Source organism: Pseudorasbora parva, chromosome 4, assembly GCF_024679245.1.
Source record: "Pseudorasbora parva isolate DD20220531a chromosome 4, ASM2467924v1, whole genome shotgun sequence".
Classification (NCBI taxonomy): Eukaryota; Metazoa; Chordata; class Actinopteri; order Cypriniformes; family Gobionidae; genus Pseudorasbora; species Pseudorasbora parva.
Genome location: NC_090175.1, coordinates 48,615,025 through 48,903,382, shown reverse-complemented (window position 1 = coordinate 48,903,382; position 288,358 = coordinate 48,615,025). Strand labels below are relative to the sequence as shown.

The window sequence follows — 288,358 nt, the reverse complement described above, 5'->3', positions numbered from 1 at the left end:
CATTTAATTGATCAAATATACAGTAAAACTGTAATATTTTGAAATATTGTTGTTAATTATGTTAATTATATCTGCTTATAATATAATATAAACATCCTGTGATGGCAAAACTGGATTTTAAAAATGCCAGTCAATTTAATGTCAACCCACTTTTTAAGACCAATGACATTTGACCCACTCACTTTTACCGAACCTTTTCGAGGACACATTGATGTCTTTATTTATATATATATATATATATATATATATATATATATATATATATATATATATATATATATATATATATATATATATATATATATATATATATTTTTTTTTTTACAACAGCCTTGAGCGCCATCACTTTTGGTAAGTGAGTTATGTAGGCTACATGTTTAAACTAGATCTTGTAGACCTCACTCACCAGAAGTAGTGATGCTGGTATAGTGCTCAAGACTGTTGGACATAGTGGTGTATATTACAGGTAAAACATTATATAAATACTAGGGGTGTAACGGTACACGTATTCGTACCAAACCGTTTAGGTACAGGTGGACATTTACTGAACGGTATGAATGCAATCTTTAACAGTATGCTTGTTTTAAGCGTGGAGCATAGGCCTACTTCCATCCGAGTTCCCACACGAACATATTAGGTATTCAGTCCATGTTATAATGAAATTCAAACAACAAATGCCGTTTAGACGCTCTTTAATGTGACGTAATCAATGTATAGGCGCTTCAGTTCAAACAGCAGCAGGGCACGCGAGTGAACGCGACCTAAAGAATAAACATGAATTCTTCTCTTAATATGTTGAGGATACATTACAACTTACTGAAATGCATCATATGTCCTGGAATCGCTCAATCTGTGTTTCAACCAGGAAAAGGCAAAGCAGCTTGAGAACAATGTCCCGTACATACATCACATTTACCTCAGGCAAGTCATTAAGTTCACACCGCAAATCCTAATGCTCAATTCTGATTTTTTGCTCAGATCTGATTTTTTGTTTGGCTGTTCACATTACCCTAAAATGTGGCCTATATCGGATTCCAGTGTAAACTGTTTCAGGTTTCAAACTATCCCGCATGTGCAAAAGAACAATATCAATGACATCAGACACAGCGCGCTGTTGCACTAAAGTTCAGGAGGTTATAGAGGAAGTAAGCATTTTCGCTTTTATTTAAACCTGTTTGTGTAATGGAAGCCATAACATTAATGAGTAGGTGCTGAAGAGGAGAAGAATGAAAAGAAAGAGAGCAAAATTGTTTTTTTTGGCCTTTTGTCTCCTTCCTTTGGCACTGAAGCCACGTTTTTCTGTGTCCCTGATCTTCTATTTCGTGTGCTTTCAAAAACGGAGCGGTTATGGTAGGATCCTTCTAGTTTAGCTTGAATTAAAGTATCTCCCCATATACTAAATAGGTCTAACACCTCACTCTCCCTCCATTGACTTGCTCCATCGCTGTTCTCCATATCTAATCAAGTTTTTAATGTTACTGTCTGTGTCTCCGGCTAACTCGCCGGTGCATAATTGTGACAAATGTCGACATAGATTGACGTAAAATCCGCATCAAATCCGCTTTGGTTGTTCACACTGCGGCCACATTGAAACAAAATCAGATCTGGGTCTGATTCAGGACCACATATGTATGTGGTCTAAATCTGATTCGAAAAAATCAGATCTGGGCTAGATTTGAGTGTTCACACTACCTCTGAAGAGGTCTGACCTGGTCACTTGACCCCAAAAAAATCAGATTTGGGCCACTTTTGCCTGCAGTGTGAACAGGGCCTAAGTGTCCACAGCTGGTTAGTTCACTAGACTAGAGAAATTAATGCTGCGTCCAAACTCGCCTAATTATACTACATCCTAAAAGTATGTACTCTTTTTGTGAAGAAAAAGGTATATACTTTTAAGTGTGTAGCAGAAAAGTATGCAAGCTTCGGGACATACTACTTCACCTTCTTTAACGGACTCTGTCGCTTAGTTACGTGCATCCCGTCACCGTTTAACTGCCCTGTCAATCATCGTCAGATTCGTCACAGTTCAAATCCTCCACATGCAGTTTAATCTCCTACCGTATCAGAGAGAAATGTTGCCGCACGTTGATCTGCCATTTGTGGGTCTTTAATGCAGAGACTGTCCTCATGTATTTGCAGTTTAAATATAGGCAGCGTAAGTCTATGAGACGTCTATTTCTATATTATTTCTATGGTTAGAGTGCCCATTGATCCATAATTCGAATTCGGACCGGAAATAGTAAACCATCCGGGTATCTTTGGAATAATTATTTCAACATACTACGATTTGGGACATACTAATTCTATTTTCGAATACTATTTAGGTTGGATAGTATGCGAATTGGGACGCAGGGGAACTCTTTCGCTAAAAATATGCACTGTATTAGCCTATAAATGTATTATAGTTTACCTATAATACATTTATAATACAAGACAACCTGTTAGTGGTGTCTTGTTTATTTTATGTTTAAATAAATCATAGTCATGATTTGACAAATGATTATATTTCAATAACAAACTAGAGAAAAAAATATAATTACATTTAGAAATTAATGCAAAAACTGCCTTATGTGAAGCTTAAGTGTTGATTATTATATCTCAAAATAAATAACTGAATTGAGGCTAATAGTTGGGATCTGTTGTTAACCTTTAATATTATAATGTGTAGCCTATAAGTAAGGGCTCCCTATACAGCATTATCTTTAAGAAACTTTTAGTTACAATTTAATTAATTTAAGGACAGACAGATTTTTTTTAGTGTATATACCACTGTTTAATAAAAATAAATAAAATGCAATTTTGTGAACTGCTGTACCGAAATTGCACCGAACCGTGACTTCAAAACCGAGGTACGTACCGAACCGTTATATTTGTGTACCATTGCATCATTAATACTGTTCGGTTTCTCGCACAAAGTGATCAGCACATGTCTTAAGACAGCAATTTGTTGTCACGAGCCTTGGGTTTAATTTGGATTTGTCTGTGGAAGGGTTTTTTTGTACTCTGATTTTACCATTCACATGCATTATACGACTGACAGACTGCAACTGTTGGAGTTAAAAATCTTAATTTGTGTTCTGATGAAAGAAAGTCACCTATATCTTTGATGCCCTAAGCAGATAAACATCAGATTTTTGTGTGAACTATCCCTTTAAATAAGATGCACCCCCTCCACCACCCCTCCCATCTCTAGATTTCAGCTGGTCAGGTGATCTCCCCATATGAAAAAGCCAAAACAAAACAAAAAAGTACTTCCATTATCAGACTACATTGAAAATACCCATTGAAATAAACTGAAATAAACTGATATGCATGCACACCACAGACTTGTGTGCAGCAGTGCAAATGCATACACGCATGTGCACATGCATACTCACAATGCTAATTACGCAGAGAGTGTGAAAGCTCATTCGCCGGCTAGACTAATTAAACAGCATCATCTCATCTATATTCGTAATTAAACACTTGAGCATAATCACACAACGCGCCAGGACTCCAAACGAATCAATTAAAAGCATCTGATTAATTAATTTATTCTGACTACATTTGTCCCACTTTCTAATAAATGGATACTTTGTAGCCATTTCGCTTTAGCCTCATTTATCTTTTTTCTAACCCCTTTGTTGTTCTTCATAATGTTGACCACAGGGCAAATCCATGTCATTTAAAAAAAAAAAAATCTTTTGCACTATTTTCTCTTTTAAGTTGTGTTAAATTGAGGCTGCTTGAGGCAAGTGCTTTAGAGAGAGAGAGAGAGAGAGAGAGAGAGAGAGAGAGAGAGAGAGAGAGAGAGAGAGAGAGAGAGAGCAAATACACACCCAGTGCTTTGATACCATTAACATGGTTAGTCATATTCCTGGATCCACATATTTAGCTCTAACCCTGTCCCTGTCCCTACCCCTAAACCTTACCCTACCCATAACTTTTATCCAAAATTCAAATGTAAAATTCAAACGTTTACCATTAAGTTACAAACAAACAGTGTTGGGGGTCAAGCATTAAAAGTAACTTGAGTTACGTAATCAGAGTACTTTTTTTAATTAAAGTTACGCATTACTTTTCAATTTACAACAAAATATTTGAGTTACTTTTTTTTATATTGAATGACCGCTCTCCTGACCCTATGTTAAGAGAAATTGTAAGTGCAGATGTGTGAACAGATGTCTGAAGTGTGTACGATGTGTGAACATGATGGTTATTGTAGTTCTAGACTAAATGTGAGCAGACATTTACTCTCGCTAGCAAAAAATGCATACATTTTTGAGATTTATTTTTACTCCAAATTAATAATCACTGTGAAATACAAACTCAGAATATTACACAAACCTTCAATAATTAAATATATTGACACAAATATACTTTATGTATTTAATCTCACTTTATTAATCAATGTCTTTGCTGCTCACCTTCGATGATCCACTTAATTCATATTAATAACCCAGACAGCAACATAGTGTCGGCCCAGATCCGGCCCACATCTGTTACGCATGAAATCCAAATGTACCAGATGTGGCCCGGATATGGACCGACACACATTTATGTTTCTTTATTTTTTTTTTTAAAAAGTAAGCCTGTTGAACTCCTGCATCCTATTCTTCTTCAGTCCAGAATGGCAGCACAGCTGAAAGGTTTTTTTTCTTCTTCCTCTACTGTAGGTGTGAATTTGCATTTCCTTCAGCCTAAGGCTTATTTATTACCTTTTACTTTTGGTGTGAAAGGGCCTTTACATTTGCAAAAAATATAACTTTTTTTTGTTATTAAAAAACAAACAAGCAAGCCCAGCCGAGAAAAAGTATTGCATAAGTAATAACATTAAAAGTAACTAAGTAACATAGTTAATTCTTTTTTAAAGGAGTAATGTAATATTGCAATGCATTACCTTTAAAAGTAACTTTCCACAACACTGCAACAAACATGTTGACAAATAAATCAATTGAAAATGAAAATTATAGAAATGTTATACTACAAATTTTTTTTTGACTATTTTGACAATTTTAGGTCATTCACTGAAAAGATCTTACTCAAAGGATTTAATGAAACAGGTATCACTATACTGAATGCACCAATGTCTGTGTCACTCACATAAAGTTATCGTATGACTTAAGCAGATATATAGTTGTATGGACTATTGAATGATGCTCTTATGATCTAATGGGATGCTTCTCATTCAAACCTTACTGCATAAATAAAAAGCGGACAGTACATTCTTAAAACATTCTCCTTTTCTCTTTAATAAAACAAAGAAAGACAGATTGGAACAACATAGAGTAAACAATAACAGGCTTTTCATTTTTAGGTGAACTATCCCTTTAAAACTCAAGCATCGCATTCATATTGCCAGACACATACAGTACCAGTAAACACATGCAAAACTAGTCTTTTAAGTTTAGCACCTTTATCGCGTCTATGTACTGTGCAGGGCAAAAATGAAAAATGTATGTTGACAGACGAGTGTGTGTGTGTGCGCTCCATCGACTGCTCCCAGCCCCAGCGGTCCCATTTACCTAGTACAGTGTTCAGGTCTGCGATATTAATTAAGATAAATTCGCCTCCGTATTCGGCTGCTGTGCTATCACCCCATTTATCAAAATTAGGTTCATTATTTCTGTGCGCCAGCAGAATTATTACCTTTTTCATGTCTGATTTTTATTAATATTCATAATTTAATAACAGCATTTGAGGCAGTCCGCAGAGGGAGCATTTATGAGATAAAGAACTGTGACATTCATAGACAGGGCGGCCAGAAACACACACACACATGGTCTGTTCACACAAAGCCTGTGTTGATAATTTATTTAGAGAATTATTCATTATATTTACATAAAGCTGTTGTTTAGATTTTTAGTGGCAAAGTATATTCATAAGTATGCATACCCTTATAAAACACTTGTGTAAGATTATGATTTGCTTAAGGCAGGACCATGGTGCGATAACAGTATCAAGTGGTAATACATTTGCTGTGGTACTGAATGATATTGTGTAACGCAATATAGTAGGGAAACATGTAAATAAAATGGTATTTATGGTAATTATTTCCATATGAAGTACCATGGTATTTATGGAAGTATGATTGTATCAATGTGTTATTATACCATCACTGTAACATGGTACTGCCACAGTATTTTTGTTGTTGTTGTTAACTGAAATTCATGGTACGTCTACATGTCAAAAATACCATAGTAGTACCATGGTAAATGTCCAAAAACCATGATAGTTTTTTTTTTTTTATGTCTAACCATAAGACATGATAATACCATGGTAATAAATATAGGCTATGCTGAAGGTGAAGGTATAACGAAAGGAAAAATTCACAACCGTGATTTCAGATAACAACACACAAACCTTTCAAATATTATTCTTATATTGTAATCATTATGAGCACAATTTTTATCTGCTGCCTAACCCATTCATTGTGTTAGCTTTACTGAATACAGGAAGTCAACTAACCACTACTATATTATTGCTGTATAAATTTGCCATATGCACATTACTTCGATAAAGTGTAACACTAAGCATTTTCTGTGAAGCTGCTTTAAAATAAGAAATGTATAAATAAACCTGAATTTAATTTAAAATTTAACAAAAGGATCCATCTTTGACATTTCTTCATTATCTGTCCCTGTATTTAAAACGGTGTTACTACGCCAACATTTCCTTTCCTTTCCACACGCTCACCTCCCCTCCATCCATCTCACGTTCACCCTGCAGGTGAGCTGAGCTGAATTGACATTTTCCTCCCCTGTTTTTTCTCACCCTCCGCCTCTCCGGTGCTGTAATTTGGCATAATTAATGCTAACATTACTGCTGATAATTTAGCTACTTAATTAAACTCAGAGGACTTCATTAAGGCCGGGATGGCACCGTGACTTGTGTGTGTGTGTGTGTATACATCATGAGTGTCAGCAAATGTGTGTCAGAGACTGGGTGTGTGTGTGTCTGTGACATAATTTGGTTGTGAATAGCGGCTGGGTGGGTAATTGTTTTTGTCATTAGATCTGTGGCGGTGATAAAGATGTGCACAGATAGTTTAATATGCATGCATCAATAGGCTACTATTATTTTTGTGTCCTCAAAAATGAATAACTTTTGACCCCATAATCTGGTTACACAAACTATGAGAGGGCATTTCGCCAAGATTAAATTTTCAGCTGGGCTAACACTCATCATTTGAACTTCAACTCACCAGTCTAAATGATGGAGAGCTTTCGAGTAGACTGGCATGAATAAGTATTCAGTAGTGCACAGTAATGACATTTTTCACTATACTATATAAATGTACAAAACAGCAATGCGTGCAATACTGTATCCCATAGTGCAATGGGCTCAACTTGTTGTCTACATGGATAGCTTCCTTGTTAGGCAGAATCCTAACAGAAACACAATTCACTCTTCGGCAGGAGTTTGATTGACAGGCAATCTTACCAATCATATCTGCGGATCTGCCATTTTGTTTGGCATACACACCTATAAAAATGTATACTTCTTATTTTTATGTATACAGTTGTCTGAGATCAACTTATGAAGTTTGCGTGTTTTTTATGAAAACATCATAATGAACAAGTAATAGGCTATTTTCTATCCTGGTATTTAGCCTCTCATGGAACGCTCAGTTTTTAATGGGCGTGACGCACTGAAGACATGGAATTAAACAGCCACTGCTCTGATTGGATAAGCTTTGCATATATAAGGGGGGGGGGGGACACTCAGTTTCAGTCAATCTCATGTCAATCTTGAGTACATATAGAGTAGTATTGCATTCTTCTTATCTCCGAAAAGTCTTTAGTTTTATTATATAAATGAAAAAAGAAATATAGGCTGTACCGAGTCTTTCCGTGTGGGCGGAGGTAAAGAATGACGAGTGAGCACAAAGTGGTTACGTCCTCAAGTGTGGAGAAGAAAATGCTACCCTAAATACACCATTGCTATATCAATCAGATTCAACTAATACAGATATCCAGAATCAGATCCGGAGTCTGAAATAAATTGAACAGGAAAAACAACAACAGCAGGACGTCCGTCTCTGTGGTATGTGCTGTATTTAGTGGCCTGTCAACATCTGTGTGTGTTTACTCACAGTTTATGAGAACATGATTCGGTTTATGGACTATTGTATGCGACTAAACCTTAGCAGTAGCAAGCAAAACGGTTTTGCACGTCAGACTAGTGTAACGTTATACATAGAACAAATGCCACATTTTATTTGGATAGAAATAGTTGTGTTGCTGCTGTCTTTATAGATTTTAAACGGGCATTTGACACAGTGAACCACCTCAAACTAATTTCCAGGCTTTCTGCATTTAATTTTACTGATCGTACAGTTGCATGGATAAGGTCTTATTTAGCAGATAGACAGCAGTGTGTCCAGGTATGTAATAGTAAGTCACCTTACTTGGATTACTCAGTAGGTGTCCCTCCAGGGTCAGTTTTGGGCCCACTGTTCTCGCTTTATGTCAATGAATTACCTAATATATGCAAAAATGTAGACACTATTATGTACGCTGATGACACAGTAATTTTTACATATGCAAAAAATCCTTGTGAAGCAGCTAAACGACTTTCAAAAGCCTTAGATGATCTACAGAATTGGTTAATTGATTCTTGTCTTTGCTTGAATGTTCAAAAAACTGTGTCCATGTTCTTTTCTAAGCCGACAACACCGTTAATTCCAGCAAGGGTCTGCCTGGGAGGACAAGAATTGAAAAATGTTGATGTATTTAAATATCTTGGGGTCTATTTAGATTCAAAATTGTCCTTTCAAAAGCATGCTAAAAACATTGTAAAAATAACTAATATCAATATAATGAATTTTAAATATATTAGAGCATCCTCTAAGTTTCCTACACTCAATGGTTCTGTCTCATATTGAGTATTGCATTACCAGCTGGTCATACGCGGGTTCTTATGTTATTAGACCTGTTGAATCATGCTACAAAAGGGCATTGAAGGTTTTGGATAAGAAGTCTTTCATACCATCACTGCAATATTCTTGATAAATACAGTTTTTTAAGTTTCTCTAATTTTAAACTATTTAAATCTGCTTGTCTGATTTATAAAGCTATTCACAATCTGGCTCCACCATCATTGAATGAGTTTATCAAACAGAAATCTCTTAGTGGCTCTGGTTTACGAGTAACGCGAGCCACCGTTAGAGGTGACTGTGATCCCCCATTTAGACGTACATCTTTTTCTCAAAATGTTCTGTCATTTCAGGGCTCTAGGATTTGGAACAATATCCCACTTTCAGTGAGGGAATGTACTACTTTTCTTACGTTTAAAATAAAATTGAAAAGGTGGCTGAGAGAGACCCAAATATGCGACCATATTTGAGGTTAAGTTTGTAAGATGGGCCTGTGCAATATCCGTAATTCATTCAACTTCTTTTTTAGACTTGGTGTAATATAGATGAATTGTAAATTATGAGTAATATTATTACTTTTTTTTTTTTTTTTCCTAATTAACTTGTCGCTGTTTTGTTGTGTATTCTGATATTGCTTGTTGTATTATTGTGTCTGTCTTTGTCTGATTCAGTTATATATAGTTTCTTCTTTCTTCTTTCTTTTATGTATAACATCAACCTGCCAGGGGGTCTGCAGATGGAAATTAACCTAAGGCTATAATCTGGCATATTTACATTTGTTTTAATGTTCATTAATATGCATTGTTCCCCCTTTCTTAAAAATAAATGAATGAATGAAAATGAATGAAAACAACAATGGAGTAACCGTTAGCGCATTTGAATGACGAAGCACGCTTTGTGAGAATGCTAGGTTTATGTTTGGGTGGTTTTACAATAAACAAACTGACACCTATAGTGGTCAGCTAAACAAATGTATTTAAACACACACCATCGATCGCATGCTCCATTGATAAATGACCTAACGTTATACACGGTCGTGTCGTTTACTGATGTTTTACGCGACGATAGCCAACAGCATAGACATCTGAAGCAGTTTTACTCACCGCCTGCTTCCAAAGCAGGACCGAACCTTTATCGTTGGGACCGCTCTGTCAAAAACACACTTCTTTGGTAACTGTTGATTTCGTGAAGTCCTGACAGCAGTGACCGTAAAGATCCACTTTTGCGACACGACTGAAGCGATGTTGTGAAGCTTCTCGTCATTTCTGCATTCAAATCGGTTCAAATGCAGCGCTGCCTTCCCGGAATGCTGTGCTGAAGCGTTGAAGTCGCTTGATGTCACCCATAGGAATAAAGTGGAGCCCAGTGTGACAGAAGTGTTCACGGACGAGTGGATCTGCACCTTGAGAGAGTGTTTATGGGCGTGCATTTGCTCTCTCGCCTCTAGTCACCCTTCCGGGAGAAGAGCCCGTACGGCCCATACAAGGACCTTCCGCTCAGTTGACGTGAAGCGGACCCATACTCAAAAAAATCTCTCCAAAACTTGTGAGAAACCGGAAGGAGCATTTTTGACACAGAAATACTCCATCAAACGTCCAACATTAGTTTTTGAAACTTTGTCTATGTTTAGTATGGGATTCCAAGTCTTTAACAGTGTAAAAAGCCCAGTATGCATGAAACAGCATCCCCCCCCCCCCCCCCCCTTTAATTAGCTCCGGCTTTTCTGTGAGTACACGAGGCATTGTTTTGAAAGCATGTGGGTAAACGACAACCGGAATGATTCGTTCCACACCTAGAGCTCGCAAAATGTCTTTATCAAACAGTCACAAGTTTTTTTTGACTGACAAGAAAGTTTTCAGATCTGAAACGTACAGGATATTCTTATATCACGATTAACTTTTATATCAGAGGCTGAATGAAAAGCTGATTTCTCAATTCATGACCCCTTTAAGCAGAAATGCATATATGAGGAAATGTGACGCTTTTCTGAAATTTGTTTTTGACCTGAGACAGGGGTTCTAGCAGACCAATCAGTCTTGAGGTCCATGTACACTCACCTAAAGGATTATTAGGAACACCTGTTCAATTTCTCATCAATGCAACTGTCTAATCAACCAATCACATGGCAGTTGCTTCAATGCATTTAGGGGTATGGTCCTGGTCAAGACAATCTCCTGAACTCCAAACTGAATGTGAGAATGGGAACGAAAGTTGATTTAAGCAATTTTGAGCGTGGCATGGTTGTTGGTGCCAGACTCTAAGTATTTCACAATCTGCTAAATTGCTGGGATTTTCCCGCACAACCATTTCTAGGGTTTACACAGAATGGTGTGAAAAGGGAAAAACATCCAGTATGCGGTAGTCCTGTGGGCGAAAATGCCTTGTTGATGCTAGAGGCCAGAGGAGAATGGGCTCACTGATTCCAGCTGATAGAAGAGCAACTTTGACTGAAATAACCACTCGTTACAACCGAGGTATGCAGCAAAGCATTTGTGAAGCCACAACACACAGAACATTGAGGAGGATGGGCAACAACAGCAGAAGACCTCACCGGGTACCACTCATCTCCACTACACATAGGATAAAGAGGCTACAACTTGCACAAGCTCACCAAAATTTGACAGTTGAAGACTGGAAAAATGTTGCCTGGTCTGATGAGTCTCGATTTCTGTTGAGAGATTCAGATGGTAGAGTTAGAATTTGACGTAAACAGAATGAGAACATGGATCCATCATGCCTTGGTACCACTGTGCAGGCTGGTGGTGGTGGTGTAATGGTGTGGGGGACATTTTCTTAACAGACTTTAGGCCCCTTAGTGCCAATTGGGCATTGTTTAAATGCCACGGACTACCTGAGTATTGTTTCTGACCATTGCCATCCCTTTATGACCACCATGTACCCATCCTCTGATGGCTACTTCCAGCAGGATAATGCACCATGTCACAAAACTCGAATCATTTCAAACTGGTTTCTTGAACATGACAATAAGTTCACTGTACTAAAATGGCCCCACAGTCACCAGATCTCAACCCAATAGAGCATCTTTGGGATGTGGTGGAACGGGAGCGTCGTTCCCTGGATGTGCATCCCACAAATCTCCATCAACTGCAAGATGCAGACCTGGCAACACTGTGTGTGGTGTGATAGTACCATGGCTTGTCGGATGTAGCAGAAGTAGGAGGACGGGTCTTCGCAAAGGGTTGATTTATTTCAAAAGTATTTTGTAGTAGCACGTTGCTAACCACGTAACACTTTAATAAATATTTACACGGTACACTCAAATATTGCATTAAAATAGTTTTAATTAGATTGAACTAGATTTTATTGATAATTTCAGAATAAATTAAATATTCTCAAAATCCGCTCCATCTTGGATAAATGTTGATCTTTTTTTCACAATACAATCTGGGACTCTCTTATCCACAAAAGAGAGAACAATGCTGCCTTAAAAAATTAGTTTAAAAATTCACTGCCAAGTTTGGGATTAGTACGACTTAAAAAAATAAAACAAATGTTATTCAGCAAGGATGCATTAAATTGATTAAAAGTGACAGTAAAGACTACAAACGATTTCTGTTTCATGACTATCCAGTTCTTTATATGCTCTTTTCAACTTTCTGAAATGTTATTTTAAATTGTAATACTTTTCATAACATTACAATTTTTTATAACTGTATTTTCGATCAAATAAATGCAGCCTTGGTAAGAATAAGAGATTCTGCTTACTACATTTAGGAGTTTAATGAAATTTCTAGCGGAGAGAGTGGATTAAAAGAGCCATTTAGAAGAGGATGCTGTTTTAGCTAAAGCAGTTTTAGTCTGCTATAATAATCACTGTCCAAACGGTGGAATGAATTATGCCTCATTCATTCATTATGCATTGCGGATCACTGTGTGTAACTTGGCCAGTGAGTTTGAAGGGTCCTATAATTCACTACTGTTTTCTTATTCTGCTCTGACCTCTCTCCATGCACTCTCCACCATCCTGCCACGTCTTATTAAAGTCATCATGGAGACAAAATTGACCCAATTTACTTTGTCAATACATAATCCTGGTCTTACCATGCATGATTCATTCATGCACCCCAAAGAAAAGAAAAAAATTGGTTATCTTGTAGATGTAATGATGTGCTCTGTCTCGGAAACAACTTTTCTTTTCGGCTGATGTCTCCTAGGCCAATAGCCAAATGTTTTTAATGCATTGTTTTAGGTAATGCAGCCTTTCTAAATAAAGTCACTATGAATTGGCATTTGAAATTTGAGGATAACTTTTTACTTTTTTAAGAAAGTTAATAATTTTACTAAGCAAGATTAAATTGTTCACAGATGTTGCCCAGCTGTTTTAATCTTGATGATAAGAAGAAATGTTTCTTGAGCATCAAATCATCATATTAGAATGATTTCTGAAGGATCATGTGACACTGAAGACTGGAGTAATGGTGCTGAAAATCCAGCTTTGCATCACAGGAATATATAAAAAATTGAAATGAATAACATTGCTGAACACTATACGGAGCGTCTATGCACTGAAAAAAACAAGTAGAATTTACTAAATCTTTATTTTGCAAGTTTTTGCACTAATAAAAAAAAAAAAGTTAATTTAACACCAAAGGAAATTAAGTAAATTTACTTAAAGCTGAGTAAAATGTACAAAAGTGAACAATTTTTTCTGTTGCTTTTGGCTTAATTTGTTCAACTTAACAAAAGCTAACGTTATATTGCTAATGTTCTACGAAGCTAACGTTAACACATCATTAAGAACACTCAAACTGTTGAATACAGAATTAGGTGAAATTACAATTACTGAATAAATTAAATCTAAAAATCGACTATATAATTCTGTTTATTGCTTACAGTACCTGTCGAGACTCGAGTGCAGTGCAGATCGGAGAAGCCTTCAGCAGTCACGGTTCTTTCCATGCATGCGCAGATTCCTTGCTTCAAGATGACGTAAATTTTACTTGATTTAAAAAAAAAAAAAAAATAGCTTCATGTACTTTATTAATTTGTGTTAATATGCCAGAGAGTCACAAGTGAAATGTACTTGTCAGTTGGATGTCTAATATTTACAAGTAAAAATTGAGTACATGTTTAGATTACTTCATATTCTAGAGTTTTCACATTTACAAGATTATTCTAAGCAAAAAATTAGATTTTACAGTGTTGGATGGGAGAAAAAAATACCTTTATCCTCCACAACATGGTTAAACAAACCTCCTCAAAGGTAGGCATCAGTCCCATTTCACTCTAAAATATATTACAAAATTAAAATGGGAAATGTCATTTTCATGTTGACTTTCAGCTAGTACCTGAGTCTGACCAGACATAAAGGTGGTGACCCTTTCACAATAAGTCCAGTGTGAATAGATTAAAAATCGTCAGACTGGAAATGTGTTTTCTAATCTGCATGTATACGTGTGTGTTTAAGGTGTGTACCTGTGTGTATTAGTGTGCTTGTAGTGGCAGGCTCCAAATCGGTCTGTTCACATGCTGAGTGGATTTTGGATTATCTGTGTACTAATTAACGCCCGGGACGAGACGAGGAGAGAGGGTCTGTCTCAACCCCAGGAAATGCACACATGCATGCACATGCAGGTACATGCAAAAACAGACCAAATTACACACATCGTTCACTGATGAGAGCATAACCAAACATATACACATGCATGTCCTCAAGGCTGACATAAACATAAAGCTTCCTGAACTCTGAATTTTTACCAATGCAAAATTCGCTGCAATGGTTCTCCAGGATATAGGTTTGCCGTTTTTTCTGAGTGTTTGATAGCATGCTGGTTTCTAGGGGGTTAACTAACCCAAGTCAAAAAGCCCCTGTTCAAAAGCTGCATTCAGACGGCAGGCAAATGTTGCCCAAATCCGAATTTTTTTCTTTGTAATGACAGTGTAAACAGAACAAACCAAATGCAATCAATTCTGATTTGGGCCACTTTCAAAAGAGATCCTAAATCCGATACAGGTCAGATGTTTTGCACTGCAACCTTAGCAAAACATGAGGCCTTGTATCATACATGTTTAAAAACTCTGCTCTCTTTTTGTGGATCCTCTTTTTTAAAATATTGCCTGCACATAAATGTGCTTGCTTCTGCGGCATATCCCATAATAAATAAATTAGTTATCACTTACTTTATTGTCCTCCACGTTTACTTTTGTATGACAGTGTGATGCATTTCTATAATATTCAATGTGACTACAGTGGTTCAACCTTAAGTAAGCGACAAGAATATTTTTTTTGTGTGTAAAACCAACAATGTCTTCTCGTCTCTATCAATCTCAGACACGAAACAGTGCAGCACTTCCGAGTTCTGCGGCAGAACGGCCGCTTACCATTGTCTAGCTCCTGCATCCGCATCTTCATCTGAGAAGAAATTGATGAATAAAGTATTTTTTTCTGTGTGTGTGTGTGTGTGTGTGTGTGTGTGTGCGCGCGCAAAAGTTTTCTTGTCGCTTCATAAAATTAAGTTTGAACCACTGGAGTCACACAGACTATTTTAACAATGTTTTGACTACCTTTCTGGACCTTGAAAGTGTTAATTAAATTTCCGTCTATGGAAGGGTCAGGGAGCTCTTTTGATTTCATCAAAAATATAACTATCTGCTAACTAACCTTTTAAGGCTTAGTGTGAACTTAGCCAAAAAGTCAAAAGATTCTGTCCTTTAATGTAAGTCTATAGCTATATATTAATGCCCATTTTGAAGTAGCACATCTGAAACAAGGGATGGAAATGGCAAATTCCAAGAAAAAAAATCCCTTAATTCGCAGGGGTTTTTTTACTTGTGAGAAAAAGAGTTAAAGGGTTAGTTCACCCAAAAATGAAATTGATGTAATTAATGACTCACCCTAATGTTGTTCAATATCAAAGTAGTCCATATGTGACATCAGTTGGTTGATTAGAATCTCTTGAAGCATCGGAAATACATTTTGGTCCAAAAATAACAAAAACTACGACTTTATTCAGCATTGTATTCTCCTCCGTGTTCCTCAAAAAAGATTCAAACAGCCATGAATCAGTGAATCTTACGGGTCTTACGGGTGTGGAATGACATTAGGGTGAGTCATTAATGACATCAATGTCATTTTTGGGTGAACTTACCCTTTAATATGAATAATAGGAGATGGAAACACATTTGCCGAATAAATTCTGGCGAATGGCTAACATTAAACTCGTGACTGATCGGCTGTTTCTGCAGATGTTGTCAATAATGTTGCAGAACATTGGCCTCTGACATTCTGAAATGTTGTAGTAAAAGGTTTCGAGTAAAATGTCTGGTCATTACAACCTCTAAAAAATCCTGTTGACATTGTCTTTCTCAAATCCATGGGGCTCGATGTCATCATAGCGCCTTTATCAGAAATTCAGCATTTCTTCTTTTGTGCATATCATTCAATTTGGTGAGTACAAGCTGCACAAATTGCCCAAACTTATCTACCAGCAGCCACATCACCCCGTAGCCCAAGACTGAGCCTGGTCAGTACCTGAAAGGGAGACCAACTGGGAAAACTAGGTAGCTGCTGGAAGAGTGTTAGTGAGGCCAGCAGGAGGTGCTCACCCTGTGGTCTGTGTGGGTCCTAACACCCCAGTATAATGATGGTTAAACATACTGTCAAAGAGCACCGTCCTTCGGATGAGACGTTGAACTGAGGTCCTGACTCTCTGTGGTCATTATAAATTCAAGAAAATTTGCCCATTGGCCCCTGTCCATCATGGCCTCCTAATCATTCCCCTCTCCTGATTGGCTCCATGACTCCTCTTCTCCCATTAGCTGGTGTGTGTCGAGCGTTCTGGTGCAATATGGCTGCCGTCGCATCATCCAGGTGGTGGTTGAGGAGATCCCTCCTTCCATGTAAAGCACTTTGAGGACCCAGAAAAAGCGCTATATAAAAGTAACAAATTAATTATTAATTGCAGTCTTGTTTTTTTTCTGTGAGTGCCTTGTTTTATTTACTGTTTGTTACTAGGATATTTTTTTTTGATATAAGTTTTTTTGCAAACTTTAAAAAGATTTGCTTTACGTTTGGATGGAAACCCAGCTTACGTGATTTTATGGCCCATTTTATGTTGAAAGTCTGACTGTTTAAAATAATAAAACACCTTTCCTCGATAAGTCACACAATATCAGGTAATGATGTCCCAAAAAGATTTTTCGGTTTGGCTGAATTTTTGTAACTGACCGAACCAGTGATTTTAAATGTGCACTATGTAGTATTTTTGCAGTAAAATATCCAAAAACCACTAGGCCGGTGTTATATATTTTGTTCAGTTGATTACCTACAATATCCTAAATGTTTCCAACTATTTGTAAATTGTGAGAAAATTGAGGACCGGGACATTTCAGCATAGCGTTTGAGCGAGTCACCTGTTGATCGCGTCATATCTGCGCTACCCTCGGTTTCGGGTTTTATTTGACAGGAGCGCTTTACTCTTAGCAGTGTGAACAAGTGAACGCACGGAGTAACGTCATAACATCATTTTCAACACACTTAAATGTATCTAATATGAAAAACAGAGCTGCATTACCTCATAATCATAACCGGAAGAGCGGGTCAGTGCGCGCGCCCGGCGACTGTGTCCTGTCCCGTCATAATAAAGGTCCCGGTGTTCGCGAGGCAGGTATTTGTTTAACATCGCTCCAGCGGCCGTGCTCAGCTCCACAACACTCGGTCCTGCTCTGCTTTACACTACAGTAACGTTAATAATCGCATCCATGAACGTGATTTCTGCCCGAGTCCTATTTTCCACCGGCTGTGAGGTGAAGACAACATGTCCCAAGATTCTGCACTCAAACTTTGCGTCATCAAACTACGCATTTGTTTTGAATAGGCGCCCTCCAGTCGACGGAAAGTTGTATAGTGCACCTTTAAAGGGGTGGTACTGTGTTTTTTTTCTAGGTTTGGTTGTGTTTATGGGGCGCAGTATAACATGCCTTAAAGGTCCCGTTCTTCGCGAATTCCATCTTTCAAACTTTAGTTAGTGTGAAATGTTGCTGTTAGAGCATAAATAATACCTGTAAAATTATAAAGCTCAAAGTTCAATGCCAAGCGAGATATTTTATTTAACAGAAGTTCCCTTTCAAAGCCAACAGCGAACGGCCGGTTTGGACTACACCCCTGCACTTCCTTCAGGAATGACGTCACTAGAACCGTTTGTTGACTAACCCTCCGCCCACAAGAACACGCAAAATAGGGGGCGTGGTCTTGTTGCTCTCCCACGTGGAGAAGACTGCACATTCAGCGCTTGCATCTCCCCGTTATGGTAAGAGGCGGGATATTTCCGGGCAAAGTGCGCTCAGCTGCTGTCCAATCACAACACGGGAAGCGCTGGCCCAATCAGAACTCGTTACGTGTTTCTGAAGGAGGGACTTCATAGAATAAGGAAATCATCAGGCCGTTTTTAGGACAGAGGAAACAGCGCTGTACAGATAAGAAAATTGTGTGTTTTTTTACACGCGAAACATGAACTCATGAATATTGCACACTGTAAACATAATCAAAGCTTCGAAAACACGCGAAGAACGGGACCTTTAATACTTTTTTTTTTTAAAAAGTTATATTTTTCTTATATTTCACCTTTATTCCACACCGCTGTCTCCACTGTCCTTTGAATGGCTTGTTTGCTTCCTGCTTCTATGAAGCCCATCCCTCCGAAACACGCAATGGTCTTAGATTGGTTAGATGGCCAAATTAAGTTTTATGTATTTTTATTTGCCAGAAGTCACATCTGCGGTGACTAGCCAGGGTTTATGATGACCAACCCGGGAAGAAGCTTGTTGTAGTCCAAACCGGCCATTTTTGTAGGCAATAAACTGCCTTTTAAAGACAATATCTGTTTGCATTGAAATTTCAGCGCTGTAACTCTGCAGATACTGTTTATGCTCAAGCAGCAACATTACACACTAACTAAAGTTAAAAAAGGGAACTCGTATGCGACCACCCCTTTAAATTAGTGATCCAATGATGTGTCTAATTTGTGCACACAATGTGGACACTTCACTGTGAAAGCATCAATAGCCTACATAAAATGTGTTCTGCTGAAATATCAAGTTTGATGGCAGTTTGTTGCTAAAGAACTTTATTGTACAACAGCAGAACAATTACCCAATTACCCAATGTTTGTTTATTGGTTTGGGCTAAATGAAAACTCGCATTTTGATCCCAAAAATTGCCTGCCATGTCCTGTAGCACACACCACACAAAACGACCGAAGCACTGATGTATCATACTCCTAAGCTAGCTTCACCAATGTACAAAGTCCTTCTCATCTTAATCAACATGACTATCTTTGTGTTGTTATAAACTTGGACATTTTATTGCCAGATCTGAAATACAAGAGATAATACATCCAAGAGATACGCAGTATCTCATGATTCAATCTCTAATCACGCTTTCATAACTAACAATATCTCATTCCTAACTTAAATTACAAGTTAACTCTTCAACAGTATATGAGAGGATACAAGCTATCCATTGCTATCTGACTCTCTCGCACCATGAGAAATAGGTTTGAAACATATCTGGAAGGCATAAAAAAAGATGCGAAATTACTTGCAAAGAAAGGGAGAGAGTGCGAGACGTATGGAGAGCATGCCTATCAAACGACTCCGGGCAAGATGATACGATAAGGGCATAATCAATCAGGAGCGTGCAGAAATCCTTAAGTGGTTGGTGTAGCCTCCCTCAAATTCAATCAGCCAGCCTTAGAGGAAGCTTACATGCCATGAAGACATGCTGGAATGGGAAGCTCAGATATCAGCTAATTCTATCATAGGGGCATGATGAAGTTCTACACGCCCGTTGGAAAGGCAAAACTAAAAGGTCGGGGGCTTTTTTAATATTGAAAACTGAGGAATATTATTTCATTCAATTTGTAATAGAGGGAGGGGAGATCTGATTAGGCCGTCTAATGTGCTTTGGCTGAGAGAGGTGTCTCTTTTTCAATGGCAAGCCAACAGAGAGGTTGTAATATACTGTGATTAACTATCTAATCCACTAAACGAAGTTGGATCTGTCTTTATCTGTGCAGACTACATGGGCTGAAATCAGGTTAGCTCAGAAACAAGACGACGGAACACAAGAGGAGAGGACTAAAAGTGTTGAAATGAGAGAGGAGATAATGGGGAAAATAGTGTAATGAAGAGGATAGATGGGGATATACGAGAAATGAATGGGCTGAAGTCGGTGTGTGTATATGTCTGCAAATCTTCTTGTGGCCTACTACTTCTTTTATCGCATAGTATAATTACCAATCAATCCGTAATTCTTAACCACAGGAGCCAGGCTATGTAAACATTCCTTAAGCCTAATTCACACTGCCCGATTTAAGCCCCGATTTTGACTCGCCAACGGGTTTTGAAAAATCGCAGACAAATGGCCGAAATCATAGGCAAATCGGTGCTCGTGCACACGAGTGACACTCACGCAGTTTGAATGATCAAAGACGCGATCAGAGAGAATCGCCGATGAGTCGCCGACGCCCGCAAGATATTTGGCATGCTAAATATCTGGACCTGTCGGCCATTCAAAATCCTGCTCTTTGAAATGAGTCCTGACTGAAAATGACAACGGCGATGACCGACAGCCAATGAGAGAGTGAGATAGGGCAGCCGGAGTTTCAGGGAGGAGTTATAGAGCAGAATATCAGTATTTTAATAGATATATTTACAATTCTTTCAAACAGAAACAAAGCCCAAACATTTGCACGTCCAGGCGAAGCAGCAGCACATTGCAAAATTATTTATTTACCTCAAACTCTCTTTGCAGAACACAATCCTGGCTCCCTCTGTCTCTTCAACAAATTCCTTCACCATAATCTTTTTTCTTTTTCTCCACAAATCAGCGCACATACAATTTGGTGCAAACTTTGTGCAGTTTATAATTTTTAATAACTATTCCAAGTGTTGCGTGAGAACTCTGGTCTGACGCACGTGTGATCTCGCGTTGTTTATTTGTCACATCGCACGTGTAGTTGGGAAACGTAGTTTGCACTAGCCTAGAAATCTAGACGCACCCTAGCGGCAGAAAATCTAATTTGCCGCGAGTCTCCTCTAGCAAATCTCAACACCCTTCTGAGCTGGAAAAACACCAAACTCTGGTCGGGCCAATCACATCGTGTATAGAGTCGGTGGGCGAAGCTTAACATAGTGACAGCAGAGTTGCACTTGCGTGCTTCTAGTAAACACTGATGCTGGTGAACGGCGGTCTTTTGAATCAGCTTTGACCGCGACTCTGGAAGACTTGGAGTTAAGCTTTTCTCTGAGAAAAGAACAAATAACGGCACTGAAGTCATTCTTAAAAAGGGAAGATGTGTTCGGAGTTTAGCCGACCGGATACGGTGAATGTTTAATCTATCAACGAGCTCTGTTTCACCTTCGTTGCTCTGGTTGGTGTAGCGCTATCCTATCGCGTGCAGAGGGAGTTTGAAAGACAACCGTTTATCCCGCCCCTCAGATTGAGCCCTGTCAATGGTGAGTTTCCAGACCAAACATCTTTATCTGGGTCTGGCTTATCAGGCTAAGTTTGCACACCTGTGAGAGAGAGTTGTTGGCGACTCTTCCTCCTGTACAATCTTGCAGTGTAAAGCCGATCCATCGTGCAGTGTGAACACAGCAGTGACTGAATGCTACCTCAGATAATCATGCAGTGTGAGCAGTGATCCAACGAGTTTGAAAATCCTGCAGTCTGAACTAGGCTTTAGATGGACGTGTTTGAAAGTTGCACCATCTTGCTGCTTTTCGGTGTTTAACGCATTTTTTCAAAATGCTGCGACTTTTAAAAACACGTATTGAGACCGTATTGAGACCGTTGTGCATCACTGCGTCTAATTTTTGGTTCCCAATGTTCGTTTTACATTCTAGGAATGTTCCCAAAACATATTTGTAACATTTGTTTTCGGTTAGCCAGGAAAGCTTTCATTATAGGAAAGAACATTTTTTCTTTTAGGTTTGCAGAACGTTCCCCTAACCTTACCATAACATTCCTTTAACGTTCTATTAACTTTTTTTTTCTTTTCATATTCTCCTAAATCCCATATTTTATAAGTGGCATGGAAGACAGATAAATGGGTGTAAACATTCATGTCTTGTTTTGAACTATTGTTTATTCAATAGAAATAATCTGAGCACATAAACTGTCATATGGAGGATTAAATCCGACTGAATTTATCCATTAATAATTAAGATTTGGTAACTTGTATCACTGTACCAAAGTAACAGATTTTACCATACATGCCAAATAACAATGACTAACACAATATGGTTTTAAAAAACTAAATATTATATTCATATACTTTTAAAAATGATTAACAATTATGACTTACTTAAAAAATAACCTGCATGGAACGTTCTCTACACTGTAAAAAATGTAGACAAAAAGTTACCTGGTTGCCTTAAAATATTGAGTTCATTGAAATTAAAATTTTGAGTTAATACAATGAACATTTTTTGAGATTCGACCATCTTTATTAAAATATTATTAAAAGATTTTGTAAGCATATTGGGAAATTGTGTGTTTTATTTGTGATGACGCAGTGAAACATGCCAAATTGTGCTATTTTCATGATTTATTAATTTTTTTATGTGGTTCAGATACAATAATATTTTGAGTTTCTATTTATTAAACAAATTTCCTTCATTGTATCAACTCAAATTTTTAATTTCAATAAACTCAAAATTTTAAGGCAACCAGGTTGCTTACTTTTTTAAGTTAAACCAACAAAAAACAAAAACAAAATTATACAGTGTATAGGTTAAAAAATAAATCCTATAAATAATCTATAGGGAATATTCTGGGAAGGTACTCTTTAGGTTCCAAAAAATAGCCTACAGAGAAAGTTCTTATTTGATTCCTAAAAATATCCAAACGGTATTGTGTTAAGAAAAGTTTTTTGTTGACATTGGTCACCAACATTCTTAGTACGGTATATTCTTTTGTGTTCCGCAAAAGAAAGAAATGTACACACATTTAAAATAAGAGAAGGAGTTTTAAGGGAGTTTTATCAAAGCCTTTAGTGTGTAGCTACCAGGCTACTTTTTCAAAAGAGTAGCTTTCTTCCATTTATTTACTCTGCAGCAAATTTGTTAAAACTCCCAACAGCAGGACAATCAGCTTCATTTTGCTAAATTAATATGCCTACTGGAAAAACTCTGTCATATTTTTATTTCTTCTCAATATTTAACAGACTTATGGGACAATACATCATAAACTGGAATAATACAGGATGGAATAACTCTTGAATAAGTTGTCACATTTTGGGCCTGGTCCTGTTGGTGTGGTGACGCCAGTGTGTGTTTTTGGGAGATGGTTAGTCATAAAGTAATAAACGTCAGCAAAGAATCATAGTCATGATGATGGACAGGGCCAAAATCAGACCCTGCTTCTCATGTTGGGTCACAGTCGCCTGCGTTTAGACAGACAGACTGCAAAGTGCTGGACGAAACCGCACGTGAGCCACAACATTCAATCGCACACAAAACAAAAATAGCTAGATAGAAACTTCACTTGCTACTGACGTCAGTTTGTGCACAAACACACACGTCTTTAACGTGGTAATTATGCTGCGCCATGTTGGACTTGGCAACCGGTCCTCCTTCACCATGATTTTGAATTATCACTTTGGAGAGTCTATATACGTGTGAGCGACAGAGAGACACAAATAACAAATTGTTCATGCACTCTGACACTCACGTCAATGGGGGTGATTCACAACCTTTAAGATCGAAAAAGCAGAACCGCTTTGAATTACACAACAGAACACACACACCTAATAAGAGTGGAAAAGTGAGTATCATAGGGCAAGAAGCCTGAAAGCAAGAGAAAAGGTGAGATAATTTAACTCGTCTCACTCTCCCTCATATCCTACAATGATGTCAGCTGCCTCAGAGGGATCAAGCGAACACTCGAACACACACACACACACACACACACACACACACATCTGGTTTGCTATCTTTGTGGAGACTCTCCATAGACGTAATGGTTTTTATACCGTACAAACCGTATTTTCTATCCCCCTACACTACCCCTGCCCCTAAACCTACCCATCACAGGAAACATTCTGCATTTTTACTTTCTAAAAAAATTCATCCTGTATGATTTATAAGCATTTTGAAAAGTGGGGACATGGCCAATGTCCTCATAGTTCACCCTCTCCTTGTAATACCTATGTCATACCCATGTCATTATACACATGTGTGTCCTCATATGTCACAAAAACATCCCCCCCTCCACACACCAAGAAAATGGCTTTAATCAACAGTCATTCCCCCCATCAACACCAAGAACAGTGACAACACACTTCATTGATTATAACGATAATTATTTTACACTGTAACATTAGTGTTGTTTAGGGGCCTGAGATCTGGTGGACTCTTTTTAGTTGGGTCAGTAAGCAACACTCAACCAACCAATCAGAACAGAATTATGCAGCCCTTCAAACAAGTAAAGCAAAATAGTTTTATTTCTGATAACATTTTTATTTCTGTCATGCATGTTTGGTCTTGGCACAATAGATCTGCTACACTGTTAAGGACAATCAGCCTGCACTATCTAGATTCATGACAGAACTTTGTAATTGGGATTTAAAAAGCGACTTAAAGGTACAAAATGTAAGATATGTAGATTAAAGTTTCCACAAACCACTGGAACAATGTTATATATTTTGGTGACTTGTGTACTTCACATTATCCCAAAACATTTCCAGCAATGTTTAAATCCTGAGAAATCAGCAGTTTTAACCAGTGTTACGGACCGCGTCCTTGCGTCGCCTGTCAATGACGTCATATTTGCGCTACCCTTGATTTCAGAAACCATGAAAACACCAAAGACGCTTTAATATATTATGTGTTTTATTAGACAGGTGAGCAACTGTTTGGATATATTACAACTTATTTTAAAATGAATTGCATTTTATGCAACAGTCATCCATTTTTATTAATATGATATTCTCATATCGATATAGATTGCTGTGCAACAGCGGACGCACAGAGTAACGTCATAACTTTTAACACACTCAGATGTATTGAGTATGAATGTTTTAACCATGGAATACAGTGCTGTGCTACCCCACATACACAATGAAGAGCGGAAGTGGCGACTATCATCATAAAATCTGCTGGTGTGTATCGCAGATGTGTCCTCATTCTGCTCTAATGGCTTCTAATCATTAGCTCATCATTAAGATTATTTCTGCCAGACTCCCATGAATGCACGCTCATTTATGGCGTCATCAAGCTGCACCTTTGTTTTAAATAAATAACCCATCGAGGCGACAATTGTGACTTTAAACAAATTCCACTTTTTTGTGTTTTACGACGCTTGTTTGAAGGACAGCACAATTCAGTAAAACATTTATTATATATCAATATGGCTATATAACAATAATAATATTATTAAATACATTTGCTAAATAATTTTTTTTACTATTGTAATATTTCACTTTAAAATGATAATTATCCCAAGATTTCCATCTGGGTGTATGACTTAATTCTGATAAACACTATCAGTTTTTATTTTAATAAATCTATCAGAGTTATATTAATAAATATCCCAATACTTCCCAGCTTTATAATGGCAGTGACAGGGTCCATGAGTTTGAAGCTCAAAAAAGTGTGTATATCCATTATAAATACTCAACACGGCTCTGTCGGGTTAATAAAGGCCTCCTGAAGCAAAGCGATGCATTTGTGCTAGAAAAATATCCATATTTAATACTAGCTTCCACCAGACAGCCTTCCATATTCAACTTCTGAAAAAAGCATAACTGACACGACGGATGACGTTGAGTGTTGCGCAAGCGCTTAGAACTGCAAGAGGCGTTACATTTTTTCGCAAGTTGAATAAGGAAGGCAGTCTGGAGGAAGCTAGATATTTCACATGTTAAATATGGGTTTGTGTAAGAAAAATACCCATCAATCCCCTTCAGAGGGCCTTTATTAACCCCCTGGAGCCATGTGGCGTATGTTTATGATGGATGGATGCACTTTTTTGAGCTTCAAACTCATGGCGGGCAGGGTTAAATCTTGGGCTAATTTTCATATAAAAGTGAATTTATTCTTTGAGAAAACTATTTTAATATTTTAACTTTACATCACAAAAAAACAACAACTAATATTTAACATATTAATTTCTTAGTCTTAATTCTCAAATGTTAGGCCATCACACTCTTATTTTTTGAAGGAAAAAAGCATGGACCCTTTTTGTTTATATACGCTCATGAGACGATGGTTGGTGCATGTAGTGGAGTGTGTGCGTGAAGCATCAGAACCTGAGATGCTGCTAACAGCAGTGGTTGATAATGAGCAGCTCTCATGTGTAAGAACACATTGGCATGATGCCACTTCAGCAATTTCTCAGCAAACTGACTTGAAACAGATTAGAATGTCCTCTCACCTGTCCAATAAAACAATAATGCAATCAGCACCACTGAATACTAAGCATATATTTGTATATGTTTTTGTCAAACCCTAACTAGTTTACCAAGTAGATTAAACCAGAGAATGAATTCAAATAGAAACACAAACATCATCATAGAGAACAATAAGCATTTCTATCAAGATAAATATTCAATAACGGCAACGAAATGTGTAATCTGATAAAATATGCAAGACAGTGTATCTGATTTGGTTTGATTCCTGTAATGAATCTTTTTTTTTCAGCATGGGGAGACTTCAGGCCGGTCGTGTGTTGGAGTCATTTTCATTTACAGATTCTTGAATCTTTTACTCAGTGGCTTAAAAAAAGACTTAAGAGGTACTTTTCCATACTTTAAAAATCTACATATCTTTATCAATGCATAATAAACACTTCTGGATTGGTATATTTTTAGTGAATTTTAATCAATAGCCGAAAAAGCAATAAGATATGCAAAATGCAATGTTTTACAGTGAAATTCCCATAGTTGGATATATTTATAATTAAAGTATGACTAACATGTATACAATTGTATTTAATATACAGTTAACTAGCCAAGTAACATCTCGTTTATGCACTAATGTGCAGTCACAGGTGTTTATTTAAACTTCAATGTTTATTCAAATTGAATGGCTTTAAATCAGAATTTAAAGTCTGAACAATTCAACAATGTTGTGCATATGCATGTCACCCATGCTCTCTAGATAATATGAATAAGCTATGGAACTAGTCTCTTATTTCAGTCTCTGCAAACTTCAAAAAAACATGATCTTTTCGCAAATTGAAAAACTGAACGTTCACATCAAATAGGAAACTTTCTCTAAAGTAGGCTCATGACCCTTGATGGGTGTTTACTGTTTTATTGAGCCATCAAATACATTTGTAATTGATAGTTTTGGGTTTAAACTTAGCTAATACACATGTGTACACTCATGAAGGCGTGTGTGTGTGTGTGTTGGCTGAGTCTGACATGGACAATCTCTCCAGGTCAGTGTAGATAGCTTTTCCATCTCTAATGTCTTTCCCAGAAATCTCCTCGCACACAATGAGGGGCTTATATTCTGCCTTACATGTGTGTTTGTGTGCTTAAATTCGTTTAACCCAGAGCAATTATGACGATAAATTACACTACTCAGCACAGTGAACCTACTGAAAGAAAACAATTATACACATTCATACAGCGTTTGGAAATTAAGCACCTGCAGAGAAATTCTCTATTATGTCTTTCACATAAATAACCTCCAAGATAAGTGTTAATAAAATCACAAGCCACAATAATATTGTTTAAATGGCTTGAAATCTCTTAACCTTCAACAAATTGTATTTTCTTAAACTCATTTCTTGCACAAATCATGATTTTCTCTTTCCAGGTACAAATGAAAGTGAATGTTGACCAGAGACCTTCAAGCACCAAAGATGCTGAAAAAAAAATTCGGTACGACTTGTAGTGGTATATTAATATATTTGTAAATTAAAATTCTTCCACACTCAAAGCTCAAACATAGAATGTTCATTGGACTTTTTGGAACTTGTGAGCATCATTCACTATATACATACTATAAACACCCAGGCTCATTAGAAAAAAAATTACCAATAACGACATTTGTGCAAAATGATAACATTGAGGATAATGCATTACAAGTAATCTAATCAGATTACTTTTTTGGGTAACTAGCAACATTACTTTTGAAGTTACAACTAAATAACTGTTACTTTTTTCAAAGTAACAAGTTACTTTGCTTCCCTATGTACTGACTGACAACTGTCCTGACCAAACATGATGGTTATTGTAGTAACGTGAGCATGCATTTATGAATTTCACTTGCACATAAATAGATTCAGTGTTTGTCAAATATACTTTATGTATTTAGTCTCACATTATAGTCCAATGTCTTTGCTGCTGACCTTCGATAATCCAATTCAACCATACCAATAAGCAAAAATATTTTAGTTAAGAAACAATGTGTTTAATTTATTTGTTTTTGTTGAAGTAAGAGTGCAGCATGCGTGAGAGCTGCGCCCTCTACTGTATAGGAGTGACTTTGCATTTCTTTCAGCCCGAGACCTATTCATTTCCATTTATTCACGTTTACGCTGCAGGAATTAGGAACTTTGGGTGAGTACTTGTGTCCAAAGTTAGTGCAAAAGTTAAACCATTTAAAGGCGCTGTGTAATATCATTGTGCCGCTGCACCAATGGTATGGTAGCAAAGTCCCTTGATTATTATGCAGGAATGAGAGTATAGTTCCTATCCTATATCGGTCTAGAAAACACAGCTTTTCATTTTCCGTCGGTCTTAGTGCACATCACAACATGTAAATAAGAAAATGTTGGCGTTATTTTGTCACTTTTTGAGCATTAGGCTAGAATGATCTGTTTACATCCAGGCTTTATCCTAAACTAGGCTAGCGGTGGATGCGTCAGACAGAGTTATGGCACGCACAGAGATGAGAATGGTATGTATGGACTTATCTAACTCTGGGTGATAAAGCTAAAGTGAATGAATAAGCTAAAAGTCCTCCCCCAAAAATTGGTGCATTCTTTTAAAAACAAATGTGAAAAACATATTTGCTAAAGCAACCAACACCAGCTGCTTCTTCAAGTCTTTTATCTTGACTCAGGTTTCACTTGAGTGGATGACTACATCAGAAAAGCCATTCATATAGAGCTGGTTATGTGATTAAAAAAAAAAGAAACAAGGATGACATATTGGTTTACAAATCATGCACTATGGAAAAAGTGTTTTGAGGTCACAACACCTATTCTAAAAGGAACCGCACAAAACAGCAACATGAACACAATCTGTTAAACGTCTCTTTTTGTGTTCCACAGAGGAACTAAAAAAAGGTTTGAAATTTTTTCGCAGAATTCTCGTTTTTAACAGGCTAAACAAGATCACAAACCTATATTCATCACTCAATTCAAGAAGCAAACAAACACTCTTAGCATAAATGCATATCAAAAGCAGTGGCTCATGTAAAGCTCAATAGGGTGTCCTCAGTTGTAGGCACTTTCAGTGGATCAGATGGAAGGAAACACAGGTAATCCACTCGCCATATCAGCGCTGACAGAGCATCAACACGTACATTAGCATATGTTAGCATTCCCATTCTTGTGGCCTCGCATGCTCTATAATCTGTGTCGCAGCAGATTTCTTCATCGAACGACAAAGCCAAACAGAGACAGAACCGGAATAAATTTGTATGCATTAGAAGCCCACAAACACATGCTGCGAGACAAATGCTAACATACATTATTGAGACGAATCTTGGTCAAGTAAGTGTGTACACAGACACATAGTGTACTGAGTCAGTTTCATAGGGATTCCCCATAATAAGACCAAGCATTCAGTTTATTATAATCTGCAGTTATGAGTTCTCCAAGAGTGTTTACACTCACCTGTTGTTTAAAGCATCTAAGTGATATTCTATGATATATCTTCAACACAGGAGGAGACAGAGGCCAACAGCTGTGAGGATCAAAACGTTATATTACCTAATGGAGCATTTTTTCCCCAGTGTCTACATGCACAACTGTGCCAAAAGTTTGGTGTCAGATGTTTTTTAAAAGAAATGTGTACTTTTATTCAGCAAGGACTCATTATTCATTGATTAAAAGTCACAGTGAAGGCCTTTACCTGGTTACAAAAAAAGTTATATTTCAAATAAATTAGGTTCTTAACCATTTATCAAAGAATAATGAAAAAAAAAGTATAAATTATTGAAACTGATAAGATGACATGCTTCTTTAGAAGCAAATCAGCATATGAGTGATTTCTGAAGGATCATGTGACACTGAAGACTGGAGAAAATCCAGCTTTGCCTTTCACACTAATACATTTTTCAAATATTAAAATAAACAAGAGTTAGAAGTAACATTTTGCTTAAAAGACTTTTTTAAAATATTTAAATACAAAAATGAATATACATTTTACAGACTCCAAACTTGAAATGGTAGTGTATATAAATTATAACTTTACAATTAAAGGCATTTTGCCATTATATACAAAGGGCATAAAGTAGCCTTTTAACTTATTTAGAATAACAGAGGCCCAGATTACGGTTTTCTGGTGAAATAACAATGGCCATTCCTAAATTTAAAGGTTTTTTTTTTTTGCATTCATCATTTAAAATGGAATTTTATTTGTTGGAAACAAATTTGTCTTGTTAATGGAAAATAATTAAATAGTGCTGCACATAAGAGAAAAGGTGTAATAATTATATCTAATAACTGCAGATGGACTAAAAAGAAAAGCATTCACATTGATTATTAAACATTTATTGTACACAGTATAAAGGTTTGAAAATAAACGTTGGGTACCGGGTAAAAACCCCTTTTGGCTTAAAATTAAACTAAAAACTGTTTTGGTATAAATACTTAAAACAGTTTGTTACACATTCTAAGATACCTCTGATCAAATACAGCGAAAAGAGAAAGGAAACAAAGTGCAGATCATATGCAGACAATTCATATTTATGGAAAAAACTATTTAAAAAAAAAAGCAGCTACCTGGACAGTGGTTAAAAGCATAAAACCTAGTTCCGTAGCAACATTACTGACTCATAAATGAACAATCCTAAATCATTTCTTAAAAAGACCCTATTAAATCAGTGCTCTCACAGAGAAATTAGACAGCTAACAGTGTCCCATTGCTGAAACCAGTCACTGTCTGCCCCCTGCTGCTGAGACAGTGTAAGTGTGTCAGGTTAATAGAGCATTCATATTATTCAAGAAAGAAATATATTCCCAACTAAAAATACATGGAAATAAAAAAGAAGAAGAAGAAGAAAAAACAAAAAAAAGAGTCAAGCATCAGAGTGAATATAATACAGTCGGACCTTAACCTGTCCATTTCAGCGTTGATCCAATATGAATCAATATGACGTAAATACTTTCCTTTCTCTTAACACAGTCCAATTCCCAAATGAAACACTGACTGAGAGAAACAATCTACATTATTCAACAGATTCAAGTGCAAAACGATTGCTAACAAATGCACAAATCACACCCACAAAGAGAGGAGATGAGGAGACAGATGAAAAATGTGCAAAAGTGTGTGAAAAAAAAACAGTGCGACAATACATGATGTGATTTCACAAAAATTGTGATTTGACCTCAAACTGCAGCAGAAACATTCGGCCTGAGACAAAACACACACACACGCACACACACCTCCATGAGGATCAGTCTTCAGCAGACGGCCGTTTACTTTTCATGCTAAACCACCGGGATATGGAAGATTTTCTTTTGACTTTTTCTTTCTTCATATCTGCAAACGGTAGAGCACAACCCATATTAACGGCAAGGTACATAAAGTTCATTTCAAGAGGTCGTTTTCTAACGGTGACCACAGTTTTATTTGGTTCCACAGAACATTGGTAACAGCTTCCAGGGCTTTCAGAGCATTTTTGTCATGAATTGCAAATGGTTATGACTTTTGCCCGCATTTATGCGTTGGTTTAATTGGGTTGGTAAATTATACATTTTCTCATAACTCATTTTAGCATTGAAAAGGCAAACCAATCATTAGCCAAGGCTAGATACCTATAGTTTCCATTAGTGATCGTTAAATCAAAACTGGTTGCATTACTCAAAACATGGAATATATAAACAGGCATTGAGTAATTACTCCCAAGATTCATAGCATTGAGTTGGTGGGTGGAGAGTTGAACAGGTGCTAGTTATTCCAAAGAGAAAACTTTAGTTTTACCATCAGCGATAGAAACTAATAAAACAGAACTGCTGGGTTAAAAGTGCAAACAATAGTGCGCAATTAATTCATGTTTTTAATTAGAAAACTTTCCTAGCTTTCCAGATTTAGCACATCAGATACCAATGCCTTTAAATTACATTAAGTGAGTACAATCTTGTGCAGTCAACTTTACTAAAAGGGTTTACGATTACTTACTAAATATTTCTGTTTATATTGTTATGTTGACTAAAATCAGACACTAAACATTACCAATAATAATCCACTGTGCCATCATTGAACAAATGGTGACAATAAACAATTGCCTCTCTGTTGCCAGCCTCTTATTATTTGCAAACAGGAAGGGATGTTCATTTCGAATCCTCTAACAGAATGGACTATAATAAATAGAGTTGGCTGCAAATTTCTGCCTCTTTAAAATCAGAGCCAGCTGGTGCATTGTAATCAGTTTCTAGCTAGGGAAATGTAATCTAATCTACTGTATGAGAAATGCTGAGGAAATTTGTGGCAATTTATGTTAAATTCCTTAAATTATTATTTATTGTTAAAGGTTTAATATTTAGTACCTTTGCTTTATGTAATCATTTTCAAAGGCTAATTGGGGGGGGGGGGGGGATGGGTGTACACAATAATGTAGCTTTCCATTTTCCATGCTACATTTTTTCATTCTCATGTTTTGACGCTACATAAATCAAACTCACCAAGATTCTGCATCATCTTATTCAGCTGCTCATCCTCCTCTTCCTCCCTGTGGATGAAAGAGTAAAAACATCAGCACGTCATATGTAAAGGTGTTATGCATTAAATAGCAGTCTGGTTAAATATAAACAACCAAGCAAATAAATGAACGTTATTCAAGTATACCCATATTTATTTATACCTTGGATACTTGGCCATATTGTGCATATTATAATAAAGCAAAATACTTTTAATTTCTTCTTCAAAATTAAGGTGTGCTGTGGTATCTGGCACCAAGATGTAAGCAGCAGATCCTTTAAGTCCTGTAAGTTGTGAGGTGGGGCCCCCATGGATCAGACGTCTGGATTGAGATCTGGGAAGTCTGGAGGACCATTCCTGAACCATTTTTGCTTTGTGGCGGGGCACATTACCGTGCTGAAAGATGCCACAGCCACCAGGGAATACTGTTTCAATGAAAGGGTGTATATGGTCTGCAGCATTGCTTAGGTAGTGGTACATGTCAAGTGCCAAAGTAACATCCACATGGATGGAGGACCCAATGTTTGCCAGCAGAACATTGCCCAAAGCATCACACTGCCTCCACCTGCTTGCCACCTTCCCATAGTGCATCCTGGTGCCATGTGTTCCACAGGTAAGTGACCACAAGCACCCGGCCATCCATGTAATGTTAAAGAAAGCGCGATTTATCAGACCAGGCCACCTTCTTCCATTGCTCTGTGGTCCAGTTCTGATGCTCACTGCTGGCAATGGACAGGGTTCAGCATGGGCACCCTGACTGGTCTGTAGCTATACACTCCTATACAAAACAAACTGTGATGCACTGTGTATTCTGACACCTTTCTATCAGAACCAGCATTAACTTTGTGAGAAATTTGAGCTACAGTAGCGACGTCTGTTTGACCGGACAACACGGGACAGCCTTTGCTTCCCACATGGATTAATGAGCCTTGGCAGCCCAATGACCCTGTCGCCGGTTCACCAGTTTCTTTCTTGGACCACTTTAGATAGATACTGACCACTGCAGACCGGGAACACCCCACAACAGCTGCAGTTTTGGAGATGCTCTGACCCAGTCGTCTAACCATGATAATTTGGCCCACTCAAATCCTTAAGCTTGTCCATTTTTCCTGCTTTGTTGAAACGTTGTTGAAATATATCAAGTTGAGTATAACAAATATGTGCTGCCTAATATATTCCACACACTAACAGGTGCTCTGATGAAGCGATAATCAGTGTTATTCACTTCACCTGTCACTGGTCATAATGTTATGCCTGATTGATGTATCATATCACATGTAATATTTGTGAGCTATATTACCTCAGTCGGTCTTCATCCAGCCCTTCTACTATGGCATTCCGGTCATTCACTATCTCCACAAGTTTGGCCATCAGCTCTTCCTCTCGTTTACGATCACGATAGGTCTTTAGATTATCTACAGGACACACAAATTATTTTATAGCTAGATTAGATTTTACTTTGAAAGAGATATGACGCACTTAAGCCTTTAAAACAAAAGTAGACATTGGTCTCCACAAATCTTCTTTAGTATCTTGAATTGCAGTGACCACAGAAAGTATCAATGCCATAGCGTTATACAAACAAAATATTAAACCAAGTCGATGATAGACTTTCTAGTGTCGTAAAAACCTGGTTTCTCTATCAGTCTCCTGAGCTCTGCCTCAACACTGGGCTGCTCTTCTTCGAGATCCTGCGTCTTGGCACTAAAATAGCACAAATAAGAAATAATAACACTGTTTAATACACAGAGCATTTACAAATACGAGATATTCACCATCAGCTTTCAACAGTTTGCACATACATGTAAACAAGCTCGGATTCACGTCTCAAGTAGACCTGCTTGTTTCTGATGAGGGTAAACCAGTCCACCATTAAATCATTCATTAATGTGTCCTCTTCTCCTTCTAAAGAGAAAAAAAGAAAAGAAAGATTAATTTACATATGGTTTCATTATTTTGCCAACAAATTCAAAATGAAAGAGCTGAGAATCTACATTTGTAATATTTGTCTCCATCTGCTGGAGCACCGGAGGACGACATCAGTCTCTGAATGGTTGTTTTAAAGGTGCACTATGTAGTATTTTTGCAGTAAAATATCCAAAAACCACCAGGCCAGTGTAATATATTTTGTTCAGTTGAGTTCTTACAATATCCCAATTGTAAATTTGTAAACTGTGAGAAAATTGCTATTTTAACCAAGGAACCGGGACGTCTGAGAATAACGGCTGAGGAAGACGCCTGTCAATTGCGTCATATCTGCGCTACCCTCGGTTTACTACCCGACGACTGTGTCCGAGCGCCATAATAAAAGTCCCGCTGCTCGCAAGGCGTGTATGCGTAACAATCGCTTCGGAGGCCTTGCTCAGCTCAACAACACTCGGTCCTGCTCTGCTTCATACTACAGTAACGTTAATAATCACATTCATGAACATGATTTCTGCCAGAAACTTATTTTCCATCGGCTGTGAGGTGAAGACCACATGTCCCAAGATTCTGCACTCAAACTTGGCGTCATAAAACTACGCCTTTGTTTTGAAAAGGCGCCATCTAGCAGACAGAAGTGTTACATAGTGCAGCTTTAATACGCATGTTTAAATAATGCTTAGACCACCGAAACAGATGTCTCCAATAAACCAAATAACTTCCCCTCACTCTTGCAGCAACATCTCTTCTGATCACGCATCTCTCCGAGAGAGAGAGATGTCAAATTTGTCATGAACATATGATTCGTTATATTAGAAACACCCTTACAGCAGCATTACTTCAGTGTTTTTTTTTTTTTGTAATTTACTGGTATGGTAATATACAATATATAGTGTTATAAATGTATATTACATCTTTTAAAGGGATAGTTCACCAAAAAATAGTAATGCTGTCATTATTTACTCACGCCCAAGTCTTTCCAAACATGTATGAGTTTCTTTCTTCTGCTGAACACAAAGGAAGATATTCTGAACAATGTTGGTAACAAGCTGACGACAGCCACTGACAATAGTAGAGTAAAAAATAATACTATTGAAGTCAATGGGTGCCATCAACTGTTTGGCATTCTTCAAAATATCTTATGTGTTCAGCAGAAGAAAGAAACTCATAGAAGTTTGGAACAACACGAGGGTGAGTAAATGATAACAGAGTTTTATTTTGCAAATATTTTTATTTTGCAAAAGAATGTGGCAAAGAAAAAATTATTTTAATGAGAAGAGGATATGACAAAAGGCATGCATCTCTATGCATCCCTTTATTTTATTTTATTTTTTATTAACTGTAAAAGGTAAGCAGTTTTTTTAGTGTGTGTGTTTTGTACAGACCCTCATCACTTTGTCGGAGTTGTTTTTCCAGCTCTACTCCTCTTTTCTCCAGCTCATTCATATTCATCTCAATTTCCCTCAGTTCTTTCTGAATGTCGTCTTTTGGAATGTAACCCGGCTAAAGAAAACAGACACACAATGTCAAATGTGAACTTCAGCACAAATTACTCTGTACAGATCCTTAGTGGTTTATTTACTCCTTTCAGGGCTTTTTTTAGTCTATCTGAGGAACTGAATAGATGGTTCAAAAGTCTGGGCTTACTATGAAGTCACTATTTTGATTCTAGCAGTCTATTCAAAGATAACTGTGCCCCAAAGGGTCCTTTTGACTCTCCAAAACAGTCTAAATAAGCCCCTTGACAAAATAATCCCTCAACACTCGCATACATCAGTGCAGACAGAAATACACAAGACCAGATAACACATGTAATTATTGTTTTGACACACACCTTGTGCAATTTGTGAGTTTCAGTCCCTGAGGGACTAACAGGAGATACACTGCTGGAGTCTGGAAGACAGATGAAAACACAGATGAACTGAGAAATGGAGAAACTAAAAAACAAATACAGTGCTCCTTTATACATGTTAATGCAATTAATATTAATGTTAATTTATAAAAGCAAATTTTGCTGTACCTGGCACCCTTAAAGAAAGGATCATGGTATAACCTTTGTTTTTGGACAATATTTAATTTAATTTGACTACATTAAGCTGATATTCTTTGAAATAATTTGAAGGACTGTGTGGATCACTATACTATGCGTGAATATAATGTTTTTGTATACACTGCAAAATGATCCGCAAAATCAGTATCTTGATCTTGTTTCACAGGAAGCAACATGCATTTACATGAGAAGCAAAATTGTACTAGTTTTCAGCAGTGTTGTTATTGTTAACTAAAACCACATTGTTTTCAGTAATTGTAATAAAACTAAAATACAGAAAAAAAAATATTACATGAAAAAAATGTATGCGTAAAAACCTTTAAAGAAAAACTGAAATGTTGCATTGGGAACTAATTGAAATAAATCATTTGAAGTACTAAAATGACTAAAACTGAAATACAAACTAAAGGAAAAATGACAATCCCGTAAGATTTCTAAAACTTCAAAATGTAAACTGAAAGCATAAAAAATGGATCATTCTAAAAAAATGATTTCTATAATAGTATATAAATAATAGGGAAACACAGAGTAAGTATTCTTTTCAGAGTAAGTATATATTCTTGGTTGTGGGTTTTGTAAGCATTCATTTATATACCTATTTTTTTATAAGCACAACCCTCACATTATATTTTTTATTATAAACCCACATATTTTCAAGCTTTAAAGCTGCTGTCCGTATCTTTTTTTGGATTCAAGATTTACAAAAGTTACATGATGAGAATATATAACATGAATCCATTTACCAAACCGTGTTTTTGTCTTACCATGAATCATTATGGTACACTTATAATAAGTGTTTATATTGGGACTATTTCAGGCCGGCCTGGTAGGAACCGCTGCGGAGGAGCACAGTCCCTGCGTGACTCGCCATAGACATAAACAGAGACAAGTAGCTCCGGCTACAATGTTCTTCCACAAGACACATGCAGTTCTGTTTATTGATATTTAAGTTACGGACTGCAGCTTTAAGAATGGCTTTGCAATGGATATATTGATTTTTTTTTTTTTATTGCTCTCAAAATTTTGCCAGATTTCTTCACATTTTCCTAAGGCCTTACCACTTGGTTTAGGCCCGTTGTTTATCGGGCTAGGGGAGGGCCCTTTGGGGGAGGTGATGCTGGTGGAGATTTTGGCGGTAGATGGAGCAGGAAGGGATGTGGTGGTCACTCCCAGACCTGATGTCTGCAGAGAAGCTGCTGCATCCGGCTTCTTGGATGGTGATGCGTTGCATTCTATATTACTGGGAGTTCTAATAAAAAGGAAACAAGAGAAAGATATTCAACTTTTCTGCTGTGTTTCTGAGCCACTTAATGTTTAGCATCTCTTCTCTCACCTCTGACAGGTGAAAGTTTAGGAGGGTGGGGCAGGAATTTAAAGGGGAATTTACAGGTCAAAGATCTTCATGGGGGAAGTGCATACACACTGAGCTCTATCGCTCTGGGGACTTTCAGATACGACCCACCGCTGGTCTTACTGGGCGCAGCAGGTTTATACGCCCATCAAGAAAACCAATCACAATAGAGTTTGAAGAAGAGGGAGGGACAGACCTTCTGGAGAATTAAGTGGTTAATCAATGAAGATGATTTAGTTAGGGAAATCATATAGAGAAGATGATAATAAATGATTTTACTGAGAAAGAACATGACATAAAATGATTTGTCTATTTATACTATGCTAAAGAACAAGACAGTATTAGTAAAAAGATCAGAAGCTGGTTTCATATGGAGAAGACAGAAAATGAACAAACTTACTTCACAGGCTTGAGCATGGACCTCCATCCAGATGGAGCGGCATCATTTTCTGAAATTACAATCAAAAATGTAATTATATCTAAATGGCTTATAAAGTTTACACACATCTTTTTACACCTTCAAAAATTGACTGAGCAGAAAGTTAGTTATTAAATTATTTTTAAATGTGATTTATCCAGGCAGGATATGGTCCTCCTTCAGCTTACTTGTTGGTTTCATAATAACATTCATATCAATAAAATAAATCAGTATTAATGAATAAGAAATTAATACTTTTATTACAGAAAGGATAATTTCAATATCTATTATGTTACAAAGATTGTAAATACATTCTGTTTCATTAATCCAGTCTTCAGTGTCACACTGCCCTTCAGAAACCATTCTAATATGATGATTTTTTGCTCGAGAATAAAATCTTAATATTAATCACTTTTGAAAACAGTTGGGCTCCTTAATATTTTTGTGGAAACTAACATACATTTTTTAAGGATTTTTTGATTTGTGGAACTTTCAAAAGGACAGTTTATTTGAATGATATTTATAACATTACAAAAGAGTTGTCAATTTTAAACAATGTAACACATCCTTGTTAAATAAAAGTATTAATTTCTGTAATAATAATAATAGTTTAAAAAAAACAGACCCCAGACATCTTTGTAACATCATACATATCTTTACTCTCAGCTGATCATTTTAATGCATCCTTTCTCTAATAAAAGTATATATTTTTTAATACTGCTATGCTGTAAGTCAAAAATCTGATTTGATTGATAAGAATGCTATTCTAATCTAAGACCAACAAGGAAGCTGGTGTATGAACATCAAACAAAGTATAATAACTGGAGATTTCCTTCTCATTTTTAAAATATCTGCTGCCCTCTGACCCTTTTTTCAAAAGAAGTTTAACAACAGTGTATTTTATACTTCATAATCCTCAAATATTATATAAAATAGCTGCTGATTCTGGTTTTGAACATATCCTACTTTAAAGTCACTGTAAAGTAAGGATTTTAAGCATCTATATTAAAATAACATGTCAAAAGGTACAGAAAAAAAATCAAATCAGTCACACAAAACCATCTCTGCAAACAACCAATAAGCCCAAGCTCTGTAAATGATCAGTGTATGAAGTGACAGTGTATTGGTGAGTTTGTCTTCCTCACCCTTGCTGTTGGACGACAGCGTGCTCACAGGCCTGGATAAGGTTTTATCTTTGATCCAGGCTGGCGCTGTAGCAGCGGGGGCAGTAGGTTTCACATCGATATCCTGGGCTTTGAGACGCACCTTACCAAAGGGGCCTTTAGCACCCGATTCCACAGGGGAAACATTACTATGGAAACCAATGTGAGAGGAGTATGTGTTAATGGATGTTCCACGTTGACAAACACTTCAACATGGAATTAAACAATACTGGACAGTACACAGAGGCTATAATTCTGTTTAATGACACTTCCACCATATAAAACCAACTGACACAAAGGCCAAATATGTAAACGCTTTATATAGGTGAATGTAGCTCACCTTCCGCTTGCTTTCAGCCCAGCTGGATTCAGAGACGAGCTGTTATTGTTATTATTTTTTTCCACCTTCACCATCTTCCCAATCACAGCCTTGGCCTTCTCCTTTTCATTCTCCTTCTCTTTTTCAGTGTCCTGTGCTTTTGCCCAGTCTCCCACCCGTAGCAGGACTCTGTTTTTACCCGTTCCGGCTCCTGCAGCGACTCTAGGCGTTGTACTCTCTGTTGTAGAAGTAACACTTACTGTACTCACAGATGTAGTTGAAGTGTGTGATGAGGTGCTCTTACTGTCAGACACAGTGCTGATGGGACTACAGCTGGACTCAAAGAATCTAACCAAGAAAAGAAAAACAATATTAAGTTTCTGGTCAGTACAAAAAGGTGGACATTGTCAAGTTATGGTGGATAAACAATAAATGGCCAACATTGATAAAAAAACAAACAACAACAACAACAACAACACTAAAATCATTAGGCTTAAAGGGATAGTTCACCCAAAATTTTTAATTTGATGGTTATCTGCTTCCCCAGGGCTTCTAAGATATAGGTGACTTTGTTTCAAAGTAAGTGAGGTCAATGTACATGATAAAGCGTAGAGATGCACAAGAAATCACTTTCAGCGCTTGCATAAACAACACCATATCACACCAATGATCAATGTACATTGATCTCACTTACCGGAAGTGATCGCATGCTGAAGGCTGTTGGACATAGTGGTGTATTAGAATTAGAGGTTAAAAATTATGAAGACTGTTTCTTGCACCAACAGATCGTTGCATTATGCATACATGCATTATACGACTGACAGAACGCAACGGTTGGAGTTAAAAAATCTTAATTTGTGTTCTACTGAAGAAACAGTCACCTATATCTTTGATGTTCTGGGGGTAAGCAGAAAACATCAAATTTCCATTTTTGTGTGAACTATCCCTTTAAGGGTACAGCTCCAACAATGTTAAAAAAAAATGTAATTACTTTTGCATTTTTGAAAAGTTTAGTGTGCAGACGACAACTTTTTCAAAATGATCCCCATTCACCCAGATATGCAAAAAATGCCTAAAAAGGCTACGTTATGCTAGCAGGCCAATAGTTGGCAGTCACTTTGTAAAGAAACACTACACGCCTATAGACTGAACACATGAACATTATGTCAACCAGTTTTTAAAAGTTTGCTTTTTCGGGCCCCAAATCGCAGTCCAAATGAATTGCCAAAACACACACGTTTTCCATTTTCAATTGAAAGCGCTGTCGTTAAAAAAAAAAAACAACCTAAATGCTTACTGGTAAGTGAGTTTAAACATCACAATGTTAGATGACAGTAAAAGGAAATCTAGAAATATATAAATTGGGGAAATTAGTATGCACGATTAAATATCCAATTCTGATCGATACCAATAAATTGAAAGTTGTAATTAGCAGACATGATACTAATATATTATGCATCTCTAAATATTCTTTGAAATACATTACAACAATCTGATATAATTTTTTCTCAAAAACCACCCATATTTTGTGTAACTTAACACAATTATAGTACTATATTTCAGATTAGCTGAAATTGTCATTTTGATATGCATTTAGTGATTTTTTTTTTTTTCATTTATTTAATATTTTTTAATTCTACAGTATATATAGTTTTCATTTATTTTTATGAGTTTAAGTTATTTTGGTGGTTCGGCTTGACTTTAAATATTTTTATTTTACATTAAAGCTGCTGTCCGCAACTGAGAATTAGAATGTACAAGATGAATCCATTTTCCAAACAGTGTTTTTGTCTTACCCTGAATCATTATGGCACACTTATAATAAGTGTTTATATTGGGATATTTCAAATCGGTCTGGTAGGTACCGCTGCGGAGGAGCACAGTCCCTGCGTGACTCGCCATAGACATACACTGAGACAAGTAGCTCCGGCTGCAATGTTCTTCCACAAGTCACATGCAGGTCTGTTTATTAACCACTAGAGAGCAAAAAGTTACGGACTGCAGCTTTAACAATATTGATCGAAAATACACAAGAAACACACTAATGTTTCTAGTCAGTCAGTTCTAGTCACAAACTATAATTTACCCAAAATATAACAACTTCACAAATAGAATATCAGAATACTGAACTGAAAGACGTTCACCTCTTTCTGGCGTCTTGAATCTGTACACTGTTGCTTACAGCTTTAAGAGGCTCTGTGGGTGTTCTGGGGTGAAAAGAGGTTTTCACAGTTGTTGTCTCTGGTATAGGTGTTGTTTTTGGTGCTGGTGTGAGTTTAACTGCTGGAGTAGGCGTTATAGCTAATCCACGGGTGGGTGTACGGTCACTTTTATTGTCCAGAAAACCAGGTTTAGATGCGATAGGTGTTAAACCAGCTTTTCCGGTACCTCCACCTGCTGCATTCTGGTCAGTCTTGGTTATGAAGGTAGACTTCGGTGGAGTCACTGTGATGTGTGTGGTCGGCGCTGTGATGCGTGTGGTCGGCGCTGTGACGCGTGTGGTCGGCGTTGTGACGTGTGTGGTCGGCGCTGTGACGCGTGTGGTCGGCGTTGTGACGCGTGTGGTCGGCGTTGTGACGCGTGTGGTCGGCGTTGTGACGCGTGTGGTCGGCGTTGTGACGCGTGTGGTCGGCGTTGTGACGCGTGTGGTCGGCGCTATGATGCGTGTGGTCGGCGCTATGATGCGTGTGGTTGGCGGGGTTAGAGACTTTTCGGTGCTTGTGTGTGTCTTGCAGATGAAAGTGCCCGGTTCTTTTCCAGCCTTGTATGTGCCAGAGAGAAGAATAGTGGAACACTCTCTGCATCTGTTAAAAAGGGAGGTTGAAATTAACAAAAACACTTTGAAACACCAATCCAGTCTTAAACACAGAGGAAACAGGGTTTGTGATTTGCAATTGCTGGTCCCAAACTCTGGAAAAGAGTTTCACATTCGAGGCCCTCATTTCACGTTAGCACTTTCTATTTAGATTTTTATCATATAACTTGCCAATTTTCATCAGCTATTATCTTTGAATCTTCTCTGCCTCTGTAAGTGCATCTTATGTTTGTTTGGTTCATATACCTTTATTGTATAGAACTTCTCGGTTGTTCTTAAATGTGCTATATAAAATACATATTGTGTTGTATTATATTGTCCAAAAAGTCTAAAGGGGTATTTGCATTGGATAGCTCTATGATCTTATCTTCACTCCCTTTCCGTCATGCATATCAAGTTATCAGATGACACAAAAAAAGGAACTTAGTTCACAACAAAAAGCAACTATTAAAGCAAAACTGACAGCTATTACAACAGCATTTTCCACATTACAATGCACACATTAAATTATTGTGATGATAATTCAAGTATGATTCACTAGTCATGTGGGGTGGATTGCATTTGCAGAGATGTGTATTTTTGCCCTTAAACTTAAAAATAAATTAATAAAAGGATCAGTGGCTCAAACAAAACATTAGTGACTTACTTAAAGCAGCTCCTGTGGTACAGTTTCCCATCTACTAGGTGGCGCTGCACAAGGTGAACATGTTGGTTACAAACACTACAGCTGCTGCTCAGAGTTCCTGATTTATTGGCACGTTCAGCCAAAACTTCTCTCTGGAAATGATAAGACAAGACAAAAAAAAGACAAAAAGATTAATTAGTCACAGCGCAAACACCTCAATATAGGTATATATACATTAATCAAGTGATCATTAATTATGTGCAAAACATTGTTTATATTCATCTCAGAATAATGTAACCTAATACAAGTGCAGGGTAAAAATGCTTGTGTCCTTGTACAGAACTGTCAAACAGTTCAAAGTTCCTATATGAGATGGCAGATAAATTACATATCATACCTTATTTTCATTTGCCGGTTTCGGCACCTTAATCTCTGTGGCTGGTTTAGGTGAGGTGAAAACTTTAGCAGTAACAGGTTGGTTCTTCTTCTCAGATGGTGCTTCATTAGACTCTTCGGCTGGTCTTTTAATCCCCGCCATACCTCCACCTGCACATCCAAAGACAGAAAGGTTTTATCAATGCTATAAAGTACTACATGATAAACATTTTTAAAGAGGACCTATTATACTTTTTTACATTTTTGCAACTTTCTTGCAATGTTGCTGTTTGAGCATGACAGAGATCTGCAAAGTTACAAAGTGGTCATTTCAAAGAGTCATTCTCTATATCAGTGCGCACGCCTTGATAGTTTTCCTGTCTTGAGTTTTCCTGTCTCATAGTCTTGAGTTTTCCTGGACGAGTTGCGTGCATTAGTAGTCTGTTGAAACTTGTGGTTATGGAAAGGGGAGTGAGATTTCGAAAAAGTTGACCAGCCACAACACTGGTTCATCCAACCAATCGGAATGAGGGGCTTCAAAAAGACAGGAACTAAACAAGGCTGCGCATCCCAAAAACAGCATCAGCCCAAGTAGATTGTAGAACCGATACCACCAATGCTGTTCGATCACCTTAACTGATGATGATTTTTAGAAACTCAGCCCAGAGCATTACTGACAGACTGGGAAGAGTGAGCGCTTCAACACTGTAAAATATGTGGAAAATAATGTGTTTTTTGAACATTCAAAAGCCCCAATACATCATCGAGACTGTAAAATGGTATAAAAGGCCCTCTTTAAGTAATGGTGTAATTTATGCTACACTAGTTACACCAAATAGAATCACAAATTGGGGAGATAACAGCTATGCAGGGACAGCACTGATATTTCTGTGTGTGTGTACGCATGCCTTACTAGGAGAACGTCCATGGAAATAATTGTAGTACTGGGACACATAGGTCAGAATGCTGAGCCGATCAGGCACTTTTAGAGCCACCATGTCTTCGGCATCCAGCAGGGCAGGTATACCTAACTCCTTCTCTGCCACCTCAAAAGCCTGGTAAAAAAAATTAAACAAAAAAACTTGTGTAACTTGTGTATCTTGGTGTAAAAATTTCACATGTGGGATTTAGCTATCAGCATTAAGGGTGTTTTAGTGTGTGCACGCATGCATAATATCTCATTACAAATAAAAACTATATTTCTGCTTTTATCAGCCATTACACAATATATTGATTGACATTAGCTAGCTACTAAAACTGAGTAAGTTATGGAAGTTTTCTTTGTTAAATGTTTGGTCAGTTTTATTCTATTTATAAATGTGTGAATCTCACTAGATCAACTTTTAACACATATCTTATGTATAGTTCACAATGTTACAATGATGAACAGTTAGGTAAAAGTTTGTAATTTGTGGTGATTTTCCATCCAGAGGGGAACCATAATTCCTCAATGCCATTATGCGCACACAAAAATGTGAACTTGGCCTGAATTTCTTTGGGCGAAAAAAAACTTTGATCAAAAATAAACAAGAGCAGACATGACCAAGGAGAGAGAAATTAAAGTGAGAAAAACAAATTGAGATAAAATCTAGATGGAGAGGAATAAGGGGAGGCATTTCTCTGTACAAATTCATTTGAGAACTCACAGAACAGGAAATGCAATTCAAAGACCACAAATCTAAACGTAAACACTGGGAATCACTACCGATCATTACTAACACTTCCATGTCAAAGTTACAGTTAGCTAATAACCGAGATTGTTAAGACTTATTTATTTTGTACACAGTGTATTATATACATACATTTGCTCCTTTTTTTTTAAATTTTAGCACAGCAATGAGATGGCACAAATCATTTAATTAATTTGGAGCCATTGTGTGTGACAAAACGTTGAGCTCTTATTTAGCGCCACGTTACTATTTACTTTATACTGAATCTCCACCCTGTAAATCATCTTATCTTATCTTAACACTTTCACTTTCTCCTCTCACTCATAGGATCTGTTTGGAAAGAGAATGTCTTCCTTACATACCCATAAAGCTATTCATTGGCTTTTCTTATGCAGATATTTCATTATTGTATTCTCTCTTTCACAACAATGCCCTTTTAAACATTTTTCTCTTTTCCGTGGAAACAGGAAAGCAAGTGTGTGCAGATGATGATTTATAATGGTCTACAACAGCACAACATGTGATTCAGCTGCCTCAGAAACAGATTGAAACCACAAGAATAGGCCTTGAGTATGCATCCAGTGTGTCACAGGCACAGCTTGGCTGTGGTCAACCACACAAGGGTCAAATAGCTCCATGAGAGGTCTAGGAAACATACTAACTGTTAAAATGACGGGGTTGTACTCTTGGAATGAAGGCATTTCCCAAAAACTTAAGTTGTTGATCTGCTCTCTTACAAATAAAGAACCAAAAAGTTTACTAGCTGAGGCTATAATAGAGCATTTTTATATTTAACAAAGAATTTTTATTTTCTAGTTCTTTAGAAAAATATGTTTATGGGAATGCTTTAAACTTCTTTAGATTTTTATGTCTTCACATTAAGAAAAAAAAGATTATTTTAAAAGGTTATACTGCTTATTGACAGTTTATTTTTTTATGAATCAGAAATCGTCCTTCTTTGGGATTACTGCAAAAAATCTTTTGGAACCTTTATTTTTAAGAGTGAATGGTACCAAATGTTAATCTGCTTTTACATATTGCGGATGAGCACTTCGAAGGGCTGTTAGTCATATCAGGAAAAGTGTATTGTATAACTAGTGTGGAGATGGTTATGATATTAGAAGATAACCTAAGTTTGAACCTAGGTAACCTACATGTAAATGTGTTATTTTACTACTATATGGATAAAATTACACATGTAAAATGTTATGGTAAAGTTGATAAAGAGATCATATAAAGTGAACAAAATCTTACCCGTTGATTGTTTTCATATACATTTTCCTTGCTCAAAGAGTCAAAGTCTCTGCAAGAGGGCAAAGTGAATGAGTGAAGAGAAAGGGATTTTCCCATACCAAATATTAACAATGTAAATCTAGCTGACACTAATACAAACACAAAATCACAAGTATGCATGCCATGTCAACACACCACACACACACACACACACACACACACACACACACACACACACACACACACACACACAGTTACAAATGTTACAAAACATTGAATAAACACAACAGTTTGAGTATTTCAAGCACAAAATCTGTTGTCCATGATGTAAAAAAGTTTTTTAAAATGTTTTAAAAGTTAATGTCATCCAAAAGTTCCAGAATTATCATTAAAACATCTAATCTGAAAAAGTTTCAATATTCATGTGCAGTGCATAATGTAAGTTCTAAAAAGTCTAATGTTCTGGTCCTTAAAAATTAAAAAAGAAGTGAACTTAACATTTAATAATGGTAGCCTGCCAATGTTCTCCTCATAAATTCTAAAAGTTCTCACCATAATTCAAAAGTAATAGTAACTTTTACTGATGTTACCCACATTCTAAATGTTCTAAAGTGTGTTATGCCCTCGTCCCAAGTTCAAAATGTCTTTTGTTTTGAAACACAATTCTAAATGTTTTAAAAGTATGATATGAGGTATAAACTGTAAACGACCTCTTCGTTTGAATGTTTAGCATTTATATGCTCGTCTAAAGTTTAGAAACAGCTTTTCTCAGCACAATGCAACGCCGAACCGCGCGTTGTTCTATGGGGGGTGTTACTTACATCAACTCCGGTCTGTATTTGTGAATTAGAGCGCAAAAAGCCAAACCGTCCCGGAAAGATGTGGTCATGTTGGTGATCGACACGTCCCGGTATCCTTCACACTGGATTTTACACCACTGTTGAAGCGCTTTTACAGCAGCCATGGTGCGAACGCGATTGTACTTGAAATTGAACACGGATTCTAAAACTGCCTCCTTGTAATGCGGTGTACAAGCGAGGCGAACGCTGAATGTGGAACGCTTTTGGTTCACCCACACTAACTGATTTCCCCGTCAGCTGAAGTTGAGAAACCCATGAAAATCCTGAGAGGAGTTATGACGTGTTCATGGGTGGAGTTAAGCGTTTTTAAAAGACTTCCCATACAGAAAAGTAGGCTAATGGACCTGGTGATGGTAGCAGATGGTAACGTCATGGTTTGATATCAATGTTATTTCCATATTAATGTTCTAAGCCCTTATAAAAAGTACCAAAACATTTGCTATATTATTTAGTTACAATTAACATCAAACCAGGTGCAAGCAAATTATCCTTTAATCTTTGTGTGTGTGCGTGTGCGTGTGTGTGTGTGTGTGTGGTAAGTTCACACAGGTGATTAGATGAGAATGCTAGCCTACACAAAGACTATAGGCATAGCCTACTGAATATATCGATTTATCCTTGAAAGAGACTTTGGTTACTTAGCCTACCTTTGACAACCAGAAAGTGTTTTTTGTTTTGTTTTCCACAACCTTATTTTGGAAATGTTCCATGCTACCATTCTTCATACTACCATTCCTTAAAGGGGTCATGAACTGAGATATCAAATTTCAGATCCTTGATCCTTTGACAATAAGAGGTCCTGATGAGATACTCCTTGAGATAATGAGAATATCCTGTAAGTTTCAGAAATGAAAACATCATTGTTAGTCTAAAAACAGCTTTTATTTTAACCAATCCCAGTGAAAAACTTCTTGTGAAATGTGCCTATCTATGATGTAATAATGCAACTAAAGACCGCCCCAGCAGATGATGATCAACCACCTCATCATCACAACTTTGGCCCCGCCCACTGGCGTGTTAGTGAGATGATGAGGAGAGGAGTGCGAAACAGGATCAGTGCACTAAAATTAACATTACCTTCCAAAGGATCCTAATGCTAAGAAAGTGGTTATTTATTTTCACAATATGAATGTCTCAGTTGAGCATTATTTTACTTGTATGCAGTACATTTCACTGTGGATTCTTTGGTAAATCAGTCAGCAATTTTGGCGCAAGCCTTACAAACAGACTTTTGCGACATGGATTCGACAGCAATACAAAAAGTAACCTTGTTACTTCTAATGCCTGATCTGTGACCAGTACTTTAAAGTAATGATTCATGTACAGTGTCAGATGTTCTTAGTCTGTGTATCAGTAAATCAAACTAGTGACTAAACGGTCAACTTCAAATTGTTTCTCTTATTATAATGAAGATAATCTGTTATTTAAACTCGTATTAAATTATATATAGAAGGCGATCAAAGAAAGCTCCCTTCAATCGCTGACGCTGTCAATCAAACAGCGCAAGTTTATCAGTGACTGAGTTCTGGACTTGCAGCAAAACTCCAATTAAAATCAACAAATCTCTTATTTACATTGTGTTTGTTATTTATAATGAACACATTCCTAAAAAAAAAAAAAAAAAAAAAAAATGAACACATTCATTAGTGTGCAGAAATCAACACTGCAGAAAGTTGCAATGACAAGATCGTTGCATTAATGCGCTCAGCGTGTCTGTGATCGGCTACAATACTCATAACTGCAGCGACGATCAAAATATTATGATAGATCTAAATATAATGCTATAATCAACACTTTTCACAATTAGTTAACCTTGAGAGCTGTAATAGTAAAAATGACTATGTACTGTAATGCTAAATGTTTGAGTGAGTTAAACATGTAATACTTATTTAATATGCAAAGATGTCAGCCAATCACAGCAGTGGGCGTTTACACTGATGTCTGACAGCAGACACGCCCCTTCAAACACACCGTTCAAATCAGAGGGCTAAAAAAAATACCTTTTATTTCTAAATTATTTACAATATTACAATATACAATATTTGATGTAAAAATCATACTAGCATTACCTATAATTGCACCCCAGAAAACATTATAAAACAATGCACAGTATGCACAAATGCCACTTTGTCTGTTTTTCTTGTTTGCTTTTTTTGTGTGCAAAGTGTGCAGTTAGTCCAAATGCTTTGTGTTGTCTTTAAAACAATGCACAGTGTAAGACTAAAATTGAATTTGGTAGTGTACATACTTTATATTTCTGTAACCACCTGTGAGTCTATATTCCTTTAGCATGGGCGTAGATTACGCGGGGGACGGGGGGGACGTGTCCCCCTCACTTTTAATAAAATGTATTTTCGTCCCCCGCACTTTTACTGGGTCTCACCGATCCTAGTCGACCCGCTCCGAGCGGGATCCGAACCGGCGTTACCCTGCGCGGGGGCGGCCAAGTTAACAGGGACGCTAAAAACAGATTTCTTTAATCTGGGTTGATTGCGCGCTTCTTGAGGTCACGGGCAAGTGTATTTACATTGAAACCAATGTGAATACATCAAGATTTAAATTCAGAGACAAAAAATTATCTATGCATGACCTGTCATTTTATTCGCGTCTAAATATGAGGGCGCTCTCACAGAATGTCAAAAGCGGATTCGTAGAGGTAATATCCAGTCACGCTGGAGCTGCAGCTGAAGGAAAACAATCGTTATGATGATGAAACGTGACGACGACAATCAGACGAGTGCGACCGACCATATATGCTTTATGTGTGTTTTTCAAGTCATCTCAAGGCTATTTATTGACAATAAAGTATAGGCTATCATATGAATAATGCAGCTTTTAAGGTTTAGTATCTTCTGCTCAAGGCTGCATTTATGTAATCAAAAATAGTTCAAACAGTAATATTTTGAAATATTATTACAAATTAAAACAGCTTTTTTCCTATGTGAATATAGTAATTTATTCCTGTGATCAAAACTGAATTTATCATCATTACTCCAGTCTTCAGTGCCACATGATCCTTCAATAATCACTCTCATATGATGATTTTATAATCAAGAAACATTTATGATTATTATCTGTGTTGAAAACAGTTGTGCTGCTTAAAAATGTTGTGGAAACCATGATAGCCTACATGTTATTTTTCAGTATTCTTTAATGAATAGAAAGTTCAATGGACAGCATTTATTTGCATTCATTAAATAAATTATTATCTTTTGTAATATTAAAAATATCACTTGTGATCAATTTACTGCATGTCTGATCAACAAAAGTATTAATTTCTCTCTTTTTTTAATTTTACCACAAATGTTTAGATGATTTCCACAAAAATTAAGCAGCACCATGAGCAGCACAACTGATAATAATCATAAATCTGTGTTGATCATCAGATCCTCATTTGAGAATGATTAGTCAAGGATCATGTGACACTGAAGACTGAAGTAATGATGATAAATTCAGCTTTGATCACAGGAATAAATCACACTTTACTATATATTCACATCGAGAACAGCTGGTTTACATCAGAATATATCTATATTTTTTTTACATTGCACAAAATCTATGGAGTCTTAATGCACAAGTGTTTGTAGTATATAAACCAATCATAAAATTGGCACAAAAAATAGGAGAATAATATTATAGATATTAATTAGTGGTTATTGTTCAGCAGTGTATTTGATATCTTGCCCAATTAAAAGCAAGAGATGCAATAAATGATATTGGTCCAAAAAAAAAAAAAAAATTCTGTCCCCCTCACTTCTGAAAAGATGGCTACGCCCCTGCCTTTAGGTGCATTATTGCAGGTCAGTGTTCATACGCAGGCGGTGTTCATTATGTTCTTATGGGTGTGTCTCTGTATGTGTAGTTGGACGTGTCTAATCTTGCTGAGTCACACTGAAGGAAATAAAATAAAAAATCCAGGCTTGCACTTTAGACATGATTGACCTTTAACTAGATTTGGTCTATATATAGTATATATTTGAGGTATAAACAGACTTTAAACCGGGACTTTCGTACGCATTTGTTCATATTTAATTATCAACATGTGTCGACGTTTATTAAGTCTTTGCTCTTGAATAAATTATTGAATGAATAAACTTTCACAATAAATCATACAGAATTTAGAATATATACAAAAATATATATTAAAGAATGTGTCAAACATTTGAAGAATTTGAATGGTTGTCATTCTTCATTTGACCAATAGACGTCAGTAAGAGACCAAATTATAATTGGGTAGTTGCCATAAATGGTAATTTGATATAGGCCTGAACTGAACTGTATACAAAAAGCTCCATGAAAGGCCTCTAAATGAAAGACGTCCACAATCATGATAATAACTTGGTATTTACATAACACATTTGTTATGTTAAGAGTACTACTGTCCTCGCACAAGGACATTCTATTTTAGTGAATTTCTCTCCATATGCCACAGTTTGGATGTCCTGTAAAGAGCAGATTCAGGGATTTTCAGAGATTTCCCCAGGACAAACACTTCCCCCTGGTCTTTAAAAATTACAGTGCGGTCCAATTTAACACTCTAATGGAAATATGATAATATTTTGTAATTATCATTTAAATCTGACATTTCAAATGGTTTGTAATAAATAAAGATCTCAGAAAATATGAAAATATAATGGGGTTTCTAATCAAAAAAATTAATTTAATTTCAAAACAGGGCATTGAATTCCTATGTCCTCACTATAGACACTGGCATGCTTATTTTGGGAGACACACCAAGTGATAGGGAAAGAAATTAAATAAGCCTATCAATGTTTGAATAATATATTATTATGAAAATATCAACAAATTACTCATTACATGTTACTCCAAGAATACATCAATATACAAATAAGAGACCATGATGCATTGCATGAATAGGAAAAAAACACTTATAGTCATTTTTCCCACATAGTAGTAGTAGTACTTTATTAATCCCAGTTGGGAAATTAAATGTATATAAGTAAAATGGTCTATCAATAAATTCTGTTATAACTTTGTTTTTGCCTATATGTCTTTTTTATTGATGTGCTACGAACGAGGACATGAATAACACATAAATACCCCCCCCCCCCCCCCCCCCCATTTGTTTCTTATGCTTTAAAAACAATGTAGCGACATAAAAAAATACTTAAATTCTTTATTTTCCTGTGTCTAAGAAGGTTAAACGCTTTTGGTTTTCACTTATCCACACCAGGTGATTTTTAAAAAAATATTTATTTATTTATTGTTTTTTTTTTTTATTACCATTTTCACCATCTGAAGATCCCGCGATGTGTTATGACGTCTTCATGGGTGGAGTTTAAGGTAAGCGTTTTTCTATTTTTTTGTATAAACCAACTTTAGAATTTGACTCTATTACATTTTTTTATTATCAAAATGTGCTTCAGTCTTTTTGAAAGAGGATGAATGAGTTATTTGTTCGTGAAGAAGGCATAGTTCACCCCCAAATTTTGTCATTATTTACAGTTGATGGCACACATATAGGAAAATACTATGGGTTCCGTCAAGTCTATTACTAGATTTAAATGTGGTTTGGTGTATTTAAACAGTCCTAAATAATTGCTGGTAGCAGCCCACACATAGGCCTACTTGTGTTTTAATTGGAATAAAGAGGAAACAAGAAATCTATTGTTGGCCAGAAATGCTGAGATTGCATGCCAAGAGATGTTGAAAACTCATTAAAAGACCAAGTGATATGAATAAACCATTTTCCAAAAACTCTTGCACTGTGTATGTATTTGTGTGATAAAATGTTTCTGCCTCCCCAAAGCCCTGTTGGCTACCTTTACCTAAACATGGTGACAGAATGAAACTGACTTATTCATGGTATAATGTCACTTTTTTGGCAGCTAGGAGTAAAGCAAGGCAATGAAAGAGTGAAAATGAAACATCTGGAAGCTGTTATCTCTGAAGCCCTCAATGTACACAGAGAATGAGGGGGAGTATGTGATACTGTTATTGTTTTCTTCTAGGCTAAAATGAATGCCATTATGTTTTTAAAGCCAAAATAAACATTTCATTCTGAGAGAAAAATCATGGGGATGATTTCCAATTAGCATATTAAACTGGAATTACACAGACAATGCATGTGAATTATATCTGCTGTGAAGTAAATTAAGCAACATTCCAGAATTAGTGTTTGTTGTGCATTCATTTTTATTATTATACATTTGATAGGTTTGTTTTCTTGCATGAGTAAACTTGCTAAATGCAGTCAGTGCTGAAATTAGGTTCTTCACACCATCAAAAACAAGCATAATTGTTGGAACTTTGTACATTTTACATATATGGTCCATGTTAGCTAATATTTGACATAAATTGTCATTGACTTTTTAACATGATTTACAGATATACTGTACCGTTCAAAAGTTTGGAGTCAGTAAGACATTTTATATTGTTTGGTCAAAAGCAACAAGTACTGCACAGTTAAGTAGCACACACACACACACACACACACACACACACACACACACACGCACGCACGCACGCACGCACGCACGCACGCACGCACACATGCAAAAGCTGAAAAAGAAATTGATATATCAGTATATTAGAAAGATTTCTGAAGGATCATGTGACACTGAAGGCTGGAGTAATGATGCTGAACATTCAGCTTTGCATCACAGGAATAAATTACATTCTAAACTGTTAAAATAGAAAATTGTTATTTGACATTGTAATATTTCACAATATTGTGTTTTTTACTGCATTTATTATTAAATAAATGCAGCCTTGGTGAGCACAAGAGACTTCTTTCAACTACAACAACAAAAAATATATCTTACAACCCCATATTCATGAACAGTAATGTAAATGCACTGCGCAGTAATAAGACTGTAAATAACCAAAAAGGAGTGTCATATTTTGTATCTGAGTGTCATTTAATACTGCGGGACATAAAGCCTCCCGCTAAAGGGTCTCTTTTATTTTACTTTAAACCGTCCTCTTGATGTTTTCTCACTGCAGAATGGGAATGGAGTGGATAATGACTAGATCGCTTTGACACGTTTCATATTCATCATTAACTTGTCAAAAACAAATTTGCACTGTAGTAATTATGACCATTATCTTGGTTTGCAGTTTTTTGTCATGTTTTAAAGGACATTATGATGGCTATTTTGTTAATAATGGAAATCTTTTGTCAAAGCCCATGTGTTCATAATTGTGTTGGACCTTTGGATAACATACTATTCTACATTCTGGATTTTTAAATGTTTAATTCTTTTAAATTAATTAACAATCAAGAAATTAAAGTTCTGTCCCATACTTAATTCCTTGTTTGTCCCCTTTTTCTTTCTTTTTGCCTTTATTTCTTTCAGCTTGCATTGGGCCATACCGCAACATGGCTTTCAACCTGCTGTCATATCACACTGGATGTGGAAGCAAAAGTCTGGCTTTGATCTTCAAACAGGTCTTGTGTCTGTGTGAGATGAAAGGTGAAGGTTTAGACGTGCAGATACGTTCCCCGAGGAAGCTAGGATTGACTATCAGCTCTGGGTTTACAACAATACTTCTTAACAACAAGAACAAAAAAAATGTTTATTAAATGGATTCAAAGAAAAATCTCAGAGTCTGTAATTGCTTTCATGCTCTGGTTTGTTAACGTTAACTAATGTGATGGTTAGTTTAAAAAGTAAAAAAAAAAAAAAAAAACCTTCAAATTTGAATTTATTTTCTGATATCATATAACTTTATAATACTAGAAAAATACACTATATTGCCTAAAGTACTGGGACACCCCTCCAAATCATTGAATTCAAGTGTTCCAATCACTTCAGTGGCCAAAGGTGTGTCAAATCAAGCAAGCAGATGCTTCTACAAACATTTGTGAAAGAATGGGTCGCTCTCAGGAGCTCAGTCATTTCAAGAGTGATCCCGTGATAGGTTGCCACCTGTGCAATTAGCCCATTCGTGAAAATTTCCTCTACCAAATATTCTACGGTTAACTGTTAGTGGTTTTACAAAGTGGAAGCAATTGGGAAACAACAGCAACTCAGCCACGCAGTGGTAGGCCATGTAAAATCACAGAGCGGGGTCAGCGCATGCTGAGGTGCACAGTGTGCAGAAGTCGCCAACTTTCTGCAGAGTCAATAGCAGACCTCCAAACTTTGTGTGGCTTTCAGATTAGTTTTGGTTTCCATGGCCCAGCAGCTTCATTTAAGCCTTACATCACCAAGTGCAATGTAAAGTGTCAGATGCACTGGTGTAAAGCATGCTGCCACTTGACTCTAGAGCAGTGGAGACATGTTCTCTGAGTGAAGAATCACGCTTCTCTGTCTGGCAATCTGATGGACGAGTCTGGGTTTGGCGGTTGTCAGGAGAATTGTAATTGCCTGACTGCATTGTGCCAAGTGCAAATTTAGGTGGAGGGGGGTTATGGTGTAGTTGGTTTTCAGATGTTGGGCTTGGCCCCTTAGTTCCAGTGAAAGGAACTTTTAATGCTTCAGCATACCAAGATATTTTTGACAAATTTCATGCTCCCAACTTTGTGGGGACAGTTTGGGAATGTCCCTTTCCTGTTCCAACAGGACTGCACACCAGTGCACAAAGCAGAGTCCATTAAGACATGGATGAGCGAGTTTGGTGTGGATGAACTTGACTGGACAGAGTCCTGACCTGAACCTGACAGAACACCTTTGAGATGAATTAGAGCGGAGACTGTGATCCAGTCCTTCTCGTCCAACATCAGTGCCTGACCTCACAAATGCACTTCTAGAAGAATGGTCAAAATTCCCATAAACACACTCCTAAACCTTGTGGAAAGCCTTCAAGGAAAACATGAAGCTGTTATAGCTGCAAAGGGTGGGCCAACTCCATATTAAACCCTTCAAATTAAAAATGGGACGCCACTGAAGTTCATATGCATGTAAAGGCAGGAACCCCAAAACTTTTGGCAATATAGTGTACCTGACTTTTCCTCAGGGCTCGGAGTCTGCACTGAGCTGAGAAAAGCCATTTCCTATAACAACGTGAAGGAAGTGCCTCCAAATTCACTTTCATGTAGCAATAACCTGGCCACACATAACTATAGCTCTGACTGCAAGACATAAAAAATAATCAGGTTTGTTAGGTTCGGTAAAGGATGCTTCTTTTTATTTCAGAGTACATGCTGTCGCTTGAAAGTTCATGCTGGACATGAAGACCAATGGAAGTAAATGATAAAATAAAGCACAAATTGCCTTTTATTCAAATATTTGTGTTTTATAATAGTTGTGTTTAACATGTTGCTAAGGTATTCTGGATGGTTTCTATGGTGTTTCTTTGCGATTTGCATATCACTGTCTCAAATCAAAAGAAAAAACACATGAGAACACTTTGAGTTTTTATTGCACACTACCCTGTATGTCCCCTGAAACTCTGTACAGCAGTTTGTTCAAGGTAATTTAAGAAAAGTAGCCCTAAAATGCTTGTTCACTCATAGATATATCTTTTAGATGCAGTTTTAGGAGCACACCTCTATACATTTGAAAAGTTCTAAAGCAGCCCAGTGTTTTCGAACAGAGGGTTTTATACATTCACAGTAAAGCCACTGCATGTTGAATCACAGCTTTGATGAAATATAAGGCACAATGTTATGCTATAAATGGTAATGTCGACAGCATGTGATAGCAGTTTACAAATACTGCACAATTATGCCTCTTTAAGATGAATACTGTACAGTGATTTACTTCATAATTTTTCATGGTTTTACATTTTAGAATTACACACTTTGGGAATTAAAACGATGTTAATTACCAGCCTGTCAGTAAATGGAAATAATGCTTGCTAACTAAAGCTTAAACATGCATTTCTGCAGCCTCAGAATGTCCTGAACTGTGCAAACATGCTTGTAAACAATATATACACATGTGCGATTCACAACAATATCAACATAATTTGAAAAAAAAAAAACAGCTAAAAGGTCAGACAGGATCACTCTTTAATTTGCTGTTGTTTTTGCTCTGTTCTGTTGGTCCACCGGATCACTACAAAAAGATTTGCTTTAAGATCTGCTCAAATTAATTTTGAACTTACCTATGTTTTGATGGCATGGCCTTTTTTTAAGATGAGCTTAAAAATTAAGATGAGCTTTATTCACAACTAAAAGGTTTTAAAACAGAAGAATAATCTTTCTGATCTAGAAACAATATCAGCAATAACAGGCAGTAGTAAATGCAACATCATAGGTAAAAATATCTAACCATTCATAAGATCAAACAAATGATTTAATCAAAATACACAGAATACTTCCCTTCGGTTTTTCTTCCTCTGAGTGCAACTGACCACTGCTGTGCTGGGTCAATAATGAAGAGTACACTTAAAAGTGCACATGAGAAATTCAGCATACAATCAATAATCTGTCATATCCTCTCTGGTTCATATTTGATGTCAGGCTGGAACCAGAACCAGCACTGTCCAAGTACTGAGCTCATAATGATTTCAGCAGCAATTTGAAATTCATGTTTACATCCAACTGATAGTGAAGTTATGACTGAGGTTCAGACCCAAGTCTGTTACTGTCAGCACCTAGACAGACACAAGACAATAAACAAACATTTCTTTAAGGCCTTTACCTGAATTTTTTGCCATTTTTCACATTCAAAATATCATTGTTGACACCCCTGCTAACTGAATCTTGATCTTTTTTTCTCCAACCTAGATATTTTGACCTAGATCAGAGGTCCTCGAATTGTGGACTGCGCTCTGGTTTGGGACCCTGGTTTGGTTCCAAACCGACTGTGAGACATAATGACAAATGGTAGCACCATTTTACCGTTTCTACAGTTTAAAGTGAGCAGCATGCCAAAACAACGGTGCAGTGCACACCACACACGCTCAGGGTCGTTTAAGATCTTTTATGGATGTTTCCGACGAGAATACTTTTAAAATGATCATTTTAATGTTTGGGTGAATTAATCCTTTAAGAGCTGCAGATGATCTGATTATTTAAACAACAATATCAGAAACACAGCGAACAGCAAAATAGATGAACAGTTCTAAAACGCTGCAGAAAACAATAATGCAGAAAATACAATTATTTTGTCATACATACCGTATGCAACTATTGTCTTTTTCGTAGTTTTTAATCAACATCTACATATAGCATCAGTTTGTGCAGAATTATTAGGCATGTTGATTTCCGGATCATATATTTTTTCCCCAGGCACATTTTAGGTATTTTAATATTTTTTAAGTTAAAACTCCTTTAGTTCATTTTATCTGTAAAAGAAAACATGCCTCATAACTCTGCACACCTGAAGGCGTTTTTCATTTCCATCCTTCATGAACAATTTTATATCACTTTATATAATAAACTAAATTAATAGTAGTTATTAATAGTAATGTGGTGTGGAATTAGTAAGATGCTCCTTTGAAAAAATATCAGAAAATCAACGTGCCTAATACATTCTGAACACACTGCATTAATCAGCATTTTAAGATGTTATAATTGGTGAAATGATTCATAGATGACAAAGAAAACTTTTGATATTTCTTGTTAACTTTGTGTTTCTGCTCTCAGTGAGGGTGTTTTATGTACAGTGTTTGTTTGTTTTTAGTAGATACTTATATTAAGCAAAATATAAAAATGGTCCAGACTTTAAAAGGAAAATCCTTAACCCCCATTCAGTATATTTTTTTTAGGTCACAGTCTTTGGCCATACATATGCATTTAAATTTAAAAAATAATAATAGCCGTATAAAACACCTGATCTTACATTTTAATATTCATATCTAATTGGGCTTGATGAATCGACACCACTGCTGTGGCTCTGAGGGCACAATAAACTCATCTTGTTTAAAGAAAAAAAGTCCAAAATAGTCAAAGTACTACTGCCTCCCAGATGGAAATTTATAACCATTCCAAAAAAAAATACTGTCCAGACCTCCGCTAGGAAGGAAATATATGAAGATGTCTTGGAACTTTGAGTGTCCCTGACCTAGATATTTTAAGTCTTTAATATTGTTTTTAGGAAGCTAATGCATTTACAAACATATTAAAAGCATATTACCTGATTGTCACGGTAAGTGAACGCTGCTTCTTGTGAATTCACCGTTACGTTTTCTGGCTCTGCCGTCACTCCATAAAAGGAAACAGTTTCCACAGTGATGTAAGTAGCCTCCACATGATTATGCAGCACCTCTGATGTCATTGAGTTCTGAAGAACATTAATAAAGATCATTATTATATACAAGTAATTGGCAGCATGATTGTTTACACATATATGAACAAGCAAGTGATGCATTAAAGGGGTGATGAATTGAGAAATCAACGTTCCCTTGAGCTTTTTAGATATAAAAGGTCATGGTAATATAAGAATATCCTGTACATTTCAGAGCTGAAACTTTTTTAGTTAACAAAAAAAGCTTTTATAGACATCAGGCCCAGAAAACGATCATGTTCGCATTTTGACGTCATCTAGTGGGGAAACATCGCCTCTACAGAATAATAAGCATGTGTAATTCAGTAGCCCCGCCCACCGACTCATCGGATCAGCAGCAATAAAAACGCAGAAGAAGATAGCAAGATATTGTGGAACAGTCGCTACATATAAGCTTCCTTTGGATCCTAATATTAGGAATGTGTGATACTACTTCATTTATCTTTAATGAAGTTCCAGCTCATGTGGGGAGACATTGTATGCGTGTTCGCTTCATTTCACTGCGGAATCGTTTGTACACAAGTCTCAGGTCGAGCTGGATTAGCAGACACAGTGTTGTGACTTCTATATTGGATCCGACAGGAATGGTGCAACAAACTTATGTGAGTAAAACGTCTTTTTTAATATGTAATAGTAGTCCCGGCGGTGTTTGTTTTTCAGACAGGCTACCAAAACGGACGCCCGTCAGCAGGCCGCTGAATCTCAAAGTGAAATAATATTCCTTTCTTGATCGGGGCATGCGCATGTGTGTGTGTGCGCATAGTTTGCGCTTATATCCACCGATCGGGCAGGCCAAGTAATACAAAAATAATATTTCAATTAATCGTGGTTGGATGAGAAATAAATCATTGTGTTTGTTTGATAAAGAGAGAATCTTTCCGGTTGTCGCTTTCAAAACAATCCCTCAGGGGAGACGGGGGACTGACAGAAATATGCAAATCTTATCCAATCTTAGCTGTGGGCGTTTACTTTCAAGTCTCCAGTGCGTCACCCCTATCAAAACCCAGCCTTCAGAAGAGACCCTCAAAACCAGTGTAAAAAATAGCCTATTACATATTCAGTTATGATGTTTTTGAATGTAAAAACCACATGGACGTCATTAGTTGACCTATATATTTTATATATATATATATAAAAACTTTTTTATATTATATATAAAAACAGAGTATTTATTGAGAACACTTGATTACATGATCACATAAAATGTGAGAAGCAGGTGAGTAGATAAGCTTTTATAACATGCCCAGTATGAGGATCTAATGAAAGCTTACTGAAAGTAATGTATTGTGGTGTGGTGCAGTAAAGGTGACCGGTTTCTGTTTTCTGTACCTTTTCTATTGTGAAATAGATGTAAGCGTACTGATCAGTCTCAAATGAGTCAAGGGTCTCTCCGTCATCCCAATACAAATCACCCTTGGCCAGACCGTCCTCACTCAGACTTGCAATTAGATGAAGAGGTTGACCACTGCTCACCCACAACGTGGTGTTCGGTCTCTGAAACACAAACATATAGAACACAATTCAAATAAACATGCACACAGATCAGTGGACGGCCCTCTACTACTAGTAGAGTATGTCGGAAATTGAGAGAGAGTCCCTTAAAATCTGGACATAATCTGGATTTTATTAATAAAAAAATAATAATGTATTTATAAATGACCTACAAATCAAACAAAGACTGCCTTAGTGGGTAATTAAATGTATATATACAGTAGGGGTCAAACGGTTGGAATAATTACGATTTTTGTATGTTTTTGATGTCTCATGCTCACCAGGTCTGCATTTTATATACAGTAAAACAGTAATATTGTGAAATATGACAATTAAAAAATATATTTAATTTTAGACTTTTAAATGTAATTTATTTCGGTGCTGACAAAGCTGAATTGTCAGCATCATTACTCCAGTCTTCAGTGACACATGATCCTTCAGAAATCATTCTAATATGATGATTTGCAGCTCAAGAAATATTTCTTATCATTATCAATGTTAAAAACAGGTGCTGGTTAATTATTTTTCACCGCAGCATTCGGGGAATTTGTGATCTTCTGCCTATCTTGATTTCTGAGAAACACTGCCACTCTGAGAGGCTTTTTTTATATCCAATCATGTTACCAAATGATCTAATAAGTTGCAAATTGGTTCTCCAGCTGTTCCTTATATAGGTACATTTAAATTTTACGGCCTCTTATTGCTACCTTTCCCAACATTTTTGGAATGTGTAGCTCTCATGAAATCAAAAATGAGCCAATATTTGGCATGACATTTCAAAATGTCTCACTTTCAAAATTTGCTGTGTTATCTATATTCTATTTTGAAAAAAATATAAGTTTAGGAGATTTGTAAATTACTGCATTGTTTTTTATTCACAAATTGTACAGTGTCCCAACTTTTTTGGAATCTAGTCTGTATATAATATGGTAATGTGCGGCAATAATAATTCATAATAACTGAGCGCTAAATCAGCATATTTGAAACATTTAAAAATATTTTCAAATAGAAAACAGTTATTTTAAAATGTTATAATATAAATCACAATATTACAGTTTTTAATGTATATGTTAGAATAAACTTTAAATAAATTGTTTTTTTTGTAGTAAATGGAGAAAACCTCCTTAACAGGAAATGTATTTATTATATATAAAACCTAGATTATATTTATAAATAATTACATATAAATGACTGGTCTCCATTAACTGAAACACAATAATGTATGAACATATATATATCTTTTTCACCTGTGTAGGTATGATGGAACCCTCTCTGAGATGCAGGTTAATTTTGTCCATTGGAGCCTGAAGTTTGATCTCTTCTCCTTTGCTTACCAGTGAGTCACCCTGTATGTGACAAACAAATATGAATGTTGTACGAGACTACAAAGTAAAAGAATTGTGAATTTCTAAAAGGTTTTCTAGAGTGGATGTGACTTACAGTGTGGAAATCGTACCAGAGACCTTTAGGGAAATATCCTACAACATAATCTCGTCCTGCCTCCAAAACCGGTGTGACCAGCAAACTCTTTCCCCATAGGAACTGTTTATCTATCCCATATGTCTTCTCATCAGTAGGGAACCTAAAACACAGCCCACATTATATGCAAAGAAGTCAATTAAAGTGGACACATAATATGTGCCTGGATCTGTATCTGGATACTTCACTAAAAATAATAATTGTGATCCGTTGCTGCTAGAGTTAACTCTAAGGTTTGGAGTAAACTATTCCTTTAAGAATTGCAATACAATCACATGCATTTATCTTACTGAAAGAGCAGTGGTGTGGCGACTGTGTGTCCACTGATGTGTGCGTGATGGAAGAGTGTGTAGAGATGTGGGAACAGGGAATAACGGAGAAGGATGGCTTCTTTCATTGCTGTACGAGCTGCAGGGCTGAATGCAGTTGGTTCCTGATCCTGTTGTGAAATGACAAAACTGTTAATCCATCAGAGTCTTGTCTTTGGGATGCAGATAAAAAGCATTATAAAAACAGAACAATTGTACTGACAAAACAACAGGCAGATAGGTAGCTAATCATATAAACAGACAAAATGCCAAGACTTCTGAAAAACAATAAGATAAAAACACTAGAGCAGATCCTCTAAAGCAGCATGTAGTGTTGTGACCAGCAGCAGCTGTAGATTTTTCTGTAGTATAAAGCTAAAGTAAACAGTTACAGAGTTTGGTTAGATAGAAGAAAGTTCACCTGTTCATCTATGGAGTTGTGGTTTCTTGTAAAGGGGTAGAAAGCTCCAAGCTGGGTCCATCGGACACACAGTTCTTCTGTAGTGCTGCCCCCAAAGCCACAGATGTCAGCCCCAATAAGAGGAATGCCCAAGATGTTAAACGTCAGCATACCTGAGAAAAAAGTAAAGAAAACGGTTAGTGAGGCTGTTGTAAATACAACAGTATTTGGGACTAACTGACCTGAGCAGAGAGTGTGCGTTTATACCTGGTATAGATGTGGCCAGATCTTTCCATTGGCTCCTGTTGTCTCCGAGCCAGTGGCCCGAATACCTGCCCTGACTGGGATACGTAGAGCGGGAAATGACGAAGGGACGCTTCCCTGTGATCTTCCTCAAAGCACTGAGAGAGACAAATGGACATGATCCTCAACCGTTTGATAAACAGAGAGACTCATTAAATTGATCAAAGTGGAATTTATAGTCACAAAGATTTCTATTTCTAACATTCTACTCAAATAATCTTTCATGGTTTCCACAAATGTATTTAGCAGCACAACTGTTTTCAACATAAATCATAAATCAGAATATTCAAATGATTTCTAAAGAAACTTATGACACTGAAGACTAGAGTAATTCCATTACAGAAATAAATTACATATAAATATATATTGAAATAGAAAACGGTTATGTAAATTGTATTAATAGTTCACAATATAACTTTTTGTCTGTCAAATAAATGCAGCCTTAATGAGCAAAATTGAAAATTCTGCATTACTATTACAGGAAGCCTAGGTGAGCCTTATATATATATATATATATATATATATATATATATATATATATATATATATATATATATATATATATATATATATATATATATATATATATATATATATATATATATATATATATATATATATATATATATATATATACACACACATACATACATACACACACACACACACATACTGTATATACACATAAAAGACTATATATATATATATATATATATATATATATATATATATATATATATATATATATATATATTTTAATTGATCTCTAACTTCTGAAAAGTATTATATGTATATATTTTAGTGTGATTTTGTGTACCTCTCAGTGGCCTTAGCTTCCATGAGTCCATACAGACTGTGTATGTTGTAGTGAGACGAGATTTTCTGACGTGCAGATGCACACACAGTCTTGGCCTTTAATGTACCACCAAGAATACCTACAGCAGACAATACGATGTCATATTGTTGGAAGAAAAACATAGCATGAATAATGTAAAGCTAACGCATGGATACCTGGTGTGTAGGGAGGATTGTCCAGTTCATTCTCTAGACAACCATTCAGTGATCCATCAAAGAAATTAGACGGCTCATTCATATCCTTGAAAAAGAAGAGTATATTGGGCATATTAAAAAGCAAGATCAATGCTTAGCTAAATACAAATAATGAACCATCAAACAAGGAATAATACAAATGCACAACATACAATCCACACGCCATCAAACGGCACTTTATCATGGAATCTCTGCAGATTCTGGTACCACCATTCATGCGTGTCTGCATTGGAGAAATCTGGAAAAGCAGTAAGTCCTGGCCAGACCTTAGAAACAAGCAAAAAAAATCTGCAGTCAAATCACATTTAATATTTTTAATTACTACACTTTAACTAAATCTACTGATTGTAGAAACTTTTACTCGAGTCATCATCACCCATGATTAATTTATTCCACATCCAATAAGGCATGAAATTACTGTAGAAAAGTCAGTAGTATTCATCTGGACATGTGATGAAGAATAAAAACAGTAGCCAACTTACTATAAAAAAGACTTACTATTCAAAGAATCCTGAAAATTATATATTTTTTTCAATTAAGCAGCACAACTAAGCACCAAAATTAGAATGATTTCTGAAGGATCATGTATCACTAAAGACTAGTAATGATCAAAATTCAGCTTTGCATCACAGGAATAAATTGCATTTTAAAATATATTCAAAATAGAAAGCTGTTATTTTAAATTGGAATAATATTTAACTATCACTTTTTCTGTATTTTTGATCAAATAAATGCAAACTAAGGGAGCATAAGTGAATTCTAAAAGACAACAACAAAAAAACATTGTACCTTCCCAATAAGGACGTCTCCATTCGAGTCATTGATGAAAACGCCCCTCTTCTTCCCCTCATCAAACGGCCAGTAGGAGCCAGACGGCTGAGAGCTACTGATGCCGGGATCCTGATGAGGAAGTGCAAAAGAGAAACACACAAACTACAGTTTAAATCAAGAACACTTTAGCTAAATCCACAGTGACGCATCCAAATGCTTTAGTGAGGGTTTCAACTGCCGTCATGTGAAACATTCAGTTGCCAAATCTGCCTCATGACTGTCAGTGTGATTCTAATCCAACACAAAAGAGACAAGAGCCGAATGAGGAAGTGTTACATGGATGTTTAATAAACCCACAGAACATAGAAGTTCGTGTCATTTAGATTTTTAGTTAATTAGCTCTCTGCAAATAAATCTATTGACAGTCCTGCCACATGGAACATGTATTAATGGCATTGCACATCAAAACAAATTATTTATTTTTTTTGGACCAAAATGTATTTTCAATGCTTCAAGAGATTTTAATTAACTAACTGATGTCACATTTGGACTACTTTGATGATGTTTTTATTCCCTTTCTGGACATGGACAGTGTATACACTTGCATACACTCTCAGACTAAATATAAAATATCTTAAACTGTGTTCTGAAGATGAACGGAGGTCTTACGGGTGTGGGACGACATTAGGATGAGTCATTAATGTCATACATTTCATTTTTGGGTGAACTAACCCTTTAAATATGATTGTCAATCTAGAAACTTTACAGTATACTTAGCAGCATGAAAAACTGAAGTTGTATTCATATTGGTAATGGATAATAAAGCAAGAGAAGAACCTCCCTTTATAATCACTAAGTACCATCATTTTTTTCTTCTTCTATTGACTGATACCGGTAATACCGGTACGTTTGACAACCCTAGTGTGAAATAAGTTCCCTTATCCCCTTCCAGATCATTTAGGTATCCTAGCAGAATAACCTAAGGTGTAGTTCATACATAGTCAATCAAAATGTGGGTGTTTGTACCAGAATCATGACGTAATGTTGATCATGTCTGTGAAGGTCTTTCACAAGGTCAGGTAGGGTGGAAAAGTTCATAGGATCATAAGTAAAGTCTAGAGCACGATCCATGTAGTCAATGTCATTCCACTGAACGTCCTGAAAGATAGGAAGAAAAAAAATGAAATTTTTGCTATTTGCTTTGTATAATTTGCAGTAAGTCATTTTGCTAAATGCAAAATGCTAAGTCATTGTTTTTCTGTGGTTTCTTATAAAATCAGAAATCACACTTCTATTTGCGTGTCAAAGGATGCAACTTTCACTAGATTTCAAAAGTGCTGTTTTAATGCCATTTAATGTAAAAAAAAAAAAAAAAAAACATTGTTTAAAAAATAAGATCAATAAATTATATGTAAAGCTTATTTGGATATCACAAAATTATCTGAAAAAGGGACATTTCTTCTGCTGAGTTTATTATTAAGAATTTTTCCTTTCATTTTTAGTACTTTTGTTGTGGTTTTTAATTTTTAATATTTTTTTAAATATTTTTTAATCTTTATTTTATTTTTATGCAAGTTTGTTTTATTTAATTTATTTGCCAAGGCAACATTTCTAAAATTCATTCAAGTTTAATTTATAAGATTTATCTCGATTTCAATGACCGTAAACAAAAAATAAATAGATTTAGTTTAGTTTAACAATAGCACTGATAGAGACAGATATATGTTTATGGCATGTGTTTTGCACAATCATTTTCTGTGCTGAAATATTTTCTATTGAGATGTCTATTGAAAGTGCAGCAGGAGATTTCAAATTCTAATACAACATTAAACATTTGACTATAAACCATAATCACCTACACCAAACCAATAATTCATGAAAATATCTAACAGCTATAGTACCTGAGGTATCCCATAATTCCGCATTTCTCTCACAACATTCCAGGTTTTGTTGCTAGACTTGTAGCCCCATCGGCAGAGATGATAGCCCAGAGCCCAGTAGATGGGCATTGCAGGCTTACCTGAAGTAAAAAAACAACAACAACAAAACAAGAGAGGATAAAATCATTAGTTAGTCACCTTTTAATTCGTCCTGTCAAACTGGCAAATCAAATATTGCTTATGATGCTTGCTGACCTATAACATCCAGGTACTGTCCAATCACAGAGATAGGATCTGGGCCCATGAAAATGTAAAAGTCAAAGATTCCACCAATCATACGCCAGGTGAGAGCAGGTGCAGGCTGCAGAACCACATCTGCATGACAGATTATTTACACACGTTAATGCAAAGTTGAGACAGTTAAGACTTAGAAAAATGTGCTAAGGTATTTACAGTAACAGTTTTCTGGATTGACAGCATTCTAATATCATACGTTTTGACATCCAATCAATTGAGAATCAATATATTTTTCTAATAAATGGCTGTTTTAACAAAGAATTCATGTGATGAACCCACCCATTGCATTGCTGTTGAGCATGAAAAACCCATGAGCCATTCCATCAGATTCCACGGAAAGATAAAAGGGATGGACGCCATAGAGGTTGGTCAGCTCCTGAAAGAACAAGTAAAGAAGTACAGAAAAGAAAGTGCAATATAAAATATGTAATTATCTATGGTGTTTGCACGTTGCAATGGATTAAGTCATTATTTTGATTTTTTTTGCACACAAAAACTATTCTCGTTACTTCGTAAAATTCTTGTACAGCCACTGTAGTGAGATGGACTTTGTAATGTCATCTTTAGTGCCTTTTATGGGTCTTGTGAGTGGGTCAGTGGAAATGTACTGAATGCCAATGGAGGCCTTTCTGAAGCCTCTCAGCCATCAGCTTTCAACAAAAATATCTTCATTTGTGTTCAGAAGATGAACGAAGGCGTTACGGGTGTCCAACGACATGAGGGTGAGTAATTAATGAAATAATTTTCATTTTTGGGGTGAACTAATCCTTTAAGGGGCCATGTAATATTGTTTTTTACAAAATACACCCTGATAGGGTGATCAGAACCCCGATGTGAAGTGGAGGTCATTATTTGGCCACTATCATGCTTATTAAATAAACTAATTTCAAATGCTGATTTGAGTTTAAAGTGTACGAGTTGAAAGCTTCAAGCTTCCATGAAGAAAAACGGTCCATTACAACAGAAATGAATGCAAGCAAAATCCAATAAGACTAGCAACAAGTTGACCACAGCAACAAAATTACAATATTAATTTATTTTGGCTAATATGCAATCCAAGCTACTTTTCCTATAGACTAGATAAAGGGCCAATGATGTTCTAAACCTTTGTTTTCAGTTTTAAAGTCCTAATTATATAGGAAAACAAAAGTCATGTTGTTACCATGGGTGGAACATCTCGAGCCCACATGGTGAGTGTGTTCCACTGGACGTCATGCAGAAAGTTGGAGCGATGTTCACCCAGTCCATATATGAAACGTGACGGTAATGACGTGGACATCTGCAGGAACTGATCCGCATAGAAGAGAGGAGCTATGGATGTGTTCAGCCTAAACGGCATGTGAACATGCATGTTAATAACTTAATAATAATACAGAGACATGTCATACATTAGATCTTTATACAAGAGTTTTCTGGTTATCATCATCACAATGGTAAAAGAAACTAAATCAATGATTTTTCAGTTTAAAGGCAGGTCTGTTTTCTCCAGCGAGTTGACAATAAACAGCACTTACAGCACAGTTCCTGTCTGCGTTCTCTTGACAATCAGCCCGAAAGGTTCTTTGATGAAGTCTACGGTGTAAGAAGGATTTGGTGCTCTTTTCTCAACCACAGGAACATCTATAGGCACCTCGTACCTCTTTTCAGACGGGTCTGTTATCTATATGAGACAATTGAATATTGTAAAACAACAGATAACATCTTTAGACCAAAACGTTATTATCAATATTTATGGCTATTATTAGCTGTTATTTATTGTCACGTTAAGACTGATAGATAAATGCTTGGTCTTAAATTCTATAACAGGGTATATACAGCAATCCTTAAGTTAAATTTACTACTTTTTAATACCTTTTTTACTACCTTCAGAATATTTTTCAAAACCATCACGACCCTGAATTGCAAGTGTTAATCAGCGACCTTTCTATTATTTACACAGATTTGGACATATATAACATACAAAAAATATTAGATTTAGAATCGACAGCAGGAGGAAATCTGTTATCAGTTATCATTCAGACACAGTAAAATACATCTCAACATTCACAAAGGTTGGTGAAGGAGAATAAATTACTGCATACACATCTGATTTCAATTAATAATTGGTAATTCAGCAATTAAATGATTTAGTTTTTTTTTCCAGCAACAAAACCTGAGCCAAATATTACATTTCTATAACTGTGATAAGTTGTTGAATTAAACAAAATACTAAAAGCTAGTCAATCGATTAAAAACTTGAACTAGATTAATCACACATTTTTTTCTGTGATTAATCGCAATAAAAAAAGTTTTTGTACGTTTTTAATAAAATTTTTAATATAATAATTTCACAGTTAATCAAATTAATGTAGAAACAACATAAAGACAGTATATTTTAAATACTTGTTTAAATGGCATCTTTTTATGAATGAAGGCCAGTATTACTGATCTTAATACAGATACTGATTTATTTTATTTTTACATTCATTATTAGGCTTCAAAAATATAACAGTTTTTAATTTAAGTAAACTTAAAACAATGCTAACATAAACCCATAATAAATGTCATGTTTACTCCCGCCCTTCCTGTCTTAACAGTTAGGAAATATACAGAAATTTAATACAGTTATCAAAGTTATATGCAGTCTGCACTGCATAAACTATAAATTAAATAGTTAATCCTTATTAAAGCTACAAAAGTTATTTAGTCAAGAGCAGCGAGTCATTTTCTCTGTTCCCTTTGTTCTTTAACTTTACTGACAGGAAGCTTTATTGGCTGCTGTCCCTTTAAGAGCAGACAGACACGCGGATCTCACTGTCTGTGGATCGCGCCTCATTCTCTCACAACTCTTTTTGTTCATTTTAGACTTTATATAAATCGTTTAAGATTGCTCTTATGAGGACAGTCGTTGAAGATATGCCTTGAAGCAAGTCTAAAATAAAACGTAAGCCAGCCCCTTCTGTTGAGCGCGCTGTGCTCTGAGAGGATGCCGAACGACCGCTGAATATGACGTCAGCATCAAACACACGCCGAGACGGAGACCAAAGATCTTTGATTATGTGCCCAGATATGCTAAAGCCCATATTTAAACAAACTAACGCGAACGCAGATATAATTTAAATCAGAATAGGACACCTGATAGTCAAAAAAAATAATACCTAATTTGGAAAAAAATAATACCTCTGAGACCACATTTAACACTTTTAATGGCCTTAAATTTGACAATTTTGATTTATCACTTTTTAATACTTTTTAAAACCCCGCGGACACCCTGTATAATATGTTGTCTAAATAAATTAAAAGTAAAACAGTAACATTTTAAATCATTGATTTTGAACGCTACAAGTGAAAATGGGTATTATACTTATAATCCAGACTATAATATACACTATGAATAATGGATATTACTTTTGAGATTTGCCAAATATTACATTTAACAGTGTAATGAATTATTAGTACTTGAAGATTAATTTAGGTGACAGTTAAATAGATTAAATAACCAATAACTGACTAGTGACTACACATAAATACATTACCGTTCAAAAGTTTATTTTGAATAAATTAATACTTTAGCAAGTATACCTCACATTGACAAGTTACAGAAAAGACATTAATATTACAAAAGATAATGTATGTGTATGACTATGAATTTAAATATACTTATATTGTTACTTATAATACTTATAATTTTATTTTCAAATGGTGTTCTTCTAAACTTTTAATTAATCAAAGATTTCTGGGGATATCACTTGTTTCACAAAAATATCAAGCTGTGATGAGAATAAGAAGAAATATTTCTCAAGCAGCAAATCATCACATTAGAATGATTTCTGAAGGATCATGTGACAATGAAGACTGGAGGAATGATGCTGAAACCAGCTTTGCCATCATAGGAACAAATTATATTGTACAATGTTTAAAAATTAAAATAGTTATTTTAAAATGCAATATTTCACAATATTTCCTTTTAACAATATTTTGGTCAAAGAAATGCTGCCTTGGTGAGCATGAGAGACTTCTTTCAAAAACATTAAAATCTTTTATTGACCCCAAATTTTAGAATGGATTAAAAATGACAATTATTAAATATAACATTTTTAAATTATTATAAATAAACAGTTATTAAATGAATTACAATTATTCATTAAAACCAAACGATCTGTTAGCACTATATTGAGCATCGCTTTTTTTTGTCAGATCTTTAACTGCATTTTGGTCTGTAAGTGATATGAATACTAACATATAATTACACCATTGAAATTCACTTTATTTTGAAGACGAATAAAGTATTTAGGACTTCAATGTCAACATTAATAACTGAATAATTTTGAGAGATCACAAGCATAAAGAGCCAGTAACATGAAGACCCAAAGTGCTCTCACCTTCACACGCAGCCTGTTGTCTTCCTCATACAGCACTTCCAGCTGTAGTGCATCTATGTCTTTTGGATAATATGTCTTATTGTTCCGGAGCAGTTTTCCCACCTTCCCCATCTCGGTGTCAACAACAGACACCAACTCGTAAGATGGATAGTCAGGTGTGTAGAAACACCACGGCACGCCATTCCGCCCCGATGTCTTAGCCTGTGACTTCTGTATGAAGCAGCAGTTTCGAGCATGGCACATCTCCTCCGTAACCACCACGCCTCTCTCTGGATAACAGTCAAACCTCCAGGCTTCTGGAATCTTCGAGCAGGACTGTGGCTGCAGCCATGACCCGTTCGGACTCTTAGCCATAGCGGGGGGAGGGAGTCTATGGGGATCTGTAGAGGGTGGATTATGAAACCAAAATATAGTCCCAAGCAGCCAGACACCAGAGAGAACCACTATAAGTCCTCCAAGGGTCAGCAGGGCAACGGTGATGGAGCAGCGAGGGTTCTGGGGCAGCAGGGGCATTTCTGGGTCAACATCCTTCCCATCGGTGTCCGTTGACTCCTCAGGATCTAATAACGCGGCTCCAGAGAAATGAACCTCCTCAGGGGTGAGTCTCTTGTACGACACCATTTCAAACGTCTGAGGATAAATAAAGGTAAAAAGAAAATAAAAGACAATTAACGCTGTATGCCAAGGTAAAAACATCCCTAACTGTAAGAACTATCCCTTTAACTACATTAGTTAACAGGAACTAACAATAAAAAACACTTCTAGACCATTTATTAATCTTAGTTACATATCCTTATATATTATTAAAATCAAAGGTTGTTTCTGTTAGATTTTTAATGAACCCGAAATAAGAACTCACAATGAACAGTTGTATTTTTAGAACTAATGTTAACATTTACAAATATTTATAAATACTACATCAAATGTACTGCTCATTGTTAATCGATGCATTACCTAACAAAGTACTTGCAGCGCACCTAAAGGGACATGGTGATGGAGGAAAAATGATGTTAGTGCTTTTGCGTTCTCGTGCAAATGTTTTGCGTTCCCCCAAGAAACTTAGCATGTGCTAATTTTTTAGTTCTTTGTGAATGAATGCAAAGCGCCTTGGGGAAAAGTGAATGCAAAAATGTTGCAAGCAAATGCAAAAGTTTAAATAGATTTTTGTTCTCTCATCTCAAATGTCACTTAAGGGGTCTGTAAAGGGTTACCAAAAACTTTATTGCATTCCACCCTTTTCGGGCAACCTCTTAAAGCATAATAGCATTATGGCCTGACTTATCCAGCAAATGCATTTTATTTTTGGTTATTGCATTGCTTAAGACTGTCCTGCGAAAAATGTATCAAAAACTTTCTTCAGTGGTTCACAAAAGAGAAATTCTGCATAGCATACTTTGTAACATATTTTCTTTTGCAATGAATGAGGACTGCAGCTTTCAAACTTTAAAAAAAGAGAAAAAGCATCATAAAACTAACATAAAACTAGTCCAAATCATGAATCATGCTCTAAATTTCAAATCTTCTGAATCCATGTGCTTTGTTGCAAAATGACTGAAATGTAAAGGCGATGATACATGGGCCAACTTTTTGAAGAAGCATGTGTAGGCAGGTTGGAACGGGGGGAGAAAAGTGTCAGGTCTTTTGTGTGATAAAAGTGTACCAGCAAGAATGAATGGCAAGCTGTACAGAACAGTAGTGAGACCAGCGATGTTATATGGTTTGGAGAGTTGCACTGAGGAAAAGACAGGAGGAAGAGCTAGAGGTAGCAGAGCTGAAGATGTTGAGGTTCTCTTTGGGAGTGACGAGGATGGATAGGACCAGGAATGAGTACATCAGAGGGACAGCACATGTGAGATGTTTTGGAGACAAAGTTAGAGAGGCCAGGTTGAGGTTGGACATGTTCAGAGGAGGGAGAGTGAATATATCGGTAAAAGGATGCTGAGGTTAGAGCTGCCAGGCAGGAGGTCAGGAGGAAGACCAAAGAGGAGGTTTATTGATGTAGTGAAGGAGGACATGAAGGTGAGAGAGAAGAGGTCTGAGAGAAGAGGATACAGAGGATAGGACTAGATGGAGGGAGATGATTCGCTGTGGCGACCCCTGAAGGGAACAGCCGAAAGAAAAAGAACAAGTTGCCAAGCGATGTTGCATGGGCAAAAAAAAAAATTACCTGTGTGTCATACCCTTAAGGGAACTAGTCAATTGCCCTAATAAGTTGCCCAGTGTCTCACCTGGCTGCCCGTTGATGGCATCATTGCCCAGCAATATTGCTCAAAAAGGTGCCCCTTCTATCACCCCCTTAAGCCTTCCCCTCAACTGAGGTTGTTTTATTGAGCTGTCTAACTAATATAAGTGCTTGGAATGGTTCTATTATTTTGTATAACTAGCAATTTGTACATCCATTTGCACATACTGCAAAATGGAGGATGGTGACAGCAGATACACTGAAAGGACAGGAAGACAGCCAATCCCATATTTAAAGTATACTCCTATATAATTACATTTAGCATTTCATTAATAATTATTCGTTTAAAATGTATGAAAGTATACACAATATACTATATATATTCTGTATGAGATTAGAACAATCAGTTATTTTACTGTAAAAAAAAGCAAAACAAAATTCCAAGCATCAGCAGTTTTGGCCTCTGTAGGGCACAGCTCTAAGGACACGCTATATCTGCCAACATTAAGTCCGAAGAGGTGAACACTTTCTTAAGGGCATACAGCTGCAGATATTAGGAAGAACTACTAAGGGAAGTGGCTATTGGGAGAGGAAATGAGACCAAATGTCATACTCTACCTCTTCTGTAAGATTCATTTTCTTTGCACAAAATGAAAAAGCAAGCATGCAAAAACCAAGTTACATGTTGAAATCATAAAACATGTTTTAAATGAAGAACATTTGAGTGAAATTTTCCCAGGTATACTATTCTCTCTCTGTCTAGTTTTTAAATGCACTGTTGTCCAGAACTGCCATGCAGGGAGTTTACAACTTTCTGTCAAGTTCCAAACAGAATGTACTTTTAAAGTAAAATACTTTAAAATATATTTTAATGCAATGAATTATAAATGTGTGTTGTAACTGGAGTGAGCATTAGCTTTAGATTGACAAGCCTACTCTATGCTTTTTTACAAGAAACAACATTTCAGATATGAGGTCAGGTCATAGGTCAGAGTCCAATATAACAGAGCGTAGCACTAGCACTAGCAACATACAAACACATGCCTTCAAATATTATACAGATCATGTGTGACATTGCGTGAGATGTAGCTGCAATAATACTAACAAAACGTACCATGACACTACGTTTTGCTTTCATAAACAAATAAACATTTTTCTAAACACCATGGATTTTGTTTGCTTTTTTCCATGCAACTCTGCCATGCAATTAATATTGTATAAACGTTTAAAACGTAACATGTTTGTAGCACATAATCTCAGTACTAAGGTTATAAGGGATAAATATATTATTTTAAGTCCAAATATCTACAGATAAAAAAACACAGGTCGTGTAAAAGTCAAACAGGCAAACAAGAAAAGCTGAACTATATAATATGAATCTTTTAGGAAAGAGATCGATAAAGCTAACGTTAACGTGTATCGATGTTATTGGTTTGCCATGCGACATTTCAAATGAATTCACTTCGTTAAAATGGCACAGAACACTATATACGTGACATTGTTGCACATTATGAACAAGCCGAAGCTCGCATGAAGCATCAAACAACACAGGCTACAAGAGAAAAATGCACATTTAAATTAACTTACTTCTTGTGCAGTCGGATTTTGCAGGGTTTAATGTCTGACACAATACATTACATCTGTGGATATCATATGGTTTATTGCGCTTAAATGTCACGGGTGTTTCATGTCTTACGAAGTTAGTGTTTCTGCGTGTCCTACAACAGACAGTATTTGGAAATCTGATTCGTTTAGCATATCGGCTCCTTTAAACGGCTCGGTACAGTGAACGAGCGCTGTAAACGATTCACTGATTCACTTGAGTCGTCACTCAAAAACTCCCTATGCCCCCCGCATTTTTTTCATTTGATCTTTTATGAGTTGCTGTTCTTTCAAATATCGTATTTTCGTTTTCCAGTTTGACACCTACTCACCAGTTTCCACTCCTCATTCTGCGAATCGGTTCGAATGAAACGTCTAAAAGAGTCGTTCAAAACAACAATTTCTTCGTTATTCAAGTGTGTAACGCTCGCACAACTTTGAGTACATCACTGCCATCTACTGGCCTGGAAACAACAGGGCTCGTTAGATAAGCACGCAAAACAATTAAAACAAAAACATTTAAAATTCAGCTGCAATTAAAAATTGAAAGGAAAAGGTTTAATTTATAAATTGCCTAGGATCAAGCAAATAATAGGGTCTTAAAATTGGGAAAACTTTAGCCTTATATGTGTTCGTGACAACAGTCCAGCAGATGGCAGCTCAGTCTAGTATGTGGAGTGAAAACGTCTCCACATAAATATTTCATTTATAATATATTTAACAGTGAAGTGTTAATAATGTAATGTGTTGATAGTCAACAAATAAAAACATCCTAACTTTATTAGAGCCTTGAAAATGAGAAGAGCATCTTCTTTTGATTCACTTCAAATCTTTGATCAATGTTGTTTAAATTCCGTTTGATACAACAAAGGGAAGGTAGTGTTTGTTCTAAACTCTTCGATTATTAAACCCTAGAAAAAACTTCAAATATAGCATAGATTTTTTTGACTGATTTTTTTGTAAAATTTTGTAGCATAGGCCGACTCGTTATTCAGATGGCCTACCGAAATAGAACGTATGTCAATATTTTATACTGAATTGCACCACACATTGTTTTTTATAAAGCTGATAAATGTTTTTTTGTTGTTTTAATTATCGATGTTAAGAGCTTTGCTCTAAGCCGCATGTTGTGACACATTAATCTTCCTCTCTCAAGTTCTCCCACGCTACAAATAATTCCACAAGAGAAATGAAAAACTCAAAGTCGGATTTACAACCCAAGCCTCCTAATTGTCGAAATATCGTCTTGTTTGCCCACGCATTACCTCAAATGCTAGATGGTAATCTCTGTGTTATGAGGCCCCATTACTGATGGTATAATAAAGGTGAAACAAATCATTCAGGTTTCAACCCTAATTTACATATTTCTTTCTAAAAACACAAAGCCACAACATTTAATTTATCCCAGCATAAAGTGCATATGAAGTATCTTGAGGTCAAGATGATAAATTGTGTTGTGATCATGAGAAAACAATTTGTGTCCAGACCACAAGAAAACAACTAAGAAGACGAAGAATCCATGCATGGTCTCTTAGGGCTTCCATACATGTTCCTTTTAAAAATCCAGCATGTCCATCAGTTGCTGGAACAGCTAGGTTCCCTCAGGCATGCACAAGGGGATCTCAAGGGCTGAGTATGATATGTGACATACACTCAGGCCTTTTGTAGCAGAGCATTTATATGCTCTGCTACAAAACTCAGTGAGCAGCATTTTAAGCTGTCATCACAGGCCTTCAGATAGTAGGCCTCCTAAGATATTTTATTTCAGTCAAATTGTGACAATGATGCAAGGGTGCTTTGGGTTGTGTTTACATGTAGTTTCTAGATGTTTTGGGATGATTAAAGTCACCATGAAATTAAAAAGGACATTTCTTATTTTGATGGAATATATACGTATCAGGATTTATTATAAATTATTTATCTGTTGTTGTTTTTTTAATCCATCTGTCCTTAGTCTTTAATCGAAATATCTTTCCCTCCTTCTTGCAGCGACATCTCGGCTGTATCCGAAAGCTTAAAAATGCTGCCTTCAGAGGATGCATCACAAGGTAGAAAGGCATCAAGGCACGTCCGAATCAAATGTTAGCTCCACTTCCTGTCTCCTGAGATATCTTCATCTGATGTATTTTTGAAGGTATCATAGATGTATCCTTTGCTGCCTTTGATATCCCACAATCATGTGCTTTACATTCTGTAACAGTTAGGCTAAAAAATAAAGAGGCAGTAGGTGGTCACTCTGTGTGTAAATATACTTTTTTGACCAACGCTTTCCACTTCTAATGTAATTTCTATATTGATAAATTATAATTTGCATATAGTTATCACCAGAGCTCTCTTTATTTTGCTGTAGATCATGAAACCGTTATGTAGGGTGACCAAACTTACTGTTTTCCTAGGACATATGTAACGGTAAACCCAGCCTGATCTGCTGGCGATCTGATGTCGCCCTGCAACTCAGTCTTGAAACACGTACATTCATTTATGCTTCTGTTACACTTTTGCGGGAACCAATCACAGACTGGCTTATCCACCTGGCACGCTATTGGCAGGTTTAGAAATGATGGGTCCTTGCCCGTTGATCACGCCTCTTGTGGTCTGATTGGTTGAAGGGCTACCCAATTGCATACAGAGTCATTTGAATAATGCTCGTTGATCACGCCTCTTGTGCAGTAAAAAATACAGAGCAGACTCCCCAGACCAATGTTCAATCTAAAATTGAGCTTGGTCTGGTGATAGACAGACAAGGGGCATACTTTAAATGTAGGCTATTGATCTTAATAAGGCATCTTTGAGTACACTTTGAGTATCATTTGAGTATCTCATTGCGGGGCCGAGTGTAATGGTTTTCGGTAATCAAAATATTGTCACCCTACCGTTATGTTTCATCAGAAGTCTTTCCAAAATGATTTTGTGAAGTCCTTTACACTGTAAACATTTTTTTGGGTGGTTTAACTTATAAAAGTAAGTAACCTGGTTGCCTTACAATTTTGAGTTTATTGAAATGAAAAAAATTGAGTTGATACAATGAAGGACATTGGTTTAATAAATAGAAACTAAAAACAGTATTGCATCTGAACCACATACAAAATGTAATAAATCATGAAAATATCACAATTTGGCATGTTTCACTGCGTAATCACAAACAAAACAAAAAACACACACAATTACCCAATATGCTTACAAAATCTTTGAATAATATTTGAATAAAGGTTTAGTGTAGTGTGCAAACATATGCCTGCAAAGTCATTGCCTATAAGGCAGTGAGGCAACAAGTCAGCTGCTGAGTTTTCGGACACAACATCTTGTTTGTTGACGTGTTTACTGGCATGAGGGCGGGGCAACCTGTCACTCACGTGACATCACAGCAATTGCAATCTATTTCTTGTTTGAGGAGCTGTAAAGATGCAAGATCCAAATTACTAGCATGTTAGAGGCATCTCTAAAATGATATTGCTTGAGTAATCCAGTGTTTGCGTCTCTTTCATATTTACATTAAATCAATGTAGAATCAATGGGCGCGAATCCTCTTCTGCAAAGGCTTGTTTTTTTATTCATTAACAAAGATTAATAAATAAACACTGTAAAAAATGAAATTCATTTACTTACCCTGTTGTTCCAAACCCATAAGATGTCCACTCATCTTCAGAACAGAAATAAAGATCTTTTTAATGAAATCTGAGGGATTTCTGTCCCTCCATTGACAGCTACCACTTTGACGCTTCAAAAAGTTCATAAAGAGATTGTAAAAAATTAATCCAAAGGAATTGAGAGGTTTAGTCTTTTCTGAAGAGACTCGATCGCTTTATATGATGAACATATCTAATTTAGCTGTCAATGGAGGGACAGAAAGCTCTCAGATTTTAGGGTGAACTATCACTTTAGGAGATTTCATTCATTATCTATGGGTGGCAGGTCTTTCTTTGTTACAGCCCCTAAGCTATGGAAACCCCCCCCCCCCCCCCCGCCTCTCAGGACAACAACCATGTTATATGAATTTAAATGTAAACTCAACACATTTGTTTAATCAGTGTTATCAGTCATGACAATGTTAACCTGACATAACACAGTCACAATGTTAACTTACTACCAATAATCAGTTTCATCTCTACTCTAACTGCCCAAATGTTGTCTGTAATTAATGTTTGTTACCTTTTTTTCATGTTGTATTACGAATGTAGTGCGATTTGCAACCGTAATCGCTCATTACTTGGACTGAGCAAATGTCCACTGTCCGTCTATGTGTAAACTGCTTGTTATTTACTGTTATTGTGTAGCATCACTGAGCTTGGGAAAGGCACTATATAAATTAAACATATTATTATTTAATTAATGTCCTTACAAAGTTTGCTCACTTCCAATATACCAAGTATGCTAAACATACGAGCCACCCAGCATCCAAGTCTCCCTCATTCTCTCTGTATGTTCTCTCTGCTCTTAATGTTGTACACCCACACTGGCTGGTCACCGATGGGACAGCTGCTTCCCTGTGGGAATAATCAGTTTGACCTTGGACAATAGTGGCTGCAATCGTGCTACAATGCTGAGACATGGGCATTCACAGCATTGGGCACTGAGCTGGAAAAATGCTATCCACCCCAAGACAAAAAAATGTGCTCATGCAGCAAGATCCAACTCTAAAAGAGATAGAAAAACTGTGTGTGTGTGTGTGTGTGTGTGTGTGTGTGTGTGTGTGTGTGTGTGTGTGTGTGTGTGTGTGTGTGTGTGTGTGTGTGTGTGTGTGTGTGTGTGTGTGTGTGTGTCGGAGGAGGAGGAGGAGGAGGAGGAGGAGGAGAAGGAGAAGGAGGAGGAGGAGGAGGAGGAGGAGGAGGAGGAGGAAGAGGAGGAAAGAAAGTAGCCCACATTAACGCCAAAAGGCAATGTAGGCATTCATTCTTTGAAACGTATAATGAAGTTTAAAATTTGGAGCGGCTTATTAAGTTCTCTTTTTCAAATTAGCTTGATGTCACTGATAATCCAGCACGCCGATACACTCTGACGCAGGTCAGATAGAAAAGAAAGCGAGTGTGTTCTCGCAAAGTAACCTCAAGTCACATTTATTCATTCTCTACCCAGGAATGAAATTAAACATTTATTCATTAAAGTCACTGTCAGTCTGCCAGAAAAATAACTTTCTGGAGCACTAAACATGCAGACGCACAACGTGGCGTTGAATGAAATTTGGAAGAGAGAAGGGGGAAATTAATTAACTCCAGTTGGGGAATATTTCATCCATGGTTCCTTTCATTGGCTCATATCATTTCAAATGTCTTCCTCTCTCTCTAATAACAATTTGAGATACATTTGTGAAACTTTAATTTATTTCGGTCTTAAGTTACCCCAAAGCCCCTAGTGTTTGAGAGCTGTGTGGACTGCAGCTTAACAGACAGTTTGACTATTGTAAACCTTTCTGATTTAAACACCATTATAAAGAACCAAGTTCAAATGACAGGAAGATAATCAAAGGACAAATAGCTCTTGTAGAAATTGTGAAATATCCTTATATATATATATATATATATATATTGCGGAAAACATGATTTATTTTTTTCAATTTAGTGTATCCTTAAATAAAAGTATTAATTTTCTTTAAAAAAAAAAAAAATCTTATACAAACTATTTTTAAAAAGCTCAAACTGTAGTATTGTATTGGTCCCCCTTTTGCTGACAGAACAGGTCAAAGGAACATCCACATGGATGGAGGACCCAAGGTTTCCCAGCAGAACATTACCCAAAGCATCACACTGCTTCCGCCGGCTTGCCTTATTCCCATAATGCATCCTGGTGCCATGTGTTCCCAGGTAAATGACGCACACGCACCTGACCATCCATGTGATACAAAAGAAAGCGTGATTCATCAGACCAGGCCACCTTCTTCCATTGCTCCGTGGTCAAGTTCTGATGGACAGGGGTCAGGCACCCTGACGGATCGCCGGCTAAGCAGCCCTATACTCAACAAACTGTAATGCAATGTGTATTCTGACACCTTTCTCTCAGAACCAGCATTAACTCATTGAGGAATTTGAGCTAAAGTAGCTCGTCTGTTTGATTGGACCAAACGGGCCAGCCTTTGCTCCCCATCGTGCATCAGTGAGCTTTGGCCGCCTATGACCCTTGTTACCAGTTTACCACTGTTCGTTCCTTGGACCACTTTTATACTTACCACTGCAGACCGGAACACTCCACAAGAGCTGCAGTTTCAAAGATGCTCTGATGCTCTGTGGCGGCAGTGGCTCAGTGGTTCATGTAGGTTGGTGGTTCAATCCCCGGTTCCACCTGACCAAGTGTCGAGGTGTCCATGAGCAAGACACCTAACCCCAGCTGCTCCCGACGAGCTGGATGGTGCAAGGCTGACATGGCTGACATCGACGTCAGTGTATGAATGGGTGGATGCGAGGCAAAATGTAAAGCCCTTTGAATGGCCATCGGGTCTGTTAAAAGCGCTATATAAATGCAGTCCATTTAGTCGTCTAGCCATCACAATTAGGCCCTTGTCAAACTCGCTCAAATCCTTAAACTTGTCAATTTTTCCTGCTTCTAACACATCAACTCTAAGGACAAAATGTTCATTTGCTGCCTAATATATCCCACCGATTAACAGGTGTCGTTATGAAGAGATAACCAATGTTATTCACTTCACCTCATAATGTTATGTCTGATCGGTGTAAATTGACTAGTTCACTGCAGACCAGAGTAGCATATTGTGAGAAGCTTCAACACGATCTCATGGTCATGCGTATAAATAGTACGAGTGTGAAATCTCGTGGAATGGATACGCCAAAATGAGTTTTGGCATGCAAATGCTACGCAGTTTTTTGCGTGCATATGATACGCACTTTATGACGTGCATATGACACGCTCTTGGGTAGGTTTAGGGTGGTGGGGTGGGGGGTTCGTATGTATAATACGCCAGTGTGTGTGTGTGTGTGTGTGTGTGTGTGTGTGTGTGTGTGTGTGTGTGTGTGTGTGTGTGTGTGTGTGTGTGTGTGTGGAGTCACTATTGGGAAAGGAAAATGGCAACCCACCAGTAAAAGAAAGCATATGAAAGAATCAAAATTAAAATGTGAATATACATGAGTGCGTATGGTTTATGGACTGGCCAGCCGGTGTCCTGCATAAATGTCCTTTGAAATGCAGTGAAAGCTTTGTACTACAGCCATATGGCTCAAGATCAGAGAAGAGACGAGACACAGGCAAAAAACAGCACACTTGCACACACAGAAACATGGTTGTTCATTCATATTTAGCTGAGACTGTGTGCATGTGTGTATATAAAAATATGATCAATCATTTAGTCTTGTTCAATAAGTGCTAAACAAATGTAATGCAAAATCAGACAAAAACTTAATCCTCTGGTAGTCTGGTGCATAAAATGTTATGTTTTTTATTTTTTTTATGGTAAATGTTTTGCCATTTGCAATGTGAACACACACACACACACACACACACACACACACACACACACACACACACACACACACACACACACACACGTTTGTTTTTGTGAAGTGTGGGGAAATTCCATAGGCGTAATGTTTTTTATACCGTACAAACCGTATTTTTTATCCCCTTATACTCCCCCTACTCCTAAACCTACCCATCACAGGAAACATTCTGCATTTTTACTTTCTCAAAAAAAACTCATCCTGTATGATTTATAAGCCTTTTGAAAAGTGGGGTCATGGGGAAATGTCCTCATAAGTCATCCCTTTTCTGTCATACCCATGTCATTATACACATTTGTGTCCTGATATGTCACAAAAACAAGCTCATTATAAATATGCAATTCTTCCAGTCGTAGCAGTGGGCATTTACTTCCAAGTCGTCGGTGCGGAATGGCCATAACAACTGAGCGTTCCATGAGAGAGGCTAAAAACCAGGATAGAAATTACTTATTACTTGTTCATTATGATGTTTTTGTAAAAACCTTGCAAACTTCATAAGGTGATCTCAGACAACAGTATAACGTTTTTTACAAGCCAGTTTATGACCCCTTTAAGATATCAACCTAATATTTGTAACACAACTTGTATAGCTTTGACTTGTTCACAGTTTTTGTTCACAAAATGTACACGTTATGGATTTTTCAATAATTTTTTTCAATAAATCTTTAACTTATTTGATTTTTTTTTTTATTTTTACGTTGAGTTTTTTTTTAGTTCAGCAATAATAATATGTCATGTGTCTTCTTAAAAAAAACAAAAAAAAAAACATTAAACGTGTTTAGTTTAGTTAGTTCTGGCAGGTCAAGTTAGTCAAGCTCGTATCACCTGACTGTCAGCTGATCATGTCTACCTAGGAAATATGCCAGCTTGGCAAAGTTATATTTGTTATATTAACATATCACTCTCAGAAAAATAAAAGATACAAAAGCTGCCTCTGGGGCAGCACCTTTTCAAAAGGTACACCTGTTTGTACCTTATTTACCCTTAAAGGGTGTATAATGGTATCTCAAATGTAACATATACCCTCTACAAATACCCCACCGTTGTTTAGCAGCATTTTCAGCATTTAGCTTGTGTGTTTGTGGGTGTATTAGAGAGATGGAGAGATCGAATGAGGACAGTAACTGTACTGCATCTTGGCTAAAATAGTGTGTTATTGTAGCCTAGAGCAAAAGAGAGCTTATTGTAAATCAATACATAATAAATGTTGCATTTAAACATTACATGGAAGACGTTCAGACAAAAGGCAATGTCTAACAACCATTTCATAATGCCATCTCAATTTCCTTGTCAGTTCAATACTTCCTAATTCATAACTTTTAAGGCCAGACACATTTAATATCCGTCAAGGGCAACGAAATGAGACCTTGGGGCTGTCAAGCTCCAAAATAAAATAAATTAATTAAAAAGCACCATAAGGTATCATAAAAGTAATCCCTATGACTCATGCGCCATATTCCAAGTCTTCTAAAGCCATGCAAAATCTTTGTGTGATAAACAAACTGAAATTAAAAGAAAAAATGAAAAGAAAAAAACAAAAGAAAAAAACATAATCTTCCACAAAATATAGAAAGTCTTATGGGTTTGGAATCTTAAAGGTGATTAATATTATAATATAGATATATATCATTGTATTAAGCAACTTTTTGACTAGGTTACTTGTTTTTCCCATCAGGCTGTCAAACCAATCCACTGCTTCCCATCCATTATTCCTTCCCTCTTTACTTGCTCTCACCCTCACATTATTTTCTTGATGTGGTTGGTTGTTTTAACCCTTAATCTACAGTCACGCAGTTCTCCTGGGAAATGCACTTTGAAGATTCTTATGGAATCAGGCCTTTCATATCCATCCCTCAGAAGTGCTGATGTCTTTGTAAAATGCCCCCCCCCCTCCCTCCCCCCTTCCATCTAGCTAGCTGTATACACACCTAAAACCTGTCATGGCCAAGAAGTTCTTCTGCTGATCAAGGAAGAGTACTAAGCAGTTACATCAAAAAACTCTCTTCCCCCTCACTCTCAGTTTCTCTTTCTCTCTGTTCCTGCTCCCTCAGAACGGTGCCAAGTGTGTAAACGAGTAAGCAGATCATTTAAACAAGTCTTCAGGTAAGACATGAGCATGTCCCAGCATGCCTGGGCTAAATGCCAAGCTCAAAAAAGACCAATGAGCAGCGCTCAAAGAGGACACAGAGAGCATGTCTCTCTAGTTCCTCTTCTTTCTCCTCTCACTTCCTGCCTGTCCATCTGCTTGTCCTACAAACCATGTTTTATGAGCCACATTAATAGTCCCAGTATCTGTTTTTGTAACCGTATACAATAATGGCATCACCCTCTGAGACTGAACCTGCCACCATAAGCTCCTGCCCACTAAGTGTTGCTGCAGTCGTCCTCAGTAGAAGGTTTAATGATTGGATGCGTTAAATGACAGACAAGGCAGGTGACGGGCCCAAAGGACCATGAACCATGACAGGGATTTTAATAATTCTTTTGAAGCTGATGGATTACTTAGTGAAGCTTAATAAAGTTAGATCATTAAGGTTAAGATTTGAACAGTATTTATGCTTAGAGATGTCAACCAGTACTTTCAAAAATATAATAGTTCACCCCAAAATGTAGTCATTCCAACTATAATAGAATCACTGAGAAACTATCATAGTTTTTATTCATATTTTGAATTAGTTTATCTTTTTATATTTACTTTTTATTTATTTATTTATTTTAGTTAAAGCTTTCGTTTAGCTGTGGTTTTTACTTCTTGTTTTTTAATCTATGTAGTTTTTTTTCCTTATATTTATTTCAATTTTCAAAAAATGTAAAGTTTTTAAAAAATATATATATTTAATTATATTTCGATTAGGTCATGTTTATTTTATTTTAAGAAATGACACTATTTTTAAAAATGGTTTTAGTTGTATATGACCACCTTCTTAATATTATGTTTGTCGCCCTTTTGTTGCCAAAACAGCCCTGATCCAACGAAGCATTAACTTCTGTACTGTGGTATCTGGCACCAAGATGTTAGCAGCAGATCTTTATAGGTCCTGTAAGTTGTGAGGCCTCTATGAAGTAGACTTTTGTTTGTTTGTTCAGAACATCCCACATATGCTCAGTTGGATTGAGATCTAGGGAATTTGGAAGCACATGTCAACACCTCAAAAGAAAAAGAAAACGTTTGATAGATAGTGACCACTGCAGACCGTGAACACCTCACAAGAGCTGCCGTTTTGGAGATGCTCTGACCCAGTCGTCTAGCCATTACAATTAGGCACTTATCCAACTTCAAAAAGATTTTTTGAAAAATCATCCCCTTTTTCCTGCTTCTAACACAGATCAACTTTGACAACAAAGTTTTCACTTGCTGCCAAATATTTCCCATCCATTAACATGTAACACGATGAAGAGATAATCAGTGTTATTCACTTCATGTCAGTAGTCATAATGTTACGCCTGATCATATTTATATTTAATGCATGAATGCATTGTCAATTTTTTATAAATGCTGAATGCATTTATTTCCTCTAGAGCACACACACACGCACGCAAGCACGCACGCATGCACGCACGCACGCACGCACGCACGCACACACACACACACACACACACACACACACACACACACACATATAAAACAAACAAGCAAACAAACAAAATCCTATAGATTTATATTGATCACTGAGGGACCCAAGTCATCCTAGAATTTATCCTAGAAACTCAGGGCTGGTTTAGCTCATTTTAGTCTTTTGACTATTATTTTCATCATCTAATAAGCTTTGGTTGGTAACTTTTAAAAATGTGTATTACCCTGGTGACAGTACATCTCTTCTGGAGATATAGTCTACAGAGAGAAACAAGTTCTAAAAGTCCCAGGGATCTTGAACATGCCTATTGTTTTCATGTAGAGGAGGTTGCACAGGGAAATTATATTTTTGGAGCACTGCAAACCTCACCTCTTGTGATTGGCCTGTGTTTTGGGGTGAGGGAATTGAGAAACATGCACAAGGCTGCTCTAGGTTTATACATTTCTCCAGCTGTTCTTCAGAAGTAGACATTTATTACTTGAATTGATAAACTATCAGCTTCGCCATTTTGAACTGAACACATTTTAAGGACTTTGTGTTCCTGACTGAATGAGATCCAAGAGGGAGTCATCACTCATTTTGATGTATGAATGTGTTAGTTTAAAAATAGGTAAGCAGTCGTGAGTTTAAGTCTATAATTCAAACGATGTTTGAACATGAGCCAACAGCCATTTTAAGAAATTCTCTTATAGCCAAAAGCCACATTTGAAACTCCTGTCACCTTTTGTGACCTTTCAAAGTAATTATTTGATAGTGAGGACTGGATGCCGTCTGCACCAAACTTGATCTACAATCGCACATAATTGTGAAAAACTGATGCCCTTGGGGACAAAGGGTATATAAAAATAGCTTAAAACATTTGCTAGATTACAACGAGAAGGCTCTGTAAAACTCCAGGATCCATCTTTTATTGGTTTGCTAAAAATTTTATGAGCCTTGGCTAGAGGTGAAGTGCCGTGCTGAAGATTGTAATGCAGCAAAAAGTTACATTTCTTAGTGATGCTCTCTGAATCACATTGATTCTGATGCTCTAAACCTGTCTGAACTGAAACATTTATCACCAGGCTCACTAATGCCACTACTCTTGTTGTTTCTGAGGTGTTAGCTGCCACTGAAAATACTTATTTCTCTGAATAAGTAGCAAATAAATATATGTGGCTCCCTTTCAAATGGGAACTCACAGTTGCACTGGATCTGAACAAGATGTTATGGGGAACTTCTCAGCGTGACATATCTAAAAAAAAAAAAAGAAAGTGTGTTAGAGAGGGCACAGTTCATCATTTACTCTAAGGTGGTGTCCTATCCGTTACTCCATAGAGCATTTCACACTATGCATAACTCTGGGTTTTGTGTTTATTTTATTTTTTATTATTTTATTTTTTAAGTTTTCTTACCCTCAGTAAAGGCTACTTGGGTTAAGAACCATTTCTCACATCATTTTCAAAGCTGTTGTGATGCCGGATATAAACTGCTGTCAGTGCAGAGAGAAACAGTGTGACGCCAAGGTTTGGTGAGTTGTTTTGCAACAGACAGCAAATCATAAAACAATAGTCTTTAAAATATTAATGCACTTTGTACAGTCACAGACTATTCCAGCATTTGAAGGAAGCAGCAAAAGTCAATGTCCGCAACCTTTTTCACTTCTTTTGTGGTGTATCCAAGTAAAACAGGCAGAATATAGACAAAATATATTTTGAATGATAGATTTGTAGGTAAAAAAAAAAAGAGAAGACTATAAACAACAACCCCTTTTTCTGAATATGTGTACCGATGAAACAACACACAACTTGCAACTTGGACACATCAGTGATTTCAAGTGAGTTAAAGTTATTTCGTGGCATCTATGGTTCCATGAAGAACCTTTATGATCCATGGAAACTTTTTTATTGCAATTTATTATGGTTTTTTTATGGTGGAAGGAAAGGGTTCATAGATCATTGAAATGTTCTTCACACACACACACACACACACACACACACACACACACACACACACACACACACACACACACACACACACACACACACACACACACACACACACACACACACACACACACACACACACACACACACGTTGGGTTCACTATCTTTGTGGGGACTCTCCATTGACGTAATGTTTTTTATACCGTACAAACCGTATTTTCTATCCCCCCTACACTGCCCCTGCCCCTAAACCTACCCATCACAGGAAACATTCTGCATTTTTACTTTCTCAAAAAAACTCATCCTGCATGATTTATACGCCTTTTGAAAAGTGGGGACCACTTGCTGGTTCCCACAATAATCTCAGGTTTTATTATCCTTATGGGGATATTTGGTCCCCACAATGTAATATAAACAAGGGCACACACACACACACACACACACACACACACACACACACACACACACACACACACACACACACACACACACACACACACACACACTGGTTCTTTAAAAATCTGTTCACTCTGAAAGGTTCTATAAAATCACAGAAAAACTTATTTGAAATCGATCGAGAGGCACAGTTGACATATCTACTTATAATATAACTAATATAATACTTTGCATATTAAACCATGAATAGTGAAAATATGGTGAACAAGATGAAAAATGATTTGGGTTAGCAAATAACGCCACAATAATCGAATTCCACCACAAATGGGAATAATAACAACCTGTCAATCACCCCCACCTCCACGCACACACAACTCCTTGCATGTATGTGTGTGTCTGACAGCATCTGACTGGTTGCTGCTCAGTCCACCGCTTGGTGGTGAGAAGTATAGACACTCTGGTTCAGAGCGGGATAAACACGGAACGAATGTGGAAAAAATACGAACTCTCCATCACGCTTTAGACTTGAATTAATCACCGTGTGCTCATTCGGACCGGGAGATTTGTAGCTGCCGCAGTGGCTTGTTCCAGCAGCGGGCATTTGCTGCTTGATGCCCGGACGCGTCCGCAGTGCTGGATTTTGCAGTTCTGAAGTGAATGAGATCTACAGACCAACACTCTCTCCTCACAAAACCTTGACAGGAGGCTTGTCGTCTTAAAAGGTAAGGCTTCAAGTTAAATACGAGGCGATTAACATTCTCTTTAGTCGAGTCAACTCTATGTGTCAATAGCGCAGTGGCATTTTGTAGGCTATTGATATTCACTCATCGATTCCACATCTGCTTCATTGGATTCGGCGCACCGGTCATAGTGAGCTCGTGAGAGTCTGTTTTCCCCAGTTATGTGGGGGAAAAAATCTGCCATCTACCTGTACCAAGGCCGCCTTATACCGAAGGGCATGAGGAAATTAGTATTCAGAGTTGGGCTACTCCTTTGCGACTGCTTCCGATCCAAGAGACCACCGAGCCTGTATCGACAGCGCTGCCTCATGCGATACAAATGAGATTTTAAGCAAGCGACAAATGTAGCTTAGGACACACAAAATAAAACGAGAAAAAAGTAAAAGCTGTTGTTCACTAAAGGGGGCCGTTCAGACCGTTCGCGTGTTTGCGTTCAAAAACAGCAAAACGGAGTGCAAGGAAATGGAACAAATCCCAGGTGTTTAGAAGTTTAACTGTTTTTTTTTTTTTACTTGACAGCGCCGTCTTAAGACGCAACGCTCATGGCGCATGGCAGTGAGACGCGACATAGCGGCCAAAGATTCGCTTGGCGCATACCTCTTTGCGAATTATGGGTTTGGGGGTTCAAGGCTTTAACCTCCCTCCTCAGGGCAGTCAATCAAACAAATTGTTAAGGGGTCTTAAAGAATATACACTAGTTTAATTGCAGACTATATATTACATTTACAGAAGACGTATTTGATATACGTCTCAAACTACTTTTCAATTACCAAAACTGTAGCATTTTCACTTAACGAAAAATGGAGTCTTGCCAAAAGAATTTGCGTTCGCCTATAAGGCTGTACCCATAGCAACAGTACGCCGTTCCTTTAGAACCAATAGGCTATTTGACGTAGCCTATAGCCTACATCGGTCAAAATTGTGTCTAAATTGTAGTTATCACTTTACCTCAAGATTAACACAACACATGTAGCCTACAGTATATCACGCAACCCGTTTAAAAGGAGAGAGAGGAAAAAATAGTTTTGGAGTCAGTCACCTCAATTTAAACCGCAATGATTCTAGTTATTTGCTAATGCCATTGTAGGCTATAATTCGCACACTAGCGCGGACGGAACGCAACAACTGTTATATGAACGTTCTTTGAGAACGCAATGACGCAAGCTCTCAGAAGAGTGAAATCAATACACAGCAAAGCATTTCAGAACGCTGGACAGAGCTCGGTGTCGAGTCTGCCACTGAATGGAACTGCCTTAGATCGCAACTACTTGTCATATCACACGTTGTAAAAGAAAAAGAAAAGGAAAATTCGTTTATAGCTGACCTGGAGTTTTGAATGAAGGTAAGTTGTCTTTACAGTCTTAAATCTGCCATGGCATTTCTAAATTCGCTTTGGGTAGCCTATGTATTTAAAAATATGTTTTGAATTGAGATCTTGCAAAGACTGATTTCCCTATGACAAGAGACCATAAAAACGATACCTTAGCCTAATTCTGAGTGTCTCAATTGGTTTTAATGAGCTATGCATGTTGGGTTTGTAAACCAGATGAATTAACAAATATAGGATAACACCCCGATCACAGCTTCGGTTCATTTGTCCAGTTCATGAAGTCATGCTGCTCAATAAAAAAAAAAAAAAGCATTCTGTGATAAATATCTGAGTTATACATGTTTGTGCATTCCTTCCTGCTAAGATATTATTTAGCCTAATTATTCTGGTAATTTGTTCACATTTATGATTTATTCACATTTATTTTCTAAAAGCAGATATCCAGCCTGTTCCAAATGTTCCATCAATCTAATCATTTCAATAGGTCATTATATTGGATGCAGTAAAATATAATGCCCATAATGCATCAATGTGGGAACCTCACAGAGATCAAAGTTCCTGTCTGTAAGTGAAGACACTCTCTCCCTCATGCACTTTATACCACTTTTCTTGCCCACTCTCATCAAATTCAGAAGGCTGCCCTACTTGCATTCATGAGAGATGATTTTTGGGAGAAGGGCTTAAACTGGTAGCCTGAGTGTCTGACAATACGAGTTCTCTTTGATGGTCAGAAGACCAGCAAAACGCAAGGCTTAGTCAGTTTAGCTCTCAGACAGTTTGAGCTTGCAGCATAATGATGCTTAGGTGTGTTTGTATGCCTGTCGCAAGTCTTGGCCACTGTGGTCTACAGAAGAGACCTATTTTGTAACCCAAAAACGAAAATCATAATTTACCCTCCCTCGAGTCATTCTGACTCATATGCATTTCTTTCTTCTGTGGAACACAAAAGAAGATCTTTTGAAGAAGGCTGGGTTTCAGTGCATTTCATTAACTTTCTGTAGATATGGTACATGCATAAATGATGGAAAGTCCCCATGAAACATGAAAACTAAATGTGTGTGTGTGTGTGGGTGGGGGGGGCATGTTTTTGTGACATATCAGGACACAAACGTGTATAATGACATGGGTATGACACAGGTATTACAAGGAGAGGGTGAAATATGAGGACATTGGCCATGTCCCCACTGTTCAAAAGGCTTATAAAAGGGGCAGTGTAAAGAAAATACGGTTTGTACAGTATAAAAACCATTACGCCTATGGAATGTCCCCATATGTCACAAAAACAAACGTGTGTGTGTGTGTGTGTGTGTGTGTGTGTGTGTGTGTGTGCTGTCTGAAATGAATCTGAATGAATCTGAAATCTGAATGAATCCAGTCTGATTTCAGATTTTGAAAATTTTGTTAATGAACCCTAAACTCACATTTTTGTTTGTGTATTGATGTATTTCTGAAGCATTCAATGGAGTGTGTTCAGAACTGGAGAAAGCCATTGCTAATGTCGTATTCATAAGGCGTCAATGTGAACAGACCTCTTTTATAAAATAGCTCTCTCGCATGTTCTTATCACATTTTTGAATGTGATTAAGAGGTCATAGTCATATTCAAGCGTCTAACACCACCCCTTTCATTCTGATCAAAGTTTAATTTATATTGTGCTCAATGGGACTGATTGACGATGCTTTTCCATCCGATTGAGCCATCTAGCCATCTGATTACTGACAGATAATTTGGGTGGATGCAAACATAGACAGTAGCACTTTACAATTAGGTCTCATTGGTTAATAACATTAACTAAAAATGACCATCATTAACCTTTGTAAGCATTAGTTAGTAAAGATCAAATTGTTCATTGTTTGTTCATGTTAGTTTATAGTGCATCAAAGACCACCTTTGGTGAAAATCAAGTTTTAAACGTTTATATGTCTATGTGGTGTTTTTAATATGCTTTCAGATAAACCAAATTCACAAATCAACCCCATTGCTGAGTATTTTCTCCTTAAAACTGCAGTGAACCAAAGAAAGTTTCAAAAGTGCGTGATGATCATGAATTATGATGTATGCTACGATGTTATGATGAACTATGCCTTCTCCACTGACGTTCTATGATGTTCAAACGTTTCTAAGGATGCTGATTGTTAGAAGGCAGATTGAGAGGGCGAATGGTAACATGGTTTGTGTAACATTAGCAACACATTATTAGCTGTTTGATAACATGTTCTAAGCAAAAGGATACACATGATTATTAACGTTAGGTTTCCGACGATGTTAAGAGCGATACCTTTGTGCAGCGTTTACTACAGTGACTTGTAAAAGTTGAGAGAGGTGGTCTCTGAGCTGGTGTGAGTGAATGGGGATGGGGCACATTTGCATATTCATGAACCCGCATTATATTTAATGAAGCAAGAGTGTAGTAACATTCAAGACGTTTTTTTTCCAGGGGGAAAATATGTTAAAATATGTTAAAAATATGTACATTTTGGTGATCAAGGATGAGTTTAGGGGGACTTTAACAATTGTTAACAAATCCACCTTTGAATTTTAAAAATGTATAGGCTATTGTTCATTGTTAGTTAGTGCTAACTAATATAGTTAACTAATGTTAAAGGTGCACTATGTAACTTTTCCGTCTGCTAGAGGGCGCCTATTCATGACAAAGGCGCAGTTTGATGTTGGCAAGTTTGAGCACAGAATCTTGGGACACAGCCAGTGGAAAAGAATCAGGATAGGACTCTGGCAGAAATCATTTTGATGGATGCGATTATTAATGTTACTGTAGTATGAAGCAGAGCAGGACCGAGTGTTGAGGAGCTGAGCAAGGCCGCTGGAGCGATTGTTAATAAGATGAACAACACACGCCTCGTGAGCAGCTGGACTTTTATTATGACGAGACACATTTGCGGGCGCTATTTCCGCCTTTCGGGTCATGAGTATGAGGTAACGCAGCTCTGTTAATCATATTAGATATATTTAAAGCTACACTGTGTGATATTTTCCCCCGTCTAGCGGTGAAAAGGTATATGACCATCCAGTGAATAATAGTTTCTGTTCCTCTCAATTTCGATTTCGTTTCAACTTCTACGGTGGCCGATTTAGTCATGGCTTCCAGTTTGACCTCTTCGGTGAGTGTTGCTTCATGTGATGAGGTAACTTTTGAAAACTATTATAATTTGCAGTTATTTAATTTGCCAGATGATCTATGATTAAATTAATCTATGTAAAATGAATAATATTTTTACGTTTTCGTTATTTTTTACCATTTCATTGCTAACATCAGCTATCAGGTTCCCAGACGAATGCAAGCTAATCTTAGGGCGTTTTCACACCTGAAAGTCCGCACTAAGGTCCGAACCAAAGTTTGTGTTTGGACATTTGGTTCGTTTTGGTTTGCTTTCACATTGCAGTTATGTCAGCGCACCAAAGAACTTTACATGACGCACTGGCGTCCTGTCGTCATCATCTATGTGGGCTGCATCTTAACATTGATTGGTTTGTTAGCGGACGTGCGTCTGACGTCAGTGTGTTGTCAATTCAGCGGCTAACTTTTGACAAGAATGAACAGCAGACCCATCGTTGCCAATACTGTTAATATTATGGCATTACTATCTGCAGCACCAACTATACTCGAGGCAAATTCACCAAATGAACGTCCTCGTTGAGCAAACATTTTATCGGCGCCGACAGGAAAGGAGGAGCTCCTAAAAGATAGGCTTTTTAGCCAAACAATGTATTTTATTTTATAGTTATGTTTAAATATTATAATGTTATTTTTAAATTTCATCTAGGCTAAATTGATTATGAAACATGCACAGATGTGCAATATATGTCAAAGACATTAAGATTTGTTTTGTAGAAAGCTTTATTTTGTATCTTAATTTTAATAAATGTTTCATCGTTTGCCTGAATTTAATAAATAAGCTTAAATAAATAATATAGCAGACATCCCGTGACGGAGTGATCATTTGCGTTGCACATGAACTGGAGCGGTCTCATAAATAAACCGAAACTCATATAGTCAAGCAGAGCACGCTGTTCACGCGAGCTGACATAAGTACAGCGGTTCTGGTTAAAATGCTGCGCGCTCCATCACTGCTGCTCACATGTGCAGTGAGTTTAATCTGTGTTTTTTCACTAATCCTACACCAGAACTTCCTGTAAATGGTCTGAAAGTCCGAACTATACAGAAAATGCTTTCACACAAGAAACGAACCGAACCTTTTTTCTGTTTGGTCCGGACCGAGACTACCTCTTTTTGTCGGACCAAATTTCGTCTGTTTGGTCCGGACCATGGTCCGGGGGAGGTTTCACACCTGTAATTTTGGTTCGTACCAAACTGAAAAGTCCGAAAATCCGGACCAAACAAGGTAGGTGTGAAAGCACCCTTAGTAAAGTAACTTTTATCAGTGCTATCGTTATTCTGTATATTCTACGACATCACTAGCATAAGGCAAACAAATTATAATGCAATTAAAATATTAATCTCATGTTATCCATCATAGAACACGGATTTATGTTATAAGGTAAACAATACTTTTTCATCATTGACGTGAGGAAAACTATCCTAGACGTCGTTCTAGTGTTATGCACAGCACACCATAATATAATTAGCCAAGCAACAATAAAACTTCCAATATACACAAATAGGCTGAATTAATGTTACCTGTCGAGAAGAAAGCAGGCAACGTCAGCGTTCTTTTTAAAATCGTTGCTCCTCGTGAGCTCTTTCCATCTTGGAAAGGCCACTCCAATATTTACTTTTGTCTTGTTGATTTGCCCGTTGCGTTGCCATCTTAATTCTCTTTTCCGCTTCCTTGGCGACTCTGATACATATCCCGCAATGTTACTAGGTCCCCGACCTGGGTCGAATTCGGTGATCCATTCCAGGACGTGGTTGCTTTAGCACAGAAGGCGACCCGGCAATGTTCCGGGAATATTGCGGGTCCGACGTGCAGTGATCTTGTGACTCTTGTGATGATAAATCGACTTACAATAGGTTGAATGACACGTCTGCCATAGCCTGATGGGGTCTGTATCGTTTTTAATCGTACTTTTAAACTTCGGGTTTCGGGTAGTAACCCGAGAACAAAAAGAACTACAAAATTCGACTGCTGTACGGCATATACGTCAATTCCACCAACACCCACACTTCCTTAAATTCGGACGTGCGAGCCCAACTTTGTTCGTCGGATAATATAGTCATGTCCGAAGCAGCACAGACAAATAAGAAAGAAAAGGTTTTGTTGGAGGAAAGCAATAAGAGGAAAAGAAAAAGTGATGGGATTAAAGGCAGGAAGAGGATCAACATGTGACCAGCGTTTGCTCGTCGGCGTGAGCTGAAGGAGGCGTGCCCGACCGATGCTGTCCTGCTTGTTACGGTGAGCTACCACTCAAACATTGAACTGAAGTATCATATAGATTCTGTAAAACGGTAACCAATAGACTACTATAATGACGCTGGCTTGTAAACGTGAGCATTGTGATTATTTGGCGTTTGAAAAAAATAAAACCCATGAAATTATATTCATATGACATGCTGAAACATATGCCACTGACTGTAACGTTACCTGGGATGAAGACATTTCACACGCGACGCCAGAAGAACTCTAACTCCTCTTGCAGTGTCCAGGGGAACTGTTAGTGCTGCACCGACCCGCGGCGTCACTTTTATGAAGTTATTTGGCCCGCACCGCACCACTGTATATATTTTTACAACCCGCCGCGCACCCTCGACCATTAAATAGACATACGGGGTCCGCGGGTTATGAGACGACCCACGCATCACTAGTTCAGGGCTATCAGGGTTGTCATGTCAACAAATGCATGCGCGGTGGCATCCCCTGATGTAGGATGACAGATCTTACGACAGTAGTTGAGGACATTATTTTTTCCAAACTGTAGGGGGACCCCGAAAGCAAAAGTAACCAAGTGCTGCTTGAACAAAATATATTACACTGGCCTAGTGGTTTTTGGATATTTTAATTCAAAAACACTACATGCACCTTTAACAAATGAAACTATTGTCAAGTGTTACCAAAATATCTTCACTGAAGGTGAGTAAATTAGGGCAGGACTTTCATTTCCAGGTTAACTGTCCTTTTAAGATTTTTTTTGGAGATTAATCATTTGCAATTTGTATGTTTGGAATTGTAAAAATGGATGAAAATGGACATGGAATTTCCAGCCTTCAAACTGGGCTATGAAATCCCACTTCTCATAACTCAAATAGGCTATATTCTAGTCTACAGTGTTACATCACACAGCATTTCTGCATTCACCGTGGACAGAAAAATTGCCTGTCACTGGAAACTTGTCGCATCACACCTATTTAGGACACGTGTCAGGTGGGTACGTGAAGTATCGTATCATCTGCCATTACAAATATTCATTCTCAACAGTGCCACCTGCAGCATCATTACACTCTCATCCTCTCTAAATGTGATTAGAGCCTATAAAAAAGGCAAGGCGGTGTGCTATCGAAAATGTAGTGTTGCTATGGTTGCCTTGACTTTGATCGACATCGTGGTGTGTGACACTGGACACGCGCTCATTACCGGCTCCGCGCATCAAACGGCACCTTGCATCTCGCTAGGCTCCGAGCTCATAAAAGAGTGTATTCCCCAGCTCGCTGCTGAGCTTGTTAGAGTCACTTTCGGATTGAGATGACAGACGCGCTATGTAATCAAGAAGTTATTGCTCAGCGTCAGCGTGGCCCTCACTTATCATACATACTGATAACAGAAATCAAACCTCTCACGTCAATCTCCAGGCAATTGGGCATTGACCCGGCCTGTCGCACTTTCAAGGATATAAACAGATGGGATGTATTCATTGTACATCCGTGACATTATGACCCTTTATGTCTCACTATGTATTGGGTCAATATCTCCTGACATTTCCTTGGATTAATGCACAACAAATCAACACACAACGGAGGTCTACCACACTCTTGCCACACAGAGGAGAATGCAATCTTGGGGAAGACGATTAATACCATGTCCACCTTTTGACCTACTTACATAGTCATGAATATTTTAGACATTTTTATGCATGCAAATTAGCTGTAAGTGAAAAAAGCTGTGTTATAATTTCTTTTATAATTTAAGAGACATGACTTGTTAAGTACCCTTTGCTTGTCAAAAAGAAATTATGTAGTTTTCAAAGAAAAAAAGATAGGATTTTATTGGATTTTCATACAGGAGCATGAAATGGGTACAAAGAAAGAAAGAAAGAAAGAAAGAAAGAAAGAAAGAAAGAAAGAAAGAAAGAAAGAAATGTTCTTTTTCACACTAATTCTAACATCTGATGTTCACATGTTCACACTTAGACCGTCGTGAGACAGGTTAGTTTTACCCTACTGATGTCCGTGTCGTTGCAATAGTAATCCTGCTCAGTACGAGAGGAACCGCACGTTTATAATTTAACATCTAACATCTGACGTTCAGTGTGAACATCAGATGTTAGAATTATAATAACTGAAAAGAAACTATTGGTATTGAAAAATATCTCAATATTTTTTACCTTTTTACGATTAGAGCAATCATTTTAGCCAAACAGTCATTGTAGCCTAGGTTCAAAATAATAGCAAAAAACTAAATGTAAAAACTAACACTAAAAGTCAAATCCAGGATCACTGAAAAAAAAAAAAAAAAAAAAGTCTGCTCTGGATATATTTCTGTTAAGTTGCTTATTTCACAACACTTTCAAAGTGAAATGTCCAGTGAGTGACAAAAAAAATAAATAAATAATAATAATAATAGTCAAAAAAAAACAACCACTTTTAACCTGTAATTAAAATGTGTGTGAACGGGCATAAAATAAACTGTACTGAACAAAGCATTCAACATTTTTTTTTTTGTGCCAAAAAATTAAGAAAGGGGCATGTTTTTCAAATGTGTCTAGGTTGTTTAAATGATATTTAATCATTTTTATTTTAAATGTTATAATAAACAGCAATATTTAACCACTTTTTTATTAAATAATTTTAACAATCATTTGGGTTTAATTTCTCAATTAGTCATTGAGTAATTTCAAATGTCTAATAGTTTTTCAACTGTAGTTTAAAGGATAGTTCACCCCCTCAAAAAAATAAATAAAAAATAAATAATAATAATAATAATAATTATAATTATATATATATATATATATATATATATATATATATATATATATATATATATATATATATACATTTATTCAATAATTATATAAATTAACTCACCCTCATGGATTCCCAACGTTTCAACATGTATGGCTTTCTCTGTGGAACATAAAAATAGGTATCAGAATAAAGAAAAGCAGTTTTCTTCCGTGCTTTCTTACAGATTCGGTAAACAACTTATTAACCTCAAAAAATGGCAAAGCAAAGAACAGGAAATCACAACTCTTTACAATTTGACTGCGGATCTACAGGATAAATACATATCAAGCAATCTGTAACTGTAACTGTAACATAAGATCAAGAAGCATGGGCGGATCAGGATTGAGAAGCATGAGCGGATCAGGATTGAGAAGCATGAGCGGATCAGGATCGAGAAGCATGAGCGGATCAGGATCGAGAAGCATGAGCGGATGAGGATCAAGAAGCATGAGCGGATCAGGATCGAGAAGCATGGGCGGATCAGGATCGAGAAGCATGGGCGGATCAGGATCGAGAAGCATTAGCGGATCAGGATCGAGAATCATGAGCGGATCAGGATTGAGAAGCATGAGCGGATCAGGATCGAGAATCATGAGCGGATCAGGATCGAGAAGCATGAGCGGATCAGGATCGAGAAGCATGAGCGGATGAGGATCAAGAAGCATGGGCGGATCAGGATTGAGAAGCATGAGCGGATCAGGATTGAGAAGCATGAGCGGATCAGGATCGAGAAGCATGAGCGGATCAGGATCGAGAAGCATGAGCGGATGAGGATCAAGAAGCATGGGCGGATCAGGATCGAGAAGCATTAGCGGATCAGGATCGAGAATCATGAGCGGATCAGGATTGAGAAGCATGAGCGGATCAGGATCGAGAATCATGAGCGGATCAGGATCGAGAAGCATGAGCGGATCAGGATCGAGAAGCATGGGCGGATCAGGATCGAGAAGCATGAGCGGATCAGGAACGAGAAGCATTGGCGGATCAGGATCGAGAAGCATGGGCGGATCAGGATCGAGACGCATGGGCGGTCAGGATCGAGAAGCATGAGCGGATCAGGATCGAGAAGCATGAGCGGATCAGGATCGAGAAGCATGGGCGGATCAGGATCGAGAAGCATGGGCGGATCAGGATCGAGAAGCATGGGCGAATCAGGATCGAGAAGCATGGGCGGTCAGGATCGAGAAGCATGAGCGGATCAGGATCATGAAGCATAGGCGGATCAGGATCGAGAAGCATGGGCGGATCAGGATCGAGAAGCATGGGCGGATCAGCATGGAGAAGCATGGGCGGATCAGGATCGAGAAGCATGGGCGGATCAGGATCGAGAAGCATGGGCGGATCAGGATCGAGAAGCATGGGCGGATCAGCATGGAGAAGCATGGGCGGATCAGGATCGAGAAGCATGGGCGGATCAGGATCAAGAAGCATGAGCGGATCAGGATCGAGAAGCATGGGCGGTCAGGATCGAGAAGCATGAGCGGATCAGGATCGAGAAGCATGGGCGGATCAGGATCGAGAAGCATGAGCGGATCAGGATCGAGAAGCATGGGCGGATCAGGATCGAGAAGCATGAGCGGATCAGGATCGAGAAGCATGGGCGGATCAGGATCGAGAAGCATGAGCGGATCAGGATCGAGAAGCATGGGCGGATCAGGATCGAGAAGCATGAGCGGATCAGGATCGTGAAGCATGGGCGGATCAGGATCGAGAAGCATGAGCGGATCAGGATCATGAAGCATGGGCGGATCAGGATCGAGAAGCATGGGCGGATCAGGATCATGAAGCATGGGCGGATCAGGATCGAGAAGCATGGGCGGATCAGGATCGAGAAGCATGAGCGGATCAGGATCGTGAAGCATGGGCGGATCAGGATCGAGAAGCATGAGCGGATCAGGATCATGAAGCATGGGCGGATCAGGATCCTGAAGCATGGGCGGATCAGGATCGAGAAGCATGGGCGGATCAGGATCGAGAAGCATGGGCGGATCAGGATCGAGAAGCATGGGCGGATCAGGATCGAGAAGCATGGGCGGATCAGGATCGAGAAGCATGGGCGGATCAGGATCCTGAAGCATGGGCGGATCAGGATCGAGAAGCATGAGCGGATCAGGATCGAGAAGCATGGGCGGATCAGGATCGAGAAGCAATGGCGGATCAGGATCGAGAAGCATGGGCGGATCAGGATCCTGAAGCATGGGCGGATCAGGATCGAGAAGCATGAGCGGATCAGGATCGAGAAGCATGGGCGGATCAGGATCGAGAAGCATGGGCGGATCAGGATCGGGAAGCATGGGCGGATCAGGATCGAGAAGCATGAGCGGATCAGGCGGTCAGGATCCTCGGCCCGGTTTTTCAAAAGGTTTAATCTGGATAAAATTGATCCGGATTTAGTAATCCTTTTTGTGCGATCCATGATCACATAATCCATCTTACTTTTGGAGCCAGTTTTTTAAAGGAACATCGGATTGGATCAATCTGATCCAGATAGGAACTTTTCAGGATCACCAAATCTGGATAACCAGTGCTCAAACATGATAGGAAATCACAATTTAGAACAATAGATATGTAAAGAGCAACACGTAGAATAGCTAGTGTCGGGTCAATATAAGTTTATTTTTATTTGAAATAAAAACACACACACATTTAAAAAAAATTACAAACAAGAAAAACCCCACCCCATCCTCTGAGACTTACAACACAAACACTGGACATTGAGGAGATTTATAACAAGTATCAAGTATAGATGTACTGTAACCATTGCATGCACCACTAATAAATATTCTAAAAACAAAAATATTTTCGATTGTGATGAATATATATATATATATATATATATATATATATATATATATATATATATATATATATATATATCAATTAGTGACAGAATAAAATGTATTGTTTTTGGTCAATTTTGACAGCTGTTTGGGGATTTTTTTATGAGGCCAAACTCTTTCTACTTTGCTGTAGGCCTTTACTGAAAGGCTGAATACGTTAAAGCCTACCTAATGACTGACGGATGAACAAATCAAATTAAAACCTTATGAATAAATAGGATATCTTGTAAGATACTGCATGATCCAAATATAGTATTATTTGATACATGAAATCCACGCTGAATCCACCCTTCTGATGGGATCAGTCTAATCCAGATTTTTTGGATCAAAGTGATCCAAATCCCAAAACCAAAATTGGATTACGTGATCTAATTCGATTATGTAATCCGTTTTTTCTTTTGAAAAACACATTTTCAAGATTTGATTCAATCCATTATCCAAAATCTTAGTGGATTACTTTTGAAAAACTGGCCCCTGGAGCGTGGCCTTCCAGACCTTCTCAGTGTAACCACTTCTCAGGGCTGGAGCCACCTCTGGGCACTGGTCTGGGGCTGTGGCTTGGCTCTGGACATGGATCGGAGATGTGGCAGACATGGCGTGAATGAATCCTGACATGACAGTCCGTGCGTGAAAAAGTTTAGGTGTGGAGGGTGCTGTGGGATAGTCGAGCTCCTCATCCACAGCAAACTGCTCTCAGGCATTAAATTAGCAAGGTGCTCATTAAGTCCAAAATTAAAAAAAAATATCCTTGAGCATCTAATCATTGAAGTCCAGAAACCAAAAAAAGTTCCAGAAATTCCTCCACATACTCCTTTATGGATTGATTGCCTTGACGAAGGCGTAGGAGGGCAACTGCTGGGTCTATTGTTGGCGGTCTGATATTCTGTAACATAATCCACTGAAAGCAAGTTGGAAGAACTGAAGTGCAGTTTCTTTATTCAAAATCCAAACATAAAACAAAGACTTGGCGTGGCACAACAATGACTTGACTTAGCATGGCTAAACATAAAACTCACCAACTCACCAACCACATTCAGTATCAGACCAAGACACAGCAAACATGAGGGCTTATTGCTGCCTTCACATGCTATCGGAGATTTGATAATTCCCACTTCTGAAGTCGTGATTACAAGCTCATCGCATTCAAATTCTGAAATGGGAAGGCGTTCATGTGCAATTTTTTACCTCGGAAATTCGTATTTACGATAATTCCTATTGCACGTGAAGGCAGCATAAATACACATGGGCTAATGACAAGACAAGGGACACATGTGAACAATGATTAACCAATAAACCAATGACAACATAAGACAGAACATAAGGCAAAGGAGCACATGGCAGGATCACATGAGGGCAAGGAGTCAAGACAAGACCAGGAAATGTGAACGTGAGTGTGAACAAAGCAAACTAAGAAACATCACCGTGAACATGGCAACTGAGAGATGTAACAGTGAACATGGCAAACTCAGAAACATGAACATGGCAAACTCAAAAACATGAACATGGCAAACTCAAAAACATGAACATGGCAAACTCAAAAACATGAACATGGCAAACTCAAAAACATGAACATGGCAAACTCAAAAACATGAACATGAAACACAACCCAAAACACCCTGTGACAGGAAAATTGCAACTGTGACACATGGTAAAACATTGTTACTCAAACTTGTGTACTTGTGTGTTGCAACCAAGCCTGCCCCACTTGTGTTGGAAACTAAAGCCTAGGTGGTTGGTTCTTAGTAGAGCTCATAACACAATATACGCCATATCCGGACGTTGGCGGCTCCACTTTTCTTCAGTGGAGTTTCTTCATTTTTTTTTTTTACAGTGGTTGCCATATGTCAAGTACGTTTATTTATATATCGCTTTTACAATGACAATTGTTTCAAAGCAACTTCACAGTGTTAAACAGGAAAATATTGCAACAAAATTTGATTTGGCTGTACAGTCGTTCTGCAGAAAACGGTGATGCTCATTACAATTGATCATATAATGAAAATGTGGGAAGATCAGTAATCCATTTTATTTGGATATTAAGTCGAAAACATAGATCAAAATGTTTGTGTGCAGTAAGTATGCAGTATGCAGTAATCTTGAACAAAACTAAAGTGTGAGTAACAATGTAATTGCTACATCATCTTTTATTTTCAGTGTCTCTGAAAAGCCAGCGGCAAATGGTGTCTTGAACTTCATTAAAAATAAAGTTCACCCATGCTTTATCCGTAAGGCAATGCAAAGACTGTGTTTTTCCCACAACATAGCACTGCAAAACATCTTGTAATCCTCAGAGTCAGCTCTGTCGTTTTGTTGCTGGAGTAATCCTGTGTTTGCGTCTCTCTCGTCTTTACTGCTGCATGAAATGGATGAATTGGTGGGCGGGGTTAAAGAGGCAATGATGTAGAAGCAGGCGTTGATCTTCTTCTGTAGAGGCGTTACGTCATAATGTGACAAAATCCAAAACAAGTCGTTTGGGCAGCTTGGTTTCATTAAAGCTGTTTTTGGACTAACGAGGAAGTTTCGAGTTTTTAAACTTACAGGATATGTTTATAGTACAATGACCGCTTATATGTCAAAAGATCAAGGAAAATTTGATTTCTCAACTCATGACCCCTTTAATGTGAGATGAACTGCTGTGCCAAGCTGAAAGTTATTTAGGAGAACTGTGTGAAGAGTTTTTCCTCAATACATAGGTGACCTAAGTATTGAGAAATACACTCTAAAAACTTCTACTATGATTTATTCAATTTTTTTGGTGAAACATTTTTACACAAAAAAAAGAGTATATTTTAAATCAGTGAAATCAATTACAGACACCCTATGAACTTAACAAATGTAAGTAAAAAAATTAAGTAGATCTGAGTAACTGCATTGTTACATTAGAAAATACAATTGAGTAGAAAAATTGGGTAAAAACATTTAAAAAACAATATTTATAACGGATATGAACTGTTTTTATTTACTTGTATAGTATATCTTTAATTTCCACTAAACCTTTGTAAAATACTGCATATATACACAGCATATAATACTGTTTTGACATGTAAAGAATATTTTACAACATTTAAACAAACATTTTAAAAGTAAAAATGTAAAAGTAATTCAAATGTAATCAACCGGTCTGTTATCCCCTTTCCACCGTATCAGCGCTGTTTCTCGAGCCTGAGATGGACTCGCGGTCAGCGGGTGGACTTTGAACTTGAGACCACCGTCCTGCGTTTCATTCGCAGCTGAAAGATGCTGCGAGGTGCCAGACTCCCTAACCTGACAATAAACAAACAGTACCCAGCAGGGACGTGCACAGGATTTTTGAGGGGCAGTTGCTCTGACCTAAAAAAGGGCACCCCCCCAACCGAAAAACCCCCCCTCATCATCTGTCCAATTACATATTATTGTTATTTCCATTATCATTATTATTTCAATGCCCCCTAGTGGTATTTATGTTCTGCTCAGGAAAATATTATAGGTGGGGCCATTTTTTTGCATGGGGGTCTGGGGGTTTCTCCCCCAAGAATTTTTTTTTTTCGTAGATGTGATTTCCTGCATTATGGTGCGTTTGAGGCCATTTCCCTTGCCTATACCAATAAAGAACTCAAACCAGTCAATATCAATAGTCTAATAAAAAAAGACAATATTAATTTAACTGCCATCAACAGTTTATGATCGTCCGTTTGTTATACCTTTCCGACAACGTTAAGTCTCACCCGACAACCGCGACAATCTCCTTCTGGTGCTGCTCATGCAGGCTCAGCCAAGGCGGATAGAAGGAATTTGGGGGCCCCAAGCAAAATGGACATGGCTAACCTTCTACAGATAAGCGGGTAATGATTAAAAAATGTTTGTAAAACTTTAAGAAACCATTTTTAAAACATCTATAAACATTACATAGATAGACAGACCAAATATTCCTAACACTTTATTAAGGGTTACTAGTTGGTTTGTAAACTGTCTAAACATTATCTGGATGGTTATTATAAAGTTGCAACAGATGACTATAATACCTTGTTAAATAGTTAATAAACAGTACCAGTAAAACATGTGGGTTGTCCTGATACTGTACTTCAAAATGCAACAGTGTAAAAATTGCCACACAGAATAAAGTAACTGTTCAAGATCCATTGGTAACTCATAAAAATAATATCATGTTTGTATAAACTGTTACTACCATATATCCCGACACTAGCACATTAAGATAAGATATGAAAAAAAAATCATGTTCCTCTGCCTCTTTCTGGTTAAATAATGTTTATAATAATAGTTAATGCTATATTAACTATTCCAGGTTATTTATGCATAGCATAAAAATAGTTAGTATAGCATGCTATGCCACTTTCATCAAAACCTATTACAAAAGCTATAGCAATTTTATCTCATTAAATACAATAAACAGTTATTCTGGAAAAGATCTGCGTCTTGCTTATCCCGTTAAAAAACATATTACAGTAAGTAACCATATTCCGTCCGTTCAAAAAAAAAGTTGCACAAAACTGTTCGTTGCAAGCAGCATTTGACGTCAGGCAGGTAACGTTAGCTAACATAAACATATTTTTGCTAGCCTACCTGCTGCTAAATTACACAATTTTTGTACAAATAGAGCTATTTTATATTGTGTAATTTATCACTTACCACTATCTTGTTTTTTCTCTTTTTTCTTTTCTGGCTTCCTAAAGCATAATTCCGCTTCATGATCGCCGAGGAGGATTTGTATTTTGCCGGCAGAGATCGCGTGGTTGGGTGGCTGCTGTCAACGACGACTGAGAGGGCCCTCTTGAGGGGGATTCCGATAACAGTGTCATTGCACTTTACTGCATTGACTATCAAAGGGGCGCTCAAGCAGTTTGTCGTTGCATTTTATTCTTAACCTGTCGTTGTCTTGGAGCCCCCCGGGCCAGCTCGGGGCCCCAAGCAATTGCTTGACTTTCACTTTCGGACGGGTACCCGAACATGAAAGTGAATGAGGCTTTGCGATTTTTTTTTTTTGCATCTAGGCCTACGTGAAATTCTGCATCCATTGTACGATTTTTTAAAAATTTTTTCCACCTCGGAAGGGCAACGTGAGTCGAGAAGGGCATATGGGCAGTTGCCCGGGCAACCTGAGCAACCCCCCTGTGCACGTCCCTGGTACCCAGTTTAAATAAGATTTTATCATCAAAATAAATTTTATTTATTATCTTTACGAATAAAGTTGTGTTTTCAGCAACACAGCAGGCGTTTCAAAGACGTCACACGTTAACGTAAGGTGGCTCACACTGCGTCCCTTTATGTTGTTTTGCATTAAATAAAATGCCTTTTAGCACAGAAATGATTTTTATAGATTCAACAAAACCTGAATTTCACAGAGGAAATGCCCCAATTCTGTGACGCTGAGAAGAAGAAACTGCTCTGGTGGCTGAAGAGAATTCAAATATCCGCCTCACTCAACCGTCTAGTTGTTGTAAGAGGGTGGGGGAGGGGTGCATTGTTTTAATCGAGTACACTTACTCAATTTCTTCAGTGGTTTCATTTGTGGTTCTTGAAACAGATCCGTAATTCTCCATTCTCAAATATTTTGAAAGAAATTTCACAAATGTATTAAGTATATTTAAAATAAATAATTGGTTATTTGAATACTAAATTATTTTAGTGAAAAAAAAAGTAAATATAACTATACATTTTAGACTAAATGAAATGTTGGATTTTTATTTTATAATTATTTTTATTTTATAATTATTTTATACTATTTTGAGTCCTGGTGATTGTAAAAAAACGGTTGTGTCAAAGCAATGATAGATTAACCACAGTTTAGCCCACAAAGTCTACTGTTGTGCTCACTGTGTGAAAAGTATTGAAAAAGTGACTTCAGTATTGAGAAATTGGTCCTAGCGATTGTTAAAAACTGTAATAGTCTGTCAAATTACTGTTGAATGCAAGCATGCGTTTTGCCAGCATAATGTAGTTCCAGGAGCCTCCAGTAGGGGTAAACTGCCTAAGTGCATGTAACGGTGTAGTTTTAAAATGGCACAGCATGAGCATACATTATAAACCATCATATACCATTCCATTATCTCTTTTGTCTTTTGGCAGGTCATAACGTTTGATCCTCTGCAGGACTATGCACAATTTATGTGCTACTAGGACCATGTGGTTCATGTCAGCTGTGAAGTCAATGATGAAGTATGATCTCATTAAGGTTGTTGCGGTATTGGATGCAGTCCATCCTATTCCTTCACCTTGAGGTTCTAATTCACACGCTAACAATGATGTGTCTCCACTGTTCTCGGTGAGGGTCTTTTGAAAGTCATAGCGGGTAACATACAGAGAAGATGGAGAGTCAGAAAGTCATCCATTAATCTGACAAACCTGTCAGTCGGACCCCCAAGGTTTCGCAGAAGCTAGTGGAAATCCACATGCGCTCAGCTCCGATGTCAAGAAGACTCTTTTACGGAGTTCTTCTTTTAATGATGAAAGTGTGTGTATGTGTCTAGGCCGGAGCTTTCAGGTTCTTTTGCCATTTCCTCTCTTTGTTCTTGCTTCCGCTCGTCTTAAGCCTGTTTTTTTGTTCCGCACCAGAGCTTTAGCCCAGGAGATCTGCCACTGAGTGTCTAATTGAGGATCTTTCGGCGCAGCCTTGGCCAATTAAAAGTAGTGCAGTTAGCGCAGAGTGCAGAAATGCAGTGGGGCAAATCTGCGTAAGATGAATGGCTCTTATTCTTAATCCTGTCATTAGTGGAGAGCTATTCTTCACCTTTGGGTTTTTATAACCTAAGGCATAGAACCTTTTTGCCCAGCCTACCAGCATCTACCACCCATCCCCTGAAGCGCATACACAATGCTACCACTCCACTTGTTTTTAACCTCCGGAAATTCTGTCATGAATTCAGTTAAAGACACTGTTATAGAATTAAAATGTTGCCAATGGCCTGCCCACTTTAGTCTTTCTGTCTTGCATATGATTAGGACTTTGCAATTGCCATGTTTCTCAGGGTTAGAGGCCTAGAATAGCATTGTTTATTTTAGCTTCTTGCTAATTGTCACCCCAAAAAAGGAAAATGCAGTCTGTCATCATTCACTCACCCTCATGTTGTTATGAACATGCATGATATTTTTTTGAAATAGTTATTTTTGAAAACATTTTTGTCCATGACTTGAAAGTACAGTGTTGTTTGGAATCTAACATTCATCAAAATATCTTCTTTTATGTTTCACAGAAGAAAGTTTTGGAATGAATGAATGAATGAATGAATGAATGAATGAATGAATGAATGAATGAATGAATGAGGCATTTATATTCACACCAAGAACGATAATGCTGCTAACTAAATTAGAGTCCAGATCAACAACTGATAACGTCATCTGTCACTTTAAATGCTCAAGCTCTTTGAAGTCAGATGAATTCTGATTGGCTGTCAATATTTTTATCGTTTATCAGTTGGAAATAAGTGTTCTGAAAGTGATTCCAACAATATTGCTTGTTGTCATTGTGGACCTTCCTAGAATTAGAACAATTAGTCTGTGAATGGCCTTTAAAGGGGTCATGAACTGGCTTTAAAATGTTGTCCGAGGTCAACTTATGAAGTTTGCGTAGTTTTACATACAAAAACATCATAATGATTTAGTAATAGGCTGTTTTGTACTCTGGTTTATCCTCTCTCATGGAACACTCAGTTTTTATGGCCATGCCACACTGAAGACTTGGAATTAAACGCCCGTGGCTAGGATGGGATAAGATTTGCATTTTTAATGAGCTTCGGCTTACCTGAGTATACACATGAGGAATTGTTTTGAAAGCGTGTGAAAATTACCCACAAGCGCAATGATGATTCGCACACAGATTTGAAAAATGTCTTTATCAAAGAAACACAATGATTTATCTCTCATCCATCCGCAATTAATATGAATGTTATTTTTTTATTACTTGGCCGGCCCAATCGGTAGATTTAACCGCAAACCGTGCACACACAATGTGGGTAATCTCAGGTTTATATTACATTGTGGGGACATTTGTAATATTATGTAATACAATGTAATATAAACAAGTACACACACACACACACACACACACACACACACACACACACACACACACACACACACACACACACACACACACACGCACATGTTGTGTTTTCATGTTTAATGGGGACTTTCTATAGGCGTAATGGATTTCATACTGTACAAACTGTACATCCTATCCCCTTACACTGCCCCTGCCCCTAAAGCTACCCATCACAGGAGACATTCTGCATTTTTACTTTCTCAAAAAAACTCCTTCTGTGTGATTTAGAAGATGTTTTCCTCATGGGGACCTAAAAATGTCCCCACAAGGACAAGGATTTCGGATATTGCCATCTTTTGAGGCAGAGTTTCTCCACACCGTGACATATTCTGAGATCAAGCATTTGCTGGGCATGGTGTCAATAAAAGCTTTTCTCTGACTTACAAGGAAGTTGTCAGATCACAATGAACTTTTATATATTAAAGGCTCAAGGGAAAGTTGATTTCTCGTTTCATGACTCCTTTATATTAGGACAATTCAAAAATGTTGGTGAACTTTAACAAGTTTTAGTTACAAGTGTATGATAAATGTAATTGGTGCTTGCTAAGTCTGTCATAATTATTGATTAACTGTCTAATCGTGATTATTTGATAGCTAATCTCAATTATTTGAGACAGTGGCATTAATTGTGCCAGTTTAAATTTCAATCACATTTTACCATCCAAACAAGGGAAATTATATTGCAGTTATATTATATCATAAACAACTATTTATATAAATATTATTACTTTTCACAGCATTAAAGTAAATCATATGGGCCTATTCTTATTAGAAATTTCATAAAGTTTATGCACTGTAAATTACATGAACAAAACAATAAAATTACTTAAGCACGATTATTTGTATGAAATTAAATTATCAGTACAAAATGTATTATTGTGACAGGCTTAAGTGTTTGGTAAGGCATATATTACTATTATTATTGCTCATGCATATATTGCTTACATTGCGTTCATAACTCATCCACCAATTATGCTACGGACATGAATGAGATCTCAAATTGTGCAGCTTGTTTTTGTTTTATTAGACATATGATTTCCACAAGCAGAAGAGAAAATTGGTAACACATTTTTTTACAGTGTCATTGCATATGTTACATTTTGTTACCTTAGTAATAACTATAAATTATGCATATTTACGTGCAACTAACCCATAATCCTAACCCTATAGTAAGTACATGTAGTTACTTAATATAACTGAGTACTTAAATGTATAATATACTATAACAAAGACACCTTAAAATGAAGTGTAACCAAAAATACTTACATAACACTACTTACATAGTATTGTAGATATGGCATAGCAACACCCTGGTAAAGACCAGAAAATTAAAGATCTAGATGTAAATGTACACATGCTAGTGAAATAAACTAAGTTTGACCAGTCAGTCGTTACACAGCAGCTTTACTGCAACTTTAAAGAGATTATAAGAGGAAAAAGAACCCAGTTGTGTGGACCAGCTTAGAAAATTGGATACACCTGAATGCTTTACGTCTCAAGAGAAGTCAAGTCTGGGCATCTTCCTTGACTTCTCTGACTTTGTACAGCTCCTCTAACTCAGGCTACTCTGAGAAGCAGCTTTCTAACATAGTGTAGCTCTTTGGCTTAAAGGCAGAAATGAAATTGATGTCATTAATGACTCACCCTAATGTCGTTCCTCACCCGTAAGACCTCTGTTCATCTTCAGAACACAGTTTAAGATATTTTATATTTAGTCCTAGAGCATAAGCAGTCTATGCACACTGTACTGTCCATGTCCAGAAAGGGAATAAAAACATCATCAAAGTAGTCCATATGTGACATCTGTTAGTTGATTAGAATCTCTTGAGGCATTGAAAATACATTTTGGTCCAAAAATAACAAAAACTACTTTTTTTTTTTCAGCATCAGTCTTCTCTTCCGCGTTTGTTTTCAAACCTCAAATAAAGATTCAAACAGCCATGAATCAGTGAATCGATCAATGATTCGGATCGCCAATGTCACGTGATTTCAGCAGTTTGGATCACGTGTCAAACTGTCAAACTGCTGAAATCACGTGACATTGGCGATCCGAATCATTGATTCGGAATCATTGAGTGTGCATAGACTGCACTCTGGGACTAAAATATAAAAAATCTTAAACTGTGTTCTGAAGATGAACGGAGGTCTTACGGGTGCAGAACGACATTAGGGTGAGTCATTAATGACAACAATTTCATTTTTGGGTGAACTAACCCTTTAACTGTTTTCGTTGTATTGCAAATTAAACAAAGTATTAAGCACAGGAGCTTCAATAAGAGTGTTTTTATGACTTAAAGTATAAGTTATGGCCAAAGATTAGCAGGTTGCAGTTTGCTGAGGTAAACAGGAAAATTAAAATAAAGGCTGCAGTGTTGCTTGTTTTGGCACAAGCTGGGATGTTCTCAGACAAGCTGTCCTGCCACCAATCTAGCTTTAGTCATTATAAAAGAAAATTATGAAACCTGGAGACAGATCAGCAGGAAGTTGCAATATCTGCCACGACCCGCACATTAACACCATGGCCTGGTAAGCACAGATAAGACAGAAGCACTCAGCAAACTTCCCCCACTAGCGCTCCGCCATCAGTGTTTTGTTTCCCTTGAACACTTCAATTTAGTAGAGTAAAGATGGGGCTGTGAGTGCTGAGATTATATCACCTAAAAAGCACACAAACTAGGACTGTGACTAATAGCAATTTTCACATTGGCATGTATGGGAGACCAGTATCTCTAATTGGACGAAAGTTTGCTGCCTCAGAGCCTTCACGGGAAGCTTTTTCTTGTTCTCATGGCAGAGATCTGGGAGCCTGAAGGCTCTTTTCAAGGCTGTTTTTGTGATTACTATTTGTGATGTCGGGGAAGTTGAGAGAAATTATTATAAAAGTTGGGCCACCCTTAGCAGCTATAATTGCTTCAACTATTCTGGGAAGGCTTTCCACAAGGTTTAGGAGTGTGTTTATGGGAATTTTGTTTTACCATTTTTCTAGAAGCACATTTGTGAGGTCAGGCACTATGTTGGACGAGAATGTTGGACGAGAAGGCCTGGCTCTGTCTCCACTCTAATTCACCCCAAAGGTGTTCTGGTTGAGGTCAGGACTCTGTGACTCAAGTTTCTCCTTACCAAACTCACTCATCAATGTCTTTATGTACCTTGCTTTGTGCACTGGTGCTTAGTCATGTGGGAACAGGAACTGGCCATCCCCAAACTGTTCCCACAAAGTTGGGAGAATGAAATTGTCCAAAATTGTCTTGGTATGCTGACGTTTTATGTGTTCCTTTCACTGGAACTAAGGGGCCAAGCCCAAACCCTGAAAAACAACCCCGTACCATAATCTCCCCTTCAGCAAACTTTACACTTGGCACAATGCAGTCAGGCAAGTACTATTCTCCTGGCAACCACCAAAGACTCGTCAATCGGATTGCCAGACAAAGAAGCGTGATTCATCACTCCAGAGAACTCCAGAACTGCTCTAGAGTCCAGTCGCGGTGTGCTTTGCACCACTGCATCCAACGCTTTGCAAGTCTTCGATGGAGCTGCTCAGTCATGGAAACCCAATCTATGAAGCTCTCTACACACTGTTCTTGAGCTGATCTGAAGGCCAAATAAAGTTTGGAGGTATGTAGCTATTTGACTCATGAATACATAAAGTTGGTGTCTTTGCGCACTGTGCACTGACCCCGCTCTGTGATTTTACATGGCCTCCCACTTTGTGGCCTCACAAATATGATCAAAATGAATTATAACTTAGAAACTGAAAACATCATGAAAAATTCAAGTCATTGTCTGTATTGGATATTTAGAATATTTAGTTTGAGAAAAAAAGTGTTGTCATTGACACATATATTACATACTTAATATTTACAACCAAACAGATGCAATAATAATAATAATAATAATAATAATAATATATATATATATATATATATATATATATATATATATATATATATATATATATAATAATAATTTTTTGTCTTCTTTTTGCCCTAAACAACTGTCATATCTTTGACATGAGATTTCTCTCAGTCTTTAAAGACTTAATAAAAAAGCCTTACACAATATGCTTTACCAGAACCTTCCAGATATTTGTAACAAATGACGTAATGAAAATCTGAATACCGTTATGATTTTAATTTACCTCATGAAAATGAACCTTCAGTGATCTCATTTATTTACTTTTTTCTTCCCTTTTTTTGTATGTTTCACAGTATGAGGTCGGGAAGGTGTGCCTTAGCCTCTGGCACTGGCTAATTAAAAAATATGTGTGGTAATGACTCATCATGCTCAGAGAGCGTAGTCTCCTGAGTCTCATTTCGCTCCAATGTCTTATTCTGGCAAATGACAGCAGGATTCATTCTGAATATTAATAACCAATAGAAAAATAAGTGATGTAATGTTTTAAGTGGAACATGTTTGGATGAGAAAACTCTGAGTCTGACATCAATAGAAAAGATAGAATTCAGACCCTTCAGAATTTTTTTTTTCAGTTTTACTGAATTAAAACTAAATTTCAATGAGTATGTGATGATTTTAAGATCTCAAAAAAAAAACTCAAATTAAAATGTATATAAACAATGTTATAACTGAAATTATTTGTTTATGATAAAACTGTGATGTTGACAGAATGTCTCATTGCATAACCTAAAATTTGACAAATTACCAAAAAATTCTCTAAACAAAATAACAAGCACATTTTTAGGAAACAACCTCCAAAATGGCTCTTTTCAGATTTTAGCAGATTGGGGCTCAGAGGAATATTTCCTAAGTACGACAGTTTAAAAAAATCTTGCTGAGAACTTTGTAAAATAAACATTAATATTGCATGTGGCACAGAATGCATTGCTCACGACATGCATACAAGATATAAAGTGCAGCTCAGGGAACCCCGGTCTGGCATGGGATATGTCCTGATCCCATATATACATTTTCTCTCTCTCTCTCTCTCTCTCTCTCTCTCTCTCATCCGTTTAAACTTTAAAAGGATAACTAGAATGTATGGCGGAATAGCACTTTTGAGAGTACTTCGACTCGGCACAGTAAAAAGTCACGCCTGAAAAATTCGCCCTCAAAACTCCCCCTTTCCCTCTCATTTCCGTCAATAGGAGGAGAGGATTTTGCAGGCGTGACTTTTTACTGCGCCGAGTTGAAGTACTCTCAAATGTGCTATCCCGCCATACATTATAGTTATACGCTTTAACCCGCTTAGAAAAGCACCACGTTTAATTTTGTGTTTATTTTATTTTGCCCTTTAAGAACAAAGGTAGATTAAACTGCTAACTATTATCAAGAGTTCTGCTGTATGCAAATGATGGCATTATTCCAGAAACAGTGGAAAGAGGAAAGGCTGTCATAAAAATATTATATTTACCCAACTTTGTCATAATTTTGTTTCTGAGACAAAGTTGTGGGGATTTCAGTTTTTTTCCTTTTCAAGTGCACATGCATGAGAGAGTAAATCATACAGCCTTTATTTGCGGTGGTTGCATGCATCATGCTTTTCATCAGGACACCCTGATGAAGAAAAGACGCAAAATACAGATAACTACTGCAAAAGAAGGGTAAAGTTCTTCTATCATCATAATCATCAAAAACACAAAGCCAAATTAGCATCAGAGTGGCACAAGAACAAAAAGTTTAAATGAATGAATGTGTTACAATGGTTTACTCAAAGCTGTGATCTCAGTCCCGCTGACAATCTGTGGCACTATTTGTGAAGCTGGTATCTCCCCCAGAAGAAAAAGAAAAATAGCAAAAGCAAACTTAACAAGCAAATGTTATTTCTTTAATATATATATATAGATAAACTATTCAAAATGGAGACTTACTCAAAAGCATTGCAAGCTGAGTTGATCAGAGAGTCCATTGGTGGCAATGGTTCTACTTAGACATGATTTTGGGAAGCACATATCCTGGGACATTGTAAAGCCACACACAATCCTCCATTATGCTACAAATGCTTCACATTTCACACTGCTTATGATTTACCCGCGGTTAACCATTATAAGCTGACGTTTCACACTGTACATTCCTGAACCCTGGTTTAACATTCATATTTGCATATTTACCGTGTCAGTGCCATTGATTGGATGAAAGCTCTAGCATTGCGCATACTTATATAGTTCAGACTTTTCAGACTAAAAGGTAAGAATGCAACGGCCTCTTCCAATTGATGCGTTTTTGGTCACCAATTGACATTTTTCCTCTAGTTTATAAAGTAAATATAAAGCAAATACTACACACATGGTTTCTGTCACTGCCCAACACACATGAATATGAAGCACGTCATTAATTTACGGTTGCTAAGCATCTAGCTGTAACATTCTAACACTGCATCACTTCACACTGCACACATTAGGCACCGCAAAAGTGGAGCTAACCTGCTCTGAAACAAAAAAGTGGTGCTAAACCCACTTCTAAATTATATGTGAGGAATGCCTCTCTATAATTAAAGGGTTTCTTCAGCCAAAAATGAAGTCATAATTTACTCACCCTTATGTTGTTTCTGGTTACTTTGTACTCAAAATTAGATCTTTTGAAGAATGCTGGTAATCAAACATGGCTGGGGATGGTTCACCCAAAAAATAAATTTCTGTCATCATTTACTCACCCTCAAGTGTTTGTAAACCTGTATGAGTTTATCTCTTCTGCTGAACAGAAAAGAAGATATTTTGAAGAATGTCAGTAACCAAACAGCTGATGGGCCCCATTGACTTCATAGTATTTTTTCTTCTCCATATTATAGAAGTCAATAGGGTCCATTACCCATATTATTCAAATCTTCTTTTGTGTTCATCAGAATAAAAAAAAATCATACAGAAACAACTTTAGTAAATTATGACAGATTGTTTTGCGTGACCTATCCCTTTAAGCACAGTGTGAAAAGTGTGGGATCAATTATTTAGTCAACAATGCTGTCTTACATACATCTATGTCATATTAATAAAATCCATTTTCAGTTTTTGCTCTCAGTATTTTGATATAAAAATATCACAGAGAATAAAATCGTAACATTCACACAGTATTAGAACTGCTAAACAGGTTTAATACTTAATAGCTCTGTATGCTGTGTTATGATCTAATTGCCTTTTCTCTAGATGATATCTATTGCTTTATTCTCTCCACTTACACAAGACATTTGCATTAAAACTTACAAGTGCTTCTTGATGAAGAATCTCACTTTCTAGAGGATGTAAAGCCATCACTAGACCACATCTGAGCATTAAAAAAAATCAATTACTATTAAAAAACCATTCATAGCGAGTTTGAGGATAAATATAGAACATCAGACGGGGTGAACACGGCATCTCTTAGACTGTTAGAGCAGGTAAATGTAATTAAGATAAATGCGGGCTTTGTGTAGCAGCAGATATTTCCCCTGTGGCCACGGAGAAAGAGAGCGAGTTCGTGACTGAGAGAGAGTTTGCTTTTCAAAGACGCAACTGGGAAAACTCTGAAATGGATTGGCAAGGACACAAAGTTTTGATGTAGTACTGTATACGCGTTTGCACAGTAAAACTCATAAACCACTGAAACTATTACTGCAGTGTTTAGTTACATATAATGATGGAGACACCATTAGCGCTTTGTATCGAGTTTGCTTTAATGTTTTCTGACAGCCATATAACTGGGCATTCCTGTAACTGACAGTATTTGCTTTCTATAGCCATAGTCATCTGTCGGCATTTCAACAAATATAATTACTGGGAAATGTATATTTCTGTCACACTGCATAGCTCTCATTCTCACAGAACTTTCAGTGGTTGTATGAAATGTTTTTGAACATCAAGGCTAAAAATACATTGAAAACAGTCAACTAATATTGTGTGATTTTTTTATTTTGTTATTTTTTTTCAATTTTGGGATGACATATCTGAATTTTCAGCTGTATTGCATCATTACTCCATTTTTGCCAATTTTGAAAACAGTTGTGCTGCTTAAAGGGATAGTTCACCCAAAAAAGAAAATTATCCCATGATTTACTCACCCTCAAGTTATCCAAGGTGTATATGAGATTCTTCTTTCAGATAAATACTATCAGAGTTAAATTAAAGAAGTCATGGCTAATCCGAGCTTTATAATGGCAAGGATTGTTGCTCTGTTTCTGAAGTCCATAAAAATGCATCTGTCCGTCAAATAACGTGCTTCATGCGGCTCTGGGAGGTTAATAAAGGACTTCTGAAGCAAATCATTGCGTTTATGTAAGAAAAATATCCATATTTAAAACTTTTTTAATGAAAGTTCTGGCGGATCGCCTTCTGTTGAAAGTGCAGCAAGTTCAAGATGCGTACGTGATGTCTGACGAGTGTACCTGGTAGCGTAAGCCTTTTAACTGCAGAGGCACTTTCAACACTTTTCCCACACTGTAAAAAATTATTTAGAAATAAAGTTACCTGGTTGCCTTAAAATTTTGAGTTCATTGAAATTAAAATTTTGAGTTAATACAATGAACATTTTTTGAGATTCGACAGCCTTTATTAAAATATTATTAAAAGATTTTGTAAGCATATTGGGTAATTATGTGTGTGTTATTTCTGATGATGCAGTGAAACATGCCAAATTGTGCTATTTTCATGATTTATTACATATTTTATGTGGTTCAGATACAAAAATATTTTGAGTTTCTATTTATTAAACTAATATATATAAAATTAGTAAATATATAATTATAATAAATACAAGTATTCTTTAAAAATGAGTTGAAATAATGCAATGATTTAACAAATGCAAAGGCTATCAATTAACAACTGCAGATAATTTGGTCTGTCTTTAACATTTTACAAGTTTTCCTAAAAAAAAAACGAGGCTTTACCTGAAGGCAAAATTACCCACATGCCAGGAAACCAATGAGAACGCAGGTGTAAAAACCCAAGTGCAGCTTTATTTAATTCCAGGACGTGAACAGAAATCCAGTAAACTACATATTGATTTGGACTTGGAGCAGGATCACATGACAAACAGGAACACATGAGAAAACCCAAAACCAAGACAGCGGGACAATGCCAATAAGCTGCTGTGGATCTGCTTACCCGAAACTCCCAGATTTTAATTACAGTCGTTTTACAGTCAAATAAATAAAAGACGAACAGTTACATAACAACATTTTATCACGTAAGCTTTATGGTACACCACATACAAAGGAATTTATAGTCATTTTTTTATGTTAATACTAATCAGCAAGTCCATGGCTTGGGTATGCAGAGCATTTGCATCTTATATGGACTGCATACTCCTGATATAAATACATTTAGACCATTTAACTTAGTGTTTGAGATCAGGATTTGAAAAGATTTTTAACTAGCATAATAAAAATAAAAAAATATCTGGAACAAATCACATACCCTGCCTCTAATTCAATAAAAAAAAATCTTACTGACCCCAAACTAAAGTATAGTGTATATTATTGAAATGTTTGTGCAAATGCCGCCCAAATGTTCCCCCCAAAAAGAAAATTTTCTTGTCACAAAATAGATCCTAAACAAGTGTGCATACTACCTCCAAAAATGCGGCTCACCAAATGATTCAGTATATGAAAGGAAAGTCTGATAGTGTATAGCAGCACAAGTCCTGGTACGTACATCAGCTCTGGACTGTCCTCGAATTGAGCAGTTCTGGTCTTCGGTCCAGGACTTTTTGACAGATCTCCTGAGGACCATATCCAAAAGTATATATTATATATATAAATATGAGAGAGAGAGAGAGAGAGAGAGAGAGAGAGAGAGAGAGAGAGAGAGAGAGAGAGAGAGAGAGAGAGAGAGAGAGAGAGAGAGAGAGAGAGAGAGAGGAGAGAGAGAGAGAGAGAGAGAGAGAGAGAGAGAGAGAGAGAGAGAGAGAGAGAGAGAGAGAGGGGATCAGGACATGTCCCATGCTAGACCGGGGTTTCCTAGGTGTTTTGGTAACACTTTATAATAAGTTTCATTAGTTAACATTATTAATTAACATGAACAAATCACACGAGGAATACATTTGTTACTGTATTTGTTCATCTTTGTTAACAAAACGTCCAGCTGTTCATGGTTTGTTCATGTTAGTTCTGTAGTAACTGTTGACCCTTATTGTAAAGTGTTACAGAGATTTGTCATATTTATTTATTTACTTTACATATATATTTATCTATTTAAATTTTACTACGTCTTATTTCTATATCTTATGATTGTGTGCAGTATAGTTAAACATTTAAAATGTCTAATAAAGATTTTTTTTAAAAAGTGGTCGTACATTTATAAACACCGAGTGGATTTTAATAAAACATATAAAAGAGTATGAATGTCTTCAAGGGATGCAGAGAAAGAAAATTGGATGATTTCTCTTTCAAATTACCTGTTATAAAAAGATTAAAAAGAACTCACAGATTCTAGAACGATCTAAAAAGGCCATGCTAACCAGCCAAACCTTGACCGCTCGGCTACGCAAAATAAAAGTCATTGTTATGGATCAGGTCAGTAGAAATAGCTCCTTAAAGACAATGGCACAATTTCTCAATGTACAGTGAGTGTGGTAACATAAATTCTATAGAAACTGAAGTTGAAAGTAGGGCAAAGAAACTGTCAAGGTTTTCTACTGCTTGGCACAATTACAAGTTACATTGAATCTACAACTGGTGTCTCATTCAGGCACATATGATAAGAGTTCTTCTTTGGCACACAATCCAAACAGATCCTGTTTGTCAAACAAATTGGGCAAGTGAGGTAACTAGCTTGTTAGTTACATAATTGTTTATTAATGAGCATACTTCACACTCACACACACACAATAACATAATTTCAGTTTTGTCTGGCCTTTCCATTGCTGTCCCTTCTGTTAGTTCTTAATAGGAGGAAAATAGCCGAGAATACAAGATTTAAATCATTCATTCTGCATCTGTCTGTATCTGTCTCTGATTATCAAAACCCTCCATTCATAATTAAAGGCATAAAAAAAAAACCCTCCAAGTAGTCGACCGCAGGGAAACAAGGGGCTCCTGTTGCCATAGAAACAAACTGCATCAGAAAACTTCAGAGGGCGTGCAAGCGTTTGGGAGAGTGTATGTGTCTGTGATGGTGAGAAAGAAAAAGAAAGGAAGAGAGAGAGAGAGAGAGAGAGAGAGAGAGAGAGAGAGAGAGAGAGAGAGAGAGAGAGAGAGAGAGAGAGAGAGAGAGAGGAGAGAGAGAGAGAGAGAGACCCCTGGGAGAGAGTGCTGATTAAGTTTTCGCCTCTAGTGTGTGTGTGTATGTGTTGGCATGTGCATGTGTGAGTCAAAGTGACACAGTTTTTGAAGTTCTATGCAATTTGGGTGAAGGTCTTGCCTTGAGAAACACTTTTTTTGGCCCTGTTTGCTAAATTTCTCTAGACCAGTTTTCAAGCTTTTGCTTTAAGACTAAATTCCATTTATGGAGTAAAAATGTTTTTAAATTGACGAAAGTCCATCATCTGACATTGCATGACTCACTCAGACACCTTTATTGCACAGCTGTCCGCTAGTCTTAACCAGCCAATAGGTGTGGAGTGCTGTATAGCGTGTGGGTGGTATTCTCCAATCAGATTGTGTGTTCGGAGAAGATAGTGTCAGCAGCATCAGGCCATTACAGAAGTGTGTGCAATACTAATGATGTCTTACTGTACAAACCTCAAAGTCATTCCTTCGCAGAGAGACAGTGCAATCTTGGTGTAAGCCCAAACTTTTTAAATTTTTAATGGCATGGATATAATTGTACTCTGTTGTCTATAGGTACTGAATACTGGCGTTTAGGAGTCTCTAATGTGCTAACATTCAAAACGATTCTCATTCACAAGAATCCGCAAAAACGACTGAAAACGCTGTATAATGCATGCCAGGCCAGTAGTTGATGTCCCTTTGTAAAGAAACACTACGCGCCTATAGACTGAACATGCAATACGTGGTCACTGTTTTCACAAAATCACTTTTAAAAAAAAGAAAGAAAAAAAGAATGGAGATGGAGAGAGAGAGAGAAAGAACAGAGAGACTGAAAGGTTACCACTTGGTTTCAAAGTGCAAGTTTTAGAAACTGAAACTGCCCACATGAAAAAAAATACTATAGTATATATTATAGTAAAATTACTCTAGTAAATACTATAGTGTTGAGCGTTTTTGAACCATACTATAGTAAATATACTACAGAAAATTTACAAAATGTAGCATAATATACTACAATATACTGTAGTATATATACTATAGTATGGTTCAAAAACACTAGTATTTCTTAAGTAATTTTACTGAAATTTTACAATTATATACTATAGTATTTTTTCATGTGGGCAGTTTCGTTTTCAAAAACTTGCACTTTGAAACCAAGCAACCTTTCAGTCTCTCTCTTCTTGAATCCAACACGGAAGTGATTTAAAGTACATTCATCGACTGGCTTTTAGAGAAGGGCTCCAGAAGGGAGTCAATCCCATAGACCCCCCAAAATGCCAAACTTTTATAACAGAAAAAAAGGTACATAAAGTGGCTTTGGTATATGTAGCTAATTTTGCCCTTCACGACAAAAGTAAGGGGGCAATTTTTTTTTTATAACATCCTTTTAAATGATACGAAACCTTAAAATTCTGCATAATTAAGGGTGTGCTTGCAGGGTGTTTTTATGAATACCTCCCACTTATGAAATGTGATTTACATATTTCCACTGGGGAGAATGTTAATGAGGGCCTGGGCTGTCAAAACGTTTTGTCAGCATTCACATTTATTCCCATCACTGGATGGATACGTGTCCAACTTTTTCAGCAGAAAAAAGTATGTTTACAGCCTGGTACAAAAAGTGGTTTTGGTCTATACAGCTGATTTTGCCCTTCACGACAAGTGTAATTTTTTTGTATAGCTCATCCGTTTAAATTTCAGTAAGCCTTAAAGGACAACTCCGGCAAATTTTTAAGTTTATCTTGATCGTTATATCTTTGTGAGTACAGTCTATAGAGAGAAAAAAAAGAACCGTTTTGGTGCTTGCAACACGAAGTTGCTACAGTTAATGCCCAGAGCCCCCCTCAGCTAAAACGGCAGCTTGGGGGCATAAACGTAAAGGGTGTCTTTGTGCCTCTTAACAGACTTAAAATGCAATTAAAATGTCTGTCCAACATGAACAGGTCCCTTACAGGACAACGAGATGAGTTTAGCCACTTAGCCATTATTTAAATTCATCTAAACAGTGTTAGAAGGCTAGCTGTATCTTGCGCTGAAGTCCCGTGGGAACTCAGCGGTAGCCGGAAAAAAATGCAGATCCAGTTGGGTAGAGCGTTGTGTGTGAAATGCACGATTATTTTATTACTGTACATCTTTCCTCAAGCCATGTGTGCTCAAATGGAAGATAAATTAAAGTTTACATACCTCCACAGTGGTTGCACTCATCTTTAACCACGGAATGGCATTATTCTTCAACCGGCCCGGCTGTGTTGTGTCTTTGTAAGTTAGTCAAGTGTTCGCTGCAAGTTTTCACAATTCGGAAAGGCACAAACGCAACAATTTCTTCTTCACTTGCGAGCCCGATCGGATCATCACTCTAGAGATGTCCGGTTCACGAACTAATCGTCTTTTTACCGGTTCTTTTAGTGAACGTGCGAACCAGTTCACCAATTGGACTGAATCGTCTAAACGGTTCGCGTCTCAAATCATCGCTGATCAGAACCGATGAACTCACGAGCCGCTGATACTGAGCATGCGCGAGTAACTGAACGAGCAGCGGTCCTCATCGGATCAGCAGGACAGAATCGAAAACTGTTTCTCTCGGACACGTTCAATACTGAGGACCGACAAGCCGATGAGCAGAGCCTCTTCATACAAACGATGCTCTTTCCAACTTTTTCCGGCTACAACGGAGTTCCCAAGGGACTTCAGCGCAAGACACAGCTAGCTGGCAAAAACAGGTGATTTAAACAATGGCTAAGTGGCTAAACGCATCTCGTTGTCATGTAAGGGACCTGTTCATGTTAAACAGACATTTTAATTGCATTTTGTGTCTGTTAAGAGGCCCAAAGACACCCTTTACGGCGTATGCCCCTAAAGCTGCCGTTTTAGCTGAGGGGGACTCTGGACATTAACTGTAATAGCTCCGTGTTGCAAGCACCAATCCGGCTCGTTTTTTTCTATAGACTGTATTCACAAAGATATAACGATCAAGATAAATTAAAAATTTGCCGGAGTTGTCCTTTAAATTTATAGGTGGATTGCTGTCACTACTAGCCATTTGTCTGCTGTCTGTCTCCACCCACGCCCCGCCTCTTTGCCCATTTTCGGTTATCGAGGAGTGACATGCTGCCAAGATGGCGGCAACCGGCTCCACCCACTTTGGGCTTCAAAATGCTCTTCAGAAACTATGAGTGGCATCACGGACACTACATTGATTATTTTATAGAGCCTACACTCTGAAAATAAGGTTCTTAAATGGTTCTTTGGCAGGGTGTATTGTTCCATGACGAACCTTTAATATCCAAAGAACCTTTCCATCGCACAAAAGGTTCTTTGTAGTGTAAAAAGTTTATTTAGAGTATAAAAGGGTTAGAAAAAAATGATTCTTTAAGGGTGCTTTCACATCTCTAGTTTGGTTCATTTGGTCCAAACCAAGTGCAAACAATTATACATTGTTGCATTTTTCAGATTTTTTGGTTCCTTTTCACACCACACTGATTGCTTTGGTCTGAACCAGTTGAAACGAACCAAAACGCAGGCCCGTGACAACATCCACATCACTCATTGGCCATGGCGTATTTCCTAAACTGCTTTTCGATTGGTCAGAATTTACGTGTGGGAAAATTCCAACACAAGAGGCAAAGCCAGCAAACTATAATAACACTATGGAGAGACGACTGCGCGGGCCAGTTTTGTCCCTGGCCATAATCTACTACACTGTGTGTATTTACCACTGTATGCAAACAATACATTTCTATAATGAAGCGCGGATGCGGCGTGAAAACAACGATCTAATGCACTGCAGACGGCGAGTGCGCATCACTCGTCTGATGGCTCAGAAAGGCCTCCATTGACACAAATGTCATTTCCTCTCTCAAGACCCAAAAAGGCACACACTATTCAGTTTGAACCGTGCCCGAGTGCGTTTGACTACCAAAGCTTGGTTCGTTTGACTAGTGTGAGTGCTCCGAACCGTGCCCGGGCGCGGCTCGATTAGCCAGCCCTGGCCCACTTGGAAGAGGTGGGCCAGAGCGCGATTCAGTTGGACTCGAGCGCGGTTCGCATGCAGTGTGAGCGCTAACCGTGCTGGAGTCCGTAATCAAAGCTGCAAAGTCCTAGCTGCACTTCAGCTGGTACCTTGCAAACCTCATAATACGAGCAGCACGATTACGTGAACATTTTCGCGCCACTAAGGCGACACATCTGTTTAACAAGGCTGTGAGAGGGCTGTGGACCACCGTGGACCAAACGACACAAAATTATCCACAAAGAAAACAGAGCGATGGACTCCATTGTGTTCAGAGAGCGCCGCTCTTTCTGTTTATCCCGAAACCGTCGCACCATAATGACGTAAGCGTGCTCCGGCACGAATGCTGAAACCTATGTGAGTGCAGGCCAGCGGGGGAGTGGGGAGGGGGGATATTCGTACTCGGGCCCAGTTCATGGCAACCGTGCCTAGTGTGAGTACACCGTAAGGACGTTGTTAAAAGTCCTTAGTGCCTCACTCTGAAGTGAGAGACTAAGTTTTGAATGCTATATCTTCTAAATGCAAATTGTGTCATTGTTAGCATATAAAACAATAAGGCTAACAATTGACTAAATCCGAAAAACATCCATTTTGATTTCATGGGGATTTTAAGGTCCATACACACCAAGGGCGATAACTGTAACAATAACGATAGTTCTAAAAAACGTTCTAAATATAAAAGAATAGCAGAGTCCACACCCCAATTATAAGGATAACAGCACACTGAGCACAGAGAAACAATCATTGGAATCACTTTCAGAACTTTTCAGCTGACGAACAGTAAAAACTGAGAGAACAGAACGGTCTCGCCTGTTGGTATGGTCACTAATATAGTTATCGTTATAGTCATCTTTACTCATTTTTCTTGGTGTGAACAGGCCTTTATACACACGCAAAGAGGAGAGTGAACGTGAATGTGCATGTTTGTTTATGAGTGTGCATCCTTTGTGCATCAATATTTTGCTTGCAGGGTGTTTTTATGAATACCTCCCCCTTATGAAATGTGATTTACATATTTCCACTGGGGAGAATGTTAATGAGGGCCCGGGCTGTCAAAACGTTTTGTCAGCGTTCACATTTATTCCCATCACTGGATGGATACGTGTCTAAACAGAGTTTTATTCTTTCTAGTCCGTGACACATGCAACTCTTCAGTTTGACAGATTTATTTTGAGAGCATCATTTCAGTTTCTGAAGGTCATCGATATTGAGTACCAATATCAACATGCATTTATATAAAAAAATGCATTTCTTAATGAAAGATTTATGATTCATTGGGCATGCAACCCTTTCTCTCTTTTCCCCATCATCTAAAAATGTGAAAAACTGGAGAGTGTCTCTGACATTTCATTTCATTGTCTTCTATTTTTTTGTTTGTAAAGCAAACGTCTGACTTTTCTGTGCAGAATATTCCTCTCCTCAACAAATACACTACTAAAGCTCTCCACAAAACCCCAAGAAACAGAAGGCAAAACATCACACATTCTGCTCAGGAACACTGTCGTTCTTAAAAGTGACATGTCATTTTTTTTTTTTTTTTTGATGTTAAAATAGTTTATATCCCAATTTAATCCTGTACAACCTGACATATAAATAATAACAGGACTTTTGTTTTAACCTTTAGACAAAATGTATATATATATATATATATATTTAAAAAATCTAAAAGTTTGCATCTGTTTAATGTTTTATCATATTTATTTTGTATCATATTTGTTCACATAGCATGATATATTGAGCATATGAAGGGCACACTAGAGAACGGAAAAACATCTCAATTTTATTCAGAGGCCCAAATTGAATGTGGTGCAGTGTTATTTTCAGTTGTTCTCATGAGAGCACATGGAGATTCGGTTTGGTGCTCACACTGCACACTGTGACCTATTAACTATAACTCTAAAAAATCAAATAATTAATTGTAGCATTATTATTTAGGTTGTTCTTGTTAAGAAAATTACAAAAAAAAAATAAAGTGTAATTTTTAAATAATAAAACAAGTATTAAATAAGTATTATAAACATTCAATGCTAATATTTATATTTTTTTAAAAAAATCATTTTTATTTAAAGGTCTTGTTCTTTGCGTGTTTTCGAAGCTTTGATTATGTTTACAGTGTGCAATATAACATGAGTTCATGTTTCGCGTGTGAACAACAAAAAATTCTGAGGTAAATCTTACTTAATTTGAACATGTAAACAGTTACACCATTCGACATAAAAAAATTAATTGCATTTTAAACAATCTTTACAAGGAAAATGGGCCGATCAAAAACAGCAGGCTTGAGGCAAGCTCGGTTACAAGTGACAATACCACCATCCACACTAAAGACCCTCTCTGATGGGGCGCTATAGTTGCAACTCCACACGACTGAAGTTGAAGAGCAGTTTTTTGGATGTAATACAGTAATGCAATTCTGATTTTATAACACGCAATTAAGACTTTATAACACGCAATTCTGACTTTATAATGTGCAATTGTGACTTTATTACACGCAATTCTGGCTTTATAACACAAATCTGACGTTATAACACAATTCTGACTTTATAACGTAATTGCGACTTTATAACAGGCAATTCTGACTTTATAACAGGCAATTCTGACTTTATAACAGGCAATTCTAACTTTATAACAGGCAATTCTGACTTTATAACAGGCAATTCTAACTTTATAACAGGCAATTCTGACTTTATAACAGGCAATTCTGACTTTATAACAGGCAATTCTAACTTTATAACAGGCAACTGTTACAATATAACATGCAATTCTGACTTTATAACAGGCAATTCTAACTTTATAACAGGCAACTGTTACAATATAACATGCAATTCTGACTTTATAACAGGCAATTCTGACTTTATAACAGGCAATTCTAACTTTATAACAGGCAATTCTGACTTTATAACAGGCAATTCTGACTTTATAACAGGCAATTCTAACTTTATAACAGGCAACTGTTACAATATAACATGCAATTCTGACTTTATAACAGGCAATTCTGACTTTATAACAGGCAATTCTAACTTTATAACACGCAACTGTTACATTATAACATGCAATTCTGACTTTATAACAGGCAATTCTGACTTTATAACAGGCAATTCTAACTTTATAACACGCAACTGTTACATTATAACATGCAATTCTGACTTTATAACAGGCAATTTTGACTTTATAACACGCAACTGTTACATTATAACATGCAATTCTGACTTTATAACAGGCAATTCTGACTTTATAATGCAACTGTTACATTATAACACGCAATTCTGACTTTATAATACGTAATTGCGACTTTATAACACACAATTGTGACTTTATTACACGTAATTCTGGCTTTATAACACAAATCTGACGTTATAACTATTTTTACTTTATTACAAAATTCTGACTTTATAACACGCAACTGTTACATTATAACATGCAATTCTGACTTTATAACGCAATTTTGACTTTATAATGCAACTGTTACATTATAACACGCAATTCTGACTTTATAACGCAATTCTGACATTATAACGCAATTCTGACATTATAACGCAATTCTGACTTTATAACGCACAATTCTGACTATAACACGCAATTACAACTATAACACGCAATTCTGACTTTATAACGCAATTTTGACTTTATAATGCAACTGTTACATTATAACATGCAATTCTGACTTTATAACGCAATTCTGACATTATAACGCAATTCTGACTTTATAACGCAATTTTGACTTTATAATGCAACTGTTACATTATAACATGCAATTCTAACTTTATAACGCAATTCTGACATTATAACGCAATTCTGACTTTATAACGCAATTCTGACATTATAACATGCAATTCTGACTTTATAACGCAATTTTGACTTTATAATGCAACTGTTACATTATAACATGCAATTCTAACTTTATAACGCAATTCTGACATTATAACGCAATTCTGACTTTATAACACACAATTCTGACTATAACACGCAATTACAACTATAACACGCAATTCTGACTTTATAACACACAATTCTGACTATAACACGCAATTACAACTATAACACGCAATTCTGACTTTATAACACACAATTCTGACTATAACACGCAATTACAACTATAACACGCAATTCTGACTTTATAACATGCAATTACGACTTTATAACAAGCAATTACGACTTTATAATACACAATTATGACTACAACACGCAATTCTGACTTTATAACATGCAATTACGACTTTATAACAAGCAATTACGACTTTATAATACACAATTATGACTACAACACGCAATTCTGACTTTATAACATGCAATTACGACTTTATAACAAGCAATTACGACTTTATAATACACAATTATGACTACAACACGCAATTCTGACTTTATTACATGTAATTCTGGCTTATAACACACAAATCTGACGTTATAACACAATTTTGACTTTATAACACAATTCTGACTTTATAATGTAATTGTGACTTTATAACACAATTCTGACTTTATAATGTAATTGCGACTTTATAACATGCAATTCTGACTTTACAACACTATTCTGACTTAAGAATATATGCAATTGTCACTTTATAAAGCAATTCTGACTTTATAACATGCAATTCTGACTTTATAACATGCGATCACAACTTTATAACATGCTATTATGACTTTATAACAAAAATCGTGACTTTATAACATGCAATTACAACATTTTATCACACAATTGTGACTTTATACCACACAATTCTACTTTGTAACATGTAATTCTGACTTTATATCACACAATTGCAGGTTTGTCTCACTATTCTGTCAAACAGAAGTCAGAATTACCAGATGTAAACTCACAATTATGAGATAAAAAGTTGCAATTATCTTTTAAAATGTTTTATTAAGCTTCCATAACATGCCCTAAAATTATTTTACAAAAATTCCTCCCTCAGCCACATCTTTTTCGCCACATTCTATGATTACAGATGAAAATGTGTTCATCCATCCATGCATAATCTTAGATAAAGCAACACATATGCACAGTATACAGTCTTTGTAAGTGGCACTCGCTCCACAGCTCTTTGAAGTAGAGAAGTTTGTGATCACGAAGGGAGATTTTTCTTTGAGGCCATGACTTTTTTCCCCTTACTGTCTTAATCTGATTCTTAAGGAAGATAATTGTGTCTTAAACGCTTTGATCTCATTTCATGGGGAGAGGGTCCTTTTCAACTAAAACTAAAAAATACATTAAAAACTGAAAATAAGATGAAAAAGTAAGGAAGAGAGAGAGTTAGAGATCTAGTATAAAAATGTATGTGCTGCTCAAACAATTGGGTTTATGTTTTCATACAATAGGGTTTCAGTCAGTTATTTCAAACATATAAAACACTATATCCGTATATCAAGTACACTTTATAGACACTTATTTCAACATACTATCGACTAAAAGAACAGTAACGTAATGTCTGGAGGAGATATTTGGTAAACTACAGCTACAGGTTTCATTTCAGTGTACAATAAAACAGAAAACCAAAAAGCATACATTGAAAAAAAATCATTTATTCATATATCACAGATTATCTGTTGTTTTTGCATGTGTTCATCATTTCTTTGTATGACAACCTCCACACAATGTTTTTTTTTTTTTTTTTTTACGTTACTATAAATAATACAGTTGACCCCAAGCAGAACTGTGGAATATGCTTAAAACATCTTTAACACATTTTTAATAATATTGATTAGAGGGTAAAGATGTCAATTTTCCCTTGTCACTTTTGGCAACTGCTGTACATACGCTATGCAATTTCGTTTTTTGTGTGCAGAGAAAGTCTTACGAGACAGTTAAATTAACATTTTAACAGTTAAGATGTGACTGATCAAAGCAAACGTCTCTTTGTCTCGCTATCTGCACTGAAAAAAATGACTTTGTGGTATTGTAAAATCTATTACATTAATTCATGTAATTTATACATTGTAAAATCAAGATTTAGTTGGAACTATATATCTTATGTAAAATTTACACAATTTATTAATGTAATAAATTAACTGAGAACAGAGAGTACATTTTACCATATATTTACAAATAGTATTTAATGTTTTATAGTCACAGCACATTCACCTAAAAATACTAAGTAAATTTTAATCTGAAAAGCAAAGTGTGTTTGAATCTGCCCGCCCATTTTTGTTGTTGCTCAAAAAGATCCCGGTTCAGTGGCAGAGACGGTCGGTTTGGGATGTCGCTTTTATATGGCTGACTTATTCTCGGTAAGTTCTGACTTTTCTATTTTAGATTTGTGATAACGATGTACTTCGTTTTGATGGTTTGATTATTGCATATACGTTACGGTTTAAAATTGACTAAAAGTGAGTTTTAATCACAATAACGGTAGCTAAAGCTAAAGCTTTATCCACTTCTATAAAGTTGAGACTGGTGTTTAGTCAAAGATAGAGGGGATTAAATGTAGTTAGCCACGTTCTTGTAGAAAAAGTCACCCTGTCTGGTTAACGTCAAAATAATTTAATGTTAGCTGGCCGTGATTAAGTGCTGGCTGCCTGTGTGTGTGTCCTCTAGCTAATGTTAGCATTTTTTTAAAGTGTCTACGTTGTTTTTATATCCACTGAAAATTTCACAGCAATTATTTTATCAAAGCATAAGTTAGTGTGCACTCTGCACTAAAGAAGGAAAGTTTGGATGGCAGGTGAACTCTGATACCAAATAAGCATTGATGTATAACGTTAGCAACAAGTGCATGAATGTCAGCAATTCTATTTTAGTGAGCTAACGACATGAAGGTCCGGTCACCTTTTTAATGAAAATAAAATGTAATGTTATAAATGTAATTCTATTTCTTAAATGGAATTGTGTTCTTTCTTTCTTACAAACTGTATGCAGGAGGACAGTCGCAGTGTTGCTGCTGAGCATATCCTTAAGATGGTCATCCATGGAGCTGATTGAGAGGATCCAGTCGATGAATGAGCATTAAGGAAAAGTGACCATTCTGTTTCAGCTGGACTATGCATGTGCTCGTCATTAAAGGGTTAAGTTAGTTCAGTTCAGTCTAAAATGAAATGTCTGTCATTAACTCCTCTCCCTAATGTCGCTCCACACCCGTAAGACCTCCGTTCATCTTAACACACAGTTTAAGATATTTTATATTTAGTCCGAGAGCGTATGCAAGTGTATGCACACTATACTGTCCATGTCCAGAAAGGGAATAAAAACATCATCACAGTAGTCCATATGAGACATCAGTGGGTTAATTAGAGTCTCTTGAAGCATCCAAAATACATTTGGGTCCAAAAATAACAAAAACTACGACTTTATTCAGCATTGGCTTCTCTTCACTGTTTCAATCTTTATTTGAGGATTGAACACAAACAAGGAAGAGAAGACAATGCTGAATAAAGTCGTAGTTTTTGTTATTTTTGGACTCAAATGTGATACATTTCATATTTGGCTGAACTAACCCTTTAATGTTAGTTATGCCACTGTTGGCTGCTGATGTTTAGTTGAACCATATATGGTTAATTCTACAGTTATTGTAAATTATAATGAATGTACCTTAACTACTTAATCAGTTGATGTGAACATTACTGATTTAATGGTTAATTGTAAATTTTGACATAATAAACTGTTCAACTTTATTGTATTTATGTGTGATTTGTGATAAATGTATTTGATGCAGAGAAAATTATTACATTTATTTGGTTTAAAATAGCAACATTTACATAATAATAGTGAGTAATATAAATTAATTCAACTAAGTAATTCAAAATGTCAAATGGACAAACATTATAAAATCTACTTAATTACTTCATAAGAGTAAATAATACAGATTTATAAAATTTACTTGATTACCTTTAATAAATACAACATGCTAAGTTAAATATAAATAAGTAACATTTACTTAATGTCTTTGCAAATGTTACATTTATAGTTAAGTACATTTTACTTGATATTGGCAAGTAAGTTGTACTTGATTTCGCAGCAGTAAATTTTACTTAGAAAAACTGAGTGCAAATTGTTACAAAGATTTTATCAAGTAAATCTTACAAGTTGTTTTTATCAGTGTGTCTTACAAACTCACTTATTCTGTTTCTACTCTTCTTTTTCTCTTATGACCATGTGAAAGCTCCCAGGAGCTCTAACAGCGCTTGCATTTGAAATGGAAGGCTGACTGCTTTAAAACGTGTGCATGAACAGCTATAAAAAGGTCATAAAGCTGATGAATGCGAACCATTCGAATGGTTGTTTTTAGGATAATGTCAAGGCACATTTCATTCTATTTATTGAAATGAAGTGTTGATCCTACGGTCTTTGGTTATTAAACCAGAACAATCAAAGCATTGGAGATAACCAGAGCGCAAAGGCCTTTATTTAATGGGAGATCTCGCAACTCCTCTCGCCGTTTCTCTGTTCCTATAATCCTCTTTTCTCTCATCCGCTCCTCTTGCACGGTTCTCACTGACACACTCAAAATCCTTTGTTTCATCTTGAGCGAGTGATACTGTAGCACAGGGTCTGGTGTACACGGCAAGTTTGTGTATGTGTGTGTGTGTGTGTGTGTGTGTGTGTGTGTGTGTGTGTGTGTGTGTGTGTGTGTGTGTGTGTGTGTGTGATGTACAATAAAGCCACAGATTAACTATGATAAACATTTTCTATGGGTTAATCTCACAAAAAAAATGTCACCATCAAATCAAAATAAATAAAATATATTATATTTTGCTTATTTTCAGGGCTGAAAGAATTCTTACTTTATCACTTCATGTCTTATTGTTCAGTTTCAATATCTCGTTCTGAGGTGCATTTCCCAAAAGTAACTATGGTCTGAGTTCCGTTGTTACCAGTTCAACAGAACTTGCCACCATGGTTGACTAATGATGCTTTTGGAAAACACAGCCCTGTTTAGTCTCATTGACCTGTTAAAACTCATTAAGTTCTAGTTTGTTCCATTTTCTTTGTGCTCTGTTCCGCATTAACATTATATGTGACTGGGTATTTTTTATGTGTGTATTAAAGTTTATTTGGATTGTTCATCTCTCATCTTCAGATTTTAACTAACTGTCACATCATTATGTCTCATGATAAGTAAACACAATTTTCCCCCAAAATACTCTAATGCAAGACTAAATGCAAAAAAAAAATCTTAAAATTTGTAATTTTAATGTAAAAAAATTGGCTTTAATATAGAAATTAAAATATTACAAATAATAATTAAGTAATAAGTAAACGCATATTTGTATTAATTATGAAATTCATTTAAATAAAAAAAGAAGATATACACACACATGATATATATACACATAAAAAAAAATGATTCAGGCCCTTTATAGATAAAGACACATTTAAATTATGTTTACTTTACCTAATTAAATTAAGTTGTGTCGAAATGTGTTCAATCAGCCTATTATAAACTGAAGTTTACTTAATTAATTTGCATTAAAACTACGTGAAATATTTGTGCTGACATAACTAACTGGCCAGTGGATCTTCCCAGCATGCTTTGCAAGGGACTGCGCTTGTAGAGAAAATGTAGGGAATAAAGTGTTATTTTATGTGTTTTTCAGTAAAGGGAAAGATGTTATTAGTTTATGTTAGTGTTTAATGTTCAGTTAAGGTGGACATTGAGGAGTTTCTGTAATTTTGTGGTTACCATTATGCAGAAGAGTGGCGCCTGTGTTTAGGCTGTGGGCACTATATATACAAATTCATTGGATGGAATTCCTACTCTCAATTAAATATTTTAAGTTTATCCAATGAGTTAATTTTGCATTTTATTTTTAAAAATATTCTTTTTGAAATTGTTTTAAGACAAATTAAATTGATAACAGTGTTCACCTTACATAACAAACGTTTATAAATTAAGTAAACGGCACAAATAAATATTATGTAACAGTGACAAATTCAAATGGTGTATTTACTCAAAGAAATTGTGCCAGTTTTAAATTAATTTTTTTGTTCATACAACGAAATTGTTATTTGTAAAACGTGCTCAATATAGTTGTGCAACCACTTACCACATATTTTTTAAGTAAATTCAACAAGTAATTTTTTGAGTCCACTCACCTAAAGGATTATAAGGAACACCTGTTCAATTTCTCATTAATGCAATTATCTAATCATCCAATCACATGGCAGTTGCTTCAATGCATTTAGGGGTGTGGTCCTGGTCAAGACAACCTCCTGAACTCCAAACTGAAGGTCAGAATGGGAAAGAAAGGTGATTTAAGCAATTTTGAGCGTGGCATGGTTGTTGGTGCCAGACGGGCCAATCTGAGTATTTAAAAATCTGTTCAGTTACTGGGATTTTTACGCACAACTATTTCTAGGGTTTGCAAAGAATGGTGTGAAAAGGGAAGAACATCCAGTATGCGGCAGTCCTGTGGTCGAAAATGTCTTGTTGATGCTAGAGGTCAGAGGAGAATGGGCCGAATGATTCAAGCTGATAGAAGAGCAACTTTGACTGAAATAACCACTCGTTACAACCGAGGTATGCAGCAAAGCATTTGTGAAGCCACAACACACAGAACATTGAGGTGGATGGGCTACAACAGCGGAAGACTCCACCGGGTACCACTCATCTCCACTACAAATAGGAAAAGGATAGAACTTATTTTTCAATAAGAAAAAAGCAATTTGCACAAGCTCACCAAAATTGGACAGTTGAAGACTGGAACAATGTTACCTGGTCTGATGAGTCTCGATTTCTGTTGAGACATTCAGATGGCAGAGTTAGAATTTGGTGTAATAATCCTTTAGGTGAGTGTACATACATATATACACACACATTCACCTAAAGGATTATTAGGAACACCATACTAATACTGTGTTTGACCCCCTTTCGCCTTCAGAACTGCATTAACTCTATGTGGCATTGATTCAACAAGGTGCTGAAAGCATTCTTTATAAATGTTGGCCCATATTGATAGTATAGCATCTTGCAGTTGATGGAGATTTGTGGGATGCACATCCAGGGTCACAAAGATGCTCTATTGGGTTGAGATCTGGTGACTGTGGGGGCCATTTTAGTACAGTGAACTCATTGTCATTTTCAAGAAACCAATTTGAAATGATTCAAACTTTGTGACATGGTGCATTATCCTGCTGGAAGTAGCCATCAGAGGATGGGTACATGGTGGACATAAAGGGATGGACAATGTCAGAAACAATGCTCAGGTAGGCCATGACATTTAAACGATGCCCAGTTGGCACTCAGGGGCCTAAAGTGTGCCAAGAAAACATCCCCCACACCATTACACCACCACCACCAGCCTGCACAGTGGTAACAAGGCATGATGGATCCATGTTCTCATTCTGTTTACGTCAAATTCTGACTCTAGCATCTGAATGTCTCAACAGAAATCGAGACTCAGAGCAGGCAGCATTTTTCCAGTCTTCAACTGTCCAATTGTAGCCTCTTTTTCCTATTTGTAGTGGAGATGAGTGGTACCCAGTGGGGTCTTTTTGCTTAAAATTGCTTAAATCACCTTTCTTTCACATTCTGAAATTCAGTTTGGAGGTCAGGAGATTGTCTTGACCAGGACCACACCCCTAAATGCATTGAATATACTGCCATGTGATTGGTTGATTAGATAATTGCATTAATGAGAAAATGAACAGGCTTTCCTAATAATCCTTTAGGTGAGTGTATATATTCCTTATTAATTAGTTATTATTGTCAATAATAAGATAAATAGTAAAGTATGTATATTTCTTTATGCACAATATTATTTATGTTGTTCTGTTGATTTTTTGGTAAAATGTGACCTAAAGGTATGAAAAAATATGACATTTCAAATTACATTTACATTTCAAATTTTCTATTTCTGTGTACTCTGTCTCTCTCTCTCACACACACACACACACACAAACACACACACATACTTGAATTTAGAGGATAATATATATCAGCTTACTCAAGCACTCATATTCATACCCTACGCAGCGTGTATTTTTGCTTCTGCAATTCGTGTGAGCATAATTCATGCCTGAGGCCTCATTAGTGCTGTATTTGCATATTCTTATGGAATTTTATCTTAAAACATTACGCTCCTGTGAGTTGCATATTTCATATCATACAAAGTGTGTGAATCTGTATGAGCATGCTGTTTTTCCGCCCGCCCTGGGCAAGAATCCTCTAGAGACGGAGAACTCTCCATGATAAACCTCATTCCTGCAAGGAGTCCTCTTTCAGAAAGGCAGAGAAGAGGAGAGGTTTGAGCCAGGAGAATGGAAGAGATACAAAGAAATAAACTGAAAAAGGCAGTCATTTCTCTCACATTACGAGATTGGGGTGCAAATCTTTTTCCTGGGATGGGCTGTATTTCAAAAAGAGATGAGCAAAAAAAGAAAAAAGAAAAGAGACACACTGAAAGAGAAAAGATTTGAAAATCTTTTATATAATGATGGTGTAGCTTTAGGCGAATTGAAAGGTGTCAGACCTGCACTTCAGACCACATTTCTTGTGACACGTACCTGAGTGTGTGCGAGTTTAAAAGGATCCCGGAGAAATATTTTCAAATAAAACAGGTTTTCGTGGTTTAAATTCATTGCAGGCAACACATGAATTTTTTAGAAGATTTCAGCCGTCTGCATTTGCAACAACATGTTCAAAGGTTCAGTGAAACTGTGAGTCAATACATCTAATTGTTTCTCACACATTCAAAATAATGTTAAATCATTTTTCTGTGCCAGCATAAACACAAAGAATCGCACAAATACTGTTATATGATTCCATTTTGTGATGCATACTGAACTTTGTTTGTATTACTTGTTCAAATTGCTTAATTAAAATGAGCTAAAGCAACACAATTGCTATACATTTTGTTCAAACTTAATTTGATTGTGTTCAATTCACTTAAATATAAGTCAAACTGAAGTCAAACTTAATTCGTTCGTGTTTTGTTACATGAATGATTTGTGTTGTATTAAATGAAACTGGGCGAGGCTTGTCAGTTGTCAGCATGTTTGCATATGGTCAAGTCAAGAGCGAGCAAATGTTATTTTATATGTAAAAGTGTTTTTTTAAATGCATTTTTGAGCAAAATGAGAAAGGGAGACTTGATTGTGTTTAGTTTAATATTCAATTATGTTAGAATAAATTTGAACAATTTTCATTTTTGTGGATTACCATTGTGGAGAAAAGTGGAGCATTTGCTTAGGCTGTGGACTAAATCAACCAATGGCATAATGGCCTTGTTGAAGGAGCTTTAATGCTTACCATTTAAGGTGCTAATTTGTGCTATTGCTAGCTAAGAGTTTGTCTACTGGCTAGTGTAGTATTATAATTCAGCTGTGTAATATTGAAGTATATGAAATTGAGTGTCTGAATCGGGAGTCATATAAAATTCACTTTGAAACTACTTAATTGAGTCACTTAAAATGTATTCATTAAATGATGTTCAAGTTACATGACCAAATGTTTGTTATGTTTGTTTAACGCAATTGATTAATGTGGGACTGATATACACAATTAAATAATGTATATCCAACACACCTTTTTTCAGTGAATTGCAAAAACCTGTGGTAGCCTACTGTCTCACTACTAGAAAAAATAAAAAAAATCCAGGAAATAATAGGAAAGAGTAGAATTTAAAATATGTATTTTTAGAATTTAATTTAGAATGGGGAATATAACTTTTAATCTTTTAGTCTCAATATATTGCATCAGTTCAGTTAAATTAAATGGGGTTTATTGTTTGCCCATTTTTACATCTTCTCTACATAATTAACACATTATTCACCCAATTATGTTACAATTACAAACTCTTATTCTCACACAATAAAATATATCTTTACCAGTTTACTGTGTCCTTAATTTTATGTTTAAATATTAGATTCTCAGTATCAGGCCAAAATAGCTTTCACACTAGCACTGGTGGTGCGCACACGGGTTTGTTTGCGTGATGTGAATTCGGATGAGCATCAGCAGAAAGAGATCACTGCATATACAGGTCCTTCTCAAAAATCTGCATATGTGATAAAAGTTCATTATTTTCCATAATGTAATGATAAAAATTAAACTTTCATATATTTTAGATTCATTGCACACCAACTGAAATATTTCAGGTCTTTTATTGTTTTAATACTGATGATTTTGGCATACAGCTCATGAAAACCCAAAATTCCAATCTCAAAAAATTAGCATATTTTAATCCGACCAATAAAAGTTTTTTTAATATAAAAAAAGTCAACCTTCAAATAATTATGTTCAGTTCTGCATTCAATACATGGTCGGGAATCCTTTTGCAGAAATGACTGCTTCAATGCGGCGTGGCATGGAGGCGATCAGCCTGTGGCACTGCTGAGGTGTTATGGAGGCCCAGGATGCTTCAATAGTGGCCTTAAGCTCATCCAGAGTGTTGGGTCTTGCGTCTCTCAACTTTCTCTTTACAATATCCCACAGATTCTCTATGGGGTTCAGGTCAGGAGAGTTGGCAGACCAATTGAGCACAGTAATACCATGGTCAGTAAACCATTTCCCAGTGGTTTTGGCACTGTGAGCAGGTGCCAGGTCGTGCTGAAAAACGAAATCTTCATCTCCATAAAGCTTTTCAGCAGATGGAAGCATGAAGTGCTCCAAAATCTCCGGATAGCTAGCTGCATTGACCCTGCCCTTGATAAAACACAGTGGACCAAAACCAGCAGCTGACATGGCACCCCAGACCATCACTGACTGTGGGTACTTGACACAGGCATTTCCTTCTCCCCAGTCGTCCTCCAAACTCTGGAACCTTGATTTCTGAATGACATGCAAAATTTGTTTTCATCTGAAAAAAGTACTTTGGACCACTGAGCAACAGTCCAGTGCTGCTTCTCTGTAGCCCAAAAGTGTCTTGACCTGGGGAATGCGGCACCTGTAGCCCATTTCCTGCACACGCCTGTGCACGGTGGCTCTGGATGTTTCTACTCCAGACTCAGTCCTCTGCTTCCGCAGGTCCCCCAAGGTCTGGAATCGGTCCTTCTCCACAATCTTCCTCAGGGTCTGGTCACCTCTTCTCGTTGTGCAGCATTTTTTGCCACACTTTTTCCTTCCCACAGACTTCCCACTGAGGCGCCTTGATACAGCAGTCTGGGAACAGCCTATTCGTTCAGAAATTTCTTTCTGTGTCTTACCCTCTCGCTTGAGGGTGTCAATGATGGCCTTCTGGACAGCAGTCAGGTCGGCAGTCTTACCCATGATTGCGGTTTTGAGTAATGAACCAGGCTGGGAGTTTTTAAAAGCCTCAGGAATCTTTTGCAGGTGTTTAGAGTTCATTAGTTGATTCAGATGATTAGGTTAATAGCTCGTTTAGAGAACCTTTTTTGCTAATTTTTTGAGATAGGAGTTTGGGGTTTTCATGAGCTGTATGCCAAAATCATCAGTATTAAAACAATAAAAGACCTGAAATATTTCAATTGGTGTGCAATGAAGCTAAAATATATGAAAGTTTAATTTTTATCATTGCATTATGGAAAATAATTAACTTTTATCACATATGCTAATTCTTTTAGAAGGACCTGTATACATACAAATCTCTTAAATCAAATTCTTTGGAACCTTTGCAATACATTTGTGGCCAATGCTGTTCTGTGAAACCAAAGGTTCAAAAAGTAGGCTATAAAAGTACTAAAATTGAGACGAGCAGCACATTCTCCTGTGTAGTCGTTACATAGCAACAGGAGTAAACAACTGCCACTTTGATGACGCATATGTACTGCAGGATCTTTCTAACACACACACACACACACACACGCACACGCACACGCACACACGCACGCACACGCGCACACGCACACACGCACACACGCACACACACACACACAAAATCTCTATTTGTATACTTGTGCTATATTCTATTACATTTTGAAGTATAAATAGTGTGTGAGTAGTGTGATCACTCTGAAGATTCCAAAAGGAAAAAGTACTTCAAATATGCACACAAATGTCACAGCTTTTGCAGACAAAAGGGAGGGACTATCAGACTTCCATACGAGATGATAAAACACATACACTGCATCTTAGTGGGGACATGTAGAGTGACTTATTATTTATTTCATCAAACAGCATAGTGTCAACATAAAGTGCCCCGATAATGCTATTTTAAAGGTTTTGGAGGTCTCCTGCAATAGGTTTACATGGTGCTTGACACATAGTGATACCGACAATGGTGTTGTTTAACAGTATCAATTACAGCACAAGTCCTCATCCTTTTGAAAAGCATGCTTAGTGGTTTCATAGCACTAAAACTGTAGATGATGTACGCAGGCAGCCAATGAAGACCATAAACAGGCCTTATGCAAGTGTGTTACATTGTTACGTAGTTATGTAACAGGAAGTCAGACTTGAATTCAGAATCGATTCTTTCTATAAGGAGACAATAACATTTTTGTCATGCACTTTGATCTTTGAAACTTTGCAAACCTTTTAAATTCACAAACAGCTGTATTACACACTAAATAAATGGTAATAATCTTAAAAGCTTAATTGGGGTACTTTAAATGCAATTAACTGTAAAACAAGAAAGTTACTTCAAAAAAAAATGTAAGACCTAGAATAGGGATTAATTTACAAAAAGTATATATATATGTAATGTATAAACCACATTTTGGAGTCATAAACAGCACTGACAGCAAGATGATTGACCTCTTGGCAGTCATCACCAGGCACACGACCCTTAAACAGTCAGTAGTGCTAGACAAACACGCTTATCTGAGGTACCTGCGGTGACAAAGCATGCAAGCACTGCTTTGATGAAACTGTGGGAGTGAGCTGTTACAACTGGCAAAATATTCAAGAATATCTCATCTCAGTTTGAGCACAGATCGAACAGTTTCCCCAGTGTGACACAGCTTACTTTGAACGTCATGTTTTTCGTCTTTTATTTACCATTTTTGCGTTTTATCGAACCAGCATGCTATCAGGGACTGCTGACACACTCCTTTTAAATCGTTTTCTCTTAGAACACGTTGAACATGAAAAGTGGGTAACACTTTTTTTTTTAGGGTTCAATTCTCACTATTAACTTGCTTATTAACATGCATATTACTATACTATTGGCTTTTTAGAACTTATAGTTATTACGCACTGTATGGCCATATTCTACATCCCTTAATCCTATTCAATACATAAAATAAGCAACTTCCTTACTAACTATTAAAGGAACACTCCACTTTTTTTTGAAAATAAGCTCATTTTCCAAGTCCCTTAGAGTTATACAGATGAGTTTTAACGTTTTTGAATCCATTCAGCCGATCTCTGTATCTGGCGGTACCACTTTTAGCATAACTTAGAATACATCATTGAATCATATCAGTCCATTAGCATCAGTGCTCAAAAAATGACCAAAGACTTTCAATAGTTTTCCTATTTAAAACTTGACACTTCTATAGTTTCATCGTGTACTAAGACCAACGAAAAATGAAATGTATCTATTTTTTTAGACCATTATGGCTAGGAACTACTTTCTCATTCCTGCGTAAACTTTGCGGCCGCCATGGGTGCAGCGGCACTGATATTACACAGCCCCTGAAAATAGGCAAACTTCTGTCAACATACCAGCGTGACAATCTGCTTGCTCAGAGAGAGCGCCTTGTAACCATGGAGACGTTTGTGAGAGACGCTTCAGAAGATATTTACTTTGGTGCAGATCCCGAACCGGATCTATTTGAACCGGAATAACAGTAACACTGAAGATGAGCTTTTGAAATGTGAAAGAGAAAGTGTGGCTGAGCAGACTGGGGCAGAAGGGACGAGGAGAGCAGATTCAAACTGGTGAGTCAGAGAAGAGTCAAAATTCAAGGAAAAAATGGTCCGACATGTATTCGGTCTTCCGACCTTTTGATTTTGACTAACTGTAAACGTAACATGTGAATGAAATATGCTAAGACGATGCTGCTTAATATAAAGACAGAGAGAGTGTGCGGGCTCTGCTCTCTCTATCACTCAACTAACATGCGCCCTGTCATCTAGCACTCATAAATCACAATAACTGACCAAATAAGGCTTTGACGGGACAAACTTTTTTTGGCAGCCGCTAAAATAATTTTCAATGCACTATGCAGGAGACACACTCCGCAAAGCCTCGGCACAGAGCGTAACATCACTAACATCGTAGTATTTTGTACCATAGAAACTAGGCGTTTCTCAATGTCAAGGAAGGATCCTCGGAAGCCAGAATTCCAAGGATGCCACGTCATCGACATCCGACGAAGGACTGTTCCAATGTCGAGGATCCTCGGAATTTCAACCAAGGGCTGAGTCCTTCGTTCGAAAAATACGTCATATACAGGAAAGGATGCATATGAGTAGCCTTCGCGCTCTTCGCGTTCTCAAATCACCCACAATCCTATGCGCGCAGCTTCGCTATCTTCTGACGTTCCGGGAGTCGGAGCATGAACGGGGCAAATATGCTTATCGGAGTTTGGAGATGGGAAGGAAGGAGGCGGGAACTGGCGAACGTTCAACAACTTTATAATAAATAATAAACAAAACGAAAGTAACACGGGGAAAACCCTCACGGGCGACTGCCCGCACACACATAATAAACCATAAACAAACCATAACATAAACTCCAGGCCTAGTCCTCTCTCGTCTTCCACGCTCCACCATTTATACTCCAATCACTCTGCCGTGAGCCGAGACCGGTGTGGTGGCGATCAGCTGCCGCTCATTATCACTCCACCGGCCCGCTCTCACAGCCCCTCGCCTTGCTGATTGCCACAATGCTTTTATTTACGTTACCAAACATTTGTTATAACCGTAGTAAATATACGTAAAGTTTAACGTTTAAATGCCGGTACAAATTACTACTGTGTTGATATAAATATATATACACATTGATGTCCAACGGACCTTTTCACTGACGTAATGACGCAATGACGTGCACTTGCTAGCCTGTTCGATTTAAGTGTTTTCCGAATGCTAAAGAGGAGCCTCGCCTAGCCTCTGAAGGAAGTGACTTGGAAGGATCAGTCCTTCCAAGGAAGCATCCTTGACATTGAGAAACACCTACTGTGTAGATAAACAATACAGACAATTCCGCATTCTATTTTATTTAAACTATACACTACCTCACCAGAACTCTACAACAAAACTACTAACGTTACTTTATAAACCAAACGGCCTCGCAAACCCCCACGCTAAGCAATTGTATTTACAGGTAACGTTAGCTAAAGACAACAGCAGTGCTTTTCAATCTGGTCGTTCAAGCTAACCAAAAACTTAAATAATGTTATACTTACAGCCATGGGGGATGATACACTTTGCCCTGTCTGACTATATCCCGCAGTTTCTCGTTTGAATCTACCGGTGTTTTGATATCTATGGTTCAGAGCAGTCAACCACTGATTCTTTCGTTCCTTGTTTATCGTTGGTATTCTGTGACACATGATGGTAGTGTACACCTTCGACTCACTATCACAGTCCTTTACAACACACAGAACCATGGCTAATCGCACAGTAAATCCACTACATAATTTGTCGGCTTCAACTCTGCATTATCTGCAACGACACAAACTTAGTACCGGTCGCATTGGAAGTTACCTATCTGAGAACTACTTTCAGGCGCTGCATAATATCATTGCGCCGCTGAACCCATGGTACGTCTGCAAAGTTTCATAATTCTTACTCAGGAATGAGAAAATAGGTCCTATCTATATATCTGTATAAAAGTCTAAACTTTTAATTTTCTTTGGTCTTAGTACACAATGTAACTGCAGAATAGTCAAGTTTTAAATAGGAAAAATATTATCTTTGAAAAAGTAAAGTCTTTTACTTTTGAAAAGAAACTCATTTTTGAGGCCGATGCTAATGGACTGATATGATTCAATGATGTATGCTAAGCTATGCTAAAAGTGGTACCGCCAGATACCGAGATAGGCAGAATAGATTCAAAAACGTTAAAACTCATCTGTATAACTCTCTTCGACTTGGACAATGAGCCTATTCTCAAAAAAAGTGGAGTGTTCCTTTAATAAGCAGTAAATTAGGAATTTATTGTGGGAAATGTTGTAGTTAATAGTTAATGTGTTCCCATACTAAAGTGTTACTGAAAATAATCGAACGGTTTGGCGGAGATGTGGTCAAGTGGGTTAAACTACTGAACTGATACACAATAGGTTACTGGTTTGATCCCAGCAGTCGACACCACCAGTATGTTGCTCCAGGGGGATTGTCCCTGTAATAAGTGTCACTTTGGGTAAAAGCTTCTGCCAAATGCATGAATGTAATTTAAAGGTAAATCTTTAACAGATGGCTAAAGAGAAACGAGTTAGAGGTTACGTCAGCTGGTGCAACTGGTCTGTTCTCTGCGGTGTGTTGTGTGTGTGTTGGGAAGAAGAGGATCGCTGATCTTTTAAACCTGATTAGAACAAATAAAAGCAGCCTCTTTACACATGTGAGAGTCACCCTCGTTTCCTCTCCAGTGCATCACCAATGCAAAGATCATATAATCATATTAAACAAGAAAATAAACATAACAGAAAACATACCTGATTAGAACAAACATAAGCAGCCTCTTTACACACGTGAGAGTCATCCTCTTACCTAAAATGAATATGTACACCTGTCAGCATGTGCTTCATTTCCACTTTAACAAATTAACTCAAAAAGAGTAAAATGACAAAAAAATAACCACACAGATAAATAAAATAGTGTTATATAAATTTGAGTGAAAATATAAGCATAAAAGCAACAATTAAAATAAGGGTTAAATAAGATTATCAACAGCCCAAAATAGCCTCAGCTGTCCAGTGCATTACCAATGCCAAGAGAAAGAGGAGGGGCCAGAACAGGAAATGACATTGACTCGTGATGTCATCACAATTAAAGGGGAAGGCACTTATTTCATTTATATCAGGAGTATGTATACTTCAATTCTTGGGTGAATTCTAAAAAACAATATATTAACAGGAAACATTTTGTACAAGTTACACTGGGATGAAAATGAGTAGGATACAATCTTCAAAAAAATAAAATAATAAAAGTGAACAGATGTGAAAGATAGAAATCAATAGACGTCACTTTTAAAATCGCCTTCCAAAATGTTGCTATATTAACATATCGACTAATAGAAACATTTATTACAGAGGTCAAAACAATGTATTTATCTGTGACCTCTTGTATAACCTTTAAAAAAATTGTTTACCCCAAAATGAAAAATATCCCATGATTTACTCACCCTCAAGCCATCGTAGGTGTATATGACTTTCTTCTTTTGGCAGAACACAATCAGAGTTATATTAAATAACATCCTGGCTCTTCCCGGCAAGATTTCGAATCTCCAAAAAGTGAATCCATCCATCATAAAAGTAATCCATACGACTCCAGGGGCTAATAAAGACCTTCTGAAGTGAAGAAAAAAAATCCATATTTTAAATTTCACAAACTGTAATCCCTGGCTTCTGGCAATGGCTGCACACGTATGTAACCGGTCCTACTGAACCCGCTCCGAGCGCTCATACCGAGGTCTCCGGCATGGGAGACGGGCACTAACAGGATGCTGAAGACCGCACCCTCTTGCGCACCTTTTTGAATTCACAGGAGTGAGGTTTACACACACAGCTCTTACTGGCCTACGTGCGTTACATTCACCTTCTCCCCCAAACATAATTCCCCCGCGGGTCTCCGCACCAGATGTAACCGGTCCTACTTGACACGCTCTGAGCGGGATTTTAAACCATGGTCTCTGGTGTAGAAGGCGGGCGTATTAACAAGAATGCTAAGGATTGCTGGCAGGAGAAACACTGGAGTAGGACTAGGTAGAGAGGTGCTGCAACTATGTAAATTATGTAAAAAAAAAAAAAAAAACTTTTTTGAACATTCAAGCATAACAATCTCTTCTAGTAGTCCCCCAAAACAAAACCAAGACTTTGTAAAAGATTATAATAGGTCATCTTTAAAAAAGCAAAAATACATCTTTGATGAGTTCCGTTCATGCAGACAAACAAAGAGCTGGCTACATTGCAGTGCACGTCACATTCAGAATGTGTAACAATGACAGCAATCACCTCTCACACACACACAGGCTTTTGATTTCTGATTTTAATTAGGTCATAATGGAATGAGCCATGTAATTAAGAAGCACCATCCTGTGACCTTTACCCAGTTCTGTACCTGCCAATAAGAGCAGTGCCTTCAGCGCAGAGACAACAACAGATGGAGACCAGTTGTGTGTGTGTGTGTGTGTGTGTGTGTGTGTGTGTGTGTGTGTGGTTCACCTGTAGAGCCATGAAAAATGCCTATTGAGAGAGAGTGAGCAAATGGACAAATGGACAGGCGTTTGGAAAGACAGGTATGTCAGATGCTGTTCCCCAACCCCAAGCTTTCTAGAGACTGTGTGTATGAGACATTCCATTCTTTTTCAATCAAAAATGGTCATTTTATGTGTTGAATTATTTTTTTTCTTAAGTCATTTGCATAACATAAATCCAACAATAAAACCAATTGTGATTATGCAAGCAAATGTTTGTAGTTGCATAATTTGAGGTGCTTGCTGAGGTAAGCATTAGTTTTAGCATTGCTCATATTTTGGTTTAGGGATTCTTTCTTCTAGTGAATCAAAAACCAGCCAAATAGCAAAATAAATGACAATAAATTAAAACTTTAGTTTTATTTTTGTGCAAAAGATGTCCTTACACAGACCTTTTAATGACATCAATGCAAGCAATCCAATAATTGGTCTTAAAGGATTAGTTCACTTCAAAATTCAAAATGTACTTTCCCCAATGTGATTCAAGATGCTTATATCTTTCTTTGTTCAGTCGCATAGAGTTGTTTTTTTTTTAAGGAAAACATTCCAGGATTTTTCTCCATATAGTGGAATTCAACAGGAACCAATGGGTTGAAGGTCCAAATTACAGTTTCAATCCAGCTTCAAAGGACTCTACACAATCTTTTTATACTTTAAAATGTATGTAAGTATCATTTTTTCTTTTTGTGTGTGTGAAAATGACAGACCGCTAGATAAAAACCCTTTTCCTCAGCTGGGATCGTGCAGAGCCCTTTGAAGCATGTCAAATAGAGAATTATTCCACGAACAGTGTAGTCTGAATCCTTATTATACAACCCGTTCTCACTCCCAAGGCATCAAAATCTGAAGCATGGTCAAGTGCCTTCTGCGTCACTATGAAGACGCTAAAGGTGCCCTGTCATTTTTCGACGCGCTGGGTGCTCCATTCATTTCAATGAGAAACATTTGGCCTCATACACAGACGCATTTAATTCTTTCCGTTTGTAAAAGCAGACATGATTTTATTAATATTTAACGGCTACTTTTATATTTTGGAGCAACTAACCCAACTCCCACCCTAAACCTACCCACATCTAAACAATATAAAACACATAACAGGCAAATAAATGAACAGTCACAAGTATTTATTGCAAAAACTGACCAAAACTGTATAAAAGTATTAACTCATGCTGCATTCCAAGTCTTCTGAAGTCATACGATGTCTTCATGTGAAGAACAGAGTTGATCTTGATGTTTTAATCGCTGAAATGAGAATCCCACTACCCCGTGAACGAACTCATTCATATCAGATTCAAATAATTCAAAAGACTCCTGAGCATGACGTGATCGGTCACAAGACACACGAGAGCCAATGACATTTTAAAATCAATGGTGACGTAATGACGCAATTGGTCACAAGACATACAAAAGCCAATACAATTTCACTATGAAATCTGACGTAACGGCGGCAATATTTGAAATTGGATGTGTACATTATCTTCAGTGGATGGAGATGCTGATTGCTTTTGGGGGATTTTCTTCAATGCAAATCAATTGTTTGGCCTCAGAAAAGTTGGATTATTTAACTTTTTTGAATAACTCGCGGATGCAGTCATATGTTATATCCTGTGTTTTATATCCTTTTCACACAAATGGGTTTAGGGATGGAGTGGGGTTGGGTTACATGTTAAAACGTATCTAAATAGTGTAAATAAAATAAATGTAAATGAAATTATGCTTGCTGATTTAATTGAGAAGCACACTCCAACATGTCATAATGGCAAAATTATAAACCAATAAATAATTTCAATAAATAAATCAAAAAATAAATTTCACCATGACGATAACATTCCCATATCCAGTGCGTCTGTGTATGACGCCAAATGTTTCTCATTGAAATGAATGGAGCACCCAGCACGTTGAAAAATGACGCAAAGGGCACCTTTAGCGTCTTCATTGTGACGCAGAAGCCACTTGACCATGCTTCAGATTTTGACGCCTTGGGAATGAGAACGGGTATATACTATGAAATAGTTATTTTTAGTGAATCAAAAACATACAATGTAACCAGGGTAGTTCAAATTCAGAACGAATGACTCCTATGAGTCTGCTCCATGTGTCCTGCACATATACTGAAAAGTAAGGCTAAAGTATTAATATCGCTACCTGGTGGTACCTATACCTGGCAGTATAGGTCGTAAACCTAAAAAATCCAATTACACTTCAAATAATCTTTTCAAAGATGGTTTCTGTTATTGCAGGTAGTTTTTATTTTCGAGGTTTAGTTAGGCTATTTTGTGCTAAAAAAAAATTGGGTTTAGCTTCATGATTGTTAGTTGTGCTTGCAATTGAGTTTGCAGGAGTGGGAGTGTGGGCGGGACCTTGACACAGCGGCTTAATAATGATCATTCCATAATGACCAACATAATCTACAAACAGCAGAGCAAATTAGCATCTGGTTTAAGACATGATTGGGCAGAACATAATGAAGCAAATACTTTGAAGTAAATTGACTAGCACAAACCTTAGTTAATCACCTTGCATAATTTATTTAAATATTGATTTTATAAATTTTGCGTCCAAAATTGAAACTTCTTAGCCTAGAAATCTAGACGCACCCTAGCGGGAGCAAATCTAATCTGCCGCGAGTTTAGTCTCAATAGACTTCTGAGATGGAAAAAACAAACTCTGGTCAGGCCTATCACATCGTGTATAGAGTCTGTGGGCGGGGCTTAACATAATAACAGCAGAGTTGCAGAGGTTCTGCCTGTAAACTAAGAAGCTGGCGAACGGCGGTCTTTTGAATCAGCTTTGGCCGCAACTCTGGAAGACTTGGAGTTAAGCTTTTCTTTGAGAAAGAACAAAGAATGGCACTGAAATAATTTTTTAAGAAGGGCAGATGTGTTCTGAGATTTCCCGACCGGATACTGCAAAAGTTTAATATATCAACGAGCTCCATTTCACGTTGCTCTGGTTAGTTGAAGTGCTATCAAATTGCGTGCAGAGGGAGTTTGAAAGACAACCGTTTATCCCGCCCCTCAGATTGAGCCCTGTCTATGGTGAGTTTCCAGACCAAACATCTTGATGTGGGTCTGGCTTATCAGGCAAGAAACTTCTACAAATGCAATAAGGTCAGCTGCAAAAATAACCCTGTCCAAGCCCTTCCAGAGATAATTTTTCAATGCGTAGTAAAGTAAATCCTGACAGTAGTTTTTTAACGGCAAAAGACGGTTTGCCCTTGCATAATTAGCGCAAGCTGTAAGTGAATTTGGCCCTAAATATGTAGCCAGAATGCTGTAGAGTTTGGCATAAAAAATTATACTTTTGCTTCGCTTGACCTTTATCTGATAAATTAACACATCTTAAGGTGTTCACATAATCTTTACGCTGTTTGGTCATTAAGTACAATCAGACCTAAACACAGTCACAATCACATGCATTCACACACATACGTTTGACCTATTGAGTATTATTCTCCAAATGCTCTGACATATGTACGATTGTTTACTCAAAATCAAATCCATAATTAGCATTACAATCTGCTTTCATCTGTCCTTGTCTTAAGGTATATTTTACATATTTGAATGTTGATATAATCACAGCCACACATGCAATCAGAGCGTTTGAATGCTAGGAATGAGACCGTATGAGTGTGTGTGGAGAGAGTTTTCCATATATTTTTACAGGTGTTTTACCAGTATTTCAGATTTTTTTTTACTTCATTGCGTTATGTTTTAGGGTTAATGGAAATGTTTGTAAAATTACTGGACAATGTACTGGTAATCCTGGTATACTGACAGTGTACTGTTAATCCTGTACTGACAATGTAATGGTAATCCAAAAACTGGTATCCTTAGAAAAAGTGTAATGATAGTAGCATAAAGGCCAATTCACACGGCACCGACAGATACCGACCAAAGCGAACAATCACCAGATTATACTGCGTCACTTCTTAGACAGTCCATGACCCGACAAACAGCAGACCAACACTGACAGACGCAGACGGGTAAAACACTGATCTGACAAAACCCAATGCAGTTTCTGTTGCTGTTGCTCGCCATCTGTCGGTGCAGGGCATTGGCCTCAAGATTAAAAAAACATTTGAATGTATAGAGGGGGGCATTTCTAGTAAAAGGTAAGATAAGAAGGAGATAGAGAGAAAAAGAGCTGATTGGAATGAAGATAGAGACACCTTGACCTTGGTGGTCTTCTCTTCAGCTGGATCAGCAAGTCTGTGTGTGGTTTGTGTGCTGTATGTAAATTGGTTGCAGGAAGATACCTCTCTCTCTCTCTCTCTCTCTCTCTCTCTCTCTCTCTCTCTCTCTCTCTCTCTCTCTCTCTCTCTCTCTCTCTCTCTCTCTCTCTCTCTCTCTCTCTCTCTCTCTCTCTCTCTCTCTCTCTCTCTCTCTCTCTCTCTCTCTCTCTCTCTCTCTCTCTCTCTCTCTCTCTCTCTCTGTGTGTGTGTGTGTGTGTGTGTGTGTGTGTGTGTGTGTGTGTGCGTGGATGGCTCTCTAAATGATCTGTTTAGAAGTTGCTTAATGGCCAGATGGCATAAAGCAAATGAGTTAGAGTAAGAATTGAGTTTGCATATTTATGAAGCTTTTCTGCATAATTAATGAGATGCAAATGGGATTGAAGTTGATGGTGAGGCCAGTGAGATGTGTAATGCATACGTGTGTGAGTGTAACATGCAGAAAGCATCAACGCTCTTCTACACCCTTGAGTTCATGAACAAACAAAAGGATCAAGAGACAACCGATGTCTTATCTCTTCATCATGGACGAACGCTTTCACACATGTTTGCTTAGCTATCTAAATGAGGGCATACATAAGCATAATTCAGATGGGATTCGGTTTCTGAATGACATTTGAGTTCCAAATATTTACATTGGATGTCTTTGATTTCATGTACTGATTAAGATCTGTGTAATTATTATGAAAAGGGGACTGTCTGTTAGGTCCATTCTTTTGTTGTTTTCATATAAAACTAAATATCAAAATATCAAAATACATTTTTAGATGAATTTCTGCTCTTAAAGGGGTCAAATATGCCTTGTTCTTTTATATAAGAGATCTTTGTAGCATTAAAACATTTGGCATGTTTCATTGATTAAAACATTCTTCTTAAACAAAAAGCATTTGTTTAATCAAACTCCAAAAACAGCTTAATTTGATATTGCGGGATCTGTGATCCGGGATCCGTCACACGGCCAATCAAATTTGCATATCCGCCTCCACTGCAAGACAACAGGCTTGTGCGAGATCCATTGGCGCTGCACAGGCTGATCAGCATAGGACATCAAAGTACCGCGAGAACTACTCCTTATGCTTTTGAATCTCTCTCGCGGTACTTTGATGGCATACACCGATCAGTCTGCGCAGCGCCAATGGATCTTGAATAAGCCTATTATCTATTAGTTATACATCATCAGACTATAGGCCCCGCCCCCTGACAATCAGTTACTTAGCGGCTGACATTTGCCTGCACTGGATGCCTACAAATAGAGTCCATTATAATCACTGAAGCTGTCTACACCAGATACAGTATACATTAATGCACCTTCACTCTCTGACATTATTCCACGCACTTGAGTCTGTCAACCAGGGGCGGAGTTAATGGGGGGATGGGGGGAGGTAACTCCCTCAACATTCAAATCCATCATTTACAAACCCCCCCATATTTCAACATGAAAATCACAGTAGATCACATGAAAAATATGTAGAATTCATTTATTTTGTAACAATAATTTTGTTCCTAATCAAATATGAGTTTGTTATAATAAATCTTGACAAAAAATACTCCCCCTCCATTGAACCGATTGGTAATGCCCAACCAATGAGTCACACTTTCACCAAAACAACCCGAGTGGTGTTTAAATGGGAGAGCAGAGCACACGGATAACGGGTAACGTTGCAGCAGTGCTGCACTGCTGGTCAGAGAGGGATGCAAACAAATAAAAAAAGCATAAACTGATATATAATATATATACATATACTAATGAGGTATGAGAATATTGTGTAATAGCTAACTACACACCACATATGTTTTAGCTAGCTAACGTTGATCCATTGCAATGCATTTAGCTGTAACTATCAGTAGCTTATAACAAGTTACCAGAGCAGCCGTCTGTTTTGCTAGTTCATTTTTCAATAGTGTCTGTAATTAATGACAAAAGTATTCACATCTGTGTTTTTTTCCGTCCTAAATTAATCAGACTTTTGAACGAATTGGATGAATAAACGATTTAAGTGGCTCACTCATTAAAACAGTGAATCGCTGCCGCTTACTGTATCAATAATTAATTTCTTTCTTTTTATAATCTCTATGTTAGAATTTTACGAATGATTATACACAAATTGCATAACGTTATGAGGTGTATAATCTCTTAACATGTTTTTATAACAGATTCGAGGTAAAGCAGCAGGGTAGAAAAGTCAGCAGAGGGAGAGGAGGAGCAGGTGATCGGGTACACTGTAAATAAAGATTGTTGTTTTTTGTTGGTTTAACTTAAAAAAGTAAGTAACCTGGAGCTGAAATATTTTTTTACAGTGTAAAGATGATGCCTTTCAATCAAGAAAATAAAATAGGAAACAGTATAAAACAGCAGCTATGTAAAGTTAGGCAATAGATAGATAGATAGATAGATAGATAGATAGATAGATAGATAGATAGATAGACAGACAGACAGACAGACAGACAGACAGACAGACAGACAGACAGACAATGAATGAATGAATGAATGAATAAATAAATAACAATACGCATAAAAAAACAGGCATCCCAACGTTCAACCCCCTAGCCTGACGTGGTCAAACGCAATTCTAGTCAGAATATGAGTCTGAAACTGCTCCATTGGGCTGTGATTATGGGGTGTGTTCACCGAACCAGGAAAGACATCAATTGGATAGACCTACAACCAATCATTGACGCATTGTCAAATATCAACAGAATATACAATATACAAACAAGCTCTCTGTTTAGGATTCGAACAAATATAATCCAAGCCCCTTTGATGAAGTGATGATTACGTTACCGTTGTTCATCTGTCCGTCATCGTCTAAAGCCCGCCCTGATGATCTCATTGGTCCGAACAGTTTCTGTTCAGAGATAATTACTCCTCTATGGAGCGAGGTCAGACCGAACTGTCCGACCTAAAATATTTGTGGGCGGGGCTAAGTTCGGCTGGCATCCAGGCTATCAACCCCCCCAATGTTCAAACCAAATCTGTGCCCTTGCTGTCAACTACAGGACAAATGGTAGAGTGAAAGAACGCTTGCTTTGACACGTCCAGTTTAAACAGCTCGTTTGAGTCTCTGTACAGACTTCAGAAGGATCCCAGGCAGCATCCTGGATTTATACGGATCGCATTGAAGGATTTTGTTTTGTAAACGAGGCACAATGTAATGGAGAGTTCGCAAAGGAACTTTTGTTGACAGATGAAGCAGCCAACTGTACTGGATCTGACAGCAGCTGCTTTACAAAACTGTAAGTGAATGATTTCATAATGCTTTGTCTGTATATTAACCAATCACAACTGAGGTGTTTACTGAAAAGCTTTAAAAAGCTGTCACAAAGTTGCAGTGTGTAGTATTTATGAGGATCAATTGACAGAAATGCAATATATAACATACATAATATGTTTTCAGTTTTTTATAAAGAGCTTACATAATGTACCGTTATGTTTTTATTACCTTAGAATGAGCCATTTCTATCTCCGTACACCACGGATACCTTTACAGTGAAGTCGCCATTTTGCACCACCATGTTTCTACAGTAGCCCTAAACGGACAAACTGTGCTGCGTTCCAGTTGGTTTTTATCATGCCCTTCACTCGCAAACTTCCCTCCATCTCGTTCACTCGGATGTGCGTCATTGCTCACGTTGCATGAGTGCCCACTACTGGCGGAAACTAAAAAAAAAAAAAAAAAACTACTGGCGGAAACTTTGCAATGGACTGAACTGGAACGCCCTAAGCCCTTGATCACTTGGAATCCACTTTGGAGTTGATTTATTATTTATTTTTTTCCTTTACGAAATTGTTTAATGCAGCATTCTATATGTATATGGATGTGTTTGGGTTGTTTTAAATGTTTTTTTAAAATATCATAGAGTTGTTTGTGGTGGGGTAAATTAAACGCGATATGTGGTGACGTCACAATCGCGTTGCATTGTGGTATGTGAAGCTGCCTGAAGTGTACATATGAAGTGGACTCGCTCACTCGGTCAAAATCGAGGGAGCAAGGGTCTGTCCATATAAACTTCCCTTGTCCACTTCACGAAGTGGAACACACTTCAAAATGGCGGCAGGGATTCCCCCAAGGGGAAGTGCTTAGGGAAGTTTGCAAGTGCGTGTCTTAAAGTGGAGTGGAACGCAGCACTGCTCTACAAAGCGCTAGCTACCCTCAGCTTTCTCTGACGATGACAATTTTGTCCGGTGTTGGCCACTGTAGCTTCTCTATGGGCTTCGAAAGGGAGGGGTGAGTGATGGGCGACCGATGGGTGATTACAATTTAACCATATTTTCTATCCCCTTACACTGTCTCTGCCCCTAAACCATCGCAGGAAACATTCTGCATTTTTACTTTCTAAAAAAAAACTCCTTCTGTGTGATTTATAAGATCTTTTCCTTAAGGGGACCAAAAAAGGTCCCCACAAGGACAAGGATTTTGGATATTGCCATCTTTGTGAGGACATTTTGTCCCCATAACGTAGGGATTACCAGCCCACACACACACACACACACACACAAACTATTAACATTATAAGTAATTCTCAAGGAACATATTCAAATAATTAAAAATCCATGACATGAACCCTTTAAAACCAAAATGTTGATTTAGACAGGAATTGAAATAACACACAACCCTGGCGTTTTTGTAGGTCACAGAATTGTCTTGTGTACGGCAGTAGAAATACAAAATCAAACCTCTATAAATTTTGGAATTCTGTAAATTCTGGAAAGTCACTTTTTGTAATGTCTATTTTGGTTTACCACACAATGATGTACTATGAACATGTCAGCAAATGTATGTGAGTAAATGTGATCATTAATTTAAACAAAATTAAATAGATTTTCAGTTTCCAATCACAATGAAGCCTTAATCCTTTAGGAAACAGTTTTTCAGAGACACTGTTTAATTTTATTTATTAGAATTATTTAATTATTTTTAAAGTGAAGTCAAGCTTGATATTACATTTCATTTTGTATGTTTACTGTGGTCGATGGTCCCTCGCTGAATCTGTTTTGGTTTGTCCGAAAAGCGTGACGAACAACTGAAGGACATTTCCAGCATTCTGCATGAGTGTGTGTCATGGTTTAAATCTGAGGGCAGTGGGGAATAGCTGTAATTACTTGCTTCAATGTACTTAAACATTCATAAAAAAAAATAGCTTGTATGCTGTGTATCCATATTCTGACAGAGCAATACTCTACCCTATCATACATTACATACAAAAGCTCTGGGACTAAACATAAACCACTGAACGTCATCCTTTGGGGGGCAGCATTTCACACCGTGCAGTGGCTTTGTTTTTAGAAAATAGAAGCACATATGAGCCATAGAGAAACTTTAATGTGTCCGTATTTTTTAGCCCAGTTTTCGCACAACTCACATCCTCATTTTTTAGAATGACTAATGGGGTTAAAGCGCTGCCCCTCAAGGAAAAAGAGAGGGGGAGAGAAAAAAGGAAGTTTGTCCTATTTAAGTGGACAGAGCACCCTTTGAAGGACATTGAGACACACACACACACACACACACACACACACACACACACACACACACACACACACACACACACACACACACACACACACACACACACACACACACACACAGAAGGAGCTGCTACCCTCAAGCTGTCATGGTAACCTGGATAAATGATGAAAAGGTTTCTGTTATCTTGCTTCATTGAGCTCTAGAGTACTTTAGTGTTTTTGGTCATATTAACATGCTATACTGCATAAAGGATGTGTTTAATATAACTTGCAGTGCATTTAGGGCAAAAAATTCAGTTACTCGTATGCACATATAGACAAACACAGTTGGATGGGAGCTATTGTACATTGATATTCATATAGTTTTTTTGTATTAGCGTTGACATTCCACATTAGCCACAGGGAGCATAATAAAAATGTATGAGCATCACCATCATGATGTCTAAACATACATACTGCACCTGCTGATACTGCTGATGTTCAGACATTGTCGTTTCCTCTCTGATGTATGCCAGAAATAGCCTACATGTTGTCTAGGTGAAGGATAATGGGGATGATGCCAAACAATCCTTAAAATAAATAGAAAACAACGACACACACAGAAAAAAATGCTTGCACGTACACCCACTGCACTAGATGAATATTTTTTAAAACCTCAGTTAAACTGCATAATGATGTCAAAAAAGAGAAGAAATGCTTTGTATATCTGCGAGGATAAAAGCTTTCAATTACGCTTGTATTTTTAGCAGCTCGGCAGCATATTAAAGTACTAAAGCAGCAGAAAGTTCTGCTGTGTGTTTTGTAAAGCGTGAAGTCAGGAAAATTTCAAACACGCATAAAGATTATGTGTGTTCCAGATTGTGTATGTGTATAGCGCTTTCTGACAGCAGAAATTCATGTAGATTCAGCCCAGTGGTTAGTGTGATGAGTAGGGCAGTCTGTAAAACTACCAATAACCCTGCACATAAAAGTCTGGCTCACTCCATGAATATGGTTTGCTTTTGTGTTCTATTACTTTAGTGGAGGAGAGAACCATTAGTGGTTGTTGTTGTATTTGATTTCCCCACAACATCTATATAATTTTCTCCCGCTGTTTCAGTCATGAATGTTTACATCTACGAATAACCATTTGATGTATATATATGCAGCCTGTATCAGTGGCTCTGCCTATAGTACGGGATTGTTGTGATCTATTTATGTAGAATTCAGCACAGATAGTTCTTCTAAAGATACCAACCTTAGTTCACAATCACTAATTGAGTATTGTGAAAGGTGCAAACCATACTGTATGTGTATGTGCAATACTTCAGATTCTGATCTGATTTTATAGCAGAACTGCAAGAAAACAATACAAACAATATCACATTAAAGAGCATTATTAGGTGAATTTTAAAATCTTAATTACAACTAAAGTTTATTGTGGGGGGATATAATTAAAGTTTTGGGGAAACTTAATGTATTAAACAATAATGCGTTAATGCACATATTAACGACGCAATCATAAAGTATGCTAAACTGAGGATCCTCTTCCATTGTTTTGGCACAAAATGCATACAATGACTATAATTTAAATGACATGAATTATTTTCTCACTTAGACACAAAAGTCTATGTACCTTCAGGCTATTTTGCACATTTACATACTCCTTTCTTCAAAACTTTAAAAACTAAAAAAAACTGCACAAGACCTAGATTTATACCATGCCGAAATATATTTTGAATATAAAATGTAAACTACTATCAAACCAAATAGATGTAGCTGAACACCAACAGAGGTTTTAGTCTTTCAATTTCATTACCATCTTCAAAAAAAGGGTAAATGTATAATTTTGTACTGTAGTGAAAACTGGTTAATACGCTGTGCTAAGTGAGCTGATCGATAGGAATTACGTTTGTGAAATCTAATTACATGGAAATGCATGATTTATATTGGTTTATTAAAAAATATGGTTGACTAACTACAAGGGAAGAAGGTGTCCCATTTGAGATTCCAAGTCACAGTTCATCACTTAGCGCAGCATTCATGGCTCGACTGTTCGTGTCTCGTGGCTCGTGGGTGGCTCGACTGCTCGACATGGCTACTGTCTGTATACGGCTATACGCGTAATGGACTGTCTTTATAAAGTATCTTCTTATTAAACTGTTTGTACATTTACAAAGTTCTCAATGCTTTGGTTTGCATGTAGGGACCCTCATTATGCTACTGTGTTAGTGTGAGGCTATTTTGAGCCATGTAAGTGGTATTAACTAGGTAACGATTTCATTTTACTTATTCTATGCCCCATAAACTAGCGTTATAGGCTAATCTGTTTTTAGAGATAAAACTCTTTACATTCAATTTGAATGAAAACGCATCCCAGAGAACGATCTACTCGGTAACCATGTGTTAATTACCCCTAGGTTCATTTTTCACTGAAGTTGTCCTTTAAGCTTTGGCACTGTGTGGAGTTGCCAAGTCCTGTTGGAAAATTAAATCTGCATCTCGATAAAGTTGGTCAGCAGCAGGAAGCATGAAGTGCTCTAAAACTTCCTGGTATACATCTGTGTTGACCTTGGACCTCAGAAAACACATGGACCAACACCAGCAGATGACATGGCACCCCAAACCATCACTGACTGTGGGAACTTTACACAGGACCTCAAGCACCATGGATTGCGTGCCTCTCCTCTCTTTCTCCAGATTCGGGGCCCTGAAATGCAAAATTTACTTTCATCAGAGAACATAACTTTGGATCACTTAGCAGTCCTTTTTGCGACATTCTTCTGACGCTGTCTGTTGTGCATGAGTGGCTTGACACAAGGATTGCGACAGCTGAAACCCATGGGTAATGGTTGCGTAATGCGTAATGGTTCTGGAAACACTGACTCCAGCTGCAGTCCACTCTTTGTGAATCTCCCCCACATTTTTGAATGGGTTTTGTTTCACAATACTCTCCATACGTTTATGTTAAACATTTTTCTACCATATCTTTTCCTTCTCTTGGCCTCTCTATTAATGTGCTCGGACACAGAGCTCTGTGAACAGCCAGCCCCTTTTGCAATGACCTTTTGTGTCTTGCCCTCCTTGTGCAAGGTGTCAATGGTCGTCTTTTATAACTGTCAAGTCAGCAGTCTTCCCCATGATAGTGTAGCCTTCAGAACTAGACTAAGAGACAATTTAAAGGAGTTTTGAGTTAATTAGCTGATTAGAGTGTGGCACCAGGTGTCTTCAATTTTTAACCTTTTCACAATATTCAAATTTTCTGAGATATTGAATTTAGGATTTTCCTTAGTTGTCAATTATAATCATCATCAAAATTAAAAGAAATAAACATTTGAAATATATCAGTCCATGTGTAATGAGTGAATATAATATACAAGTTTCACTTTCTGAATGGAATTAGTGAAATAAATGAACTTTTGAATTGAGTTTTGGCTAACTCTGTGAACCTAACCTTGTTGGGAACAGGTTTTCTTCAGTAAACCCAGAGTTTCTTTTGATCTCCGTCCCCTTTTAAAAGGTAGCATTTTTGTGTGTCTCTCAAGAAACAAGACTAAATACTTGTCTTTTTTTTTTTTTTTTTTACTTAAGTAGGATGTTATGTAATGTTTTAAGAATCTTTAGATATTTTGACTGTAAATTACAAGACAAAAGAAAAGCATTTTTTATCAGTGCGGGTACATTCATTCACTGCAAAAATATTTTTATCAAGAGGACAGTCAAAATGACAAAAATATCATCCTGCAGATGAGGAGGCGGCAATCATTTGTAGTTACATTCATGTCAGGAGAGTATTTTTTTGTTTGCTATAACCACATGCATATTCATTTGAAATGTACCATTTTTTAATGATAGTTTTCTATATAATATCAGGGATGCAGAGCATATTAGTAAGGCCGCTGTACGCAGAGAGGTAAAGTTTGCTTTACTCTCACTCTCACTAACTCTTAAATGCGTATAAATAGTACGAGTGTGCAATGTCGTGGAATGTATACGCCAAAACTCATTTTTTGATATTCTAATTATATGAACAGCACCTGTATACATCATTAACACAATGACAGAGGTAGAAGAAACTGGACTCAGAGAACAATTTTTAAAACACAACTTACAAAAATAAAACAGTACCAGTGTTTCCACATCTTAGACTGATAACATGTAATGTTAGTGCTAAACATTAATACAAGGGGCATCAAATAAATTCTTATCTAGGGCAGTAAATTGGTCAGGGCTGGGCCCGATACACAATCACAAGGATGCCCCTATTGAACTGTCCTTACTTCTTGTATCATTCAGAACAAGACAAGTTTGCTATTTGTCAAGTAATGAATTGTGTTTGTAGTTTTCCATTGATGAACAATGCTTTTTAAGAAAGAAAAGGTATACCATAGACTGACAGACAGACAGACAGACAGATAGATAGATAGATAGATAGATAGATAGATAGATAGATAGATAGATAGATAGATAGATAGATAGATAGATAGATAGATAGATAGATAGATAGATAGATAGATAGATAGATAGATAGATAGATAGATAGATAGATAGATCTCATTCACATTAATGTTGCTTGTTTTTTGTTTTTCTCATGCATATTCTACAACATAAATATCTGATAGCTGCATATATAGTCATGATCATGAGTGCCAGAGCAGAAAGCAGGAACAGTGTGACATCAACAGAGTGATAAGAGTACCACGGCATTTTGTAAGACTCTGTGCGCAAGTGAGCGGCCCCTTTGTGCCTCATAACAAACTCAATCCAGAAGATGGCGTTGTCCAGAGGCTTCACTGGGACGTCCTTGTGAAGCCTTGAGAGCCTCTGCATGTTCTCCCGATAAGAGGGCTCATAAAGAACCTCTTTGACAGTTTGAAGGAAGGAGTCCTTATCCACCGTGGCAAAGTCTACATTCTTGGCTACACCCTTTACTCTCATTTTTGCAAGATTATCAGGCTGGTCAAAAATCAGCCCAAATCCAATGATCGGCACCCCGTGGTAGATAGCTTCTTGAATTCCGTTGGTTCCTCCATGTGCCACAAAGGCTCTGGTCTTAGGATGACCCAGAAGATCATTCTGAGGCATCCAGTCCATCATTAAGGTGTTGTTCCCGAGTGTAGATGGTCTCTTTCCTTTGTACCTCCAGATGATCTTCTGAGGAAGTTCTGCAAAAGCTTCAGCAATGGCCTCCGCCACATCATCAGGAAGCTGACCAACGAGAGTGCCCAGAGACATGATGATGACGCCATGCTCTCCAGAGCTCTGCACAAAGTCCTCCAGATCTTGTGGAAGAGGCTTTGATGGCTTGCACTGAAAACCTCCCATGTAGACGATGTTTGGCATAGTGGGACGTGGGAATTCAAAAATAAAATCAACTCTATGGAGCCACAGATCAGCACCCTGAATTAAAGGAAAGTAGGATGTTCCTGGGCCAATGAAGCGTTCACAAAGTGCATTATAAGTTGGAGTAATCATGATAGCTTGCTGTGTTTCTGTTATGATGTACATCAAAACATTCTTCACTCTTTCCAAGAAACTCATGCGGTCTGATAACTCCAGCATTAGAGCAGGAACATAAGAAAGTGGTGAAGGAGCTATTACAAAATGAGCTTCATTGTAAACTGTCCAACGAACATTGTAGACAATAGGCAGTTTGAGATAATGACCCAATAGTATGCCTCCAAACTTGACTGGATCTGTAAGAACCAAATCATATTTGGCATCTTTTAAGGACTGCATTAGCTCCTGGTCTTCAAACATGCTGATTATCATCCTGTTTTCTATTTCAAGCATCCCTGAAAAACTTTGCCACATATCTATCTCCAGCCTTAAACGAGCCCAGATCGAACCCTCCCTCATAATTCCCAGTAGTCTGGATGCAAACGTCTCCAGGAATTCTTCACTAAATCCTCCGTCAGACTTGAGATTGATTGATGTGTAGTGAGGAGAGAATTTTTTGATGTACCAGCTGTCTGCCATCCGAATGACTGTAACATGGTGACCTTTGGCATGAAGTGCTTCAACCAAGATGTTCATGTTGACCCAGTGACTGCCATCCACAGGAAAGACAAGAACCTTCCCGCTCTGAACAACTGGGACAGTCGTCAGCAGAAGGGTTAGCATGATTGGTCCAAGTACCTGAAAAACCTGTCCATTCATAGTTCCTGTTGAAAAGAAAAGATACTATTCTAAATTAAGTAAATACGTTTTCTATAACAGTATTTGTAAATGTAAATAATTATAATTAGGATACAGTATATAATTCTTGTTTTAATACTTATAGAAGCTTTACAATAAAACTGAATCTACAGAGGAAATATGTAGAGGCAATTTTTTTTTAGCATATACAAAAATATTAAATTTATTTTCAAAGGGAAACATTTAAATATTTCACAGCAATATAAAAATGAATCAAAATATACACTCCATCCAAAATCATTCAATAACCATCACAAGGAAAGAGAAACTGCATCTTTTTAAGAAAAAAACAAAACTCACCCATCATTGTGAATAATGGAAAATCTAGGCTGCCTGGTTAACTTTTTCTTGAATGGAGTGCAAGTCATCCAACCTCAAGCGTAGCCTTTGTCCTTGATATGCATGTCAACATCTATTTATATATGTGAGTGAGGGTTTGTTAAACAATCTTTAAAGGGCAAGGGGCATTTACCTCTAAAGTTCTAGTTAATCAACTACTATTTAACATTACGTTTATGGTACAAACTAGCCCTTATGAAAATGAAGTATACTTTAAGTTTATTTTATAAAGTACACTTAAGTAATATTCAAGTATATTTTTACACTGTTAAAAAAATTCTCCAATTGAAAATTTTCTAGTGACTGGTCACATAAAAAAATGTCAGTTGTCCAAATTGAATTTCTGTGAATTGATTCAGTTTAATTAACAGAAATTCAATTTGGCCAACTGAAAAATTTAGTTGTGATGTGATCAGTTCCTAGAAAAAATTCAGTTGGAGACCTGATTTTTTTTTTTTTTTTTTACAGCATAAGTATACATTATTTAGTTAGTATACTAATACTAATACTAGAGCTTTTTACAGTGTTAAAGACTTGGATTCCCATCCTAAACATAGACAAAGTTATGTTGAAAAAACTAATGTTGGACCTTTGATGGAGTATTTCTGTGTCAAAAATACTCCTTCCAGTTTCTCACAAGAGTTTCGGAGAGTATGGGTCGGTTTGACGTTAAGAAGAGCGGCAGGTCCTTGTATCGGCCGTACGGGCTCTTCCCCCGGAAGGGTGCGCGCGCGTGACTAGAGCGAGAGAGGAAATGCACGCTCATAAACACTCACTCAGCTGCAGATCCACTCGTCCGTGAACACTTATGTTGCGTGCCGCGCTCCACTTTATTCCTATGGGTGACATCAAGCGACTTCAACGCTTCAGCACAGCATTCCGGGAAGGCAGCGCTGCATTTGAACCGATTTGAACGCAGAAATGACGGGAAGCTTCACAACATCACTTCAGTCGCGTCGTAAAGTGGATTTCCACGGTCACTGCTGTCACATGACTTCACCAAATCATACCAAAGAAGTGTGGTATGATTTTGACAGAGCAGTCCCAGCGATAAAGGTTCGGTCCTTCTTTGGAAGCAGGCGGTGAGTAAAACTGCTTTAAATGTCTATGCTGTTGTCACGCGACAACAGCATAGACATTTGTATGGCAGTAAGACATAGACACAGCAGTAAACATCAGTAAACGACAAGATCGCGTGCTTCGTCATTCAAATGCGCTAACGTTACTCCATTGCTGTTCTATGTATAACGTTACACTAGTCTGACGTGCAAAACCGTTTTGTTTGCTACTGCTAAGGTTTAGTCCCATACAATAGTCCATAAACCGAATCATGTCCTCATTAACTGCGAGGAAAGACACACAGATGTTGACAGGCCCCTAAATACAGTACATACCACAGAGACGGACGGTCCTGCTGTTGCTGTTTCTCCTGTTCAATTTATTTCAGCCTCCGAATTTGATTCTGGATAATATATCTATTAGCTGAGATCGATACCCATGGGTTTCTCCACACTTGAGGACGTCACCGCTTTGTGTGCGCTCGTCATTCTTTAGCTCCGCCCACACGATATGCCTCCAGGCGCTCGTTTTTTTTCCGGAAAGACTCGGTACAGCCTATATTTCTTTTATAAATATAATAAAACTAAAGACTTTTTGGAGATATGAAGGATGCAATACTACTCTATAGGTACTCAAGATTGACATGAGATTGACTGAAACTGAGTGTTTCACCCCCCCTTTAATGTACTAGAAGTAAACTTAATTTTACTTTTTCAATACTGCTTGGGAATAAATTGGCCCACATTTAGTATATAAAAGTATACATGTAATTGTGCTATAAGTGTAACAGTAGTAAACTTTTAAGTTCACAACTACAATACGTTTCTCATTAGTTCTGCATCTGTACTACAAGAGAACTTAGTAGTAGTTTACTATTTTAATACTTGTACATTCTTTTTTTGTTTATGATAGGAAACTTAAAATATACTCTCAGTAAACTAGTTTAGTAGTTTTATACTGAAAATATACTTATGTGAACATAACATCATGGTTTACTATGTATATATTACTTTTGCACTATAAGTATTCTATATGTTCCTTTTTTCATACTTGAAATACCTTTAACCCTTTCCAATTTAAAAACATTTTATTATAGGTTCATGCATTATTTTTTATCAACACTTGAATGTACGTTTCATAAAAAAAACAAAAAAAAAAACATTTTGAACAAAATTGCATTTTAGTCAAAGACATTATCCAGATCAGATTTAGAATGATGATCAAAACACAGATGGCCTAGATCAAGTTCATCAGCACCTCCAAAGCTTGGCAGTCATTTCCTCTTCATGGGTTCAGCAGTTCATTAAGTAACATTTAGGTACTTTTGAACATATATGTTGTTACATTTTTATGATCACTTTATTTTACATTTGCGTTACAAATCTTCTATCGTTTGTTTCTGCTTTTTCTTCATCTGTGTTTTGATCCAGAGATTCTGTGCTAAAAGAAGCATAATAGCACCCCCTTCCTAGGCTGACAAGCCAGACCAACATCAAGATGTTTGGTCTGGAAACTCACCAAGGGTTTCCAGACAGTGCTCAATCAGAGTCTTTCAAACTCCCTCTGCACGCAATTAGATAGCGCTACAACTAACCAGAGTAACATGAAGCGGAGCTGATAGATTAAACTTTCGCCGTATTCGGTCGGCAAAACTCTGAACACATCTTCCCTTTTTAAAAAATGACTTCAGTGCCGTTCTTTGTTCTTTTCTCAGCGAAAAGCTTAACTCCAAGTCTTCCAGAGTCGCGGTCAAAGCTGATTCAAAAGACCGCCGTTCGCCAGCTTCAGTGTTTACTAGTAGCACACAAACGCAACTCGGCCGTCATTATGTTAACCCCCCCCGACCGACTCTATACACGATTTGATTGGCCTGACCAGATTTTGGTTTTTACAGCTCAGACGTGTATTGAGAGTTGCTACACGATACTCTCGGCAGATTAGATTTAATGAAGCTAGGGTGCGTCTAGATTTCTAGGCTACCCCCTTCCATAAACAGTGAAGACATGGATAGCTAGAAAAATCTGTCAATAGCGGGAGAAGTGTACAATATCTGTGGATTAGCCTGCATTAAAATTATGATACTCAGAATTAGGTTGTTGTTGTTGTTTTCATTATAAATCAATAATTTAAAAAATATTGAATAGCTACTCAATCAAAATGAATGAATGAATGAATGAGGCATTTATATAGTGCTTTTATATGTACAGTACACCCAAAGTGTTTACACTCATGTCAGTGGTCTCTCCTCAACCACCACCAGTGTGCAGCATCCACTTGGATGATACCAGGCACAGAGCACCAGTGCCCTCAACACACACCAGTGATAGGTGGAGAGGAGAGAGGGTGATAGAGCCAATTCAGTGGAAGGGGATAATCATGATAGCTTGCTGTATTTCTGGTATGATGTAGATCAAAACATTCTTCACTCTTTCCAAGAAACTCATGCGGTCTGATAACTCCAGCATTAGAGCAGGAACATAAGAAAGTGGTGAAGGAGCTATTACAAAATGGCCTTCATTGTAAACTGTCCAACGAACATTGTAGACAATAGGCAGTTTGAGATAATGACCCAATAGTATGCCTCCAAACTTGACTGAATCTCTAAGAATCAAATTATATTTGGCATCTTTTAAGCACTGTATTAGCTGCTTGTCTTCAAACCTGTTGATAATATCCCGTTTCTACTACAAGCATCACTAAAATACATTACAGCATCTCTATCTCCACCTTTAGACGACGAGCCAATATCGAACCCGCCCTTATAATTCCCAGTAGTCTGGATGCAAACACCTTGACGGATTCTTCACTAAATCCTTTTGTGGATTGATGTGTAGTGATGAGAGAATTCTTTGATGTACCAGCTGTCTGCCATCCGAATGACTGTAACATGGTGACCTTTGGCATGAAGTGCTTCAACCAAGATGTTCATGTTGACCCAGTGACTGCCATCCACAGGAAAGACAAGAACCTTCCCGCTCTGAACAACTGGGACAGTCGTCAGCAGAAGGGTTAGCATGATTGGTCCAAGTACCTGAAAAACCTGTCCATTCATAGTTCCTGTTGAAAAGAAAGTAAAGAAAAAATACAGTTCCAAATTACAATGGTCCAAACTCTAAATGTGATTCGTTGTAGTTAATATACCACATAATATACAATTATCGTATTCTTGCTTAAAACAACAACAACAACAACAAAATCTATACATATAGGAAATAGAGGCAAACCTCAGCATTTAAAAATATTAAATTAACTGCATTAACTCCCCAAAACAAAGAAAAAAATGCATTATAGACATTCATCACAATAAGAGAGACTGTATCTGTTTTACAGAAAAGAACAAAGTGAATGCTTTACAGTCTGGAAAAGTACTGCGTAAGTAAACAAATGTATAGTGTAACTTTCTAGCTGTAATTAAAGTGTAATGATGTACATTTGTTTTTACTTACACAGTATGTTCCAGGCTGTAATCTAGATAAAAAAAAATAAATTAAAAAAAATCTCACTCATCATTGTGAATAATGGAAAATCTACCTGTTTTGTTGTTGTTGTTGTTGTTGAATGGAGTGCAAGTCATTCAACTACAAGCACAACCTTTGTCCTTACTATGCATGTCAACATCTATTTATACATGTAAGTGAAAGTTCGTTAAACAATCTTTAAAGGGCAAGGGGCATTTATCTCCAGAGATCTAGTTAATGAGCTACTATTTAACATTACGTTTATGGTACAATCTAGAACTCCCTTTACTGTTTGGGTTTTGGCACAACATGAAGTTGAGTGAATGATGGCATTTTCATTTTTGGTTGGACTAACCAATTAAAAAACACACTTTTTTTAACAATCTTCTAATGAATTAATCAAACAAAGTCTGAAACCAACAAAGTATAAAGTTTCCAACTAGTTAGTATAACTTAATCAATGACCAACGGCAGAGAGTAACACAAGCTTTGCACACGTGAGAGTAATATTTTTTATTCAGTAAATCACATCACCTATCAGCTGCTGTCATGTGACTCTCCCTGAGGTAGGCTTATGTTGAAACGTGTAGGAGAGATATCTTGTATGCAGCTGTGAGACAACAAGTATTTTCAGTTATTAAGAGTGTCATGGTTATCTAGTCTTTTATTGTTTTGTTTTTTGGACTAGTTAGTGTACCTCTTTGAATATTACTCCCATGAGTACAACATCCAATGTGAATATATTCAATACAACATACAAATAAAATGTATGGTTTTTCATTATAAACAAGGATGAAATTGGGTTTTATTGGCTTCTTGCACATTTAGTGATTCTGCAATAAAGGTACCTTGAAAACTTTCAAATCTTTAAAGCAGTGGGTTCGGAAAAAAAAAAAAATTATGCTACGCTCCACCTAGGGAGGTATAATCAGTTTCGGGACCTTCTTATAAAGAAATGTGGTGGCTCATCATATTATTTGCTGAGGTTGTCATTGGAGGTTTCTTTTCTGATCTCTATTGGCCTGCAATGTGATGTCATTGTTAAAGCCACACATAATGTGCTTTCTAAATGGATATGTTTGAGCCTTTTGGCTCAGGTACACATAGTCTAGGCCACTAGAGTTAAGCGACTGGGAGTGGTAGTCCAGGCACCTCATGGCTGCCCACGTATAACAGCTCGATCTTCTCGGGGGAATAGAAAAGATCTAGTCTGTAAAGACCAAGCACATGACCCATTTCTCATACTCAAAACTAAAGGAGCAGGTACACATTGCTAGTATACACATGGTTCCTAAGGCTCTTTGGAGCATCAGTACAAATATTTTGGCAGTGGATTTGCGGGTGTTGGGGTGGATCGTCATCTCTTTGTCTTTTGCATGATGGGGAATTTTCTGTACCACTATACTGTTCAAACATCATTGTCATCTGCTCATTTAGGGGGTCATTCATGTACGTTATATTACAATAGAAGCATATTTTATTTGCTCACAGCAGCGTGTGTTGTATGTATTTGCAGTAGCAAGTCCCATGCTAGCTCTGCAGCAGCGTAGCTGATCTATTTCACCAAGACCAAACATATCAACATTGTCATACCTATTATCATGCCAAACACTCAGAGACATGCTAATATATCACAACACTGTGTGTGTGTGTGTGTGTGTGTGTGTGTGTGTGTGTGTGTGTGTGTGTGTGTGTGTGTGTGTGTGTGTGTGTGTGTGTGTGTGTGTGTGTGTGTGTGTGTGTGTGTGTGTGTGTGTGTGTGTGTGTGTGTGTGTGTGTGTGTTGTCCTAAGCCAAGGTAATTTTATCACTATGTTTTTGGATTGAGATATTTCTAAGAAAACATGATTATACTGTCTTACAAGACAACCCGAACCCTTAGATTTTATTATTATCTGTCTATCATAATTATGTATATTGATAAAGCCTTATTCTAAGAGTAATGTAAGCATTCAAACTGTACCAATGTAAACACAATGGAAAGATACGTTATTGTAAAAAGAAAGAATTTCACATCACCTCTCAAGTACAGATTTGTTACATTATTTGTAGCGCATCAAAACATTGGTAAATTAATGATGAATAATAATAATAAAATAGTTTTTTTTAAATCATTCAAATTTGTTTTTTGTTTTTTTAAAACATATTCTGCAGCATAAATATCTGATAGCTGCATATATAGTCATGATCATGAGTGCCAGAGCAGAAAGCAGGAACAGTGTGACATCAACGGAGTGATAAGAGTACCACGGCATTTTGTAAGACTCTGTGCGCAAGTGAGCGGCCCCTTTGTGCCTCATAACAAACTCAATCCAGAAGATGGCGTTTTCCAGAGGCTTCACTGGGACGTCCTTGTGAAGCCTTGAGAGCCTCTGCATGTTCTCCCGATAAGAGGGCTCATAAAGAACCTCTTTGACAGTTTGAAGGAAGGAGTCCTTGTCCACGGTGGCAAAGTCTACATTCTTGGCTACACCCTTTACTCTCATTTTTGCAAGATTATCAGGCTGGTCAAAAATCAGCCCAAATCCAATGATCGGCACCCCGTGGTAGATGGCTTCTTGAATTCCGTTGGTTCCTCCATGTGCCACAAAGGCTCTGGTCTTAGGATGACCCAGAAGATCATTCTGAGGCATCCAGTCCATCATTAAGGTGTTGTTCCCGAGTGTAGATGGTCTCTTTCCTTTGTACCTCCAGATGATCTTCTGAGGAAGTTCTGCAAAAGCTTCAGCAATGGCCTCCGCCACATCATCAGGAAGCTGACCAATGATTGTCCCCAGAGACATGATGATGACGCCATGCTCTCCAGAGCTCTGCACAAAGTCCTCCAGGTCTTGTGGAAGAGGCTTTGATGGCTTGCACTGAAAACCTCCCATGTAGACGATGTTTGGCATAGTGGGACGTGGGAATTCAAAAATAAAATCAACTCTATGGAGCCACAGATCAGCACCCTGAACTAAAGGAAAGTAGGATGTTCCTGGGCCAATGAAGCGTTCACAAAGTGCATTATAAGTTGGAGCAAACAGGAAAGCAACTAGTTTTCCGGTAATGATGTACATCACGACATTTTTCACTCTTTCCAAGAAACTCATGCGGTCTGATAACTCCAGCATTGGTAAAGGAACATAAGAAAGTGGTGAAGGAGCTATAACAAAATGAGCTTCATTGTAAACTGTCCAACGAACATTGTAGACAATGGGCAGTTTGAGATAATGACCCAATATGACACCTCCAAACATGGCTGGATCTGTAAGAATCAAATCATATTTGGCATCTTTTAAGGACTGCATTAGCTCCTGGTCTTCAATCATGTTGACTATCATCTCACTTTCTATTTTAATAATCTTCAAAGAACTTGCCCATATCTCTATCTCCAGCTTTAGACGAGCCCAATTAGAACCCGTTCTCAGAATCTCCATAAGTCTGGATGCAAACATCTCCAGGAATTCTTCACTAAATCCTCCGTCAGACTTGAGATTGATTGATGTGTAGTGAGGAGAGAATTCTTTGATGTACCAGCTGTCTGCCATCCGAATGACTGTAACATTGTGACCTTTGGCATGAAGTGCTTCAACCAAGATGTTCATGTTGACCCAGTGACTGCCATCCACAGGAAAGACAAGAACCTTCCCGCTCTGAACAACTGGGACAGTCGTCAGCAGAAGGGTTAGCATGATTGGTCCAAGTACCTGAAAAACCTGTCCATTCATAGTTCCTGTTAAAAAGCAAGAGAACAAGCACATCTTAAAATTAGTTGCACCATTCATCTAAGAACACCTAGAATTTAGCTGTACCAAAAAAAACAAAAAAAAAAACACCTTTGGACAGATGTTTTACAAGTTATTCACAATTAATAATACGTTAAAAAATACATTGTGTTTTAGGGTGTGTTATGTGTTATTTTGACTGTAAGTGGTGAAATGCTATAAGCTACATAGTGTCCACTTCACTTAAACTTGCTAGTTAACTATGATGTTTTGTACGGCAGTAGAAGTCATGTTTCTTTTTGTAATTCTGTAAGAAAAGAGAAGTGGATATTGCATTCAATACATTTATTTCAATGAGAATAGTAGAAAATCTAAAGTCACAGTCATATGATATTTCAACAATTAATTTGTCAAGTCACAACAAAAAGTGAAAGCCATAAAAAACACAACTATTTAAATATTAGAATTTTAACAATTTAGCACAATGTCCAGGAAGGTTAAAAAAATCACACAGTATATTAATAACAATGTTGGGAGACATTTTTGCTGCAGTTGTATCTGTTTATAATCCTTATATGTTACTTCGATGGACTGGGTTGTACATTTCCTGTCATGCTCTGTTTTTATCCTTTAGTAAACTATTGTAATGCTTGGGATTTTAATGTGACACTGATATAATAAGAACTCTTGTGATGAGAGCTCTTTTGTTCTATCAAGTGCTGGATTATGGGTACTTGGCCTTTTCTTTTTACTCTGCTATCGCAACATGTGAAAGGGACAGCAGGCACTGTGCTCTTCTGATCACCCAATTTAATGAACAATGTACTATTCATTAATCCACTGCCCTATAATTGGAGTCTACAAACTACAGTTCAAGCATCTGGGGTCACTGTGTTTTTTTTGTGTGTGTTTTTTTTTAAAGAAATTAATACTTTTATTCAGCAAGGATGCATGAAATTGATAAAAAGTAAAGATGTATTATGTTACAAAAATGTATATTTAAAACAAATTCTGTTCTTTTAAACATTCTTTTAATCAAATAACCCTGAAATAATATATAATAATTTCCACAAAAATGTAAGCAGCACAACTGTTTTCAACATTGATAATAATAATAAATGTTTCTTGAGCAGCAGATCATCATATTAAAATGATTTCTGAAGGATCATGTGACACTGAAGACTGTGTAATGATGCTGAAAATTCAGCTTTGCCATCACAGGAGTAAATTACATATATATATATATATATATATATATATATATATATATATATATATATATATATATATATATATATATATATATATATATATATATATATATATATATATATAAATGTGTCAATGCTTTTGTGTTCTCTCACAATGTTTTGCATTCCCTGAGGAACTTTACTTTGCATACTTTACGTTATGAAATATATATATTTCATATTTTTTTCCACCACCATGTCCCTTTAGGGCAGGGGTGTCCATTCCTGCCCCTTGAGAGCCACAGTCCTGGAAAGTTTAGCTCCAACCCTAATTAAACACACACACCTGAAGCAGCTAAACAAGGCCTTAGATATACTAGAAACTTTCAGGCAAGTGTGTTGAAGCAAGTAGTTGCTAAATTGTACAGAACAGTGGTCCTCCAGGACAGAGTTTGAACACCCGTGCTTTAGGGCAACGGTCTCCATCTCAGTTCCAGTGCCACAGCCCTGCAGAAATTAGCTCCAACACTAATTAAACACACCAGATCCAGCTAATTAAGCTCTTTAGGAGATAGAAACTTTCAGCTTGGTGAGTTGGAGCTAAACTTTGCTAGGGGCTCCGTATATACTGTATATAAAGATTATGTACGTTCAGCTGGTTTTTATTACAAAATAAATGATGACAGGGTGATCAGGAGCAGAGAACAACACTACAACATAGAGTAATATAATTAGTTAAAACCTCTGAGGTCAGTCAAAAACTCAATACAGTCAAAAACTGAGATGCAAGATGGCGGATATTAAGAAATCTGACCACTGAATGCTGTGATACAATAAATGCAGATATGTTTGCAAAAGATGAAAATAGGTTTGAATATAGACAGAAACAGCTAGAGAGACTCTAGTCTTAAGTAAAAACACACATTGTTTCAATTGAATTCAAAATCATTTGCTTTTGTTTTGGGTTTTTCTCATGCATATTCTGTAGCATAAATATCTGATAGTTGCATATATAGTCATGATCATGAGTGCCAGAGCAGAAAGCAGGAACAGTGTGACATCAGCAGAGTGATAAGAGTACCACGGCATTTTGTAAGACTCTGTGCGCAAGTGAGCGGCCCCTTTGTGCCTCATAACAAACTCAATCCAGAAGATGGCGTTGTCCAGAGGCTTCACTGGGACGTCCTTGTGAAGGCTTGAGAGCCTCTGCATGTTCTCCCGATAAGAGGGCTCATAAAGAACCTCTTTGACAGTTTGAAGGAAGGAGTCCTTATCCACCGTGGCAAAGTCTACATTCTTGGCTACACCCTTTACTCTCATTTTTGCAAGATTATCAGGCTGGTCAAAAATCAGCCCAAATCCAATGATCGGCACCCCGTGGTAGATGGCTTCTTGAATTCCGTTGGTTCCTCCATGTGCCACAAAGGCTCTGGTCTTAGGATGACCCAGAAGATCATTCTGAGGCACCCAGTCCATCATTAAGGTGTTGTTCCCGAGTGTAGATGGTCTCTTTCCTTTGTACCTCCAGATGATCTTCTGAGGAAGTTCTGCAAAAGCTTCAGCAATTGCCTCCGCCACATCATCAGGAAGCTGACCAATGAGAGTGCCCAGAGACATGATGATGACGCCATGCTCTCCAGAGCTCTGCACAAAGTCCTCCAGGTCTTGTGGAAGAGGCTTTGAAGGCTTGCACTGAAAACCTCCCATGTAGACGATGTTTGGCATAGTGGGACGTGGGAATTCAAAAATAAAATCAACTCTATGGAGCCACAGATCAGCACCCTGAATTAAAGAAACAAGATACTCCAGGACCAACGAAGCGTTCACAAAGTGCATTATAATGTGGAGCAATCATGAAAGCAACTTGTGTTCCGGTTATGATGTACATCACAACATTTTTCACTCTTTCCAAGAAACTCATACGGTCTGATAACTCCAGCATTGGTAAAGGAACATAAGAAAGTGGTGAAGGAGCTATTGCAAAATGGCCTTCATTGTAAACTGTCCAACGAACATTGTAGACAATAGGCAGTTTGAGATAATGACCCAATATGACACCTCCAAACTTGACTGGATCTGTAAGAATCAAATCATATTTGGCATCTTTTAAGGATTGCATTAGCTCCTCATCTTCAAACATGTTGACTATCATCTCACTTTCTATTTTAAACATCTTTAAAATATTTTCCCACATCTCTATCTCCAGTTTCAGACGAGCCCATGTGGAACCTGTCCTCAGAATCTCCATAAGTCTAGATGCAAATGTTTCAATGAATTCTTCATCAAATCCTCCAGGGGAATTCAGAGTGATTGATGTGTAGTGAGGAGAGAATTCTTTGATGTACCAGCTGTCTGCCATCCGAATGACTGTAACATGGTGACCTTTGGTATGAAGTGCTTCAACCAAGATGTTCATGTTGACCCAGTGACTGCCATCCACAGGAAAGACAAGAACCTTCCCGCTCTGAACAACTGGGACAGTCGTCAGCAGAAGGGTTAATGTGATTTGACCACATATCTGAAAAATCTTTCTGCTCATGGCACCTGCTGTAAAGCAACAGAGTAACAATAATGTTCTGACAGACTTTGTAGAACCAGTTGAATATGTCAAGTTGTAATATTACTGAAGTGTAAATTGTTCATTCAACATTGCATATGAATATGTGCCACTACATGACTTTTGCACATTCTTTGGCCACTATTTGCGGTCTGGGCACGTCAATGCTAGTTACCAAAAGTCAGACCTAGTCTGCAGATTTTGAGCCTTCGGAGTTGATAGATTTCACAGAAAATTGTGAAGTGTATGATGGGCACAGTTTTAAGTTTCAGGAAGATATAAAACATTGACATTTTGAGCTGCTTTAAGAACATTGGTTATTTTCATTTTTAATTTGTCTCCTAGCAACGAGTTGAGTGTTTCTGTGTGAGTTTGTTAGGTCGTGTGTCTATAAAGCATCTTTAGCCAGCTGAAAATGTCAGCTCCCCTTTAAAAATGCCTTGATCAGCGCTTTCACGAGTTTACACATACATGAAATCAAATATAGTAATTTATTCGTATTTGGTGTGCCATACAGGGGAGGGCTCCGAGCTTGGAATTTGGCCCAAACGCAGAGTCCTCAGCTTCCTTGGCTGGGATAGAAACAGCCAAGAGTGAGGCGATGGGGTGGTGGAGGGATGCTGTGAAACTTGTCGCGGGACAGAGGTGAGAGACGGCTATACAGGCTTACTCTTGCGCTGATTGGTTGATTACCTGAATGTGCTCCTCTCGAACTTTGTTAAATAAAACTTAATTTAGTGGCAGTGTTTTTTTTCCCAGTTGAGATGCTATGAGTGCCATGATACGGAATATTCATTCTATTCAGATTTTAAATCATGTAGCTATTTCAGCCATAATAAGATTTTCCAACAATATCTAAAGACCAATTTGTACGGTTTTTTTTACTAGGTGGCTACTTCATATGTATTTTACGAGGTGGCTAATTAGTACAAATTTGTATGTTTTGTCTAAAACCCGGTAATGGGTAGGTTTAGGAGGGGTTTGAAGTAGGTCATTAGTACAAATTCATTTGAATTTGGCAACAAGTCAAATATATATGATTTAGCAACAACTGTACGAATTTGCATGAGGGAGGTTGTACAAATTCGTATGAATTAGCCACCTTGTAAAATATATACGAATTGCCGTGAGATTGGGTTTGATTTTCTTATAGAATCAATGAAAATAAGCAATATTCGATTTTCATGACTTCTAATACCGAACATATACTCACCTGGTTAGTGTTAACTAGATGATGGCATTCAAATCTGTGAAAAAGGAAGAAACAAATAATCACCCATATGAATATTAAAAAAAGGCAAATGTCAAGTAAAAATCTCCAACTTTCTCATGTTTGTAACTGGTGTGAAAACAGCAAACAGGTCTACTAGTACCAATTGTTCCTTGTGATTTCTATGCTGTTCATATAAAAATGTATAGTCTTACCCGATATGTAGCAGGTTAGCCTTGAATGTAGTGTACCTATACAAAACTACAAGCATTTACTCTATTTTGGTCTTGTTGTGCATGCTGATAGATTCATTTAACAGTCTTTAGCAGGGCAAAGGGCATTTACCTGGACAGCCCTAGTTAATAAGCTACCATTTAAAATTGCACATGTAATTTTACCTTGGTGTTTACTAGCTAAGTGCCCTGAAGCTACTTAAATGGTCAATACTTAATTTCAGCAGTAAATATGATTAGACTACATTTAGTGCGTTTAAAAGAAAGACCAGGATGTCTTTGGCACAAACGCATTAAATAGATAAATAGAAAATATAATGGAAAACAACAGCACTTACAGTAACAAACATGCTATTGTGTTTTCAGTACTAGAACAGTGTGCTTAATACAAGTCTGCATGTCTCTGCTCACTTGAAGTCCTTTGTGCACATCTAATATACACAGCAATATTCATTTTATTGATGCTGTATAGTATTACATAAAACATTTGACTTTTTTTAAATCGAATTAGACCATCACAAAACATGAAATATTTCAGCCAATCATGTAATTATTTTCTTTATAAAATAGCTACTTCTGACAAAATTCATACTTTATAACTTTTAATTGAATGCTGTCATAAAAAAAACATAAAGTAATTTAACTAATTAATCTAATAAATTGCAATTTAGGCGTATTGAGTGTTAAAATGCTTTTTAGATAATGTGAAGTGGGTATCTTTACCCATTTTATATGGTAAAAGTAGTAAGAGTCAGTACGCGGTTGTGAATTCAGGATTTGATTCACTAAACCGACTTAGTCATTTGTTCAGGAAGTGGAAAAAAAGTGCTTTATGTTTGGATGTAAGAATCGGCTCATAAGATTCATTCTTTCTATAATCGAATAAAGCTGCAGTAGGCCAATCTGTGTTGTTTTAGTGAAGTTAGCAGTGCCGTTGCAAATGTTGTTGCAAATACACACATGATGTAGAACAATTCGGAAGTTATGTGGTATAAAATTATCATAACAGTAGAATAAATGTTTTTTATATTTTATTAAAAATATGTGAGGTATTTCCCTTTATATTAGCCATTTAATGGATATGGGTGGTCCCAAGTGAGTGGTCATTGCATTACTTGTACTTGTTTTAATAAACTTTGCTTACCTGCTAAAAGGAAGGCATTCAAACAATGTTTTTAAAAATGTTGTTTTTAATAAATTTCAGTAGTTTTATACACATTTTCTTTTTCATATTTTAAAAGACAAAAGTGTGCATAACATAAATAAATTAAACCTCTGAATTGAAACATTAAAATAACTAACTAACAACATTACAATCAAAAGCATGGAGATGGTGAAATAATAACATACCGTAAAAGAAAAGGAAAAACACACATTATAGAGCTGACATAATTCATATATGAAATATAGAAGCGGTCCTCAAACAATAACACAACTAAAGACGTGCACAAACCTATAAATCAACATCTAGAGATCACCGTTGGGAATGAATATCATACTGATTAAAAGCGTTAGTCATTAATACAGGAACTTCTGACCTGAAGTTGCTTAATACCTGAGTATAAATAAAAAAGTCAAGTCAATCAAATTTGTTTTTTGTTTTTCTAAAACATATTCTACAACATAAATATCTGATAGCTGCATATATAGTCATGATCATGAGTGCCAGAGCAGAAAGCAGGAACAGTGTGACATCAACAGAGTGATAAGAGTACCACGGCATTTTGTAAGACTCTGTGCGCAAGTGAGCGGCCCCTTTGTGCCTCATAACAAACTCAATCCAGAAGATGGCGTTGTCCAGAGGCTTCACTGGGACGTCCCTGTGAAGCCTTGAGAGCCTCTGCATGTTCTCCCGATAAGAGGGCTCATAAAGAACCTCTTTGACAGTTTGAAGGAAGGAGTCCTTATCCACCGTGGCAAAGTCTACATTCTTGGCTACACCCTTTACTCTCATTTTTGCAAGATTATCAGGCTGGTCAAAAATCAGCCCAAATCCAATGATCGGCACCCCGTGGTAGATGGCTTCTTGAATTCCGTTGGTTCCTCCATGTGCCACAAAGGCTCTGGTCTTAGAATGACCCAGAAGGTCATTCTGAGGCATCCAGTCCATCATTAAGGTGTTGTTCCCGAGTGTAGATGGTCTCTTTCCTTTGTACCTCCAGATGATCTTCTGAGGAAGTTCTGCAAAAGCTTCAGCAATGGCCTCTGCTACATCATCAGGAAGCTGACCAACGAGAGTGCCCAGAGACATGATGATGACGCCATGCTCTCCAGAGCTCTGCACAAAGTCCTCCAGGTCTTGTGGAAGAGGCTTTGATGGCTTGCACTGAAAACCTCCCATGTAGACGATGTTTGGCATAGTGGGACGTGGGAATTCAAAAATAAAATCAACTCTATGGAGCCACAGATCAGCACTCTGAACTAAGTTAAGGAAGGACACTCCTGGGCCAATGAAGCGTTCACAAAGTGCATTATAATGTGGAGCAAACAGGAACACACCTTGTGCTTCCGCTATAGTGTACATCACAACATTCTTCACTCTTTGAAAAAAGCTCATGTGGTCTGATAACTCCACCATTGGAAAAGGAACATAAGAAAGTGGTGAAGGAGCTATTGCAAAATGAGCCTCACTATACATTGTCCAACGAACATTGTAGACAATAGGCAGCTTCAAGAAGTGGCCCAAAAGAACGCCTCCAAACAAGAGTGGATCTGTAAGAATCAAATCATACTTGGCATCCTTAAAGGACTGCATTAGCTGCTGGTCTTCCATCATACTGTTTATCATATCACTTTCTATTTTTGTCAATTCAAAAGTACTTGCCCACATCTCTATCTCCAGCTTCAGACGAGCCCATGTGGAACCTTCCCTCAGAATCTCCATAAGTCTGGATGCAAATGTCTCAAAGAATTCTTCCCCGAATCCCCCAGGAGAACTTATGGTGACTGATGTGTAGTGAGGAGAGAATTCTTTGATGTACCAGCTGTCTGCCATCCGAATGACTGTAACATGGTGACCTTTGGCATGAAGTGCTTCAACCAAGATGTTCATGTTGACCCAGTGACTGCCATCCACAGGAAAGACAAGAACCTTCCCGCTCTGAACAACTGGGACAGTTGTCAGCAGAAGGGATATCAAGATTTGGCCACATGACTGAAAAATCTGTTTGTTCATGGCACCTGTGGTAAAGCAAGGGAACAAGAGTGATCCACTGAAAGACACCAAAACCAGTCAAGCACGTCACATTATATTAGTGCAAAAAAATTAAAGAAAGACTTAACAATTTGATATTTGGCAGTTGAAATCAGGTCAACATTGTTATTGCTCCTTTGTCCTATATGCTGTTCATTACATGCTGAAACATGTTCTTACTCATGAAAATTTACCATTATACCAGAACAGCTTTGTTGAGTGTAAGGTAAGTCAAAGAAGTACAAGCACAGTTTACTCTTCTTTAGCCTCAATGTGCATGACAAGACACTTAAATGGTATTTGAGTCAAGGGTCATTCAGTATGTAAAGGTGAAAAGAGCACTTCCATGCAGAGTTCTAGTTAAAGAGCTAACACTGAACGTGGTACAGTATCAGATTCAGAACGCCATCTTCATCTATGCCCCAATTCTATCACATTTAAGTATTTCTACTTAACAGTTACATTTATGCATTTGGCAGAATCTTTTAAGTGACTTTTTTCACACTCTTCTGTTGCTTTACTCTACTGCATACCTAAATGGATGTAATAAATAAATAAAGCAGTACAAAATGAAATATTGTTTCAAAATGATATAAAACTAATATCATATCCAAGCGGTGTAACTGAGCTGCAGTAGCAAAGTCAACTTTATTACTTAATAAATTCATTGTATATATATATATATATATATATATATATATATATATATATATATATATATAGTACTGTATGGAACCATAATCAAAAGAACAATGTTAGCTACTGCACTGATTCATGAGAGTATGGGAAGTGCTATTTACATGGAAAAATGTACAATGAAATTAATCAATCCATTTTTTTTTTTTTTTTTGCCCAGACTGCACGTCTGCCCAGTTTTATTATATGTGCTCTCAAAGGTGCAGAATTGACTCTTCTTTGTCCCTTTTGTTCACTCCCACAACAGTACTGTTGCACATGTATATAGAGTGTGTGAGTGAAAGTTAATGTTTTCAAAGGTCCAAACTCCAAAGGGGTATTATTTAACAGAGTATACATTTGTATTTTACCTTGAGCATTTGTTAAACTGTGGAAATATACAGATCAAGTTGTGTAGTAGACATTGGGCACGTGCTTTGGAGGAACTTTAGGTAGGCCTATAGACTACAAAATAATTATGTCCAAGTACCTACACTTTTTTGCCACTGATAGCAATAATATGTTCTTGCTTGCTTCTGAAAAGTACCAGCTGCCTCTGCAAACAACCACTTTCCAACCATCAATGTTTTTGTACTCTCTATTCCTATCCAAATTCTATTCGATTAGAAATACAGAACAATACAGAACCATAGACAGTCTGACAGTCTTAAGCGGTCAAATGCAGATCATCATGTTAATTTCAAATACTTATATCACTGACAAAAGTAGTCTCACCAGGATATCGTCATTTAAAAGTTGTTGTTGCAGCCCTCAACTGATGTTGATGTTGACATGTTGTGTTTTGGCCTGAAGCTCCGCCCTCCACCTATCAACCAATCACGAAGTCAGTTGTGTGTCGGCATCCGGGTTGCCAGATCTGCTCTAGTTACCACAGCTGCAGCTAATAATGTTCGCATTTGCATTCAGCTACAAACAAATTTGGCAACCTCGAGTCAAGGGGAGGGGAGAGGGGATACACTGGTCTACAGTTATTTGAAAGTGATTGCAGTATCAGTTTTGGCTCCAATCTTACATACACTTCCTTTAAATACAATTTTAAGGAAATTTCTAAATTTCGTTAGAAACTCTCATGCTCGCAGGTGATATATGGTCGTTGAGCGCCCTAAAGTTACCCTCCGCCTCAGGTGACTGTTTTGATTACATGAGAATGAAAACGCTACCTACAGATTAAAGGCACACTATTTTGAATCTCTAGAGGTTGCCTATTTAAAATAAAGGCGTAGCTTAATGACAACGAGTCAAGCATATGTGGGGTAACTGCACTGTGTTACTCTATGAGAACTGCTATAAGACACTTGTTGCACACTACAGTAAGCTAGATCAATATTAGAATATCATATTTATAAATGCTGGATGCCCTGTGTTGCTAAAATGAAGAAAAAAAAGAAAAAAAAACAGGCTATTGTATGACGGAGCAAATGCTGCATTACTGTTTAATAATTTGTTTAATAATTATGTATAAAAATGTCTCCAAACAGTTGTTAGCTTGTCTAATAAAACATAACATATTAAAGCGTATTTGATGTCTCCATGGTTTCTACAAAATAAAACCGAAATTTGAATTGAAATAGAGTGGATATGGAGTGTAATGCGGGCGACGCGCGACGCACAGGCACAGTTCGTCCTGGTTAAAATAGCTTTTCTCTGGATTTAATTTAAAATTTGATTTAAAAATGTTCTGGATTTAAACATAATTTGGGATAATGCAAGTACACAGGTCAACAAAATATATAACACTGTTCTAAGGGTTTTTGGATATATTTTAATCCAAAAATCTTACATATTGTATCTTTAACGAATATTTTGAAATCATCCACCAAATAATCTCTAATTTACAGTTCTGTGAGTTAACCAAAAATGCCACAAATTCTTATAACACCTGACTGTTTGTAAAACACATTAAATTAAAAGTAAAAAGATAATAAAACAAATCTTACTTATACAGTTTAATATGATTATAATTAATCTATATAATAGTGTCTAGCTATATTTAAATGTTTTATTCAATAAAAAAAACTAGAATTAGCATGAAATAAAATAAGAAAAAAGAAAGGTGTAAATCTCTCGCTCTTTCACGCGCTCTCAGTCCTCTCCGCATTGAATTTTGGGAAATAGATTTCTTCAGCAAGTGTACATCTCGAGATCAGAGTGGATTGTGTGTATAACGTATAGTGAATGAATGTGGGGAATGAAGACGTTCGCACAATTTGTTTGAGATTTCAGACAACACTAAAGAGTGAGTCACTTCGAGTTCAGATCAGGTGTGTTTAGCATAAGCTAGTAATTTTGCACATTCCTTCCGTTAATTTTCTCACTTGTGCTACTGTTAGTCTTTATTTTGAAGAAAGAAAAAAAACAGGAAAGAGATTGAAAAGGAGAGACTGCGGCCAACGAAAGACACGAGTGTATGAAAGTACAGGAGAACGATTCGTTCAATACAAAGATCCATTCAATACATTCAATTCAATCGATGCTTTCAGGGACTAAACACCAAAAAAACGCATTTTAAAATAACGAACACCTTGCGCGAGCAATGCAAACAAGCTACTGATTGCACAACATGCCACTAACCACCAGCACACCTAACACGTTTAGTCGATGTAAAAACTCATTTAGAAAACAACATGAGAACTCACCTGAGGCGAAAACTTCCACAACTTCCTGCAACTCCGTCCTGCAGCTTTAACTTCAACACGTTTTTTTTTTTTTTTTTTTCAGCCAGTAACATACTATTTGCAGTTTTTACTGAAAGTGCCTGGGGGACCTCTATCCCCACTGTTGGGTTTGAGTAATATGACAGATTTACAGGATATAGTTCTGGTTATGGGAGGGTCTGATTGATAAAAGGACTGTAGTGCATTCACTGTTTGTCTGCAGATCAGAAGTTATTACATGCATTTACACGCATATCAGTGTTTTGAATTAAACTTTACACAAACAAAGACTGATCTGAAGAGCAAACATGACAAGTTTGAACAGGTCCATTATTCAACTCAGTGTTGGTTCATGCAGGTTTGTAAAGTGAATGAGAATATTTCATGGGACAGCCTGACACGTCCATTAATCATGCAGATAGAGGGAATGTGGTACACATACAATTCATTTAGATCCCCCCCCCCCCCCCCCCCGAGCTGTTTATAAAGTTTAATTTATTTTTTACAAACTTGAAATGTCGTTTTGCAACTAAATTGTGCCATATTGCTATCTTTATTATTTTTAGACTTTGCCCCTTGACAGATGAAAAATTGATGTGGTTTTGGTGACACTGACTATTTAGCCTCTGTAGCTCATTCAGTGTGTTGGTTGCTGTATTTGAAAACTACAAAATGTTTGTAATTTTTTTAATGTTTGTAATTTCATTTAAACATTATATAAACCCTAATTAATGTTTTTGCAGTCTGCAAAAACACACTAAGGTACATTTCTCCTCACACCTCTTGTGGAATATGAACATTTTCATTATTTTAACAAATTAAGAGGGATCTGGATCATAAAAATTGCTACTTTTATTTAGTTTTCTGAACAAGCTATTTCACACAATAGAGGTTTACATATACTCCACAAGACAAACTGACTACAAATCACCAAATGAAGCCCTTGAAGCTTAACTGTCTGTCATTACAGATGTGAGTTATGTTTCAGGTTCAGTCAGGGCTGGACTGGGGCTAAAATTCGGCTCTGGCATACCCAACACATCCGGCCCATGAGTTCCCCGTGAATGTTTTTGCTGGGGTTGGGGTCTTAAATTGGCGTATATAAATAAAACTAGGACAAATAACGATAGATATTATCGAATTTGCTGCAATTGCAGATAAACTTAATATTGTTTTTTTGTCACACAGAAATGCCCTTGGCAGTAAAGCACTGATGATTTTGAGCTAGGATGCAGTAAATCTACTTCTTTTAAATGCTGTCATCATCATTTACTCTCTCGTGTCGTTTCAAACCTGTATGACTTCTGGGAAACACAAAAGAAGATGTTTTGAAGAATGTTGGCAACCAAGCCATTTTGGTTAGGCTACCATTAGAATATTGTATGAACAAAAAAACAGACTCAAATTATTTTATTTTATGCTACACATAAATAAACTCATTTAGGTTTGGAATGACATTAGGGTGAGTAAATGATCACATTTTTGGGCTGAACAATCATATTTTTCAAGAGCTAACACATCATTTAAGTAAGACACTGATATCTATCTTTCATGAGGCTATTACATTTCATTAAAGTTAATAAAACTTTTAAAGAGGAAAAAAAAAGCTTTGTCCTTTATTTATGGGATCTAGACATAAAGCTGTTTTATAGACTAGTTTAACTGTAGACCAGTTTCATTTAAATGTAAGATCATGGTAGTCACAGGGTAAAAAACACAGACTGTACAAACCTTGCTCCTCATTATATGGCTATATTGTTTCCAAAACTATATAAAACATATATAATAAACTTATTTGTAAGTTAAAAAAAATGTAAACACCTGTAGAAAATACGAAAATAGCCTCTATAAAAGTGATTTATATTCTGCAATATTAATTTATGAAATATAGGAACATTTTTAATAAATGTTTCTTCCTAAACACCATATTTATTCGCTGTTATTAGCTGCAGAGTAAGTTGTGGTTGTGCTAAAGTGAAGCGTGTGTGTGCCGTTTTCCACTTTACCTCGTCATGAACACATGCTCACGGCTGTTTTCAGCTGATTCACAGAACCTGTAATGTTTCCACATCACACGATTGTATAAAACAAAATAAGTCAAAGTGCTGTTCATAGAGCAGTATTTAAACGCAGCGTACGTTCGTCAGCGGCTGCGCTGTGCGGATATTCGCCTTTTGCAGTTCCATGCGCTCAAATAATAAATAAATAAATAGAAAATAGCGCCTAATATATGGAGGGGAGGTCTCTCTCTCGCTTCGGCTTGTCAATTCAGAAGACAAACCAATGGACTGCTGTCGCTGCATGTTGTCAGTGGTAAAAACAAAAACAAAAAAACAAAAAAAAAAACACCTTTTTTTTTTTTTTTTTTTTTACTTTTAAACACTATACCGGCCCCAAAAGTGCGTCGGCCCACCGGGCAAATGCCCGGTATGCCAGATTACCAGTCCAGCCCTGGGTTCAGTCTTTTTTTTTTAATTATTGCAAATTTTTATCTTACAATTCTGACAATGAGATATAAATTTGCAATTGTGAAGATAAAATTTTTAAAAAAAGGGCAATATCAACCTGATCACACACACACACACACACACACACACACACACACACACACACACACATATATATATATATATATATATATATATATATATATATATATATATATATATATATATATATATATATATATATATATATATATATATATATATATATTAGAGCATTAAGATAAACGCTAAGCATTAAGCTTTTGAACAGGATGGTGTATAATTATTCTTATTTTGTTTAAAGAACATATTTTTAATTTAGTACTGCTGCCCTTCATAAGTTATGATTCCCAGAAGACAAAATAAGTACAATGTACCCTGTTCATTCAATTCTAAAAGTTTACACACACCAGATCCTAATGCATCATGTTTCCTTATTGAGCATCAATTTTTTTTTCTTCTAAAATTGTCTGCATTTTTTATTTAATTTTATTTTTTGCTTCATGTCCGATAGACCCTGTGTGTTAAGTACCTTCAAAGTATTCTAAAATATTTAGATTGTTACAAAACTTGTATAATCTAATGAAATACATTAGAAAATTACAGTTTAAAGCATGTATTTTGTAATCTGAAGTAAAATGCATGTTAAAAGTAACCATACAAAGTTATATTTCAGACCTGATACTAATAATAATTTTTTTTAATATTTATATAGCGCTTTTCTGGGAACTTAAAGCACTTTACATATAGAAGGGGGAAATCTCCTTAACCACCACCAATGAATATAGTGATAATAATTCTTAGAGCCTATACTAGTACTGTAAATCTTGATTTAGTTATTTTTAAATGTAAAACCTTTTTCATTCGATCCGATCTGATTCCTAATGGTCAAATACAAATTTACAATTAGAATGTTCTTTCCCTGTTCTCACTCACATACAAATGAAGCATAATCAGGCTGCATTATTTATGATTAAAAAATCGGCCGCAATGCACTTTTCAAACACAGTAAAAACGTTACTTGTCCCTTATTTTCAGCCCCAGTTTCACACAACTTAATGGAACTGCCATACGTCAGAAAAAGAGTCATTTAAATCAGTTCATTTAAATCAGACTGAAATAGTATGAATGCCTTGTGTAAGTTGTGAACGCATTTAAAATCACCAATATATTTCTAATTCTGATTACCGATTGACTCTTCATGATCATTTGTCGCATAAAAACAACTTATCCCACAAAATGGCTTATTCACAGCATAAATAATGATGTTATGATTACCTGAACCCTGACAACTTTGAAAAAAAGAAAGATCATTTCCTTAAGTTTTGTATTCCAGTAAAACAACATCTAAACATCCTTAAAAGAAAAAAGAAAAATGAATTTACCTGAGAAGAACATTTGCATAAGACAATAAGGCTTGTTATATGTAATATATTTTGAATTTGGGCAAATTACCTTCCCTGCAATAGTTTTTCTTGCTTGAAGCATATCTGACCAAGTTTGTTGAAATGTATGCTTTAAGAAAGCAGTCTGGGAGTGGGGTAAGACAAATAAATGTAATATAAGATATATTTTCTGAAAACAAGTCTTAATATCTTGTTTCTCATTTACATATATCTTGTTTAAAGGATATTTTAATGGGAAAATACATCAAAAATACTGACTAAAAAACTAATTTTTGCAGTGAGTATATTATTTATGTAATTCGCTTTGGGAGAACCCTCTGCATGCCATCATTAATTTTGCATTTCATGTTAATCTCTGTACTTCTACTTTCTCTTTGTGATATCTCGAAATAATGAGGTATCACTCCTTTCCAGTGATGTGATACTATCACCTACTAAGCTTGAAATTCAGCTGGCATCCCTAGCCATCAATTAAAACGGCATGATCTGCAGTAACCTCTGTTGATTAAGATTCTGCTTGTGTGTGGAGGGTTCCAAGCGGCGTAAAATTGGTTGGGGGCGTGTGGTGGATGCTTCATTTGAGTATTCAACAGATCTGATGCTTCTCCATGTGCTGTTTACCAGAACACTGTGTCGTCTTCTCTGTGCCATGCAGTCAAAACGAGTGGGCAGATTTCACATAAATGCTAATGTAGATGCATTTTCATTTGTTTAGTTTTGTATTTATTTAGCAAATATAAAGCAAATCAAAAAATGCACATACTGTACAACATTTAAGAATTTAAACTCAAGAAAGTTTGATCTGAATGAGTGGGCTGGTTTCCAATAGATACAATTTATTTATGAGAAAGAATATATATTTATAGAATATATAATATCAAACTATTTGGCCAAAACTTTTTGTATAATTACTAAACTGTTTACATCTTCTTAAAACAACTCTTGCCCCTTTCCCAGTACTTTCTTAATAAAGTATTTCCACCTTCGCTACCCCAGAGAATGGTGCTCACCGAATGCCTGCTTCATCCTACTGTGACTGGAATACAAATGAATATATCAGTGTTTGGTTATTCACCCATTGATTTCTGAAACAGGTGATGCAACCAGGAGGTCCTTGAAAGAAATTGTAGAACACTCCGTGAAGTATCGCTCACACAAAACAAGCGTCCTGGAAACAAAAGCATACACATACTGTCGGCACAATTATAGCACCTGTTCTACCAAACATGTGCTATCCCCGTGTTCTGCAAGGTTATTGAAACTGGATTTGATGATTTGTGGCTTACCAATGCAATTTTATGCTTTTCTGGGTCACTGCAATGTAATGGCCAAGAGAGACGAATACATAATGGTGTGTGAGAGAATATAAGAGTATAAATACTGTAAGAAGCTTACACAGACTGTATACCACTCACAAATGACCCACAAACATGGAATAAATGCACCCACATTTTATACTGATTCAGACATGCTGCTCTGCTTAGAAATGTAAATACATCCACTCCATGCTTGCCAGTCGCTTATACAGTATCCTCTTTCCCATTTATTTCCTCTTTCCCCTTGCTATCTCAGAAAATAACAAACAAAAACATTAAATCAATAGTCCACCAGCAGTTCTATAATTACTTACTCAAGCTAACTTCAAATCCTTGAAATGCCTTCTTTCATACACACAAGAATCTTTCAAAACAAAAGACTTTTCCAACCCATGTATATTGGAAAAATCTGCATGTGGCATCTTTTCTGCATAATGATATTATTTAGCTTATTTCCCATTTCATGATGCTTGTAATCATGTTTGGTTCGATTAAAACAATCCCTGATGCGACTGCTCTGTTAGTGCAGTTCATTTGAATAATGTGTGAACGCTACCATCTGAACCCTGGTTCACACCAAACAGGCCACTGGAAAGATGGGTCTCGGTCAGCTTCCAAATGGATTGAATGAAATATGAATGTATCACGGACCAAAGAAATGTAAATGGCACATGATGTCACAAGATGCGAACCTAAAAAGAATGCTCAAGTGTAACCAATCCTACTGGACCCAATCCACTCGGGGTTCGAACCAGGGTCTCTGGCGTGGGAGGCGGGTGCTAGAGTTTATATTCCCTGCCCGAGCCCGAGCCTGACCTGAACCGACTCGCGTTTTCTGTCACTATATCCTCGGGCCGGGCCCTTGATCAAGTGTTTGTGTTTTTTTTTTAATCATTACTTTATTAGTCTAATTGGTTGGGCAGAAAGCTATGCTATAATCAGAAATAATATATATTTTTAGCAAAGTAAGAACTAATACTACAACTAAGAAACAAATGTGTAGTCTACAAAGTTGCACAAGTCAGAATTAGTCTACAGATGCGTGTTAAACTCACAGCTCGTGCAGTGATGAAGTGCAGTATTCTGAACAGAAACGAGTCGTGCTGCTCTCGTCAACACTGCACTTTGCTTAATTAAATATTTTCGTTTCGAATTGTTTCGTTTAAAAGTGGACATTTCAAGCTTCATTTCAAGCTAGCTGTATAATTCACTACAATTATACAGCTGGTCATTGTGCTGGTTGTTAAACGTTTTGCAGCAGTTCAGAAAAATATCCATTGAGTAGCACTAAAAGGTTAATGCTCAAACACATGAAAATAACGTTCCATGTAAAGCAGACATGAGATAAAAGCACATTTGCTAAAGCAACCATGCCAGTTAGCTATTGTCTACAAGAGTGTTCCGTTTGTTGTTCTGTACCAGGTGAGCTACCAAGCAAGTTTACTATGTGAATTTCGGTTAATTGGGAAACTTTTTCATCTCAATGGCAAAAAGTATCCCAGTTAAACTGAATTTGCAAAGTAAACTTGCTTGGTAGCTCACCTGGTACAGAACAACACACTCGGGTATTTAGGAATTCACCCCTATTTCATAAAAGCCATATGGAACGGTTTAGGTCAGGGGTTTCCAACCCTGCTCCTGGAGGGCTACCTGCCTGCAGATTTTGGCTATACGTCTACACTAATCCGGATAAATTTTAGTTTTCGTCTAAAAACGTTCTGCGTCCACACTATCATTTTCAATCGTTTTCCAAAAAATGTTAATCTGCACTGAAACGTCTGAAAACGCTTACATCCCCGTACTGCGCATGTGCAAATCCAAGATGCTTCGAATTGCGTCATTACCGCTACTCGTTTATTTACTCTTTGAAATTTTGTCGAGAAAAGGCACTGAGTTTTTTAAATGGGTCGACAGTTAGGTGGAGTTGTTGCTGCGAGTAACACATATATAAAGTGCTAAAAACAAGTGAAAATGTAGACTGGGAGACGTGCCAAAATAAATACGGCATGAATTGGTCATATGACTGCATTGCATGGCTAAAAATACGTCATCGTATTAAAAAGCCTCCGCTTTCACAGTCCACACTACGACGCGAAGACGCCGTTTTCAAATTTATCCGCTTTGGAGAGCGTTTTTTAAATGATACGTTTTCATTGACTTAAAACGGTGTCTCAGTGTGGACGGAAGGCCAAAACGGAGAGAAAAATATAAATTTTCAAATGAAAACGTATTAGTGTGGACATGGCCATTGTTTCCGACCCTGCTCCAACACAATTGTCTTTAATTATCAAGAAGCTCTGAACACCATGATTAGCTGGTTCAGGTGTGTTTGATTCAGGTTGGAGCTAAAATCTGCAGGGTGGTAGCCCACTAGGGTTGAACACCCCTGGTTTAGGTGATGCAAAAGTCAAAATGTATTTGTTTACAAATCATGCACAATGGTAAAAATGTTTTGAGGTCATAACATAGTATTGTGCAAAGAACTGTGTGAAAATAAGTCTTTATTTATTGATCTTCTGCTCTGTTATCATAAAATGTTTTGTGTGAACTTGAAAAAAAGTTGTTTCACTGCCACCAGTGTTCATTGCTACTTATATTTTGGAGTTTGAAAAATGTATATAGCATGTTTTCCAATGAGCACACTTTCATATAGATCTTTTATACACAATGACCTCAGGCTGTCGAGCTCCAAAAAGGGCAAAACACAGAATTAAAACACCATAAAAGTAGTTCATATGACCTGTACACCCCTGAAGCCACATGATAGATTTGCATGATCCTTGAAAAGGATTTATGTGAACATTCTTCAAAAAGTATAATATAAATAGGGCCCAAATGCAGTATTCAAAAGTTAATTTAAGTTATTAGGAATGGGGAAAAAAGTGAACCCAAAGATAAGACCTTTCTTTGCAGCAAAAAGACACATTTTCTTACTGCTGCCACTCTAGAAACCATTTGCTGAAATGCACAACCTGCTGTGAACTCATTAACCTGGCAATTAATTTGGAGCAAGTTTATCCACATTATATAAGGTCACAGCAAAGATGGCAGTAATGTACCACAGTATGTCAAGCTAATTGTACAGAAAGACACCCCTCCTTAAGCACCCTGTTCATTTAATTACCACCAGTTAAAAGGACAAAAGAACAGTCACTGAATGGGGAAACACACAGAGAGAGAGAAAGTAGTACGAAAGTGAGACGACTCTCGATAATACGATACTACATCTTTGACTGATCTGAATCTGACACCCAATAATCTCTCTCTTTCATTTGGATGAATGGATGGTTGAAATGAAAGACTGCAAAATATCAAATTCCTAATCAGTATCAATCCGCTCCATAGTTCTGTAGCCACTGCACTGGAGTCAGACATTTCTATGGCTGCCTCATTTTCAAAACCATTCCAGTGCACTGAAACATTTACTCCCTCAAAAAATTGTTTTTATCTCTAATGTGCATAAAATGGAAACTGCAAACTTATATTAAGTATTATACAGAAAATAGATTTTAGAGAAGATTGAAGACCGAAAAAGACTCCTTTTTCAATCACTTGACAAGCTCATATTTCATAATGGCACAGCTTAAACAGCTACAAAGATGCAGGTTTGCGTACTGTTGTCCAGAAATGTTGTTGATCAATATCATCTATGTTTTAAAGGTGCTGTATGCAATTTTTGTACAAAAGCATAAAAATACCATAATATATTTGCAGATATTTAGGAAACACGGCAAGTTCACATATACTTTTTTTTTCTCTGAAAAAACAACGCTATACCCAGTTATTCTTCAAAATATGCATTTGATGTTGGGTTGTTTTTGTTTTGGCCTGTGCGATCCCGCCTATTGCCAATGTTACCCAATAGTATTTGACATCCCTGGGTTGCCAGTTGGCGGGAAACACAGCTTATTGCAGCCATGGATACAAGCTAACAAACTGGGTCAGAGATTGCAGATGCTAACCATCATAAAAAGCCTCCGCATCCATCTGTCCAGTATGTCCAGAGACATATTAAACGTGGATCAATCAACTCCTCTATCTGGCAACCCATGTGAGTGTTGAGTCTGAGGAGGAGGGGACAGGGGAAACAACTCTCACTGATATTTTGATTTTTTACTGCAATAGCCCTACCCATTTTAACCACTAGCTGTCAATACATACCGCACCTTTATGGCCTGACATTTGATATAACCTGCGCTAGTCACCATTGTGACAATATTTTGAGGAAGGACATTGCTAAAATGTCTGAATTAATATTCACAGATTCACACATGAAAAATGAAAAGAGACATTACAGAAATAACAAACCATGAACAATGTAAAAAATAAAATGTTTTGTTATAATGTTTTAAGAAATGTATTAAAGATCAGATAACTTTAAATAACATTACTGGAAGAACATTTGGTTGCACTTTATTTTACAGTATGTGTTTTTACTTAAGCAAGTACTAGGTAAGGTTACTACATGGGTTAAGATTAGGTTCAGGGTTAGTATCTAGTTATTACCCAGTTATTGGACTTACTATAATAGTGTGCACATGGGGAACAGAACTTAGAACTTTAATAGAACCTTTCCATAATTGTATGATAATGTTCTCTGTTAGCTGGGATTTTCTTTGTTTTAGCAAAGTAAAATCATTAACCATGAACGCTTGGCCAAATCACTGCAAGCACATTGTAAAAAACACTGTAAAAAAATAAAATTAAAATTGCCCCAATTAAAAAAATTCTAGTGACTGATCACATCTACATATTTCAGTTTGCCAAATTAAATTTCTGTGAATTGATGCAATTTAATTCATAAAAATTCAATTTGGCCAACTAAAAAATGTAGATGTGATCAGTCAGAAAATGTTCTATTGGGGCCTGAATTATCTTTTTTTTACAGTGCAACTACATTACAAGCGGTGATAGATTTTCCTTTAAATGTCTGTGCCATTAAACCTTAATGCATACCTCAGGTCTTTAGTGCAGGACGTCATTCACTACCCTCCTCCTCATTCAATTTTTAAAGGCAGACATCAGCATTCTTAGTATTCCTCAATCAATTAATTATAAACAATATAACAAGAAGAAAAAATCTAAATGAATGCCTTTTTTTTGTTTAGAAATTTTATAGGGTTGCTAACGGCCAGAGGTGTAACAGTGCAGATATTTTTCTGCACAATGATTGAATCTAATAGAATATTTGATGACTGAATAAGTTCAATTCGCCTTTATTCCACAAGGTGGAGATGTCTGATACACAACGATAAAGTGATGTTTCACTCGTAGTTACCACCAAGCGGCAACCTCCCGCGATCTCTCTTGAAGCCAATACGGAAGTAATGTAAACTGCAATTCCTTAACTGGCCACTAGGGACAGGCTCCAGAAGGGAGCAGAATCTCATTGAGCCCCATGTTAAAATTCTCAACTTTAAAGCAGAAAAAAACATGTTTACAGCCTGGTACAAATTGTGGTTTTGGCTTATAAGGCTAATTTTGATCTTCATGACAACTCTGAGGGGGGTGAATTTTTTTTATAACTCATTCGTTTCCGTTATATAAAGCCTTAAAGTTCTGCATAATTAAGGGCGTGGTTACGAGTGGATAGCCATTTATCTGCCGTCTATAGTTATTGCGTCACCTCAGCTCCGCGCACATCCCGCCTTTTTGCCCATTTTCTGTTATCCGGGAGTGACACGCGACGACTCGCTCACAAGATGGCAACGCCCAGCTCGCCCATACTTTAAGCTTCAGAACGGCTTATCGGAATCCTATGGGTGACGTCACGGACACTACGTCCATATTTTTTTACAGTCTATGGTTACCACAGGCAGAAAACAAAAGAATAAGAAGTATCATCAGCAAAACTTGAAATGGCTCAGTGATTTACTGCAGAGCAAGTACTGAACACAATCAATTATTAGTGTCACTGTCACTTGATGGATCTGGAGAAGAAGCTGTCAGCGATCAAAATATTTTTCATTGAAGATGTTGAACAAAGATAGTTTTGAGAATGTGTTTGAGATTGTAAAATATGAGCCAAATACTTGAGCTCGATGAGGACAGTGATGATGGTATAAAACATCTCCTCAAACTGAGCCCTTCCAAAATTCCAAAAAGTAACAAAATATGCTTTATTTTATTCATCTTTAATTGTTACTCTAATATCAAGGGATCATGTTGTATCGTCGCAACAGGTATAGATCCATCTGTGTTAGGTCGGTAAGACCCGAGTGTGTAATAATGATTTACAAGATATTTATGGATTTAAGGGTTAAACTCGTAGGTTAAATCAGATGTTTTTCTAACCCTACAAGTTGGCAGTTCAACTAACTGTAACTAAGTTGCTCAAAAAGGTACTAGAGACTTGGGTAGTAAAAAAGAAAAACCCTATCAATCACACAGAGCAAATGCATAAACATACAAACAGCCACTTAGAAAGACAAAATAGTCTAGTTTCCCGTCAACACTGTCTGCTGTGATTCTGTCAGAGACAGGCTATTGAAATCTTTTGAAATTGTTGCTATCTCAGATTTGTGATATCTCGGATGCCTATTTTGTGTGTGACTGTAAAGGTGTCAGGTTGTGGAGAAAGAGAGAGAGAGAGAGAGAGATTGCCACAGGGCATATTCCTTGGAGGCCTCTCAATCCTGGGTCAGTGTGACTTAATAGAGCAGGTTTTAGGAACACTAGGCTCTGTATGTAGGCCACACAGATGGGTAGATCAGAGCAAGAGAGTTTTTCCTGGTCAAAAAGTGAATTAATACATAAATTAATATCAGCTATATGTGTTTCTTAGAAGGTGCTACAGTAAGTTACCGCTACAGTAAGTCGTTACCCAATTATTCCATATTAAACAGCGATTAGAGGAGCAAGAATATTCAATTGTAATGTTGCTGCGGTACAAGATCTAAATTGGAAAAGATTCTTTAGGATGGAACGCCTCCAGGACTTTGATGAATGAGGTCAAAAGTTTCTTGGCACGTTGTCTTTTTGAACTCATTGCAGAGGGAATGTAATATTAAGATCTAGGGGGCACGGAAAGCATCGTGCTGCATGTGACACCTCTTGAATATGTTAAATATTGCACATGGAGCATTATCAGCTCATAAAATGTAGACATAATGAAGGAACAGTGTCTTCTCCACAGCATACAGTAGATTTTTCTACAGAGGCTTTTAAACAAGCGTGGAGAGGAAATGATTTCTGTTATATGGCTGTTCATTTCATTACAAATCCACAATGATGGGGATATTACAATAGACATTGTGGGTGTACTCAACTTCAAATGAATCCATATAGGAAAAAGCATCCATATTGATGCCAAACTTCGTTCAATGCCTTATTCTATTCATGTCAAATGATTCTATTATGATAAAGCAGTGGTATCCTTACTTGTCTAGAAAATTAGAAGGCCAATCATTTCGATTTAAGCCCTTTGAAGACATTTTAATCCTTTTGTTATATTCAAACCTGTGTATCAATGTCAGATTACATTTTGACGATTTCTCAGGAAAATCATGCAGTACATAATTCAGCCATATATTAATAAAATGGATAAGATTTCTTTAATAGTGGTAATTTGTGTATTTAAAAGACATTCATATGCGACTGAAAAAATATGCAACACATTACGTTTATTCATTTGTTTATGATAAAATTCTGTATATTTTGTATGTGATTCAAATACATAAATCTTAAATTTAGGCCTAAATATTTTAAATGGATACCGGCTTACATGCCTCTATGATATTCTAGTCCATAGATATGGCTCAGTTAACTGCTTCAATATGAGTTTATCTGGGTTTTTTCTGCCTGATTTTTTTATCTGCAGGCCAAAACAAACAAAAAGATTAAGGCTATCATTCATGTTTGCCTACTAATATTGTAATACATATTTTTTGACAAATGGGAGTGCTTTGGAATAATTTTTAATGTCTCAAACTTATCTTGTGTTTGCAGATTTTCTCAAAGGGCCTTTGATTGGATACTTGAGAAACCGGGAGCACCAATCAGATCTTTGCAGCTGTATGGGTAAGACATCCACATCTACACAGACATGATTTTGACCTCTAGTTATGGCTTAATGATAGAGAACACATTTGATTAATGATGACCAAAAGATATTACAAATATTCTGTTTCCATCTCATTTGCAAATGAGGAACGCTACTGGCGCACTTGCTAACAAGTATACACTGGTATGTTAAATCTGCTTTTGTAAACTGAAAACACATAATCTACAAAATCCAAACACACTTTGTCAATAGTGTTGAGCAACTGAGAGGCAATGCCAAAGGGTCAGATGTACAGTAATTTCTCAAAGTTTTGCTGTGATGATACATCTGACACAGAGGTCAGGGCTAAACGTCTGTAGCTTCATTCTGATGGTCTCTCTCTGTACTGCACCTCTTGGTGATGTGCTCTTTCACTCAAAGCTTTGATTTCGGGACAGAATGTTCTGGCACTGAAAGCATTTACTATATCATCCAGTCAGGCACTTGATGTTCAAACACTTCACAGCGCTGGACTGTCCTTTACAGACAAATTATACACTCCCTGGTGATTGTTTTAGATGCCATGTGAAAACTACCAAGGGGGTAGTCTATTCTACTTTAGGAAACAAGCAGTACAAATTGTTGTAAAGACTGTCAGGAACACTGCGGAAACTTATGGGTCCTGCACACTGTGTGATTTTTCAAAATCCTTTGCGAATGTCCCTTGTCAGACTGTACGAACATGATCCCCGATGTAAGCTGTGTCACACTGTAAGATCTCAGTTGGCATTAATGTCAGACTGCATGATAGTGAAGGCGCGCTAAAAACGGACGCGCACAAGAAAACTCGTCTGGAGTTTTGTATCATCAATGAATGACGCGTTCGGTGACAGTGAGCTGCATTACACGCGGGACTGAAATGACGGCTACAAAGAAATCTCTAGCTCTCGTTTTGGTCATAGTTTGTCTTGAAAAACGGAGATATTTGACTGTCGTCGTAGGAGAAGTCACACTGCAGGATTGTGTGCCAAATCTTCTGACACTGCCAGAATTTCGTCTGAGGTCAAATTTGATCGCAGCGCTCATTAATCGGCTGCTGGTGAACATGTCAAACTAACGGCCAAAGACGTCAGATTTTAGCCTAGGATCTGAGGAATCTTTTAGGATTTGCTAAATTTGTCTCAGACGGCCAAAATCTTACAGTGTGCACCTGACTTAAGAGTAACACTAAGTTTAAAAAAAAATCTAAAGAGTAAAGCATTGCTAAAACAACTTCTTTCATAATTGGAATCTGATAAGAATTTCTATAGAACCGTTTATTATAGTTATTAAAAAAAACATAATTCAGTTTATCCAGCTGAATGTTACATGATTCTAATTTCATTCCATCAAAATCACTTCTAAATTATAACCCCAAAACCACTAGCAATTCTATATACATCTTTTAGAAGTTTCAGACAATAAAAAAAGAAAATGAATTCTGTTTTAATTTACTCACCCTCGTGTCGTTCCAAGCCCATACAACATTCGTTAATCTTCGGAACATAACTGAAGATTTTTTTTTACAACATTTCTTTTTAATGAAATCGGAGAGTTTTCTGTCCCTCTATTGAAAGCCGCAACTACTACTGACGATTAACTTCAAATTTGTGAAGCAATGCAAATGATTTGTTTACGCAAAAAAAAAAAAAATTATATATATATATATATATATATATATATATATATATATATATATATATATATATATATATATATATATATATATATATAGATATATATATATAGATATATATATAGATATATATATAGATATATATATATATATATATCATCTCTATTTATCTCTAATGCATGTTTACTAAATTGATGTTAAACCACTGGAGTCACATGGATTACTTTCATTTATTGATGTCTTTACTACCTTTCTGTGGCTTGAAGGTGGTAGTTGCATAGTCAATGGAGGGGCAGAAAGTTCCCAGATTTCACCAGATATTGATTTTTATTCTGAAGAACAAAAGTCTTGTGGGTTTGGAACAACATTATAGTGAGTGTTTAACCCCCTGGGGTCGGTGTTCGTGCCAGCGTGACCAACTCACTTTTTTTCTTATCAGTGCAAAAGAGACTCAATAAACTATTTTGGTCAGAGATTTCATTCAAAACTGTTAAGTGTCTTCTTTTATTTATGTACAGTCACAATAAAAACTAAACACAACAAGAAATGTCATGTTTAAAATAATGTCAATCAAATCGAAATTTTCTCTGTTTATGTGATCTGTTTGGATTAACTGCTAATGTGGCAAAGCCCACAGAGAGCCCTTTCTATTGAAAGGAAATAGAGTGAATACAGTGTAATGACACGTTTGCCAATAATATGTGTATAAGCAACTGAAAAAAGCACAAATGTCAGAGCATGTCAAAACATCTAAAGGGCGCCAAAACAACTGTGAAGTGTTAATGACAGAATTTTCATTTTTGGGTGAACTTGTCAAGTTAAAGTAGAGTAATAAAGTCAATATGGAGCATTTAAAGGTGTCATGAAATGTATTTTTTAATTTTTTTATACTGTTGTCTGAGGTCAACTAATGATGTTTGTGTGGTTTTTACATTCAAAAACCTCATAACTAATAAGTAATAGGCTATTTTCTACACTGGTTTTGAGGCTGTCTTCTGAACGCTGGGTTTTGATGGGCGTGACACACTGGAGACTTGGAAGTAAACGCCCATAACTAGGATTGGATAATATTTGCATATTTAACGAGCCTAAGCTCCACTGTCAGTTCACATGAGAGAGGAGAGAGAATGAGGGAGAAGCGGCATCCAGAATATTTTCTCGATCACAGGGCTCGTAAGTGTCTTTATCAAACAAACACAATGATTTATTTCTCATCGACCCGCGATTGATTGGACTATTATTTTTATATTACACATAGCCCGCAAGATCAGACGATAGCGCGAACCGCGCGTGCACACATACACGTTTGGTGTGCATGCAGCCCTTCAGATGTCGAGAGAGAGAGAATAGCAGAACAAGGACAGAATATTATGAGATTCATCGGCCTGCCGGCCCATACGTGTCTGAGTCCAGCGTGCTAAAGTTATGCTCTGTTAGACACGTACACATAAGCAAAACGATCTATAACAATGCAATACTATTACATATCAAAACACGTTTTACTCACATGTGTTGCACCATTCCTGTCGGATCCAAATCCAGCTCAACCGGAGATTTGTTTACAAACGATCCCGCAGTGAAATGAAGTGAACGTCTTCCCCACGTGTGCTGGAACTTCATTAAAAATAAAGTTCAACCACACTTTCCTAATATTGGGATCAGAAGGAAGCTTATAGACCGACTGTGTTCTTCCACGACCAGGAATAGCGCAATATCTTAATCTTCCTCAACATGTTTATTGTTGTTGACCAGCTAGCACAAGCCCTCCATGAGTCGGTGGGCGGGGCTACTGGATTAGACGCGCTGTAGAGGCGGTGTTTCGTCACACACTGACGTCAGTATGAAGCACAGGACCGTTTGCTGAGCCTGGTGTCTATGAAAGCTTTTCTTTGACTAACAAGAAAGTTTTCAGCTCTGAAACTTAGAGGATATTCTTATATTACCATGACCTTTTATATATCAAAAGCTCAAGGGAAAGTTGATTTCTCATTTCATCACCCCTTCAAATAAAAAAGTGAAAAGTTAATGCTGCTAATCAAATGATTTACTGTGTTACTGTTCCTTTTGAGCAATTTAATGCAACCTTGCATTTAATAAAATTATTATCATCATTTTTTTTTACAGACTCCAAACTTTTGAATGGTACCTTTGCGTTGAAATAACTTCTGCAAAATATAATGCCATATTCTAACACTTGGAAAATACCCACTGTAAATTTCCACACCACATCACAGCATAATTTATTAAGCCCTCTGTAATGAAAGTCCCTCATTTATAATGAAAGTTGACACCCACACTATAGCTGCGAGTGTAAGTTATACTTCCTCCTCACTTCCTAAACTATTGAGAGTTAAAGGTGGGCAGACATCTTGAAATGTATTGCTCCAAAAAAATTAAAAAAATAACAATCTTGACTCTGATCAAAGTGCAAGATGACCAATCACAATGGGCCTGGCAGGCTTGTGTAATTGTTGCGTCACTCTGTCTCAGATGACCTTGCGAGCTTGCTCTTTCCTGGTCCCAGCTGAATAAAGTTAGATTGAGATTCATGGGCTTTCTCCTGCACTCTCGTCCTTTGACTAATGCATATCTTTATCCATTCCTCTTTCCTCCTCCCCTCCGACCAGCCTGTTTCTCCTTCGCCAATAAAAGTTTATTTTCTTTTTTCTAACAGAACAGCACATTCATTACATGGTTGGAGAAGGAAAAATGGACAGAAAAAGAAATAGAGCAAGAAAGCTCATTTCTTTTCATTGTTCTTTTTTTCCTTGTGTAGAAACACACACACAGATGCATGCTTTCGCAAGTAACATATACAGTGTTCCAACGCCTAAGCCCAATAGTGAAGATACTTGCTTTTTTCATGGTTTTAATTTAATACACAATGTAACAGGTTTTTAGTGTGGTCTCAGATTTTTATACTTTACAACATATAATGTTTTGTCGAGTGTTTACTGCTAGAAATTAATCAATTGGGTATAGGTTATATAGGGCTTTTGGTTTATAAAATTACATTTGAAACATCACTAAAACTATGAACAAGAAATTAGTTGCAGAGGTAACCCAGATGCTTGAGGCGTTAACTTATATATGATAATGGTGGAAATATTGAATACTGCAGGGAAATCAGTGTAATATTTGGGAAAAGATTAAGTGTAAATTGGAAGTGCCTTTAACATACTGTATAACATGCACTGAATATTGTTAGATATTTAATACTAATAATGCGTGTATGCCTGTTATATCCTGTTTTTTTATAATACACAACTACACTGTAAAAAAAATGTTAGTTTTTGTTGGGTTTACTTTAAAAAGTAAGTTAACTGTTTTTTTTTAGTTTATTGAAAAATTTTGAGTTTATTGAAATTAAAAATCTGAGTTGATACAATGAAGGAAATTTGTTTAATAAATAGAAACTCAAAATATTTTTGTATCTGAACCACATAAAAAATTTGATAAATCATTAAAATAGCACTATTTGGCATGTTTCACTGCATCATCAGAAATATAAAACACATAATTACCCAATATGCTTAAAAAATCTTTTAATAAAATTTTAACAAAGGTTGTCGAAGCTTAAAAAATGTTCATTGTATTAACTCAAAATTTTAATTTCAATGAACTCAAAATTTTAAGGCAACCAGGTAACTTTTTTTCTAAACAATTTTTTACAGTGTAGGGTTTAGGGAAGGGATTGAGTTATGTGTTCAAAAACATGTCTGAAGAAAAAGAAAATAAATGTTTATGCTGATAAAATGATGCTGCCTGAATCAAACTGACGAATAAGTTGTTGGAACAGGGAATTCGTGTGTGCATCATGAATGCTGCCTGTTATTGACATACATTGGCAACTGCCATGGATTTTGAGTTAAGGAGCTATGTTCCTTTCACAGAATTCTGTGAAAAACACAACACAACACAACGCCACAACACAACAGAAACAAGACACAACACAACACAACGAAATCACCACAACACAACGAAATCAACACAACACAACGAAATCACCACAACACAACGAAATCACCACAACACAACACAACGAAATCACCACAACACAACGAAATCACCACAACGAAATTACCACAACACAACGAAATCACCACAACGAAATTACCACAACACAACGAAATCACCACAACACAACGAAATCACCACAACACAACGAAATCACCACAACACAACGAAATCAACACAACACAACGAAATTACCACAACACAACGAAATTACCACAACACAACGAAATCGCCACAACACAACGAAATCACCACAACACAACGCAATCAACACAACACAACGAAATCAACACAACACAACGAAATTACCACAACACAACGAAATCACCACAACACAACGAAATCACCACAACACAACGAAATCGCCACAACACAACGAAATCAACACAACACAACGAAATCACCACAACACAACGAAATCACCACAACACAACGAAATCAACACAACACAACGAAATCACCACAACACAACGAAATCAACACAACACAACGAAATCAACACAACACAACGAAATCAACACAACACAACGAAATCGCCACAACACAACGAAATTACCACAACACAACGAAATCACCACAACACAACGGATTTAATCCACAACACAATGAAATCAACACAACACAACGAAATCAACACAACACAACGAAATCAACACAACACAACGAAATCAACACAACACAACGAAATCAACACAACACAACGGATTTAATCCACAACACAACGGATTTAATCCACAACACAACAAAATTACCACAACACAACGAAAACAACACAACGAAATCAACACAACGAAATTACCACAACACAACGAAATCACCACAACACAACAAAATCACCACAACACAACGAAATCACCACAACGAAATTACCACAACACAACAAAATCAACACAACACAACGAAATCAACACAACACAACGAAATCAACACAACACAATGAAATCGACACATTTCGTTGTGTTGTGTTGATTTCGTTGTGTTGTGTTGATTTTGTTGTGTTGTGGTGATTTCGTTGTGTTGTGGTGATTTCGTTGTGTTGTGGTGATTTCGTTGTGTTGTGGTGATTTCGTTGTGTTGTGGTAATTTCGTTGTGTTGTGTTGATTTCGTTGTGTTGTGTTGATTTCGTTGTGTTGTGGTGATTTCGTTGTGTTGTGGTGATTTCGTTGTGTTGTGGTAATTTTGTTGTGTTGTGTTGATTTCGTTGTGTTGTGTTGATTTCGTTGTGTTGTGTTGATTTCGTTGTGTTGTGGATTAAATCCGTTGTGTTGTGTTGATTTCGTTGTGATGTGTTGATTTTGTTGTGTTGTGTTGATTTCGTTGTGTTGTGTTTATTTCGTTGTGTTGTGGTGATTTCGTTGTGTTGTGGTGATTTCGTTGTGTTGTGGTGATTTTGTTGTATTGTGGTGATTTCGTTGTGTTGTGTTGATTTCGTTGTGTTGTGGTGATTTCGTTGTGTTGTGTTGATTTCGTTGTGTTGTGGTGATTTCGTTGTGTTGTGTTGATTTCGTTGTGTTGTGGTGATTTCGTTGTGTTGTGGTGATTTTGTTGTGTTGTGTTGATTTTGTTGTGTTGTGTTTATTTCGTTGTGTTGTGGTGATTTCGTTGTGTTGTGGTAATTTCGTTGTGTTGTGGTGATTTCGTTGTGTTGTGGTGATTTCGTTGTGTTGTGGTGATTTCGTTGTGTTGTGTTGTGGTGATTTCGTTGTGTTGTGTTGTGGTGATTTCGTTGTGTTGTGTTGATTTCGTTGTGTTGTGTTGATTTTGTTGTGTTGTGTTGATTTTGTTGTGTTGTGGTGATTTTGTTGTGTTGTGGTGATTTTGTTGTGTTGTGTTGATTTTGTTGTCTTGTGTTGATTTCTTTGTGTTGTGGTGATTTCGTGGTGTTGTGGATTAAATCTGTGGCGTTGTGGATTAAATCTGTGGTGTTGTGGATTAAATCTGTTGTGTTGTGGTGATTTCGTTGTGTTGTGGTGATTTCGTTGTGTTGTGGTGATTTCGTTGTGTTGTGTTGTGGTGATTTCGTTGTGTTGTGGCGATTTCGTTGTGTTGTGGTGATTTCGTTGTGTTGTGTTGATTTCGTTGTGTTGTGGTGATTTCGTTGTGTGTGTGTTGATTTCGTTGTGTTGTGGCGATTTCGTTGTGTTGTGGTGATTTCGTTGTGTTGTGGTGATTTCGTTGTGTTGTGGTGATTTCGTTGTGTTGTGGTGATTTCGTTGTGTTGTGGTGATTTCGTTGTGTTGTGTTGTGTTGATTTTGTTGTGTTGTGTTGATTTCTTTGTGTTGTGTTGATTTTGTTGTGTTGTGTTGATTTCGTTGTGTTGTGGTGATTTCGTTGTGTTGTGGTGATTTCGTTGTGTGTGTGTTGATTTCGTTGTGTTGTGGCGATTTCGTTGTGTTGTGGTGATTTCGTTGTGTTGTGGTAATTTCGTTGTGTTGTGTTGATTTCTTTGTGTTGTGGTGATTTCGTTGTGTTGTGGATTAAATCTGTGGTGTTGTGGTGATTTCGTTGTGTTGTGGATTAAATCTGTTGTGTTGTGGTGATTTCGTTGTGTTGTGGATTAAATCTGTTGTGTTGTGGTGATTTCGTTGTGTTGTGGATTAAATCCGTTGTGTTGTGGTGATTTCGTTGTGTTGTGGATTAAATCTGTTGTGTTGTGGTGATTTCGTTGTGTTGTGGTGATTTCGTTGTGTTGTGGATTAAATCTGTGGTGTTGTGGTGATTTCGTTGTGTTGTGTTGATTTCGTTGTGTTGTGTTGATTTCGTTGTGTTGTGGTGATTTCGTTGTGTTGTGGTGATTTCGTTGTGTTGTGGTAATTTTGTTGTGTTGTGTTGATTTCGTTGTGTTGTGGATTAAATCTGTGGTGTTGTGTTTATTTCGTTGTGTTGTGTTGATTTCGTTGTGTTGTGTTGATTTCGTTGTGTTGTGGTGATTTCGTTGTGTTGTGGTGATTTCGTTGTGTTGTGGTAATTTTGTTGTGTTGTGTTGATTTCGTTGTGTTGTGTTGATTTCGTTGTGTTGTGTTGATTTCGTTGTGTTGTGGATTAAATCCGTTGTGTTGTGTTGATTTCGTTGTGATGTGTTGATTTTGTTGTGTTGTGTTGATTTCGTTGTGTTGTGTTTATTTCGTTGTGTTGTGGTGATTTCGTTGTGTTGTGGTGATTTCGTTGTGTTGTGGTGATTTTGTTGTATTGTGGTGATTTCGTTGTGTTGTGTTGATTTCGTTGTGTTGTGGTGATTTCGTTGTGTTGTGTTGATTTCGTTGTGTTGTGGTGATTTCGTTGTGTTGTGTTGATTTCGTTGTGTTGTGGTGATTTCGTTGTGTTGTGGTGATTTTGTTGTGTTGTGTTGATTTTGTTGTGTTGTGTTTATTTCGTTGTGTTGTGGTGATTTCGTTGTGTTGTGGTAATTTCGTTGTGTTGTGGTGATTTCGTTGTGTTGTGGTGATTTCGTTGTGTTGTGGTGATTTCGTTGTGTTGTGTTGTGGTGATTTCGTTGTGTTGTGTTGTGGTGATTTCGTTGTGTTGTGTTGATTTCGTTGTGTTGTGTTGATTTTGTTGTGTTGTGTTGATTTTGTTGTGTTGTGGTGATTTTGTTGTGTTGTGGTGATTTTGTTGTGTTGTGTTGATTTTGTTGTCTTGTGTTGATTTCTTTGTGTTGTGGTGATTTCGTGGTGTTGTGGATTAAATCTGTGGCGTTGTGGATTAAATCTGTGGTGTTGTGGATTAAATCTGTTGTGTTGTGGTGATTTCGTTGTGTTGTGGTGATTTCGTTGTGTTGTGGTGATTTCGTTGTGTTGTGTTGTGGTGATTTCGTTGTGTTGTGGCGATTTCGTTGTGTTGTGGTGATTTCGTTGTGTTGTGTTGATTTCGTTGTGTTGTGGTGATTTCGTTGTGTGTGTGTTGATTTCGTTGTGTTGTGGCGATTTCGTTGTGTTGTGGTGATTTCGTTGTGTTGTGGTGATTTCGTTGTGTTGTGGTGATTTCGTTGTGTTGTGGTGATTTCGTTGTGTTGTGGTGATTTCGTTGTGTTGTGTTGTGTTGATTTTGTTGTGTTGTGTTGATTTCTTTGTGTTGTGTTGATTTTGTTGTGTTGTGTTGATTTCGTTGTGTTGTGGTGATTTCGTTGTGTTGTGGTGATTTCGTTGTGTGTGTGTTGATTTCGTTGTGTTGTGGCGATTTCGTTGTGTTGTGGTGATTTCGTTGTGTTGTGGTAATTTCGTTGTGTTGTGTTGATTTCTTTGTGTTGTGGTGATTTCGTTGTGTTGTGGATTAAATCTGTGGTGTTGTGGTGATTTCGTTGTGTTGTGGATTAAATCTGTTGTGTTGTGGTGATTTCGTTGTGTTGTGGATTAAATCTGTTGTGTTGTGGTGATTTCGTTGTGTTGTGGATTAAATCCGTTGTGTTGTGGTGATTTCGTTGTGTTGTGGATTAAATCTGTTGTGTTGTGGTGATTTCGTTGTGTTGTGGTGATTTCGTTGTGTTGTGGATTAAATCTGTGGTGTTGTGGTGATTTCTTTGTGTTGTGGTTTAATTTAGTACGGATGCACTACTGGGCCACCGTACCTTTCTTCACTGATGAAAACGGAAAAACTATTTTAGTCAAAGCCCAGTTTTAGGAGGGGAAGAAACATGCAAGAGAAAAACAAAGAGAAAAAGAGAGATGTGGAAGTAAGAAGAAAGACAAAAAATCTACTGCCCACTGACATGGTTTTCAAGCTATTGTTTTCATTTTTTTTTGGCCTTCAGAACATCTTAAAATGCACTTAGATCATAGAAATCAAAATTTTCTCAGGGGAGCAAAACCCCACGTACAATATGGTCATGTAGAATAAGACATTAATATGTGCTTTATAAGTTATAATAAACAGCCAATATCCTAATCCTAGTAATATGGATGCTAATAAACTACTAGTTGATAGTGAGAATTGGACCACACAGTGTTACTATTTTTTTCATGTTCTCACTGGGGGCTGAGCCTCCTAAAATGAAAATCTTAGAATCGCCCCCTAACCACAATGCTTATTTCTTAGTAGAAACTGAGTCATAAGTTGAAAACACACACACACACACACACACACACACACACACACACACACACACACACACAAACACACAAACACACACACACGCACACACACAAACCGCCGACAGTGAAGGAAATATCTATATGCTGTCTTCAAAAAGCGACTGGATGAAGGCATTTAGACAGGATGTTATGCAAACATTGAATTCAGATGTTTCTTGAAGACTTCCTACTGCCTCTGACAACAGACTGTTTCAGATCAGATAGAGATGGAGAAACCAGAATGAAAGGAACATTTAGGAATGCAACAGAACAGTTATGAATCAGGTTTATAGAGAACTCAGACTCTGACAATTTCTATTATGCTGTGCTGAAATAGAGAGGACAAACAGATGCAATAAAACACATTTGTGTGTCTGTCAGTCTTAAGGTTAAGCCATGGCTCTGTGTTCCTTCACCTCTGTATGCAGCTAATAGGATTTAGAGGTTTGGGATTCATTCGCTTACAAAGCTTTGACTCCCCCAAGACAACATAATCCCTCCTTAGCACGGCTAATAGAAACCTAGCAAGCATTTACTCACCTCCGTCGAGGGCTATGCTGTTTGCCTGTCAATTTTTCATTCAAAAGTAAACACAATCTATCAAAAGGTCCTGTTGAACACTGACATGAGACGGGACTCAACAGGTCGGTTACAATGGTTGTCCATATCAGTGAAGCCGCATAATAAGGAGGATCAGCTGGCGATAGATGTTTAAGCTTAAGGCTTAAGGTTTTCTTTGGCTCTATCCCAACATCAATCTGTGCAGATCCAAGGGGGGAATACATCCAAATGATCTAGGGAATTTATTTAAGCAAAGGGCTTAATTTGTGCAAGAACAAGATCCAGAACCTGTGGATTTGGATCTTGAAGCAGTTACTGCATCATTCTTACTCACACTGTAAAAATTCTTATGTTTTGTATAAGAAAATCAGCTTTTAAAGTTTATTCAACTATTTAACATGAAACAAGTCTGGACAACTAATTGGCCTAGCCTGACGTGGTCATACTCAATTCTAGTCAGAATATGAGTCTGAAACTGCTCCATTGGGCTGTGATTATGGGGCGTGTTTCAACCGAACCAGGAAAGACATCAATTGGATAGACCTACAACCAATCAGAGCAGCGAAGTGACGCATTGTGAAATGTCAACAGACAGAGTCTGTTTTCCAAGTCCGCGTTTTTTTCCCCGCAGGTTTTTTTCTATGTCCGCGGGTTGAAGCGACTATTATGTGATATATAGACCCATGAGTGTGAATTTTAGCAGGCAACCTTGCCAAAATAACACACATTTTACCCTCCAAACGCCATTTTTCCCCTGGAGAACCCCCCGAGAAGCTATTGTTTAGTGCTAGTAGTTGGCGGGTTTTGTTTTAAACACTTGGCAACCCTGTCTGCACACACGGTGGAATCAGGCTGGAATACACGATCTTTGAAAAATAGTACTTACCCAACATGATCGTCATTTCTGAGAGAAATTATGAAGGTGAATGCATATACAAACAAGCTCTCCGTTTAGGATTCGAACAAATATAATCCAAGATCCTTTGATGAGGTGCATGACTACGTTACCGTTGATCATCTGTCCGTCATCGGCTAAAGCCCGCCCTGATGATTTCATTGGTCCAAACAGTTTCTGTTCGGAGATAATTACTCCTCTATGGCCGAACTGCCCGACCTAAAAATGTTGTGGGCGGGGCTAAGTTCGGCTGGCATCCAGGCTATAATTGACCCTAAGTGGCCTTAAACTTTTAAGATTTCTTAACTTTTTACAGTGCAATTACATTTGAAAGACATTAACTGTACACTGTAAAAAAAATATTTAGAAAAAAAAAGTTACCTGCTTGCCTTAAAATTGTGAGTTCATTGAAATTAAAATTTTTAGTTAATACAATAAACATTTTTGAGAATGGTCAACCTTCATTCAAGTATAATTAAAAGATTTTGTAAGCATATTGGGTAATTGTGTGTGTTTTATTTGTGATGACGCAGCCACATTGTACTATTTTTATGATTTATCACATTTTTATGTGGTTCAGATACAATAATATTTTGAGTTTCTATTTATTAAACCAATTTCCGTAATTTCAATGAACTCAAAATTTTAAGGCAACCAGGTTACTTATTTTTTTAAGTTAAACCAACACATTTTTTTTTACAGTGTATGATCGGTTCATGAACAGTATAAAGTATGAAACTAATGTTGTCCATCAACCAAACTTAGAGTGTTTTCCATTTACACTGAGTGCATTTACAATAAATAAATATCCGAAGTAATACGTAAAAAATTGTATGCATGTAAACGTACTTATTGCTTTACATTTCATTAGCTGACAGAAAAAATTGAAAATATTATTTATTATACCTAAAATATAATATTATACAATGGTCCCCTCAATGTTCAAGACATGGATACAGCCTTGCTCAGTGCGTACTAGGCAGTGTACGTTCGTTGTGCACCTGCCTATAGGTGCATATTACTAACACACAAAAAATACTGCGCTATTAGGATCAGGTTTTTGTTGGTCAATGGCGCAGTCGTTTTCATTTGCCTCCAAAAAGTAACGTGCCAACAACAATTGCATTTGCTATTTAAACAACTGGACGTGAAAATGAGAACTCTGTCAGGATGAAACTAGCAAAAAACACTTTTGATCATACACTGTATGATAGGGCACTTAGTCTCTTATGCTCATTAAGGCTGCATTTATTTGATAAAAATACAGTAATTTTTTTATTACAATTTGAATGTCCATCATTTCAAATAACAGTCAAATGGTCCTTAAGAAATCATTGTAATATGCTGATTTTGGTGCTCAATGAATTTACATTTATGCATTTAGCATGCGCTTGAATCCAAAGCGACTTACAACTGTGTAGAACAGGAAGCGATCAGAGGCCAAAAAGTGCCTGAAATACTACGTTTTGGACATTACTCAGAGTAGCCTGCTAGAATAGGGAGGAAAAGGAAATATATATTTTTTGTTATTTTTTTTAAAAGATATGATTAAGTGCTCACAGAAGAGACAAGTTTTTACTTTAAATGCTGTCAGTGATTCTGCCTTCCGGGTGGAGGTGTGAAGATCGTTCCACCAGCCTGGAACGGTGAATGAAAATGTTCTGGAGACATAATTCATGTCTCTCTGTGATGGTACCACAAGCCTCCGCCCGTTAGTGTAGTGAGGGCTTCTGGTGGGGATGTAGACTCGTAGGAGGTATGCAGGTGCTGTGCTGAGCTTGCGGTGGATCCATAAGCCAGCGTCAAAGCCTTGAACTTGATGCAGGCAGCGTGTGGTAGCCAGTGCAGAGAGACTAACAGAGGTGTGACATGGGCCCTTTTGGGCTCGTTGAAGACAAGAATCATCTGCGTTCTGAATCATTTGAAGTGTTTTGATTGCACACAATGGAAGTCCGGCCAAAAGCGCATTGCAGTAGTCAAGCCTAGAAATGACCAAGAAGCTGTGTTGCATGTTCTGTTAGGAACCTCATGGGTTAAACATTGTCTTAGTCTCAATGTGATATTGTCTATCCTAATGCTGCGATCCAAACTTTAGCCGTGACTTCACTGCCGACATCGTGAGATCATAATTACAGCACATTCAGCAGTAAAGACATGATCTGAATAGATGAGAATGATATTTAATATTATCTTCATCAATACTGAAACAGTTTTTTTTCTTCTTTTTTTTCAGAAACCTCTGTTGAATACAAAGATCAGAAGAACCACATTCATTTGAAATATAAATCTTTTCTGGCCTTACTGTCACTTTGGATCAATTTAATGCCTCCTTGCACAATAATAAAAAAAAGGTACTGAGCCCAAACTTTTGTTCGGAACAGGCACTGATTGTACATTTACACTGCAGCGTTTGAGGTCTTTTTATATGCATAACATACGCACTTCCTTTGAGATGTGAGTTGCAGTGGCAACATTTTCAGGATTTGCTTTGGAGTTTGTCTGTGAGAAACAGATCTGAGATGCGAGACCTGGAAGCAGGGTCAAAAAGGAGACCCTCTGTTCGGGGATAGAATCAAATATTAAACGGAGCTTATTCCCTGCTTTCCTAACAGGTGGCGGATTGTGCCCTCAGATCACGCTGTGCTGTGAAAGCCTTGAGCACTGCACAGCGGACGGCATCTCTCCTCATCTATTCAGATCATGTCTTTACTGCTGAATGCGCTGTAATTATGATCTCACGATGTCGGCAGTGAAGGATCGCAGCATTAGGATGGACAATATCACATTGAGACTAACACGAAGTTTAACCCATGAGGTCTTTGCCCACAGCACTATAACAATAAAAGTGTAAAAAAGAAAGAATAGCATTGTTATGGCCTGAATTGTGGTTGCTCAAGCAAGCTATAATAATAACAGAAGATACAGAAATCCAATAAGAAACCCTAAAAAAGCCAGCGAGGAGTCAAATTACACTCAAAAAGAAAACAAAAAAGCTCACAAAAAAGGAGAAAATATATATCATATTACAGACTTTACCACAGGGAGAGAGAAACAAAGAAACTAACAGGCACAAGATTAAGAGAAGATCATAGCCTGACACCAAATACTTCAACAACATTCACTCCGCTCCTCAACACACAACACCGAGCTCCTGCTGCTTATAATGTTTAGGATTACTGGATCAATCAATGTCATATTCAAATAGTATTACAGCGTTTTAAAAGGCAAACTAAATGTTTAAAAATGTAATTATTCATTATATTAATAATGTCCGTGATTTTTTTCACTAATGAAAGAAGCTGCATTTATTAACAGAGACTCTGTTCTTTCTTTTGATATATTTCATGTTCAAATGTTCATGCAACACAATATTCTGGGAGCCATGAAAGTTTTGTGACAATTATCAAAAATGCTTCCGCTGACTGGCAACGTGTCATACCTAGACAGCTACCACCCTCGTTTATTTTCCATCATGCAGTTGTTTCATTTCTGTAAAACACACACAATTTATTTTTTTTCAAGAATCTTCACAATATTTATTTATTTATTTTTAATGAAAAATGGTCTAGGCTATAGGCTAAATAACTAAATATTGTATAGAGATACAGTATTGTTCAAAATAATAGCAGTACAATGTGACTAACCAGAATAATCAAGGTTTTTCGTATATTTTTTTATTGCTACGTGGCAAACAAGTTACCAGTAGGTTCAGTAGATTCTCAGAAAACAAATGAGACCCAGCATTCATGATATGCTCGCTCTTAAGGCTGTGCAATTGGGCAATTAGTTGAAAGGGGTGTGTTAAAAAAATAGCAGTGTGGCATTCAATCACTGAGGTCATCAATTTTGTGAAGAAACAGGTGTGAATCAGGTGGCCCCTATTTAAGGATGAAGCCAACACTTGTTGAAGTTGAGGAAAATAGGTCGTTCAAGACACTGTTCAGAAGAACAGCGTACTTTGATTAAAAAGTTGATTAGAGAGGGGAAAACCTATAAAGAGGTGCAAAAAATGATAGGCTGCTCAGCTAAAATGATCTCCAATGCCTTAAAATGGAGAGCAAAACCAGAGAGACGTGGAAGAAAACGGAAGACAACCATCAAAATGGATAGAAGAATAACCAGAATGGCAAAGGCTCAGCCAATGATCACCTCCAGGATGATCAAAGACAGTCTGGAGTTACCTGTAAGTACTGTGACAGTTAGAAGACGTCTGTGTGAAGCTAATCTATTTTCAAGAATCCCCCGCAAAGTCCCTCTGTTAAAAAAAAGGCATGTGCAGAAGAGGTTACAATTTGCCAAAGAACACATCAACTGGCCTAAAGAGAAATGGAGGAACATTTTGTGGACTGATGAGAGTAAAATTGTTCTTTTTGGGTCCAAGGGCCACAGGCAGTTTGTGAGACGACCCCCAAACTCTGAATTCAAGCCACAGTACACAGTGAAGACAGTGAAGCATGGAGGTGCAAGCATCATGATATGGGCATGTTTCTCCTACTATGGTGTTGGGCCTATTTATCGCATACCAGGGATCATGGATCAGTTTGCATATGTTAAAATACTTGAAGAGGTCATGTTGCCCTATGCTGAAGAGGACATGCCCTTGAAACGGTTGTTTCAACAAGAAAATGACCCAAAACACACTAGTAAACGCGCAAAGTCTTGGTTCCAAACCAACAAAATTAATGTTATGGAGTGGCCAGCCCAATCTCCAGACCTTAATCCAATTGAGAACTTGTGGGGTGATATCAAAAATGCTGTTTCTGAAGCAAAACCAAGAAATGTGAATGAATTGTGGAATGTTGTTAAAGAATCATGGAGTGGAATAACAGCTGAGAGGTGCCACAAGTTGGTTGACTCCATGCCACACAGATGTCAAGCAGTTTTAAAAAACTGTGGTCATACAACTAAATATTAGTTTAGTGATTCACAGGATTGCTAAATCCCAGAAAAAAAAATGTTTGTACAAAATAGTTTTGAGTTTGTACAGTCAAAGGTAGACACTGCTATTTTTTTAACACACCCCTTTCAACTAATTGCCCAATTGCACAGCCTTAAGAGCGTGCATATCATGAATGCTGGGTCTTGCTTGTTTTCTGACAATCTACTGAACCTACTGGTAACTTGTTTGCCACGTTGCAATAAAAAATATACTAAAAACCTTGATTATTCTGGTTAGTCACATTGTACTGCTATTATTTTGAACAAGACTGTATAAGAGTCTTTATTCTCTAGTAGGTTTTTATTTATTTTTCACTGGTGCTGCACAGCAGTCCTGTGGGAATTATAAAATCCAGGATTAAAATCCAAGAGAAAAATCCTGCAGGACACATTGACAATATGTGCAAGAAATTCCTACAGGTTTTAGAATGAACCCTTCAGTACAACAAAACATGCAGGGAACAAGTGAAAAATCCTGCAGGAATTTTCACTTGTGCAGCACAGCAGTCCTGCAGGAAATATGAAATTAGATAGCAGTAAGACTAATCAATATAAAATATTTTTCACTTGTTCCCTGCATGTTTTGTTGTACTGAAGGGTTCATTCTAAAACCTGTAGGAATTTTCTGCACATATTGTCAATGTGTCCTGCGGGATTTCATCATTCCTACAGGATTCCTGCAAATATCCTGCAGAAAAAATGAAAATCCTGCAGGATTCCTGTAGGTTATTTTTGTAAGGGGTCCACACGGAGACGCGTTTATACGTAAATGTATCAGTGTTTCGTCCACACGGATCCGGCATTTTGGAAGCATGAATCCGATATTTTCTGAAACCGGGTCCCAGAGTGAATCAATCTGAAAACGACAATCTTGCATTTTCGTGTGTACAGCCAATCCGTATATTTCGTGAAACGGTTATGTCATCACATCACGTCCAGCACGGTGAAAGACTAAAGGGATACAACGTTTATTGTAAGGGTAGGTTTAGGGTGGGGTAGGTGTAGGCATTAATAAAACACATCTGTTAAGTAGCAAATGTATTTATTGTTATTTAATTGTGAGATTTTGCCTTACCTCCTAACACTGCTATACCCCGCCATAACTCTTCTTCTCCGTTTTTAGTGTATTTGTGTGGCGCCACACACTGGCCTGGCATGTATACTACACTCTAAAAAAAGCAAGGTTAAAAACTGCTCAAAAAAAAAGCTCAAAAAAGGCGGCCCAAGCGACTCTATATCCCAAGTCTTCTGAAGACACACTGAAATGTAGGCTTTCCCAATCCAATCTATTTTCCCCCTACGTTTCAAAAATATCTGCGTACACACGAGATCACTGAAACCAACTCGAAACGATGTAGACTCTGGGTTAAAAAAACTGGGTTAAAAACAACCCAAGTTGGGTTGAAAATGGACAAACCCAGAAACTGGGTTGTTTGAATGGGTCCATTCACTGGGTTCAAACAACCCAATTTCTGGGTTTGTCCATTTTCAACCCAACTTGGGTTGTTTTTAACCCAGTTTTTTTTAGAGTGTACATCGTTTTGAGTTGGTTTCAGTGATCTCGTGTGTACGCAGATATTTTTTAAACGAAGGGGAAAAATAGATTGGATTGGGAAAGTCTACATTTCAGTGTGTTTTCAGAAGATTTGGGATATAGAGTCGCTTGGGCCGCCTTTTTTGAGCTTGACAGCCATCCGTCACTACATGCTATTATATGGAAAAGATCCAGTAATATCCTTTAAAAACCCTTTTTTCTGAAAAAGGGGTGGTTGAGTAAGTAATGACAGAAGTTTAATCTAAATGTCCCCTTCAGCTGTCTCTGCATTTTTCTTTATTGAAACACATCCTCTTAAAACTTCTATAAGCTTTAGAAGTCTAACACAGCAGAGAACTGAAACGAAGGGCTTGCATGTGTTTGTGCATGTGATTTTACAAAACCCTCATCTATTCTCTGCACATCCTTTTATCTTGCCAGTTAGCCTCTCATCTTTTAAACACATTCTCATCTGGCTTGTGATGCTGAGCAGCTAAATGGCGAATGTCATGATGACCTGGTGTCAAGAGCACCACAGACCCCAGAGGAAGAGGAAGATTGGAGGGGGCTGACACCATCTGTGTCTTGAGCTGCGTGATTCATTCCTCGTATATACTTTTGTGAGAAATCTTTTAGTTCGCAGGTTTTGTGCATGTATATAAAGCGAGGTAATGTCAGCTCTTATGCTTTAGATGCTTTTAGTCTTTGAGTAAAAAGGGAAAGAGGAAGAGAAGATTTGAAAGGAAGTTGTTTGAGCACTTCTTAAACCTTGAAGTCTCTACTTTTCCTTTTAGACCATTGTTCCTAATAGCAGTTTTCCCCAGTCTCGCAGTGTTACGGTACACATAATGGATTCATTAGGCAGCTGAGGAAAAAAGGGCCATGCTTTTTTTCTTATTAGTGTTCTTGAATAACATCTTACTAAAATGTGTGAATGACGCAAAGCTGTCTTGCTGAAAGAGTTTAAATTTACTTTCTGAAATAAATGCGAGGCTCATGCTTGTGCAAAACTTGCTGCCAAGCTAAAATAATTCTAACGTGCTACTTTGAGGTTTTAGAATATTTAGGCCTATATTTTGGTCTGTTTGAATTAGAAATTTACATTGATTTAAAAATAATAATAATTTGATGTATAATATTAAATAATAATGGTACATATTTATATTTTATATGTTTTCATACATACTGTAAAAATGAATGTGTTGGCAAACCTACAAAAAAGTGAGGTAATCAGTAAAAAAAGTTAAGCAGAATGCAAAACTGGCAGATTATTATTTTGTACTCATACATCTATTTGCTCTTACCCTGAAATATTTTATTAAGCTGACTCATACATTTAACTTAAAATGTTTATTTAATGTCAAATTAAATATTTGTATTAGTGGAAACTTGGCTTGCTTTAACTAGCATATTCATTAAATTCCAACTTGCTAATTGGCGACAGAATGCTTTGATAGCATTAGCTTAGCATAGCAATTCCTGAAAGAGTACAGCAATATATAATATTTAACATACTGTATATCTGTTTTCAAATAAGCTCATGCACTCGTCGCCATGATAGAGCACATCTTTTCTAAGTTAAAGCAAAATTACTAAATCTTCCACTCACTTTACATTAATCTTGCATAAAAAACATTGCATAACACTTAACTGTAGAATTTGCTCTCCCTTTCGTTTCGAGTGTCATGGCAATGCATGCTGGGAAACAAAAATGCCAGCTCAGTTTCAGATAAATTTAAGTTAGTCTAAATTAAACGAAACAAGTTCTAAATACTCATAAAAGTTCATTTGATTGAATTAATTTGTTTAATTTAAGTTTAACCTACTCAAACTACTTTTTTAAAGAAATAATACTTAATTAATACTTTTTATTAATCAAAGAATACTATAAAATGTTTCCACAAAATAAAATATTAAGCCAAACTGTTTTTAAAACTGATAATAATTATCAGTACATCAGCATATTAAAATGATTTCTGAAGGATCATGTGAGTGTGACACTGAAGACTGGATTAATGCTGAAACCTTTTCCATCATAGGAATAAATTACATTTAAAATATATTCAAACAGAAAAAAATATATATTTTAAATTGTAATAATATTTCATAATATTAGTGTTTTTACTCTATTTTTGATCAAATAAATGCAGCCGTTGGTGACTTTTTGTCCCCCACAAAACTTTAAACCATCCCAATAAACTTTAATACATTAGCAATAAATATTTTACAGTGCTCGCTATGATATTGTTGTTATTGATTTATCAAAAACTGTGCTCTGTACATATCCTGCACACAGAAAAAAAAGCTATTTATTGTCTAACAAATTATTACACTTAAGCACATCCCATGAATCTTTCCATGCTAGTGGAGAGAGAGAGAGAGAGAGAGAGAGAGAGAGAGAGAGAGAGAGAGAGAGAGAGAGAGAGAGAGAGAGAGAGAGAGAGAGAGAGAGAGAGAGAGAGGGAGAGAGAGAGAGGGAGAGAGAGGGGGGGGGGGGGAGGGGGGGAGAGAGAGAGAGAGAGTTTGTGACTTTAACACTTTTATCACATTATCTGTGTAAATCACATCACACTTTTGAAAAGGGAGAAAAAAAGAATTTAGAGGCAATGAGCATCATGCACATTGATGTACAATCTTTATGTTTGTTTATTAAATCATTTTATGGTTCATTTGATGTTCTCAGATAGCAGTAAGACTAATCAATTCATCGCATTATGTTTTGTGTTTAAATAGTGACTCTGCAAAATGACGCAGATTTCCTCTGAAAAGAGCCCAGTAAATATGAAGGAAATCCGTCTGGCTCCATCAATGCAGGCAGCACGAATACAGACAGTATTAACAGACAGCAAATGCAGTCAGCTTGTAACAACAGTTGAGATTTACACAAAAGCCAAATTACAGCAAGCATTCATATCCTTCAGTAAATACATTCACACTGCCAAAACATCGAGCGGTAAGCCACGCTACTCTCTCCTGCACGCAAACACAATTTAACACTCTACCTCTACTGCGGCGTTTACTGATTATCTTTTACAAACACTAATATACTGTTCTGAGACAGCATCCTATACACATCCTTAAACAGTCAAACACAAACTTTTAAAATACACTTATGCATGCACTCTAAAGCCTGCATGATAACACACACACACTTTCTTACTCATTATAGGTAATGTATTCTGCTTTAATTAGATGCTGGCAGGAGGGAGCTGCCATCACTGTGAGGTCCAGCTGAGAAAGAGTCAGTGGGGAATCTAAACAGCATCAGCATGCAATATCAGCACACACCAAGAAAACTTTACTTCAGGTATAACGCAGCGCCCTAAACACACTCCACTCAACATTAGAAAACGCACGGTTCCGCCTCTCAACTCTGATTGAATGTGTTGAGAGGAAGTGAGGGTTTATTCAGGCTGTGCAAATATGACTGTTTGCCATGTTTATTAGCGACACACAAAGTGCAACAAAGTTTTCTTTCAATTCACCCTGAGATTACTGCTGATAAAGTAAAATATGTGATTCAGTGGAATCCATAAATGATAACACAAAATAATGTGGCTTGTTGAGGAGAAGTGTGCTACTACTGTTATGGGAATCAAGCCATATCTACATATGGAGAATATAGGCTTTTTGACTTGCACCGCTGTAAGCAACTACCCAAAAACCATCCCAGAATACCCTAGCAACCAACTTGTCACAGCCTTAGCGAAACACATCACAGATCAACCACTCAGAACACTACCAATCACATCACAAATAGTGGTCGACCGATAATTATATTTTTTATAGCCGATACCCATATCTTAGAGAGCAGGGTTTCTTGTGTGTGTGTGTGTGTGTGTGTGTGTGTGTGTGTGTGTGTGTGTGTGTGTGTGTGTGTGTGGGACATGAGGACATTACTCATGTTTCAAAAGGCTTATAAATCATACAGGATGAGTTTTTCTTTTTGGAGTAGTGCAGTTTCCTGTGATGGGTAGTTTTAGGGGCAGTGGGGATAGAAAATATGGTTTGTACTGTATAAAAAAACATTACACCTATGGAATGTCCCCACAATTCACAATCACAAACGTGTGTGTGTGTGTTTTACTTGGGCTATTTAATAAATAAGTAATAAAAAAATCAAGTAAATTAAATGTACTTAATTAAAAAAAAAAGTAATAGAAAAATAAATCTAAAGATATTGTTAAAAAAATACAAATAAAAGGGAAGTAAGCACTGTAACCAAAAGACCCCTCTGCAATCTGGTTAGTTTGTACCAAGCCTGCAGTCTCCCTCTCAGAACCTGAAGCTTTCGCGCCTCGATCGCCCCCAGGTGACCAGTCACAGTATAGCCGCCTCTCTGTGTTTTCTAATAAACACGAGCCAAACTAAACAATAAAATTACACTACAAATATTTTTTCCCCAAAGTTAGTTTATGTCATTGAAGGCAGTTATCATCACGATGATTTCATTTCAAGTGTTCGTTTTTAAAATAAGTTTAGTTTTAGTTAGTTATTTGATGCTATAAAAACGTCATGATTGACAGCTGAGGTCGACGTCTTCTCTGAGTGAAGTTGTCACTGAGGCACTAACAGACTTTTTTCTGGATTTTTGGGAGCAGATTGGTGCTTTAGCTTTAATTTCTACATTTCCATAACTGTTTATTTCACACCAACATAATTAATTGTTCTGCATCTGCGAGAGTGTGGGCGGGCTTTTGATATCACGGCTGTACTTCCTGCTTTACTTCCTGCTCTCGACTGCGCAGACTCAGTCCCAAGATGTCAGCGCCGTGCAGGCCGCCTGAAAGCTTCAACTCTGGCAAGCGGAAACGGATGATGTCGAGTCGTCCATATTTTTTTACGGTCTATGTTTTTTACACACTGGAAAGATGCAGAAAGATTTGCGATTGGAAAAACTGAACCTTATTTTTAATATTTAAAAATCTTTGTGTGCTGCTGCACGTCCCTGTGTGTGTGATAATCTGAGGGTACATGCATTGTGTATCAGCATATGAATCCCACTTTATATTAGGTGGCCTTAACTACTAAACTAATATTTAAATGAATAATTTGATACAATTCACTTATTGTGTACATACATGTTTTTACATTGTATTTACATTAAAAAATATCAAAAAATAAAATAATAAAAATACCTGCATGTAATTACATCTGTAATTACATTTATGACACTGTTGACACTTCCCCTAAATGTAACCCTACCCTTAAACTTACCCAGACCACCACACCTGTCCCTAAATTTACCCGTATCCCACATCAATATCAGCAAAAGTGTTTTGCAATACAATATGAACACAATAAGAATATTGTACTTATTTTTGGTGTAAGTACAGTAGTAAAGGCTACCTAATATAAAGTTGGAGCACGAATATTACTAACACGCCCTTTAAATAACAAAAAAAGACTGTGCTATTGACTTTAGACCAGGTATTTGTTGTGGCAGATTTCAATATGTAAAAAAAATAACACCCTAGCTGCATAATTACTACATGCATGACTGTTGTTACTGTTAACTAAAACGATTTAAACTATTAAATACCAGTAATTATATATATATATATATATATATATATATATATATATATATATATATATATATATATATATATATATATATATATTAGATGAAAAAACGAATTTATTAAAAACAAAAACAAAATGACAAAATAACATAAAATACTAAAAATAAAGCACATATAAAAATAACATTTTAATAAGGACTATATATAAATTACACTAAATTAACACTAATCTATAGCAACAGAAAATAATTTCCCCTTTCTTGCAGCTTCAGTAACCCATTTGTCACAGGATGCTTTTGAAATGTAATAGTATTAGTTTGTTTTTTCCTGTTTTCATGATCTGTACTCTGCAAAAGCAATGGAACAGATTTCTGGAGTGTGAAGGAACGTCATTAGGCATCAAAATTTCCCAGGGCCAAATTCATATGCTTAAGCACCCTCACTCTCATACAGATTCACAAACACATCTACAATGAAGTGGTGCTTTAATCCTGTGCACTTCACATCTGTTAACGCTACACATTAATGAAACAGACAACATTTACACAATATCTGACTTCTCATGAAGTAAAAGAATCTGCCCTACATAGTAAATCATGTGTGTTCATTAATGTCATTATAAATAAATGACATATTGCACATTGCATGTTCTGAAAAGTGCAAAAGACGACAAGACCCATTCAAAATAACAGCATGATGAGTAAATAAATGACAACAGATTTCAGTTTGGTGTTATGTTTAGGCTACAGTGCTCTGTGCAGAGGGAATCCTTGGTGGTCTCATCAGGGAAGAACTTTGGTCTTGTATAATCTGCACTTTGTATGTCATGGCTTCTGTTCCCCCTTCTCTTGTTCCAGGATAAACTCTATATCAATGGCTGCCAAGTTCAAAAATAGCTCCATGCTGTGGAAAGACGTGCAAATTTATGCAGCTTTCTCAAAGTTGGCAGTGAAAAGACCTGACACTTTTAGTCTGAGCCAATGTACAGTCTAATCTCCTAGTATGAGCGCACAACCACATCACACACAGCATACACAAGAAAGCATAGAAAAAAAGAATTCACACCCAAATAATTGTGTTTATTCTCACAAGTAATTACGTACTTCATCTGCAGCATAAAGTGCATGAGAAAAGCATACAATTCCAATGCAGCAAACAATATGGCGAAGTATCACCTCCAATGCAGTGTTGAGCGCAGGTGTGTGTGTTTTTTTTTTTTTTTTGAGCAATTTCAGCTTTGACCCTGAAAGCACAGCAAATGAATATCAGACAAGCATCATTACATAGGTGGTGCTGTATAAATATCAGAAGATGGAAGAGACTGATCTTGTGCTTGGGTAGATACATGATAGCAACCAAAGATCATTTCCTCTCTTTTTGAGAAATCATTTTATAGATGTATTTCTAGGGCGCAATGACATGAAAATAAATGATAGCCGACTGCGTGAAAAGGCGACTAAGAACAAGAAAAAAACAAACTTTTTATGAAATGCTTTAACCTCTTAAAGGGATAGGTCACCCAAAAATGAAAATTAACCCATGGTTACTCAACCTCAAGTCATCCTAGGTGTATATGACATTCTTCTTTCAGATGAATATAATAGTTATATTAAAAATGTCCTGTCTCTTCCAAGCTTTATAATGGCAGTGAATGGCCATTTATGTTTTGAAGGATATTTTTTCTCACACAAGCGCATCACTTCGCTTCAGAAGGCCTTTATTAATCCCCTGGAGCCGTGTGGAGCCTTTTTATGATGGATAAATGTTCACTGTAAAAAAAAAAATCAGGTCTCCAATTAAACATTTTCTAGTGACTGATCACATCTAAATTTTTCAGTTGACTGAATTGAATTTCTGTGATTTAAATTGCATCAATTCACAGAATTTCAATTCAACCAAATCAATTCAATTAATGTTTTTTTTTTTTTTACAGGGTTCTTTTATAGACTTAAAAACAGAAACAGACATTAACAATTATATATATACAGTATTGTTCAAAATAATAGCAGTACAATGTGACTAACCAGAATAATCAAGGTTTTTCGTATATTTTTTTATTGCTACGTGGCAAACAAGTTACCAGTAGGTTCAGTAGATTCTCAGAAAACAAATGAGACCCAGCATTCATGATATGCACGCTCTTAAGGCTGTGCAATTGGGCAATTAGTTGAATTAGTTGAAAGGGGTGTGTTCAAAAAAATAGCAGTGTGGCATTCAATCACTGAGGTCATCAATTTTGTGAAGAAACAGGTGTGAATCAGGTGGCCCCTATTTAAGGATGAAGCCAACACTTGTTGAACATGCATTTGAAAGCTGAGGAAAATGGGTCGTTCAAGACATTGTTCAGAAGAACAGCGTACTTTGATTAAAAAGTTGATTAGAGAGGGGAAAACCTATAAAGAGGTGCAAAAAATGATAGGCTGTTCAGCTAAAATGATCTCCAATGCCTTAAAATAAAGAGCAAAACCAGAGAGACGTGGAAGAAAACGGAAGACAACCATCAAAATGGATAGAAGAATAACCAGAATGGCAAAGGCTCAGCCAATGATCACCTCCAGGATGATCAAAGACAGTCTGGAGTTACCTGTAAGTACTGTGACAGTTAGAAGACGTCTGTGTGAAGCTAATCTATTTTCAAGAATCCCCCGCAAAGTCCCTCTGTTAAAAAAAAGGCATGTGCAGAAGAGGTTACAATTTGCCAAAGAACACATCAACTGGCCTAAAGTGAAATGGAGGAACATTTTGTGGACTGATGAGAGTAAAATTGTTCTTTTTGGGTCCAAGGGCCACAGGCGGTTTGTGAGACGACCCCCAAACTCTGAATTCAAGCCACAGTACACAGTGAAGACAGTGAAGCATGGAGGTGCAAGCGTCATGATATGGGCATGTTTCTCCTACTATGGTGTTGGGCCTATTTATCGCATACCAGGGATCATGGATCAGTTTGCATATGTTAAAATACTTGAAGAGGTCATGTTGCCCTATGCTGAAGAGGACATGCCCTTGAAACGGTTGTTTCAACAAGACAATGAGCCAAAACACACTAGTAAACGGGCAAAGTCTTGGTTCCAAACCAACAAAATTAATGTTATGGAGTGGCCAGCCCAATCTCCAGACCTTAATCCAATTGAGAGCTTGTGGGGTGATATCAAAAATGCTGTTTCTGAAGTAAAACCAAGAAATGTGAATGAATTGTGGAATGTTGTTAAAGAATCATGGAGTGGAATAACAGCTGAGAGGTGCCACAAGTTGGTTGACTCCATGCCACACAGATGTCAAGCAGTTTTAAAAAACTGTGGTCATACAACTAAATATTAGTTTAGTGATTCACAGGATTGCTAAATCCCAGAAAAAAAAAATGTTTGTACAAAATAGTTTTGAGTTTGTACAGTCAAAGGTAGACACTGCTATTTTTTTTAACACACCCCTTTCAACTAATTGCCCAATTGCACAGCCTTAAGAGCGTGCATATCATGAATGCTGGGTCTCATTTGTTTTCTGACAATCTACTGAACCTACTGGTAACTTGTTTGCCACGTAGCAATAAAAAATATACTAAAAACCTTGATTATTCTGGTTAGTCACATTGTACTGCTATTATTTTGAACAAGACTGTATATTCTAAACTAACCGTAGAGACGCTGCTTCCGAACTGTTGAAAGAGACGCGCAGACTGAGGTAATTCACATTTCCCTCTCTCTCTAATAACTGCAAGTCTGCTATCAGTGGCTCAAGTCTCTATTACTAGCTCTAAAATGACGTTTTGGAATTAGCAACGGAGTCTTGGGATTAGATGTGTGAGAAATTAGCCCCACGAACGAGTGTTTTAAGGACAAACACTTGACAAATGTCTTGAAATAAATCATCTGAACAATGTTTTGATGTGTGGTAAGTAACCATAGTATAAGCAGAATAATTGACCCCGGGCCTTTGAATTATTAGAAATATCATCCGCACCAGGGTTGAATAATTCACATAATTCATAATTCAACAGCACACCATCAATTATTCTATACTTAATACTGATTTATTTTGTGATTTAAAGTACATTTCCAGCATCATTACTCCAAGTCTTCGGCCTTCAGAAATCGTTCTAATAGGCTGATCTGGTGCTCAAGAAACATTGCTTATTATTTTCAGTGTTAAAAACTGTTTGCTGCTTAATATTTTTTTTCATTATTTGAAATCAAAACACTACAAATGTCTTAACAGTCACATTTTTATTAATTGAATGCATCCTTGCTGAATAAAAAGTAATTTCTTATCCTTAACTTTTGAATAGTGTTCATAATTCAAATAAATTAATAGACAATATCTTGGGATATTCTGGTTTAAATTTAACAAGTAGCCTACCATTGTTTCTAAAAAGGACCTTATTCTGTTCCAATCTCAAATGTCTTACCTTTCTCGCCTGCTTTTACTTTTGTGTATAATCCCCGCTTTCTCGCTACCTAGCAACCTTTTAAAAATCTCCCTTCTATGACATTTTTCATGTGGAGGTCAAATGTGGAGGCTTGCATTGTGAGGTGCGAACGAGCCACATCCGTCCATAAACCGGTTCTTCCTTCCCACGGTTCAAACATGCTACGTACGCCCAATCACATCTACACGCACCACTGCTTCATGTTCGTCTCCTGTCTGCGGCGCAGACTGCAGAGTTGACTAGGTAGGAAGTTCCGTGCCATCTGTAGTTTCAGTCTAATCATAACTGTGCAAATCAGATAGCCCTATGGGTAGCACCGCCTGTCAGCAGAAGCAGGGTAACCATGGAGACGGTCCCCGTGGACAAGTAGGCCCCTATACCATGTCTTGTTTTCAAAAGCATTCCCTGATTCACTCAAACATTTGGATTTCTCTTGTTTTCTTAATCAGATAAGGACAGAGATGAATTGGCACACAAAAAGGCTTCCCCTTGGGTGTTTCAAGAGCTCAGCAGATGTGAACCACAGTGTGTGTGTGTTTGCTGCGTGACCTGAACCCTGTCCAATTATGTGTCACTGAACACCCACTCACTAAACAATGGCCATTACACAATTATTTCAGCTTTACAAACACACTCCAATGCACATCTACACACAAACAAATTAGCAACTGCCCATTTGTGCCGCACTCTGTAGTGTTTATCCGAACGCTTTGAGGTCCGTAGAGGAAGATGTTTTAAAGTCATTTCCTGAGTGCTTCTATACTGTATGGAATTGTATAAGCGCTGTTTGCTCCTGTCCTGTCCTTTGCTTTGTTTCGTTTTTTCCTCTGAAGAAGTGTGTTTGCTGCATTGAAAGCCACAGCAACATCTTGCCTAATGAAAGTTGTTTTTAATCAGATCAATGGAAAAAGGAGGGAATCTACGTCATTGTGCATTGCATCCTGAGTAACGATCACCATATTTGTGAGAGCAGCTATGGCAGTTTATAACACATAACTGTTCACTATTCTAATTCGCTTTAAACTGTTTAACCGTTTCCCCACCATTGATGAAAATGTCTGTCATTTGTGAGACAACACTTCTCCACCATTGATGGAAAATTTTCAGTTTTCTGCGTTTTCACTGTTATATGGAAGAGGCGGCTATAACATCTTTTAAAAGAGTACTGAATCTTCTGATCCAAACACATGAAGAAGCAGAAACAAGTGATAGCATGTAAAATAATGCAGTCACCAACATTAAAATTTCTGTAATTAATTGCTCACCCTCATGTTGTTTCAAACATGACAAATGATGATCTTTGGTTTAACCTTTATTAAGATTTTATGAAGCAATTGTCAATGGAGAGAAATCTCTCTGTTTTCATTAAAAATATCTGCATTTGTGTCCCGAGGATGAACGAAAGTCTATGGGTTTGGAACGACACAAGGATGAGTAATTAATGACAGAATTTTGAGGTGAACTAACCCCTTTAAAGGTAAAAGTAAATATAATCAATTATTAAATAGGTTTTTTTTTGTTGTTGTTATTTCATTTTTTGTTATAGGTTTGTTAATCAATTAAAAGGACAGTTCACATGTGGGAGCAACCAATAATAATTATTATTTTTAATTTGAATGAAAAAACTATTGGCAAATGGATAAAATAAAATGTTTGATCATGTTGGCAATTTTGAAAGCAAATTATTTATTTACTTTTTTTTTATTAATACACTTAAACTTTACTGAAGCCCCATTTTCACCAAAATTACCCAAAACATTTTGTCCCTGGAACTTTTTTTACCCCAGCCCTGTTGTCGGTCTAAAGTACCGTGAAGATTAGAGATTAAAGATTAGTTTAAACCCCTTGCCTTAAGTTTGAGCCCAAACAGAAGTGAAATTTGTTCTAGCAAGCACCGCTAAATATAAAAAAATACATCTGATAAATCTGATGTATATACTGTATCTGATATGTAAACTAAGATAGGCTGTGTAATTGTATGCTTCATATATCCTCTATTCCATATCCGATGCTGTAATTTATTAGCGTGTAAATGAATGTCATATTACATTAATCACCTCATGTCACTTTGATGCATCTTGACATGTTTACAGTCTGTTTACTTTTAGAAGACTAATGTCTCCAATATCACAAATTACACCCAGAAACCTAAGATTCTGGGATAGAAAAACAGAAGCTAGGGAGAGAGAGTGAGGAAGAAAATACATGGGGATAACTGTTTCTCTTATGTTTGCCCAGAGCTAGTGGCTTAATCTAATGTCACAGAGTCACATAGTTGTTTATTGATCATAAAAAGGAGTGTTATTTTAGGCCACAAGCAACTACAATCAAGACACACACACACACACACACACACACACACACACACACACACACACACACACACACACACACACAGACACACACACACACACACACAGACACACACACAGACACACACACAGACACACACACACAGACACACACACACACACACACACACACACACACACACACACACACACACACACACACACACACACACACACACACACACACACACACACACACACACACACACAATCAATCCCCTTTCCTCTTGCACACAGTACTGAATGTTAGTCTGACTGCTTGAACGCCTTTTGCTGTGCAGAAGTGTATCAAAGTTGGTTCATGGAAGCTAACGCAATAAGCCTTTTCCTTTGAAGTTTATGAATGGTTTGACATGCAGGTTAAGTGTTTTGGGGCGACTGACTGAGCCAAAGTCTTGTTCTCATGACTACTGCACTGTTAAAACCGTGTGATTCAAACATTAGTTATAAAGCTGTCAGAAACATTCACAAATATTTCAGAGAATATATTTAGCATGCATTAAATGACATCATCTGCCTCCTTGAACTCTTATTTCCATTCATCTTGAAATGCATTATATTTCCCAAATGCCAAGTTTATCAAGTAAAGACACATTTATAGTACATGTCTCTGTGAATTAAATTGTGTGTGTAGAGACAGACACAAAGCTAGAGTGGCCCCAAAAATACTTGGACACCACAATACACTTTATACACGAATGCACAGTAAAATCTCCAGTGTTGAAATCCTGGTGTTAAGGACTCTTAGAGTAAAGTGTTACATTTCTGGTGTTGAATTAACACTGCTAGTGTAAACCGCACTCTCTGGCTGGTGAACATATGTAGAGTTAAATCTCAACACTGAGAAAGAGTATAATTAGTTGCATACGGGACATTTCGGCAAAACAAGCTAAAACTTTTACAGACGGCATTTTTATTCATTCATATTGCATTACATCCCAAATATGGAAGCATGTTTTATTTATTTTAAAGAAAAACAGTGAAAGCACAATTGTCAAAAATAAAGAAATAAAGAAATAGTTTCACTGAAAAAACAATATTGTTTGATAGATATATTGATATCTTAAAATAAAGGTTCTTTATTGGCCAAAAAAAAAAACAAAAAAAGCTGAGAAAATCATGTTTTTTTTAAATCAAAGACCACGTCTGGATCGGATTCAGAACGATGATCAAAACACAGATGGAGTAGATCGAGTCCATCAACATCCGTAAAGCTTCACAGACCTATTGTCATCCTGGGTCGACATTTCATTCTGTAACATTAGGCAGTTTTGATTTATATGGTGTTTAATGTTGATGATCCCGTAATTTTACATATGCATATTCTTACGTGCTTGTTTCTGCTTGTTCACATGTTATATCAGTACTCTTTTAGAAGATGTGAAAAGAAAAGACGCTGAACAGTAAAAAAGACGGAAAGCTGGGAAATGCCAAGTAGGTATAACTGCGGACCAGAGATAAAATGCAAAAGTGGGCAGAACCTCCAAAATGAGGTGGGGTCTCCTCACCCCATTTACTTTCACCATTGGCTCTGGCTTCATCCAATTGTCATAGAACTTGTGGTCAGTGGTGTTCGGACTGGAGTTTAAACCTCCGTTTAATGATATAAGCAGAAATTCCCCGCAAGCTCTACCGCAAGCCTCCCAGTGCAGCACAGGGAAAGTTTTTACTCTATTGCATTGTTCGACGCAACAAGGGCTTCCTGGGGCTCAAGATTTGCAGGTTATAAGGGGGCAGTGTCATTTAAAAGGCCCCATTGTCCAGTAAGGTCCGGTTGTAGAGTTACAGATGGCCCAGCTCTGTGACTCTGCAGTCTTATTAATTGCAACTTTCTTTATTACACAAATCCCGCCATGCAATCAATATTACTGGTTAAGGTTAGGGTCAGATGTAGGGGTAGGGTTGCATCTGCCAATGGGATGAGCCAACCTCTGTTTTGGAGTTCCCGACCCAGTTAGAGATCTCCAGGCTGCAGTTATACCCTTCTCGAAAATTCCATTAATGGCGGGGAAGCATTGTCTCATAATGAGTTAACATTTGATTCACACATTAAGGGGAAAAAATGGTTATTTTAAGGTTTTTGGAGGAACCCAACATGGTTCTATCACTGCAAAAAAGAAAAACCTTTTGGAACTTTTATTTTTTAAGTGTACTGTTCAAAATTGTATATTGTTCAGAAAATTCCTCACAAATGCCATTTGGTTTGCTATTTTGTAATCTAATCTAGAAATGTGGGATATCTTAAAAAAAAAAATACTTTTAGTCGTACTTCTGAAAAGAAAAAAACTAACAGATGCAGCTTTGTGTTTGTGTGTTGTTCACCCAAAACCTAGCAAAGTAAAACACCATGTGAGAACTATTCTCTCAAATACTACTTAAATAGCTGGTAGTAATGAGACGGGTACGTATTGGAATAGTGATTCATTTTCCGACAAGGTACACAGCGTACTGTGACAGTGAGAGCATATTCAACAGTTTGAACACTATAAAAGATTCACGCAACAGAACCCTCTTTTCACCCCGTCTCTACTCCTACCCGCCTCTTCAACTGTTTACAAAGCTCTTCTAAAATTAACACTTTGTAAACTGTCAAAAGCCAACCAAACTGAAGCCACATGTAATGGGCCTACACAAACACACACACACACACACACACACACACACACACACACACACACACACACACACACACACACACACACACACACACACACACACACACACACACACACACACACACACACAATGACTGGTCATTAAGAGCACCAGGACTTTAAAGCCCAGTCAACGTGAAGCCTAATCAGATATATACACTGTAATTGTACTAGGATTTAAAGGGAGGAAAATGGACACCACCATCAGGTTGGCCCATTTAAGCAGCATGGAGTACACTGGCAATATAAGACACGCTCTGTAGAGCAAGACTAGCACAGCACAGCTTATCCATCACACAATCACGGCAGTTCTACAGAATTGCACCATTCGCCCCCATCTCGAAAATGAATTTGTTCTATGGTGATAACTTTTACAGATATAGCTCTCTTAAAGCTATATGCAGGGGTCTCCTTACAAACAACAAGATGGATTTTTATGTTAAAAAATAATAATGTATAGTAATGCAAGCAGATGCTCCCTGTTACTTCCTTTAAGTGATTTAAAAATATATATTTATAGTTTTTTTTTTTCATATCGCAATAACCATACATACTGTAAGTTAGTGCGTCTGCCTTTTCAATGTCAAAACCAATGAATCAAAGTACAGTAAAAATCCAATTTATCATCATCAATTAGATAACAGCACCAGTACTATCTATTTGATGATGATATATTGGTTTTCCCTGTGCTTTAATTACGTTGTGGATTATGTTGGGTTGGCATATTTTTAGTCCCCTGCACACAGATGTAAACACACTTGGACTCGTAACAAATTTTCCAATATATTCCTAAGGATTTTTATCTCACATGCTGTAGGACAGGATTTTTTGACTACAAATAAACAGCATTTACCTCAAAACAGGCACTCGCAATATACACTAATATAAAACACCATTTAGCTACTGTATGTTTGATTTAGGTCATCCTATAATTAAAAATGCAGTCTATTTATAGGTTAATAAGGTGGATAGACATAACAGTTAACTCTATAGAGAGTGTGTGTGTGTTTGCGTTATCACGATGAGCTAAGCTGTTAAACGTTAATTGGCCTCGGAGAGTGAGCAAGAGTGTCTGCGTGATTGATCTGCGCTAACTTTAGCTCTCAGTAGGTGCAAAACATGGCATCAGCTAAACAAAGACTTTTTAAGAATAGCTCTAAAAATGCCACTAGACAATTTTATGCACTCCGTATCGTCGTTAATAGTTGGAAATTGAGGTAGACCCAAAGTAGTGGGTGTTCACTTGGATGTTATTATAAAGCGCCATCGAATTAAGTTTGGGTAAGTGGGTTATTTCATAATGCGCTGAGCAAAATATTCACATGTATATGATTTTAACTCTCACAGAAGGAGTATCGTTAGGACTTGACCTATTTTTTTTTTAAATATCAATAATCATGTTCTTTCTTATTTCTGCAGGACGCAAAACGAAAATCTGGTCATGAGAGGGAATCTGATGAGAAATGAGATCCTCGGAAAACACAAGCACTTCCTGTCCTGTGGGAGACTACGCATGGAAATGCTCAGATACGCTATCTGAAAAGCTAATGCACACAAACAAGACTGGTCATAAGTGAAACTTCCATTCCAGTGTGACAAGACATCAAGCACACACTACAAAATATTTTTATTCCTATAAGCTGATATTCCTAACAGCACTGAACAATCATCCATGTGACTTCAACATTACATCCAATTACAATCAAAGACTTGTTGAATATCTGGTGAAATTCTGCTAAAGATAATAACCCGTTTAAACAACAACAAAACAAAACCTGCTGGAGCTATGACTGAAGCACAGATGTCCATTTCGTCTAGGTCCAGTGGACATGGAGGAGGAATGGTGACCAGTGCCTTACTTTGCTGGGCTATGGCTCTTGTGTTCCTTTCATTGACAAGAGTGCCTGTTGTCCAGGGTGATTGCTGGCTGATTGAAGGGGAAAAGGGATTTGTGTGGCTGGCAATCTGCAGTCAGAACCAGCCGCCATACGAAAATATCCCATTGCATATTAACAGCACAATTGTTGACCTGCGACTCAACGAGAACAAGATTCGAAGCATCCACTTTTCATCCTTAAGTCGCTTCGGCAATCTCACATACCTGAATCTGACTAAGAATGACATCTCTTACATTGAAGATGGGGCTTTCTCTGCCCAATTTAATCTGCAAGTGTTGCAAATTGGCTTTAACAAGCTGAGGAACTTGACAGAGGGAATGCTGAGAGGCTTGGGGCGCTTACAGTACCTCTATCTTCAGGCTAACCTGATCGAGACCGTCACAGCCAATGCCTTCTGGGAATGTCCTGCGATTGAAAACATCGACCTCTCCATGAACAGGATTCAGCAGCTTGATGGAGTTACATTTCGTGGTCTATCGAAGCTTACGACATGCGAGCTCTATGCAAACCCATTCAGTTGCTCATGCGAGCTGTTAGGATTCCTGCGCTGGCTTGTTGCATTCCCAAACCGGACAAGTGAGCGGATGGTGTGTGACACACCCGCTGGCTTTTCAGGCTACAGTCTCTTGAGTCAGAACCCCCGAATGCCAAGATTTCGCAATGCTTTCCATGCACTCTCCTCTGTCTGTAACGATGACAACGTGACACCGTATATCCACGGCTCTTCAGACGGGAGCACTCCCACGATGTTGCCTGATTTGAGCCCTTGCGGACTTGATGACTGTTCCTCAGGGACATTTCCAGAAGAGCCCATAAGCATCAGTCCCACCTTTCTTGATCCAGATGCTCGTCCTTTAATGAAATTAAAAGAAGTTACTCACACAAGTGCAATAATCACGATCCAGATTCCAAATCCATTTCGCAAAATGTACATTCTTGTCCTGTACAATAACAGCTTCTTCACTGACATCCAAAACCTTAAAAGCCAGAGGGAAGAAATTGAGTTACAGAACCTTAAATCTCACACCAACTACACATATTGTGTGGCATCTATTCGTAACTCCTTAAGATTCAACCACACCTGCCTGACCATCTCCACAGGACCAAGGAAATTGCAAGAACGTATGAAAAATGGCTCAACTGCCACTCATTACATTATGACCATCCTCGGTTGTCTCTTTGGGATGCTCATCGTACTGGGTGTAGTGTTTCATTGCCTGAGAAAGCGCAAACATCAAGACGAGCCAAAGAGCAAGAAGCTGGAAAAGATGAAAAGAAACTTGATTGAGATGAAATATGGAACTGAACTGGAACAAGGGACTATTTCACAGCTGTCACAAAAGCAAATGATGTCCACTGGTGAAACAGTACAAAGGATGCCATACTTGCCAACTGCCAGTGACACAGATCAGTATAAGATGCAAGAGATCTCCGGGACACCAAAAACTTCAAAAGGGAATTACATGGAAGTGAGATCAGAGCAACCAGAACGCAGTTTGAGGGAATGCAGCGTTCCTCCATCGGAAACCAGCCAGGGATCCGTTGCAGAGATATCAACCATTGCAAAAGAAGTGGACAAAGTGAACCAGATCATTAACAACTGCATCGACGCACTCAAATCCGATTCAACATCATTCCAGGCCGCGAAATCTGGCGCCGTGTCCACAGCGGAGCCGCAGTTAGTCCTCATTTCAGAACATCCACCAGGCAAGTCTGGTTTTCTGTCTCCAGTGTACAAAGGAGCATACCATCATCCTCTACAGAGGCACCACAGCATGGACGCACCACAAAAGCGTGCAAGCACGTCCTCGAGTGGTTCCCTGCGCAGTCCACGCTCTTTCCGTTCTGAAGGAGCTTACAGATCTGAGTCCAAATATATTGAGAAGGCGTCTCCGCTCGATGAGTCAGGAATCATAACAGTCACTCCAGCCGCTGCGATCCTGAGGGCAGAGGCAGAGCGGATTCGACAGTACAGTGAGCATAGGCACTCCTACCCCGGTCCCCACCATATAGAGGAGTCGATAGAGGTGTCGGGGAGCCGAAAGTCATCCATTCTGGAGCCGCTGACGCGCTCAAGACCACGGGAGCTGTCCTATTCACAGCTCTCACCACAGTACCACAACCTAAGTGGCTATTCCAGTCCTGAGTACAGCTGTAGGCCTTCTTTTAACCTGTGGGAACGTTTTAAACTCCACCGCAAACGTCATAGGGATGAGGAAGAGTACATTGCAGCAGGTCATGCATTAAGGAGGAAAGTACAGTTTGCCAAAGATGAGGACCTACATGACATTCTGGACTACTGGAAAGGGGTCTCCGCCCAGCAGAAATCATGATTGCCATTTTTATAGCTCATCCGATTAAAGAAGACTACACAAATCTCTGGACCAAACCAGCCAGTGTCGATGATTAAGTGACAAGCAAGCACTCACTTTTAGAGAAATAGCTTAGAAGTATTGCTAGCTCTTTTCAGTCATTCTGTTTGAGAATGAAAACTAAATACAAGATACTGTAGATCTTGCAGTGAGTGTACGTGCCAAGTGGTAAGAATAGAAAACTTTTAACAGTATTAACCTCAACTCAACATTTGATTTTTATATATTGGAAATAACAATAAACTACTATTATATTATCGTCCTCATCATCATGACCATCATTGATTAGTAGTATTACTGTTAAGATTGATTCTTCTTATTATTATTACAATTACTCTTTGGTTATCGCATGGCCGTGTCCTGTGACAGTATTGACTGTTGTGTACTTGGAAAAACATACAACTCAAAATGTCTGCCGAACACTGTTCTCCCCAACCATAGGTTTTTATACAGACTGTGCAACTTTGAAAACGCGCTTTTTTTTTTCTTCTTTAGCGACTGTTCAAAGGACAAATGCTGAATTTGCTACAGAAGCACACCTCTACTGGATTTTAAAACGACTTTTCGGGAAAAAAAAGCTTCTCTCAATGCTTTCTCCACTCATATTTTGTAAAGTTTACATTTTCAAACATACAATGAATGTTTCAAGTCCTTAAGACTTACACCTGCAATGTGATTACACACAGACACAGCTGTGCAGGTAAAACAGTCTTTCTATGGTTTTATTTCATTAACAGACCTTCAAGCAGTGCTAATGAAAAAAATGGACCCACAAACTCAACACAAGTCCTGCACACCGGAGAATGAATGTACTGTGTTGTAAAACAATTTTTCTCCAACATCAGTTTTGCAATATTTTGGGCCCAGCTCAGCCTCAAACCCAGTTTGATTCTTGTTCGCAAGACCTGAAATATTTCAGTCTCAGTCAAAGATATTGCTACTACATGCCTACTTTTAACCACTGTGAACCCCAAGACCTCGCTAAATCAGGTCTGGGGTTTGTTTTTTTTACTGAGATTCAACAGAGCTATGTCTTCTACGGCTGTTAATCCAGGTCTAAAGTGCTGATCTAGGCAGCCCTAATAGTGTAATTCTTACCGCCATTAATGCTGATAGACAATTTAGATTCCACTGATTCGAACAATGGAATTGGCCTCTAAATTTGGAGGAAGCAAATGTTAAGACCTGTACTGTGAAACCAGACATTACAACACCCTGCTTCATGGAGTGAAATAACATGACATTTAAATTATATCTGAATCAAAGTGCATGTCAAATACTTGACAGAAATGTTGTCAACCAAATATTAAGGCCTAGAGTGTTTTTTTAACCTTCATATCCACTATCCAAAATCACAAGTGGATCCTTTTAGAATTTTGTCAGGTCGAGGTAACATGCTGAAAAATGTCATTCCGCCAACTGATTTTATGAATGAAAATGCCATTGTCAGAATGATTGTTGTCATACTGAAAAGATGTATTGCTTATTGTTCTGAAACTGGAAATTGTTTCTCCACGGCGGCCTGATGCAGAACATGCACTGTTATCTTGTACCTAACATGAAGATGCTGTTTTGTTTTACAATTAAGTTGAAAACATCTCCAGGTTATTCCTGTGAGAGCGAAATGAACATCTACACGAAAGGACTAATGCATGATAATAGGGACAGTATAATTATTTAATCAAAATGTCTGTATAATTAATGGAATCATCAGGGTCTTCTTTAAACAAACAAAAGATTTCTCGGATCTTTCCCTTAATTTGTGCGTGAATAAATCTTAAATATTTGATCATCATACTCAAATCTTTGAAAAACATTTCCCCTGTGCAAACCCATACTTTTTAAGGTTTAATTTACATGCACTGTTTCTCATTACCGGGTCTGTTGAGTTGATTGTCATCTCTTATACTGCAAACTGTAGCACTCCAGTATTTCCATGGACACTGAAAGTAAGTTGAAAATGACTTGGTGAATGTACAGCGGAAAACAGCCACATGTATGGGCTGCTTGTAAGAGAAAAAGAATGGATCTCAAAGGGCTTTCATGTCTGGTGGAAATGTCAAAGAGCACAATAAAAATGGTTTTATTTCTTAAAGAATAAATACTTTTTTTTCTCAGACACATATTGTGCTTTAAGTGGAGCTTAAGGTAAGTCTCCTGTCCTGTTGTGTTTTTGTGAGAAAAGCCCGAACACATTGAGGTGGGCTGAACTGAAGCGGCATGTTGTATAAGAAACCCAGCGTTTGGGTCACAGAGACTTATAACATACGAGAAGACAGCAGCCAACATCTTACAATGCAGTCCAGAAGTTTAAATTTGGGATTGGACGTCAAATTTAAACCTGGAAATGAAAAACTGTAGAAATGTTAGGACATAAACTGAATAAGAAACATTTTAGATTCTGTACTTAACTACAAAAAAAAAAACACACACACAAAAAAAACACGACTGATCTTGTAAACTCCTTGGTTCCAATCAGGCAGACAAAGGAACCTTCTCAACTCATGATGGCGAACACAATCATCAGGTTAAAAGAAAAAATTATCTTTCTAATTAGCTTTTTTGTTAAATTGTGGTGTTAATAAGCCAGACCCACATCAAGATGTTTAGGCTGGAAACTCACCATAGACAGGGCTCAATCCAAGGGGCGGGAAAAACGTTTGTCTTTCAAACTCCCTCTGCACGCGATAGGATAGCGCTACACCAACCAGAGCAACGAAGGTGAAGCAGAGCTCGCTGACAGATTAAACTTTCGCTGTATATCCGGTCGGCAAAACTCTGAACACATCTTCCCTTTTTAAGAATGACTTCAGTGCTGTTCTTTGTTCTTTTTTTAGAGAAAAGCTTAACTCCAAGTCTTCCAGAGTCGCGGTCAAAGCTGATTCAAAAGAACGCCGTTCGTCAGCTTCAGTGTTTACTAGAAAGCACACAAGCGCAACTCGGCCGTCATTATGTTAAGCCCCGCCCACCGACTCTATACACGATGTGATTGGCCCGACCAGAGTTTGGCGTTTACATTTCAGACGTGTATTGAGAGTTGCTAGACGACACTCGCAGCAAGATTTGCTGCCGCTAGGGTACGTCCAGATTTCTAGGCTAGGTGTTAATATAAAAAAATGACTTTTTACATAGTGCTCCTATACTTTTGTGCCTTACTGTACATTGTTTTTGACGTGAAGATTCATTAGTCTTTTTACCAATACAGCAGAAGATCTCTGCAGACTGAACCTAAAACCCAAACCTTGTATAAACTTGCAATCCAAAATGTAAATGAAGCCCAACTGAGATACATTAACCATCCTAAAAGTTGCTATGATTATAAAGGTCAGCACTTTCACTTCCACTCTATATTTTTTGCTCATCAAAATGGTCTAAACTGTATGTAAAATGTGTATATTGTAAGAGGGTTCTACAGCTTTTTAAAGATAGACCTGCTCCAACATTAGCAGCCTATACCTTGAAATATGTACACTTTATGTAATGTGCACATAGACACCAAGGTGTGGACATTTACCATTATAATAATCACATTTGTCAGTGTAATAATAAAGCCATCTGGGTGTTTTCCATTAGTTTACATTTGGTGGTCTATTCAGTGAGATCCGGTATCTTTGACAGGATCAAGTCTCAAAAAAGCATCACTTTTTTTTTAAAAATGTGGATGTTAAAACCCTTTTCCATAAATGTTTGCTTTGAATGTAAATGTAAAAGTCTGATGATAGAAGGACATGAAACACATATCATTATCAAGCACTCCGGTGTCAGACCGACCGCACCTGTCACTCAGAACAGGTCACGTCAACCCTGCACTGGCCTCCTCCATCACAGCCGGTTTGCAGCCGCCTTTGATGGAGCGATGGAGCACTTTTAACACACCTGTGACACTGTCATGTGTGAAAAGCATAGCAGCTCTGCTAGTGCACCTGAAAGCCACCACTCTATTCCATTTAAAGCCCATGAGCATCTGTTATCTTGCTTTAAATCGCACATTATAAAAACCTTTTCTTTTTTTTTATGCTGCATCTCATTACCTGTTGTGAATAAATATATCATGAACATCAATTCAGAGACTATCAATGATCTTAATCCACTAAAATTGGGATTCTGATATTGAGTTATTTTTAAATACAACACAGAATATAATTAAGCAATATCACAAGAGCTGTTTTCATGAATATAAGTGATTGCAAAGGATACTGATTTATACAAACGTTTAAAAAAAAGTTAATATTAAATGACATTTTAAACTGTCTTTGCTAATTGGACAAGAATGTATTATTAAATGAATCAGTTTTAACAAATCGGTTGAATAAATGATTCATTTGAATGTTAAATAATGTTAATGTTTTAATGTTAAATTAATCTGAACATTATTTATGAAGGTGTAATTGTACAAATTCAGATGCAACTTCTGTGCCGTGTTTATTGTCAGTGATTTGATTGGTAACAGCGCTTTGGTGTCTTACTATTCTAATTGTATGTATTCACTAAATATAAGACATTTCTCAGATAGTATATATGGATCTGTTAGATGAATTTAAGGAATGCTGGTTTGGTCTTGGTCTTGACTTGGTTTTGGTTTAGGTGGTCTTGACTACAACACTACTGACAGCCTCTAGAAATGGCCAGACTACTGAACTAGGTAGCAGATTGAAACAGAAAACTGGACTAACTTAACTTAGCAACATAAAGTACACAGTATGCAAATTATGATGTGCTATTTTAACAAAATATCATTTTTTAGCTTAGCTGTATTCTGATCTGCAGGGTTCCTAAGCAGCGCTTCATGGTCAGCTGCTGATTCAATTCATTCAGCGACCTGCAGTGTCATCAAACACAGATTACAGGTTTTCAGTATGATGAAATACTTGTTTGTATACATAAATATAATATGAATATATAAGCACACTACCATTCAAAAATGTAAATAGGCAAATTATTAAAGGGTTGATGAATTGAGAAATCAACTTTACCTTGAGCTTTTGATATATAAAAGTTCATCGTGATATAAGAATATCCTGTAAGTTTCAGCGCTAAAAACGTCCTTAAGAGATAGTCAAAGAAATGCTTTTATTGACACCAGGCCCAGCAAACGAGAGCTCTCAAATATATATTGATCAATGACGTGAACGGGAAAACGGATAAATATGAACTGACTTGTGGCGCTAAACGGATCGCAAAAAACATGCCAAAGATAGCAAGATATTGCGCTGTGCCTTATACGCTTCATTACACAGCGGAATGGCTTGTAAATAAAATACAGGTCGATACTGCATGGATTTGCAGACATTTTGAGATTAAAAGACAATGTTGTGCCTTCTATATTAGATCCAACAGGAATTGTGCAACACATTTATATGAGTAAAACATGTTTTTTTATGTGATAGTATTGCATTTTATTTCGATTATGTGTATGTGTCTAACAGAACATACCTTAGCACGCTGTCACAGGCTGGAGAATCCTTTATTTGTTGGTTCATTGCGATTCGGGATCAGACTCGGACATGTAACGTTATGGGCCAGGGCTCACATAGCCCAATGTCATGGGTTTGTGCAAGAAAAATGTGACATTTTTATTTAAAAGTTTATAAAGTAAAATATGTAACTTCCGCTAGACCACCTTTAGTATTTAACTTACAAAAAGCGTAACTAGCGTAATGTAATTTATTCCTGTGATGGCAAAGCTTTAGTGAGTTTGTTCAGTGTAAAGTGCCCATCACACTGAGCATACGTGCTCCTTATATTGCTGTCTTAGTAATACCCCGTGAGGTTCACGGAAAGTTGGATGATCAGAACATGCCCATTCCCATTTATTTTCACAGGTTCTTATTCACCTTCCTAAACAAATGATGCAGTGGTCGTCATCATTTCAGAGTAAATGCAGCATCATGTTTGGCTTTGCCCTCATTTATTCCACTGTGAATGATTCATCATTTTAAACATACAGGTAGTGAAAGTAATTTCATTTTTTAGGGTGTATAACTGCTTGGTGCACCTTTGATCATCTATAATCTCATAATTAAACACGGTATCCATTAAATCAAATCAGGCGGTTGATGTCTGAAAGAGCAAATGTACATCCCTATATGTTCACAAAGCCTCCAGTCAGTACTGATAAAGATGTCTTTTTAACAATTTGCTGTGAGAGACAGTGACCTTTTGCCACTCGTTACTGGCTACAGTAGGAGCTCACATCATGGGGTTCAGTGAGATTCATTCCGGTAATCACCAGCTAATTACAGTCTTTAAATGTCTACTCAACATTACTTTCACTAAAACCACAAAAGCCCCAAGGAAAGATTTTGTTTGCCTAATCTGTGTGGGAAACGTAACCTTCAACTATGTACTATCAATGTATTCTTTTAATTGGCACATCATCGTCCCACTATGCCATCATTCTGCACATCAGTTTGGTGTTAGTCTATTTACAAAATGTTATTTTAGTTAAGATTTTAAATTACGTAAAAAAATATATTAAATTAAGCACACATTTAAAGGGTTAGTTCACCCAAAAATGAAAATTATTTCATTAATTACTCACCCTCATGTTGTTGGACACCTGTAAGACCTTCGTTCATCTTCGGAACACAAATGAAGATATATTTGTTGAACGCTGATGGCTGAGAGGCTTCAGAAAGGCCTCCATTGGCATTCAGTACATGTCCACTGACCCACTCACAAGACCCATAAAGGCACTAAAGACGACATTACAAAGTCCATCTCACTACAGTGACTGTACAAGAATTTTACGAAGCGACGAGAATAGTTTTTGTGCACAAAAAAAATCTAAATAGTGACTTTATCCGCCGGTAGATGAGAGCATGTCGCAACTCTCTTTTCAACGCCTCTGGCTTTAACATTAGTGCCAAAACGCTATTGTTTAAATTTCACATTAAAACTTAATAATAATAAAAAAGCTATAGGCCTAGTTTTGTTAAATATCACAAGCAGGTTTGGCAATTTGGCGTGTGAGAGCGTGACAAAGAGCCTGAAAGCGTGTGTATCACGCCAAATGCGTGAGAGTTGGCAACCCTGGTTTACAATCTTGGGACATGTGGTCTTCACCTCACAGCCAATGGAAAAGAAGTGGACTCGGGCAGAAATCATGTTCATGGATGCGATTATTAACGTTACTGTAGTATGAAGCAGAGCAGGACCGAGTGTTAAGGAAGCTGAGCAAGGCCGCTGGATTGTTACGCAAACACACGCCTCGCGAGCAGAGGGACCTTTATTATGACGGGACACAGTCGTTGGCGCCATTTCCGCTTTTCTGGTCGTGAGTATGAGGTAACACAGCTCTCAGTATGTTTGAGTGTGTTGAAAATTATGTTATGCCATTACTCTGTGTGTTCGCTCAGTGGCTGCTGTGACACTTGTTCACACTGCTAAGAGTAAAGCGCTTCTGGAGAATAAAAACCGGAAACGGAGGGTAACGCAGATATGACGCAATTGACAGATAACTCCCTTGGTTAAACTAGTCATTTTATCACAATTTACAAATAGTTGGAAACATTTGGGATATTGTAAGAACGCCACTGAACAAAATACAACACTGACCAAGTGGTTTTCGGATATTTTACTGTAAAAATACTACATTGTGCACCTTTAACAAGTGTACGTCCATTAACAAACCCATGTGTATATTTCTAATTTATTGCTGCACATGCAGGAACTGTATTAACTGTATCCTAAGAGTGCATACTTTAGCTGAAACACTAACGTGGATAACTGATGTAACAGATGTGTGTAAAACATATCATGCTCCGTCTTTTCTTTTTACTCAAAGCAGTAAGAACGACAGACACCCTGCACTAATAAATCCAGTTTTACATAATAGTGGCCCACAGCTGATTTTAAGTGTTTCAGGAAGACAGTAATAAACTTACACAATATAAAGCACAAAACTACATATTTTGAACACCATAAAAATATATCAATAAAGAATCATACTTACAGGTTGTGCGAAAGCTGGTCCAATTAAACTTGGTACTGACCCATCTTTCCAGAGCAAGCGTTTCGCAAACCCCGCGTTGAACTCCGAGATTTGGGCAGCAGTCGTCAGTAAAATGACCTGTTTATGGGCAGGTCAAGTTATTCGCAGACGGACAACATACAAATTTATGTTTTGTTGTATGTCCTTTCTAATGAGGAAGAACCGTGGGATCAAAACACATATACGCAGTTTCATTTCTTTTTTGGGAGACAACTTAAATTAATGTCCACTTTTGACTTGACAACTTTGCAGAACGTTTACATTCACAATCAGCTATTACACATTGCATGAAAGGGAATATTAAAAACCATAATATAGGGGCACTTTAATGTTGGTGTAGGAATGGGTAAAGTGAGGTGAACCATGGGCCAATTGCTCTAAAAGGTTATAAAATAAGAATTCTTTAATTAAAAATTACATTTAATAATATATTGGCTGATTCTGCACCATTTATTCACTTGGATGAACTTTATTCATGCAACTTTATTACTACAGCTTTATGCATCAATGAGCTAGAGGGTTTATCTGCAGGCTATGATGTGAGAAGAGTTCATGATGAAGGCTAGCAGACGAACTCTTGTGAGCGAGGGAGGAGGGCCAACACGTCTCCCTGAATTACAATAACTGAATTACACTGATGCAAATCCAGTCAATCTTTCTCACTCAGACAAGCACGCACACAAACACATGGCGGTTAGAGTGACAGTCAGGCTAATTAGCTAGGTTTTAATTTGTGAGAGGTTGATCAGTGTCATGATCTCTTGCCAAACTGTGGAATGCAGTGAAGGAGGAAAGTGAGAGAACTAGAATAAAACAACCAAGAGTCAGTTTCATGGACAAAAAATAAGCCGGACACTTAAACTTGCCAATTAAGGACATTAACTTATGCTCATCTTCTATACAAGAAAAGCATACTGGGCAGTGTAGACCACCTCACAGACAGCAATAGTGTCAGCCCAGATCCGGCCCACATGTTGCGGGCTGGCCTTCAACAAGCACAAATCATATATGCCATGTTCCAAAAACCAGCTCAAGTCAATGTAAACTCCAGTGCCATTTCTAAATGAAAAATAAAAATCGAATCTTCTAATGTCTTGCTTGTTTTTGCTTGTTTAAACTAACAATGAACATTTGGACAGCCTTTATTATAGATTAATGTTCATTTACATTATAATTTGTAACAGTGAAAATGTATATGTGAAAATGAACATTAAAGCTACACTGTGTGATATTTTCCCCCATCTAGCGTTGAAAAGGTATATGACCATCCAGTGAATAATAGTTTCTGTTCGTTTCAATTCCAATTTCGTTTGAACTCCTACGGTGGCCGATTTAGTCCAAGATTAACACGGCAATCCCCCTCTTCACATTCGACACGGTGCCATCGAGTGTTAAAACGCGAAAGGCGAAGCTTGAATTTACGGGTATGTCCCTCTTTGGCTAATGTACTTTCAAGATGGAGGGGCAACATGGCGACCGGCATTCGAACCCCTCACCCGTATGTATTTTCAATGGCATATTATAAACTTACAAGAATACTTTATTACTTGAAAGAAGTAAATATACATTAATGAGCACATATATTTTTGATAGAAATCAGTGTTTTTAGCTAAGAATAAACTAAAAAAGTTACACAGTGTAGCTTTAAAAACACTAATAAATGCAATAAAAGTACCCTAACGCATCATGTTTGTTTTTTAAGTTTTTAACACCATGTTAGCATAATGACTATTTAGGCTACAAGATCAATATCACAATACATCAAATTTTAATTATTATATAAACATTTCAAATTGACATAAGATAATATAACGTAAGTGTAAAATGCATGCAGGTGAACATTCTGAAATATTCAATTTAAAGATGTTTCTGAATAAAAGCGTTTTCTAGCAGAATCATAAAAATGACAGTCTAACAGAATGTTTAAATGGTTAGTTCACCCAAAAATGAAAATTTTGTCATTAATGACTCAACCTCATGACGTTCGACACCCGTAAGACTTTTGTTCATCGGAACACAAATGAAGATATTTTTGTTGAAATCTGATGGCTCAGAAAGGCCTCCATTGACACCAATGTCATTTCCTCTCTCAAGACCCATTAGTGTAAGGCACTAAAGGCACTAAATAGTGAAAGGCACTAAAGACGTCGTTACAAAGCCCATCTCACTACAGTGGCTTTACAATAATTTTATGAAGCGATGAGAATAGTTTTTGTGCACAAAAAAAGAGAAGCCAAATAACGACTTTATTTGACAAGCTCCTTACTTCCGTCTGGGCCTCTGACATGAACTCATGAAGCACCACGACGAGTGCGAGAATATGACAGAGACGGTGGACGCAAGGAACTTTTTTTACAAGCAGAGGAATACGCGCCATATGCAAGCTGTTGAATTCTACATTGATTGTGTGTTAGGTCTTGGCGTAGTGCTCAAAATGGTGATAAAGTGTGCATGTCCTGGATGCCCGAACCATGAAAACATCACATTCTCGCGTGTGCATCATGGAGCTTCGTGAGCTCACGTAAGAGGCTCAGACGGAAGACAAGAACTTGAATTTTACATTTCTAAAAATAATTATGGAAATACAATCAAGTGTAATTCAGATTTTAAGATGGAAAAACCTCACTTTAACTTTACACTATACATTTATGCATTTTTACAGACACTTTTATGCACAGATGACATTGCATTCAAGGCTTTTCAGTTCTTGCATTCCCTGGAGATCAAGCCCAAGACATTGCCGTTGCAGCAGCATGTCAGGTTTGAACTACAAGCGGACACAACAACAACAACAGTAAAATTATAGCTATCATACAGATTAATTTTTGGCACTTTGCTAGGCTACAAAGTCTAATGTATAGAACTAAAAAATGGAATTGAAAAGACTGTTTGAACATATCACTACAGTGAATACTAGAATTGGGAAATACCACCCAACCTAAAGCAAGTGTGACATTACAATAAATGGGCCATGCACCTCACATAATTGATGTGTGACCGATTCTGTACATAAATAGATGGACTGATTACCTCATTATTATCCCTCTTTGGTGAGCTAGGCAGGAAAGTAGGAACGGTCATGGCTCTAATGCTCCTCAAGGTCAGTATAACGCGGATGAAAAATTGCAGGCCACATTTGAAGGCACACAGGTGGGAATAATCCACTGTAGAGATTTCTATTCAGTCAGAAACCTCAAACGGGCACATTACTCAACAATGCAATCCTCAGCAATAGGATCACGGATATTTACATAAAGTGAATGGCGGAAGGTTTAAGTGGTAACGTCATGCTTCCAATATCTTACAATGGCTTGTAAACAGCACCTTAGTGACAACTCACCAGCTCTTGCTCTAGTCGGAACATAAGCTAACGACACGAATAGAGACACTGCACTAAAGCACAGCCATATGTCAGTGTCACAGGTGTCACTCAAGCCTCAAAACTTAAAAATCCAACTAAACTCCAACAGAGTACCAGCACTGGTATCAAATTATGTAGGAAATAATAAATAAGTAACTTTCCAAAAATGAAGTAAAAACAAAGTGGTCGTGCACATGGCTAATTGTATGACATTAGAACCCGGACGCCTAATTCACTACTGGTTTCCTCATGATTTTCATAGAGGTTCAATAATGGGGTTTTTCCATTTAAGTTTATATGAAACCTCCAAATAGTCAAGTTGTATTTATGCTGATGTTTATCAAAGCTTTTATTTTACAATTAAATGGCTGGTTGATCCAAAAATGAAATTGACGTCATTAATGACTCACCCTAATGTCGTTCCACACCCGTAAGACCTCCGTTCATCTTCAGAACACAGTTTAAGATATTTTAGATTTATTCCGACAGCGTATCTGTATGCACACTATACTGTCCATGTCCAGAAAGGGAATAAAAACATCATCAAAGTAGTCCATATGTGACATCAGTTAGTTAATTAGAATCTCTTGAAGCATCGAAAATACATTTTCGTCCAAAAATAACAAAAACTACGACTTTATTCAGCATTGTCTTCTCTTCCGCGTTTGTTTTCAAACCTCAAATAAAGATTCAAACAGTCATGAATCAGCAGACTGATTCGCTTGCCAAACTGCTGAAATCACGTGACATTTGCGATCCGAATCATGAATCAATCTGCTGATTCATAACCGTTTGAATCTTTATTTGAGGTTTGAAAACAAACGCGGAAAACCCCCCTTATAAAACCCCATAGGAAAAATCTCAAAGGAACCAGCTGTGTATTAAACTTTCGGGTTTTGCTGTCACACCTGCATCACTCACTAAAAATCATCTTAAAACATTTTTTTTCATTATATTTGCATGTTTGTATAAAATGAGAAAATGAGTGTGAAGTAGCAGCAGTTTGTTTTAGACTAGAGGTTTTACATTTTTTAGGCACCAAGGGGCCCCATCATAAAACTTAAAAGGGATCTATCTTTTAGACCCAATTTAGATGCTGAATAATGTATGCCATAAATCTAAAATTAGTTTCAAGCTCCATTTTCAACTCACTATAGTAATGTGTGTGTACATATATATTAAACCATAAGTATTAAGAGTATTACTTCCATGGCCACGGGTGTATAAAATCAAGCACCTAGTCGTGCAGACGCTTCTACAAACATCTGTGAAAGAATGGGTCGCTCTCAAGAGCTCAGTGAATTCAAGCATGGTACCGTGATAGGTTCCCACCGGTGCAATAAGTCCATTTGTGAAATTTCTAAATATTCCACTGTCAGCTGTTAGTGGTATTACTACAAAGTGGAAGCAATTGGGAACTACAGCAACTCATGAAGTGTTAGGCCAAGTAAAATTAGAGAGCGGGGTCAGCGCATGCTGAGGTGCACAGTGTGCAGAAGTCACTTAACTTTCTGAGTCAATAGCAGACCTCCAAACTTTGTGTGGCCTTCAGATTAGCTCAAGAACAGTGTGTTGGGTTTCCATGGCCGAGCAGCTGTATCCAAGACTTACATCACCAAATACAAAGCAAAGCATCGGATGCAGTGGTGTAAAGCACGCCACCACTGGACTCTAAAGTGGACATGGCTGAACACCAGAGCACAAAGCAAGGTCCATAAAGACATGGATGAACGTGTTAGGCTACATTTTGTGTATGTAGCCTTGGGTTGACCAAGATGAGACTTCAGTAATACACTAAAGCTCTATTGTACTAGAATAGAGAGCTACTCTAGCATATACAAAATACAAGCATAAGTCTTAATGTATCCCAGCTGTTGCCATGGTAGCTATGATATTTTTTCTATAATTATCCAAAAATGGAATATTCATAAAACTTTTATTTTAAAACCCCCAATGTCAATTACTTCAAGACATTTCGAAAATTGTAATACATCAAAGTGGCTACTGGTCTCTCAATGCATTTCAAAATCGGTAAGTGACCCAGAATCACTATGGCAACAGCAGCCCTGATCCGTCCCCAAAAGAGGACATACAGCACAGTACTGCATGCTAAAGGACAGTCACCAATCATTCTAACGCCCTCTTTCGCTTACACACACTCTATCCTTACAGTCTCTCTCATTAAACAACGTCTCTCAGAAAGAGGCATACAGTACACTGATAAAACATTCACACAAATAAATAAATACATTCCAATATCAGTCAGTGACCTACATACATACACCAACTTATGGTGAGAGAATGACTATAAGAACAAAAATATATTTTTTGAAATGTTGCCAGCATGCATTTTAGTGTGTGATATTGCAAAATAATTTGTTTACTTTGCAAATTCATAACTTTTTGTGTCCTCTCCGAGAAAACTATAACAAAACACAATATTTTTTTTCCAGGTTACATTAAGCTGATAAAAAAAAAAAAAAAAAAAAAAAAAAGCATTTGCCATATTTCATAAGTATTTAAATGCATATTTTATTACAAGAGCCCTGCATATGCCCAGTGCAATTGACAGTAGGCTGAAGACACGGTATTACTGTACGTCAGAAATGAACGCCACTGATTTGGTATTTATGTAAATGCAGAAATGGCTGAGCTCCAGATTTATTCATCTTTATTTAACTGGGTGTATAAAAAAATAATAATAATAATAATTAAAAAAATATCTGAGATTAAATTGAACTGGCCAAGATGAGCAACCACAGATTGTCTCACAATTACAGTAACAAAACACCACAATATAGCAATACACAATTTATACCATTGATTCTTCATTTAACAGCTCACACATCAAAGGTTTAAAAGTGCTCATTGACACCTTCAAGTCATTTTGTAAAGTGTTCCAATCACTGAGTGTGGCATGCCAAAATGCTTGTTTTCCTAATTCAGTTTGTACAGATGGAACTGGAAGTGTAAGTTCTGTGAACGCAAATCATTTACCGTTGATTATAGGAACAAAGATATGCAGGCAACAGACCCCAAATTGATGTGTAAATTAACAGGTACCAAATCTGCGTATCGATAGAGAAAACCAACATACTCTATTATTATTATACAGCTTGCAAAGATAAGTTCTGAAATTACAATTTGTTATAAACCTGAGAGCACCATAATAAAGAGTGTCTAAGGAACAGACATTTGTTTTTATAAAACATATAAACCAATTTATAAAAATAAAAATAAAATAAAAAAACATAATCAAGAAGTAAAATGAAGTGAAATGAAGGTGGCAGAAACATATCTCTTTGCCTCAAATGAGAAACCGGCTTTGCTTCTAAAATAAAACCATGAGACATGAGGTTTAAAGGGGTCATGAACTGCATTGTTTTATAATCATGTGGTGGACTTATAATATTAGGCCTTGCCATAATACTGTAACTGTAACTATATAACAAATTTAGTTATATTAATATATTAATTATATAGCACACATCTGAATTTGGCTCTGGTAATATCCACCAAGGCCGTAAACATGCCTTGAACATTGGGGTGGATACATTTTTTTAATTTTTAATAAAGCATAAAGAAAATTCAAAATTCTAGGTCTAATTTGAGACTATTTGCAAATAATATTTGCATTAATTTGTATCAAATATCGTTAGCCTCGAGATTATTCCCTTTAGTGAATGAATGATTCATTCAAAAGATGTTCAATGATTGTTTGTGTGGAGTCCCCGCAACGGCATTAAGCGACAGACAGACACCCTCGTCTGTATAAGACTGTCCACGAGACAAAAGAGAACATAAACCCGCCTACTTTGATTTGAATGGCCATCACAATATCTATATATTTTTTGGTTTGGGTGTCTATGGTGGTTACGACCCTGATGTCCATGATTGGCCCTGATGATTGTGTGATACAATACTATGTCCAGTTAAATATATTAACTGTTCACTAATAAGAGTTTCAAATACTTCTAATAATAATGCAATACAATATTAATAAAAGGATTTCCAAATGTACCAAATATACTGTAACATACTGTACTGTAACAGAAAAGGCTAGCCATGATTATTAGACCCTGCAGCTGAAGCATCATCCATTTTAAACTGTTTATATCAGTTCTTAATACAGACCCTTCAGCACCATCTGAGCTCACTTCTTGGCCAATCAATCTGATGAACTTATTAAGAGCCAACACACAGCATGAGACTGACACTGTCAGGATTGAGTTCATTTATAGCCGAGAAAGAGAGCTGAAGATGGAACACAACAGAACAGAACGTAACGTTCTGAAATGCACAGAATGAACTAAAGCAGATTTTGAGGAAACCAATAAAAAGGTTTTAAGCTTACCACAAAATTTGAAGCTTAGCACCTGCGTATTGATCCTCCACTGTAGATCAAACTAAAGCTATTGTGGTGAAATGTTTACAAAATTACCATAAACCCAGTTTAATTTTCAGTTCTTATTATAAACAAGTTTATGATGTGTTAACCATTATATACAAGCACGTATTTTAAATATAAATATATTCAGGTCTGAAGCGGTTTGCAGGTGTTTCACTGTCTAAGTGCTTAAATGAAGTATTTTACCCAAATCTTTGTAAGAATAGCCTTACCAAATCTCTGCAAAAGTCAATTATTTCATTATTTTAATCTGCATCAGCTGCATGCCTACAACTGATTCCTTTAAGCTTGCCAAGCTATTCCCGGCATAAAATCCTCACACAAAGACAGTCTGTTCGTTAATAAATGACAGTAGACCTGAGGGAAGAGAGAAAAGAACTGTGAGCGCAGAACAAACGAGTTAAAGAATGAGCTGGAATAATGGAGAGATTTGCAGTGTAATGGTCAATTTTCACAGTGGTATTCATTCACTTTCTGGAATCATCTTTGAAATTAACATTTGGTAATGCCGTACACCACCAATCAAAAGTGTGGACAAACTAATCAATGCTATATTGTTATCAGAAAAATCCCATTCTTCTGTTTATGTACTGGCAAAAAAGGGAGGTCAGCTCCCCGTCTAGAAGAAGAAACATCCATAAAATATTGTGATGTGTATTTATGAACATATAAACACACATAAAGGGGAATGTAAACTTTTGAACGGGACATCTTCACAAATACAGCAATGTGGACTACATGCCAGTATCTCTAACATTAAAATACTTTTTTTTTCTGCAAGGTGTATGGAAACTTTTGACCATGATTGTGTCTGTGTATGTATATATACATGTATTAAGGGGGCAAAACAGGAAATAATTATATGTAAATCTTGAATATATAAATGTAAACCTGAATATATTAACTACAAATCTGAATATACAACTTGTCGATAGAAAAACACAAGATGCATTTCTAGTTTGAAAGTATATTTACATACATTCATACTGTGGGGCAAAAAAGTATTTAGTCAGGCATCAATTGTGCAAGTTCTCCCACTTAAAAGGATGAGAGAGGCCTGTAATTTTCATCAAAGGTACACTTCAACTAGGAGAGAAAGAATGAGAAAAAAATTCTTGAAAATCACTGTCTGATTTTAAAGAATTTATTTGCAAATTATGGTGGAAAATAAGTATTTGGACAATAACAAAAGTTAATCTCAATACTATGTTATATATCCTTTGTTGGCAATGACAGAGATCAAACGCTTTCTGTAAGTCACCACACAGTTTTTATACACTGTTGCTGGTAGTTTGGCCCATTCCTCCATGCAGATTTCCTCTAGAGTGATGTTTTGGGGCTGTCCCTGGGCAACATGGATTTTCAACTCCCTCCAAAGAATTTCTATGGGGTTGAGATCTGAAAGACTGGCTATAGGCCATTCCAGGATCTTAAAATGCTTATTACGAAGCCACTCCTTCATTGCCTGGGTGGTGTGTTTGGGATCATCATCATGCTGAAAGACCCAGCCACGTTTGATCTTCAATGCTCTTGCTGATTGAAGGAGGTTTTTACTCAAAATCTCACGATACATGGCCCCATTCATTCTTTCCTTTACATGGATCAGTCGTCCTGCTCCCTTTGCAGTAAAACTGCCATAAAGCATAATGTTTCCACCCCCATGCTTCACAGTAGGTATGGTGCAACTCAGCATTCTTACTCCTCCAAACTCGACAAGTTGAGTTTTTAGCAAAAAGTCAAATTTTGGTTTCATCTGAGCATATGACATTCTCCCAATCCTCTTCTGGATCTTCCAAATGCTCTCTGGCAAACTTAAGACAGGCCCAGACATTTTGCAGGCAATGTACAATTTTGTTTCTGGTGTCCTTTGACAGCTCTTTGGTCTTGGCCATAGTGGAGTTTGTGGACAAGTGTCTTTTATACAGGTAATGAGTGGAGGACAAATGAGCCTCTTAAAGAAGAGGTTACAGGTATGTGAGAGCCAGAAATCTTATTTTTTAGGTGACCAAATACTTATTTTCCACCATAATTTGCAAATAAATTCTTTAAAAATGAGAATGTGATTTTCTGGATTTTTTTTTCTTATTCCGTCTTTCATAGTTTTAAGTGTACCTATGATGAAAATTACAGGTCTCTATCATCTTTTTAAGTGAGAGAACTTGCACAAATGGTGGCTGACTAAAATACTTTTTTGACCCACTATATTAATATGAAATTCTCTCATAATATACATTGCACATCACCACAGTGTTCAATGAGTCTTAAACGACTTGTTGGATAAATCAGTCTCTCTAAATCCTTCCTTTCCATAAGATATTCTGCTGTGATTGGCTAGACTGCCCAGTCTGTTATGATTGGTCTACCACATACAGCACACTGGAAACAAATGCTCATTATCATAACTGAACTTCAGCTCACAAGGTTCCCTTAAATCTCAGCGATTGTACACACTGTAAAGACAGTCTTCGATTTTACCATATCAAACCAAGCACGAGTCGAAATCAATGATAAAACATTGGAAGATCTAGTTAGGCAGGATATTTCTCAGTGATAAGCAACTGAGTTTGAGGAACATTATGAGATGTTGCAAATATAATTCCTCACCATCAGCATTAACAAATGCATGTCCATCAACAAATCCATGTGTGTATATTTATCATTCATAGCTGCACATGCGGGAACTGTATTAACTGTATCCTAAGAGTGCATACTTTAGCTGAAACACTAACGTGGATAACTGATGTAACAGATGTGTGTAAAACAAATCATGCTCCATCTTTTCTTTTTACTCAAAGCAGTAAGAACGACAGACAACCTGCATTAATAGATTCAGTTTTAGGTAATAGTGGCCCACAGCTGATTAGCAGTAATATTTCAGCAGAGACAGTAATAACGTGAGTTAGCCAGTTAGAGACCTACACAATATAAAACACACAACACAGAAAATATATACCTCAAAAAAGAATCATACTTACAGGTTGTGATTCTGATGGGCAAGCTGGTCCCTGAGCAATCTTTCCAGAGTAAGCATTTTGCAAACTCCAAGATCTGAGTTGCAGTCGTCAGTAAAATTACAGTAAAATGGCTGTAAAAAATATGAACAAAATCAAGAATTTGAGCCAAGGACATCTGGTTGAGTTGACATGGAACAACCCTATATATAAAAATGAGAAACGCATTCATTCAAGTGTGTCCAAAATTCTTAAATGACACAGGATAACATAGGATAACATAACGGATATGGTACAGATTCCGTTAGAAACCTCTAATGTCATTTCATTGGATATAAATCTTTGAATCATACGGAGAGTAATATGGTACTCAGACAATAAAGCCCTGCAGCAGAGAAAGTGAAGGAAATGGTAAACAGATCAAAAAGAACGACGGGAAGGCAGAAAAATGAAGGATGAAGAAAATTCCTTCTGGGGCTCTGTAATCTTTTTAGGGTGCCTCTAACACTGCTTCAAACCCGTTCTGGAACATTGAAACCACCGTGATTGGCTAGCCGAGCTTATGAGAGCTAATGTGATTGTGGCCTAGTGATATCTAACGTTGCTTTATGTGTATGTTGGGAAAGATGGGAAAGAGAAAAGAGGTTGAGTGTGCAGGATTTATGGCTGCTAATATAATCACAAGTACTGTTATCTAGTTGTAGGACATTTCGAAGCCTAAGAGGAATCAAATGCAGCAAAAGCCTATCTAGAAAAATAAGTGCGATCCGAAAGCAAACAGGCAGACTTTCTAGTCAGAGCATTAATCTTATAGCAAAAGCCTATTCTCATTCTTAGAGTTGCATTAGTTAAAAATACCCAAAACGCACCCAGCCTCTTCAAATCACCGACTTATCACACAAGTTTGAATGACAGGGATTGTGTCTATCGAGAGAACCCGTCTCTGTCTGCTTCAATGCTCGTCTCTGTGGCAATGCAAGGGGGAGCGACCTAGCATGACACTCTCTCTAGTTTCAAATGCCATGGCAAACTAAGAACAGATAAGGTAAACAAAAGAGATATCTTCCGTCTCATCGGTGCAACCAAACCTCTATGAAGAATTCCATGGACACTTTGACAGACAGACAATTTTCCTGGCATGGGAGACCACATGTTGGGCAACGGTGTGTGACCTCTCGAATGCTAATTAGCATGGCATAAATGTTGATTGACATAGCGCTACAATAGTCCTGGAACACTTTACACTGCACATTTATCTTCATGTTTGTGTATAAAAGCTTACCTTTTGCCAGCCACATAAATTTTTTTCCAAACTACAATGAGCACAAGAAGAATCAAAAAAATATTAATTAAAGCGATAGTTCACACCAAAATTTTAATTTGATGTTCATCTGCTTACCTCAAGGGCATCCAAGATTTAAGTGTTTGTTTCTTCAGCAGAACACAAATTAAGATTTTTAACTCCAACCGTTGCTCGTATAATGCATGACAATGGGGTGTTTTCTATGAGAGCCACTATGAGTAAAAAACACAGACATACGAATAAACATTAAACCCTGTGGCTCATGCGATACATTGATGTCTTAAAGGTGCCCTAGAATTAAAAATTGAATTAACCTTGCCATAATGAAATAACAAGAGTTCATTACATGGACATCACATACAGTGAGTCTCAACCCTCAACACCATTGCCTCCTACTTCTTATGTAAATCTCGAGCATGAAAAACACCACAGAAAAATAAGTGATTCTCAACATAACGCCAACTGTGACGCAATCGTTGGGGATCATTAATATGTACGCCCCCAACATTTGCGTGTCAGCCAATGTTCATTGTCAGGCAGAATGAATCATCAGGACTGTAGGTAAACAAGCGACACTCGAGGATAGTGAAAACGGCAGCTCTCATGGACACAAATGTCATGTTCAAGGCTGTGCAGGGGACATGAGGACTTTTCACACCCTTCCCACAGACAAAAAAATGTCAACAGTCTTTGTTGATGTTTATTATAATCCGATACCACAACAATTTAATTCAAAATCGTTCATTTTCTCTGCCCATTTCAAGCAAGCTTCGCTCAGCGTCTTAAACTGGAGAAAGGGGCAATTACAACTGTATTCCTGCAAGCAGTAAATAGCGATTTTATCCACTTATTGACTGTTTAAACAATTTCTGATTAAATTAAAAGTTTCTTAAAGAGACAGCATTGTCTAGATAATGCAAGATGCTAGTATAGTAACAACAGGAAAGTCCAAGTACCATGTATAACCAAAACACCGGATAGTATACTGGTTTTGGTTTTGTCAGGGGGGAAGGCAGAGCGTTCGTGCTTGCGGTTGCCAGATTTCAGATTTCAATTTAAATCCCCCCACAGAATTTTCTGTGAAAAGAACGTATACATGTATACTGTCCGGTGTTTTACCAAAAAATGTCCAATCTGGCAACCATTTGCACGCAAGCTCTCTCTCTCTCTGAACGATCTGAAAACACCCATAAACAAGTGAGCTGCATTTCATCAATCTCCATTTGAGATGTTCTGCTTAAAGTGTCATTCAGTCGGTCTGTGTTCTGTCAGTCGGTCAGGGCTCATGAGCCGCTTTACTGAACAACTGAACTGCTGTGTGCTGTGAGCTGCTGAAATAAGCTAATCAGAGCAGAGCTCAACATTAATATTCATGACTCTTCCAAATAAGGCAAAAACAGAGCATTACATCCTAGGGACAATTTATAGGGTTGTTAATGGACCTGTAAAACTGTATCTGGACATTTTTTGCCCTTAAATAAGTCACATACCCTCTATGTAGATATCAGAGAACAATTTAACATTGTTTCAACTCATTCTAGGGCACCTTTAAGGCACGAAACAATCGGTTTCAACGAGAATGCCATTGCAATGCCATTACTTCTGTCGAGTAAGGTCAAAAACCTTACAGTCAACCTTACGGCCCAATCATAGAAATATTTACATAGATACCTCATCCATGCTATTACTAATGAAGAATATATATATATATATATATATATATATATATATATATATATATATATATATATATATAGGGCTATCAATCGATTAAGATTTAATCACGATTAACTGATTAGAGTTAACTCGCAATTAATCAAAACTTAATTGCACATTTTTATCAGTTGTAAATGTATCTTAAATTAAGTTTAAATAAAGTTTTTAATACTCTAATCAACATGGGTATGGACAAATATGCATGCTTTATGCAAATGTACGTTTATTATTAGCGAAACCATACTTATTTAATAATAATCAATACAGCATGAAGACTAGACGTATCAAAGGTCATAGATGTGCATCAAAGAACTTATTCATGTCTCTTAAGCCTAAACTTAAAAATTCAGAATAAGGAGTTATTTCTCTCATTTTAAGAATATAAATAATTGAGTTTTTACACTGGCAGTTTAGTTCAGAACAGGGCACAGTTTGTATGAAAAATTGGTAATGTGAAAACTATCTTCCACGAGTAGGAATATAGTGCGGCTCATTTAAGAGATGCATGTTCCCTATTGAACTGCGGTATTTTGTGTGTGTGTGTGCCTAACTGTGCTGCGATTCACGCGAACAGTGTAAGAAACACGGACTTGAGAGTGCTCTTGTTCAGAAAAGTAACCTGCGTATTCGTTTTAACCGATTGTAATGTATTTAGTTCAATAAAACACATGTAGGGCCTACTGTGTATATATATATCTATGATCGCACCAGGTTTTTGACCTTACTCTACGGAAGTAATATCACTGGGATACAATTTCTTAAGACTAAAATGGTAGCTTATCTTTCCTCGAAGTCTGAAGTCAATATATTTTTTTTGCAGCATTGTAGTTTGGTCTAAAGCTTCTCAAATATTCATTATTTATCCATTTACAGCTCCTCATTAGCATATATAGCCTTTTCCACCCCAAAGCTATGAATTATATAAGGATCGTTCATGAAAAACAAAAACTTTCATAAATAACCAATGAGAGGCCACCTTATTCGACTCAAGATGATAAATGGTAAAATGAATAAAATATAAAAAGGTGTGATGAAAGACGAAATGGGTATCGGAATGAAAGAGGATTCGATTTAAAGGCCAAAAGAAGCTTGAACCACTGAATTGTTAAACAAATTATATTAAATAAAGAACTGAAGACATAGGAGAAAGTATGAAAACTACAGGGGCTAAAAGTGACCTGAAGAGAGCAGTGCCAGCTTGAGAGTGTGTTCATGAGTCTGTGCATAGTAGCTGTTTTTCTGAATTGATTTTGCCAGCCAAAGACTGAGTTTGCATATAATGGGAACAGCTAACAGCAGGGACATTGCTTCCGCAATGAATTCTCTGGCGTGAGAAGAAAGCAGATACTGGCTCTGCGCACTACCTGAAACCACGGCTGCAGGATGAGAGTAACATTCTTTGCTAATTGCTTTGGCACAATGGCACTTTGCACTGCTTGTGTGACAGATTTGAGTCAAAATTCATCTGAAAGCAGTCTGAGTCATTTCAGATTAAATCTGAATGTGTGTAAGGTGCTTTAGGAAGCTGTGGCATTCAAATGAAGACGAAAAAAAAAAAAAGTAATAACCACTGCCAGCTAAATTGGCCAGGGAATTTAAATACTCCCACATGCACTAGGATTCTGGCATTGTACAAAGCAAACATTTAAAAGACATAAAACTTGATGCATCCGAGCTGCCAGGCAACTATAGTGGTTTCAGTGGGGATTTAGTTTATCCTCAATTCAATGGGGAATTGATAACAAAAATCACTAGGTTATTTGAGATGAGTTGAAGTGAAACACAATAAAAGCAGCTTCTAACTGGGCGTATGAATCATTATTTCACACAGTGAATGTTTTGAAATCCGTTAGTTCCCAAAACAAATAACAGACTGAAAAGTTTAATATGTCTTTATTTTTTCCTCAATATGGGCAAATAAACTGCCATGAAAGATGATGTTCATAAAAAGAGGACTGCACATCTCTCCAGGTTTCCCTGTCATGCGTGTTAACTTGTTTCTTAAACAACACAGAGTGGGTTTTAAAGAAGCATTAAAAGAAAAAGAAAAATACACAACAGTCTATACTACTGAAAAGCTGCCATAAAGATCACCTAGTTAGGAAATCCTTAAATGCTAAATATATATAAAATAGGCAAATCAAAAATAATCATCTCGTCATACCCAGGAGTTCTGAAGATATCTGTGTCTTTTGTGTGTGTGTGTGTCTGTGTGTGTGAGAGAGAGCTCCCTAAACACTGTGTGGTCGAGCAATGATGAGTAAATCAGGTGACAGTCTGGCGGCTGAACAACTCGATGGTGACCGCGCTGAGGAACACTGGGATGCTTTTCTGATGGAAGAGATGCAGATCTACCAGTCCAGTTAGAGTGCGGGAAAAATCTGTCTCCAACAGCTGCATGCTGCCGCTGCCCACTGGACCAGTAGACTAGAGAGAGAGAGAGAGATAGAGATAGAGATAGAGATAGAGATAGAGATAGAGAGAGAGAGAGAGAGAGAGAGAGAGAGAGAGAGAGAGAGAGAGAGAGAGAGAGAGAGAGAGAGAGAGAGAGAGAGAGAGAGAGAGCTGTTTAAACATTTGTAACATGACTCCAAACAAACAACTTCAACTGCAAAGTAAAAGTAATAAACTAGCAAACAAAGATAAACTAACAATGTTATCAAGTATTTTAATTCACATACACACACAAAAACAGTCAAATAAATTACTGCCAGTCACCTAAATACCAGTCACTCCCTAACTATCTGTCAGAGTCAGTTTAAACAAAAGGTGAAAGCCACATTGGTTGTGTCATTCAGACTGAGCAACTAACTAATGTTCACAGTCGTATATTGTTTAGTTTATGTTAAGCTGTGACTGTGAGCAATGATAAGCTCTAACAACAGACACAAACTAATGAACTTACCACTACTCCATAACTAGATAAAACGATTTGTCACTAACTACTAACAGAAACCAAGTACCAAAACTCACTAAAACAAACCTAATGAGCAAACAACTAACATAGGGCCCTATGAAATGTATTTGATATATATATTTTTTCAAATTCATTTTTTTTTTTTTTTTTTTTTTTTTTACATTTTTTGGACTCAATTTTAATGGGGAAATTACATTTTAGTAATCAAAAAGCATGTCTAATTAATTAAAATCATGAAACAGTTCAACAACAATTTATTACAAGTTTAACAAAAAATTTTTTAGAGCCCTATGATTTTTTTCTCTCTCATTAAAAAAAACAAAACAAATTCAGTTCTCTCTATTTCAAAGTTTCTGGATTCCATTTTAATGGTTTAATTATATTTTAATAATCAAAAGGCATGTCCAATTAATTGAATTAATACATTTTATTTTTATTGAGTTTAAATAAAATGTTTATGTTTACTGTTAAAATTAAAACTGAAAAAGTGTATTTATTTCTTAAAATAAAGTTGGAATAATTTATCATTATTACTAATATTTTCCTTATTATTAGTGTTTGTATTATGATTACACTGCGACGGGTAAATTATACTGTACAGCAGTAATATATTTCTGTCACCATTTCTTATGGTTAAACCAAACTTTTGTTTTGATGGGTTGGCGTGAAGGCCTTTGTGTTTCTGTACGTTTACATTTTCTCAAATGAAAATGTAAAATGCTCATGAAGTGACTCAGAACATGTACGCTTCATATTTTAATGGTCTTTTGTGGTTTAATACTCACAGACAGTAGTCGATATCACAATTTGATTTAAGTGTACTGACCTGCTTTTAATTTAATCAATAATTTAACAAATTCCAAGTTATACAGTAAATTCCGTTTTTATGACTGGATTTCGCTATTCCGTATTGAAAAATTCATAGGGCCCTACTAACATTCACAAAGTCAAACACTGTTCGAGTTTAGGTGTGAGAAATGCAAGCTCCGAGTAAGAGAAAGACAAACCAACTGCTACTCCATAACTAGTAAAAATAAATAAATAAAAAACACTACCAGTCAGTAACTAAATACTAACAGGAGCTAAAGTATCAAAAGTCTTGCTAACTATCTAACAAACTGACTAGATATGCCAGTATGATACGATGCATCACAATAATCGTGAGCACTACAAAATCTACGAATAATTATTTAAAATTAATTATTCAGATTTTTTAATGCATTTTATCCGAGCGGCGGATGTGGCAGGACAAAAGACAATATAACCCATTATAATCTGTGATGTTGTCAACAATGGATGCGACGTGACAAATCCCTTACAGTAGACTGATGCCTGATTGTATTTATGAAGCAAGGACAAACACTAAACAAATGTGTCCTTCAGATGCATGTGTAACAACGGTCACTTTGTCCTGTCCGGCGCGGCACGACGTGTCAAAGGTTCAGTAAGGTCTGAAGAGACTCATGAAATCATACAGGTGAAGCCAGTCAGTTGAGTTTGTTTATTACAGTGTCTTTCAATGCATATAATAATAAATTCTCAGGAAGTAGAACTGAAATGACATTCATTGCAAGATGATTAGTTAAAGCATTTCAAAGTACATTGTAAAAAAAAAACTTTTGCAGTACAATTGACTTGGATGTTTAAGTTATTTACAACTTAAATTATGTTAAACTGACTTTAAAAAATTGAGTTTCATCTTGTATAACTAATAAAAACAAGTTTAACATTTCTTAACTTATTTTGACGAGTTAAAACAATGTAAAAACAAATGTTGTCATAACTTATTGAACATATCATTTTTTACAGTGTACACCTGCAGACTCTTTTTCTAGTCATGAATTTTGTAACTGAGGATTTCTTAAAAATACTGTGCAAAAATCTTGTCTCGTCTCATTCTCGTGAACACATTCTGTCTCATCTCGTAAGCTAAGAGTCTCGTCACACCCCTATTTATTAATCTTAGTTGATGGTAAACTCAACGTTTACTAATACATCACAATGAACAAAATATGTGTTTGTTAACATTAGTTAATGCACTGCGAACTAACATGAACAAGAGCATATTTGACTCAAAATAACTGAAGTTAATTAGTGCTGTAAAAATACACTGCTGATTCTTAGTTCATGATGTTAACAAATTAAACCTTATTGTAAAGTGTTACAGACCAATGAACTAATTGATGCTCCGTAACTAGTTAAAACTATTAGTCAGTAACATTCGCAAAATCAAACAGTTCAAGTATACTTATGTCAGGCAGTGAGTAATGTTAGCCTTTTTACTTCAACAATAAAATGTACACACATCCCTTAAAACTTGCACATCATAGGAAAAAAGAAGCAGTGAGTCTGTGATTAATTGCTTGCCCAGAGTAGAACCAAAAGGAAGCAAACACGAAATGAGGGCATCAATGCACAATGGTGCTTTTCCATGTCAAATCTTTTTAAGCCTGACCTCCATAAGAAGTGTTTAGCATCAAATATATTTTACATTTAGAGGGCTTGAGAAAAGAGGGCTCTCATAAAAGATCTATTCTTTTTCGCTGTTTACTGTGATTTATGAAGCACCACTCTCTCATAACACAGAAAGGCCCCCCTCGGCACCAGACCTTCAAATACCTGTCCCGGCAAACCGGGACACAAGTGGAAATGCCGCTCCTTTGTCTCCAACTTGGTTTTGTTTCTATTTTCCCAGATCACATTTTAATAAAAGGTCATCCAGTATTTTTTCTCTTTGTTTTTGAGAGAGTGTTATTCAGATTGTGACCTTATCAATGTGTTTTTGTATTGCCACCGCCACAAAAGGGTGTTATGAACAATATTTGACCTTTTGGCTAACAACAAGTTTTTGTTGATGTTAAAACCTTCCTCAAGTCCACATAAGAGGAGAGAGATGACAGAAAGATAGAAACACTATTATGAAATGAGAAGAAAAACGATTGACTCGGTATTTGGGGCACCAACAGACAATGGAAAAAGTTTCCAAATTAGTATAGTTTCTCTTGTTCTCTGCTTTCAGCTTCATCTTTCCAGTCTCCACGGACATCCAGTTATTTTGCCGCTCCTAGCACTGTCAAGCCAGGAGCCATCAAACACATAACTTCATGTAACGGCATCTCCCGCTGAGCTTTCTCTCCAGTTTCCTCTCTTCTAAGAGTTTGTTTCAATGCAGCTTTTAGACTGAAGGGGTGTGAAGTGAATAATTACAATATTTTGCATTTGACCCAAACAGCTGTTTTCTCTCTTAGGATGTAAAAAGCCCTTTATAATGACAGTTTATGCAGTATTGTAAAGAAAGACGGGGAGAGAAAGACAGTGAGGGAAAAAGGAAAAATATGCTTGCCTAGAGTTTGCTCAAGATGCATTTCAGTACATGGGGTGACACCCGTTACGACTCAGCCTTTAGGAGCTTCCAGGGATTTACACTGTAACAGCCTATATCTCCTTACAAATCCAGAGAGAGTCCTACACACCACAAACCACCTCCAGCACAAATACCAAATAAATACAGAGAAGAAAGAAAAAAACGGCTGGTCTCAAGAGGAGATTTTACAATATACATTATGTCTGAAGCCATCAATCCAGACACACACTGAAGCGGTTTCCTGCAATGCTCTTAGTACAGCAGCACGGCACACATACAAAAATGTATCTTATATAAACATCATCATTCAGAACGTGTGGGGTCAGTAAGACTTTTTTTAATTTATCATTTTATTCAGCAAGGATGAACAAAGTGTGAGTAAAGACATAATGTGACAAAATATGTTTTTTTATAACGTCACCAAAGAAGTGTGTTTTTGATGGAGCGGTGATGATAAAGGTTCACGATCATGCTTTGGAAGCAGATGGTGAGTAAAACTTTAGATAAAACACTAAATATCAAGCAAAATTCAGGAATTTTACCAGTGTAATCCGATTCACAAAAAATTACTCATTCTATTAATAATTTGGTCAAAAAGAGTGAAAAACTCACTGTTGTTGATCTGTCAGGTTACCGATTTAAATTCTGACTGACATACTGTCTAGGTGTGTTGTGTTAAGTTAAACAGATAGACATGTTGTTACACATCAGTTGTGTTGTTACTGTAGTTTAATTAAAAATATGAACATTCAATATTAAATTCAATCAAAGATTACCCCCCAACAACACAACTAATGGTACAGCCAGTATCATTAGGGGAACTTGAAAAAAAAAAAAAAGTTATGCAAAAAACAGCACTGGAGTAATTTAAAGTTTGCAGCGAGCCAAGAGAGCATGTACACACAAACAAATTTCAGATCCAGTTGAATCTGAGTCATCTGTTGTTGCGAGTGCACCCTGCCGAGCTTAAAGAGAGGAAACGAGAAGCTGTCATCCTATTGAGTGTGAGGCGGAGGTGTGTGAAGAGCAGTAATTGGCTGTTAAATTAGCTTTATCTACTGATTAGGCAGATGTATAATTAGCCAACTGCTACTTGCTAACGGAACATCATGCTTTACCACATCCATGACATGATGTACAACATGTATTGCAGATAAAAAGCCACATTAGCTAATAAATTACACTCTAAATTGTACATATTACACTGGAAAACAAACATTTAAAGTATAAAGTGGGCCCAAAAAGTACTATTACATTTAAGTGCTGCAACTAATGATTATTTTGATAATCAATTAATTGGATGAAAAAAAAGTATACATTTTAAACAATGTTATACCAAATTCTGCCCAGTGCTGTCCTCCAAACAACGTGTAATATAAAGCCTATGAAAACCAATATAATGTGTACCAATCACGATGTGGGCTACACTGTACATAAGGAAAATTAAAATACAAAAATTACATTCTAAACTTTAAATCAACTGATTGTTTACCATTTTAAAGAAGAATGAACTAAATTAAAATTACTAAATTAAAAATGATAAACAAAAGCACAAAATGTTTACTTTCATCAGCTATGAGGAACACACAAATGTACTTTTCTGAGCATAGTAATTACATTACATTATTGGACTATAACACCAACAATAGTGCCTTTATGGTTACTGCTCTCATTAATATAATTACTTGTGTTACATGTAGAATTCTAAAATACTGAGGTGTAGTAATTTGTAGGGGTGTCCCCGACTAAGGATTTACACATTCGAATCATAATTTTCGAATCTCATATGGTCGACCAATAGTCGAATCATCTGTGTGTAAACCATAGACTGAAAACAGGCAGGACACTAGTCAGTAGGAGACTAAGACTATTTTTATTTTACTTTACACACGGAGGGCACACAGCCACCACTTTTAATAAAGTGATCAAAACTAGGCTACACTACACATTCGTAAATTAACCGTTCTCTCATAACATTTAAAAGCCGCGATCGAAACACAGAACATCACACAAATATATAAAAGAACATTTTGATAAATAAACCTAAAAAAATACCTGCCTAGAGAGGAAAAGAACACTTTGAGTGCGTTTATATGCACATTCTTAAGCCGATTGTGCCTATTAGGGGGTCGCACACCGGACTGAAGCTCAGCGCCGTCTCTCACACCAGGTAGACGTGAACATTATATCCGCGCGAGCTCAATTTTGAATCGACTTCTGACAGAAGAGCTGCACGATGAGTGTATCTTGTAGCACAGGGTGAAATCACTATGTACATTCACGATTTGAGGGAAATATACATTTAATCGCGCGGACAGCGCGTCGAATGCCGCCGTCGGTGTATTTGTGTTTGATCTTTAAAGGCGCGCGCGTCCGGTGCGAAGCTCAGTGCCCTTAAAGGGGCGATCACTCAGCCCCGCGACACGTCTTTATAACACTAATATTGAGCACCCCCATATTGCCAAAATGGTATGATCCTCGTTTCGTAACACCCGCGAAGATTCGACCATGAGATCAGTGATCGAATCCGGTCCTGCATATCGATGCATCGAATCTTCGACTATTAGGGGTCACCCCTAGTAATTTGTAAAAAAAATAAAATAATAAAATAATAATAATAATAATAATAATAATAATAATAATAATAATAATAATGTACTCAGAGGAATTATTGTGCTTCGTCAGTTTGAAGTGCTTGCGCCCACTGTCGCACATATACTAAATTCAACAAATTTAACACGATGCTTGTTGAAGGCTACAAATTAGCCTTTGACTAGAAGCCTATATTTGGAGCACCGGCTGCTTGAGATTGTAGAAATGTTTTTTTTTCTGCATCGTCCCTGTCAAATAAACCAATTAATAAATATAACAATATAATGTCAGAGGCATTACACAGCACATGCATCTGTCAAAGTATGACAGGGCAAGACATGGTAAACGCTTATGCTTTTGTTTTAAGCGCTTATAAATATAAAGCCTTGTCATGTGTCGGACAACTTAAATCATGTACCTTTCCCACAGCAGCTCACTGTCCATAGAGGGTTATTAAATACTGTAAGGTGACGTGACTGGCTGATGGTTTCCCGAGCACTGCACAGACACGACTAATCAAAAATCAAATTAGTTGTCGATTACTTTAATAATTGATAATAATACATTTTACCGATTAGTTGTTGCGTTAGGCAATGTTTTTTCATTATGATTTTGTTAAACAGGTGGAAACTCTTTTCACATCCTGTGAGCAAATCATTAATAGCAAATCAAAACCAGGCTTAGACTACAGGAGTTTTAGGCCATTTTATCCCCGCGTTACCCTTTCTAACAATGAGAAAAAAAATCTTGTCCATGACATTGGTCAGTTCTGATGTTCAGCATTGATTATTTGGTAATGAGAGATATTTACAGATCAAATCTTTAACCTCCCACACTTTTTCCTTCCCACAGACTTCCCACTGAGGCGCCTTGATACAGCACTCTGGGAACAGCCTATTCATTCAGAAATGTCTTTCTGTGTCTTACCCTCTCGCTTGAGGGTGTCAATGATGGCCTTCTGGACAGCAGTCAGGTCGGCAGTCTTACCCATGATTGCGGTTTTGAGTAATGAACCAGGCTGGGAGTTTTTAAAAGCCTCAGGAATCGTTTGCAGGCGTTTAGAGTTAATTAGTTAATTTAGATGATTAGGTTAATAGCTCGTTTAGAGAACCTTTTCATGATATGCTAATTTATTGAGATAGGAATTTGGGGTTTTCATGAGCTGTATGCCAAAATCATCAGTATTAAAACAATAAAAGACCTGAAATATTTCAGTTGGTGTGCAATGAATCTAAAACATATGAAAGTTTAATTTTTATCATTACATTATGGAAAATAATGAACTTTTTCACAATATGCTATTTCTTTTAGACGGACCTGTATAATGATCTGAATTTTTTCATAAGAACTTGCAAACCGGAGTTTTTTTTCTAGAAAAAGTTTCAAGCTAGCTGCTTTTTAAAACATGTGAGCATGTGACTAGAAAATGCATCTACGTATATTTCTCTTTTTTCATCTTTGATAGTGAAGGTCTCGGTGTTCATGAAGACATGGATATGATCAAACGTATGCATGTCTTCATGAACACTGAGAACTTCATGAAGCTAACTAAGGTTACAAAAATGCTATTTATTTATTAGTAATTATTTTTTAATTAAACAAAACTTAACTGAAACAAATCTCTCTTTAAAAGGGAAATGTAGGTTTAATAACTACAAGCACACTTGGACCAATCAAGCTAGAGTTATTAAATGCATTTTGTATATTTAATTTATACTTTATTTAAATGGTTTAAATAGTAAAAATATACACATGTACATGTGTTTATATACTGTGTATATATATATATATATATAAAATGTAAATGCAAATATTATCCCTTGCACTGATGCCGTGAATTTGAAATGCATAAAGAAAAAAAAAAAGAAGAAGAAAATTCGGAGGACCGCCTCTCCCACTGAAGGAGAGATATAATTGAATAATCAGAAATATGCAAATGAAAAACAAAAAGACTTCAATTTAAATGCAGATTTTGACATTTTGCCTGGATGAGAAAAAAAACCAACAACAGGGTGAGTGGCAGAGTAAATATCAAGACCATTATCAAGGGTTTACTTTTGACTATCCAGAATGCAGGACATTAGCCTATGCATCAAGTTGCATATGAGAGAGGGTCTGTAAATGTGTTTTAGTCACGTCATCTGCTAAATGCTTTAGCAAGGATAATTATTAATTCCAGTACCAGAGTAAAAAAAACAACTCACTCTGTGGATTTCCTTTGACATTCAACAGAAACTTACAGTCTCTACTTATTTGGTGTGTTTATGGTCTTGCTTGTATGCTTAACAGAGCATACAGAATTGAGAGATACAGTACAGTAAATGCCACACTTCAACCCACCATCTGTAAGAAGCAACACAAGAACAACTTCAAACCATGGAAAATAACATCTGTGGATTAGACAGCCAGACAGAGAGTGAGAATAATATATCATGGTTTTCTCACCAGTTAATCTAAACTTCCTTAAATGTATATATTTTTTTCTCATCTTCTCTAAAACTTCCAGACGTTTTCTAATTTGTAAATATTATTTATATAGACTTTGATTTGGATCTTTCAATCATCGAAGTTGTGCCTAAGCGTTTCTGTATCCTCAGCCTAAACAAATTAAAATGTATCAGTACAAAAAGCTTGCTGTCCTTATAAAATCTCTTTCCCCATGATACTCCACCACACACAAACAACTTCTGCTGTCATGACAGGCTAACACGATGGCTGACATATGCTTCGTGAACAGAGTGGAAGGAATAAAAGCGAGCACCGGTCTGGAAAAGAATGTCACAAGGAATAGCACTCAAACTCTGTCAGAAAACTTTCTCCATTCGACAGCTTTGATGGACAGAGATGATGTCTGCTAGTTTAGGCATTCGATCTTCAATCAACTCCGCAGTCTCTAGGGATCAAATCAAACGTCTAACCACTCAGTGCATTTCATGTTCTCTCTAGAACAGAAGAGAGAGCCCACGCATGAAGACACATGCTGTATGTTGGGCTGGAATCTATAAACATGTTCCGCATGGATTAATCTTGACCAGATGTTCTGAGATAATACAGACAGTCTATACAGAATCTGTATATTAATATAGGCTTTATTAAGGTCTGAAACTGCCATTTTTCTGGTTCTAAAAAGAATAATACAGGAACATGAGCAGATTTGGTCAAATACACCTAAACTGAACATATCCAAACATTAAATATAAAATTTGCAGCTTCATGTTCTGTGTTCCTTTTAACCAATGCATTTCCATAAGGACTTTTGTACATTGTACAACAATTCATAGATTATACTTTTTATAGCATAGCTAAAAGAAAATGAGATTGAAATTGATTGAATGAAATGTTATATACACTGTATTGCCAAAAGTATTGGAATACCGCTAAAAATAATTTAATTCAGGTGTTCCAATCACTTCCATGACCGAAGGTGTATAAAATCAAACACCTTGGCATGCAGACGCTTCTACAAACATTAGTGAAAGAATGGGTTGCTCTCAGGAGCTCAGTAAATTCAAGCGTGGTACTGTTATAGGTTGCCACCTGTGCAATAAGTCCATTTGTGAAACGTCCTCTAGTAAATATTCTACGGTCAACGGTTAGTGGTAATATAACAAAGTGGCAGCAGTTGAGAAAAACAGCAACTCAGCCACGAAGTGGTAGGCCACGTAAAATCACAGCGCGGGGTCAGCGCATGCTGAGGCACACAGTGCACAGAAGTCGCCAAACTTTCTGCAGAGTCAATAGCAGACCTCCAAACTTCATGTGGCCTTCAGATTAGCTCAAGAACAGTGCGTAGAGAGCTTCCTTCATGCAATGGGATTCCATTATGAGCAGCTGCACCCAAGCCTTACATCACCAAGTGTAATGCAAAGCATCGGATGCAGTGGTGTAAAGCACACCGCCACTGGACTCTAGACCAGTGGAGACGTGTTCTTTGGAGTGAAAAACCATGCTTCTCTGGCAATCCGATGGACGAGTCTGGGTTTGGTGGTTGCCAAGAGAATGGTACTTGTCTGACTGCATTGTGCCAAGTGTAAAGTTTGGTTGGAGAGGGGGTTATGGTGTGGGGTTGTTTGGCTTGGTCCCTTAGTTCCAATGAAAGGAACTCTTAATGCTTCAGCATATCAAGACATTAGGGCTGTCAACGAATATTCTAAATTTGAATATATATTCGAATAGTTTTTAAAAAACGAATTTCGAAGGTGAAAATTAATATTCGAATTACCACACAAAAAAAAAAAGGCGGAAAAACCCCCCCCGCCGCGGTAGTGGAGGCGTGGCTGTCTGATTTGCAAGTGAGCGCGTGCCTGATGGTTCAGGGTAAGGTCACAGGAGTCGGACCGTCACTGCTGAAAGTGGACGCATCTTGCAGGGAAGATGGCAGAAAGTGCAGAGCCCAACTCGACCGCAGCAGAGAAGGAGATTTTAACTCCAAAATCTAAAAAGCCATGTCTGGAAGTACGATGGATTTTGTTTGGTAGGAGGTAAAATTGTTGAGCAAGATAAAGTTATATGCAAGCTATGTAAGATACAGTTAGCATACCATGCCTCATTTTATTTAACGTTAAACAGAAACATTACTAAAATGTAGGCTACTGTACTGACTGAAGATATATCAGGAATAAAGGATAAATGCACTGCTTTCACTGGTGTGATTATTTACCATGTCAGTAAAAAGTTCCATGTTTAGCACAGCACAGCTCGCTCGAAGCGCTCAATATGCTGTAAAACTTCAATTAATATGAATAATATTTGTTTCAATCACTGAATGAAGCCTGCTATATTTGGGACAAGAGTCGCGAGTCTCACGACCTTAAATTGCCTGCACAAAACTCTTGATCAGCACTCAAAGTTTGTTGAGAGAGAGAGAGAGAGAGAGAGAGAGAGAGAGAGAGAGAGAGAGAGAGAGAGAGAGAGAGAGAGAGATAGAGAGAGAGAGAGAGAGAGAGAGAGAGAGAGAGAGAGAGAGAGAGAGAGAGAGTAATACGTTGTCAAATATGTATAAACTTAAATAGACTACCTATACAAGTAATTAATGTCTCTTTGTATTAATTTGTCCTGTTATTGACGTAATGCGTCATTGACAAAATGCGCGCCCAGATGTTCGAATAGTTTGAATATTCGTGTTTGTTTTAGAGGGAATATTCGAACGTCATTTGAGCAATTTTGACAGCCCTACAAGAAATTTGGCCCATTTTCATGCTCCCAACTTTGTGGGAACAGTTTGGGGATGGACCCTTCCTCTTCCAGCATGACTGAACACTAGTGCACAAAGCAAAGTACATAAAGACATGAATGAGCGAGTTTGGCGTGAAGGAACTTGACTGGCCTGCACAGAGCCCTGACCTGAGTTTGAACAGAGACTGTGAGGCAGGCCTTCTCATCCAACATTAGTGCCTGATCTCACAAATGCGCTTAGAGAAGAATGGTCAAAAATTGCCAAAAACACACTCCTCGTATGGTAAATTTTGAGTTTTCCAGGACTGGAAATGAAAAATTGACTGATTTCAGAAAGGATCTAGAGAGCATTTGATTGGTGAAAAATTAAATGTAAATAAGTTAAATATAAACAGCTTCTAGTTTTGCCAACTTTTAGGCATACACTAGCATACAGATGACCTAAAAAGCTAATAGGCATGGTGAAAAAGTCACAAAAATTAAATTATGTTTTCAAGGGGCTTTTAAGTCTTCATATTTCAAATGTATGACATCAAGAGCTAAGGGAAGCAATAAATATAATAACCACTGCTGTGTTAGAAGTAGTTCAAGACACCATAGTGGAGCCATGAAAAAAAAAATATTTCAAGAGTTCAATGTGGAAAAAGAGAAACTCGTCCAAAACACAGCAGTAGAGACCTTGATTAAACAGTCCACAACAGTGTATTGACTGAGGCCGGGCAGGCTGGAGGAGACTGAGATTTACTCTTTCAAATCAACTGCACAGACAGGGTCCAAAATTAACTTTGCCATACCTGCTAATGGAAGGTAATACGAGACATTTACCTGCCGTTATTATTTCCTACCTTGCATGAAAATATATTTTTAATTTTTTTTTTAATTAAATAATAAAAATAATTGTACTTTTTTGGTGGCTTAAAACAAAAAATATTCCACATTTGTGTCACAACATGGAAAGGCAGATGCAGTTAAGAAAGAAAAGATTGTTACTGGGTTCATCCCTCTACAAGGCAAGTAAATTACTCGCATACGCAACCAAATTTCACACTAGATGACTAAAAAATGTCTTTAATTAACCATTGGCTAGTAAATGGTACGATTTCACCGGCTGTGATTGAGTTAGAGGCAAAAAATAAAACAGATAAGATATCATTTTATTGCTTGCTGAGCTTTACACATTGCCGCTTTGTTGCTTTCACTCATCAGGAAAGTTTATAATTTGCCAATTCTTTTTTTTTTTTTGCCGTGCCAATTTAAACATTCACTGCGTCAACTCGCGGGGATCAGAAAGCCAAGTGTGAAAGGAAACAAATACTGAATTGAGCTCTTTTATGTCTTCTTGCGCTTAAAGGGTTAGTTCACCCAAAAATGAAATTGATGTCATTATTGACTCACCCTAATGTCGTTCCACACCCGTAAGACCTCCGTTCATCTTCAGAATACAGTTTAAGATATTTTATATTGTAGTCCCAGAGCATAAGCAGTCTATGCCCACTTTACTGTCCATGTCCAGAAAGATAATAAAAACATCATCAACGTGAGATATGTGACATCAGCTGGTTAATTAGAATCTCTTTAAGCATCGAAAATACATTTTGGTCCAAAAATATCAAAAACTACGACTTTATTCAGCATTGTCTTCTCTTCCGTGTTCCTCCAAAAAGATTCAAACGGTTCATGAGTCAGTAAATCGATCAATGATTCTGATCGCAATGTCACGTGATTTCAGCAGTTTGGATCACGTCAAACTGCCAAACTGCTGAAATCACGTAGTCAGACAACAACAAAAACAAACACTTAATGCCCTTTACTGAATAACTTTTGTAACTTTAATAAGGACTGATCTATATTTAATTTATACAGTGAAGACTATGCAGCGTTATTTTATATTTATTTACTTTATCCAGATTTTGCACCTAATCTACTTAATCTGGATCCAACTACTTTAAGATCTAACTGAAAAATAAGAAAATGTGTATTTTTGTTTCATTGTTTTTATTTGTGCTATTGCTTGATTATGTGTTCTTATTTTATTACAAACGGTTTACTTATCTGCAATAGTGTAATTTTTCCATTCGCATTGTTCTTGAAGTCTGGTGAAAAAACCCAACAACAACAACAACAACAATAACAATAATAATAATAATAATAATAATAATAATAATAATAAATACTTGCCAATGGCAACTCAAGTTTTAGCTAGACCAAGGGTTAGGATTGCAAATTTGATTGCCAGGAACGTATCAACAAAGGTGAAAAAACTAAAAAGAGAGATGACCATTTGTTCACGAACAGAAGTTATGGAGCATTAGCAATAAAAGATGCAAGTTCATCAACAGCTATTAAAGTACTTTTTGTTTTATTTATATTATATTTATATTTTATTTTCTCCAAAATCTAATGCATGATTTAAGCCCCTCAAAAACTTCAAACTCAAAAGTCCAGCCTGTCGTTAGAAAATAGCCAAGAGAATGACTTGAATGAGAATGTATCGACCATGTAAGTGAATTTTATGCCTTTGATTAGATTTTTTTTTATTAAAGCATATTGTCAAAAATTACTGTTATCAGTTCTCTGAAGTTCCCTCACTACATGTACACTCACTTGCAGACATATTCTTGATTTCACTCATTAATAGCTCATCAGTGAGTTTAATCAGCGAGTCCATCAAAAGGTGTAATCATCCCCTGATTGGACGAGAGGAAATGCCAGAACGGTGATCAAAACATGCATAGGGACACCTGCCGTTCCAACCTCGACAATCAAAGCATCGCTACTGTTACTATAGAGATTATCAAAGCCTAAAACTTCGTCATCCTAACCTTTGAGGTTAAAGCTAGACATGGCACCGGCAAAGGTTAGCACAGGGACACATTAAGCTGTCAGTGTATGTACGCTCTGAGGATGACATTTGTGAAGCCATTATAAAGGCTATGTGGATACTTAACATAATGAATTCAGGTCAATGCTTGAGACACTGGGATGTGCTATGAACTTTAAGCAAATTCTACTCTTATTTAAATACAACACTGATGATAATTACATAAAGCAGTTTATTTTAGCCTTTATAAATATATGCAAATGGCTATGTATCATATTTAAGTATTAAGTTTCAGCATGCAACTCATTGTGTGCTAAAGGGCATAAAGGATACATCAAAACATGCCGTGTGTTGATGAGCGATGTGCTATTACTTTTTTTAGAAATACTGGAGATCAGTGGTTGGCAAATAAAACTAACATTATTTCTATTTATTTTAAATAATTATTAAAATAATTAGGAAGAATCTAAAGATCTACAGATTCTGTAAAATCCGAAAAAGAAAGAGGTTTATATTTTATATAGAAACTTCTTCATTATGTAACCCTATTATAGTATATTTCACAAGAAGTTGTGAAAAAAAGATAGTAAACTGTAACCAACAGTGCACTCCGTGATTTGTTAAGTTTGTGAGCACTGGAAACCCCTTTTTTCCAAAATAATGTAAAAAAAATATTTACCATGATGTCCATAATATAAAAGGTGCCAAATATCAGCCAATATATCAGTCTATTGGACCCTTTCCAGACTGTGATGAGGGAAATCTAATAACGTTTTCATATTTTCATATTTCAAATGGTTGATTCATTGTATTGATTCATGAATCATTACGCTGATTGATAACCATTTGAATCTTTATTTGAGGATTGAAAACAAACATGGAAGAGAGGACAATGCTGAATAAAGTTTTTAATAGTAGTTTTTGTTATTTTTGGACCAAAATGTATTTTTTTAAATGAGATCAAGAAATTCTAATTAACTAACTGATGTCACATATGGACTACTTTGATGATGTTTTTATTTCATACACTTGCATACGTACTCGGACTAAATATAAAATGAAAAATATGAAAGATTGTATTTTTGAATAAACAAATAAGAAATGTTGGAAAGAATGTGTCATGAACTGGCATTTAAAAGTTTTTTATACTGTTGTCTGAGGTCAACTAATGACATTGGTGTGGTTTTTACATCCAAAAACATCATAACTAATAAGTAATAAAATTAAGTAAAGGCTATTTTCTACACTGCTTTTGAGGCTCTCTCCTGAATGCTGGGTTTTGATGGGCATGCAGCAATGGAGACTTGAAAGGAAATGCCCACGGCTAGGATTGGATAAGATTTGCATATTTAAATGAGCTTCAGCTCCGCTTTCAGTTCACATGAGGGAGGGATTGTTTTGAAAGCGGCAACCGGGATGATTCTCTCACAGGGCTCGTAAACGTCTTTATCTAACAAACACAATGATTTATTTCTCATCCACCCACAATTGATTGGTATATTATTTCTGTATTACATGGCTCGCTGTGGATATGAGCGTGAACACACACACGCACGCACGCATCTTTGATTCAACCGATTTATTCAAAATGCTGAATCATTCAGGAACACACTGTTGCTGTGAGATTCATTATTGTTCTCCTGTTTGTAACTTGTTGCTTGGAATCTTTGTTTGGAACTATTTTCGCTGCTGAAAATAGAACAAAAACAGGTTTTTCATCAGTATTGGACCTAAAATGTAAGTGACTTATTGTTATTGTTTACTTATTGTGACTCTATCATATGTTCTAAATATAAAAACACATTTTGAACATTTACAGTAGGCTTGGGCGGTATCCAAATTTTGATACCGTCAAACCTCCTCCCTATTTTACCTCGGTATACGGTATTACCGTGAATAATTAAAACATTATGATGTAAGGCTCAGACAGCGTCAACAAACTGTTGGCTTATATATATATATATATATATATATATATATATATATATATATATATATATATGTAGGCCTATATTTTTATTTTATTTTTTACATTTGAGCCCCTGCCCCTGAGAAACTCTCTGCACGTTTTATGCTTACCGTTATGAGACAATTGTCAGACAATTGACTTTTTTTTTTTTTTGTGAGTCCCATGTCCACTTTATTTTTGTGGAGTTCATGCTTATTGCTTACATTGCCAGCTGTGTGACAAAAGGCTTCGGCAATATTACAGCATAGTCCGAGGGTGCGCTCGGTTTTTCATCCACGCAGCAGTGAGTGGATGGTGGTTTCGGATATGCGCCCTTAGGTTCAAGGTATTTCCATCTCTCGCGGTCATCTTTTTGTTGCAAAATTTGCAAATTGCCTCGTCTGTATTTACCGTCAAAACCCAAAATACTTCCAAACTGCAGAAGTTGTGTTCTTTTTCGAGACCGAATAACTCAGTGCCCGACTCGCCGTCTTTTCCCCTCTCTCTCTCTCTCTCTCTCTCTCTCTCTCTCTCTCTCTCTCTCTCTCTCTCTCATCCACGCTGTCACAACAACGCATACACATATTTAGGCATTTAATAAATAAATAGTATTTAATATGTAAATAGTTTAATTAGTTCAACTTATTAAATATTTAATAATTAATTGTTGATCAGCAATATGTAAGTTGATCTGTTTTTTTTTTTTGACGGTTTGACGGTATTGAAACTGATACCGTTGCTATTTTTAGATCCCGCGGTATACCATTTTACCGTATTACCGCCCAAGCCTAATTTACAGGAGTTTCTCTGTGTGAGCAGCGCTCATTTGTTGATTTCTCCTCGAGAGGCTGCGCGAGTGTCAACAGCGCAGCCGTCAGTTCATTATACATCATATATTATTATCGATCGCCACTTACACTAAATGAATGCAGAATGCATTCTTGCATTTTGGTGATTCGCTAGTTATTTTTTGTTATTGGCTTTTTAATCAGCTTGTCTGTGGGGTAAGTAAAATTCTCTTTCACTTGCCTCTTCAAAAAAATCCACTTGTTAATCCACAAGCATTAATCTCGAGCCCTGATTGAGAAAGAACTCAATTTTGAACTCACACGCTGTTTTGTTTTGAATTTATTTGATTTCTGTAGACATAAAAATCCTGACAACATGACCTGTGGAAAATGATGTGATCTAGGAGCTTTATACAGCTTTCTACAGCGGATGACATGGAAAACACGGTAAGTCTATCCCTCACAGCCTCGCTTTCATACCTGTCATTGCACTAATCTGAACTTTCTTCTGTATCTTATTGCTTTGCAATCCAGAATGGCAGCATGTTTGTGCTGCGCTCTCTACTGTACAGGTGTAAAATAGAAACAGTGTTCCTTCAAACAGAGGATTATTAATTTTTAACTATTGCGTGAAACATCTAGGCAACATCACAGAAAGGCCCTGGGAATTACCTATAACAGCTTAGAATCGTAGCTGTATTTTATTCAGAAAATGTACATGCTTTTTGGCCCCTAGACCTAGCACATGTCATTCTCTGATGTGAATTAAAGACAGACAAGGCTTTGAGGAGTTTAAAAAGTGGACTCAATGCCCTGTTCCAATAACACCCACGCAAAAGCACATATTTCCGCCATGAACAAAGTGAGAGCTCTCACGACCAATGTGCTCTTATGCTAAACCCAGCGATGAACAAAGAATGTTTTGTCAAAGCCGCACAAAGACTACGGTGCTCACTGTGTGCTGGGAATAGACTGTCCACTAAAATTATAAGCATGCTACACAGAATCGAGTCTTTTCAGCTGCATTTGGTTTATGTTTTCATCCCACTGAATAGAGACAGCAGCATGGCTTAACTATCGCAGATAAAAGGAATTTTAGATTTTTTTTCCTATCTGTACTTTGAAGGTAAATTTTCTATTGGGGACAAAACATTAGAGGGTGAAATTAATCTAATATTATGTGAAAACGGATGCTATGTACGTTACTAACCAAATGTACCCACCATCAAAAGCACAGAGACACTAATTACAGCAAAGATGAGAGGACACAGAGTATACAGTCTCCCTTTGATGCAACTGTCCATGTTATTGCTACGCTCATGAAAAATGCAAAAGTACTATAGAACTAGATTTTTACATTTTCTGAGAGATGCTTTCTGTGATGATAAGGTGCTCTAGGTGGTTACTGGGGTGATGCAATGCATTTGCCAAGGTTTTCCCATATGGTTACTTGCCCAAAGCTATGAGCTTGCTACTGTGTTGCTTGAAGTCATACGAATGTTGTTATCAGGGATGTGTACGAAGCGCCGAATATTCGATAAGTAATTACTATTCGAAAACAAAAATATTATAATTTTACTACATATGTTGCTTTGCTGGCCGTTAATGCAGTGAAACACTAAGCACGCAAACATTTTTGGAACCAGCATACCTTGAGTAAACAAGGTTTGGGTTAATCAACAGAGAGTTCAAGGTCTATATGGCGGTAGGTTAACCTTAGTTTCTGGAATACCCCCCTGTATATTTTTTGTTTTTTCATATCTTAAGATATAATGTAAGCTTATTGTGTATATCTGCTAAATCATAAAATGGGATTTAAATATAAATATAAATATATATATATATATATATATATATATATATATATATATATATATATATATATATATATATATATATATATATATATATATATATATATATATATATATATATATATTTAAATCCCATTTTATATATATTTCTTAGGGAACTTAATTTAAATAAATGATTTTTTTTCTTTTAGAGTATTAGAACATTACCCTTGCCTTTATGAGCCCAAATATTTGTAAACAATATTTTTGAAAAATGCCCTTCACTGATTTTAATATTGTATATTAAAGCTGAAAAATATTGATACAAAAATAAAAAATAAAAAGTTATTCACCAGTAACAACCAAAAACAAAAACAAAAAAACAACTGGCTAAAAAGATCATGGTTATCTTAGTGAGCTAGAGACAGTCTGAAATGTATGAACCTGTTTAGGAGAAGACATGCCATCTTTGGGAAGTAATGCAGCACATGAAGATTGCCATATAATATATTTACATAAAATATATTATATGTAAAATTAAATGTTATGTTGTATACGTAAATTGTATTATTAAACTAGTAAAAACTAGTAAACTAGAAAAAATTAAAACTCAAAGATTTATGATAATAGAAATTCTATGAAAAAAACTAAAGCGCCTAATAAAATAACTAAATAAACAAACTACTGTATAAATTAGTGCTATCAAACTGATTAAATTGCATCCAAAATAAAAGTGTTAACGTAATGCATAATTCATTTCTTCAACGTATGGCTGAACGTTGTGTATTTATATACTGTACATAATTATACACTGTACCCACACATATGTATAAAACACAGAGCTATTTTGTTTAAAGGGGTGACGAATTGAGAAATCAACCTTTACTTGAGCTTTTGATAAAAAGGTCATGGTAATATAAGAATATCCTCTAAGTTTCAGAGCTGAAAACTTCCTTGTTAGTCAAAAAAGAAAAGCTTTTATTGACAAAAGGCCCAGCAAACGGTCCGGTGCTTCATACTGACGTCAGTGTGTGACGAAACACCAACATTAAACATGCCGAGGAAGATAGCAATATATTGAACTATTCCTGGTCGTGGAAGAACACAGTCGGTCCATAAGCTTCCTTCTGATCCTAATATTAGGAAAGTGTGGTTGAACTTTATTTTTAATGAAGTTTCAGCTCACGTGGGGAAGACGTTCACTTCATTTCACTGCGGGATCGTTTGTAAACAAATCTCCGGTTGAGCTGGATTTGGATCCGACAGGAATGGTGCAACACGCTTATGTGAGTAAAACGTGTTTTGATATGTAATAGTATTGCATTGTTATAGATCGTTTTGCTTATGTGTACGTGTCTAACAGAGCATAACTTTAGCACGCTGGACTCAGACATGTATGGGCCGGCAGGCCGATTAAATGTCATAATATTCTGTCCTTGTTCTGCTATTCTCTCTCTCTCTCGACATCTGAAGGGTGGCGCGTGCGCAAGTGTATGTGTGCGCGCGGTTCGTGCTTATATCGTCTGATCTTGCGGGCTATGTGTAATATAAAAATAATAGTCCAATCAATCGCGGGTCGATGAGAAATAAATCATTGTGTTTGTTTGATAAAGACGTTTACGAGCCCTGTGATCAAGAAACTCATTCTGGATGCCGCTTCTCCCTCATTCTCTCTCCTCTCTCATGTGAACTGAACTGACAGCGGAGCTTAAGCTCATTAAATATGCAAATCTTATCCAATTCTAGCCATGGGCGTTTACTTCCAAGTCTCCTCACACGAACATCATTAGTTGACCTCAGACAAAAGTATAAAAAAAGACAGTTCATGACACCTTTAAAGCTACACTGTGTGATATTTTCCCCCATCTAGCGGTGTAAAGGTATATGACCATCCAGTGAATATTAGTTTCTGTTCGTCACAATTCCGATTTCATTTGAACTCCTACGGTGGCCGATTTAGTCCAAGATTAACATGGCAATCCCCCTCTTCACATTCGACACGGTGCCATCGAGTGTTAAAACGTGAAAGGCGAAGCTTGAATTTACGGGTATGTCCCTCTTTGCCTATTGTACTTTCAAGATGGAGGGGCAAAATGGCGACCGGCATTCAAACCCCTCACCCGTGTGTATTTTCAATGGCATATTATACATTTATGAGAATCATTTATTACTTGAAAGAAGTAAATATACATTAATGAGCACATATTTGCAAGTAAGTGTTTTTAGCTAAGAATAAACTTAAAAAGTGAATAATCAATTGAAAAGCACTAATAGAAATTGATATATATTTTTTAAATATTAAAAACCAAACTGAAAACTATAAACTTTGAATTTAAACAGAAGAATAATTAAGAGTACCGCATCATTAGTGAGAGTTCAAGTTTTCAAGACCATAAGAACAAAAGGCAAAGCAAGAAACTACACTGAGACAAAATAGGAATAGGATCTACCCTGAGACAGATTGTATTGGTTCAGCTATGCTCAAATGTGTGAAAATCAATCAAAATTCAATCCTAACTGTATTTCTTTCTCAGTTCCAGTGTTGGCGTAGTTAATATGTTTTCACTCTTAGGTATCCAGAATTTTAACTGCATAAAATCTGGTCACCTAAATCAAAACGAAAAACATCACCAAAAACTCTGTTCATGTAAAAACAAATAAAAAAAAACCAAATAAAAAAAACTCAACTAGTTGGCCAACCCATCCCTAAAAAAAAAAGTTATAGTTTGAAGTAGGAGTGAAAAGGAAGAAAGTTTGTGGCAGCAGTGTGACAGTTTCTTCACCGCTTCACATTTTCTACTTTATTTCTTTTTTTAATTGTGACCATTGATTGAGTATTTTCTCTGCCTGGCTCCCTGTTGAGATGAGCTCAGCAGGGAAAGAGGCTGATTGGTTTTGCGTCTGAGAAACTTCTGATTACTACTGGAGCTGAAAACATGGCTGAGGGTAGCAATCACAGCGACCAACCTGGCCTGACAATAACTGAAACTGAGTTAAGAGACGATAAGAGAGAATGATGAAATAACGGCAAAACACTGCTGGGCAATGAAGTGGATGCTTCCATAGGTGGCGGCTCTGTTCAGATAAACACTGGAGAGCTCAAATTAAACTGCCAGATACTGTGATTGAGGGTTACGGTTAAATCTATCTGCGCATTTGTCTGCAAATCGAAACTTTGTATTTTCATCAAATTCCTGTGTTAAAGAGTGACTTTGAGCTTGTCTTGATTTTACCAACAAAACAAAATTGAGCATGCATAATTATGAGCATGCATTTGGATTCTGAATGGTTTATTTATGCTTAAATTGCAATTACATGAATGTTGACTGTTATTCTTGTTAATTGTTAAACATCATTTTGAAGCTCTGTGAAGGAAAATCGATTTGCAACTACAGGGAAAGTATCTAAATATGAGGCCTTTTGGTATGTTTTTTTTCCTCTGATGCTTTGCATGCCAAATATTATTGTGTTCATACTAAGAATAATTTAACCTCAGGACGAGCGATATTTGCATTTTCTACACAGCTATCCCAATTCATTACACGGCTCTATGAAATACTTGATTCTGATTGATCAATCGCACATTCCAGCGGTATGTTATTTCCAGATAACAACCGCTCATCCGGGTACTACGAGTTATCAGCCATGGCTACAATGGAAGACTTCAAGGCGGATTTCCTTTATAAAGTTTTAAATATGGATATTTTTCTTACACAAACGCATCGATTCGAATCAGAAGGCTCTATTAACCCACCGGAGCCGTGTGGAGTATGCTATTTGACGGACAGCTGCATTTTTTATGGACTTCAAAAACAGCTACAACAACTGCTTGGATTAATGTTAGCCTGGACTTTTTAAATACAACTCCGATTGTATTTGTCTGAAAGAAGAAAGTCATATACACCTATAATGACTTGAGGGTGAATAAATCATAGGTATGGTTTAATTTTTGGGTGAACTAACCCTTTCAGCATTCATTTTCAACATTTAGCAGCAATATAAAAAGGCTTAAAGCAGGTTGGAACTGTTTTTCTTAGCGGAAGCTTTGCGTAAAAGCTAATAAAATATTTAATCTCAAGACAATATTTTGTGTCTAATTTATTTGAGACTAGTAGCCGTGTAATATCTTAATATAACAATTCAAAGGCTATAACAATTTTATTCTAAACAGTTATGTTGATATTTTCAATGGCGGGTACCTATTAAATGGATGTTATTAAAATTCTATAAAATGTTGTCTAGAATAAAAAAAAAGTAAAAACAATTAAGTGAATTAACCCAATATTTCCCAATTTTTTTCAGTCATGGCGCCCTTTGAAAATGTTCAAAATTTTGTGGCACCCCCTCACATACGTTACACTAGGCGTGTAGCGGTACAGATTGCTCACGGGCCGGTTTGTATCACGGTTTCAGTACGGTTTGGTATTTGCTATGTTCAGGGAATAAAGGACTAATAAAAATTAAGAAAATAAGAACAAACACCTTAAATACAAGCAGCAGCACAAATAAATACTATTGAGCAAAGATACTAATAAAATAAACAATGCTTTTCATGTTTTTCAGGTAGGTCTAACATTCGTTTTTTGGTGAAGAATTTGAATAAATAAATGTAAAATAACTGCATATTTAACTGTTTAAATTAAAGATCAAACCTTATTAAACTTACAAAAGCTATTCATTTAAGAGCAGTGAGTGATTCCTTATTTTTTGTTTGACATTAAACAGACAGCAGTAAAGGCTACTGCCCCTTTAAGACCTAATCAACGGATATGTGTTGTCTTTCTCGACTGTATACAATTCAGTTAAGGCATATTCAGACTATGTCTGCTTTTGTACTCATCAAGATGGACATGTTGACATACTTTTTGTGTGAGTTTGTCCGTTCAAGCACAAGACTTGAAAGAGAACTCTATTTGCGTGCTGTGAGACGAGTGCGCGCTTTCGGATGAGTGCAGAGACAGAACTTCTCTCAGCGCGCACATTCACGTCTTCTGGCGAATATACCCGGGTGATGACTGCGAAATGACTGGTCGCATGCACAGCACTCACATGCAGTGAACAAAGTTTACAAAGAGAGACCGTTTTGCCCACGTTTTTCTTTTATTATCGCTATTGTAGTGTATCACTGAGGAGCCAGCACGTGTATTCTTCACAGAAACATAACTAAAGCATTATTTTCAAGTTACAACCCATATTAAAGATGCATCATCAGTTGTGAGATGAACCGTTGTGCCAGTGCGTACCGGCACCTTTTAAGATGCACCCCCCTGCTCCGGCACCCGGGTTGGGAAATGCTGAATTAAGCATCGGAATATAATGTACAGTATGAAAAATAGATTGAGATTTGCTATAGATTACTCAACACTTATTAAATTGTTTCGGTTTTAAAAACAACTGAGTGAGTGTTAAATGATGCAGAGGGAATATAAATATAAAAAAACAGGGGAAATGAGAATGCAGAATTAAATCTAAAATACAGATCAAACCAATAAACCCAAATAATATTAATAACAATATTAATAATGCCATAAATATAAGCAGATATGGAAACAATATATTGTGCATCCCTATGTAAATATTTACAAACATCAACAACTCTACAATTTCTGCTTGACATCCTCCACAAATAGATGAGCTGAGTTTGAGCTCTCAACCTAAGTCAATCAGTATCATATGCTTTGGCCTCCAGTTCAGAAAAGGCAAATTAACTGAGAAAGACTTTGTTTTCAGACCACGGTTTCCTGCCTACCCAGAAAGTCCTTCTAAGAGCACAAATCTAATTTTATAAGCAATAAGTCTACGATGAGTCTACACTAACATGACGTTAAGATGATACTCCATATGCCCTCGATCAATACAAACCGTTTTTTCTGCAGGAGTCGCCCACGATTAGAATTAACAGCTGGACTTAAGTTTGCCTCAGATTCAGTTACTGTCTTGAGTCACTGCCAAGCCTGATAGTGCAGTAAACCCAAAGGGGTTCAAAGAAAAACATACACTATAACATTTTGTTGACATTCTTTAACGTTACACTGAGAGGGTAACAAGGTTTCATAATATGAAGCAATTGGATAATTAGAAGACAAAAGTCTGTTCTAAACTACTAAACCTATGGGTTCAATTTTCAATTCTGTACCATTCGTGTTAGAGGCATGAACAATACCTCAAATCAGGTGTCATTACATTCTATGCTATTGGAGTGTACATCATCTTACAATTTATTATAACCACTGTGCACTGTAATAATTAACATGATTATCTGTTAAATTATATGATTAATTAGCATATAAGCTTAAACACTGAGTTTACATAATTTATTTTGCATGCATTTTTTTAACACGTCACACCTTAACACACTTATTTGGATTAAAAACAAACTCACAGCTTATTATAATCACTGTGTACTGTAATAATTAACATGATCATCTGTAAAATTATATGATAAAAGCCCTATTCGCAGAGGATTAGTATTATCTAGGGACCTCTGTGATTTAGAAATTACTCCCCATGTCTGAATTTTGCGTGGCACATTTGCACGGGATAAGCAAAGCCTGTGACTTATCTTCTGGATATTTACATTTACATTTATGCATTTGGCAGAAGCTTTTATCCAAAGCGACTTATATTACATTCAAGGTACACATTTTACATTTTTGTCAATTCTTGCTTTCCCTGGGAATCGAACCCATGACTTTGGCGTTGCTAGCGCCATGCACTACTCATTGAGCTACAGGAAAGGATATGATGTCAAGACTAAATGTAAATGTTTTTTCGTTATAGATATACCTGTATGAAATCATCAACAGTCATTGTTTTGATTGTTTTATAGTAATACAAATAATTTAGTTCATTTAGAGAACAGACACTACAATTAAAAACTGAACTGAGCACAGACCAGCAGCAGGAGTCAGATTTCATTTATCATGAGTGAGAAGCTGACAGTATACGGCGGAAGATTCAGTAAATGTGCTAAATGTAAAGGCGCCCATTTAAGCGGGCTTGTCATTGTACTGTTCTGTTGTTATATTTTCCATTAAGAATATTATTGATATTAATATTAAACACACAATTCAAGCAATTTGCTCCCAAATTGGTACTGATTCTCAAAATGAAAGTAATCCGCAAAGGAATTCATAACTGTGCGCATTATGAATGCAGCCTCCATTCAAATGATATACGATCCACCTAATCCTGGCCAAATCACAGAGATGCCGTTTCGCACAGGACTAGTATTATCACAGGACCTCAGTGTTCGGCGAAATATGGTAGGTAATTTGCAGGGGAATTTTTACTTTACAAATTACAGACATGGCCGAATCCGACGGGATTAAGATCACAGACAATCTTTGCAATTATTACAAATCACCAGAGGTCCCCAAAAATACTAATCTAGAGCGAATAGGGCTTAAGTAGCATATAAATTTAAAACAAACACACGGTTTACATAATTTATATTGCAGTTATTTGGATTAAAAATCTAAAATGTTTATTTTTTTGTGCCCTTTGCAATCATTTCTTAGCATCATGATTTGCAGTAGTTGATGAAAGTAACAAAAGAATAGTGCAGCACATTATTACTCAACTCTAATTAATCAATGTGTCACAACTGAGAGATTATAACACAATAGAAAAGACCATTAAATCTTTTCGGAGTGCTTGTGTGTGAACGGTGACATCTGAATGTCTGTGAGTGTGTGTGTGTGTCTGTGTAACTCAAGGTTAACAAATATTGACAGTGAATTATCTTCAGCAGAAGGGTCGCAGGTGGCTTCAACAGGTCTAATTTCACAGGATGAGAAAACACACACACACAGTCTAGCCCCTTTCATACAATATCAAGTTGCTAAATATCAGAATTCTCCATTATATTGAAAGCTGCAATACTAGAGTAATATAATATGCAAGTCAAGTTCAAGAATTTGGTTTAAAAAAAAAATTGGTTTAAATTTAAAATTAGGATGAAATGCACACTTAGTTGTTTGCATTTACATTTACGAGATGACAAGCCCTCATCCCTCTTTTTACTCATCAGAGTCTTAGTTAAAGTGAACAGTCAGAGTTCTGGGATCTGATTCTGTCAAAGTTTTATAATTACAAGCCTGCTCTTGTAGTTATAATTTCCTGAAGAGGTGATTAGCAATTAGTTTCATTTAGGCAAATGAGTCTGCCTGCTTTTTTATTTGTAAATGAGCATCTTTAAATAATGTGTGCGGATATTTATATCATCATTTTAAAGTGTGTATGTGTATTTTGGTATATATGTGCACATATTACACTAGGGTTGTCGAAATTAATTGTTTCTTCGATGCATCACAATGCAGACGAGGACGATTCGGTATCAGTTCAGTAATAGATCATAACTGATTATAAGGTACTTATATTGTACCGTTTTTTCTGATGCCATTTGTCATGTCCGTGCTTTGTCGCAGTAGCATACAATGGCAGAGGGAGGCGAGTGCGAGTAATTCAAAATAATCGAACTACCGGTACTTCAAAAGCTGAAATAGTGCTCAACCGCACTATGCAGATTTAATGGAGTTCACATCACGTCAAAACAACAGATATGAGCTGCATTTTATTAATCACCAGCTAATTTCACAATCAAAGACTGCAAAATGAATGAGCACGGCCACAGCACTGATAAGATCATTCAGTTTCTTTACTTTTAAAGAATATGATTGTATGTTAAAGGTGCACTATGCAGCTTTTGTCCACTGGAGGGCGCCTATGCAAAACAAATGCGTAGTTTGATGACGCAAAGTGTGAGCGCAGCATCTTGGGAGATGTGGTCTTCTCATCACAGCCGGTGGAAAATAGGACTCGGGCAGAAATCACGTTCATGCATGCGGTTATTAACGTTACTGTAGTGTAAAGCAGAGCAGGACCGAGTGTTGTAGACCTGAGCACAGCTGCTGGAGCGATTGTTAAACAAATACCCGCCTTGCGAATACCGGGACTTTTATTATGACGGGACGGGACACATTCGCCGGGCGCCTGCACAGATCCGCTCTTCCGGTTATGATTTTGAGGTAATGGAGCTCTGTTTATCATATTAGATACATTTAAGTGTGTTTAAAACGATGTTATGACGTTACTCCGTGGGTTCAGTTGTTCACACTGCTAAGAGTAAAGCGCTCCTGCCAAATAAAAGCCGAAACCGAGGGTAGCGCAGATATGACGCAATTGACAGGCGACTCTCTCAAATGCAATGCTGCAACGTCCCTGTCCTTAGTTAAAGTAGCAATTTTCTCACAATTTACAAATAGTTGGAAACATCTGGGATATTGTAGGTACTCAACTGAACAAAATATATAACACTGGCCTAGTGGTTTTTGGATATTTTACTGCAAAAATACTACATAGTTCACCTTTAAGCACCTACGACTTTACTTAGAGTTTAATTTGCGGTAATTTGTGCGTTGGCTTAATGAAGAAATACTCATCTGCGTTGATGCGTGCTGCAGTAGCGCTGTCATATAAGGCTAAAACATGACATATAACACGCTCTCACACGTTTTTTTTAGCATTGCTGCGAGGAGTAATATGTACATATGTTAGGGTTAGGCTTAGGGTTTCAACAACCAGATGTATTTAGACTTTAGTTTTGACTGTAAAGAGACCCAGACCACCTCCTGAAGAGGCTTTTAGGATGATTAGGATGAAATTTATCCTAATAAATGTATTCTTTAATAAATTTATCCTAGTGGATTTATTCTAAATGCTCCTCTTGTCTTCTGTGCCCAGACTTGAGTGTGTGTGTGTGTGTGTGTGTGTGTGTGTGTGTGTGTGTGTGTGTGTGTGTGTGTGTGTGTGTGTGTGTGTGTGTGTGTGTGTGTGTGTGTGTGTGTGTGTGTGTGTGTAATGTATATGTACACTGTAAAAAAAAATGTATTGTGATATATTACATTACTGAAAATAGGCACATGTCTAGATGAATATTTTCTTTAAAGTCCCACCTGAAACATCCTCCCTCACATCTCACATCTTTATGTCACCATACTTGATCGTTCAACTATTGGTGTAACTGTATTTAAATAGGGAAAACGTGGAGGTGTTTGGTCGCTTCTAAATTGATCTCTGTTTGGTACCATAGTGAATGAACTGGGCTTAGTGGGCTAAGCTAAAAGCTATCAGATCATCATCACGCGTCAGAGAGATTAAGTGCAGGCACACAGACGAGAGAAGTATGTATCAACTCCTTTTAGTTAAGGGAATAACAGTTTAATATGAAAAAGCGGTGAAGTATCCTTTTAAATAAGCCATTTCATATTTTTTCAACTATTCTAGGGCACATTTAAATGTTATTATTCATTTATTGAAATGCTTTACTTTTCAAATTTCAACAAGTTTGATTGACTTTTGTCGCAAAACCAGCTATGTCTATGTGTGCAATGCAGAAAGTACTATTACCATTTTAATTGGCACAGCTTACCCCAACTGAGAGACA

At 37.0% G+C, this 288,358-nt stretch overlaps 6 protein-coding genes and 2 pseudogenes across 12 annotated transcripts in view; 1 reads left to right on the top strand and 7 right to left on the bottom strand.

Annotated features, from left to right (window-relative positions):
* Window positions 1-30,538: 30,538 nt before the first annotated feature.
* micall2b (mical-like 2b) lies at window positions 30,539-47,762 on the bottom strand. The gene is made up of 17 exons (XM_067442827.1): window positions 47,467-47,762; window positions 46,667-46,715; window positions 44,656-44,797; window positions 43,765-43,913; window positions 43,389-43,519; window positions 42,072-42,731; window positions 39,949-40,275; window positions 39,591-39,757; window positions 38,428-38,476; window positions 37,735-37,925; window positions 36,461-36,519; window positions 36,012-36,129; window positions 34,506-34,608; window positions 34,334-34,407; window positions 34,004-34,118; window positions 32,688-32,734; window positions 30,539-31,545 (listed from the first exon to the last, which is right to left on the bottom strand). The coding sequence occupies exons 1-17, from the start codon at window positions 47,607-47,609 to the stop codon at window positions 31,460-31,462; spliced, it is 2,610 nt and encodes an 869-aa protein (XP_067298928.1). The 5' UTR covers window positions 47,610-47,762; the 3' UTR covers window positions 30,539-31,459.
* Window positions 47,763-56,814: 9,052 nt separating this feature from the next.
* Window positions 56,815-75,890, bottom strand: gaa2 (alpha glucosidase 2). The gene is made up of 20 exons (XM_067442105.1): window positions 75,755-75,890; window positions 71,986-72,615; window positions 69,139-69,284; window positions 68,787-68,952; window positions 67,904-68,000; window positions 67,583-67,702; window positions 67,349-67,467; window positions 66,474-66,605; window positions 65,466-65,576; window positions 64,829-64,942; window positions 64,638-64,722; window positions 64,444-64,561; window positions 63,591-63,724; window positions 63,345-63,496; window positions 62,906-63,054; window positions 62,577-62,718; window positions 62,384-62,482; window positions 60,975-61,139; window positions 59,496-59,642; window positions 56,815-58,011 (listed from the first exon to the last, which is right to left on the bottom strand). Exons 2-20 carry the CDS (start codon window positions 72,604-72,606, stop codon window positions 57,949-57,951), a joined length of 2,880 nt encoding a protein of 959 aa, XP_067298206.1. The 5' UTR covers window positions 72,607-72,615; window positions 75,755-75,890; the 3' UTR covers window positions 56,815-57,948.
* Window positions 75,891-89,532: 13,642 nt separating this feature from the next.
* On the top strand, window positions 89,533-235,814 carry elfn1b (extracellular leucine-rich repeat and fibronectin type III domain containing 1b). 4 transcript variants are annotated; one of them, XM_067442094.1, is made up of 3 exons: window positions 89,533-89,829; window positions 196,837-196,908; window positions 231,931-235,814. In XM_067442094.1, the coding sequence occupies exon 3, from the start codon at window positions 232,298-232,300 to the stop codon at window positions 234,740-234,742; it is 2,445 nt and encodes an 814-aa protein (XP_067298195.1). In that variant the 5' UTR covers window positions 89,533-89,829; window positions 196,837-196,908; window positions 231,931-232,297; the 3' UTR covers window positions 234,743-235,814. The 4 variants fall into 4 exon arrangements, with proteins under 4 accessions (XP_067298195.1, XP_067298197.1, XP_067298196.1 ...); XM_067442096.1 differs by lacking the exon at window positions 89,533-89,829 and adding an exon at window positions 91,116-91,189; XM_067442095.1 differs by lacking the exon at window positions 89,533-89,829 and adding an exon at window positions 175,852-176,340.
* On the bottom strand, window positions 161,274-164,009 carry LOC137073512 (UDP-glucuronosyltransferase 2C1-like). Its single transcript, XM_067442099.1, has 2 exons — window positions 163,690-164,009; window positions 161,274-163,355 (listed from the first exon to the last, which is right to left on the bottom strand). Exons 1-2 carry the CDS (start codon window positions 163,694-163,696, stop codon window positions 161,755-161,757), a joined length of 1,608 nt encoding a protein of 535 aa, XP_067298200.1. The 5' UTR covers window positions 163,697-164,009; the 3' UTR covers window positions 161,274-161,754.
* On the bottom strand, window positions 169,146-185,823 carry LOC137073513 (UDP-glucuronosyltransferase 2A3-like). Of its 4 annotated transcripts, none has more exons than XM_067442102.1 (3): window positions 185,688-185,823; window positions 176,909-176,942; window positions 169,146-171,956 (listed from the first exon to the last, which is right to left on the bottom strand). In XM_067442102.1, exon 3 carries the CDS (start codon window positions 171,949-171,951, stop codon window positions 170,356-170,358), a length of 1,596 nt encoding a protein of 531 aa, XP_067298203.1. In that variant the 5' UTR covers window positions 171,952-171,956; window positions 176,909-176,942; window positions 185,688-185,823; the 3' UTR covers window positions 169,146-170,355. The 4 variants fall into 4 exon arrangements, with proteins under 4 accessions (XP_067298203.1, XP_067298202.1, XP_067298201.1 ...); XM_067442101.1 differs by lacking the exon at window positions 185,688-185,823 and adding an exon at window positions 183,664-183,798; XM_067442100.1 differs by lacking the exon at window positions 185,688-185,823 and adding an exon at window positions 177,121-177,244.
* LOC137073515 (UDP-glucuronosyltransferase 2C1 pseudogene) lies at window positions 173,267-177,244 on the bottom strand (annotated as a pseudogene).
* Window positions 178,230-185,811, bottom strand: LOC137073514 (UDP-glucuronosyltransferase 2A2 pseudogene; annotated as a pseudogene).
* A 22,573-nt stretch (window positions 235,815-258,387) lies between the features above and the next one.
* The window catches only part of mad1l1 (mitotic arrest deficient 1 like 1), an 87,990-nt gene continuing 58,019 nt past the window's right edge, over window positions 258,388-288,358 (bottom strand). Inside the window, exon 18 of the mRNA XM_067442090.1 lies at window positions 258,388-258,940. Coding sequence (XP_067298191.1) covers window positions 258,779-258,940 — 162 coding nt within the window. The 3' untranslated portion in view covers window positions 258,388-258,778. The remainder of the gene's footprint in view (window positions 258,941-288,358) is intronic.

Excerpts from the sequence above, each read along its gene's own strand:
- micall2b (XM_067442827.1), bottom strand. The coding sequence starts at position 47,609 with ATGGCTGCTGTAAAAGCGCTTCAACAGTGGTGTAAAATCCAGTGTGAA. Across the intron at positions 43,914-44,655 it reads TTTCCATGGACGTTCTCCTA|GTGGAGGTATGGCGGGGATT; the intron begins GTAAGGCATGCG and ends TTGGATGTGCAG. Across the intron at positions 31,546-32,687 it reads TAAGATGATGCAGAATCTTG|ATATGAAGAAAGAAAAAGTC; the intron begins GTGAGTTTGATT and ends TACCGTTTGCAG.
- gaa2 (XM_067442105.1), bottom strand. The coding sequence starts at position 72,606 with ATGGTGTCGTACAAGAGACTCACCCCTGAGGAGGTTCATTTCTCTGGA. Across the intron at positions 68,001-68,786 it reads CTCGAGATGTTCCACCCATG|GAGCTGACCAACCTCTATGG; the intron begins GTAACAACATGA and ends TTGTTCTTTCAG. Across the intron at positions 63,725-64,443 it reads GAAGCTAAGGCCACTGAGAG|TGCTTTGAGGAAGATCACAG; the intron begins GTACACAAAATC and ends TGTCTCTCTCAG.
- LOC137073513 (XM_067442102.1), bottom strand. The coding sequence starts at position 171,951 with ATGAATGGACAGGTTTTTCAGGTACTTGGACCAATCATGCTAACCCTT.
- elfn1b (XM_067442094.1), top strand. The coding sequence starts at position 232,298 with ATGACTGAAGCACAGATGTCCATTTCGTCTAGGTCCAGTGGACATGGA.